General features: G+C 41.0%; 6 protein-coding genes and 2 long non-coding RNA genes across 16 annotated transcripts; 5 read left to right on the forward strand and 3 right to left on the reverse strand.

The window, feature by feature from the left end:
- Window positions 1-8,119: 8,119 nt before the first annotated feature.
- On the forward strand, window positions 8,120-64,712 carry itgb2 (integrin subunit beta 2). Its single transcript, XM_062961700.1, is given in 16 exon segments — window positions 8,120-8,308; window positions 28,016-28,076; window positions 30,562-30,650; window positions 35,072-35,252; window positions 38,617-38,787; window positions 38,957-39,207; window positions 41,577-41,729; window positions 44,608-44,703; window positions 44,904-44,993; window positions 45,180-45,320; window positions 46,185-46,378; window positions 49,752-49,996; window positions 52,917-53,139; window positions 56,749-56,954; window positions 58,964-59,130; window positions 62,065-64,712. Coding segments are annotated over 15 exon segments (2,331 nt in total). The 5' UTR covers window positions 8,120-8,308; window positions 28,016-28,018; the 3' UTR covers window positions 62,131-64,712.
- On the reverse strand, window positions 40,821-43,377 carry LOC134293609 (uncharacterized). The gene is made up of 2 exons (XR_010000548.1): window positions 43,227-43,377; window positions 40,821-41,394 (listed from the first exon to the last, which is right to left on the reverse strand). It is a non-coding gene; the product is annotated as an uncharacterized LOC134293609 (long non-coding RNA).
- Window positions 64,713-69,659: 4,947 nt separating the features above from the next.
- On the reverse strand, window positions 69,660-100,299 carry kmo (kynurenine 3-monooxygenase). Of its 5 annotated transcripts, XM_003228440.4 has the most exons (15): window positions 99,744-100,299; window positions 97,574-97,643; window positions 88,828-88,925; window positions 87,766-87,855; window positions 84,159-84,207; window positions 82,971-83,058; window positions 81,807-81,972; window positions 81,619-81,690; window positions 80,367-80,488; window positions 78,658-78,805; window positions 77,078-77,135; window positions 76,370-76,452; window positions 73,156-73,257; window positions 72,991-73,050; window positions 69,660-72,571 (listed from the first exon to the last, which is right to left on the reverse strand). In XM_003228440.4, exons 1-15 carry the CDS (start codon window positions 99,795-99,797, stop codon window positions 72,413-72,415), a joined length of 1,419 nt encoding a protein of 472 aa, XP_003228488.1. In that variant the 5' UTR covers window positions 99,798-100,299; the 3' UTR covers window positions 69,660-72,412. The 5 variants fall into 5 exon arrangements, with proteins under 5 accessions (XP_003228488.1, XP_008120310.1, XP_062817717.1 ...); XM_008122103.3 differs by lacking the exon at window positions 97,574-97,643 and having other exon boundaries at window positions 99,744-100,297; XM_062961647.1 differs by lacking the exons at window positions 97,574-97,643; window positions 99,744-100,299 and adding an exon at window positions 94,641-94,863.
- Window positions 92,677-116,527, forward strand: LOC134293607 (uncharacterized). Its single transcript, XR_010000545.1, has 2 exons — window positions 92,677-92,785; window positions 115,841-116,527. It is a non-coding gene; the product is annotated as an uncharacterized LOC134293607 (long non-coding RNA).
- Window positions 101,996-120,818, reverse strand: c1h21orf58 (chromosome 1 C21orf58 homolog). Its single transcript, XM_008122105.3, has 9 exons — window positions 120,099-120,818; window positions 116,829-116,886; window positions 115,700-115,773; window positions 113,258-113,434; window positions 109,580-109,694; window positions 107,206-107,345; window positions 104,294-104,502; window positions 103,828-103,896; window positions 101,996-102,939 (listed from the first exon to the last, which is right to left on the reverse strand). Exons 1-8 carry the CDS (start codon window positions 120,156-120,158, stop codon window positions 103,854-103,856), a joined length of 876 nt encoding a protein of 291 aa, XP_008120312.2. The 5' UTR covers window positions 120,159-120,818; the 3' UTR covers window positions 101,996-102,939; window positions 103,828-103,853.
- A 6,284-nt stretch (window positions 120,819-127,102) lies between these two features.
- On the forward strand, window positions 127,103-133,474 carry LOC134293583 (uncharacterized). 2 transcript variants are annotated; one of them, XM_062961598.1, is made up of 3 exons: window positions 127,103-128,110; window positions 128,441-128,564; window positions 128,722-133,474. In XM_062961598.1, the coding sequence occupies exon 3, from the start codon at window positions 128,738-128,740 to the stop codon at window positions 131,840-131,842; it is 3,105 nt and encodes a 1,034-aa protein (XP_062817668.1). In that variant the 5' UTR covers window positions 127,103-128,110; window positions 128,441-128,564; window positions 128,722-128,737; the 3' UTR covers window positions 131,843-133,474. The 2 variants fall into 2 exon arrangements, with proteins under 2 accessions (XP_062817668.1, XP_062817678.1); XM_062961608.1 differs by having other exon boundaries at window positions 128,441-133,474.
- LOC134293597 (uncharacterized) lies at window positions 132,748-133,474 on the forward strand. The gene has a single exon (XM_062961672.1). The coding sequence runs from the start codon at window positions 132,748-132,750 to the stop codon at window positions 133,429-133,431; it is 684 nt and encodes a 227-aa protein (XP_062817742.1). The 3' UTR covers window positions 133,432-133,474.
- A 7,236-nt stretch (window positions 133,475-140,710) lies between these two features.
- pcnt (pericentrin) lies at window positions 140,711-242,130 on the forward strand. Of its 4 annotated transcripts, none has more exons than XM_062961709.1 (45): window positions 140,711-140,852; window positions 152,189-154,399; window positions 155,735-155,827; window positions 157,803-157,967; window positions 158,348-158,603; window positions 159,142-159,200; window positions 160,873-161,047; window positions 168,142-168,266; window positions 170,360-170,450; window positions 170,601-170,859; window positions 172,903-172,990; window positions 176,803-177,019; window positions 177,535-177,773; window positions 179,709-180,172; window positions 183,409-183,985; window positions 185,333-185,554; window positions 186,714-186,865; window positions 190,999-191,231; window positions 192,514-192,722; window positions 194,709-194,871; window positions 196,248-196,460; window positions 197,341-197,570; window positions 197,680-197,793; window positions 198,293-198,520; window positions 205,250-205,417; window positions 205,737-205,889; window positions 206,427-206,591; window positions 207,950-209,002; window positions 210,872-211,381; window positions 212,702-212,804; window positions 215,751-215,911; window positions 218,068-218,262; window positions 219,812-219,985; window positions 220,495-220,690; window positions 221,493-221,715; window positions 224,524-224,674; window positions 225,340-226,017; window positions 229,408-229,667; window positions 230,303-230,399; window positions 232,629-232,793; window positions 235,285-235,523; window positions 235,685-235,773; window positions 236,824-236,962; window positions 238,132-238,235; window positions 241,255-242,130. In XM_062961709.1, the coding sequence occupies exons 1-45, from the start codon at window positions 140,787-140,789 to the stop codon at window positions 241,281-241,283; spliced, it is 11,901 nt and encodes a 3,966-aa protein (XP_062817779.1). In that variant the 5' UTR covers window positions 140,711-140,786; the 3' UTR covers window positions 241,284-242,130. The 4 variants fall into 4 exon arrangements, with proteins under 4 accessions (XP_062817779.1, XP_062817783.1, XP_062817790.1 ...); XM_062961713.1 differs by having other exon boundaries at window positions 152,189-152,431; XM_062961720.1 differs by having other exon boundaries at window positions 152,189-152,398.
- The last annotated feature ends 2,158 nt before the right edge of the window (window positions 242,131-244,288 follow it).

Consider the following 244,288-nt stretch of genomic DNA (forward strand, 5'->3'; position numbering starts at 1 on the left):
TTTGTGCCAAGAGGATGCAAGGAGAGGCTTCATGGCTGCCAGAGACCTTTTAAAGTAAGTTTTAGGAGGTAAATTGGGGGCCTCAGGGTGGCTTCATGCCGATTTGACTCACGATGGTGTTTAGCCAACCCCCCGGGGGAAAGCCAGGGTTTGGGTTGGGGAGTGGGGACTAGAACCCATGCCGAAGCGGGTTACTTTAACCCATTTCAGCACAGGTCTTCGTCATGTGTGGAATCACCCTTAGTGTTGATGGAGGAGACAGAGGGACAGAATTGGCAAAATGGATCTGCCGCAGCATCTTTGGCTGGATCTACACTGTCATATAACCCTGTTTGAGAATGCAGATTAACTGGACTATATGAATCAACACTGCTTTATAATCCAGTTTAATGCAGTTAATCTGCATTCTGAAACTGGATTACATGGCAGTTTTGTAGATCCAGCCTTTGTTTCTGTAATGGAGTCTCTTGTTGCAAGTGCATAACTTTTTAGGGCTACTTTATTTTATTTTCCAAAACTACCATTCTGATACTTGCACATCTCTAAGGGTGAGTAACAACATTTAAAATGACAATAAAATTCCAGAGCAGTGAAAATGTAACAAAGAAGAGCCAGATGCTGCATAGATAGATAGAGAGAGGACGCCACTGTATCTCATTCTGGCTTGTTGCTCTTGGAAAACTATAAATCCCTAACTATAAATCCTCTATTCTTGATATTACTTGAGGTAGGAGTAGTAGCTTCTTACAGTTTTACAAATTAATCATTGTAAAACTGTAAGGAGCCGCGGCAGCGAAACAGGTTAAACCCTTCTGCCAGCTGAACTGCTGAACTGAAGACCTGAAGGTCTGTTGTTCAAATCCGCAAGACAGGGGTGAGCTTCTATCTGTCAGCCCCAGCTTCCCATGGGAGGACATGAGAGAAGCCTCCCACATGATAGTAACACATTTGGGCGTCCCCTGAGCAACATTTCTGTAGACGGTTGATTCTCTCACACCAGAAGCGACTTCCAGTATATTCTGAATTCACTTCTGACACGACTAAACAACACTCTCTGTGAAGAAGTACATTCTGCTACCCAGGCCTGCAAATAATTTTCTTTACTGTAGATCCCCAGTAATAACTTTTAGTGATTTTTTGCTTGGAAAAATGGCAGTCTAGCTTTCTTTTCTAAGTCCTATAGTATATTACTAGTAAGTGCCAGTTTAGTAGTTTTGATCTGTTTACTTTTTGCTACATTATATGAATATAGTAATGCCTGATTTGTATTTTTTAGTAATATGGTAAATTTGAATGTATGTGGATGTATCAAAAAGGTTGCTGTAGGCCAGGGCTTCATAAACTTTTTCCAGCCGTGACCCCTTTATGCCCAATAAATTTTTACATGATCTCGGGTTTATAGGTATATAAAATAGATATACAAACCAATTATTTCCTGATAATAAATCAGCATTTACAAAGTTTGCTAAACAGGCTGATTTTCTTTTTTTATGAAGTATTGCTGAAACATTTTTTTCAGAGCTCACTATAAACATTGCATGATGTTGCTAACAGATTTGTGTAAATGGGTGGTGTTTAGAAACCTTTTACTGTTGTCAAATATTTTAGTGACCCCAGCATTGAGATAAAGGGAACCCATTTGAGGTCAGGACCTATAGTTAAGAAGCAGAGCTCTACAGAACATGGGAGATATTTTCACCATGTTTTGGAGCATCCTGGGCCATTTTCAGTCCACGATAACTCTTTTTTAGAAGCTACTTCGTGTTTCAATCCCCCCCCCCCCCGAAGGGCGAAGGACCCCCTGAAACATGACAGGGAAATCCCCCACGTCCTCTGGAGAGGAATATTTTGAAATAAAATTAATTACAAATGTTTTACACCTATAGGGTGCAGGGAGGCTTCAGATATGGCGGAAATGCCCCCCCCCCACACACACACACAGATACACCTCTGGTCATTTGGAGGGCATTTTAGAGCAAAATATTTTTCCTATACATACATGTACCTTGCTGTTCAACATGCATAGAAGAAAACAGGTATAGAAGAAAAGCTAACAAAATTCAGGGAAAACAACATGTTTCAAATTCATAGTTTCAGAGATTTGGGGTCAAAAAATCAGAATGCAAAATGAAGATCACATTTGCAAATGTGAATTATAAAAACAATCCTTTAAATTTACAATAAGGCAATTATTTATACAGTATAACTAGTCATAATATCATGCTATGTTATCCCCCATGCTATTTAACATCTACATGAAACCACTGGGGAAGGTCATCTGGAGTTTTGGAGTTCAGTGTAATCTGTACACAGATGACACAGAACTCTATTACTCATTTCCACCTAAAGCCAAGTAAGCTGCCCGGGTCTTGGACCAGTGCCTGGCAGCTGTGATGGGCTGAATGAGGGTTGAAAAACTGAAACTAAATCCAGACAAGACAGAGGTCCTCCTGGTCAGTTGGGAGGCTTATCGGGCTATAGGGTGGCAACCTGTGATGGATAGGGTAATACTCCCCCTAAGGACACAGGTCCGCAGTTTGGGGGTCCTCCTGGAATCAGCGCTGACCCTTGAAGCCTAGGTGTCAGCGATGACCAGGAGGGCCTTCGCACAATTAAAGCTTGTGTGATAGCTGCACGCGTACCTCGAAAAGCCAGTTCTGGCCATGGTGGTCCACACCTTGGTTACACCTAGGATGGATTACTGAAGATGGCTTGAAATCTTCAACTAGTGCAAAGAGCAGTGGCCAGGTTATTAACAGAAACTGATTACAGGGAGCAAACTACACCCCCTCCCCCCCGTTAAAACAGGTCCATTGGTTGCCTATATGTTTCCAGGCCCAATTCAAAGTGCATGTTATTACCTATAAAGTCCTACACGGTTCAGATCCAGTCTATTTGCTTAACCGCGTCTCCCCTTATGCACCTATTTGGGCCCTGAGGTCCACCAGGAAGGCCCTTCTCACAGTCACAAGCTCGGCTGGTGGGGACGAGGGAAAGGGCCTTCTCGGTAGTGGTGCCCCGGCTCTGGAACGCCCTTCCCAAGGATCTTATTGCTTTATCAACAAGAGTAGGTCTTGTGATGTTTTTAGTGTACTACATGTTTAATTATTATATGGTTTTAAATTTATGAGTGATTTTTTATGTTTCTTGAGTTATATTTAACACGTAGTTTTCTCTATGCATCATGATTTTTTCCTTTGATTTGTTGTTCTGCTTTAAATTCTCTGGATTTCTTTGTGTGATTACTACTATTTATATTGTTATTTCTTGTTGTACCCTACCTCGAATCCCCTCGGGGAGAGGGGGCGGGATATAAATAAAGCATTATCATCATCATCATCATCATCAACAACAACAATATCATCAGATTAATTGCTGCTGTTTTAAGAGGATTTCAGAAAGTAAGTACACATTTTCGAAACATATTTCACTAAACTGCTAGAAAGATTTCATCAGAAGCAGGATGTGACATGCCTTCACAGTGGGCTAGCAATGTTTCGCCATAGTTGGTAGCAATCTGCTTTTTTGTTCTGCAACTGCAGAAGTTGAAAATGTGACTCTGGCCCCATCTACACTTTCATATAATGCAGCTTCAGAATGCAGCTTAACTACATTGGACTGGATTATATGAGTCTACACATAGAACTGGATTATGTGGCAGTGTGAACTCAGGTAATCCATTTCAAAGCAGATATTGTGGATTACCTGCCTTGATATTCTGGGTTATATGACTGTGGAAGGACCCTCAGAAGGCAGATAAACTGCATTCTAAAACTGCATTATATGGCAGTGTAGATGTGGCCTCCAGTAAATACAATGCTTCAGTGACAGTTGTCATAGCCTGTCTCTTGTTCCATTTATGATTACCTTAGGAGCTTCTGTTTTTGGAAGGATTAAAAAAACAAATTTTGACTGAAATGATATCAGATATTAGTCATGTGGAAATGGGTAATTTCATTAAACCTTCCCTGTCTTCCTCTACATATTTCAAGCATCACTTACTCTGTTATAGTACAGAAAGCTTAAAAAGTGAAGGCAGGTCATTCTAATGTTTCTGAACTACCCGAGAAATGGAATTGTATTCTGTATAGTGAAAAAAACGAAAGGACAAAGGACAGTAGTGTCACCCTCAGAGGAGATGACACCAAAATGACTGACTATGCATATTTTTATTTCAGCAAAAACTTGTCTTTTGACTTATACTAATTCGTTTCATAGGGTTTTCTAAGGGCCATCCAGACAGGGCCCAAAATGTGTGAGGTTATGTGCTTTTACCGGAGGCTTCCAAACAATGCCTCAGGTAAAACTGAATTAATTTGAGACAAAGCATGTTAACCCTGCTTTGTTCTGAATTAATTTGATAACTGGTAAGACCCGGATCTTTTATAAGATCCGGGTTTTTCGAAGTGTGGGCCCAGTGTGGATTGGGCCCAGGGCCTGCATCACGCAATCTCTGCGCCCAAGCCACACAACCTTCTCGGATTTTTTGGGCTCTATGAGGCCAGAAAACCAAAAGGGCACCAACCCCCTCCCCCCCAAAAACAAAATAAGCCCATAAAAATCAAAACCAGGAGACCGGGGGGGGGGGAGGGTTGAGGAGGAAAATCACTCCTTCCCCCCCCCTTCCCCCCTCTCCTGGCGTGTCATTTCTACATGCCAGGAGGACTCCAGGAGTACTTTAATGGCAGCCGAATAAGTTGTTCAATTCTGGGAAAGTGCAGGATTTGGGGGGAGGTGTGGGGACTTAAACCCGCGCATAATCTGAGAAAATATGATTCCAAGCATTCTGGATAAGGGTTGCTCAACCTGTAATAAAGTTCCAGAAGTGAAAAGACGATCAGCTGGTGTGGATGGGACTCAGAATGGGAGACTTTTGGCATAGTATTAAGTTGTTCTGTAACTATATCTATTATAACACTGACTACACAATGCTAGTAATATGCACAGTTCGATTAATTAATTACTGTGCATATTACTAGCATTGTATAATCAGTGTTATAATAGATACAGTTACAGAGCAACTTATTTATACAGAGTTATATAGGTATCAGACTTTTGGCAAAGACAATGGGAGCAATTAATTAACATGATAAGCTGGAGACCCAGAGAAGAAAATGTTCGTGCATACCTCTCAGTCACTCCTGTTTGCATCAGAAGCAGCGAAACCATCAGTGGAATTTATTTATTATTTCTTTATTTTCTCTGAATGTGGACATTTTATTCATCATTTATTTCTCCCCCAACAAACCTGAGAAGAGAGGAATCCGGAGGGGAGGGGAGGGGAGGGGAGGTTTCTATAGTCCTGCAAAGCAATAAACAAACCACAGGGCAAAATTCTATACAGGTTGAGTATTCCTTGAGACAAGAAGTATTTTGGATGAAGGAGGTAGTTTTTGAAATGCCTGTATTTGCATATACATCATGTAATATCTTGGAGATGGGATCCAAGTCGAAAGATGAAGTTCGTTTATGTTTCATATGCACCTTTATACACATAGCCTGAATGTGATTTTACACACAATATTTTAAATACATTGTGTACAATGTGTACATTGAAACATCACAAAGATGATGCTATCTCAGCCACCCATCTGGACAATTTCAGATTTTGGAGTATTTTGGAATTCTGGAAAAAGGATGTTCAACTTGTAATTTATTTAGCAACTCTTGTACAAATGGGAGTGACCAACATGCTGCTCATCCATAGTAAGCCAGGATTCCCACAGTTATCTCAAACCATGTGATCTTAAGCTATGTTTGGACAGCCTCATTCAAAAGGCTTATACATGTCCTTCTGGAGAGTGCCCTGAGAAGTGGCCAAGTCGAACATCACTCAGGTTGGCTCTTCTAATGGACTGTAGTATTATGGATCCTTGATAACTGCTGGGGTTTGGCTCAATCCCATTATATACAATGATGTAGTGGAATTGTGTCCATCATGTAAAGTGGTAAATCAAGGTTTGCTTTCTAGATATGTTTAAAAACATTTTCAACCCATAGATGATTGAATCCATGGATACAGAACTCATACAGAAGTGGAAAAGGGGAGAAATCACCAAAGAAGAATTCAAACGTATAGCCAACACCTGTAGGGAAAAGGTTCGCAAGGCTAAAGCGCAAAATGAGCTCAGGCTTGCCAGGGACATAAAAAACAACAAAAAAGGCTTTTTTGCTTACGTTGGTAGAAAAAGGAAGAAAAAGGAGGCGATAGGGCCATTGCAAGGAGAAGATGGGGTGATGGCGACAGGGGACAGGGAAAAGGCAGAACTACTTAATGCCTTCTTTGCCTCGGTCTTCTCACAAAAAGAAAGCCATCTTCAACCTCAGCAACACGGAATGGACGAAGGATTGGGGGAAATCCAACCCCAAATAGGGAAACAAGTTGTCCAGGAACACCTGGCCACTCTAAACGAATTCAAGTCCCCAGGGCCAGATCAGCTACATCCAAGAGTACTGAAGGAACTAGCGGAAGTTATTTCAGAACCACTGGCAATTATCTTTGAGAGTTCTTGGAGAACGGGAGAAGTCCCAGCAGATTGGAGGAGGGCGAATGTGGTCCCTATCTTCAAGAAGGGAAAAAAGAACGACCCAAACAATTACCGTCCGGTCAGCCTCACATCAATACCAGGCAAAATTCTGGAAAAGATCATTAAGGAAGTGGTCTGCGAACACTTAGAAACAAATGCGGTCATTGCTAATAGTCAACACGGATTTACCAAAAACAAGTCATGCCAGACTAATCTGATCTCTTTTTTCGATAGAGTTACGAGTTGGGTCGATACAGGGAATGCTGTGGATGTAGCGTACCTGGATTTCAGTAAGGCCTTCGACAAAGTCCCCCACGACCTTCTGGCAAACAAACTAGTAAAATGTGGGCTAGACAAAACTACGGTTAGGTGGATCTGTAATTGGCTAAGCGAACGAACCCAAAGGGTGCTCACCAATGCGTCGTCTTCATCATGGAAAGAAGTGACAAGTGGAGTGCCGCAGGGCTCCGTCCTGGGCCCGGTTCTGTTCAACATCTTTATTAACGACTTAGACGAAGGGTTAGAAGGCACGATCATCAAGTTTGCAGACGACACCAAACTGGGAGGGATAGCTAACACTCCAGAAGACAGGAGCAGAATTCAAAACGATCTTGACAGACTAGAGAGATGGGCCAAAACTAACAAAATGAAGTTCAACAGGGACAAATGCAAGATACTTCACTTCGGCAGAAAAAATGGAAATCAAAGATACAGAATGGGGGACGCCTGGCTTGACAGCAGTGTGTGCGAAAAAGACCTTGGAGTCCTCGTGGACAACAAGTTAAACATGAGCCAACAATGTGATGCGGCTGCTAAAAAAGCCAATGGGATTCTGGCCTGCATCAATAGGGGAATAGCGTCTAGATCCAGGGAAGTTATGCTCCCCCTCTATTCTGCCTTGGTCAGACCACACCTGGAATACTGTGTCCAATTTTGGGCACCACAGTTGAAGGGAGATGTTGACAAGCTGGAAAGCGTCCAGAGGAGGGCGACTAAAATGATTAAGGGTCTGGAGAACAAGCCCTATGAGGAGCGGCTTAAAGAGCTGGGCATGTTTAGCCTGCAGAAGAGAAGGCTGAGAGGAGACATGATAGCCATGTACAAATACGTGAAGGGAAGTCATAGGGAAGAGGGAGCAAGCTTGTTTTCTGCTGCCCTGCAGACTAGGACACGGAACAATGGCTTCAAACTACAGGAAAGGAGATTCCACTTGAACATCAGGAAGAACTTCCTCACAGTGAGGGCTGTTCGACAGTGGAACTCTCTCCCCGGGGCCGTGGTGGACACTCCTTCCTTGGAGGCTTTTAAGCAGAGGCTGGATGGCCATCTGTCGGGGGTGCTTTGAATGCGATTTCCTGCTTCTTAGCAGGGGGTTGGACTAGATGGCCCATGTGGTCTCTTCCAACTCTACTATTCTATGATTCTATGATTCTATGGATAAGGAGAGTCAATTTTTAAGTAAAGGGGAAATCAGTATTCCAGGGATGTAACTGTGCCTTATGAATTTTATACATTTTGATCAACTGAACATACATTTGAATACAATACCAATTTTTCAAACCAACTTGCTACCTTCTTGGTTTTCATTTCTACACCCCCACAGTTACAAGAAATATAATTTCAGTAGAAAAAAGGAAGAGGCGTAGCCTTTAAGTCTGCTCTCAAGCATGAGTTAGTATTTCTCTCTCTTTTTTTTCAGAAGCAACTGCTCAGAAGAAGAAGAACTTTATTTATCACAACAGGAAAGGGTCGTTGAGAAGAAACCACAAGGATCACTTGATGTAGGTTTTTAAAATATCTTCCTTTGTTTTCTAGATAATTTTTCTATTTGGGTAATTTTATCCGTCTTGTTAAATTTGTAATATATTTGTTTTACTTTTTAAATAAGAAAAGGTCTCTATATTGCCATTTGTTTTTTCTGCATAGTATAATGTTAACAAAAATATTCAGAATGTCTGATCTGTACTGTCTTCTTATAGTACAGATGTGTGTTAAAGGTGCGTGTTATATGTGCAGTAAAGTTATTACTAAGACTTCAGTAATAGATGGACGCACTATACCAGGCACACAACAACAAGGATCCCAATTAACTTGGCTATCTCATCAGCCAAAACCAGGGCCATACTTCCATTGAAATACAAACATCTGACTTACAAATAATTTGATGTTGGACTGATCCATCTGCCCATTTTATAATAGCCCCCATTTTGAGATGTTGCCAATGCTATTTTGCACTTTATTGTCCATTTCTACCAGCACATCCTGTTCTGGATTTTATGAATTAGTCTCCTGTTTTAATATTGTATGTTTTTCGTATGCTTCTTGCCGATTTTAACGATTGTTTTATTGCTATTGATGTTTTACTGGTATAATTGTTTTATAGTCGTGTTACTGATATTGATTGTTTTATCAGGCTAGGCCCCATGTAAGCCGCCCCAAGTCCCTTCGGGGAGATGGGGCGGGGTATAAAAATAAAGTTATTATTATTATTATTATTATTATTATTATTATTATTATTATTATTATTATTATTACAAATACCTCACAATTAAGAACTGGTGTGTGTGTATGTGTGTGAACAAACCTACAGAACAATCCTACAGAACCTATCTTGTTCATAATTTGGAGACTGCCTATACTAGTACATTTATGTTGGTTAAAATTGTTCTTCCTTTTAAATATTGTATTGTTCTTTCATTTTTTGTACTACAAATAAGATATGTGCAATATGCATAGGAATTGGTTCATTTTTTTTTCAAACTGTAGTCCGCCCCCTCCCCCAACTGTCTGAGAGACCATGAACCAGCCCTCTGCTTTAAAAGTCTGAGGACCCCTGCTCTCAAGCATGTAGCCAGGGGAGGGGGGCTTGAGGGGCTTCAGCCCCCCCCCCAAATTCTCAGGGCGGTCAGCGAGAAGGGCTTACATTTATTATTTAAACTTATGTTTAATCAAATCATGATCTGATCACCATGCTCAGTATATCCCATATGCATGGGGGTATTGGGATAACTATACAAAAGGTTTGCTAGGGTAGATCCTCTCCCACCCAGACTCAGCCCCCCCTCCCAAAGCAAAATCCCAGCACCCCCCAAATCAAAATCCTGGCTACGGGCCTGCCTGCTCTATAATTTCCAGCAGGGCTGGCCCCACCATAAAGGCCATTGACGCCGCCACCTCGGGCGCAGGTCCCGGGGGGCGCCGTCAGGCTGGGAGGGAGGCGGGGCACCGCTCTGACGGTGCCCCGCCGCCCGACCAGTGCGCCCTGGCCTTGTGGCTCCCTCTTTCGCTGCCCGGGAAGAGGAGGAGAGATCCCCTCCTTCCCTCCCCGGGCGGCGAAGCCGGCTTCTTTCGCCGCCGGGGGAGGGGAGGAGGGATCGCCTCCTCCCCTCCCCGGGCGGCGAAGCCTGCTTCTTTCGCCGCCCGGGGAGGGGAGGAGGCGATCCCCCCTCCCCTCCCCGGGCGGCGAAGCCTGGTTCTTTCGCCGCCCGGGGAGGGGAGGAGGCGATCCCCCCTCCCCTCCCCGGGCGGCGAAGCCTGGTTCTTTCGCCGCCCGGGGAGGGGAGGAGGCGATCCCCCCTCCCCTCCCCGGGCGGCGAAGCCTGGTTCTTTCGCCGCTCGGGGAGGGGAGGAGGCGATCCCCCCTCCCCTCCCCGGGCGGCGAAGCCTGGTTCTTTCGCCGCCCGGGGAGGGGAGGAGGCGATCCCCCCTCCCCTCCCCGGGCGGCGAAGCCTGGTTCTTTCGCCGCCCGGGGAGGGGAGGAGGCGATCCCCCCTCCCCTCCCCGGGCGGCGAAGCCTGGTTCTTTCGCCGCCCGGGGAGGAGGCGATCCCCCCTCCCCTCCCCGGGCGGCGAAGCCTGGTTCTTTCGCCGCCCGGGGAGGGGAGGAGGCGATCCCCCCTCCCCTCCCCGGGCGGCGAAGCCTGGTTCTTTCGCCGCCCGGGGAGGGGAGGAGGCGATCCCCCCTCCCCTCCCCGGGCGGCGAAGCCTCCCTCTTTCCAACCCTGGCCGCGCCTCCCACGCTGCGTGGGAGGCGGGGCCAGGGCGAATAGCATGGGAGGCGGGGCCAACCCTGGCCCCGCCTTCCACCCAGCGTGCCCTGGCCCCGCCTCCCACGCAGCGCGGGAGGCGGGGCCAGGGCACGCTGGTTGGGAGGCGGGGCCAGGGTGCAGGAGGCGGGGCCGGCGGGGGGCGCTTTTCAGCGCCCCCGCTTAATATTTAAATTTATCTCCGACCGGCCCTGTTTCCAGCTAACTTGACCAGGAATGCTACTAGGCACATGCCCCCTCTTTTGTGAATTTGCCATTTGCCACAGTAGGTGGGAGATGCTACAAAAAAGCAACCTTTCCAAGCTTCAAATGCATATAACAGAAGCCTAATAATGCCATATGTCCCCAACAATTTTTTTGTTCTAACTCATGCAAGTCATCTGTCTTTTCCTCAAGTGGAATGCCAAATGTTTGTTTTACCATTATAAGTGAATTTCCTGCTGTAGTTTAAATAAGGTTTAATCATGATCTTTCAAACGATCCATTTCAGTTATATGAATGGATCTTATGGATATGTAGTTCTCTCTTTCTGAAGCTGGGAGAATACAACATGATGAAAAGTCAGCAAGCAAAATGTTTAAAATAGCTTTCAAGAAGTGAGGGAGTCATGTACAGATTACAACATCCTTTCTGCACAGTTTCTTGCTGTTGTAATGTGGGTATAAGGTGCCATTAGAAAGCAAAACTTAAAATTACTTATCGTCATCGTTTCAAGGTGTTATTTCTTCAGTAATTTGTTACCATTATGAACATAATTTGTGAAAATAACTATTTACTTTCTTGTTTCTTGGACATAAACGAAATTGTTACGTTACAATTGTTTGAAAAATGAGAATGCTCCAAAGTGCTGTCCACTTTGTTGTCACTTCAACACCCAAAGTAGAGCAAGAGGCAGCCACAAAGGGCCAGCATGCACCAATATTTGAGCCATGTAATATCCTTCCTCTACCATTTCATGAAGCCATGGCCCCATAAAGTGATGTAAAAGTTACAATTCCACCACAAATGGTTATCCCTGGTCAATTGTATTTACAGTCATAACATAATTAAACTAGGTAAAGGCAAAGGTTTTCCCCTGTCACGACCCAGGCTGCAGAGCACCAATAACCATACACAGAGGCCAGAATCTATCTAATATCTTTATTAAGGAAATATATAAAGTTAATAAAAACAAGTATAGGAAATAGTCCAGAAGTAGACCTTTCAGGAAAGGTCAAGATTAGTCCAAAGAAGCAATGTCCAATATGAAATATTAAGGTCCAAAGTTGTAATCCAATAACCGAAACACGGTCATCTCCCCTCACGCAAGTGAGGGGAGATGACAAGGTCCTTTAGTCCATGAACTTGAGCAAGGCTGGGAAATAACTTGATTCTTGGAACACAAAGCTTGATTCAAGGCAACAAGGAAACGAGGAGCAAGAACAAGATCCGTGGCAATTACTTGGCGAGGTCCGGGAAAACAAGGCAAGATCCGGGGAGAAAACAAGGCTGAGAACGAAGGCTTGGAACAGGAACAAAGGCTTGAGAGCAGGAGTAGCTGTCCACACACGCTGCTCCGGTAGCTGACGAATTGACTCCGCAAGATTCCTTCGGGAGCAAGGAACCTAAATAGGCCTCGTTTTCCCACCAGAGAACACTTCTCTGGGGAATCAGAAACGAAAGTCAATCTCTGTGTCCAGATGTATGACTCCCTAAAATTTCTCATGGGAGCAGGCTTAATCATCTGAATGCTTTGCTGCAATTCTCAAACTCCTGCGATTAGCCTGCTGCACTCCTTTTTGCTGGAGATAATAATTACGGCGCGAAAAAGGGGGAGAACTCGACTCAGGGCTTGTTTGGCAGATTTCTGGAAGACAAGCCTCCTGCAGGTGCAAAGGCTCAATTTCTGGCTGAAATGGTTCCTTTTCTGGCTGAAATGGTGGAAAACCCAAGTTTTCCTCTTCATCAGTCACAACAGCACTAGGAATGGGACTACATGGCCCATGAGTCATCACACTATCCCCCTCCTCAAGCCCCCTCTCAAACTGGGACTCTCTCCCCGAGGCGCGAGGCCGCGGCTTGGCGGGATAGGTCTGATGGAAGCGGCGGGTTAAATCGGGGGCATGGACTGTGGAAGCGTCCTCCCAAGAACGTTCCTCGGGGCCAAAACCCACCCAGTCAATGAGATATTGTAGGCGGCGGCGGTGAAAGCGAGAATCCAAAATGTCCTGAACCTCGAACTCCTCCTCTCCGTCCACCAAAACAGGGGCGGGGGCCGGCCGGTCTGCATCAGGGCGCACACCATCCGCCGGAAGGAGCAGGGAGCGATGGAACACTGGATGAATGCGCATAGAGCGCGGAAGTTGGAGTTTGAAAGTCACGGGGTTAAGTTGCGCCACCACTGGGTAGGGCCCAATGAAACGGGCATCTAATTTCCGGCAAGGGCGATGGGAGGGCAAAAAGCGAGTGGACAGAAGAACCCGATCTCCTACCTTGTTTTCGGGGCCTGGCTGGCGATGTTTGTCAGCGTGGCGTTTATAGTCCTCCTTGGCTTGGTCCAGTTGCTGGAGCAAAAGTTGTTGCACCGCTGTGAGTTCCTGCAGCCAGTCCTCTGCTGCGGGAACTTCTGAGGTTTCAATGACAGGAGGAAAGAAACGTGGATGGAAGCCGTAGTTTGCAAAGAACGGGGTTTCTTTAGTTGAAGCCTGGACCCCATTGTTGTAGGCACACTCCGACAGCGGTAACAGGGAAGCCCAATTGTCCTGTTGGTAGTTCACATAACAGCGAAGGTATTGTTCCAAAGTGGCATTGGTGCGCTCAGTTTGCCCATCCGTTTGGGGATGGTGAGCCGAAGATAAACGAGAGTCTATGCCCAATAGTTTTTGTAGTGCTTTCCAGAAACGAGAGGTGAATTGGGACCCACGGTCTGTGACCAAACTCTTGGGCAATCCATGCAATCTGAAAATATGTTGAAGGAATAGATCTGCAGTCTCTTTGGCCGTGGGAAGGCCATCACAGGGAATGAAATGGGCTAACTTGGTAAAAAGGTCCACCACCACTAGGATCGTGGTGAATCCACAGGAAGGTGGTAGATCAGTGATAAAATCCGCAGAGATTATTTCCCATGGGTGGGATGGGGTAGGGAGGGGATGCAGAAGCCCTGAGGGTCTTTCCCTTCTTGTCTTGGAGCGCTGGCATACTGGGCAGGTGTTGACATATTTTTCCACATCCTTGCGGATCTTGGGCCACCAGAAGTCTCTTAGGATCAAATGCATGGTTTTGAATAGTCCGAAATGCCCTGCTGGCTTGCAGTCATGACACAGACGAAGTGCTTTTTCCCTGCCCGGTCCTGGGGGGATGTAAACATGATTTCTATAGCAAAGTAGCCCATCCTTGAGCGAAAAGGGAAAACGTAGTCCTTGGCGAAGTTGGTTCTGTGCCCAAGCATCTGCTTGCTGACTAGCCCTGATTTCCTGAGCACAAAGGGGCCCTGGAGTAGAGGGAGTTGATTCAATGGGAGTGGATTTGGTGTTTCCCACTGTGAGCGTGGCGAAGTTCTCGGGTTGTAACAGCTGGGACTCAAAGGTCTCCTTGCGCCCTGCAGCGTATTCCGGTTTCCGTGACAGAGCATCTGCTTGCTTGGTCTGGGCTGGGGTTACATAATGAATTTGGAAGTTAAAACGTTCAAAGAATAAAGCCCAGCGTTGTTGCCTCTGATTTAGCTTGCGGGCAGTTCTTAGATGCTCTAGATTCCGATGATCAGTATGGACTTCAATGGGAAATTTGGCCCCTTCTAACCAGTGTCTCCAAGTTTCAAAGGCTGCCTTTATGGCCAAAAGTTCCTTTTCCCAAATAGTGTAATTTCTCTCTGGCGCGGTCAATTGACGGGAATAAAAGGCACAAGGATGGAGATGATCTCCCACTGGTTGTAGGAGTACAGCCCCAATCGCCACATCGGAGGCGTCCGCCTGCACGACAAAAGGGGTTTCAGGATCTGGGTGCTGAAGGATTGGCTGGGACGTGAATAATTTCTTTAATTGCTGGAACCCTTTCTCTGCTTGATCTGTCCAGCGGAAAGGCTGTTTCCCACGGATGCAGCTGGTGATTGGGTCAGACCAGCGGGCAAAGTCTGGAATGAACTTGCGGTAGTAGTTCGCGAACCCCAAGAATCGTTGCACCTCTTTCTTGTTGGTTGGCGCCCGCCATTCCAATACTGCTGCAACCTTTGCCGGGTCCATGGTGAGCCCTAGTGGCGAGACACGATATCCCAGGAAATCTACCTCTTGTAGATCAAAAGCGCATTTTTCCAACTTGGCATAAAGTCCGTGGTCCCGCAATCGTTGTAACACCATTCTGACGTGATTCTCATGTTCTGATTGTGATCTAGAAAACACCAAAAAATCGTCCAGGTAGATAATCAGGAACCGATCTAGATAATCCTGAAAGATATCGTTGACAAAATGCTGGAACGTTGCGGGAGCTCCACATAAACCGAAATTCATAACCAGGGTTTCGAATAAACCGAATTTTGTCTGGAAGGCAGTCTTCTTCTCGTCCCCTTCCCTGATGCGAACTAGATTATAAGCTCCTCGAAGATCCAGTTTGGTGTAAACTTTAGCCCCTCGAAGCCGGTCTAAGAGGTCTGAGATCAAAGGCAGGGGATACCGGTTTCGTTTAGTGATATTGTTCAATGCTCTATAGTCCACCACCAAGCGTAGGTCCCCTGACTTCTTCTTCACAAACATCACTGGGGAAGCGGCTGGGGATTGAGAGGGTCTGATAAACCCCTTGCGTAGGTTTGTCTCTAAGAACTCCCTGAGAGCTTCTTGCTCTGGTTCAGTCAGGGAGTAGAGGTGTCCTCGCGGAATCGGGGCCCCCTCCACCAAGTCAATGGCACAGTCATAAGGTCTATGTGGGGGTAGTCTCTCGGCTTCTTTTTCATTGAATACATCCCAATATTCTGAGTACTTCTTGGGCAAGGTGATGATGGGTTCAGCGTCTGTGGCATGGCAGACCTTGGCTACAAGGCAATGGTTTTGGCAATATTTTGAAGCAAACTGCAGTTCTCTGTTGGACCAGGAGATGCTTGGGTCGTGGAGTGTCAGCCATGGAATTCCCAAAATCACAGGGAAGTGGGGAACCTCGGTAACAAAGAAGGAAATCTCTTCCATGTGTTCCCTTATCCACATTCTGGTGGGTTCCGACCACTGGCTTACTGGACCTGTCTTGAGGGGGCGGCCATCGATGGCTTGCACCACACGGGCGTTCTTGAAGTCGTGATATTGTAATCCCAGAGAGTCGGCATACTCTCTATCAATGAAGTTGTTTGTGGCTCCTGAGTCTATCATGGCATGGACCATGACGGGTCCTTTTTTTGCTGACCACAAGGTGACCACTAGAAGAAATAGGACCCCGGTTGGCGGCTCTTGAGTGGGTTTTTTGACCGGGTTGGCGAGCCTCTCTACGCCCGGTCGCTGGCTTCCCCCGCCGGCTGCGCGCCAGCCGCCTCAGATGTCTTCGTCTCCGTGGAGGACGCCGCCGCCAGATGAGCGGCGGGCTTCCCTTTGGCTGGACACTCTCTGGCAAAGTGGCCCCCGTTTCCGCAGTACCAACAGAGATTTAGGCGTTGGCGGCGGGCCTTCTCGGCGGCATCTAATCTGGGACGCACATTGCCCAACTGCATCGGCACCTCCTCGCTTCCTCTGGGGTATGGGGCTGGTGGCGGGGGTCTCCACACTGGACGCGGCTGGACGCCGGTGGGAGCGGGAGGTCTCGCTCCGGTCCTACCGCTCTGGCCTCGGATCCATTGTCTTCTGTTGGCAATCATGACTTCAGCTCGTAAACATTGATCAATGAGTGCTTCAAGAGAGTGTGGAGGATCCACCTTGGAGATTTCCTCCAGCATCTCGATGTTGAGACCCTCCCGAAATTGTCCTCTGAGGGCTATATCGTTCCATCCGGTGTTATGGGCCAGCACTCGGAACTCGGCTATGTACTGGGACATGGGTCTGTCCCCTTGGGAGAGGCGCCGGAGTTTGTGGCCGGCTGCCTCCAAATTGTCCTCAATCCCCCAAGTCGCCTTAATGTGATCCAAGAATTGTTGCGCTGATCTTAGATGTGGGGAGTCTTGGTCGAACAGTGCCGTCGCCCAGTTGGCCGCTGGCCCGTCCAGGAGACTGTAGATCCACGCCACCTTGATGTCTTCTTGGGGAAACTCGGCATTACGGGCCTCTAGATAAGCCTGGCATTGGCGACGGAAAACATGAACCTTAGAAGCTTCTCCAGTAAACTTGGTTGGCAGCGCCAGGGCCAGGAGACGGATTCCGCGTTCCTTCAATCCCCTTATTTCTCCCTCCTGCGCATTGAGCTTATCACGGATGCGGTCCACTTCATCCTTGTTGATGGTGTAACTGAGCGGTTGGGCCCCTGGCCCGGCTCCGGTAGACATTCTGGCCTAGGTTAATTGGTGCTTAGGGTGGCGGAGTCAAACTGTCACGACCCAGGCTGCAGAGCACCAATAACCATACACAGAGGCCAGAATCTATCTAATATCTTTATTAAGGAAATATATAAAGTTAATAAAAACAAGTATAGGAAATAGTCCAGAAGTAGACCTTTCAGGAAAGGTCAAGATTAGTCCAAAGAAGCAATGTCCAATATGAAATATTAAGGTCCAAAGTTGTAATCCAATAACCGAAACACTCACTTGCCAAGCAAGTGAGGGGAGATGACAAGGTCCTTTAGTCCATGAACTTGAGCAAGGCTGGGAAATAACTTGATTCTTGGAACACAAAGCTTGATTCAAGGCAACAAGGAAACGAGGAGCAAGAACAAGATCCGTGGCAATTACTTGGCGAGGTCCGGGAAAACAAGGCAAGATCCGGGGAGAAAACAAGGCTGAGAACGAAGGCTTGGAACAGGAACAAAGGCTTGAGAGCAGGAGTAGCTGTCCACACACGCTGCTCCGGTAGCTGACGAATTGACTCCGCAAGATTCCTTCGGGAGCAAGGAACCTAAATAGGCCTCGTTTTCCCACCAGAGAACACTTCTCTGGGGAATCAGAAACGAAAGTCAATCTCTGTGTCCAGATGTATGACTCCCTAAAATTTCTCATGGGAGCAGGCTTAATCATCTGAATGCTTTGCTGCAATTCTCAAACTCCTGCGATTAGCCTGCTGCACTCCTTTTTGCTGGAGATAATAATTACGGCGCGAAAAAGGGGGAGAACTCGACTCAGGGCTTGTTTGGCAGATTTCTGGAAGACAAGCCTCCTGCAGGTGCAAAGGCTCAATTTCTGGCTGAAATGGTTCCTTTTCTGGCTGAAATGGTGGAAAACCCAAGTTTTCCTCTTCATCAGTCACAACAGCACTAGGAATGGGACTACATGGCCCATGAGTCATCACATCCCCTGACATGTAGTCTAGTTGTGTCCGATTCTGGGGGTTGGTGCCCATCTCCATTTCTAAGCTGAAGAGCCGGCATTGTCTGTAGACACCTCCAAGGTCATGTGGCCGGCATGACTGCATGGAGTGCTGTTACTTTCCTACCTATTGATGTACTCACATTCGCATGTTTTCGAACTGCTAGGTTGGCAGAAGCTGGTGCTAAGAGTGGGAGCTCACCCCACTCCCTGGATTCGAATCACCAACCTTTCAGTCAGCAAGTTCAGCAGCTCAGCGGTTTAACCCATTGCACCACTGGAAGCTATTAATATTTAACTATGCCTTAGTTATTGTTTACTTCCAAGTCCTGAAGTAAAGGCAGGCAATATGCCGAAGGACTGGGGAAAAGCAAGCATTGTCCTGCTCTTCAAAAAGGGCAAAAAAGAAGATCCAGGAAAATGCAGACAAATCATCCTGCCCTCAATACCAGGACAAATCATCCTGCCCTCAATACCGCCTGGGCCCAGGCTGTGGCGCAGGCAGGAGAGCAAGTCAGCTGCAATTAACTGCAATGAATCACTCTGACCAGGAGGTCATGAGTTTGAGGCCGCTCGGAGCCTATGTTTGTTTGTCTTTGTTCTATGTTGAAAGGCATTGAATGTTTGCCTATATGTGTAATGTGATCCGCCCTGAGTCCCCTTCGGGGTGAGAAGGGCGGAATATAAATGCTGTAAATAAATAAATAAAAAATAAAAGGATTAGAAGAAATGATACAGGAACCTGTCTGCAAATATCATGATGACAATGCTGTGATCAGTAGGAGCCAGCATGGGTTTATCAAGAAAACATCCTGCCAAATTAATCTTATACCTTTTCCCAATAAGGTCTCTAGTTTAGTAGATGATGGGAATACTATGGGTGTCCTTGATCTGGATTTCAGAAAACTTTAGATAATGATAATGATGATAATAATAATAATAATAATAATAATAATAATAATAATAATAATAATTTTATTTATACCCCGCCACCATCTCCCCAACGGGGACTCGGGGCGGCTTACATGGGGCCATGCCCAAAACAATACAATATAAACAGCATATAAAAGAACAACACATCACAACACAATAAGCAATACAATAAATAATAATATCCATTACAAAATAAATCAAGGAAACAATGAAAAACAAGGGCGGACCACATGAACATTAAGTTAAAACTCGGGGTGAGAGAGACATAAGAATAAAAAACCACAGCGAAACAGGGTCATAAGGAAGTGGGGTAGTCTGGAGGATAGATATTAGAGGGAGCAACGGAAAAGAAATATAAAATAGTTACTCTCCAAAAGCACAACGGAAGAGCCATGTTTTCAAGTCTTTCTTGAAGGCTGCTAATGTGGGGGCTTGCCTAATCTCAATGGGCAGTGAGTTCCACAATCGGGGGGCCACAGCAGAAAAGGCCCTCTCCCTTGTTCCCACAAGGCGGGTCTGGGATATCGGGAGTGGGGACAGGAGAGCTTCCCCTGATGAACAAAGGGATCGGGTAGGCTTATGATAGGAGATACGGTCACGATAAGGTCCCCTGTAAGTTGTAAGTCTACTATTAAACTGATGAAATGCAAAATAGATGGGAACACTGTCATATGGATCTATAACTGATTGGAAAACTGGGCTCAGAGAGTCATCATCAGTGGTGATGCTTCAATCTAGAAAGAGGTCTCAAGTGAAATGCCTGAGAGCGATTGCACTTCAACATTTTATCAATGACTTAAATGGTTGGGTTTTATTCATTGTGTCAGAAGCAGATTGAGAATACAGCTATAATGTATTAAAAAAAAACACAAAGTTAAAAACTTGGCATTACGCTAGATTTCCTTTTGACCAGAAGCTGGCCACTTCAAGTGCCTCTGGTGTTGCTGTAAGGTCCTCCACTGTGAATGTGGCAGGGCTCAGACTGCATTGTAGTACATGGTCTGTAGTTTGCTCTTCTCCAAACTTGCATGTCATGGACTCCACTTTATATCCCCATTTCTTAAGATTGGCTCTGCATCTCGGAGTACCAGAGCACAGTCTGTTCCCCAGAAGCAACTTGTAATGGTAGGGTGGTGGGTTAGGAACAGAATTAAAAAGAACTTAGGTAACTATACAACTGGGAAGAAATGCACATATTGAAATTCAATATAGTAAAATGCAGAATTCTACAGTTAGTCTACAAAGATCAAATGCACAGGGATACAATGGGAAACTACATGATTCAGAGGAACTACATGTTAAAATGCTTTGGGATTATTGCTGATCATCCATCAAACATGAACCAGTGTTGTGATGCTGCAGCATAGAAAGCAAATGCTATTTTATCCTGCATTAATAGAAGCATAGTTTCTGAGTTGTGAGAGGCAATAGTCCCGCTGTGTTGTGCACTAGTCCAACCTCATCTGGAATACTGCATTCAGTTCTGGGTGCCTCATTTTATAAATACAGTAGAGTCTCACTTATCCAACACTCGCTTATCCAACGTTCTGGATTATCCAACGCATTTTTGTAGTCAATGTTTTCAATATATTGTGATATTTTGGTGCTAAATTCGTAAATACAGTAATTACAACATAACATTACTGCGTATTGAACTACTTTTTTTGGTCAAATTTGTTGTCTAACATGATGTTTTGCTGCTTAATTTGTAAAATCATAACCTAATTTGATGTTTAATAGGCTTTTCCTTAATCCCTCCTTATTATCCAACATATTTGCTTATCCAACATTCTGGCGGCCCGTTTATGTTGGATAAGTGAGACTCTACTGTACGTTAGAGCAGTGGTTCTCAGCTTGTGGATCCCCAGGTGTTTTGGCCTACAACTCCCAGAAATCCCAGTCAGTTTACTAGCTGTTAAGATTTCTGGGAGTTGAAGGCAAAAATATCTAGGGACCCACAAGTTGAGAACCACTGCATTAGAGCATGTTCAGAAAAGAGCAATGATGAGAAGAGGTATGGGGAACAGAAATATGAGCAAAGGTTGAAGGAGCTAGGCATGTTCAGCCTAGGGGTGACTTAGGAGTGATATGATTGCTGCAAGGTCTGGCACGGAAAGGAGGAAGGAGGCCTGTTCTTGACTGCCTCAGAGGTTAGAACCAGGTCTTATGGTTTCAAGTTCTAGGATAATAGATTTCAATTAAATATTAGAAGGAACTTCTTGACAGTAAGGACCCTCTCAGATTCAGTCTTCTCTGCATCTTCTCCCAGTTTCTCCATGTTGCCAGAACGGAGTCCAATGAAGCCCATCAAATGATACAGGGCAATGTCTGGTGGAACTCTATGGGGCTCCGTTTTGGCAGCATGGTGAAACTGAGAAAAGACGCCCAGAACACACACCGTATTCCCCATTTTCAGTGTTTCTGCTTTTGCGTCATCAATTTCTTCAGACTTTTTCTGACTTTTAAAAACAAAATGCCTTTGGTTTCCATACAGTATATATATATTTCTGTGCACTAAACTTGTGGTATTGTTACATATCTTGATGATAGAAGCCTCCCTCCACAGTACATTGCCTTTTAAAGCACTGACCATTTCCCACACATTGATGTACATCACCAAAAATGTTATAAACTCAGGAGAATACTGCAAAGTATTTGCTAAAATGGGATAACTGAGGGCACTTCCAGACATAACCTAAACCCGGGCCTAAGCAGGTTTTAAAAACCCACTTCAATGTGGGTTTAAGTTCACAAACACACACTCAAAACCCAGGCTGGAGGTGTCATGGGACCTACAGGTTGAGAACTACTGATATATAGTGATTCATCTCATTTACATGCTGATGTGGTGTAGACTTCGTACAAATGTTAATTCATTATACTTTAGAGTAATAGTATTCACATGTGAGACCACAAGATCCATGCAAAGGCACACACAACAGATGTCTTCAGTAGAATCCTCTCACTGTACTAAATGGACTTTCCATCCATAGAATCATCTACACTGAAGAATTGATACAGTTTGACATCACTTTTACAGCCACGGCTCAATGCTGTGGAATCCCGGAAGTTGTAGTTGGTGAAGTACCACCACACTTTGGCAGAGAAGGATAAAAATTTTGAAAACATACAATTCCCATGATTCCATAGCATTAATCCATGGAGGTTAAAGCGGTGTCACGGTGTAGATGTGTGAATAATTTTAGCAGCCGTAAGAACCACAGATTCGGGGGCCAGTGTGTTAAGCTCCCAAATGACGGAATAAGACACAGATTGAATGAAGGCAAAGAACAGAGGTGTTTATTCACTTTGGCCAAAGCAGACAGATGTCAGCAGAATTTACAATTCAAAAGCTGGCATAAGTGCAATTGGAATATACAGATTTATTTACAGCACTTTGACGGCTATTCAAAACAAGGAAACTTTTTCCATGCCAGTTGTTGATTCGTCCAAATCTGTGCAGACTAGGATAGGTGCAGGTACATCATCCGTCATTGTCACTGATTGGCTTCAGACATGGCAGGAAATTTAATAGACTGTCATTTGTTAGATTTGAAGTCTAGTGGCTGTTCTTGATCCGCCCAGGAAAAAAGAGTACATGATGAAAGGAATGTGGCTGGGTTGGAGATAATGGGATTAAATGGCTCTGTTCTTGCCTGGCTGAAATGGGACAATAGATTTTAGCTGCCCATCAATGGATGCCAAGGGTGTTGGCATAGCATCAATGGAAACCCCAGGATGGGGGTCTGATTTGGCAATTGGGATGAGGAAACATTCCCAGGAATAAAGTGAACTTAAATCTGGGGGGAAACCCCGTGTGTCTTCCAGAGTATTGGGAGGGCATTAAGGTTTTTCCTGAAATAAATGTTGAGACATTCCCTGAGGTGTGGGGTGCGTATGTAGCGCTTGTGCAACTTTTGGCAAGTTTATTGGGAAGTGCTGGTGGCTGTGGATCCACGGCTTTTAAGTTCATTTAGGGCTTCTGGTTTTTGACAGCAGACGCACCCTTGTGTTTCTGGGAACAAGCCAGGTTCTCATAAGTTTCCCTTTCTTCCTTACTGAAAGTAGAAAAACCAAGACAGAATTTCTTTTTTTTCTCAGAAATATCTCAATAAAGCAAATGGAAGGAAATAGATTTAGCTTCACCAAAGAAAAAAAGCAGGCATCTGTCCACATTTACCTCTTCCATCTGGTACAACCTCAGAAAAGATGCTGGATTGATCTGCTTCCTGATCAAAAATTCTAATTGCAATTTGTCATTACATGCAAAGTGAATAAAACTTGGTAAAATATGGCTCACTGAAAGGAGTTGTTTCATTAAACTACTGTTTAATCAGACATTAGTGCCTGGTCTGAATAAAACAACCAATTGCTTTAGATTGAGAAATGGATACTTCTGTGCATCACTTCATGGTTGCACTGGAGGAGGAGGAATGTGGAAGCCCAGTGCTTGTTCAAGTCACTTACATAGTGAAGAATGTTTTAGCAACAGGCCACTGTCTCGATTTCCCTTTTTCCCCTGTGGAGCAAGTTACTATCAAGGGAGTGTTTACTAACAGTCACAGTGAGACAACATTTCCTGCATCTAAAAGGTGGCTATCTGCTGAGAACTCTGATTTTCTTGTAAAACTCTTATCTCTTTGGGTCTTAACACAATTTGGTCTGCAGAAATGTTCTCCAGCTTTTCCTCTCTCAAGGACTTGGCACACTCTCTACCACGAAGGCCACTTGTCCTATGTTTATACCAGTTTTCCCACTTACCGTGTTTCCCCGAAAATAAGACAGTGTCTTATATTAATTTTTGCTCCCAAAGATCCGCTAGGTCTTATTTTCAGGGGATGTCTTATTTTTCCATGAAGAAGAATTCACATTTATTGTTGAACAAAAAATGAACATTTATTATATACTGTACAGTAGTTGTCACAAACCAACATAACAAGACAAACTGAAACCTATCAAGAATTTCTTGTTACTACCAATATTTCCATGTATAACACTCTATGGTACCAATCCTGAATGCTCTGGTGTTCTGTTCGGCGGGCATGCTTCCAAACAAAAACTTTGCTAGGTCTTACTTTTGGGGGAGGCCTTATATTTAGCAATTCAGCAAAACCTCTACTAGGTCTTATTTTCTGTGGATGTCTTATTTTAGGGGAACCAGGGTATTAGCATTGTTCTTCTTCCACGCATAACCTCCATCATAATGAGCCATATAGCCCCGTTTATCCTTGTTGTAGCAACTTTAGTCTCACCCTGTCCTGGGCTCCTTGCAGCACTTTGTCATACTGTCACTTTAACTGCAGCCATAATTGGTATCCTCACGAAGACCACAGCGATTGATAAGGTGATGTGACCCACGACAATGTCAAAATATATCTGAAAGCAATAAACTCAGCTATGGCATGGCTTCTCATTCTAATCTAACCTATTGCTGATTTCAATAGTTTCCTCAAACCCACTATCCATTATTTCAACACCTGTTGCAATTTTTGTTGCTCATTGCTGTAGTTCACTTTTCAACTTTGTCCTTCCTGATAGCAGCCTCTTTCAGAATTTTGTTTCACAAACAGATCTGTGTCAAAAGGAATAGTTACTTCTGGCTGGAGCTGGTTACAGGGAACACATAACTCCACAGTTGAAACAGCTTCATTGGCTACTAAAATTGTGTTTTAGACACAATTCAACATGATGGTTGTGACTCATGAAGCCCTATATGACTTGGATCCAGCCTGTCTGAAAAGCTATATCTCCAAGTTTTAAGATGACGCTATAGGTTATTTGGCACTGCTCTGAGTTCAGATTGTTGTTTTATATACTAGTGGTTTTATTTTGTATTGTACTGTCTGTTTATTTTATGCGTTGTTTGAGGCACCTTCTACCATATGTAAGCTGCCCTGAATCCATGGATGAGGGGGTCATACTGTATAATCATATTTAAACTGCCGTTATATATTTATATTTATATATTTAATGTGGTTGCTTTTTAAATTACTTAATGTTTGTTTCTCAGTGGTTTTAATAGTATTTGGTTTTATCTCAAATTTGTGAGTTGACTTGGGAGCCATATTGAGAAAATATGAGATATAAATAAATTAAATTAACAAAACTGTGCATCCCTGTCACCCTCTAATTCCTCTGATCCTGGTTGTAATCTTATTACAGGAAATTAAAGATAAAAACAACCTTCCTAGTTGCTACTGTGGCTGCAGTTCCTCATTCCCCAAAGTATTAACTTTTTCGTATTGATAAGTTTTTAAAAATACTCATAACATTAGTAAAATAGTAAGAACAAAGTATATCTGGATTTGTATTTTAGCAATAGCATACTCACCCAAATAAATCTATCATTTCCCACCAAACTATAAGGTCAAAATAGTTTCTGTAACTTTGATAGATGTTCAACTAACACCATTCAAGCCTTGCCTTTTATGGTCATTTCCCCTCCTCTCTTTTAGTCACTTTCACAATCACATCACAGGGCTGGCATACTCTGTTGCTATATTTGGCTAGCGTCTGCCAAATTTACCACTGGAGAAGGGATACTTCTGCTCTTAATGTTTCCCAGATATCTATACAATCAAGGTCCTAAAAAAAAGTATGAACCACTGATCCTTTTTCCCTAGCTTAAAACAAGAAATGAGTTGTGATTCCAAAGCAATCATTACCCTTTCTTCTACTGCCTGCTTTCTTGCCTGTATTTCCCCTCAGTCAACTATATTGATGCCTGAAATGTCCAAAATGCTCACATCAATCATTATATTGATTATTTATTTCCACAGTCCTCAAAACAGCCAAAATTAAGACGAAATCCAGTAGTGTTTGCAACATACTATTGTGATGCATTCTATATGAGAAGTTAACTTTCTCAACACAAAGACCACATGTCTGGTTATGAGATCTTTATTAGTAGTAGACTGTGTCTGTCACCAACTCAAGTTCACCAGTTACCCTCATGACCTCCTACAAAGTAGTGGCTTTAGCTAGATTACAACCATAATTCTTCTCAAAGTATTGTCCTTTATCAAAAATAACTGAATTTCAGAAGGTAAATGTGAAAGCACTTATAAGAGCGAGTGCACACATGCATGAAAACCTGGATTCACATTAGTTGGGATTCTTGCTGTCTTCACAATGTTCCTCCACATCCAGTGGGGATTGAGAAATATCTTTGGTTAAATCAGCTTTGGTCCACTTTGGGCAATATCAGGGTGCGCTACAGAGTTTGCTTGAAATGCTGGACCATTTCACAGCTTCAGGGTAGTGCAGACAGCTGGATCAAGTCCAATTTGGACTAGTCCACTGCCCACGTGGGACACCTCCATCCTCACCATTTCCTTGCACTCATCATTGCTGGGAGAAGGCCTCTGATAAGTTCAAATACGGAGCCTGCAATGGACAGGAGCTCTCAAAGTGATGGTTCAGATGGGCCAATGCAGTCTTGCCCAGTTGGACAATGTGGACGTCAATCTGCCACCACAGCAGTTGTAGCAAAGGGTGTGTGGCAGACTTCAGTGCCAGTCCAAAGCTTTTCTGCTCTAGACTAGCAGCAGATTTACCACCTAGTATAGACTTTCCACATTAATTAGCAGGTTCACTCAACTCCAATGGTTCTCAACCTGTGGGTCCCCAGATGTTTTGGCCTTCAACTCCCAGAAATCCTAACAACTGGTAAACTGGCTGGGATTTCTGAGAGTTGTAGGCCAAAACACCTGGGACCCACAGGTTAAAACACCTGGGACCCACTGCTCTACTGGCAAGTAAACCTATATGAATCAGGTGGGGCTGCTTATACTAGATTCTAACCCACCCCATATGTCGTGCAGAAATCTTGTCTTACCATGAGAAAATGGCATGTAGGTGAACACTTCCCAATCACTTCTGCTTCCAGTTCAACTGCTAAACAAATGGTTGGTTTTTCATCTTAGACGTATTGTAATTTTGAAACCCTGCAAGGAAATCACTTTCTAGCCTTTTGTGGGTTGCTTATCCACTCCTTTGGATAGCGGGAACTGTCAGCCACTGTGCATCATCAGTTCTTTGGAATGCATGGTTTCTTGCGACATCTGCACATAGCTGTTCTCTGAGCACATTTAATATTTCCCCATCGTTCTTGGGGAAGAGAAGGTGATTTAAGCATTTGGAAATGGGCTTCACTCTGGAATAATGGAAGCCCAACAACATAGAATAAAACTTATATTATTATTATTATTATTATTATTATTATTATTATTATTATGAGATTTTTCACCAACAAGAACTCATAGAAGGACACTTGATGAGGTACAGAGGCTAGGAAAGCAAGTAACAGCAGTTTAATCAAATGGCTTTTACTTGGGGAGGGGCATTGGAAGATTTTTTCTTGCTCTGTGTAACAGTTCAAATACATTATGATTATCTGTCATGTGGACTGAGGATACTGGGAATTGAAACCCGACAGCACTTGTGGCGCTGAGATTCCTGGAAGGTTAAAGGATATATTCAAGGTAGATCTCATATCCACAAGCCTTGTATCTCAATTCAAACCCCACAATCCTGACTAATTAGAACAAACAGTAGTTTTCTAGATGCTACTATATCACACTTCCATCAGCTCTAGTCATGATGTCTAATGCTGAGGAATACGGGAGTTGTAGTGCAGCATCTGGAGAGCCACATAAAATGACATGGTGGGTCAGATTTGGCCCTAAAGCCTTGAGTTTTTTACACATTTGTCCTAAAGAAACCATTTCCCCCACGGTGCACATAACTTAAACTGTGGAGATGGGTTCAGTGATTACAGATGTCTTACGACCTCATCAAATGAGCTGATTTGCCCATCATACGCCACTTCCTTGCCCCTTTTGCCAAGGAGCCCATTACATGATGCACATATAATTCCGCCTGGGCTGCGTGATAAAGTGGCAATGAAGCAGTGTACACCCCCACCAAAACAACACAGGATGCTTCCTGTGTTGCCTTTGCTACAATGCGGGGAAGCTGGGTGCTGGGTGCCCCCCCTCCAGTGGGATGGCGCCAGCAATAAATCGGTTCTCCATGCCCCCCCACCAGGACCCCATGGATTCATCACAACTCCAGGTAGTCATTTCATTCTGTATTATTTACATTTCACAGGAGATGCATCCCAAATGCTTGCTTTTGCTATTTGGAGCTGAGCTGCTGTTCCTGGCAACAGGTGAGATGGTACTTGCTGCAATTATGCTGAAACAGTTCAGGTGGATTCTCTTGGTATTATGGAAGGAAGCAGGTTAATGATGACAATTTTGTAGGGGTTCTTTTGAAGCCCATTGAAATAAAATAATGTTAGAGCATTTTAACATTATGTCACATTGTGGTCACCCTGTAGTACTAATCAATGCTGCATCTAGTGATGGAAGAAAATTTGGATATCCCCTTTGGGGAGGATTAACATAGGCAAAGATTGTTGTTTAGTGCCTTCAGATTTATTGTAAGACTAAGGTGATTCCAACATAGGTTGTAGCACCTTAACTTCCTTCTTGTTTACAAGTTCCACTCAGTGCACTTTGCCCAGCTCATTTTATGTTTTTATTGCTGTGTTTTTCATGTGTTTTACAATGATTGTGATTTTTAATGCCTTTTAAATTTATTTGTGTGTTTTTGTATTTGATATTACTGTATGCTGGTTTTATATCTGTAAGCCGCCCCGAGTCCCTCTGGGGAGATGGTGGCGGGGTACAAAAATAAAATTATTATTATTATTATTATTATTATTATTATTATTATTATTATTATTATTATTGGTTCCCTTGGCATGTTTTGTCCCTAGGAAATTTGCCTTTGACTCCCTTCCACAGCTGAATAAAACCCTGCATTATCTGCCTTGAACTGGAATATATGGCAGTGTGGACTCAGATAACTCAGTTCAAAGCAGATATTGTGGGATTTTCTGCCTTCTGGGTTATATGGCTGTGTGGAAGGGCCCTGAGGCCTCTTCTACACTGCCATATAATCCAGATTATCAAATTAGATAATCTGGATTTTATATGACAATGTAGAAAGGCCCTGTAACTCATCCAAAGTAACCCAATTGGTTTGAGTCTTGGTTTGCAGACTTGTAATCCAATGCTCAAACTGCACTGGCCCCCAGGGCCTTTCTACACAGGCACAAAATGCATGAGAAACCAGCATTTTAAGCACCTATGAAAAAAGTTGAGTCAGTGTATTTCTTTCATTTTGATTCTTCCATTTTCATTCTTAGATATTTCTATCTACAAAATTCTAAAAAATATTTTAAGAATTCTTTTTCTTAGAATCAAAGCTTTTTTGTTGTTGGTACTGCAATTAGTGTGCAACTTCCAGTCGATGGCAATTTAAAATCATAGAAATACAATAATTGCAGTACTAAAACAATTCAAATTAGACTATAAGAATAAAATGCAAAAAGATAACAAAAACTCATTAAAATGGTTCAGTATAAACAGTACTGCTGGCCAATGAACCATACTGATCATTTATTCTGTGTTTTATTCTATCTCCATGGGATACTCTTAATAAATAAATAAATAGTATGTGAAATCTAGTCCATCAGGTGTATTTTGCTGAGTGTCTGAATCTGTATTTACTCTAAAATCAGAGTTCTACTTTATTAGTCACGACAGGTTTAGAACCTAGTTGTCACAAAAAATAGCCCTTTCACCATAACTCCACATCACAGCAGAGTATGAGAACTGTGATGCATTTTTCATCCAGTATATATGATCCATTTTAATAATCATGTTTCCCAACTTACAGCAACTCTAAGATGACTCTACAACAGTTTTTTGTGTGTGCAATATTTGTTCAGTTGAGGGGTAATTCTCCCTGCCTCTGGGATTAAAAGAATGGGACTTGCCCAAGGTTGCCCAGTGGGTTTCTATGGCTAATGGGGATTTGAATCCTGGTCTCAAGTTGTAGTCCAGTACTCACTACACCACACTGGCTCTCATATAGGTCAGAGTTAAAGGTTTTCCCTGACGTTAAGTCTAGTCGTGTCCGACTCTGGGGGTTGGCGCTCATCTCCATTTCTAAGCCGAAGAGCTGGCGTTGTTCGTAGACACCTCCAAGGTCATGTGGCCGGCATGACTGCATGGAGCGCCGTTACCTTCCCGACGGAGCGGTACCTATTGGATCTACTCACATTTGCATGTAGGTTGACAGAAGCTGGGGCTAATAGCGGGAATTCACCCCATTCCCTGGATTCGAACTGCTGACCTTTCAGTCAGCAGGATCAGCAGTTTAGCGGTTTAATCTGCTGTGCTGGGTCTTAAGAAAAATGCAGAATTGTGAATGTCCAATGAAAGCAGCCTTTATCTTCCTTCCTTTCCTTCCTACTGTTTCCTCTTACATTTTCACTCTTATGAAGGGCTCTGGAGACTTCAGAAGCTTGCCCACAATAAATGTAGAGTCTGATGTTGTGCTCTGGAATTTTTCTACTGACATAGGTCCCTTCCACATAGCCATATAACCCAGAATAGCAAGGCAGATAATCCATGATATCTGCTCTGAACTGGATTATCTGAGTCCACACTGCCATATAATCCAGTTCAATGTGGATTTTATACAACTGTGTGGAAGAGGCCATAGGAGGTGTTTCTGTAGCTCTACTTTGACACTGATTATTATTAGTCTTAACACTGTTTTTTCTTCTCCTCCTCCTCAAGCACTTTCTCTTGAATGCACCAAGTACAATGTAAAAACATGTCAAGAATGCATCAGATCTAGCCCTGGTTGTGCCTGGTGCAAAAAGCTGGTATGTTTTATTCAATATTGTATTTTACAGCATGATTTTGTGTTCCTTCTGATATTGTTCTTTGTGGATTAGAGCTTTGTGAATGAAGATGATAACTTTTCTTGCTTTCCAGAGAAACTACTGCCAGGGCTGTAGCCGGGGGGCGGGTGGTGGTGGTGGTGGAGTTCAACACCCCCCCCCCCCAAACGTGTCAGGTTAAAAAAAATGGGTTACTCATTAATTTTAATTATGATAGTTAACCAATTTTTAAGTAAACCAGGTTTTTTTTTTAACCTGACACATTTATGGGGCTTTTTAAACTTTTAACCCCACCCCCACCCTAGCTACAGCCCTGACTACTGCCTACTTTAAGTCCCTATTTCTGAAAGACATCTTGTTGTTACTGTTCCAATAATCTCTCTATATTAAAGTTAAAATATGTATGTATGTTTGTACCTGAAATATTCTTACATGGCTTGGTGGATCTAGGCCAAGCTTGGTATACATGCCTTTCATGATCCAAATTTAAATGCTGGCAAGCTTTGAAATAATCCCCACCTCCTTTGGGGGCTAGCCCTCCAAAAACAAAGGAATATGTACATCAGTCAGATGCAACCACCAGAGGGCAACATATAGACACAAAGGCTACCCCAGAAGGAGAGAATACAACTGGAAGAAAGCTAGGGGATCAACAGGGAGATACTGTTTAAATGTCTTTCAGAGAGCCAGAGGATTACCATGGCCGCTGTTGTGGCAGACAAAACACCATCCTCTAGACCAGTGGTTCTCAACCTTCCTAATGCCGTGATTCCTTAATACATTTCCTCATGTTGTGGTGACCCCCAACCATAAAATTATTTTCATTGCTACTTCATAACTGTAATTTTGCTACTGTTGTGAACTGTAATGTAAATATCTGATATGCAAGATTTATTTTTATTCACTGGACCAAATTTGGCACAAATAACCGATACACCCAAATTTGAATACTGGTGGGACTGGGGGGGGGGATTGATTTTGTCATTTGGGAGTTGTAGTTGCTGGGTTTTATAGTTCACCTACAATCAAAGGTGGAGAGCCCTGGTGGTGAAGTGCGTTAAAGTGCTGAGCTGCTGAACTTGCAGACCGAAAAGTCCCAGGTTCAAATCCCGAGAGCGGCTTGAGCGCCCGCTGTTAGCTCCAGCTCCTGCCAACCTAGCAGTTTGAAAACATGCAAATGTGAGTAGATTAATAGGTACCGCTCCGGCGGGAAGGTAACGGCGCTCCATGCAGTCATGCTAGCCACATGACCTTGGAGGTATCTACGGACAACGCTGGCTCTTCGGCTTAGAAATAGAGATGAGCACCAACCCCCAGAGTCAGACATGACTGGACTTAACATCTGGGGAAACCTTTACCTTTACCTTACAATCAAAGAGATTCTGAACTCCTCCAATGCTGGAATTGAACCAGCCTTGGCACACAAAACTCTCATGACCAACAGAAAATACTGGAAGGGTTTGGTGGACATTGACCTTGAGTTTTAGAGTTGTAGTTCACCTACATCCAGAGAGCACTATGGACTCAAACAATGATGGATCTGGTCCAAACCTGGCACAAATACTCAATATGCCAAAATGTGAACACTGATGAAGTTTGGGGGAAATAGACCTTGACATTTGGGAGTTGTAGTTGCTAGGATTTATAGTTTACCTACAATCAAAGAGCCCTTTGAACCCCACCAACAGTAGAATTAGGACAAGCTTCTCACTCAGAACCTCCATGACCAACAGAAAATACTGGGGGGATTTGGGTTCCTAAAACCATCAGAAATATGTGTTTTCTGATGGTCTTTGGCGACCCCTCTGAAACCCCCCTCGTGACCCCCCAGGGGTCCCGACCCCCAGGTTGAGAAATGCTGCTCTAGAAAAAGCTCAGCATGAGACCTATCACAAGGCAAAAAAAAAACACAGCCCTGAGAGACACAGTCAGGACATCCACCGCATAAGAAGGTAAGCAATTTAATTATGATGTATATTGTGAGAAGGTCATATGTTGAGTCTGAGGGCACGTCCAGACAGAGTTAAAATGCGGGACAAATAAGTGGGGCAAAAAATCACAGGACAGCAAGTCCAGACACAGACCTCTCCATCCCAGTAAATGGTCCACCACCGTCCTGACACTTTAGTTTGTAGCAGCCTCCAGTGGCCTAGGGGATAAAAGCCTCGTGATTTGAAGGTTGGGTTGCTGACCTGAAAGCTGCCAAGTTCGAATCCCACCCGGGGAGAGCACGGATGAGCTCCCTCTTTCAGCTCCAACTCCATGCGGGTACATGAGAGAATCCTCCCACAAGGATGGTAAAACATCAAAACATCCGGGCGTCCCCTGGGCAACGTCCTTGCAGACAGCCAATTCTCTCACTCCAGAAGCAACTCCGGTTGCTCCTGACACGAAAAAAAAAAGTTTGTAGCAGACTTACAAATCTGCAAGATGGATGGAGAACATCTGACAGAAGTTTATTTTTTTAAAAAAAATTGATGCTTTGAGATGCATTGGAACTCATATGTGCTCATGAGGATATCTGAATGTACACAGAAACAGATTTCTTATTTTCTCTCTTCATCCTACTATAAATTCAAGTTCTGTTTAAATTCATAAAGAACAGAACAAAGGAATGTTTGCAGAGAGTTCTTAGTTGTAATTGATTTTAATTTGTGCTTCTATTTAACTACCTGTGTGTCCATGGCTCCATTTATTTACAGCCTAGATCAGCTGTTTTGAGTTTTTAAAATGTGGGCATACACTGGAGCAATCCACACCAGGGTATACAAATGAAATCACATGTTTTCATTGACTACAAGAATATACAGTTGTGCAAATATGCACATTTTTCAGTTGAAATCGGGTTTTATGTTTACCTTTTTAACACCTTTTTTCAGTTGTTAATCTGAATCAGCATGCATTTCAATGAAGTATCATTTAGCCAACCCTCCCCTTTTAACCTGGTTTCATCCACGTCTTAGGGCATGTGTGGAAGAGCCCTGAGAGAGTGAGGCTTCCAAGAAAAGGTCAGATCTGGTGGTTTTTAAGTGGATAGACTAAAAAAGGGTATTTGTAATAAATAGCATTCAAAATGCATACATATGCAACACTTGGTACATAAGCTATTACTATATGTGATCTACTCCTTTCAAACTAGTGAAGAAGTAGAAGTAACTGACCTCCTCCTATCTTTGCATGGTTCTTGGCATGGCTTCCGTTCCTACTATTGTTGTGGGTTTGACCAAAACAGCAACTAAATGCCAATCATGACATGAGTAACAAAGTACAGAAGTTGGTTACTGGCTCCATTAAATGTGCAGAAGATGCTGTCAAAGTGCAAATCTGGCAAAGGTGTGACAGAGAGCATCAACCATCAGCTCATGAGATGGGCTGGAGTAGATTTCAAACAGAATAGCATGGCATAAAGAAGTAGTGTGCTAAGGCTCTAGCTTGCACAACAGCCCAGAAGAGGCAACAGGATCTACTACTTATATGGCCCTATTCCCCTTCCCATTGTTGAGACTGACTCAGATGACAAGTAAAAGTAGGAACGGTCATAATTTCCACTGAAAAGAAATGAGTTATGGGCAAAAAAAGTAACAGTTTCATTCTTACAAAAAGTAAATGGGAAAGTGGGGGGAAGACAGAGTTGGACACAAAAAAGACATGGAATAGCTGGCTATCCCACAAGATGGGGGAAAATGGGAGGTAACAGGATAACACGGTTCCCTACGGTTTTCCCTGATTTCCCCATCTAAATGTGATGAGGGGTCTGGGTTTTTGGACAACACAGATACTATAAATATGGCCATGGAGGCCTTATGTTGCCTATGTGCTGGACCTTCCCCATCTCTAATGTAAAGTGTCTGCTCTAAAATGCAACTCTCATTTTCTTGAAAAGTCTAAAAATATTATGCCTTGAATCTGAAAATCATTGGCCACCTGAAATTAGTCTCCAGCTTTTCTTATATTTCTACTGTTTCTCATAACTTTTCCTGTCTGCTGAGTATTCTGTGTCTTTTATCTAAGGATGGAGACAAATTTAAGTATTCTAATGGATTTGCTATTTCAAACTGTTGAAACTTGATGTGATGTGTTTGTCCCTTACAGTCCTAGATAGAACATGAAACCTTCATGACATCAAGTCAAGTCTAATCCTTTTTAAGACTGCAATTCTTTTTCCATCTTAAAACTGATCATTCTGCTCTTATGACTTTGACACCAGTGCAGTTGTTCTCTCTTTCCACTATTACCAACCTAGGATATATGGTACATGTAGGTGTGTGTAGACACTTAATGAGATTTTGCACAATTTAGTGGATTTTTGTTTGGCTCCCAATATTGTCTGACCATGAAAATTTGAAAATTATTCTCGTGGACCAGCGTGGCTTACTTTGTTTTTTGTTTTATATGAATTACAGAATTTCACAAAAGTAGGAGAACCAGATTCTATTCGCTGTGACACCAAGCAACAGCTTCAGCAGAAAGGATGTGAAGGGAACATTGTTTTTCCTGAAAGTGTTGCCAACCCTCAAAATTCTGGTGCATCAAGAGCGAATCGAAACCTTTCTCCTGAACTGGTAGACGCAAGACTGAGAAAAGGTATCCATTTATATTAATCCTTGTGAACACAAGCTGAAACTTGAAGAGGGGAATGCCATGACAGAGTGTGTGTGTGTATATATATATATATGTATGTATGTATGTATGTATGTGTGTGTGTATATATATATATATATATATATATATATATATATATATATATATGGCTTGTCCGATCGATGGAAAAAATGTTTCAATTCTCGTTTCTAAAGTAGGGGGTGCCGGCTCTTCAATATAGAAATTATTTCTTAATTTTTCACCTGAAAATTTCCGAAAATTCGTAATGTTTCTAAAATGTTTCTAAAATGGCGGACACGCATGCGCAATCGCCAAAAAAAAGGAAACTGGGGGGACTTTTCTGCGGGTCTCCCGCCCTCATTTCTTGAGCTATTCTCATCAAATTTGGTACAGTGGGAGAACACATTCCACACTCTTTGCTCAACAAATTGCAGAATGTTTCCTGTCTCCTATGATTTTTGGCGAATTTTCATAACTTTTTATAATACACTATTTTTCAATATTTGAAGAAACCTGTTCCTGGTTTGAAAGTCTTATTTCCTGTTCAATTGGGTTCTTATCACTGTAAAAGTCCCTTTTCTACTTGTGTAGACTTTGGATTAGAAATGCAGCACACGCCAAGCAATGCCTTGACAGGATTGGAACGTCCTTTGGAAACTATAAATTGCCTTTGAACCTTTTGATCAATGGTGCCACTGGCTGACCTTGTGATTGCAAAAATGAAACTCTGGCTGAGGACTTTGGATTAGAAATGCAGCACACGCCAAGCAATGCCTTGACAGGATTGGCAACGTCCTTTGGAAACTATAAATTGCTGTGGACCCTCTATTGAATCAAATCAATGTCTGACTATGTGATTGCAGAAATAAAACTCAGCCCAAGGCTTGGGAATAGAAATGGAGCGTGAGGGAAGCAATGCCTTGGCGGGTGCCCCACGTCCTTTGGAAACTATTTCTTCCAATGTACCCTTTAGGTTTGAAAATAATGTGTGTCTTTGTGATTGCTGCAATAACACTCAGCCCGGGGGCTTGGGATTACAAACGGAGCGGGAGGGAAGCAATGCACTTGCAGGAAACTATTATTTTCAAGTCCCCCCCCCCCTTTCAGGATTGCAAAGAAGGGCTGATGTGTTGATTGCTAAATTCCAAAAAAGAAAACAGAAAGGCAAAAGGTCTCCCTCAGGAGTAGATGGAAAGCACCCCAAGCTCAGCACTAACAGGGACGCAGACGTCCTTTGGAAAAAAAAGTTCCCTAAAGCCAGCCACAGCAAGGACTCTGCCCCAAGCCCCCAGCCAATTTCCCCCCCAAAAAACACAATATCAAACCAGCAACAACAGAAACACTCTGCCCCAGTCACTTAGCCCTCTCTCCCCCAAGCAAGCAAGCAGCTTCCCAGCGCGCGCGAAACACCCTCTCTCCTCAGTATCCCAACCCAGAATGGCTTGGCTCAGTTGGGGAGGGGATTTTTAGAGAGATCCTCCACGTGGACGTGGAGGACGCTAGCCCCCACCTTTTTCAGCCATCGTGGAAGTCTCTGATTGGCCAGGGAGCAGTAGCCATGTTAGGCTGCACTAGGCTCCCATTCATGTTAGGTTGCAGAAACAAAAAAAAATTTAAAAAAATTTTTAAAAAATATTTTTTAAAAATTTTGGAAGGAAAAAATTTAACGAAAATTTTAAGAAACAATTAGAGAATAGGCCAACGATGGTTCGAATTACATTGCCAGTTGCGCCCAGGGAAAATGTTTCAATACTCGTTTCAAAAAACGAGAACAATCCGAAATAATTACGAAACGAGAAACATAACAAATATTTGGACAACCCTAATATATATATATATATAATGAAGAAAGTAAGATTCCTACAGATATCTTTTGGACACATGGTTAATATCTGCTGATTTAAAAATGCTTTAAACATCCCAGTTTAAAAGAATCGGGGTCTGGATGGATGGGTGAACCTAGCAAAACTTTCCCATATTTAAGACTGCATTCTGAAGTTTTTTTAAAAAGTAAATAAAGTGTTTTAAAACATTTTAAAAACTCAGTTCTCTTTAGTATACCGCAATCTACCATACTATTAGTTGGCCCTGGTATTTTTGGCTCATAGTTTGCTTTCTTGTTCACTGTCACTTCTGCTGCTGTTCTTGTCCCTGCTGACCTCCCATGAAACTGAAAGGGAAACAATTTGGTGGAGCTTGAGTGATTCATTTTTACAGCAGGTTAGACAAAACAGCATAGGCAGCTTGAGAAAAGGCAAGTGAATCAAAGGCAATGAAGATGATTTACCCATTACTGTTACTTATAATGAAAGTAAGCTAGTATTTTCCTAAAAATAAGAAACTTCTTTCTTCAACTTCTTTGCTTATTTCTGTTCAGTCTAGCAGAATTTATTTATCGCAAGATTACAGACCCACGTACACAAAGCTAACAAAAAAACATAACATATGTTCTAAATTATGGTTTGATACAATAGATGAAAATATGGAATGAAATATATAATAATGATTTCTAGACTTTTAAGCTCACTGTTAACTGATTTGTATCTACTCAGTAATATTTCTGGTACCATTCCCATGCCTTTTCAAGGCATTTTCTCATAGTATGTGTGTGTGAGCCCATTGACTTATGGCATCCCTATCGATTTCTTAGGGTTTTCTTAAGAAATACTAAAAAAAATTGTGTGTGTGTGTGTGTAACATTTCACTAGACAGGATAGCTAAATACCCTGAAGGTACCAGATCTTCTTTGATCTCTGCTAAGCAGGGTTAGTACTGGTTAGTACTTGTAATAGAGACAATTGGAGAATACCTGGTACTGTAGACTACTCTCAAAGGAAAGTAATGACCCACTCATGTGAACCAATCTTGCCATAAGTCAGAATCTACTTGAAGACACATAACAACAACTTTGGGGGGAAATGGGTGTCCACCATATAAATATACAAATTCAAAAGGGCCCATTTCAGTTTTGTTAGGTCCAAGTTGCATCTCTCAATGCAACCCCATCTTTCATTCTGTGTTTCTCTGGACATTCTTTCCACTTCCTTTACTGTCAACATAATCCGTCTTCAACCAGGTCCTTGCCAGTTTACCATTCTCCTCTGCTGTTCTCCCCATCACCCTCTTTATCCCAGATTTCTTGATTAGTTTACTTCTTAATTCCCCTCACTCTCCTGGTTCCTTAGTCTTACTGAATGAGCATTCAGTCTCAGAAGTGGGAGGACCTTGAAGTTACCAAGCTGAAGAAGGCTGGTGTGTGCTATCTCTACTCTACAGGCGATTCTCAAGCCTTGTTTGATGGAGTAGCACCGGGACAAATGTTTGTTCTTTTCTTTTTTACTGACAGATTTTACCGCTTCTTTTAATGTGACATTCCGTCGTGGGGAGGATTATGAAATAGATCTTTACTACTTGATGGACCTCTCTTACTCGATGGATGATGATCTGACCTCTGTGAAGAAGCTAGGTGGGGAGCTGTTTGACGCTCTCAGACTCTTGACCAAAAATGCTCGTGTCGGTAGGTACATCTCTGATCAATCAACGTGACAGCTTTCTTTCAATACTTTTAACCACTTCATAAAAATCTTTGCAGTAGTTGTTTAAAAAGCTTATCTTTGCTTTTACTCAGAAGAATTAACTAGATTCTAGACAATGTTTCTGGTCTAACTTCCTCCTTGTTCTTTTAGGATTTGGTGCCTTTGTGGATAAGACGGTGCTGCCTTTTGTTAACACACACCCAGAGAAGCTGCAGAATCCCTGTCCAGTCAAAGGAGTCAAGTGCCAACCACCATTTGCTTTCAGACATGTTCTTAGCCTCACAGATGATGTGCAGCGGTTTCACAAAGAAGTAGGAAAACAGAGTATATCTGGGAACCTGGATGTACCAGAGGGAGGACTTGATGCCATGATGCAAGTTGCTGTCTGTGGGGTAAGATTTGTGACAACTGCTCTATGGTGATAGATGTCTTGGTGAAATAGAGATGATAGAAATTGAGTAAGTTAAACCATGTCCCTGCAAACTGTTTCAGTATAAGTTTCTGTGAATTAATACTGAATCAGTACATATTCTGTTCAATGCCTGGGCTATAGGCCAACAAAGATATTAGCCTAAACCATTTAGATATCATTGTATTACGTTTTTATTTATGTCTGTGCATGTGTCTTCAAGTCACCTGTCAATTTATGGCAGCCCCATGAATTTCATTGGATTTTCATAGGGTACATCTACACTGTACAATTAATCTAGTTTAATTGACATTGTTCAATGCAATGGAATTAAAGGAGTTGTAGTTTCACAAGGTCTTTTACCTTTTCTGTCAAATGGTGCTTACACTTCATCATACTACAGTTCCTAGAATTCAATAGCATTGAGCCATGTCAGTTAAAGTGGTGTCAAATTGCATTATTTCTACAGTGTGGATGCACCCTTAGCCAAGGAATGCTGTGGCCCCGTCTACACTGCTATAGAATGCAGTTTCAGAATGCAGATTAACTACATTGAATTGGATTATATGGCAGTGTATATAATCCAGTTCAGTGCAGTTAAATCTGCCTTATATGAGTCTACACTGACCAGATAATGCAGATCAAACTGCATTATATGGCAGCATAGATGGGGCCTAAGAGGTGATTTTGCCAGTTCCTTCTTGCAACACCTGGCCTTCCCTAGTGTTCTCCTTTCCAGATACAAACTAGGCCTAACTAGGCTTTAGCTTCCAAAATCTGATGGGATCTGGTGCCTTCGGAATTTTTAGGACTGTATATTTGTAGTGAAGGGAAATTTAATAAAACAGAACAAATAAGATAACCAAATAAAACATATAAAATACAGCCTACTTGCTTCAAGACAGTCAAAAGATAGCATCTACTCTGATAAGCCTCTGAAAGTAGGCATTCTCAAGAATATATTGCCAAATGCACATGACATCTGTAACAGAAAAGCTGTAAAAGGTCCTCTCCTACATATCTTAAAGTACAAGAGAAGGGGGTATGATGGTGACAGATACAGTATTTGGGGCCAAGATTGTGTGGAATTTGGATTAAAACTCACATGTTAAATTGTGTATGTAAACTTGCAGCTAGCAGGGCTTTTGACTGAGAACTGGAGTGTATTACCAGCCAGCAACACACTTTCTGTATTCTGAACTAAAGATAGGTTCCAGATACAACTCAAAAAATGAACCCACCTGATACAGCATCAAGACTTGTGGATCGAAATAGAGAGCTGAGATGCTGTATCTAGGACTGGAGTGGCGATTGTGTGGGCATCTTGATGTTCTTGGACTGCAACCCCCGACAGCTCTGGCTTCCATAGCCAATTGGAAGGAGTGGTTAACATTGCTGGAAGGGATGAATTTTTTAGTTTGTTACATTACAGCAGGGTTAGGCTTCCTCTCAAGCTACTGTCAGGAATGATTTCCAAAAAATGAGTTCTTTAGCTTGTGGCATTAAGCTTGGATGTGTTGGATGTTGTAGATGTAAATAAATAGAAGCTTTACCACAGTTTCTGAACCAAAGTTTAGCCTGCAGTGTAATAAAGTGCCACTCAGGTCTATGAAATAAGTAACAGTAACTTTACTTCAGTTCAATAGGTCGAACAGAGCAACAATATATACAATAGTCTTTCTGGCTTCTTATAGAGAACAGAAGTAATAAACAGTCATTTAAAAATAGTCTTTAAATATGCCCCATTGCCTTAATAAATGATCAGGCTTCAGGGAGTCGGCAGTCATTAATTCCTTAGCTGTTACCTCTTCACTCTCTGAGGTAAAATGCCTACTCAAACCGTTTCTCTCAGCAGCAAGCTAGAGGCAGCAGCTAATCAGAACGTTGGCTCCTGGCACGCTTAGCCAATCAGCTGCTGACACATGTCTTTCCAGTCAACCCATTACATCATGGTGCCTTTTACAAATCCCCACAGAATGGAAATCACAAGCCGTTATTCACTGGGGATCAAAATTGCGTCTCCACTGTCTTGGGTGAATGCAAAGAATAAGGACCTTGTGTTTCTTTCTGTCATATGTTTAGCACTGAAGCCATTTGGAGGAATTGGCAAAATATGAGTATAAATCACCTGGTTGTGTTATAATTGTTTCATTAGGAACTTCCTCATGGCAGGAACAACCTGGGAGAAAAAAAGACATTTAGAATCAAATCAGAATATTCTTCCTGAGATATTCCTTTCATAAATATGGCAACCTTTATGTTATCTGTCTTTTAGGACAAGATGTTTTATGTCCTTTCTTGCTTAGATTTTTGACTATTTTAAATAGTTATTCCCTTGTTTTTTTTATTTCAAATCCAGAGTAAATTGGTTGGAAGAACTACACTCGACTGTTAGTATATGCGACAGATGCTGGTTTCCATTTTGCCGGAGATGGTAAACTTGGAGCCATCTTAACACCTTATGATGGGAAATGCCATTTGGAAGAAAACATGTATAAAAAGAGCAATGAATATGTAAGTGTTGAAAACTTGTACTAGCATGTTTCCCCGAAAATAAGACACTGTCTTATATTTATTTTTCTTCAAGAAGACACACTATGCCTTATTTTCAGGGGATGTCTTATTTTTATTAAGTACTAGCTGTGCCCGGCCACACATTGCTGTGGCTTTTTGGAGTCAATTGTTGGAATAGCAGTGAATAGCCTTGCAGCCGCAAAGCCTGGTCATTTTCTTCCTAAGGGAATCCTAGTTTGGTGAGCTAGAATACATTGAATAGTCTCGGTGTGACAGGTATGCATGCTGTTATTAGTCACCTTGATTAGCATGTAATGACCTTGCAGCTTCCAAGCCTGGCTGCTTCCTCCCTAGAGGAAACCTTTATTTGGAGGTGTTAGCTGCCCTGATTGTTTTCTTTCTTGAATTCCCTAGTTTTTTTATGGTTCCCCTTTTATTTGTTTGTTTGTTTGTTTTTCCTGATTGTTTCCTGTGTGGAATTTCCTTGTGTTCATAGTGTTGTTGTTTATGTAATGTCCTGGTTTTATTGGTTTTTAATACTGGACCCTTGGTTTTGTTCATTTGCCATCGTTTGTTGGATGGTGTTACCTGGCCCTGTTTTACCTGTGTTCATAGTTTTGGTGTGTTTTCACTGTCTTGGTTGTAGATTGTTGCAATATTTGGAGCGTGTTGTTGTTTTTGTTTGGTTTTCCCTTGCTAGGAACCAGACATGCATGTTGCAATGTGTCACCTTGTTTATTATTTAATGGGCTTTTAGCGTGATAGGCAGGCTGCTTCCTGGGTGGTGGATGGAAGTTGTTAGCTGCCACTATACTGCAATACTCCTATACTATTAGAATTGCTATATTACATAATTATTATATATTATTATATTATATTATTAGTATTATACTGTATTACATTATAATTATTCTCAATATTATATGCATACAATATATTATATTATTAGCATAGCACAATATTGGTATTATATATTACTATATCGTACTATACCACTATACTGCAATATTGCTATACTATTACAATTACCTATATTACATTGTTATTGTACATTATTATATTATTAGTATTATATTATATTACATTCTAACTTTATTCTCAATATTATATGTATACAATATTATTAGCATAACACAATATTAGTATTATCTATGAGTATATATTGAACTACACCACTATACTGCAATATTGCTATATTTCTCGAATGGGGCACACACACTCCAGATTACTGTGACAACAACCCACCAATCTGGAACCATAATAGGGCTTAAAAAAGGAAGACATGATGCTTATAAGCAGAGACCTCACCTTTAAAAAGGGAGAGGTCCCTTTAAACCAGGAAAAGGTGAATGACAGCCCAGGCCGAGCTGCAGTGAGGAGAAAAGGGGGCAGCTGAGGGCAAAGAAGGGCAAGAAGGCAAGGGGTCCGCCGCTCTTTCTCCCTCCCTCTCCTGCCGCCTCAGCCTCTCCCTCAGGCCTCGGGCCCCTCCGGCCTCACCTGTCCTATCGCCGCCTTCCTTCTTTCCTCCTCCTTCCTAGAGGCAGCAACGGAGGTCGCCGGCTCATCCCGCAGGCCTTCTGGGCTGGAGAAGCCAAAGCAAAGAGTCCCGAGAGGCTCCTTCAGCCGGACACTGCCATTACCGGCCAAGAACTGACACACAGGCGCTGTTGATTTGGGGAGAGGGAGGGGGCAGGCACCACAGCACGCGGTTGGGCGGGAGCTGCTCTACAAATCTCGTGAGATCCCCTCAGGAAAGTCCCTGACCTTCATTGACGTTGGTTTTCCAAGGGTGGGAGTTTCTCTGCGTATGTGCATAGTGCAGTTTTCCGGTTTATTGGGGTTTTGAGTGACTTCCAGTTTGAATTTTATTTTTGTTTAGATGTCTAAACACAGCAGGGATGTCCATGTCTTTTGTGGCCAAGTTTTGAGGGTTTTGGGTGTTTAGTTTCGCTGTTTACTTTAAGGCAAAAATGGTCAGAACATTCTTATATATAGAGAAGAATGGTACAACTATCTACATTTATTCAAATATAGTTAAGTCTCCTTCTGGAACATCATCATAACTCTCCAAATCCGGAATTCCACCCTGAATTTCTTGCAACTCAATTTCCATTTGCCCCAATCTTTCATGTCAAAAAATAGAGCTCTCATTAAATGATCAGTTCTTATCCTTGTAACCTGCTCGGAGTGCATTGGCAACAACACTGTCAGTGATTTTATCCCTTGTTGATGGTGCTGCCCTCACCTCTTGGGTCACCTCCAAGATAGCAGCTGTCACAATGGGGCAGATGAGAAGGGCTGCCTGTCTTCTTTACCGCTCTGTGCTGGTACGCTGCAGAGCCACCCCTATCACTATGTCGTATTTTCGGGATATGGTTTATATTGCACAAATGCTTAGAAACTTGCTACAGTTTATTTTATGGGTATGTCTTATTTTCAGGGAAACAGGGTACTTACCATAATGTAGCCATTAGCTTGTAATATTGTGCCAGATAAGCTTTAACCAACGTTGGAGTATCCATGCAATTGATTTGGTGGAAAGAGTTGTAACATTTGCTGAGGAAATTTGAATAAACTTATTTTCCAAGTATGCTTTGTGCTTCTCATTCTAATAATAATTAAATTTTGGTTTCTTTGTATATCTTATACCATATTATGCATCTCATGTGTGCTTCCTTGGACAGAGGAAGCCTTTAGAATAAAAAAAAATCAAATATTGAAATGCTAAACTGTAGATATTTACATACTCTTGTTTATTGCATTGCATGTTTATAAGCAAAGAGGAATATGAGAAATGGTGGAGGCTATAATGTACTTGCTTTCAAATATCTTAGTTGTGCAATTGCTCCCCATCCTCACTGTTTTCTTCCTCCCACAGGACTATCCATCTGTTGGTCAGTTGGTACAGAAACTTAAAGAAAATAATATCCAGCCCATATTTGCTGTTACCAGTGATGTGGTTGAAACATACAAAGTAAGAAACATTCCCAGTGATATAGAAGGGTCACAGTACAAAATCTGCACTGAAAAGTATTACATTCATTAGGAATTGTTGGATTATATGAAGGAAAGAGATTACCATAACCAACATTTATTGCTTAACTTTTGCACTATAATCTTACCTATCCTACAAAGTGAGGCAATGCTTTCAATATATTTATTCTTCATTGGTAGAAACTCAGTGAGATGATCCCAAAGTCTGCTGTAGGAGAGCTGAGGGCCAATTCAGATAACATAATCCAGCTTATTCGGGATGCTTATAATGTAAGTATTATCAATAATGTTGCTTCCATCCTTTAAGAATTAGGTGGAGATTGCCTGGGTATCAGGATATATGCATTCATAAATACCCTCATACATACACCATTATTTAGTATTTGAAAGGTCTGCTGGGAGTTGTAGTCAAATATCCCTTTCGTGAATGCTACGGCCATCTTCTTTTTCTTACAGAATTTGTCTTCCAAAATTATTTTGGATCATAGTCCTTTGCCAAGTTCTGTGAAGGTCACATTTGATTCCTTCTGCACTAACAAAATAAATACCAAGGATCAGCCAAGAGGAGAATGTGACAACGTAATGAAAAATGATGAGGTAGGTGAAGCTGAACGAAATTGATATCCTCCTATTTGTCTCATTACTTGAAGGGAATGTATGGAACTCTGCTCTCTAATGCATCATCACAACAGTCTTTACAGCTGGGCCAAGCTGAGAGAGAGTGATTGGCCAAGGGTTTATCCAGTGAATTATATGGTTCAGTTCATTTTGGAACCTGGATTTCCCAAATCCCACACCAAAATCCTAACCACAACACCATATGTAGCAGTGGGGGTAGGTTAGGTTTAAAATTTAGCTAATCTGTATTAGGGGTGCACGGAATGGCAGAAGTTCGTTCTGTTTTTATTCTGTTTGTGTTTCGAGTTTTGAGTGCCCCCCCAAAACAGAAACAGAAATGAAACTCCAGATCCCGAATTATGAACCCTCCCGCCCCGTTAATCTCCCAGAATCTTCCTGAAAACAGACCCGGGGGGGGGGGGGGGGGGGGGACCAGACCCGAAAATAGAATGAAAACAGAACAGATTTCTACTGTTTTGCATACCTCTAATTTGTATTTGTCAGGTGCATCTTAGAGAACCCCTTAACTATTCTGCTATCCTATCTTTTCAAATGTTTTGAAATATGCAACTAGTTTAAGCATGTCACTCTCTGCTTCCAATGGAAAGTATGCTATGCTTTACTGAGAATCCCTTCACATTTCTATTGTGCAGTTTTGCCCATAGGACCAGAGGTTCATTGTGAAACACCCTCACTTGGGAAGTGTGGCTCCTGTCACTGGCTGATTTGAAATTAGATTTGAAGGTGTTTCATTTAAATGTGACTATCTCTAATATTTAGTGAAACTACTTTAAGCTTAAAATCAAGTATAAATTGATTGATATCATGGTTTTGTTTTTCCAGGTCATTTTTCAGGTGAAAATTACGGCAACAGAGTGCATTGATAACCTGAACTTTACTATCCAGGCTCTTGGTTTCTCAGACTCCTCCGCTGTCACTGTCCGTATACGCAGTCGGTGCAACTGTGAATGTGATGAAAAAATACCTGATGGGACTGAGTGTAGTGGACATGGAAAAATAGACTGTGGTATCTGCAGGTAAACAAATGGCTCCAATGCTGGCATTGGATAGGCCAACCCTGCTAATAAATGTTGAACATCATCACTGTTCAGACTTCTTAGTATATTTGCAGAAGATCAGGCGGGAGAGGTGAAGAAAAAAGGCTTTGAGGGCAAGGGAGGTGGAGGCGTAGGAAAGAGGAGGAATCGCTTGGAGTGGGAGGAGAAGGGAGGGAATCACGGAAGCCCCTCAGGATGCTTCATGAAGCCTCAAGGGCTCTGTGGAGTACACTTTGAGAACTGATGCTCTAGAACAGTGGTTCTCAATCTGTGGGTCCCCAGGTGCTTTGGCCTACAACTCCCAGAAATCCCAGCCAGTTTACTAGCAGTTAGGATTTCTGGGAGTTGAAAGCCAAACACATCTGGGGACCCACATGTTGAGAACCACTGCTCTAGAAGAAAGATGGAACCAGCCAAGGAGCTTTAGTCAGCGGCGGGGGGGGGGGGGGGTCTCAAATTTAGGGAGTGATGAGAAAAGACTGTCTGAACAGTCTTTTATTTTTATCAAAGAAAGGGAACGAGGCGAAAGTACTACAAAAATTAAGATTGCTCACTGTATATACACACATTAAAAATTGGGTGGCAATAGGAGTACTATTACAAAACCGTCATCTCCTGCTCTCTGCACATGTTCGTGAACCCTGAAGTGTTTTGTGTTGTTGGTTTATTTTTAATCACTGTCTTTTCAAAATTTTCAGCATACAGTGGTATTAAATGGCACTGCCCAGAGAGAAAGAACTCGCTCCATAGCCATGGTTAAAGAGATGAGAAGTACTTTGTGTGTGCTCAATGAAATTGGAAATATTAATTCATTTTAGTACCGTTCCATTATCCGGGCGGACTCCAAAAGGGGACCTAGAGTAAGAAGGACAGTCCATTTTATGGGGGAGGGGAGTTGAAGGAGGAAAAGAATTTTCCCATTTTTTGCTGTTTATTCCCCCTACCCCTTCCCATATCATAAATGAGGGTTATATCCACGACAGCGACATGGAAGGGGGGAATAACCGGAAAACAGGGGGAAATGGTTTTCCTCCTTTAAACCCTTCTCCCCTTGTAAAATGGACTATCCTTCTCTCTCTCTAGCATCACCTTGTGGCTTCCACCGGGATAATTGAACAGTACTTTAGTTTGATTTATTAAAGTGTGACCCTGTATCTTAGGGGTTTAAAAGATAAATATCTCTTTAATAAATGACCAGGTTTGAAGTTTGTACCTGGGTTCCTTGCCAGTTGACTCACAGCAAGAGAAATAAAGAATGACACAGTGGCTAGATGTTTGGACAATGTGTCTCCAAAAATCAATATTTGTGTAAGAATTGTGCAAGTCAGTGATGTGGTGTAGGAACACTTTCCTCATAGTATCCCAATCCTTTTTTAAGGGCACATGACATAGGGTAAAGAGAACCCTCTTTATTCTGAATTACATTTTATTGAGTCAGGTGAAAATAGTTGTTATTTCTGATTTGTGGAAACCCTAAACTGACCCTATAATGGGAAGATTTGTTCAGGCAGTGCCCTTGCTTTCTTCAGAGTACTGAGAGGGCATGGCTTGCTCAAGTTGGGCTTCCATAATCTCCAGAATCAGTGCTCAAACCTCTGGTCCATGCTGCCCCTCCCTCAAGTGGGAATTACTCCAAGTAAATGTATTTCTGAATCGCTATGTTAAAGGAGTCCAATGAGTTATTTTTCCTTTTGGCTGCCTAATTTTCTGATTGGAGGGGGGAAAGGCAGAATGTTGATGGTTGTAGGAATGCTCTTAAATCACATTTCAGATCATAGATCTTTGCAGGATATTGAATTAGACCAGACACCAGGATCTTTACGTTACAGGCTATTATTTGACAATACAGAGAATCTTGCAGCACCTAAAATACTATGAACATTCAATTTCTGTACTTCTTCAATGCTAAGACTTATTTTTTTCCTATATAAACATCTCTAAAAATGAGGTGTGTCTTGGAATCACAGATGAATGTATTTTTGTTAGTAGTGGTATTACTGAAATTAGGGTGCATCATCATCAATGGCGTCTTACAATTGAAGAAATGCAGGATATAATAATAATAATAATAATAATAATAATAATAATAATAATAATAATAATAATAATAATAATAGCAAGAACAACAACTATATTCTTCTATCCTGCCCCATCTCCCCAAGGGGACTCGGGGCAGTTTACATAGGGACCAAGCCCAGCAATATACAATAAAATGCAACAACATAAAATACATTCCAATTACAACAAATTAATACATCAAAACTATACAATCACAACATCACACAATAAAAGCCTAGCCAGTAGCCAAGAGTGACACAATGGCAATTCATAGAATCAGAGAATCATAGAATCGTAGAGTTGGAAGAGACCTCACGGGCCATCCAGTCCAACCCCCTGCAAGAAGCAGGAAAATCTCATTCAGTTTTGGGGCAGAGGAATAAAATTATAGTTGTGCAATATATTACTATTGCACTAATAACATGAGCCAGTGATGAAGTGTAGAGGCTAGGATATGGGTGGAGGTAGGGACTCAGTCAATTGTTCATTTAATTGAAGGTAGTTTGAAAAAAACAGGTTTTCAAATCTTAATAAGTTTACCTGTGTCATTTACAATAACATTTTTATGATATAAGCGTTTACTGAAGTGCACTGTAGATAAGGGCAGCTTAAGCCTTAATAGAGCCTGTGGTGGCGCATCGGGTTAAACCCCTGAGCTGCTGAAGTTGTTGACTGAAAGGTCGGTGGTTCGAATCTGGGGAGTGGGGTGAGCTCCCACTGTTAGCCCCAGTTCTGGCGGGAAGGTAATGGTGTTCCATGCAGTCATGCCGGCTACATGACCTTGGAGGTGTCTATAGACAATGCCAGCTCTTCGGCTTAGAAAAGGAGATAAGCACCAACCCCCAGAGTCGGACACAACTAGACTTAATGTCAGGGGAAAACCTTTACCTTTACCTTAAGCCTTAATAAATGTGTCAATTTTTAAACCTATCACAATAAGTCTTTTCACAATAAGTCCCGCAAACAGAACCATCTTAGCATATCTAGATCAAAAAGATTCTGACATTTCGCTGTGTCATGTTGTGGAGGAACCCAAAGAAAGCAGGCAGCAAACACGCTTTCAGCCACTACTGATTCATTTGTTAATCAAGCCCTTTGGGACTTTTTTTTGTTGCAAAGAAAAAGAAAAATATTCACTCAGTGAAGTAAAAGTGGGAGTGCTAAATTTTCTGAAAGGTTTATTATTGAATGAAAAAATACATTTTACACTTACTTTGGAACCATCTAAAATCTAGATTTTAGAAGCACTGTTTCTCAGTTATCCCAGTTCTGAATATATCTTCTGTCCTGCCAGGTGCGATTCCGGTTTTACTGGAAAGAATTGTGATTGTAAAACTGGAGGCAAATCCAGTAAGGAACTGGAAAAGAGCTGCCGAAAAGACAATGCCTCCGTCATCTGCTCTGGCCTAGGGGACTGTGTATGTGGACAGTGTGTTTGCCATACCAGTGATATCCCCAAAAAGGAGATTTATGGCCCCTTCTGTGAGTGTGACAACGTTAACTGTGAACTTCACAATGGCAAACTTTGTGGAGGAGAAGGTGAGTAACTGATGAAAGTAGGTTATGGGAAGGAACATCAGATTTACTTCTCTTTGTTTCTTGTTGCTGTTGTTTTACTATAGGCATGTAAACAGAGGCGGCCCAACCATAAGGCAAACTAGGCACTTGCCTGTGGTGCCAATGTCCTGGGGGCGCCATCATCCCTGTTTTCAGAGTGTTGTTCTTTATTTATTGTCCTGATTTTAGAGGGGTTTTTTTAAATACCGGGGGCTATCTGGGTTATCTCAGTCCACACTGCCCTATATCCCTGTTCAATGTTTGGTGCTAAATTCACAAATATAGTAATTCCTACATAACATTACCATGTATTGAACTGATTTTTCTGTTGATTCGTTGTAAAACATGATGTTTTGGTGCTTAATTTGTAAAATCGTAATGTAATTTGATGTTTAACAGGCTTTTCCTTAACCCCTCCTTATTATCCAACATTTTCGCTTATTCCAACGCTTTTATTTTTCAGTGATTGGTTTGGGGGGGGGGGGCAAAATTCTGTTTGCCTACACTTGAAAATTACCTAGGGCCGGCTCTGCATGTAAATAATGTATTGTCATGTCTACACTTTCATCAGTGTACCTTTCTGTATCAGTGTGTCTGCATCTTCCAGCTCACTGACCATTACATGGCACCAATCTTCCAGCTCACTGACCATTACATGGCACCAATCTTTTCATTGCCTAAGGCTCTGATTTACACTTTGATCACAGCCATGGAACTTAGAAGTAGGTCAATTTAGCTGATATTACTGTCAACTACTTTCATGGATGACTTACCATTGAGGGCAGGGGCCCTCAAATATTTAAAGCCAAGGGCCTGTTCACGGTTACCCTCAGACTGTTTCAGGGCAGACTATAGTTTGAAGGGAAAAAAAACTTGAACAAATTCCTTGGCACACTTCACATATCTTATTTGTGGTGCAAAAACCCCTCAAAACATAAAATAACGATACAGTGTGTAAAATGAAGAGCAATTTTACTCAACATAAACATATTTCAATGGGACATGTGGGCCTGCCTTTGGCTGATGAGATAGTCAAGTCAATTAGGATTATTGTTTTTGTGTGCCTTAAAGTCATTTCAGAATTAGGGTGACTCTAACTCTAAATTTTAGGGGAGAGGCTGGGTAAATGGCCTTGGAGGGCCGCATCTGGCCTGTGGACTCTAGTTTGGAGACCTTGATTTAGGGCCTGGTCCAGAGAGGACCCACCATGGCAATGCCTTTCTGTGGAAGTGGGATTCAGTGCTCCTGTGGGGCAAGAGGCCATGCTGAGGGAAGCAGTACTGCCTTGAGTCTCCCGCATTAGGTAGCCTTTTGCTAAGAACACAGACTAAATATGTCAAACAGCTACTGGGTGAAAGCAGTAGCACGAGACAATATAGGTGGAGTGACACCATAGCTAAAACACTTGTTAGTATGCACAGAAAGAGGCACAGGGAAACCAGTTTTGAATGTCTTTTCCTATCAAACCCCATATGGTGAGATAATACAATGTTAAATTAGAACTTGGCTGCATTTTTAGCACTAGGTAGATTGGATCTGGGTTTTAATGTGAAGGTGTGTATTTAATCTGTTGTCCGAGATATCGTAAATTCTTGTGTATACTAAGGGCCATTCCACAAAGAGGCATAAGTGCCATGATCACCTCAAGGGAGCTATTTATTTATTTACAGTATTTATATTTCACCTTTATCACCCCGAAGGGGACTCAGGGCGGATCACATTCAATGCCATCAGACATACGACACACACAAAGACACAGAGGCTATTTAACATTCCCAGATTCTGACTTCATGAGGGTATGCTCGATTCTGGCCACGGGAGGAGCTGCTGCTTCAGCTAGCTGCCCTGGGCATCATTGCCATCATTTTCTACCCTACTCAGAAAAGGGGGTGGTTCATTTTTAAATAAGAGACAGTAATGTACTCTGGGTTGTTGTGTGTTTTTCGGGCTATATGGCCATGTTCCAGAAGTATTCTCTCCTGACATTTCGCCCACACCTATGGCAGACATCCTCAGAGGTATTCTGCTTTTATCACCCGCTTCTCTGAGTAGAATAGTGAAAGGTGAGAGCTTTGTCTGTCCCAAGAGAACTAGAAAAAACATTGATTCCCTCTGCTATCTCTGCTTCCTGTCTTTTTGAGTGCCTGGGTGGGAATATAGCAGTGGCTCTTTGGAGCTTTCTCTCAAAGGAGTGCCAAGGCAGTCAAAGGGTTTCATGTTTCTTTTAAGCTCTCTTGGTAGGAACTACGCTCTTGCTTTCTTTGCCACTCTGCTCAAAGAAGGGGATAGTTCCTTTTCTGATGAGAATTATGGTACAGTATTTCATGTTGATCTGTGGAAATGTTGACCCAATCTTTTTGATTTGAAATTCTAGACATATATACATGTATATATGGGGCATCGTTATTTTTCAGTATCTTTCCAAAGTTCTTGCATCAGTGACAGCCTGTTCGTGTATCAAAAGATCACTGCAGCCATTTACAAGAAATGGCTTTTATTTTAGTTTGAGTAACTTAAGAGTATTGTCAATGCAGTGCAGCAGGTTAAACCGCTGGTTGGTGGTTCGAATCCGAGGAGTGAGGTGAGATCCTGCTGTCAGCCCCAGCTTCTGTCAACCTAGCAGTTCAAAAACATGCAAATGTGAATAGATCAATAGGTACAGGAAGGTAATGGCACTCCATGCAGTCATGCTGGCCACATGACCTTGGAGGTGTCTACAGAGAACTCTGGCTTTTCAGCTTAGAAATGGAGATGAGCACCAACCCTCAGTGTTGGACACGACTAGACTTAATATCAGAGGGAAACCTTTACCTTTACTTATTCAACCTATTTTCTGTTAAAATTGTTTCATGTTTGAGGTATGGACGTGAGCAATATTTTCAGCCATTACTTCTCTTTGCAGAACGAGGACGATGCGACTGTGGAAAATGCAAATGCTCCACTGGCTTCGATGGCAGCGCCTGCCAATGCATATCTTCAACTGAAGGTTGTTCCCTGAACCGGGATTCAAATGTATGCAGTCTCCGTGGGGAGTGTCAGTGCAATACCTGCAACTGTGACCCTGGCTACCAGCCCCCATTTTGCAAAGATTGTCCTGGCTGTCCATCACCCTGCCCCAAATATATGTAAGTGATACAAGGGAGCCTTGTCCTCCCATCTATATCTCCTTGTCGTCCCTTAAGTTCACATGACTGTGGACAGAGCTATATTTTGGATGTCAATATGAAAAAGTATCCCATTTATACAATACTAGCTGTGCCCGGCCACGCGTTGCTGTGGCGAAGTCTGGTGGTATGGAAAATAAAGTATTGAGGAACTGGTGGTAGTTAAGGTAAAGGTTTTCCCCTGACGTTAAGTCCAGTCGTGACCGGCTCTGGGGGTTGGGGCTCATCTCCATTTCTAAGCCGAAGAGCCGGCGTTGTCCGTAGACTCCTCCAAGGTCATGTGGGATGACTGCATGGAGCGGCGTTACCTTCCCACCGGAGCAGTACCTATTGATGCACTCACATTTGCATGTTTTTGAACTTCTGGTTTGGCAGAAGCTGGGGCTAACAGTGGGGGCTCTCTCCGCTCCCCCAATTCAAACTTGCGGCCTTTCGGTCCAGAAGTTCAGCAGCTCAGCACTTTAACATGCTGCGCCACCAGGGGATATTATTTCCTAAAGGTTGTGAATATACAATATTTCTGATTGGTTTTTTTTTGTCTGTTGGAAGCAAGTATGAATGCTGCAATTAGGAAAAATGCTTAGGATGTAATGGCCTTGCAGCTTTAAAGCCTGGCTGTTTCCTCCCTAAGTGAATTTTTTGTTGGGAGGTGTTAGCTGGCCCTGATTCTTTCCTGTTTGGAATTCCCTTGTTTTCAGAGCGGTGTTGTTTGCAATATTTTATGTGCTTCTACTGTCTGTGGCCCTGAGAAAACAGAGGAAAAGCCTATTAAACATCAAATTAGGTTATGATTTTACAAATGAAGCACCAAAACATCATGTTAGACAACAAATTTGGCAGAAAAAGTAGTTCAATACACAGTAATGCTATGTAGTAATTACTGTATTTATGAATTTAGCACCAAAATATCACGATATATTGAAAACATTGACTACAAAAATGCGTTGTATAATCCAGAACATTGGATAAGCGAGTGTTGGATAAGTGAGACTCTACTGTAATTACTACATAGCATTACTGCGCATGGAACTACTTTTTCTGTCAAATTTGTTGTATAATATGATGTTTTGGTGCTTAATTTGTAGAACGATTACCTAATTTGATGTTTAATAGGCTTTTCCTTAATCCCTTCTTATTATCCAACATATTCACTTACCCTGCCAGCCTGTTTATGTTGGATAAGTGAGAGTCTACTGTATCTTGATAATCTTATATTATCTGCTTAGAACTGGATTATATGAGGCCCCTTCTTCACAGCTGTATAAAATGCACACTGAAGTGGATTATATGGTAGTGTGGAGTCAAGATAATCCAGTGCTAAGCAGATAATATAAGATTATAAATGGGTTATATAGCTGTGTGGAAGGGCCTTGAGTCTACACTGCCATATAATCCAGTGCAAATTAGATAGCCTAAGTCTGCCTGTCCCCTAACTGAACCCTGGCTGTCCCTTGGCTTGCTAAGTGTTGGTTGCTAGGAGACAAAGTGGGCAGAGATTAGCCCTCTAAACTGGCAGCAATTGGATAAAAAAAATATTGCTCTCCCTCTAATTAGGACTTTGTTTTTCTTTTCTTTTTGTTGTATCAACCTGGAGGCATGGATGATGGGTTGTGTTGTCAAATTTCGAGGTTGCTGTACTTTTGTTGTTTTGTGAGTCGCCGTGATGCCATCACTCTTTTATATATATAGATTTTGTTAGGAATTTATTTTTCTTATTTCGTGTCAAGAGCCACTTGAGAAACTCAAAGTCACTTGTGGTGTTAGAGAATTAGCTGTCTGCAAGGATGTTGCCCAGGGGATGCCCGACTGTTTTGATGTTTTTACCATCCTTGTGGGAGGCTTCTCTCATGTCGCCGCATGGAGCTGGAGCTGACAGAGGGAGCTCATCCGTACTGTTCCCGGGTTGGATTCGAACCGGCAACCTTCAGGTCAGCAACCTAGCCTTCAAGTCATCAGTCCTGCCAGCACAAGGGTTTAATCCACTGTGCCACTGGGGACTCCTGTAGCAATTGATTGATCCTGCATGATGCCTTCTTGCCTTTCTGGCGTAGAAAGCCTCACTTAAGTGCTGGGATTTTGTAACAGAACAAATTCATCTCTCCTTCCATACCCCAAAGTTAAATACAGCAATGGCTCGACACAACAGATGAGGTATATTTATGAATAGATCTAGATTTAAATGTAAACTTCCATACCCCAAAGTTAAATACAGCAATGGCTTGACACAACAGATGAGGTATATTTAAGAATAGATCTAGATTTAAATGTAAACTTACCATAATGGCATTCAAAATGGCATTGTGTTTGTTTTTAAAAATAACATTCAAAGCCCCCTAGAATATAATGGGTGTTTTGAATGAAAGCAAAGACTTATCTAGTGCAACCTCCTTTTTTCTCACTATAGCCAACCAGATGTCTGTGAGAGTGCTTTGATTTTGTGTTTTTGCACGGGAGAATAGGTTTGGATTGGATGGTCCTTGTAGAGAACAAACTATATAGATTTGGAATCTTGCCTGAGCCTTTTTGACAGTTTATTTTCTAAACCACCCTCACAGTAAGGTAGCCGTGGACTCAAAATACACTGTCCTTTTCCTACTTGGTCCAGAGATTATTGAGATAAATATAAAGTAAGGACTTCATTAGATAATTTTCCTTCTTAGTTTCTACACTCCCATGGAGCCCATCAAATGACACAGCACTGCTTCCAGTGAGACTTTGTCTCTGCAGCATGTAGAAACAGGAGGATTTCAAAGCCTGACACAAAGCAACTCCATTGCATGAATGTAGAAATGCCTAAAAATGAGTATCTATCAGTTGAATGGGAAGTGGTGGAGTTCTCCATTTACACTCCATTTTATAATCCTTCTGTGCACTAGTGATTTAAAGACAATGTAGATTCCATTGAAAGAAGTGTTTTAAAATGTGCTGGTCTCCTCTAGAAGAGGAATTCAAAGAGAAGGAGGGAATATCCCATTGAAAGGAGTGTTTTAAAACTGACAATTACCAGCCTGTGTGATGGAAAATTAAGCAGATGGTTGAGCTAGAAAGAGGAAGAGGTGATCCTGTGTAATGGGAGTGAGTAAATTCTCACGTCTTCCTTAAAGACGGAACCCCGTGAAAAGCTACCTAGATATGATGATTCCCCCCATATGCTTCAAAGGTAAAGGTAAAGGCTTTCCCCTGACATTAAGTCTAGTTGTGTCTGGCTCTGGGGGTTGGTGCTCATCTCCATTTCTAAGCCGAAGAGCTGGCATTGTCCGTAGACACCTCCAAGGTCATGTGGCCAGCATGACTTTATGGAGCGCCATTACCTTCCTGCCGGAGCGGTACCTCACATTTGCATGTTTTCCGAACTGCTAGGTTGGCAGAAGCTGGGGATAACAGTGGAAACTCACCCCTCTCCCCGGATTCAAGCCACTGACCTTTTGGTCAGCAAATTCTGCAGCTCAGCAGTTTAATCTGATGCGCTGCTGAGGGTTCAAATGTACTGCATAGCATCTAGACCACTGCATCTCTGTTCTGGAAAATTCTTCTTTAAAACATGCTTGTTGTTTCTTGTTGATTTTTCAGTTCCTGTGTTGAGTGCAAGGCTTTTGGGGGCGGCCCATTTCAGAAGAATTGCACTCAGCAGTGTCAAAATATTATTGTGAAAGACGTAGTGGCACCCAAAAGTAAACAATGCAAGGAGAAGGATTCTCAAAATTGTTGGATCAGTTACACTATGTCTCAAATGGATGGAAGGGATCGGTATGCTGTTACAGTGGATCCTAAGAAAGGTATGTTAGGCACAGCTTTCCCTAATAATACTCATTCATATCAACAGAACAGATAGTTTGGCTATAACCACTCTCACCCCAAAACCACATTGTTACAATATAAAAGACTGCCCCAGCCAGAGTAGTGTTTTCTGACTCAGCAGATGGAGCAGGATGGAAAGGTGGGAAGTCAGAGGACTCCCACAGTTCTATTCAAACTATGCACATCCCAGTAGCAGAGGGAATTCTTTCGACTTGAGCACATGAAGCAGACAAACCACCATTGCAGCTGGATCATCACTTTTGGGGCCCTTCCAGACAAGCCCCAAAATGTGGGGCCTGTCTGGCTTTTACTGGAGGCATCCAAACAGCACCTCTGGTTAAAATGAAGTAATTCAGAATAACCACGGTTATTCCAAATTAATAAAATGAATGCCTCATTAGACCCAGGACTCCTAAAAGGCCAGAGTCTAATGGGATATTGGGCCTGTGGGGTATCCAGGGATCCTGGGGCTATCCAGGGATCAGTCCCCAGAGCTCTCTCATACTTTTGGGCTCCTTGAGCCCACTGGTTCAAGATTTTTTTTAAAGTCTTAATTGGTGCCTATCTTCTTAAGTTCCCATTACCTACCTTAGCAGGACGAGTCCCTTCTGTTTTTGTGCCAGCTTGCCAACAGTGACATGACTTCTTAAGAACCTTAAGATCATCTGGGGTAGCCCTGCTCTCGGTCCCACATGCCTCACAAGTGCGGCTAGTGGGGATGAGAGACAGGGCCTTCTCAGTGGTGGCTCCTCGGCTGTGGAATTCCCTCCCTAGTGATATCTGGCAGGCTCCATCCCTTTTGAGTTTTAGGAATAAAGTGAAGACCTGGCTTTGTGAGCAAGCATTTAATGAGTGAATTCTGTTGGCTTCGACTCGGTCTAGATTAAAGTTCACGTACAAGGTTTTGCGGATGAATGGTTCAAGTATTTTGTATTGTATTGCTTTAAATCTATTTATTGTATATTGTTAATTTGTTTAACTGTTTTAATTGCTTATGTTTTATTTTTTTGTATTGTGTATTGGCATCGAATTCTGCCAGTTTGTGAGCCACCCTGAGTCCCTTCGGGTGAGAAGGGCGCGATAGAAATGATGGAAATAAATAAATACATTCTGGGGATGAAATGCTCCTTTTCTCCCTGTCTTACTTCAAAGATGGTTGTTGTGCTTTTATTTTATATATATCTTTGCCAATTTCCAGTGCTAAAATTTCACAATCACTTAAAAAATAATTTGAAAAACACAAATTTCAAGTCATGTTGGGTAAGGAATTGTTCACGAAGATGGGTTTAGAAAGGATGTGTGAAAGAGACTGCAGAATAGTAACCCAGCACAGTTGCACAAATGAGAGAAGTGTGATGTCAAATGTGCCTGTCATACAGGGATGTCAACAGACCATGCACTCCTCCAGTGCCTGTTCTACAGGGACATTCAATCCAGACTCATCCTGCCTATGCTATATAATTATCCAGGCTGTTCAAGACAATTTTACACCAACCTGCTGCTCTCAGATACCAACCCAGTTATAACCTACAATGCTGCCAAGTTTTGTGTAGCAGCACTTAAAATCCACCAATTGAAGGCTGGATCCAACAGCTAACAATCCATCTATCAGCTAACTGAAATGTATCCAAGTCTCCTAGACTGAATGCTCTGAATGCTCCTGCCCTTCCATCAATCTTCCTCCTCTCCATCCCTTTTTAGTCCAATCCCTTCTCTAAAGAGTTGTGTGTTTTAGCCTTCAGCATACTTTTGGGTTTTTTTTAGCCTTTTAGATTTTATGTACATGTTTTTATGAGACTGTACACCACTTACACTGCTCTATGACCGAAATAAAGATTTTGATTTGATTTGATGTCAAAGATGATCAACTCAGTATGTATCGATTATCTACATTAACCCAGTTCTCGAGATACAGCAGTTTGGTGTGATGAAATCGTTTTTATTGTTCATTCAGATAATGCAAATTCTGTTTCCCTTTTGTTCTTAGAGTGTCCAGAGCCACCTAATGTTGCGGCCATTGTGGGAGGTACCATTGCTGGTGTAGCTCTCATTGGACTTCTCCTCCTCTTGCTTTGGCGGCTACTGACAGAACTGTTCGATCGCAGAGAATATCACAGATTTGAGAAAGAGAAATCCAAGGCAAAGTGGAATGATGTAAGGATGCTGTGTTTTATGGGTCATTTGGTGGTGGGGGAGAAGGCCAGCTTATTTTTTAAGGAGGGGAGGCCACCAAGGAATTCCAGGTATTGTACAATGTATTTCAGAGAAAGGAATTGGAGAAACCCTCTCTGAGTATTCCTTGCCTTTGGGCCTCATCATAAAGGCCAGGCAAAGTGGGAAGCTTTGTCTGGCAACCAGGAGGAAAAAGGGAGCAGCAGGGCAAATCTGTCACCCTGTGTGCAGCTCCCTCTCAGCGATACTTTCCCCATCACATGGGGAAAGCATCACCCTTGCGGAGAGGCCTCATGCTGGTGCCATTGCAGCCAGCACAACATGGGAAGCCTTTCCCTCCGGTTGGGGGCAGGGCCTCCACTGGAACTCACACAATGCATGGTGCTCTGTCCTCTAGACAGGGTGAAAGCATCCTAGGATGCTAAATTCACCCCACCTGATGAGGTCGTAAGAAAACCCTATGAAGTTAATGGAGCCACCTTAAGTCAATAGGTGACTTACAGGGACACATACACACATAAGTTACCAAAGCAAAATAATCAGTTTGGTATGGAGAACATTATCAGGAGCTGAAGCCAGTCTTTCAAATAGTGTAACACAGATTTGAGTTGTGTTATATAATGTCAGAGGCTGACAATTTAAAAAACATTCCAAAATACAAAACAGAAATAATGCTGAATAAGTGAGGAAACTGTATTGTATCTAAACAATAGGCATAAAGTAAGGAAATGTGCACAGGTTGGTGTTTACAAAGCGACATCACTTCTGTGAACAAATGAATGCATGACAAGTTTATATACAAAGTAGAACATAAAGATCTCCTACATTTTAAAGGGGTATACAAATGAACAAAGCTATATAGAAAAATTGTATATGTTTCTGAAAAATGCATGAAAACAATTTTGTTTTTAATGGGTTTAAAAAATCATGTCAGACAAATCATTTTATAAGGATTCTGCTTTAAATCGCACTTATGAAACCTGTCCCCACTGGGTTGCTTTTAATTACTCTGATTTTATCTGCTTGGATTTTAATGTATTTGTCCATTATTTTATTTTGTGTATTGTTGGAATGTTTTAAGTTTATGTTAAATATGTTGTTGTTGTTGTTTGGGCTTGTCCCTGTTGTGAGCCGCCCCGAGTCCCTTCGGGGAGATGGGGCGGGATATAAAAATAACGTTTATTATTATTTTAAATCGGCATGCAGATCATCCTCAAACTTTGACTTGATATCCCGAGTCCCATGGCATCCTTATGAGCAAAACACCTTGGTGATTGCTGAGTGTTGCTCTTACTGCTTCCACCTTTTCTGGTGTGCCAATGTTTCTAGGTCTACCAGGGATTTTCTTTTCAGTGTGGATCCAGTTACTCAAAGATTAGAAATCCATAGCAAATTTATTTTCTGATCTAGTACAGATACATTTCAACCAAACGCAAAGTGTGTATGGAATGCTTTCTACATAATTATCACAGAATGGCTGTTTTCATAATATACTTGAACAACAAAGCCCTGATCATCGTCAAGTACTGAAAATGGCACAGCCTAACCCACCTAATTAGACCCATGCCAACTCTCTACAGCCCACATAGTGCCCCCTTGAAATGTGGGAAATTTTTAATGCCCACCTTGTATTAACTGGGTGCACTACACAGCAAAACTATAGGACAGATGACCTAATCAGATGGACGCTTCACCGGCAGTCCAACGACAAAATGGCATGCTGCCCACGCCATGACATTGCTGGACTTCCAGCAGAAGCCCTGCTCACAAGTGGAGTAGAAGTGTTGTATGGCGCTTCCCTCCTCATATGGGAGCCTGCCTGTATTGTGCTGTCTCCAATGGAGCCAGAACAGATCCTTGGTGCTCGGACAATGCTCCTCACATGCAATGGGGGAAGTGTCGCTGAGAGGGAGCTGCGTGCAGGGCGACAGATTCACCCCATTGCCCCTCCTTTTTACGGCGAAGTGGGACACTGGTGGTTAGGTCAAGAGTCAACCATGCAAATTAAGTGAGATAGAGAAACTACCCTTGCAATCTCATTACATAGAAATATAGAAAAAAGTTTGCCCATGCCTGGGGTAGGGGGAGAAAAAGTATGGATAGGTTAGACCACATCCTCTTCCCCTGCTCCTTCTCACCACCAAGGTTTTGCCCTGTTTATCCACCCCTTCTCTTCTCCTGCCTTCCTTCTCTCCCTTGTGACTTCCTATCCTCAGAGCTCCCCCTTCTTCAGTAAAAGGCTGGATGGGACCCTTCAACCATGGATTGTCTGGTCTAAATTGAGCCCCATCTTCAAAGCTCCACCATCCTTCAAAGACAGAGCACTTTTTAAAGAAGCACCTCCCATAGCCTGTATACGCATACAGCACTTATTAATTCTTCTCAATGAGATCAAGGTCTGAGATTTTTCTGAAAACAACATTTGTCTCTCTAGGAAGATAATTTTTGGTCTCTGAAATTGTCCTTTTAAAAAGACCTATCCCAGATTCCTGAAAAGGCCAACTTCTTCCTTTGGTAACCTGTTTGAGAGGAGGGGGAAAGGCAGGTTATCAGAAACCTGCATTATCCTTAAATATGTTGATTTAGAGTAAAGGTAAAAGTGTTCCCCTGACATTAAGTCTAGTCATGTTCAACTCTGGGGGTTGGTGCTCATTTCAGTTTCTAAGCTGAAGAGCTGCCGTTGTCGAACTGCTAGGTTGGCAGAAGCTGGGGCTAACAGCAGGAGCTCACTCTGCTCTGCGGATTTGAACCGCCGACCTTTTGATCAGCAAATTCAGCAGCTCAGTGGGTTAACCAGCTGTGCCACATGTTGATTTATTTGAGTAACTAAATTGTTTATATCTTGACCTTTACCCTCTTGAAAATGCAGGCATCTATTTGTCTAAACTACAAATACTTGTGATGTTTTATTGGCAGGCTGATAATCCTCTATTCAAGAGTGCCACCACCACTGTTGTGAATCCCAGATTCAATGGCCAATAATGTGGAACTCCAGTGACAACACAAAGCACCAAGACGGGAGGAAGAACAGAGATGAAGACATGGGTTTTGTTCTCCATAGTAGCCTCTGTTGTCATTGGGTGTGCTTACACTGATGAATTAATGGTTTGACACCAATTTAACTGCTATGGCGCAATATTATGGAATCATAATAGCTGTAGTTTTACAAGGTCCTTAGCCTTCACTGCCCATAGGAGCTTAGTGCATCACCAAATGACAAATTCATTCTCAGTGGTTCTCAGCCTGGGGTCCCCAGATGTTTTGGGCTTCAACTCCCAGAAATCTTAACAGCTGGTAAACTGGCTGGGATTTCTTGGAGTTGTAGGCCAAAAACACCAGGTTAAGAACCACTAGTGCAGATGAACCCATTATCACACCATTGCAAAAGTTATAGCAAGTTAAACCTTGGTATAACTTTTGCAAATATACTATCACTTCACTGTTTATTAAAGTTTGTACAGATTGGAAACCTTTGCTGCAAAATGTAACAAAATAGTTATCGTAACTTACAATGAATACATATACAAGATTTATTCTAATTCGTAGTTTCACTTTCCAGAAACCCAACATTAAACTCTTTTGCATAGTGGGGGAAATGGTTTTTTCTGGTTTGCACTTCATTTTTTTCTTTTAAAAAAGTTTTTATTATTATTGTCTAGTATTACATCCTCACTCAGAACAGCCCTAAAACAACCTATCTATGCCTAAAATTCCCCCTAAATTAAAAAGGTTTTCCTGCCCACTCCCTCTATATAAAATAAAAAATATTAATAAAACACAATAAAAATTAAAGTTAAAAGTTGCCTTCGCACTTACCAATCTAACAGTATTTCTATAAAAATTGCAATCTATTCACTATGGGAAAATATTTAAAGTCTCAGTTTCTATCATATTGTGACAGAGTTTTGTACTTAATCATGAAATCTAACTAGCACTTTCGTATCTTCTTTCTTTTCCATAAAAGTCATAAATGATTCCCAATCTTTTGTCTAATTTTCTAAAGGCTTTCTATTATCATACTAAAGAATTTGCTCATTTCTGTCATTTCAACCATTTTACTATAAAGTCTCTCATGAGGATAAATCTGTGTTTTCTTCCATTTTGGATTATAAAATATTATTTCAGTTTAAAACCATATAAATGACTGATTTGAAATTCACATTTTTCATTGGCATATTTGGTAATCTATTTAAGAATAAAGACGAGTCTAACCCCATTAAAAAAATTCTTTAACAGACCTTCTAATATGTTTTTTCTTTTCCAGCTGTTCACAATTCCAACATACATTTTTAGTGTCTTTATACATCTTAAACAATTTATTAGGAGTTAGAAGCCATTTATACATCATTTTATAAAAATTTTCTTTCAAGTAAAAGCTTAAAATGTCTTTTAATCCTTTAAAGGTAAATGTTTTCCCCTGATGTTAAGTCTAGTTGTGTCCGACTCTGAGGATTAGTGCTCATCTCCATTTCTAAGCCGAAGAGCCAGTGTTGTCCGTAGACACCTCCAAGGTCATATGGCCAGCATGACTGCAAGAAGCACCGTTACATTCCTGCTAGAGCAGTACCTATTGATCTACTCACATTTGCATGTTTTCTAACTGCTAGGTTGGCAGAAGCTGGGACTAACAGCGGGAGCCCACCCTGCTGAATCATCAACCTTCCAGTCAGCAAGTTCAGCAGCTCAGCAGTTTAACCCACTGCGCCACCGGCGGTTAATCCTTTAGGCCACACTTTTTCCATTCTTCCAATTCATTATTTTAGTCAATGTTTGAGCCCAATTGATTATGCATTGCTCAACTTGTTCATCTACGTTTTCAATAAACGTTTATACATTTTCCCAATGTGGTATACATTGTCTCTGTATAAACTTAATTCCAGCTTTTTTTGTTTTATCTTTTTCAAATTCATTTCTTGTTTTCTTTCATTTTTATGTCATGTAATTTCCTTCTTCTGGTGGTTACTGTTGTGTTTTAAACCTATGTTATTCCTTTTTAAACAGAATCAAGCCTTTATATATAATCTACTGTAAGTTAGGGTCATTTATATGAATGTTTTAAAAAAATGTTTATTCAGTGGAAATCCAAAACAGATTTTTAGGACCTTATCTAACCATGTATTTATTCCAAATTCTTAAGATGTTCCTTATTAAAATCTGCATTTGCCTTGTCTTACTAGAGATTTTCAGATCACAGCCTTCCAACTGTAATAGCTAAATGATTATGGGGAGGTGGTGGGAATGGGGAAAAATACTTGTATTTTGATTGTGGAATGTCAAAGATTGTATGTTTTTCTGTGTGTGTGTGTGTGTGTGTGTATTCATTCCACAATAAAAGGAAAAAAATAGCCTATCATTATGTCATTGAGAACTCAGCAGACCCCTGCCTTCAAATTAATCTGACCTGCAGCAGGCGGTTCCACAGGTCCCAAGACCCACAATTGGATGGAATGGGGTGGGAACGTGATTCAGTCTGCAGCCACTCATCTCAAATGCTTCTGATCTCTTTCCTAACCCCAACCTTGTAACAAATCCCCTAATAAAATGTTTCCTAACTTGCAACTTTATTCCTGCCTTCTGATACACTGTGTCCTTTTCCTTCCAAAAACAACAATAAAACCTTCAAACCTACCTTCTGGGGCCGTGGGAAGCCACTGGCCAACCCAGGGGGCCTCCATAGGCAACCTGGGGGGATCAGAACCACGTTTCTCCAAACGGCGGATACGGAAACCTCAATAACCCCCGTAACCGCAGGTCCGCCAAAACGCTCCGTTTCGGTGGCATATTCTTCCTGACTAAATCCTAACACTAACTGCTATTTCACTTTTTGCGCCAAGGGCTCCTGTGCTCAGAAAATAACCTTTTTGTTTAAAGGGACAAACAGCTGATTATAGAAACTTGCTGCCTCCACTCTCCTCATCCACGCCTGGGGATTGCTGCTGGGGATTTCAGCAATGGTTCCCCGAAGCTGCGACCCTGGAAGGGCGTTTTAGTTCTCTAAGGACCAAGGGCCAGCGCCGGGGCCCCCACAGAACAGGACTTTGTCAGGGATTCACCCTCCTTCTAACCCCATGGAGACTGCCAGCCTGCTGCCAAGAGATCCGGATTTCCCACTATGTCTTAATGCTCTAATTTCTCTCATTTCCCCTTTATATGAACTGTATGTTTATATGTTTATGAAATATTGGAATCAATTCTTTATTAACTGTTTAGCCAAATGTAACTTGGTCTATGGGTTCCCTGGAAGACCCCCAAACCCATCGGTTTCCCCTTTACATATATTTTATTACAGAGAAACTCGGGTTTTCCCTTCCCTTTAAAACCGGAAGGAATCTGAAGACGAGCCGCGATACTGCCGAATTGTCTACCCCCTGCATACACTTTCATTCATAACTCACTCAATTTTACACCAAGAATACCCCTTTTCATATTTATGGCTAGAATCGCCTAATCTTTAAAATATAACCACCAGAGATCATTTTGGACCGTTTTTTTCTCTCCTCGTCAGCTGATTGTCAAACTGCGTTCTTTGCGTAAACAGCTTCCCCGCCTTGCGCTATTAGCGTAGGAATGGCAAATAAGCTATAAATGTTAATATTTAGTACTTTTTTCGGTAATTTTGGTGTGAAATGGCTAGAATATGATTCTCTATATTTCTAAATTCCATTATCTCTTTTCCTTGTGCCTGACCTCACCCTGACCTTTTTTTCTCTCTCCCTGGAAGGAAGCGCCCCGCCGATTGAAAGGGAGCAATGAGCTTATCATACAAAGTTAATCCCAAAGTACATTTGCATGGGACAGGACAAAGGATCTCGGAGCTGGTCCATCAGTGAGGATCTCCACATGGAAGACTTAGTCATTTTTCTTTGGGGATCCAAAAGAGGCTTAGGAAAGCTTTTTAATCCCCACAACAATAAAGTTTCTTTTCTATATTGCATGTCCACCCCAGTCTCACACTGTAGGTAATCTAGGAACCATTGAAGACAGGAAAGCCGGACATAATCCTATCAATGTCTCATCCAAAAAGACAATAACTCTAGACTCCCCTTGTAGGCAAACGCCTCGGGGGGTCGATTTGACAGCCCGATTACACATGAATCATTCATCAGTACATTGTCTCTCCTTGTCCCACCTCCCTGCCTCCTGATTTGCTGCCGGGGAGACGAAGAAAGCCCGTGATTGGTTCCTGGAGCGAGGCGGGAGACCAAGCCTCCTCCCAGCTGGGACGCGCCGGCCAATCAGCGGCCAGTGGGCGGGAGGAAGAGGGCGGGAAATTTGAAGAGGCTTCACTTTGAAAATTGTATTAAAATGGCATTTTTCTCTGTATCCACATGCTTTGCCTGACGAACTATCACAGCAATTGCATCCTTTTCAGCTGAATCGCAATAAAGATCACCTCGGTGGCATTTCCTTCAACTTTGGCTGAGTCTTTCATTTCGTCTCAGGAAAATTAATAGATCTATAGATTGGGCTTCCCCGGCTCGCCAAAGTAGTGATCCCTCCTTGTTGGGATCATATTGTCTCCCCTCACTGGGGCAGACTTCCCAAGTGTTCTCGGTTGATTTCAATTAGACAATAACCCATTAATTAATACAAGCTAATGGGCAGGCCAAAAGTGTAATTGTAAGTCTAGTAGTTCAAAGCCACCCTCTTTTCTTGTCATCTTTGTGTGTCATGGATTTTCGCCTTGCTTTTTTCCCCTTGCCAGGTAAATTTGACAAGTCTTTTTGCTAATTTTTAAATGGCACATTGTTTCTCAGAATTAATTTTATTTGGAAAGGAAATATCATTTTTGAAAGATGTTCATCTTTATTGCTAATGCCTTCAGGACAATTCGAATTTCAATACTGATTCATCTGATCCCTAATGGAAATAAGGGTTTTTGTCTTCTAAGTGCACTACAGCTAGATGGGGGTCTGGAAAAAAAATATTGGTCTATGCTCCATTTTAGATTTTTCTTGTGACCACTACATATCAACTCTAGACAGTGATTTGTATCTTTCTGAAAAGAAGATATATTCCACAATGTTTTCATATTTCATTCTCCAACCATCATATAATCCCATATTGTCTATCGCGTCCCCTTCAAAAAACTACAATTTGGGTAGTTTTATTGATCTTTTTAAATATCCTTATGTCATTTTCTATCCAAATAATATTAGATTTTCCAAAGATGCTTCTGAAACCATTTTATTTATTTTTTTCCAAAAAAGGACCAGTTTACTCAGTGGGAGTATAAACTCTCACAATTGGAAATTTTTAATCCTTGTAGCTCAGTTTTAATTCCTGCATTTCTATCCAGGGGATCAGCAAAACCTTTTTCAGATGGAATTGAATGTTTGATATATCTTTTCCATCCTTTTTTTTTTCTTATCCATCACTGTATCATATTCCTTTCCTAGTCTCTGATTTTGCAGGCATTTAACATCTGATTTATCATGTGTTTCTTGGAGGAAAATTACATCATAGTTATGCTTATTAATTATACATTTTCTTCTTTTTTGAAGTAAATTTAACCCTCAAACATTCCTAGAAATAGTTTTCAAATTCACAGCTATTTTAGAGAAATATCACAGTCCATAGCCAATGCACCTTTTTCAAAAACGGTATCTAGATCCATCATGTCTTTCCCCTTTCATGTCTTTTCTTGTTCAGCATACTTTTACATCAGTGGCTCCCAACCTTTTTTTTTTTTGGCCAGGGCCCACTTGAAGAGGGCCCCCTTTGATCAGGGACCACTTTCAACGGGGACCATTTAACCGGGGACCACTCTCCAACATTAGTAACAAAAGGGTTATGAATAAGTTTTTGGTCAACTTTAGATTTGGTTTGGTTATTTGGGGTGCTGATTCAGAAAATTGTATTGGATAGACCACATCAGCTCTAGTTTCTGATACAGAAAATATACCATCCAGTAGTCACCATCTGCTTGCCCACAGAAAACCATATATTATTTAATAATCTAGAGCTGATGTGGTCCATCCAATGCAATTTTCTGAATCAGCACCCCAAATAACCCCAGGAACAGGCCTAAAAACAAAGACACCAAGTCAGCTCAGAATTGACTAGAAAAACTAACAATAAAAGAAATACAATGAAATAAATAAATAAAGGAGGAGGAGGTTTGCAGACCAGATTTTCATTCTTGCAGCCCACTGCTGAGCCGCAGGCCACGGATTGGGAACCACTGGCTTTGACAGCATTCTGAAAACCAAAAATATAACAGGTAATGAATTGTCTACTACCACCATGACCCCCCCCCAAAAAAAAACCCCACCTTGCCATGCTGCATTTTGAGATGTCAATCTGCTCTTTAACTTGGAGAAACACCAATATGCTAAAAGGCAGCCTAGCAAGGGATAATGCATCTTTGAGAGCAGAAGAAAGCCACAGGGTATTCTGAAGAAAACCCTGTGGCTAGAATCCCTCCATGTTTGCACTGTTGGTAAAAGTGTTGTGAGGTAAATATTATGTAAAAAAACCAGCATGGACTTGAATTCAGAACTTCTTGGTACAAATCTAATATTAGATACCTCTACAATCCCTCATTAGTCACTTACAGTGGCATAGGTAAGTCTTCACTGAAAGACAGTGGGCTTTTGATAATGGCAAGCAGGTGATCTGAATCAATGGTTTAATTCTTCCTTTGTTTAATGAAGTGAAAAAGCTCTGAATCTGCCAGAAAAATGCCATAAGAAATTTTGCTTTTATAACTGATTTAACATAAATGTAAGTATGTAAATGTCTGCCCAGTGTATGTCTGCGATTTGTACATGTGATGGATTACCAGCAATAAATCTCTAACACAATTCCTGAAGTGGGTTAACAAATTTTGAGGTGTTATTGTGCTGAGTTCAGATAACTTTTCCTGCAATATTTTTTGACAATTTGAGAAGATTCCATGATTCCATTTCTGTTTTCCCTTGGTATTAAACTCATTAGAATTGCCTCCGTTTTCAGAACAATAGTTTAAAAATGAATTATTTCTTCAGCATATATGATTTCTTAATGGCATGGCTCAGTTGTAGTGCAAATGCCAGGGGCCCAGAATGGGGAAACTGATATAAAGTGAAGCGTGAGGTTAGATGTAATACTTACCAAAGTGGTCAGGTCTCCACAAAGATACACCAACTGTCCACGATTGTGCACTAGATTATTTCCCTCATTACAGCAGTGTGCTAGCTTCCTTCTTCCTGCCTGTTCTGTGTTGAGGACTCTGCATTGGAAGAACTTTACACTCTCCATAATCAAACACACCCTCGGCCATGGTAAGCCATAGCTGCTATAGTTTATTTTGTAGGCACTCACACATTATGGGGCATCCTTCCAGTTTATTACATATTAGTACCCAATTGAATATATCTTTATCAGTCATGGAAGTGTCCAACGTTTCACTCAAATTTAGTTTTAAACTGTTTAATTAATTCCTTTGAGAAAATTGTATCATTTAAAGAAATATGGCAAACCAATGGTGGGGTGAACCATGCCAACCATCGTGGGCTTCAACAAGACCATGCAGAACCAGATTATTTATTTATTGTGTCAGAAGCTAACGGAGGGTACAAGTTGTAATGTATTTCAGACACAAGCAAAGTTTTTAAAAATTTGGTATCATACTAAATGTCCTTTGACCAGTAGTTGGCCACTTGGAGTGCCTCTGGTGTTGCTATACGAAGGTTCTCCATTGTGCATGTGGCAGGGCTCAGGCTGCATTGTAATAGGTGGTCTGTGGTTTGCTCTTCTCCACACTTGCATATTGTGGACTCCACTTTGTGGCCCCATTTCTTAAGGTTGGCTCTGCATCTCGTGGTGCCAGAGTGCAGTCTGTTCAGCGCCTTCCAAGTCGCCCAATCTACTGTGTGCCCAGGAGGAAGTCTCTCATCTGATGTCAGCCACTGATTGATGTTCCAGGTTTTTAGCCTGACACTTTTGGACTCTCGCTGTTTGGTCCTACCACACAGCTGAATAAAATCCCACATTTTCTGCTTTGAACTGGAATATATGGCAGAGTGGAATCAGATAACTCAGGTCAAAGCAGATATTGTGAGATTTTCTGCCTTGATATTCTGGGTCATATGCCTGTGTGGAAGGGCCCTAAGTAAAAGCTACCCCATGTACTTATTCTGGAGAGTGCGGGTCTGTTAAACAAAGAATTGAAAAGGCAGCTTTCTCTAGCTAGTCCCTTTTGCTTAGTCTAAGTAACCTTATAGTGTTGTTCTGAGGTTTAAATACAGAATGTGCATCCGTCCTTCAAAGGAATTGATTAAAAGAAAAAGTAGGATATAAAGTAAATCCCTCTCAGAACTGAAACAAACAAGATCAATACATCAATCTGCCAGCCAGCAACCCAACCATTTACCCTCCATTTCAAAGCCCAGCAAGACTGATCTGTCCTCATGCAGAAAACTATCCGCATGTACAGTTGCAGAAGATAAACAAACATAGGAGGACCAGGTCTCAAATAGACATAAACCACAAAAGACCATCACAAAAAAACATAGGCATCAGGCAATGCATATCAAAAATATAGTAACAAAATAAATGAAGATAAAGTTTTGAGAATTCATTTAACAGAGTGGAAAGTTGGTTGCATGTAAACCCATTGCATGTTGATTGAAGCTCAAATATTTGCTCAAACCTTGAAGTGTATAGCATGTTGTGTCATTCAGTTGCATCATATGTGTCATTAGCACCTTCAAATCTGGTGAAAAGTTTAAACAATGCAGACTATCAAGTTTATATGGCACCTTAATCAATAACTTAGGAAGCTGGGAGATGGATCCATCATCACTGACTTCAATGACAAGTTATGATGGATCCCCTACCCAGGCTGGCCCCACAGTTGCAACCTATGCTGTACGTTGCCTTGCCCTGTTTCCCCTCAAGATCCACTTCTAGATTGGGTACTTGGGCTTCAAGGTGAGCCCCATGTGGACCATCTGCTGTGTTGTTTAGTGGGTTCACCATGGTAAGCATGACCAAAACTTAGCAGGAATAACCAGACATAGTTGTAAAAAAGAATTAACAAGTATTAAGACAAAACGGATCACAATTAGATACCTGTAAAGAAGTATGAATTTTAATTTACAGATGCCATGTTTAACTGTGTTTTAAAAAAGGTTAATATTTCAGTTACTCAGCCCTCAGAGTTGGTTGCCATGGAGAAGGGGGAGGAGCCAACTGGGTTAGCTGAAGAGAGAGTAGAATTTGGAGGGAAACTCAGTCAGTCAGTGTCTGTGGTCAGCGAACCACAGGGAAGTCTGATTCTCAGTTGGAGGATCAGGGTGGCTTAAATGTGGGTTTTGAGTCCATTCTAAAATAAGTTTGGTGACTTATTTTAGGTAGTCTGTGCCCTGATAAGGTACAGGGAAGTCTGATTCTCAGTTGAGGGAATCAGGGAGGCTCAAGAGTTTATTTGAGTCAGTTTAAAATAAGTTTGGTGGCTTATTTTAAGGTAACCTGTTTCCAGATAAGGAACAGATAGTCTGTGACTGAAATTCACAGGGCAACTGCAGGTTTAGGCAGTAGAGAAAGAAGTGACATTTTAGGAAGCTTGAATCACCTCATTCTGTTATTGCAATTGTTAAGGAAAGTGCCTCTAAGTGAGAATTGTATCCATTAAACTTGTGCCTGAATAAACTTGTTGTTGTTCTCTCAAACATCTCAGTCTCTGTCATACATACACACATCAAGAATAAACAAGAAGAAAGAAGAAAAATAAAAGTCTCCTCTCTAGATAGCTAGTGGCTACGTATTCCTATAGTGGTGGCAAGAGTTGATAATCCCCTTAACATCTGGTGGCCGCATCATAAACATTTTTACCTCAGGTGGCAGCGTTTAAATAAAAACATGTTTACTAACTGGTGGCAGCTGATATAAAATATATAATAATTAATTAATAGAACCATCATCTTTCTCCACAATTGGTGTCAGAGGTGGGATATTTAAAAAGATTCCCCCCTGCCTGAGTTCTTTACATTACCCTTGAACTATTTAATCATTCCCAGCTCCCCTAAACCCTATTCAGTTCTTCTCTTTAGCTGACTGTAATATCTTTATCTTTTTCTATGTTCCTTCTGTCACAAACAACTTCGGCTTTGTATCTGTCTCCCCAATAAATCCACCTCTGCATCATCAAAGATGGGATTGGCTGGAACAAACCAGGCTTGCCCAGTTCCTCCCTTCACACATGTGGACTTGGGGAAAAATGAATATTAAAAACAGGAGTTCATTTGAGACGTGAGGCTTCTCTTTCTCTGTTATGCTTTCAGTAGAATCGTGGAACATTCCCAAAGATTTTAAAGCTATCTCCTCTCCACATATTCTTGATAATGAAATCGGTTTGTTGCTTTATCACATTTCTTAGTAGATAGATGCCACTCAGTGCTGTCACTGCTCCAATGCAGAAAAGGCCTCTGTTTATTACCTAAAAGAAGAAACTCAGTTTGAGTTATAGATCACAATACTGCAATAGGAAAAAATTGCAATATTTACATCATCCTATATTCGGAAATTATGAATGAGCCCAATTGGACTCAATGGACTCACATCTTAGTAGGCATGCATTAAACTACAACCTAAAGATACCACTGTTCCTAAAAAGAATGTTAAAACTTTAAAAGAATATACAGTAATAATAGCTATTTATATGGACACCCGAATGTTTTAAATAATGACCAAATTCTGCATCTGGAAGAGTCGCTATGATAACAGTTTTGTTGTTGTAGGAATGTTTCTCACTGCCCCTTCCTTCCCCCCCCCCCAAAAAAAAACAAACAAACAACCTAATGTAGATGCAGAAAATGGCAAAAATTTTCCCAGCAAATGCTTTTGAATGCAACTGACCTTATCCTGCCACTTCCATCTTTGCACAGCTTCATGATACCGGATTCTGGAGAAGGTGACCTGAACCAGATTACAAAATCACAGAGTTAAGTTGCAGAAAGAGAAAGGAAGCCATTTGGAGTTGAACCACATCAGTGCTGCAATATTTAATGGTAGGAGTCTTACCATGGTATACAGAGGGATGACTGTGTAGGGGAAGAGGGCATGAAGTAAGTTGAATATTTTTTTCCGAAAGATGAACCACCTTGAATTAACAAGCTCACGCATCTGAAATCACCAAGAAAGGCATTCACATTCCACAACATGTTTTGGTACTCAATGGTCAACTAACTTATTTACAGGTTATGTTGTTCTATGCATTCACATTGACTATGTTTTATGGCAACCCTGTCAAAGGGTTTTTCATGGATCCCTATCACACCACAATGACAGCTGGTTGTTGATGCTCTATCATACCGTCACCACACTTACATTTTTTTTCATCTGCACTAATGTTACATCATAATTTGCACTGGGTTTTTTATCTGCATTAATGTTGGTTTTACCATTCTATTTGCCCCACTTTGTACTTTATAAGTTGAAACAAGGGTTAGCTTCTATACACCTCCTTCCATCCATACAAATGATATAAAAACAAAACCCCAATCACTGCTCAAATCTCTCATTACAAAGGTTGGCACAGGAAAAGAAAGCGTACACCAGTGGTTCTCAACCTTCCTAATGCCACGGCCCCTGAATACAGTTCCTCATGTTGTGGTGATCCCCAACCATAAAATTATTTTTGTTGCTAATTCGTAGCTGCAATTTTGCTACTGTTATGAATTGTAATGTAAATATCTGATCTGCAGGGTGTATTTTCATTCACTGGACCCGATATATACTCGATATGCCCAAATTTGAATACTTTTGTTGGGAAGATTCACTGTCTGTTTCTAAAAAGGAAGACAATGACAGGCAGAGAGATCTTCAACCTTCTCTGCCAAAGAATTTCCTAAGACCAACAGAAATATGTGTTTTCTGGTGGTCTTTGGCAACCCCTCGCGACCCCCCAGGTGTCTTGACTCCCAGATTGAGAAATGCTGGCCTACACTATCCCCTGCCATTTTGTGTCTTTCTCTTATGACAAATAAAATTGTTGCAGGTTGTTCTCTTCAAAACTGTGTAATTTCTACTTATTAAGCAGTGATAACACTATTACTGCATGGCATCATTACAGTTACCCTTATCACTGCCCAAGTCTAACACTGTGGGAGGTGAAACAGGAACAAGCTATACCAGTGGTTCCCAAACTTATTTGGCCTACCGCCCCCTTTCCAGAAAAAATATTACTCAGTGCCCCCTGGAAAGGGGGCGTGGCTTAGAGGGGTGGGCGTGGCTCCTGCTCAAGAGGGCGGGGCTGAGCCTCTCCCCTAGTCCAAGATGCAGGGCTGGGAGGGGGAGCTGGGCGGGGCCACAGACGGGTGGCCAGGGATGGGATGGGTGGAGTTACGAGCTCTGAGGCAGGGCTGAGCTTCTATCCCTGTCCTGCGGCGCCTGCCAGGACACAGGGGGCGGGGCTAGAAAAGGGAGCAGGGCCTCTTCCCAAGTGCCTGATGGAGCTGAACCTCTATACCCAACCCCCATGTTCTAACAAGCGCCTCAGGGGAGGTATACAGAGGCTCAGCCCTGTCTCGCACTCTTGGGAAGAGGTCCTGCCCCTGCCCCCTAACACTGCCCTCTGTGTCCCAACAAGCGCCTCAGGAGGGGTATAGATTCTCAGCCCTGTCTCGGGCTCTTGGGAAGAAGCCACACCCACTTCTCTAGCTCTGCCCCCATGTCCTAACAGGCACCTCAGGTGCTCAGCACTGTCTCCGGCACTTGGGAAGAGGCCCCGCCCCTCCCCTGGCCCCGCCCCCATGTCCTAATAGGTACCATCACCGCCCCCTGGATCGCTGCAGTGCCCACCAGGGGGCAGTAGCGCCCACTTTGGGAATCACTGGGCTATACATTCCCCAACCATTTTAGATATTTTAATCCTGTTAGCAACAAAACACTAATCATTTTTGAGGCTATCTTGTTCAAAAATTACTTCATTTGCATTTATTGAGCTATAATAATGTTAATATAGCATGATATTACACCATTATTGTGTTATTATTTTGACTTCAAAATGTTTAATAGATTATTATGATGTGTAGTATCACAGCAAAACAGTGGAAAAAGTCTCTATAGTAGTAAAGGTAAAGGTTTCCCCCTGACATCACATCTAGTTGTGTCCGACTCTGGGGGTTGGTGCTCATCTCCATTTCTAAGCCGAAGAGCCGAAGAACCTCCAAGGTCATGTGGCCGGCATGACTGCATGGAGCGCCGTTACCTTCCTGCCAGAGTGGTATCTATTGATCTACTCATATTTGCATGTTTTCGAACTGCTAGGTTGGCAGAAGCTGGGACTAACAGTGGGAGCTCACCCCGCTCCCTGGATTTATACCACTGACCTTTTGGTCAGCAAGTTCAGCAGCTCAGCAGTTTAACTGCTGTGCCACCAGGGGCTCCTGTCTTTAGGGTACCGTTTCATTATCCAGGCAGAGGCCACAGTTATTTTCTTGGGGTGTCTTGTTTTACCCACCCAAGCACTGGAAATATTCAGAGAGTTTCCTACTGAAGCAGTCTTTGACCTGAACCACACCTCCTCCTGGAGCCCCCAGTGGCGCAATGGATTAAACCCTCTTGCGGGTAGGATTGCTGACTTGAAGGTTGGGTTGCTGACCTGAAGGTTGCCAGTTTGAATCCAACCCGGGGAGAGCGTGGATGAGCTCTCTCTATCAGCTCCAGCTCAATGTGGGGACATGAGAGAAGCCTCCCACAAGAATGGTAAAAACATCAAAACATCCAGAGCGTCCCCTGGGCAATGTCCTTGCAGACAGCCAATTCTCTCACACCAGAAGTGACTTGTAGTTTCTCAAGTCGCTCCTGACATGAAAAAAAAAAAACACTACACCTCCTAATCAATTGGTCTTGCAATTAAGTGGAATGAGAGATCTGCACTGAAACTGCCTATTGAATCATAGTGGAGAAGGAAACAATTATTTTCAGGATGAAAAATACTACATTTACAATGACTGTACATTTCAACAGCACCAGGACAAACACAATGTCATGCAATAAGATTGAACAAAATCAGGCCTAAACCATTGCTATGATGGTGTAATGGTGTGGTGCAATAAGGACCGTGGTAAGAATTCTTCAGAAGTGTTTTGTCATTGCTTACGGCTAAGGCTAAACGAGTATGAACCTGCCCAGGAAGTTCCACAGCTGAGCAAGGATTTGCACCCTGATCTCACAGAGTCCGAGTCCAATGCTCAAACTACTACACCATGCTGGCTTTCCATTTTAAACTCACCTCTACATAATTGTACATGGATAAATCTGAGATTGCATGGTCATCAGGCACTCTCAGTCTTGAAAACTCTGGAAGGCAAGGACCTAGGGGAAAAGTAAGGTCATTGCACATAAGTTCACAGGTAACCTATAGCTTTCTCCAGAGTAGACACTTCGAAAAAAGCTGCAGCCAATCATGGCCATCTGGCAAATATAGCCTGTGTGGGGATTTTGTGTTAGCATCTTGCTGTTGTAGAAGTGTATTTAACACTTGTGTGTGTGGTTTAAGTATTCTTCTTTACATTGTAATTTCTACTAAATGTATTTCATTTTCTTTTACTCTCCCAGAAGTGAAATATATCAGGAGTTAATCACTGGATCTCTTTTAAACACATTTCTACTTTATTGATAAAACAGTACAGATATATAAACCCCACTTGCCTAGTTTCCTACAGACCTCACAGCCTCTGAGGATGCCTGCCATAGATGTGGACGAAACATCAGGAGAGAAGGCTTCTGGAACAGGGCCATACAGCCCGGAAAACTCACAGAAAACATGGAAGAGATTATAGCCTTAATGCAGAGAAAGCCAGGGGCAAGTGACCATATGCAGATGGACGGCCTGATCTCAACCACACCTCAAAGGCATTGCATGGGGTATTGTGCAAAGATAACAAGTTAATTCACATGAAATCGCAACAACCTTATATGTGCCTTGATGAATACTTACTGAAATCATTTTGGAACTTCTCCATTAATTCATCAAAAACCAGGCAATCTTCAAATCCCTGAAGAAACACAAGTGGAAGGTGGTCAGCTATTTACATTCTTTCGGCTCTGTTTATGACAGAACTTTTGAAAGGGTGGGAAATCTATCCACCACATTTCTCTTTCTCATCCTGAAACAGGACATAAAATCCAGAAGAGTATGGAAATGTATTCACCCTATATGAATTATATCTAATTTAAATATTATGTGACGTGACATTTATGCAGACTTCAGTTGCCCCCCTCTACATTTGTGAGTTGAACTTTTTATATATATTTGATTACTTGTGGATTTGATTAATGTTAGTCTCTCTAAGACTTTCAAGTCTTCTTGTGCCCAATCTCCGGAGGAATAACTGTAGTATTAGAGGACGTACATATTAATAGAGAGAACACCCCTCTAGTGGAGGTTGAACACAGAGTTGAACTTGGGGACTGAGAAATGTCTAAAGATGTTCTCTCAAGGAAAAAAATAATGCCCCTAACCATTGGAGCCCCCAGTGGCACTGTGGGTTAAACCACTGAGCTGCTGAACTTGCTGACTGAAAGGTCAGCAGTTCGAATCCAGAGAGCTCCTGCTGTTAGCTCCAGCTTCTTCAAATCTAGCAGTTCAAAAACATGCAAATGTGAGTAGATCAATAGGTGCCCCTCCAGCGGGAAGGTAACGGCACTCCATGCAATCATGCCAGCGACATGACCTTGGAGGTGTCTATGGACAATGCTGGCTCTTTGGCTTACAAATGGAGATGAGCACCAACCCCGAGTCAGACACAACTAGACTTAATGTCAGGGGAAAACCTTTGCCATATAATCCAACTCACATAACTCTATTGAACTTCAGTTGGCTTTTTAAATTACTGTGAATGTTTATTTAGATTTTATGTCACTATATCATTTTTGTCTGATTCTGTTTGATTATATTGGTTTAGGTTATTGATATTATACTCAATTCACTGATATTGGGTTTAATTTGATGTTAGGTTTTTTACACTGTATTCATATGTGGGGTCTTGTTGGGATTTTATGCCAATATTTATCTGTTTTTTGAAGGCATTGAATGTATGCCATTGTTTGTTGGAATTCGCCCTGAATCCCTTCGGAGGCGGAGAGGGCGGAATCGAAATAAAGTTAGTTATTATTATTATTATTATTATTATTATTATTATTATTATTATTAATTAACCTTTACCTAACCCTTGCAATGTGGAGGGCCTTCTTTATCTTGACAATTTACTGTGGGTAAGTGTTGTCACATCACTTTCGTCAAACCCTGCTGTTCCTTTCATGACACAAAGCCCCTTATTTAACTATTCTGCTTCAGTCGGTCATTGGATATCCTCTTAACCCAGTGGTTCTCCACCTGGGGTCCCCTGATGTGTTTGGCCTTCAACTCCCAGAAATCCTTACAGCTGGTAAACTGGCTGGGATTTCTAGGAGTTTTAGGCCAAAAACATCTGCGGACCCCAGGTTGAGAACTGCTATCTTTGCCTGTATATCTTTTCTTTTTAATATTTTCATTGCACGGTGAACCCTTGGACTTACGGAATTCATGCCTTGGCCATAGAAGGGGACAAGTGCGTGTGCTGCATCTCCCATCAGGACACAGCGAGAGGCAATATGATATGAGGAGCATTTCACAGAGATCATGGCCTGGGGTGGTAGCAAAAAGTATTCTTGTATCAATTCCTGCCTGAAATTTTAAAAATATATATTTGGTCATATTACATCATGATAGAGACTGAAAGAATTTGCAGTATTTACTAGTCTGATATCCTTTGGGACTGCAAGCAGATGGGACTGGAGATAACACTTTCATTGCCATGTCACTACACAGCCCAGCAACTATTTCTACATTTAGAGGTGTATACATCCTAACCTGAAAATGTTCATATCTTTCCTAACTTTATTTCACAAGCTACAACATTATCTGAAATCAGAGGTATATATTTATTCTACATTAGCAAGGTACAGTGGGAATCACTACATAATTAAAACATTTTGCTACCACTTTAACTTCTATGGCTCCATCCCTGGAATCCTGAGATTTGTACTTTCATGGGATATTTAGGATTCTCTGCTAGAATTCTCTGCCAGAGGATTCCACTGAGGATTCCACTGAGTTCAAAGTGCAAAAATATTTGTGCTCAGTTGATTCAAACGGATGGAAAGGAGCAGGGGGCTGAATCTTGCTTTTCCCAGTAGACTCAGGTAAAAACAAACCACTGCAGCATCTCCTAGCTTGAGTCTTGCTATCTTTAACCACACTCTGATGTTCATTGGTCATCTGTGTCCTGGGTTCATATGTGAAATTGTATGCAGCACAAGGCTAGAAATCCTGGGAATTTCTTCAAACAATGCACCATTTTAATTTTCTTCCGGTTTATTATGAGCAGTTTAAACCAGCAAAGAAAGTCATAAACCTGCTGCATTTTATAGTTCTAGGCATCGCAATTCAAGAAAGATCTTGACAAGCTAGAATGTGTCCAGAGAAAGGTGTCCAAAATGATCAAAAGTTTGGAAGCCAAACTCTAGGTGGAGTGGCTTTGGGAGCTGAGTATGTTTTCCTTGAAGAAAACATGGCTGAGAGGGAACATGATAGCCATGTTTAAATATTTAATGGATGTCAGATTGAGGAGGGGGCAACATTGTTTTATGCTGTTCTGGACACTAGGACATGGAGCAAAAGATTCCACCTACGTATTAGGAAAAACTTCCTCATAAGAGCTGCTGAACTTGCTGACCAAAAGGTTAGCGGTTCGAATCCATGGAGTGGGGTGGGCTCCCGTTGTTAGCCCCAGCTTCTGCCAACCTAGCAGTTCTAAAACATGCAAATGCAAGTAGATTGATAGATATCACTCTGGCGGGAAGGTAACGGCGGATCATGCAGTCATGCCGGCCACATGACCTAGGAGGTGTCTATGGACAACGCCGGCTCTTTGGCTTAAAAATGGAGATGAGCACCAACCCCTAGAGTTGGACACGACTAGACTTAATGTCAAGGGAAAACCTTTACCTTTAAGAGCTGTTTAGCAGTGGGATATTTTCCCTGGGAGTGTGGTAGAGGCTCTTTCTCTGGAGGTTTTTAAGTAAAGGCTAGATGGCCATCTGTTGGGAGTGCTTTGTGTGTTCCTCCATGGGGGAGAGTTGGACTTAATGGCCTCTTCCATCTCTTTGATCCTATGATAGCATTTAATTGGTCTCTTGACACTCTCCATTTGTTTAAAGGACATTAATTTCAGAATAAGGCTCACCTTCCCATTAGAGGGATTGCGTCTGGAAAATACATTTTGAAGAAATCCAACACTTGGTCTCCATTTGTGAGCTTCTCAAAATCATCAAAAGGCATGAAGAGAGTACATGTGAATGACTTGTCCTAAAAATGGGATTCAAGCATTATTATGATTTGCTGTCATGTTTTTTATATCTATAATGATAGGTTATCCCTTTTAAATCTTTATAGTATAATACTTTGAAACAGTGGTATGTATTACACATCTTCAGTTCCACTTCAGGTTTTTATATACCAGAACAGCAATATGGTGAAGGACAAATGCTGACCTTCCACAGCACAAGGCTATGCCTTTCAACTTACAGTATTGGATCTCCAGCAAAACCTCACTTTGAAGAGGACCAAAATATCCCCAGTCAGTGTTTACACTGAACGGAAGGATTAAATAGTTCTAAACTCAAGGTGAAGTAGTAAACAATTCTAGACTTCAATGGCCTGAGGGTTTATGCCAGACATGGGCAAACTTTTTTTCCTTGGGGCTGCCTTGTGGGACTGACTGAGACGGCTGGTCTGGGAGGGAGAGGGCCTGTGAGAGGGTAGGAGGCAGGAGGGGGCAGAACAGGACCCGGATCATCCTCAGGTTGTCCTCATGGCATAAGGATGGGGCTGTTTGCCCCATCCTTATGCTGGGAGGAAAACGAGACATTCGGCAACTGCCCCAATCCTCCTCCCCTGATCTAAGAGGACAGGAAAAATGAAGACGCCCTGAGGTAAGCGCCTAGAAATAGATCTAAACCTGGGCCACTCACAGTGGTGGTCCATGGACCAGTGATAGCACATGCGCTATTAGCTTGTGGTCCATAGAGCACCATTTTGCACCAGTACCTGACACGTTTCTAAAAATATGATTTCCTCCTTAGTTCATATGAGAAATACTGAGCTAAACCACTTGGGAAGTATCTCTGGGTCTTGTTACACGAAAGAAAAAAGGTGCAGCTACTACAGTCATGTGACTTAAAATATTTCAATTCAGACATGGGAAGAAATGCCCTTTTGTACCACTTTGAATTTGGGCAGCAGAGGGCATGTGTGGCTATCAATACAATTGGGAGTGTGGTTTATTTGGAATAGACATGGCACTAACAGAATTAATTTTGGGAAGAACACTCCAAATTGCACTTGAATTATTTTGCTGGCGTGAAGAAGAAGAAACAATTCTTAGGTTTCAAATTACACCATATTTCCAGAAAAAAAGCATGTCTTACTTCTCATACCATGTTTGGCAGCGCAATCATCATGAATGAGTTCCTTGGCCAAATGTGCAGAAAATTTGGCTCCATGGCAAACTGAAAAAAAGACCCCAAAAAGCATTATCAATCAATAATAGAAAGATTAGCCGTTGACTGGGAACAGGGCAAGTCTACTATAGGAGGCAAGTCTACTATGAGTTACCATTACTTACATCTCCATCCTTTGGGGGGATTTTCAGCTCCTTATATCCATGAGTAATATAGGTCTGGCTGTAATTGAAACGTGTTTGTCTCACAAACTGCTTCCTAACTGTAGAAAAAGCTCCATCACAACCCACAATAAGATCACAAGAGACCTCTCTTCTTGTCTGGTCTGATCTGCAGTAGTAACAACAACAAAGAGGAACTGTACTGATATTTAATCACCTTTTCAACCACACAAAATAAGTAATGAAACCTGTCTTAGGCATTCCTAATTAACATTACAGTGTTTTGACAAGTAAGTGATCCTGAGCCCTTGTTGTAAATACCATAAAGGCATCTCATTTTGGAACTAAGCAGGGTCAGCTCTAGTACTCTAGGAAATAGCAACCTTCCAAGTCTTCACTATTTGTTTGTTAATGTATATATTTGCTAACCTGCATTGTATGTGTATGTTGATTTGCCAGTTTTACTGTACCTCTTTGATGTGGAAGGGGCTTAACCTACTGTGCCACTGAGGGCTCCAATATAGTTTGTGGCACCCATAAAAATGAAGTTTCTGGCGCATAACAACTACTGTACTTTCAAAGTACGTACCACACAACAGGAAATAACACTTTCAAGCTAGGAATCCCCCCCCCTCAATTTGTTTCATAGTGTAATAGGGTGTCTTGGAGGTTTTTCGTTCATAGCTTTACCACAAGTCAAACTTGATTTGATAGCAATTAACAGTATCAGTGAGAAATAAAGAGCAATAACAAACAGGGCTTTCAAAAGCCTCACGTTGGCTGCATCTTCTCAATAGAAGAAATCATGTTATCAGCAAAATAAGAACTGCAACTGCCTTTGTAATGATTAAACTTTTGGATAAAGAAAATATAATTATCTGAGGCATAATAATTTCACATTGGTCCTATGTTCCATTATTGTCTGCGAGCATAAATATATTTAACAGAGAGCAAATGTCCAGAAAAACAGCTAGACACACCCCAAAGTATTTGAAACACTGTGCATTTGCAATCTCTTAACCTGCTCTCTTCTCCCAAAAAAGTAAAAGATGCCAGGAGGAACTGCAAAACACAGACACAGCAAGGTAATTGAGAAGAGATGATGGCCTATTATTTGTGTTCTGGTTAATTGTTACAGTATTCAGGAAGGCTTGTTTTATTGATTACCTTGAAAAGTCCAATAGCCCTGATTCTACATTGCAATGAAGCAGTTTGTGTCCAAAGTATAATGTAGTGTTGGGATATTTCTCAGCAGCTGTAAAGGGGGAAAGAAAAGAGCGGTACTGAAGAAAAATGATTATGCAAAACCAGGAGATATTCCAGCTAATTTTTTCCCCTAGGGATAGGAATTGGAAAAGCTACAGTATGTCTAAAGTAATTATTTTGCAATGCATACATTTCAAAATTACAATACATTCTGCATGTTTTAGAGGCTTATCACTATCCCATTCCGTTCCCGCAACGTGGGATGGTGGTGATAGGTGGCTCTGCACAGCTGCTGGCATTGATGATCGCTATTTCCCCTCCTTTGTTTGCTTATGTTCTTTTAATTTACAGGCACGTTGCAACTGGAAAATGCAGGGTGAACATTTAAAAAATGTATAACAAAGGGAACTTGACAGTTGCCATCATAGAGTCACATGAACTCGCCATACAAGGTAAGTCTTAGGATCTAACTCCTTCATGGTGGCAAGATGGCGGGCAGCAATAATATTCTGCTGCTGTGCCAATCCATCACCTCCATGTGATAAAGTCCTCTATCAACTGGGTAGATTTGTATTTTCTATATCAGCTACTATACCCCCTCCACCCCATTTTAAATGTAAATAATTCAATCCATTTTGTGTCCCATGAGACTTGCTGGCATATCTATGCCAGCATAAGCTTGTACTGTAGAGTCTGTGGATTAAATACAATTACCATATGTTATCATATGTGTATAAATGTGTCATTTCTTCTTTCTCAATAACTTTTCTGTATGTTACACTCAGAATTCAGATTCTAACTTGCACCCCAGTATCCCATTTGGTACATTATCTTTAACTTTCCATACCAAATATAGACTCTCCCTTTGGCATTTTATCCCACTAAGGGTGAAGGCACTGTTACTTTATTCAAATGCTTCAAGTGCATATGAGCTGTCCTATGGTTTTTGTTTTTAAGACCAGGAATATCAGTTTCAATCACATAACTACAATTAAAATATGGCATTTTCACTCTTCTAAGTATTAAAAAAGTAAACAAAACGGTTATAAAGGAGTTTTGTTTGATATATCATCTGGTAGTACTGTCACAAACATTCAATTATTTTGGATATATGATGGGATTTTGGAAGATTGAAAAGGGTAGACTTACCATTTAGAAGCTCTTTGTTTAAATTTGCTCTATCGACAGAGAGAATATACTGCATGAAAGAACACAGTGCAAAGAATACTTTGTGTATGTGTTTCACCAAATGTAAATGGTTAAGGTGCTGTTAGCCAACTTCTCCTCTAAACGTTCTAACATTTGAGCGCAGAGATGTCCCTTTCATAGCTATGAGGTTGAGACTTCCTCACTCAGTTGCTACAGGGCATATTTTATACTCTGTCTTCCTACCACCGAAAGTCAAATCCACATCACAACTTAGCCACACAAAAGATAAGAATGAATACATATCAGTGAAAAAGCATCAGTTATTATAGCTATGCCTATAATGGCTGCCAACATAAATCATTCAAAATAGTAGAGCAAGATGCTCACTGTCTACCATTTTTTCCTATCCTATCTTTCAAATCAGATTTTCATCCAGCAATCAGGGAGCTCCCCGCTCTCTCTCTCTCATTCCCTTCTGATGTTTCGTTCTACTTTCATTGTCATCTTGACTGCTGCAAGACTAACATCTGCTGCCAGATTGAGATTGATATTTCAAATGTAACTTCTGTAGTTTGCTGTATACATTGTAAGTACAAGGAGGGGAGGGTGGGAGTGGGATAAAAAGAGAAAACAATGATAAAAAGTGAACAAAAGGTGTGCTGAAACCCATTGAACTACTCTCCGTTTTTGTATTACAGGAATCAGTTGCAATTTCTTCCATGCCATTTCTGTCTCTGAATACACAAACTTTGTTAACCAAAAATGCCGTATGTTTTCTATAGAATAAAATGTTGCCCTTTAATTATGCCTGGTGCCTGTAGACAGACTTATATGTATTTGGAGAAAAGGAGCAGAAACTCTGCATCTTCGGTTTTTGTTTGTTTCGTTTCTTTAAATATACATGAAATGCAGCAGAGACACCATTTAGTTCAAGGAGGCTTACTTCCAGTTACTTTCACTCCAACATGTCAGATGATTGTTTGTTCACTAGAGGTACATCTAGATTTTATAATTAATGCAGTGTGAAACCACTTTTGTAGCTACGGAGCCTGGGATTTATAGTTTTACAAAGTCTTCAGCCTTCTCTGCCAAAAACTATTGATGCCTTACTGAACTACAATTCTCATGATTCCATAGTATTGAGCCATGACCATTAATGTGGTGTTGAACTGCAGGAATTCTACAGTGTAGAAGCACCCTAAGATATCACTTCCTTTGCAAAATTCAGCCCACTTTTTGGAGCCCCTGGTAGCGCAGTGGATTAAACCCTTGTGTCAGCAAGACTGCTGACTTGAAGGTTGGGTTACTGACTTGACAGTTGCCAGTTTGAATCCAACCCAGGGAGAGCACAGGTGAGCTCCCTCTATTAGCTCCAGCTCCATGGAGGACATAAGGAAAGCCTCATCTCCTGGGCAACATCCTTGCAGACAGCCAATTCTCTCATACCAAAAGCGACTTGCAGTTTCTCAGGTCATTCCTGACATGAAAAAGCCCACTTTTTAAAATTAGGAAAATTAAGGACTTCTAGGACCATTAACATAATGTCTACATTGTGCTTTGATTGTGCTTTTCCTGCATGGCAGGGAGTTGGACTAGATGGCCCATGTGGTCTCTTCCAACTCTATGATTCTAAATCAATAAATTAAAACTTCATTACTAGTATTAACAAAATGAATTAATTAGCCTCATTACAATTAATTTAAAGCTCATTAGCAATTCGTGTAATGAGTCCAACACATGGTTTAAATATTCTAAGCTCCATGGGAGGGAACATTTTGCCAGAATTATGCAGACATCTTTAGTTCATACACTGAAAGCTGCTTCCCAGAATTACATCTCTATTTCCTAAAATCCTATCACATTTAGGTTTCACCAAGAAACACACGTCCACATGGGTCCAAAGCAGGTTTGATTCCTGCTCTCTTTCAGCCCCAGTGGGAAAGAGGGTTGACTCTGTCCCTACAGAGTTCCTTTGCATTCTTTTACTCTCTACCATACAAAAGAGGTTTTTAAACCCCTTCTTTGGGGAAAATTAAAGTGGTGTCTTTGGGGGACATTTGCGCAAAATTTGCTGTCCATTTCAGACTTTGGGGCGGGGGGGTTGAAAGGGGGTTGTGTCAGAAGTGACTTGAGAAACTACAAGTCGCTTCTGGTGTGAGAGAACTGGCAGTCTGCAAGGATGTTGCCCAGGGGACACCTGATGTTTTTTTTAAAAAGAATATATGTTGACTGTGATGTTTGTGATTAACCACACGGAGTGGCTACACAAGAATCAACTGCAGTAAAGGAAGTATAAAGGAAAATTTCTAAACCTCGTTTGTACAGAAAAGATTATTTGAAACTATATATATTATTGTCATGCCACAAGGAGGCAAAACACTACCTGCTGCCCTGTCTCTTTAAGATTCTAAAGGGGCGGAGCTTAGCCTTGGCTCCTGCCAGCCTGAAATGGCAGTTATTTTTTGTCAGTTAGAATTTGTCAGTTGGTGAGGCACTGGAAGGAAGTGTAGGGAGTAAAAGGATCACAGAAATTCACGTCACGTCGGAGCTGTACCCAAATTAGATATAAAGCCATACACTACAGCAATAGAGAAAGTTATAACAACATTGTATTAATCACATCAAAGCTACAAAGAATCCAGTCATGACAAGACTTCATACTGTGTGGCAATATATATCCAGAACTGCATAGACTTAAAGATTTCTTTCCTCACAAGAGACTTCATAGTGGCAATAAGAGGAAAAGAGATCCATTTTGTCTACCAATAAAATATTTTGTTTTACATAACACAGTGTCCAATCTGTCCTTCGTGCTATGGTAACTCTTGGAAGGGCTTGGTTATACCTCTGGCTTCCTGGTAAAACTGAATTACTATGTCACAATAGGATGCATGTCTAAAAGGTGTGTCATCAACATGAAAAGTTTGGAAAGCTTTGCTTTAAAGTATGAGCTAAATTCCAGAGTAGATTCACAGTTCCATTGAAAAAGAAGCCACTTGATGCCCTTGCTCCTTATGACTCTAAGCAATCATAGAATCGTAGAATCCTAGAGTTGGAAGAGACCTCATGGGCCATCCAGTCCAACCCCATTCTGACAAGAAGCAGGAAAATGACATTCAAAGCACCCCCGACAGATGGCCATCCAGCCTCTGCTTAAAAGCCTCCAAGGAAGGAGCCTCAACCACACTCCGGGGCAGAGAGTACAATGCTGTACAAATTATGTTCACTGAATTGAACATTATGAGTGCTGATTTAGAATAATAATAAATCATAAGAATTTGATACTATTTATAAAACTTAGCTCAAAAATAAATTGTAAAAAGCATACTAGGGAATGCTTAAGGTGATGGAGCCTACATACCCCCAAAGCACACTACCGGTATCCCATCTGATCTTCGAAGCTAGGCAGTATCAGGCCCGATTAGTACTTAGACGACAGGCTGCCAATAAATGGTACGTGCTTTAGATTATATTCCAGAGGAAGGAACTGGCAAAGTCACCTCTGAAGATCCCATGTTTAAGAAAAACCCATTAAATTCATGGTGGTATCATAAATCAGCAGGCAGATTGAAGGCACACGCACACACAAACACATTTCAGATGATACCTGTTTTTTTGTTCCATAGGGAATCGCATATTGTTTGCCTGAGAGTGTGTGGATCCTTCTTGCCCTCATGGGGATGCCTTTAGACACAATCTGAAATCCAAAAAGACACAGTTGGGTTCTCTTAAGATGAATATCCTAAAGGATAGGACTTCTTTAAGAAAAGCAAGCAAGAAGGTAGAGTTGTAAAAACATCTAAAGCAGAGATGAGGAAAGTGTGGCCCCAGATAGTCCCAAAGTCTCCTAAGGATTTCCTCAGAATGCCCCCAACTTCCTCCTGTACAATGTAGGAGATAAGTTTAATCATCTGAACATAACAGAAGTATATTTCTGGGTCAATTTCTATTGAAACAAAGGCCATTCCTAAATCTCAGATAGCTGAAATATGGTCAAAAATGTGATGAAATTGTCCCTAACAAGGGTCACTTGGGTGTGATGGTATACGTGTGAGCCTCAAAATCTATTTCCATGCATTACCCTGAGTGGCGCAAAAAACTATGGTTTTGAAATGTGATGAATAAATACCATCCTAAATGCCCTTGCTTATATTAACGCTTTCTATATGGTTATGGAGAAAGGAGAACATGTTTGTGGTTGATGCCATATATTTCTATTCTGGTCTAAAGTTGTGAACCAGGCAGCCCATGGGCCTATTTAGTCCTGTATTTGTAACAATGGCCCAAGAGATAATTGCATCAGGAGTTCATCATGCAAGGTAGCCAAATCGTAATAACAGCAGGACAACAATTTCTTTGCATTGGATTTATTATGAGGTTGTTCCTTACCTGCCACTCTCCTGGTGGGAACCATTGGAAGGCGTTTCTTCTACAAAATAAGGTCATTAATGGATTGTTTATGTTTGTAACACAAGTACTTTCCAGGCTGTTTCCTACCAGGAGAGCATATGAGAAGTCCAGGGCAGACACAGTTGTCCTGATTATGGTAACTTGCCTGCCTTTTGTGATAAACTCCATGGAACATTTGGTGTCTTATAGCTATTGAGCAATCCAATTATATTACTGAACATGAGAAGCACATAATATTTTCCATTAAAGGCAAGGTCACCTGATCTTCCATCCCAACAGCCTTGAGAGCTTGCCTTCCCCGATGAGAAAGGGCCAAATTAATGCTTCTGCCACGAATAGCATTAGAAGTACGGATATCTGAAAGGAAATGAAGTAACACATTGTAATATAATTAATATCAATAATAAAAAACTTTATTTATACCCTGCTCCATCTCCCGAAGGACTCAGGGCGGCTTACACTGGGACAAGCCCAGAACAGTATTACATCAATAAAAACAGTAACACAATAAAAATTACAGTATACTAACACATCTCATAAAATTAAGATAACTTAAAACATAGACAGTAATCCAAATCAGTAGTCAAGCACCGATGGACATGGGCCATTTTAAGGGGAAAAGGAAACCTGAAAGTGCATATTCTTCGGTGACTAGGAATGGGAGTGACTAAAGTTAATAAAGTGCATGGAATGGCCAAGGTAAAGCCCATGGACAATTACTTATCAGTTAAGTAATTGACAAAAAATTGGAAAACAGCTGGGAGCAGGTCTGTTAAGTAAGCCCACCCTCTTACCTCTTTAAATCTTCCTTAAAAATCCCTGAAAGTCAGAACACAGCAAGTGTTTCCTTATTAAACAGCTGAGCAGCAAGGGGCATGGTCCTGGTTGGGAGGGAATTTAAATTTGGACACAGCATGAAGAGCTGTTTCAATGCCACAGTATAACTCCTAATTCCCTGACTGTCCACATTGTGTGTTTAGGGTGGGATTGCTACCTTTGTTTATAGGACATCTATGCAAAGTTATTGCATAAGTTATTGTATAATAAGGTGCCTTGACGAAAGGCACCTTATCAGTTACGAGAAGGCAATAAGCTGTTGTAATTGATTGCTACATTCCTTTGGTTTCAAGAGTCCCTAGTGTTCTCGGATCACAATATTGTTTTGAGTGGTGGTAGTATGACAGTGGCACAGTGAATGTCTATTACATCATGTACCTTTCATATAATCATAAAATCATAGAGTTGGAAGATACCTCATGGGCCATCCAATCCAACCCCTGCCAAGAAGCAGGAAAATTACATTTGAAGCACCCCCAACAAATGGCCACCCAGCCTCTGTTTAAAAGCCTCCAAAGAAGTAGCCTCCACCACACTCTGAGGCAGAGAGTTCCACTGCTGAACAGCTCTCACAGTGAGAAAGTTCTTCCTAATGTTCAGGTGGGATCTCCTTTCCTGTAGTTCCGTCCTAGTCTCCAGGGCAGCAGAAAACAAGCTTGCTCCCTCCTCCCTATGACTTCCCCTCACATGGCCCTCAACATGTCTCCTCTCAGCCTTCTCTTCTGCAGGCTAAACATGCCTAGCTCTTTATGCCGCTCCTCATAGAGCTTGTTCTCCAGACCCTTGATTATTTTAGTCATCCTCCTCTGGACACATTCCGGCTTGTCAACATCTCCCTTCAATTGCGGTGCCCAGAATTGGACACAGTGTGATTCCAGGTGTCAAAACAGACTGTATATAAAAACAAAACAGTGGTAATAAATGAAAGCCTAATATATGATAGGAGAGCGTATTGGGTTCTCCGAGGGAAGAACTGGCCTCCAACTGACAAAGAGTTCTTCTCTCACCCTGGACTTTCCACAGATAGATATTAACCTTCCTTGCTTAGTTCCCCGACAGACCTCACAACCTCTGAGGATGCCTGCCGTAGATGCGGGCGAAACGTCAGGAGAGAATACTTTTGGAACATGGCCAAAAGATAATACTTTTGGAACATGTGGGGAATCTCCACAGAGAGGAGGAAGCCAGGAAAAGGAGCCCAGGGCTGGCCCTAGGAAATTTTCACGTGTAAGCAAGTAGTATTTTTGGCGCCCCCCCCCCCCCCCCGACAAACCAATCACTGAAAAATAAAAGGTAGAAGGTAGAGGTGAATAGAACACACACACAGCACATATGGTCCCTGCATATGTGTTTGTATGTGTGTGTGTGTGCATCTTATATATACATACACATACACACAATGTGGAAAATATGTGGAAAGGTAAATAGATAGGTAGGTAGGGAGCCACGGCAGAAGAACCTTCCCTGGAGCAAGATCTAATAATAATAATAATAATAATAATAATAATAATAATAATAATAATAATAATAAATCATCCCAACAAAGGATTCCCCCAGGCAGGGAGCAGCCAAGCAATTGAAACATTTATACCTGCCTCCAACAGACAAGAGTTCTTTCTTTCTCCCACCCTGGACTTTCCGCAGATATATAAACCCCACTTGATTAGTTTCCAACCTCTAAGGATGCCTGCCATAGATGCAGGCAAAATGTCAGGAGAGAATGCTTCTGGAACATGGCCATACAGCCCAGAAAGCTCACAGCAACCCACTTGTCTTTACTGTATTACACAAATGTAATGTGCACCTCAATTTTGGAATAGTCATTTAGGCAAAAAAGGTGTGGCTGAGATTGATGTAAATATGGTAATTTTAGCCTTCTTACTCAGATAGAAGCTTCAATAGGGCTACAGTAACTAGGGTTTGGTATTTTAGATAATATACTCAGCATGATAACTATGGTACTTGTCCTCTGCTGAGCATGAGAATGATGAGCAGACCTTCTTTTCAATCTCTGACAACTCTGATGGCAAAGCTGGGGTGATTTACTTGAAGTGTGGGCGAAACGTCAGTATTTTAAAAACTCTAAAATCAGGACAGTAAATAAAGAACACCACTCAGAAAACAAAGGAATTCCAGACAGGAAACAATCAGGGCCAGCTAACACCTCCCAACAAAAGATTACTCCAGGCAGAAAGCAGCCAGGCTTTGAAGCTGCAAGACTATTTAATGCTAATCAAGGTACCTCAGACAAGAGTTCTTTTTCCAACCCTGAACATTCCACAGATATATAAACCCCATTTGCCTAGTTTCCAAGAGACCTCACAACAACTGAGAGAAAAAGGAGGGAGGGAGGGAGGGAGGGAGGGAGGGAGGGAGAAGAGGGGGATCCTCAATCAGGGCAAGCTAACACCTCCCAACAAAGGATTACCCCAGGCAAAAAGCAGCCAGGCTTTGAAGCTGCAAGGATATTTAATGCTAATAACGGTGGCCATTTGCAACATTCACACGTGCCTCAGACAAGAGTTCTTTTCCCCACCCTGAACATTCCACACATATATAAACCCCACTTGCTTTGTTTCCAACAGACCTCGCAACTACTGAGGGTGCCTGCCATAGATGCAGGCGAAACGTCAGAAGAGAATGCTTCTGGAATATAGCTATAAACTCAGCAGAGAGACTGGGAAAACATAGAAAGGAGATGAGGAAGAAAGGAGGGAGGAAGGGAGGGAGGGAAGAAAGAAGGAAGGAAGGAAGGAAGGAAGGAAGGAAGGAAGGAAGGAAGGAAGGAAGGAAGGAAGGAAGGAAGGAAGGAAGGAAGGGGAAAGAGGAAGAAAGAAGGCCAGAAAGGCAGAGGAGGGAGAAGAAGGAGAGAGAGAGGGAGGGAAGAAGAGGGAGGGCGCCAGGGGATCCTCAATCAGGGCAAGCTAACACCTACCAACAAAGGATTACCCCAGGCAAAAAGCAGCCAGGCTTTGAAGCTGCAAGGATATTTAATGCTAATAACGGTGGCCATTTGCAACATTCACACGTGCCTCAGACAAGAGTTCTTTTCCCCACCCTGAACATTCCACGATATATAAACCCCACTTGCTTTGTTTCCAACAGACCTTGCAACCACTGAGAGTGCCTGCCATAAATGCAGGCAAAACTTCAGGAGAGAATGCTTTTGGAACATGGCCAGACAGCCCATGGGAACCGCCATCTTGATCAGGCCACTCGCGGGCTGCGGAGGGGGCAGGGCCGAAGGGCACTTCCAAGGCACTCCTTCGGAAGCAGGGGGCGTGGTCTCCTGGGAGGTGCGTGCCCTCCGTGCCCTTAGGCCCCGGCCCCGCCCCCTCCGCAGCCTCAAAGCCTGGCTTCAAGGCAGAAAGGGAGACCAGGTAAAAGAGGAAGGAGGGAGGGAGAAGAGGGAGGGCGCTTTTGGGCGATGGTGCTGTGCGTGAATGTTGGTGTGGGGTTTCTGATTGAAACCCTGGCTGGAAGGAGGAGGCAGGGGTGCACGCGTGCGCATGCACACGCACAGGCGCCTCTGGCGCCCCTGGGACAACAGCGCCACCAGCGGCCGCGTAGTTGCATATAGCCTTGAACCGGCCCTGAAGGAGCCCCATCTGGCCAGCAGTAAGGGGAAAAAAAACCTCTAAAACCAGGAGATTGAATGGAGAGCAATACCCTGAAGAGAGAGAGGGAGGGAGGGAGGGAGGGAGGGGGGGAGCCGTGCAGGCACACTTACTCTTGGTCCGCCCCGGTGGGCGTGTTCCGCGGGGTGAGGGCCGGGCTGGGCACTCGTGAGGGCAGCGGCGGGAAGTAAAGATGGTCCTCATCCAGGGCGGGGCGCCAGGTGTTCCGGGCGGGCCGGCGCGGGGGAGTGCGCGGAGGGGGCGCAGGGTGGAAGAGAAGCACAGCGGGCAGCGCCCCCTCCGGCTCCCCCCCGGCCTCCCTGCGCCTCCCCAGCAGAGTCCGGGGCACGCCCTGTCGCCTCAGGGCCCTCTGCTGGGGGGCGGCGCGGGGGCCCGCCTTCGCCCCGGCGCTCCCGAGGCAGGGCAGCGGCCCCTCCGGCGATGGTCTGGCCAGGAGGGGCTGGAGGCGGCCCTGCCTCTGGGTCCACGCCGGGGGAGGCCTCTCCCTGCCCTGGCTGCACCCGCCGCTGCCCTCGCCCAGCCCCACGAAGAGCCGCGCCCGGAGGAGGCGCGGGGCGGGCCTGACCTCCCTGGCCTCCCTCCGGGCCCTCACCGTGCGCTTCGCCTCCGCTTCCGCCTCTTTCTTTGCGCTGAGGGCCCATAGGGGCCGCCTACCAATGTCCCGTCCGCTGTCTTCCATATCTGGATGCGAAATGGGGGTCCCGGGCAGGGAGGGGGGCTGGCCACGAGAGGGGATTGTGACGCGATGGGAGGGGGGCTTGTGACGGGAGGGGGTTGTGTGTAAGGCAGGCCTAAGGTCAATAAAGTTTTATTAGTATTAGTATTATTAAACATCAAATTAGGTTATGATTTTAGAAATGAAGCCCCTGGAAGAGCCGCGCCCGGAGGAGGCGCGGGGCGGGCCTGGCCTCCCCGGCCTCCTTCCGGGCCCTCACCACCGCGCGCTTGGCCTCCGCCGCCACCTCTGCCTTCGGGCTGAGGGCCCATAAAGGCCTCCTAGATAGGACACCGCTTTCATGCTCCATGTCTGGATGCGAAATGGGGGTCCCGGGCAGGGCAGTGGCCCCTCCGGTGATGGTCTGGCCAGGAGGGGCTGGAGGCGGCTCTGCCTCTGGGGCCGTGCCGTGGGAGGCCTCCTCCTGCCCTCGCTGCGCCCGCCACCGCCCTCGTCGTCGCCCAGCCCCGCAAACAGCCGGGCCCGGAGGAGGCGGGGGGCGGACTTGGCCTCCCCGGACTCCTTCCGGGCCTGCAGCGCCATTCATTTGGCCTCCGCGGCCTCCTTTTTCTCTGCGCTCAGTTCCCATAAGGGCCTCCTCAACATGACTCCGCTCTTTTCCATTTCTGGATGCGAAATGGGGGTCCCGGGCAGGGAGGGGGGGGCTGGCCGCGAGAGGGGATTGTGACGGAATGGGAGGGGGGCTTGTGACGGGAGGGGGTTGTGTGTAAGGCAGGCCTGAGGTCAATAAAGTTTTATTAGTATTAGTATTATTAAACATCAAATTAGGTTATGATTTTAGAAATGAAGCCCCTGGAAGAGCCGTGCCCGGAGGAGGCGCAGGGCGGGCCTGGCCTCCCCGGCCTCCTTCCTGGCCCTCACCACCGTGCGCTTGGCCTCCGCCGCCACCTCTGCCTTCGGGCTGAGGGCCCATAAAGGCCTCCTAGATAGGACACCGCTTTCATGCTCCATGTCTGGATGTGAAATGGGGGTCCTGGGCAGGGCAGCGGCCCCTCCGGCGATGGTCTGGCCAGGGGGGGCTGGAGGCGGCCCTGCCTCTGGGGCTGCGCTGGGGGAGGCCTCCTCCTGCCCTCACTGCGCCCACCGCCGCCCTCGTCGTCGCCCAGCCCCGCGAACAGCCGGGCCCGGAGGAGGCGGGGGGCGGACCTGGCCTCCCCGGACTCCTTCCAGGCCCGCAGCACCATTCGTTTGGCCTCCGCGGCCTCCTTTTTCTCTGCGCTCAGTTCCCATAAGGGCCTCCTCAACATGACTCCGCTCTTTTCCATTTCTGGATGCGAAATGGGGGTCCCGGGCAGGGAGGGGGGGCTGGCTGTGAGAGGGGATTGTGACGGGATGGGAGGGGGGCTTGTGACGGGAGGGGGTTGTGTGTAAGGCAGGCCTGAGGTCAATAAAGTTTTATTAGTATTATTATTGTTATTAAACATCAAATTAGGTTATGATTTTACAAATTAAGCACCAAGCCGCCTCTCTCTCCGGACTGAGGACCCATAGGGGCCGCCTACACAGGACAAGTCCTATATCGTCCATTTCTGGATGCGAAATGGGGGTCCCGGGCAGGGAGGGGGGGCTGGCCGCGAGAGGGGATTGTGACAGGAGGGGGTTGTGTGTAAGGCAGGCCTGAGGTCAATAAAGTTTTATTAGTATTATTATTGTTACTAAATATCAAATTAGGTTATGATTTTACAAATTAAGCACCAAAACATCATGTGACAGAAAAAGTAGTTCAATATGCAGGAATGCAGCATAGTAATGGCTGTATTTATGAATTTAGCACCAAAATATCACGATATATAGAAAACATTGACTACAAAATTGGCTTGGATAATCCTGAACCTTGGATAAATAAATATAGCTGTTTGGAAGGGCCTTGAGTCTACACTACCATATAATCCAGTTCAAATCTGATAATCTGTATTTTATAGGCAGTGTGGAAGAGGCCTAAGTGAAACCTAACTCTGCCTGTCCCCTGGGCTGAGTGGGTTGCTAGGAGACCAAGTGGGCAGAGCTTAGCCTTCTAACTGGTAGCAATTGGCTAAAGATAATTATTCCTCTCCCTCTAATTAGGACTTTATTTTTCTTTTCTTTTTGTTGTCGGAACCTAGGGGCAAGGATGGTGGATTGTGCTGCCAAATTTCTAGGTTCTGGGGCTTGTACTTTTGTTGTTTAGTGGGAGGGACGGACACCATTACTCATTTATATATATATAGATATGTTAGGGGTGTGCAATTTTTGTTAGTGATCGTAAATTTTATCCAAAAACTTAAGAATGAAAACTTGTCCAATACCTTTTCATTTGAATTTTGTAAATCTCAGAAGCCTCCCAAAGTCAGTTTCATTTTCAGTGCAAGGAAGTGAAGCAAAGCCAAAAAGGCTGCCTTTCCTGTTTAAATGAATGGCCTCATGCCATTAGAAGAAGGAAGCAGCAGGGAGAAAATGGAGTTTATTGGGGAAGAGACTGAGAAAGCACAGAATTCTGGGAAATGTAGTTTGGGAAGGCAAGGAGCCCTATGCCTGAGAATTAAAAAGGACCTGCCATAAACTACATTTCCCAGAATTCTGCTCAGCAACAGAAAGCCCCAATCAGGATAGGAGAGACATTTGTTCCTCCATAGCAGCAGTCAACCAGAGTTCCAATAATTAATTGAATCTGTAAAGAGGAGAACTGACTCATACTTCTAGTAAGTAAATCTCAGTGCTGGGCTGGGAAGAAACCCCTAAATGGAAGTTCTATTGGTTAATATGAGAGACATTCAGTAAGATAACTCTTGTGGGTTTTAAAAAAAGTTTTTGTCAAAACCTTAAAAACTCCCAAAAATCAGTAGGTGTATGAATATTTCTGAAAGTTGGGAGGAATTATCCAGTTTTCTTGTGTCATTGTATAGAAAATTCAAGGAGATTGCTATTGTGAGTTTTTTTAAATGTTGTTTATAAAAACCTTGAAAATTCTCCCAAAATCCATGGATACGTGAAATATTCTGAAACTTTATGTGCTAACAGTGCTGAATGTATTCTACCATTGTAGCAAGTTTCACCCTAATAGCTGTAAAAACGAGGGAGAAAGGAGCCCCGGAAATTTCCCCACCTGGCAATTACTATAACAAAAAAAATAACAAAATTGTGTTACTTTTGTTATAATAATGAAATTTTTGCTAATGATACTTTAGAAATGAAATGCCAGTGCCCCCTAATTTTGTAATGACTTTTGAAATTTTTTAATTGATTGCACAGACCTAATGTATATCCAGAGTCAACAGAAGGTAGCAGGATTTGCATGTATATGCTCGGAGCAGGATTTTAATGACAATAGGTTTTACAGTAGAGTCTCGCTCATCCAACATAAACGGGCCGGCAGAACTTTGGGTAAGCAGAAATGTTGGATAATAAGGAGGTATTAAGGAAAAGCCTATTAAATATCAAATTACGTTATGATTTTAAAAATTAAGCACCAAAACATCATGTTTTACAACAAATTGACAGAAAAAGCAGTTCAGTACACAGTAACATTATGTAGTAATTACTGTATGTACAAATTTAGCACCAAAACATTGTAATGTATTAAAAACATTGACTACAAAAACATTGACTACTAACAGATTAAGTACAAATAAAGATAAAATTGCATAAAATGAATTTACAGTTACCACACTGTCTGAAGTTAAATCCGTAAAAGGTTCAGTCCTTTCTGCCTAGAGAAAGAGCTGTGGATCTGGGCGGGAGGCAGACTGCATTGGATAAGCGAAGGTTGGATAAGCGAGACTCTACTGTACTTAAGAATATTATCAAAATAGGCATACCTGGTCTGCTTTCATACAGTTCCACTACAAAACCTCTTTTCGCAAAGAAGCAAGCATTTAAAGAACCTACCTGCAAACAAAAGAATTATACACAGTCTTAAAAATTATGGTTTGGGAGACGCCTCCTAATTTGGTAATGTACAATGTGTCTTAAAACCTTTTCAAGGAGGGGCAGTTCAAAAAATATCACCAGACAAAAAGACTTCCATGAGAATATTTATCTTCCCCTGAATGTAAACTTAACACCAGGGCATTGGACAAGAGACACCAAAGCAGTACAGTGTTCCCCCGCTATTTCGCGGTTCGCTTTTTGAGGACTCGCTGTTTTGCGGGTTTTCTCAGACGCGGGCGCTGGCTGAGGGGTGCAGCCTGTCCTGGCCTATTCTCCTCATTCTCCCACAGGCAGGGCCAGTAGGCCTGTCCTGCACCTCAAAAACCACCACAAAGGAGGGCCTGGCTTCGAGGGCCCTCACCAGTCAAGCGGCAGGCCTATTTCCTCCCCTGCCCCGACTGGATCCCTGAGGGCCACATTCTGGACGGCGTCACCTCACATGGTGCTGTCCCTGCCGCCGCCACCACCGCTCCGCCCACGCCCGCCACCCCGCCGCTGCTCTGTATGCATGTGCCCCAGAGCGTTAGTGGCGGCAGCAGGGTGTGCATGCATGGAGCAGTGGTGGTGGGGAATGCACGCGTGGGGTAGCAGCAGCGGTAGTGGGGTGAATGTGGAGCGTTGGCGGCGGCAGCACTCTGCTTCCAAGCCCATGCACAACGCCCTCCGCAGCTTGATGGCCATGGCTTAATACAGTACATACTCTACATTTTAAAAAGGAGAGAAGGAGGGGGGAGGCTATACAGTATTTATTAAAATAAATGAGTACCTACTTTGTGGATTTTCTCTTATCACGGGTGGTCCTAGAACAGAACACCCGCGCTAAGTGAGGGAATACTGTATTTCTATACTTTTAAGGGATGTAGACTTCTCAAAGTGTAATGCAGGAAAAGGCAGGCTTTGTGTCACTTTACCAAAAACCGTAGTATTATAAGGGTTGATGCCACCCAGTGTAGTAACTCATGGTCAGTCTCCTGTACCAGCCGAGACCACAATATCATAGCTAAATTTTGACAGAACCAACAATTATAAATTAACAGCAATAGAAACAACAGTGTGTACTTGCAGCACATGCAGATAAAACGATGTATTTCAAAACATTCTTATAATAATGGGTTCTAACTGGAGCACATAGAATCATAGAGTTTGAAGAGACCTCATGGGCCATCCAGTCCAACCCCCTGCAAAGAAGCAGGAAAATCGCATTCAAAGCACTCCCGACAGATGGCCATCCGGCCTCTGCTTAAAAGCCTCCAAAGAAGGAGCCTCCGCCACACTCTGGGGCAAAGAGTTCCACTGCTGAACAGCTCTCACAGTGAGGAAGTTCTTCCTAATATTAAGGTGGGATCTTCTTTCCTGTAGTTTGAAGCCGTTATTTTGCGTCCTAGTCTCCAAGGCAGCAGAAAACAAGCCTGCTACCTCCTCCCTATGACTTTCTCTCATTTATACATGGCTCTCGTCTCCTCTCAGGCTTCTCTTCTGCAGGGTAAACATGCCCAGCTCCTCATAGGGCTTGTTCTCCAGACCCTTGATCGTTTTAGTCACTCTCCTCTGGACACATTCCAGCTTGTCAAAATCTCCCTTCAACTGTGGTGCCCAGAATTGGACTCAGTGTGATTCCAGGTGTGGTCTAACCAAGGCAGAATAGATGGGGAGCATGACTTCCCTGGATCTAGACACTAGACTCCTATTTATGCCGGCCAAAATCCCATTGGCTTTTAAAGCTTTTTTAATGTACATGCTTTTTAGCATGTACATTAAAAGGTCCAAAAGTTAAATTAGCGTAGAGTTTTAGTCTTATAGGGATATTGATACAACACCTGCAAACTTAACATACAAAAAATCTGGTTGTATCTAACTACAGAGATAATTTAAATAAAAATCACAATACATTTCTGTTGAAACACTGCACAAAAATGTACATACAATCATTTTGATGTCACCCCTCTGATGACGTCATCCAGTGCAGATTGCACCCCACCCCGTCACCCCAGTGCTACACTGATTGAAAACCAGTAATCTGACCTTTTAGCTCCCAAATCCAGTTACAAAGTTTCTTACCAATCCTCCTCCGATAATAGCTACTTTTTTCCTCTGTGTATCAGATGGATTCATGACTGGGCTTCTGCTTACTCTTAAGGACAAAGAGTCTGTCTACAAGTTTCCAGTAGCAAGTACGTATCTGGACTCTCAGTTCATTATGCTCACCGCCCTCCCGCTCAGGTTATTCATTAACCGGAATAACTGGGACAGCTGGAACAACAATTTAATATGTAATCAACTAGGTATTTCTATAGGTGACACACAAAAGAATGGAAGCTATCCTGGAAAAGAAGAGCCAATGGGAGCCAGTTGAGATTCTTAATTTCTGCCCTTGCAACACATTAGATAAGAATACTCTGCCACCGCTTTCCCAATTCAAAATGTCAGCATCCTGGTAGGTCAGTCCATCCCATGGATTAGGAGGAAGAGGATCTTCAGTGTAAACATGCAGTGTGTTGCAAATGGGGATTCTCTGTATTCTTGTGTCAATGTTGGATGGAAATAACCGTCGTAGCACATGATGTTTCTGATTCTATGGTTGTGTTGCCTAATGGGAGATTTTGTCTGCAATTATCATGTTATGCATTAACTCCTCATTTGGTTAACTTTTTTGAGAACCTAAGAGTAAAACTACATATCGAATTACATTTTTAGCATGGAGGTGAATTCCCTTTCTTTTATAAGTTAGTATAAAATAGAATCACTGGATGCGACTTCTAATTTCCCTCTCCACCTAGCTGCCCTCCCTCAATTCACTTCCCTCTTGATACAAGAGCTAAAAAAAAAACCTCTATTACTGTAATTGGAGAGATATGTGTGTGTGTTTGTGTTGTTCATGTGGTACAGGGTGGAGATTGAGAAAAAAAGTGGCCAGAAGGTCTTCCTTACGCACAGGTAAAGGTTTTCCCTTGACATTAAGTCTAGTCGTGTCCGACTCTACGGGTTGATGCTCATCTCCATTTCTAAGCTGAAGAGCTGGTGTTGTCTGTAGACACCCCTTAGCTCATGTGGCCAGCATGACTGCATAGAGCACCGTTACCTTCCCATAGAAGTAGTACCTATTGATCTACTCACATTTTGAACTGCTAGGTTGGCAGAAACTGGGCCTAACAGCGGGTGCTCACTCTGCTTCCTGGATTTGAATCACCAACCTTTCGGTCAGCAAGTTCAGCAGCTCAGTGGTTTAACCCACTGCACCACTAGGGATCCTGCATGCTGTATTCCTAATGTAGACCAGCCCTTCCGTGCATACTTACCAGGAAATAACCAAACAGAGGCTCAACTGCACATGTCTTAACATGGTGTGTCATTTTTGAGAGCCTACATGGTGTTGTGGTTTCAGTGCTGACCTACGACTCTGGGGACCAGGGTTCAAATCCCTGTTCAGTCATGGAAACCCACTTGGTGACCTTGGGCAAGTCACACTCTCTTAGCCTTGGAGGAAAGCAATGGGAAATGTGTGCAGGGGGAGCTTTGTGACAGACAAAATTGTGAAGGTGAACCTAAAAAAAATGGTGTGACTAGCATTTTAACTTTGTGTATCTTCTTTTTTAATTGTGTTTATTGCTTTTCTTTAATGATTTTGTACCCTGCTTTGAGCCTCAAGAAGTGGGTAACAAATGTTTATTGTTATTACAACATTCATATCTCATCACCATCTCTACCTTGCCATATAATCCAGATTATCAAAGCAGATAATCCAGATTATTTGCTTTGAACTGGATTATCTGAGTCTGCACTGCCATATAACCCACTTCAAAGCAGATACCGTATATACTCGAGTATAAGCCGACCCAAATATAAGCCGAGGCACCTAATTTTACTACAAAAACTGGAAAAACTTATTGACTCAAGTATAAGACGAGGGTGGGAAATGCAGCAGCTATGGGTCAATTTCAAAAATAAAAATAGATATTAATAAAATTGCATTATTTGAGGCATCAGGAGGTAAAATGTTTTTGAATATTTATATAAAACTGTAATTTAAGATAATAATAAGACTTTAATAAGATAAGACTATCCAACTCTGAATACCTCTATACTCAAGTATAAGCCGACCTGAATAGAAGCCAGCCAGGACCCTCATTCAAGTATAAGCCAAGGGGAGCTTTTTCAGCCCTAAAAAAGGGCTGAAAAACTAGGCTTATACTCGAGTATATACAGTAATTGGATTTTATATGGCAATGTAGAAGGGGCCTCAGATGAGAATGAGGACCATTTTGCTTCAGTAGACGTGATTTGAAAACAGAACAAAGGCTCCGAGTGTGATGTTGCAACTTATAACTATAGGTTTATTCTATCTGCCAGCACCCTGCAGCATTCAGTACAGAAAGGAGTAAAAAGTTGCAGGTGCAAAAAGGTTTGTTTTTGTACCTGAACCCAGTCCACATTCTTTCCCAGTCTCCAGAGGGTGGACACAAATAGACAGCAGATAGCTTCAAATACATCCGGTAATAGTTTATTAAAATTCCCATCAGACTACTTGGCTAATCCACAGCTGAGATTCACAGGCCTTTAAATCTTTGGCCAATCAGTAGCCAGGGATGAACAAACCCCTTCACCCAATGATGCCGCGGATCCTAGAAGTTTAACAGTCACCTCTGTTTGTCATGTTACCCAATGTGTATGCTTTTCTATACAATGGCCATGCTTGTACCTTTAGAGCATGCAGGATTTGGGAACTGTTTGCCTCCAATGTCCATCTGAAAAGAGCTGAATAAATAGATTTCTGTTCCTGCCTTCAACTCCTGCTTATTTCATTGGATCAGATTGGGAGTTAAAGCACACTGGGCAACAGGAATTGGGTCCTATGAGCCCTGTGGCCCCCACAATCCATGAATGCTCAAATCCCTTTATACACAATTATTTGCTTTTCAAAAAAAATTTAAAAAATATTTTCAACCATAGATTGTTGAACCCGTGGATAAGAAAGACTGACTAATGTCTCTTCTCTGTATCTGTACAGGGAGTGCACATGAACACATACTGTGCTGGCATAACAGCAGTTTCATCCTTCGTTGTAACTAATGTCTAGACTGGCTGCAATCTTATGCAATTTATGTGTGATCTAAGTTCCATTGAATTAAGTAGGATTACATCCAAGTAAATATGTAAAGGATGAAACTATCGGTTATCACTGTTGTGAAATGAAATATCAGATGAGGACATTCCAGTCATAATTCAGCCATGTAATTGGTGTCCCTTTGTTGGCCACCTATAAGAGAAATCAGCATGAGTACTAGCATAGTTGAACAAAGTAATAACGAGTTCTGAAACATCAGACACAAGTAAAATAGCAAAGACAGTAGTGAGGTGTAGTGGTTTGAGTGTTGAACTATGACTCTGGAGATCAGGATTAAAATTTCTACTCAGCCATGAAACTCAACTCAATCATCTTGAACAAGTCACACTCTCTCAGCTTTAGCGGAAGGCACTGGCAAATCTTGCCAAGAAAACTCTGTGTGTTAGGAACCTATTCAGTACTACAACTAGAGCTTGCAGGCAAAGATTTTCACAGATAAATGCACTGCCCTTTCTTCCATAATTGTCTTCATTCCTGCAATCTAACTGAGAAGAAAAGGGGCCTTTTGTTGTCAAGATTCCTAAAACACTGGAAGTAAAAAACAACAACACCCCATTGCAATTACTTTTGAGAACTGACATGAAATCCTGAACCACTTTTCATTCATTCCTGCTCTCCTAGAGAAAGCTCAGTAGTTCAAGGGCATGGGCTGAATGATCTGATACCTTAGGTAAGGAAGAGATACCAGAAATGGCAGATGCTTCCTGTTCTTCCTCCCAAACAAGTATCTCAGGCCTGCATAGTTTTAGATCAAGGGGTTTTCCATCTTTTCATATTGGATCAAACTTGATATGTCTAGTATGTTTTTGGAAGAGGTGCTCCCTCAAGTGGTAAAAGATGTCACCTTGCTTAGTCATTAATCATAGAGTTGGAAGAGATCACATGGTCATCTTGTTCATTCCCCTGCCATGCAGGAGAAAGCACAATCAAAGCATCCGCAACACTTGGTCATCCAGCTTCTGTTGAAAAGTAGGAGTACAAGGGTCAGTTTGACACAGAGAAAGCTTATGCACTATGTACCTTTGCTTATCTGATGCTGTGGAAGTCTACAAACCTTGGGGTAATCCAAGCATTCCATGGGCTGGCATGCTTGAAAAAAAGAACATGTAAATTAGAAATGTGCATTTATAGTAAGGAATTCATTTTATCCCTGCAATGCATACATGTTTTTCCTTACACTAGGCACTTATATGCTCTGAAGATTGCAGTAACTGATATATAATTCTCAAAGTGATAACAGTGGCTTTCCAGAAAAGTTGAGATCTCAGCTGACACCTAGAATTTGTGTAGCCACTTGAACCAAACTGGCCAGAATGAAAGTTTCATTACTTCCTTAATATTAGAAATATGATTTCTGTCATTAATTTTATGTACTCTATTTTGGTTCTACTGTTGACAGCAATGTTCAACAAAAACTAAGTGGAAAAAAGTATCAAAAAGGCATGCAAATCAAAGCAATAACTTCAGTGTGGCATTATTGGCTTACCTTTGTATAGTATTAATTGGAATGGGAAAAGTATGGACATCAGATGAGAATCCTCCTAGTTGGGTACCAAAGCCAGGTTGCATGACCGGAGGCCACATGGAAAAGCCAGCCTGAGATGGAATAGCTGCTATCCCAGGAGTAGAGTAGTGATGATGATGTACAGTTGATGGCCGTGGCTTCTCTGCTCTTACCAAAACAGGGGCAGCAAGCTACGTATGGTTTGGAAAGAAGGGCATATGTATTGTTGAGCATTACTATCTTACAGGGCAGGAAAGGTGAGTTCTAGACAGGCATTAGGTTTACTGTGTAGTTGCTTAACTACCTTGCTATCTGTATTTCAGGGTTACAAACAATTTTACCTTAATTCCTAATGTTAAAAAACCCTCAAAAACATATTTCTTATTGCAAGATCTGAAGTATGTTTTTTTTTCTCTTATGTTTTATTCTTGAAAATCCTAGCAAATGTAGGCACTTTCTAAGCCCCCCTTCTACACTGCCATATAATCCATTTCAAAGGAGATAATCTGGATTTTATATGGCAGTGTAGAAAGGGCAATCACAGTGTTCACCTGGATAGGCAGGCTATTAATAACTCAAAATTTTCTCACTGGTACAGACTGTACAAACTTGACCATGAGAGGGCTATCTACCTGACTAGGCTCACATTTCCAAAACTTAGGCAAGCCTTCACAGCCCTTCGTTTCCAAAGTATGCCCACAGCTGTGATTGATGGTAGATATACAGGCATCCCTCTGGCTCTTCGTTTAAGTGTGTGTGGGGCCCCAGAAATTGAGGATTTGCTTCACTATTTGTTTTCCTGCCCTCTGTATTCTGAGCCAAGAACTAAAATTCTGGGACCTATTCTTTATTCCCTCCTAATGAATACGGTGTCAGAAATGATTTTCTACCTTCTGTCCGACATTAACCCTGCAGTTACTCATAAGGTGGCCCTTTTTGCCCTGGCAGCTCAGAAAATCCGGGCAAAACTGATCTCCGATGTCGCGGTCAACTGTGCTGGGGATGCTTTTAACTAATAGTGGTTTTTTATATCCAAGGTGTTCACTACTTGGGTTTTAATAATGCTGTACTTACTTGGTTTTATCTTGTTTTTAATTATGTTGGTGCTAATCCATGACATATGTAGTATTTGAAGGGCATATCCTGAGATTGATATTTGCAGCATTTTAATGTTTTAATGATTTATATAGGGTTTTAATGGCATGTTTTATATTGTATTTGATGATCTGGCTTTTGTGTATTTGTTTGTTTGTCTTGCATGCGAAAGACCTTTGGTCTAAGCATTAAATAAATTTGGCACTAGTTTGGCTTTGAACTTTCCAAGTATCAAAATCTATATACTGTATAGCACAGAAGCTACTTTGTTGTAGCTTGCATGGTTTCAATCTGTTAGCAGCAAGATGACTTTGCTTTATTGATACTGTCAAGCCAATTAATATAGGGCCATTGTTATAGTTGGCATACATGGATTAAGATGGGAATTAGATCTAGGATTTAAAATAGCAGAGAAACAATGGGACTTAATCTGAGAAACTAAGCTTTATAAATCAATTTCTGCACAACTGAGAGAAAAAACTTTGAAAATTATATATAGATTGTACTACTATCCACTCAACTACATAGAATTGATAGCAGAATTCCTAAACTATGATGGAAAAAGAATGGAGAAACAGAGGATTGGACCTACTTGTGGCTAATGTGCCACAGTACAGAGATTCTGGGATGAAGTTCTATCATGGATAAACAAATAGTGGGGGAAACAATACACTTCAGGGGAGCTCTATTACCTATCTCTGTATTCAAAAATGAGAATAAGGATTTGGTAAATAAAAGGGTTAGGGTTAGATATAAAATTTGTTATATCTTTATTCCAAGGTTTAAATATCTGCATATTCCTCAGTATTGGTATTGTTTGAAATAAGTATAACATCTTTGGGAAAACTTTAATTTTTATTGTGGCTATTTTCCCCATTAGTGAGAGGTTTAAATATTTCCAATTTTCTAAATCTTTTTTATCTCTTTCTGATTCATAATTGTTCTTTAAAAGTTGAGAGTTACTTGCTGTTATGTATATGCCTTTTTTGTCTTTTATGAGTCATGAAGTGTGCTACAAGACTCAAAATAGTCAGAACATGGAAAAAACAAGACAATTTATCAATAAATAATGGATTAAATAGTATATGGGCTATAACACTCTTGGAAATGTTAATCTATAAATTATGGTTAACAAAATGAGAAATAAAAGAATACCTATTTGAAAATACATGGAAGCCATTTATTAGGTACATGTACAGAAGTTACAGCTCATTTAAGCCATCAAACAACCAAAAAAATATTTATTTATTATTTATTTACTATATTTATATCCTGCCTTTCTCAACCCTGAATGGGACTCAAGGCGGCTTATGGGTGAACAATTAGAAAAACATACCAAAGGAACTATATGTAATGGAGAAAATTAGAATAACTGAAAGGCAAGAGAACTGACAGGGTTGTACTTGTATAAAGATATGTTAATGATGGGTGTGGGGAAGTATAGAGATGGGAGTAGTCAGTGTAACAATGCAATTGTATCATGTTAAACTTTTATAAATTAAAAAATAAAATTATTTTTAATATTTTAAAAATAAAAATAGTTGGCATATGAAACCTGATGAATCAAATTCTGCTGCCAAACATAGGTCTAGACCTGAATTTCCAACTTCTCTGTTACATCAGCTAACATCTGAAGTCCTATTAGACCAGTGGTTCTCAACCTGGAGTCCCCAGAAGTTTTTGATCTACAACTCCCAGAAATCCCAGCCAGTTTACCAGCTGTTAGGATTTCTGGGAGTTGAAGGCCAAAACATCTGGGAACCCCAGGTTGAGAACCACTGTATTAGAAACACATTTACCGGCTGCCCAGGTTGAAGTACAGGACCTCCATGCCCATTAGCTGGTGAATACACAGGTGGAGGTAGGGATTTCAGCATCATATTCTGCATAATGATCTGGTGCATCTGTGCATTTTGCATTAGCATCATCTCCACCATATCTGGAAAAGCATGAAAGACAATATCATGAGGCCATTTCTTATTGTCTGCTGTTGATATTACAGTGGAATGCAAGAGAAAACAGCAGCCTCTAAAGCACAGACATGCTAGCCTGGCACCTCTGACCATTCCCAGTTCTGCCCATGATGGTAGTGTACCATGCAGTGGTATCCCTAGGTGGTGCAGTTTAAGTATGTGGACACTATCAGGGAGGGACACTCAAATGACTGTCTCTCCCAGAGAGGGTGCTCTCACAGGCTCTCCACATGCTCCAAGTGGCAAAAGCAATGAATGAAACCGACTCCCTCTCCTCTCCTTTCCCCCTGCAATCCTTGCTCCTCTCAGCCACAGTCTTATTTCCTCCCATAGTCCATGGTGTTGAATCAGAAATTGGCCCAAAACCACAGCATTTTTCAAATCATAGCCTCTGTGGTGGGCTGCCTGCTGCTGGAACAATGGTTGGTGGACAAAGTGACATATGTCCAGGATAACCATTTTGTCTTTTCTTCTGCTTCCATGGTTACAAGCCAGTCTGTGGTGGAGCTGCTCTGGAAGAAAGAAGATAGTAGTCCACCATCTCAGTTTGGGGCAGTGTGGGCTTCCAGCTGCCACTGGCGCCCTGCCCTGCCCTGCATAACACCAACCAGATGGCACCACCAACTGGCATCATCAACAGTTTCCTGCTGCGTGTGAGCACTAGTCAAGATGGACAAACAGCAGTCTCACTGATGACCGCCATTTCTTGTCTCATCACTGGGAGATGACAAAAGCATTCCTCTCCACACCCACATGTCAATGCATATATCCCACATTGATAGAGCACAGGACCCACTTAGGGCTGAAGCAGGATCTACACTGCCATATAATATAGATTATCAGAGCAGATAATCCACATTATCTGCTTTGAACTGGATTATATGTGTCTACACTGCCATATAATCCAGTTCAAAGTAGATAATTTAGAATTTATATGGTGGTATGGATCCAGTCTGAGAGATTTATGTGTCCTCTATCCCAAAAGTTACTGGTTTTTAGCTCAATGTTGGAGTTAAAAAAAAATTAACAGTAAAAGGTTTCTGAACAATTGAACTCTGTTAGCAACAGCGTGCAGTGTTTACAGTGAACTGTGCAGAAGATGCTTCAGCTGCACTTCATAAAAAGGAAAATCATTCAGTTGAGCAACCCTTGCAAATGCTGGTTTATTATCTGCTTTTAATTGGATTATATGCGTCTACACTGCTATATAATCCAGTTCAAAGAAGATTATCTGGATTTTATATGGCAGTGTAGAAGGGGCTTTAAGCTGCCCTGAGTCCCCATGGGAAGATGGGGCGGGGAAGAAATAAGGTTTTGTTGTTGTTTTATACTAATTTTATAAACCTATATACCTGGAGTCTCATAAAGATTTATCTGGCAGAAAGGGGCCGTGAATGGGAAAAGTTTAAGAGCCCCGTTTTAGGCTATAAAAGATAGACAATATATACAATATAGTTTGGTAAATGTCTGATGGCACAGATGTGGTAAATGGAAATAAATTTATCAAAGTCCCTGTGCACTCTGGATTGATTTGCCATGATGTATTGTGGACAACAAGTCAATTTGAGGTGTGGACAATAGTATCTGATTATATATTTGCATGTGGCAAAATTAGCCATCTATTATATGGCAAAAACATTTGCAAAGAAGTTTAATTTTTCTCCATATTCTTACCAACAGCTAAACTAGATGTGATGGGGATACACCAAATGTCCTTTGACCCTTTCTCCTCCTCAAGGAACACAATCAGTCGAGTGTTTTCGGCTTTCTCTCCACTCCAAAATACTTTGAGATTTTCTTCTCACATAGCTAGGAAAGATGATGGTGGAAATAGTTTCTGATTATGCCTGATCAGATTCAGGCACAGAAACCCATAACTTTATTACCTTTTTTAAAACCTAAAAAAAGGTTCACACCTCTCCTATATTTAATCTAGTTTGACCATAAAATAGGTTGTTTAATTGGGACCTGAGGTGGTTAGCTGCCAAAGCCATTGTGTTCATCATATTCTGAAGTGACTGTCAGAACAGACCCTGGATTTCCTTGTCATGCCCCTTTTCACAGCAGCATATTGCAAATATGGCGGCAGGCCCATCTTGGGCTTTCTCTCAATTTCCCTGGAAACCAGTCCCATTATAGTCAACCAGGATGGCTCCTAAGTAAATATAGAGGACTGTAGTTTTAGCTTGGAAGTGCTCACCTTCTTTAATACTCCCGGAGCGAGGGGCTGGAAAAGGCTGTGGAGGCGGAATCTGAGTAATGAGTGGTGGTTGCTGAGGTATTTGTTGAATAATAGTCGCTGGTTGATGAGGCAACTTGGAAAAAAGGCAAACGGAATAGGCAGTTGTAGATAAAATGCTGTCTGTGGAGATGTTCAGTATATTAAACTAATATAAATTTGGACTAATCATACTACTAATTAATAATCTTTTAGAGTGTCATCCACACAGCTAGAAGTAGAAACTTTTATTACGGTCAATGACCAGCTTGTAACAGGGGTACCCAGTTCTGTACATCCATGTCAGACTTCATTAATAATAATAAAATTATAACAAAAAATTAAAAAACTATTATAAAATTGAATTATTTACCAATTTAAAATCTAGGCTAAAGACCACATACAAGTAACTATTGAAGCCCAACTAATCCCACAGGATCCTCTGGGGCAGTCTCAAGGGAGGGAGTGGGGATGACACCGGGGGGGGGGGGGGGGAGTAACCATAACTGTAAATAACAGTCTAGAACTATAATTATCAGTCTATTTCTGATTACCCATCTATACTCTGTAGGAGATGCTTAAGTCTTTTGGCTCTCAATCATCGTCTGCCGAATTTTAATTGCAGCTGTGCAGAACTTGGCAACGTTGTATGTCACAACACACAGCTGCATTTAAATCTGCAAAACCTTTTGAGAAAGTAGATCAGGGTCCTTTAAGATTCATTCAGGTCCATCTGAGTAGAAGTCCACCTCTAATCACAGTACAAATGCTATCCAGATTTCTCAGGGTCATTAATGCTTGTCATTGTTATTTGGTAAGCGAAGGCCCTTTCTACACTGCCATATAAAATCCAGAGTATGGATTCTATATGGCAGTGTAGATAGGGCCTAAGATTCCTAGAAAGCACATTTCTAATCAAATATGTGAATTATTAAATCTGCAAAAGTCAAAAGGAGATCAAGCCCTATGAGGAGCGACTTAAAAAGCTGGACATGTTTAACCTGCAGAGGAGAAGGCTGAAAGAAGACGTGATAGCCATGTATAAATATGTCAAGGGAAGTCATAGGGAGGAGGGAGCAAGCTTGTTTTCTGCTACCCTGGAGACTAGGACATGGAACAATGTAACAGAAAATGTTGACCATTTCCGCTACCTTGGCAGCCACCTCTCCACAAAAGTCAACATCGACACTGAAATACAACACCGCTTGAGCTCTGCGAGTACAGCATTTTTCCGAATGAAGCAGAGAGTGTTTGATGATCGGGACATCCGTAGAGATAACAAGGTGCTTGTTTATAAAGCCATTGTCCTCCCAACCCTGCTCTACGCCTGCGAAACGTGGATGGTCTACAGATGTCACGCTCAACTCCTGGAGCGTTTCCATCAGCGTTGCCTCAGAAAAATCCTGAAAATTTCTTGGGAAGACAGGCGGACAAATGTCGGCGTGCTGGAAGAAGCAAAGACCACCAGCACTGAAGCGATGCTCCTACACCATCAACATCGCTAGACAGGCCATGTTGTCTGAATGCCCGATCACCGTCTCCCAAAGCAGTTACTCTACTCTGAACTCAAGAACAGGAAATGTAATGTTGGTGGGCAGGAAAAGAGAATTAAAGAAGGACTTAAAGCCAACCTTAAAAACTGTGGCATAGACACTAAGAACTGGGAAGCCCTGGCCCTTGAGTGCTCTAATTGGAGGTCAGCTGTGAACAGCAGTGCTATGGAGCTAGAAGAGGCACGAATGGAGGGCTTAAGGGAGAAACGTGCCAAGAGGAAGGAGCATCAAGCCAACCCTGACCGGGACTGCCTTCCACCTGGAAACCGATGTCTTCATTGCGGGAGAACATGCGGATCAAGAACAGGTCTCTTCAGCCACTTACGGACACCCCCCCAAGACCCCACAACTGGAAGACCATCATCCTCGGCTTATGATTAATCGCCTAAGTAAGTAAATAAGTAAGTAAATAAATAAGTAACAATGTCTTCAAACTACAGGAAAGGAGATTCCACTTGAACATTAAGAAGAACTTCCTCACTGTGAGAGCTGTTCAGCAGTGGAACTCTCTGTTCCGGACTGTGGTGGAGCCTCCTTCTTTGGAGGCTTTTAAGCAGGGGCTGAATGGCCATCTGTCGGGGGTGCTTTGAATGTGATTTTCCTGCTTCTTGTCAGTGGGTTGGACTGGATGGCTCATGAGGTCTCTTCCAACTCGATGATTCTATAATGACTGTACTCCATTTGAACGTGTTAACATGTAAAGCTTTTTTAATTCATTCATATTTGCTATTGTTCATCCTTCATGCAGGAGCCACTGTCTTTTCAATTCTTCCTAGCTCTTCTTGAAGATCTAACATAGCCACAAAAGAACTAATCAGTGCCATCTTGATCTAGCCCAGGGTTCTCAACCTGTGGGCCGCAAGAACAAAAATCTGGTCCGTGAGCCTGCTTCTTTCTTTCTTTCTTTCTTTCTTTCTTTCTTTCTTTCTTTCTTTTATTTCCACTTCATTCTGCAGAGCTGACCATTGCATTGGATAGACCACATCATCTCTAGATTATTAAATATGGTTTTCTGTGGGCGAGCAGATGGCGACTACTGAGTGGTATATATTCTGTATCAGAAACTAGAGCTAATGTAGACTATTCAATGCAATTATCTAAATCAGCACCCCAAATAATCAAATAACCTAAAAACTGTTTCATAACCCTTTTGGTACTAATGTTGAAGAGTGGTCCCCGGTCAAAGTGGTCCCTGGTCAAAAAAGGAACCACTGATCTAGCCACATTTGTTTTAGCAGCTTCTGTATCTTTCCTCTTTTTCCTTTAGCCCAGGGGTCCTCAAATTTTTTAAACAGAGGGCCAGTCCACGGTCCCTCAGAGTGTTGGGGGAAATGGACTATAGTTTGAAAAAAATACAAACAAATTCCTATGCACATTGCACATGTCTTATTTGTAGTGCAAAAAAAAAAACCAACCCTCAAAAGAATATTTAAAAATAAGAACAATTTTAACAAACATAAACCTATCAGGATTTCAATGGGAAGTGTGGGCCTGCTTCTGGCCAATGAGACAGTCAAGTTAATTAGGATTGTTGTTGTTGTGTGCTTTCAAGTCATTTCAGACTTTAAGCAAGCTTAAGTCTAAAACTGAGCGCGGGGGGGGGGGGGGGCAGATAAATGACCTTGGAGGGCTGCACCCAGCCCACGGGCCTTAATTTGGGGACCCCTGCTTTAACTGTGTATCAAATTAGGCAAAGATTAGTTTTCCCTTGCAAGAAATTGCTTGAAAGATATTTCTCTTCCTTGATCTCTGAAAAGAGATCTGTTTCTACCATTATTTATTTATTTGTATCCCACTTTTATCTCTTTATTGGGACACAAAGCATCTCGCCGCATTAATAATAGGCTTCAGAACATGATGTACCCATGTTTGCAGACTGAATTGTTAAAAATACAAGATCTGAAACTAGCTTTCTTTAAAGAAAGAATTTTTAAAAAACCTCAAAGTCTAGCAATACCCTCAAAACACTACTGCTATTGGCTTGGTGTTAATAGACTCATTTATAATTTATCAGATGTACAATTTTCCCCTATAAATTATTTTCCTTGTTACAATTAATTAGCATGAATTTTCCTTTCAAGGAATGGTTATAACAGAAGGCACTTACTGTCTGCTGGATAATTCTTGGTTGTTCAGGTACAGCAGGAGGAAGAGGAGGTGGGGGAGGAAGAGGAAGGGGAAGGGGAGGAGGAGGGGTTTGGTAGATATGTTCTGGTCTGATCGGCATTCTTTGGACTCTTGGCAAACCGTGTGGGAGTGAAAATTCATCCAAAAGATTTTGCTCCTGCAAATTCACATACAGATAAGCCCAACTTTTTGTTTATTAGTTACTAATGTTTGTTATACAAAAGATGTATTATTTACCTGATAGCACCCATCTCTAAAAATGTCTTCCAGAACTACTCTATGGTCAATATCAGCTGGAAGCTGACCATAAAATTGCACTGGGGACTTCTCTCCATCTCTATACATGCATATTTCGCCTGTATTGAAAAATTCAATTCAGCGGAAATATAGGCTTCAAAAGACACTTTTACTCCTTGATTTAAAATCTGTATTTGACATTAAAACAAAGAAGGATTTTTTTTAAAAAATGCAATAACCAGAGAGCATATGTTAAAATATCCCAATATGGTATCTACTTCACAAAGCCAAAAAAAAGATGCATCTAAACTGGACATCTCTTTCAAGACATGATATTTCTAAACATTTTGTAAGTGTAACACGGACCCCAAAATGAGGGATAGAGAGGTTGAGCCCCCTTAAAACTAGACTGGGAGGGCAAGAAATAATTTGTCAAAACTGGACCATCAAGACTCTTGTGGACTTGAACTTGCTCCAGAACAACCAAGAAATAAACTAACAGATCAAGTGCTAAGAAATACTAAGAAAGCTATTGTTGAGTCCTCATACAGATAACAAAAGCTTTTTATGTAATTGATCCGTTGCACATTTTATGGGGAGTGAATACATAGAAGGGATATATCCACTGTGCTTGTAAAGGTCTTAACATTTGACAATAATAAATGAGAGCAGTATTTTGCTCTCCCCCTGCAGATACAGGCAGTCCCCAAGTTACAAACAAGATAGATTCTGTAGGTTTATTCTTAAGTTGAATTTGAATGTAAGTCGGAACAGGTATGTTATTCAAGTGTAACTCTAGCCAAAAAATGTAATTTTTGCCTTTTGATAGTATAGGGAAGGGCTAACATCCCTGTGGTGTTTGCTTTGCTGTCTGTGCCCTTGTTCAGAGGATTTCGTCACACTTTCTGTCCATGTGATAATTGGATTTTGAAAATTTTAATTTTTTGTGGAAACAAGGACTGGTGAGAAAGCTTCAATGGAGATACCTTTTCCCCATGATCACTCTTTCAGGAGTGGATTTTCCTTCCAAGGAGTAGATTCTTTTCACTTCATGTTGTCTCACCCCCGTTCTTAACTAGGAGTTGTTGGTAAGTCAGATGTTTGTAACTCGGGAACTGCCTATACAAGTCTGCCTGGTGTTGTTTATTGAGTATCTGCCAGGGAATTGTTAACACTAGCTTCACTTAGGCTGGATCTACATTGTCCTATATACCAGGATCTGATCCCAGATTATCTGCTTTGAACTGGATTATATGAGTCTACACTGCTATATAATCCAGTTCAAAGCAGATAATCTGGATTTTATATGGCAGTGTAGAAGGGGCCTTACCTTACCAAATAACAATGACAAACATTAATGACCCTGAGAAACCTGGATAGCATTTGTACTACCATTAGAGGTGAACATAGTTCTCTACACAGATGGACCTGGATGAGTCTTATATGACCCTGATTTGCTTTCCCAAAAACTCTTGCAGGTTTAAAAGCAGATAATCTGGGATCAGATCCTGAGATGTAGGACAGTGTAGATCCAGCCCTAGTGCTTATCTGAAGTGGAATTCCTATTTTGTTACAGGAATAAGTAGCAATTTGTTTTTACAAGACTTTTGCAGGAAGTTGAACAGATATAGCTGAGGCCCCTTCTATACAGCTGAATAATATCCCACATTTTCTGCTTTGAACTGGAATATATGGCAGTGTGGACTCGTATAACCCAGTTCAAAGCAGATACTGTGGGATTTTCTGCCTTGATGTTCTGGGTTATATGGCTGTGTGGAAGGGCCTTGAATTTTTTCACATTCCATTCCACTTGAAAAAGGTTAATCTGTGACATTGATTTAAGAATGACTATCCCATCTCCATCAAGCTTTCAGCACATATTTGGAAGTTCAGAAATGAGTTTCAAATCATGCTATATATTTAATGTAACATATAGTTTAATAAATTTTTTGAATGGCTTCATGCACAACTATTCTAGGGGACTATTGAGTACAGATATTCTCAAAAAATCTGAAATAAACATACTACTAAAACAATTGATAATACATTCCCACACATTTTTGCACAGGTGTAAATCCTTATTGCATATGTCACCCTGAGATAAGTACACAGTATATACAATACAGTCTGTGTGGTTTAATAAGATTTATTAATGAAAATATTGTATACATTGCCTGGATCATACCCTGAGTTTCTGCAGAAGATCTTTTCTTCGTTTCATTGCACTCTGTAAAGTATGACTATAGCCACCATTGTTCCCTGCAAACACATTGAAGAAACTTAATTCCTTTGATTTACTGGTAATTTTAACTGTTTCTTTTTATAGAAAACATAGAAGAGATGAATGAATGAAGAGTGAGAAAAGAAGATAACAAAGAAGGAAAGAGTAAAGCATGCTGAACGTTGAGTTAGGGAAAAAGAAGTTTTATGACAGAATCAACCAAGTCACTCTATAACCTTTCAATAACATCTGATATATGTCTACACTAGCACCTGCACTTTATTTCTGGTTTATTATGATCTGCACCATTTAAAACTTCTCTTCAAGCTTGTTCAGGATCAGGACTGCAATTTGTTGTTGCTTTCTGGGAAGATAAGTGCAAAAGACCAGTAACTTCAATCTACATGATTACCTCCTCCTTCACATAGCAATGTGAAGATGCCTCTGAAGCTGCCAGCCACAGATGCAGGCAAAACATAAGGAGAAAATGCTACTAGAATATGGCCATACAGCCCGGAAATCACGCAACACCCAAGCTCTCACCATTTGACAACCTACACAAAGAAGGAGATGGTTGATTTTTCTGCAAAGCATTAAGCTACAGCACTTACATTGATCCATGGATAAGTCGACCCAGGTTTTTGGATCAATTTTTTAATTAAGATTTCTAGATTTGTGCTGTATGTTTCATATATACCTTATACACATATCCTGAAGGTAATCTTATGCAAGATTTCTAATAATATTGAGCCTGAAACAAAGATTGTGCAAATTAAACTATTGGAAAGCAAAGGTGTTTTGATGTTATTTACCACCATTTTTATAGACAATTTTAGATATTTGCTTATTTTAGATTTTGGAATGCCAGATAAGGGCCACTCAACCTGTAGTAAACTGGAGGTCCATAACAAATTTAATCTTAAGACTGTGGAAAATATCCTATTATCTGATCCGCCTTGAGTCCCCTCCAAGGTGGAGAAAGGCGTGAGACAAATGTCATAAATAAATGAATAAAAATTAGCCACTACTGTATAGCGAACCAAATATTTCTTCACTACAATGAGATGTAATGGAGTATAATCTAGTTCCTTACGTGTTGCAGATAAAGGAGATTCAAACTCATCCAAGTTTTCAAATTCATTTTCTAGTTTCTGTGGATCAAAACAAAGTGAAGATTAACAGGAAGCCAGGGGGCCTAGTTGCTTTAAACAAGTGCTTTAAAATTATTGGATTCAAAAAAGAAATGTGAAAAGAAGTGGGGAAATACAAGGAATTATTATTATTATCATTATTATTATTATTATTATTATAATATTTATTTTATACCCTCCTTTATCTCCCCTGAAGGCGTCTCAAAGCAGCTTAACATAAAAGCATCAGCATAACAATTTAAAATATACAAATATGCAAACATTAAAATGATTAAATATAAACAGTATTTTAAAAATCCCAGTTAAAAACCATGAAAGCGTATTCAAAGTTAAAAATTACATCACCCCTGAATTGATTTTAAAAGCAAGACAAGGAGCCTCAAATATCTAAACATGGAGGCTGCTGGTGTTATTGCCCCTGGGACCTCATATACACTACCATATAATGCAGTTTTGACAGTATGCCTTCCTTTTTTCCTCCATCTATGGGTACACTAATTCTACACTATAGAAACAATGCAGTTTGACACCATTTTAATTGCCATGCTCAATGCTATAGAATCATGGATCATAGAATCATAGAATCATAGAATAGTAGAGTTGGAAGAGACCTCATGGGCCATCTAGTCCAACCCTCCGCTAAGAAGCAGGAAATCGCATTCAAAGCACCCCCGACAGATGGCCATCCAGCCTCTGCTTAAAAGCTTCCAAAGAAGGAGCCTCCACCACAGCCCGGGGGAGAGAGTTCCACTGTCGAACAGCTCTCACAGTGAGGAAGTTCTTCCTGATGTTCAGGCGGAATCTCCTTTCCTGTAGTTTGAAGCCATTGTTCCGTGTCCTAGTCTGCAGGGCAGCAGAAAACAAGCTTGCTCCCTCCTCCCTATGACTTCCCTTCACGTATTTGTACATGGCTAGCATGTCTCCTCTCAGCCTTCTCTTCTGCAGGCTAAACATGCCCAGCTCTTTAAGCCGCTCCTCATAGGGCTTGTTCTCCAGACCCTTGATCATTTTAGTTGCCCTCCTCTGGACGCATTCCAGCTTGTCAACATCTCCCTTCAACTGCGGTGCCCAAAATTGGACACAGTATTCCAGGTGTGGTCTGACCAAGGCAGAATAGAGGGGTAGCATGACTTCCCTGGATCTAGACACCATACCCCTATTTATGCAGGCCAGAATCCCATTGGCTTTTTTAGCTGCCGCATCACATTGTTGGCTCATTCACATTGTTGGCTCATAGGAATTGTAATTCTACAAAGTCTTGAATCTTTTCTGCCAAAGAATGCTAGTCCCTCACCAAACTACAGCTCCCAGGATCTCACAACTGATGGTTAAAATGGTGTCAATCTGCATTAATTGTACAATGTAGATGCTGCCTATGTCTCTTTATCTCTTTCTCTCTTCCTTGATCCACCTGAAAACTTTAAAACTATGACTGGGAATATTTTAGATTCTTAAGACATTAAAGTTGTAAGTCCAATTAAACTTAATAGGGATTTTTCACAATAGATATATTTAGATATGGGTGTCCTGTTGGATTATCATAATTGATGCTGACATCATCTCTTTCTAAATTATTTTTTTTTTAGTATCTTGGGCCCCTTCTACACTGCCATATAATCCAGAGTATCAAATCATTATCTGCTTTAAACTGGATTTGAGTCTACATTGCCATATAATCCAATTCAAAGTAGATAATCTGGATTTTATATGGCAGTTTAGAAGGGGCCTAGGTTTCTAAGTCTGTTTCTGGGCTTACTTGGGATGCTGATTCGGAAAGTTTCATTGAGCAAGTTTATTTTCTTCTGCCCTGGAGACTAAGACGCGTAACAATGGCTTCAAACTACATGAAAGGAGATTCCACCTGAACATTAGGAAGAACTTCCTAACTGTAAGAGCTGTTCAGCAGTGGAACTCTCTGCCCTGGAGTGTGGTGGAGGCTCCTTCTTTGGAGGCTTTTAGACAGAGGCTGTCGGGGGTGCTTTGAATACAATTTTCCTGCTTCTTGGCAGAAAGGTGTTGGACTGGATCAGCTCTAGTTCATTAGATATAGTGATCATGATTTCCTATGGGTAAGCAAATGAAGACAAATATGGCATATGTTTTGTATCTCAAAAACTAGAGCTGATGGGGGGAACTGGTGCCATTTTTGGAATCATCAGGTCAAATATACCCAGAAACAAGCCTAACGTTTGAGGCACCAAAATATGTATTGGCCAGTGTTATTAGTTGTATTAAGATCATGATTTTGAATGTGAAGAAGCATATCTAAACAGAATAAAGAAGGTTTAGTGTTTTCACTTTGTCATACACTCTCAAGTGAAAAAATATAAAATACAATGTACAGTATACTGATACAATGTGGATTTTGTGTGTATCAATTTGCATATAAACTTCTGGGAAATCAGCCTCTGAGGGCATAGTGTTGGAAATGTCAACCTTCATCAAGCCTTCTCTAGCAGTCGGTTTGTCTATGATCTTATTGCTTACTCTTTCCTGTATGTATATTCTGGTGTGCAGCTTCCTTTACTCTATGGTTTCTGAGAAGTTATAAAAGGGGTTGCAGACAACATGCTTTTTCTCTCTCTCCTTTTGACTATGTGACCTGTTGATAGCTGTTTTGTTATAAGAGAGATGCCCTGGCTGGCTGGCACAAGGAACCATCTCAAAGATATTTGAAACTGGACTAATAAGTTTTTTGTACCTGTGTATGCGGAACACATGAAAGTTGTGAATAAACTAAATATGTTATTTCCATAAAAGTCTACTTCATTTTTGTCTCTTGAGTGCATAATATGAAACAAGGTGTTTCATGGGTACTGAAAGAAATACTCTTCTAAAGCTCTGCTGTTTTTATGCACTGAGAAATCTCTGTTTTCCTGACAGATCGAAGATTTCTGATTGTTCAGTCTAACAACTGAAACCATTGCCTAGCATATTTGGTCATATACTGTACTACAAGAGGAGATCCTGCCTAAAGGGTTTTTGGCTCTTCTCTAAAAGGTTATGTTCTCTAATAAAATGTTGGTTGGCAATGGTGTCAACTGCCATTTTTATAGATAAAGCACATGCATGACTATATGGTAAAGAAATGTCTGTCCTACAAAACTTTCCTTTTCGTTTCTGCATACCAAAACTATGCATTTATTGCTACTGTGGAAAAACAGTAGCGTGGGAAGCTAATCTCTGGACAATACTGTAAAAATATAACTTACCTTTTTAAGAAGTTTGATTTTTAGCTGTGCCAAGTGATCAGCCACGTCAGAGTCCGTCATTGTCACAAACTCCCAAGGCAATAGACTGATCAAACAACAAATAAAATTACATGTGATATGTGCAGTCTCTTCTTTTCTGCAGCATTTTTATCAAAAATTTCCATTGAGTTTCTCTCCGTCAGACTATTATTGCAAGGAAAGGGGGAAACATCTCTTCCTCAGTCCCTCTCCTTCTCATGCTTGTTGGCTTGTACACTCAGTATGGTTACTAAGATGTTGCTTCAACAACACTGAGACTTTCCTAAGGGCTTTCTCATTGCAAAATCACTACGCCCAGCCCTGTGTGCTGCTCCCAGGCTCAATAACTGTAATAAGATCAGCTAGCATGGTTACTATGTTTGTACTTTCTACAGTCTAAACAAAACTCCAAGTAAAGACACAAACCTGAATCATATAATTTGCTAGGTGGAACTATTCCAGATTTTGTAAGATCTGGTGAAGTATTCCTTTAAAAGAATTTCCCAAACCATGCTTTAAATAACTTACTCCAGAAAATTCAAAGAGAAATAAGACAAAACAATTGAAATTATAAGAAGAGAGAAGTGTTGTAAGAGCTTGTGTTTTCAAGTACAGTAGAGTCTCACTTATCCAACGTTCTGGATTATCCAACACATTTTTGTAGTCAATGCTTTCAATGCATTGTGATATTTTGGTGCTAAATTCGTAAATACAGTAATTACTACATAGCATTAATGTGTCATGAACTACTTTTTCTGCCAAATTTGTTGTATAACATGATGTTTTGGTGCTTAATTTGTAAAATCATAACATATTTTGATGTTTATTAGGCTTTTCCTTAATCTCTCCTTAGTATCCAACATATTCGCTTATCCAACGTTCTGCCGGCCCATTTATGTTTGATAAGTGAGACTCTACTGTATGTCTTCCTGCACATGAAGTTCATTTACATTACAATTTCTGCATATATGTAGATTTAAAATATATTTTTATAAATTAAACACAGCAAATCAGTACACAAGTCTCCAGAAAATTGTCTAAAGGTATCTTCTTAGACCGGTAAAATATTTTGATTTTCTGACAATATAATAGGAAGATTTATAGAACTCCATACTGTTTAGAGTATAAACTTTACCTAGCATTGTCACATTTGGAGCTCAGATATGCCTTCAGGCTAAATAATATATACAGTAGAGTCTCGCTTATCCAACATAAATGGTCCAGCAGAATGTTGGATAAGTGAAAATGTTGGATAATAATGAGGGATTAAGGAAAAGCCTATTAAACATCAAATTACATTATGATTTTACAAATTAAGCACCAAAATATAATGATTTACAACAAATTGACAGAAAAAGCAGGTCAATATACAGTAACGTTATGTAATAATTACTGTATTTACGAAATTAGCACCAAAACATCGCAATGTATTGAAAACATTGACTACAAAAACATTGACTACTAAAAGGCAGACTGCGTTAGATAAAACAGAACGTTGGATAAGTGAAGGTTGGATAAGCGAGACTCTACATCATCATACATTGGATATAAAATGCAAATTTCACACTAGCATAGAATCTATATCTATATCTATATCTATCTATATCTACATCTCTATCTCTATCTCTATCTCTATCTCTATCTCTATCTATATCTATATCTATATCAATATATATAATAAAAGTCAGTGTTTGTATGTATCAGCGTTTTGATTGGCCTGGCGGAATATGGGTCAGCTTTCTGATTGGCCGGCCGGAATATGGCCCAGCTTTCTGATTGGCCTCCACTTTCACAGGCCACTGGGACCCCTGAGGCAAAAACTACTACCAACTGGCTTTGTTCAGCCTACTTCTCTCCTCAGAACGACGCTAGCTTTGGTACAGTTAACAGCCTTCGGCCTACACTTTTGTAATCAAAAAAACCACTGCCACCACCAGGAAGGCCGGACCTGGACCAAACTTGACACACATAATCCCTACGACCCATGAACCCACTGACAATGGATCTGGACCACATAGACCCAACATGCCCAACTGTGCATATTGATAATTAAAAACTTTGGGTGCTAGGAATTACAGTTCACTCACACATTCACAGCATTCTGAATCCAACTAACGATGGAAAATAATTATGTTTTAATGCTTCCTTTTAAACAATGGTTGCGGGTATGTTTATGAAAACTTCTACCCCCTCACCTCATCCCCCTTCAGTGCTTCTACTGACATGTCTGGGCCTTTGCAGGCTGCTAGGCCCTGCTAGGCCGCAAAGGAGGGGGCCATCTTGCCTCCTCACGATTGCTCCAAAGATGGCAGCTTCTGCCTGGGCCATTGCCAGAACTGTCCTTCTACAAGGTAAGACAGTACTTTCCACAACAGACTGAAGAGAAAATTCACTATCTTTTTAATCTTTGCTGTCATTATGAACACTTTTATCCCCCCCCCCCCACCTTACCCACCCACCACTGGGCGCTTTGGCCCCTCTGCTGACATGTTTAAGGCCTTCCAGGCTGGCCCCATGCTACTAGGCCCAAAAGGGGATGCCGTTTTGCCTCAGCTTTCAACTTCTTTGTAAGGCCCTACTTTCTTCAAAAGACAGCAGAGAACATCGTTATTATCTTTTTAATGATGCCTTTTCATGCTTATGAACACTTCTAGCCCCCAAAGCCCCAATCCAAGCCGCCTTGGATCATTTTGCTAACACGTTTCAGGCCTTGCAGGCTGGCTCCATTCTGCTAGGCCGCAAAAGAGGGGGCCATCTTCCCTGTTCCACATGGTTCCAAACAGAGCAGCTTTTGCCTGTGTCTTTTGGATACAGCACTCTCCTTCAACAAGGTAAGGCGGCAGTACGTAAATAGGTTGATCTTGGGCTGATGGGAGTAGCTCCACATCAAGTAGGAAATAAGGTACCACTTATAAAGTGGGGAGGCAAATTTAACTAATTTACAATGTTGGAATGAGGAAGTGCCGTCAGAGTGGATGATGAAGCAGCTGTTCTCCCCTGTGGCCAGAATCGAACATCCCCTCAGGAGAAGGTTAAATTGCCTCTGCGTCTATCTCTGTCTCGGTTCTGTGTGTATACGGGCATTGAATGTTTGCTCTATATGTGTATAATGTGATCTGTTTATATATATATAAATGGTTCTGTTTATATGGTTATGCATTTCCTAATAACTTTATTCTTAAATCCAAAATCCAACAATGGCTATTTCTAATATATATATATCCTTACCAAATGAACCCAGGCAACATCAGGTACTTAGGCAACATTATTTGTTTATTTACGGTATTTATATTCCGCCCTTTTCACCCCGAAGGGGATTCAGGGCGGATCACATTATATACATATAGGGCTAACATTCAATGCCCATATACACATAGAACCGAGAGATCATCCACTGTGATGGCACTTCCTCATTCCAACGTCATAAATTAGTTAAATTTGCCTCCCCACTTTATAAGTGGTACCTTATTTCCTACTTGATAGTGTTGTCGACCGCGTTTCGGGGGATCGGGCCCTTAAGGAGAGACCCGACCCGGTCCTGAGGGAACGGACCTTGGCGAAGCCAAAAGGAGAATATAAGCCGCAATACAACCTGAAGCCGAAATGAAGAAGGTCCGCCAAAGTTGAAGGAAAATTCCGCCAAGGAGTCTTTATTGAGCGATTCAGCTGAAAAGGACTCTAGTAGTGATCATTCAGTCTACTAGGGTACCATATAATCAAAATAAAGCCATATTTATACAAAGTTTCAGTCTGACAGCCCTTTGAATTTCCCGCCCCGCTCCCCCGCCCATCTGATCGCTGATAGGCTAGAAGGTTGAACGAGGCGGGCTTTCGTTTCCCGCCTTGCTCTGTTGGCCCAATAGGGAGCTGCTTTTTGTCCCCACTCGAGCAAATCAGGAAGGAGAAGGCGGGAGTTATTGAAACAATGAAGTGACAGGGCAGGAAAGATCGGATTAATTCCTGCCAGACCAATTTCTAAAGGAATTAATGGCAGCAATCAAAGAATGTCCGGGTTTCTGTCACGTATACAGATTTTAGATATGCCTTGGGGTGTCAGGGGTGGAAGTGGTGATGGGTGGTGATGAGCCATAATTGACAGGCTCCACAGGGCGCCTTCCTGAGGTGTCCTGGAATTTCCTTAGGATGAGATATGACAATGTTTGCCTTGGGGGCGAATCACCTTTAGGACAACACTCCGAATTCGGCGACTCAAGCCTTATATTGTCCATGCAATCTGAATTAGATTGGGTTAAGCGGTGGCAGATTATCCTTTTGTTTTTGGGAAGGGAAGCCTGGGTTATAGGAAATGAGATAAGTTCTGGGGTTCAGGTTGAGTTCAAAATATTCCCTATTTGATTTGATGACTTGACAATTATATGAAATAAAATGAAAAATAAAATAAAGTTGGAATATAAACCGTGCTGGGAAAAATACATATTTTCCGGGGATCCCAAAGAGTACAAATACATATAGGCAGATAGATAGGTTTCATGGAAATATGGGAGAATCTATAAAGGTGGGTTACATTGCATAAAGGGGAATCAGGAATGATATAAACAATTGAAAACATTTGATAAGAACGAGGTTCACAACATCTGGGGAACCCAATATGGAAGTTCATAAAAAGTGGAGTTTTAGGAGCATGATTTTACAATTCATGAAATTAGCCCAACAATTAGAAATTCATACAACAGTGATTCATGAGGGTGTCCAGGTACATAGAATATGAAAATTCACGGATACATTGGGAAAAGAGTTCATCTGTGGTGGAAGGAATTCATAGAAATAGCATGGGGGAGAGGTACATGTGGGTTGCAGTCTTTGGAAGTATAGGATTTCATAAGTTCAGGAGTAGGTCTGGGGAAGAGTGTTCTTCTCATTCATAAAATTATGAAGGTGTAAATGAAACGTGGAGGGCGCCCGACCAGGCACCCTCCTGGCAGCTGTAGAGAGGGTGAAGGTCCTTGGAGAACTATGTCTCCCCAGCGGGAGAGCGATCCCCCATCCACAGTTTACAGAAAGGGGCCAGTGATCTCTTAAAAAAAACCATCCCGCGGGTCGCGGGGAGAGGAAAGTCCGGGATAAGGCTGGAAGAGAGCAGTCTGGCTTGAAAAGAGCAATCGGTTCCGTTTGACAATCAGCTGATGAGGTGCCGAGAACTGGACCGATTTTGGTTCCGCTGGTGGTCCTTGAGTCAGGAGCCTTAGGAAGGGTTAGGACTAAAAGAGGAGTGTGCCAGGGGTAATTTTGATAAAGATATGAGCCAATTTGTATCGCCCGCCGTATTAATCTATGGCGGAGGAGCCTCAGCCAGAGTTAAAGGGACGGACGGGTTAGATAGAGAGAGAGAGATTACGTGCAAAAGAAGGAGTCAGGGAAAGACACAAAATAACCAGGTAGAGAGTGTTACTATTAAAAATGAATGCTACTTTTATTGGGGGATTTGTTACATAATTCAGGGAAAGGGAAAGTGAAGGAAAAAAAAAGATCTTTTAATAATAGTCTGCTGCGGTCCCGCTCCGTTCCTTTGGTGATGGATCTGCGGAACTCTCCGCTGCGGGTTCAAATCAATTTGAAAGCTGGCGCCTCGGTCATCAATAGATGCAACTATCTTTCGGGTTGCTAGGTCAGCAACGAGCAGGGGCTATTTTTTTTAATTGACAGTACTCACCCCGCCACGGGATGGCCTCCAACACATGACCTCATGGTCAGAGTGATTTATTGCAGCAGGCTGCTCACCAGCCTGCGCCACAGGATGTTATGGATGTTGTCCATCTACAACCTTATGCATTTTATTAATGGGATAATTCATTTTAAAAAAATTAAAATCCCCTTTCAAATAACCCGGGCGTCGCCAGGTACCCAACCAGGTATATAGTAATAAAAGTCAGTGTTTGTGGGTATGTATGTTTGTATGTAAGTATGTATGTATGTGGCGATGTATACTTCCGCCCTGGGCTCTGACTACCACAGACCACTGCAACCCCCCACAAAAGATGCATCTGGAGCTGTTTGGACAAGGATGGACCACGGACGAAGGAATTTGCAGTACCATCACCTGCTTTACAGACCACACAACCCCCACCAATGACAGACTAGGACCAAGCTTGAAACACAAACTCCCTATCACTTTCAACCCTGGAGAATTTGGTGAAGAATGGAACATGGATGATAGGATCTGAAGTATCTTCACCCACATCCAGAGACTATTCCTAACCCCCTCAGTCATGTATCTGTACCAAAGATGGCACAGACCCCCATGACTCTTCTTATATACTGCTGAGGTTTTTGGGAGGATTTCCAGTACCTTCAGTCCCATCCAGAAACTACTGCAAACCCCATCGGCCATAGATCTGCATCAATGGGCCCATTCATAATATCGAAAACAACTCAATGCCCGCTACTAATAACCCGGGCACCGCCGGGGCCCCAAGCTAATCTATATATATAATAAAAGTGAATTTTTGTATGTGTGTATGTATCAGCGTTTTGATTGGCCTGGCGGAATATGTGCTCGCGTTTTGATTGGCCTGGCGGAATATGGGCCAGCTTTCTGATTGGCCGGCCGGAATATGGGCCAGCTTTCTGATTGGCCTCCACTTTCACAGGCCACTGGGACCCCTGAGGCAAAAACTACTACCAAGCAGGCTTCGTTCGGCCTACTCTCTCTCCTCAGAACGATGCTAGTTTTGGTACAGTTAACATCCTTCGGCCTACACTTTTGTAATCAAAAACACCACTGGCACCACCAGGAAGGCTGAAACTGGACCAAACTTGACACACATCACCCCTAGGACCCAGGAACCAACTGACAACGGATCTGTACCAAATACACCCAACATGGCCAACTGTACATACTGATAATAAAACACTTTACATTTACATTACTATATCTACTTTCCACAACAGACTGAAGAGATAAAAAGACTATCTTTTTAATGATGCCTTTTCATGCTTATGAACATTTCTAGCCCACAGACCCCCCCCCCCCCCAATTACTGCCCTCTTCAACCTTTCTGCTGACATATTTTAGGCCTTGCAGGCTGGCTCCTCCCTCCTAGGCCCCAGAGGACGACGCCATCTTCCCTGTTATACATTCTTCCACAGAAGGCAGCTTCTGACAGGGTCATTGATACAGAACTGTCCTTCTACAAGGTAAGGACCTACTTTTTTCAAATGACAGCACACAACATTGTTATTATCTTTTTAATGATGCCTTTTCATGCTTATGAACACTTCTAGCCCCCAAAGCCCCCATCCTGGCCTCCTTTGATCCTTCTGCCACATACTTCCAGGCCATGCAGGCTGGCTTTCTCCTCCTAGGCCCCAAAGAGGAGGCCATCTTCCCTGTTCAACGTTGTTCTACAGAAGCCAGCTTTTGCCTGGGTCTTTTGGATGCAGCACTTTCCTTCTACAAGGTAAGACAGTACTTTTCACAACAGACCGAAGAGAACATTGTTATTATCTTTTTAATTATACCTTTTCATGCTTATGAACACTTCAGGTCTTACAAGCTATCCCAAGACTGTTAGGTGGCACACCAGCCCACCCTCTCCCCAGTTCAATGTTTTTTCAAATAAGGTGGCTTCTTCCAGGATAATTTGGACGTAGCACTGTACCTACACAAGGCAAGACCCTATTTTATTCAAGACAAAGGCTAACATCATTATTATCTTTTTAATGTTGCCTTCTTAACAACAAGATGGGGTTTGACAGAGTACTTCTCCCCATTTGACTTCTTCTCATTCCCCCCTCCATATTATGCAGTATATATATATGTGTGTATGTGTGTGTGTGTGTCTGTGTGTGTGTTTATGAAGAGTTCTAACCACCATCCACCTCCTTTTACCCTTCTGCTGAACAATTTCAGGTCTTGCAAGCTATCCCGAGACTGTTAGGCCACACAACAGCCCGCCGTCTTCCCAGTTCAACATTGTTCCAAATAAGACAACTTCTACCAGAATAATTTGAAAACAGCATTGTCCCTACACAAGGTAAGGTCCTATTTTATTCTAAAGATAAAAGGGAAAATAATTATTATCTTTTTAATGTTTCCTTTTAAACAATAAGATGGGGTTTGACAGACTATTCCTCCCACTTTGAATCCTTTCCTTTTCTTTTCAGTACAAATATCAAATGGAAGGTATGTCTGTGACAGAAAAGAAAAAGAAAGAATATGAATGAATATACACACAAATATGGAAATGTCAAAGATACGGTGTCTGTGTATGCGTGTGTGTGTGTGTATGCAAGGCACACTGTGTGTATTTATGAAAAGCTCTACCCCCCACGCCTCCATTGACCCTTCCGCTTAATCCTTTCAGACCTTGCAAGCTGTCTTGGGCCAGTTATGCTGCACAACTGTTCATCCTCCTCCTGATTCAACATAGTTCCAAAAAGGGCAATTTTATCCAGGATCATTTGGAAACAGCATTGTCCCTCACCAAGGTAAGGTACTGCTTTATTCAAAAGACAATAGAGACCATAATTATTAGGGATATTTTCAGTTGTGTGCATTGTTATAAGTTATTCCCTGAAGCCCAAATCCAAAAAATCTTACTCCTTTCTGTTTTACACTGCTAAATAATAGTGTTTCTTTTATCAGGAGTGGTACCTTCAAAATGTCTCAAAAAAGGAAATCTACCATAGGAAAAATCCCACCAAAAGCAAAAAAGGGAAAATTCCACCAAGCAAATGAGTCAACTGACTGTCGACTTGATAATAACCAGGAAACAGCTAATGCATCAAGGATTGCAGAGACTCCAGAACAGCGTCAGGCCAAGCTTCAACAAAAGAGAGAAAAGGCCAGAGCATCCAGAGCAGCACAGACTCCAGAACAGCGTCAGGCCAGACTTGCAGCAATGAAAGAAAGAGCCTCTATGTTAAGAGGAGCAGAGACTCCAGAACAGCGTCAGGCCAGGCTCCAACAAAAACGAGAGAAGGCCAGGGCATCCACAGCAGCAGAGACTCCAGAACAGTGTCAGGCCAGACTTGGGGTAATGAAAGAAAGAGCCTCTACATCAAGAGGAGCAGAGACTCCAGAACAGTGTCAGGCCAGGCTTGCAGTAATGAAAGAAAGACCCTCTACGTCAAGAGCAGCAGAGACTCCAGAACAGCGTCAGGCCAGACTTCGAGTAAAGCAAGAAAAAGCCTCTACGTCAAGAGCAGCAGAGACTCCAGAACAGCGTCAGGTCAGACTTGGAGCAATGCAAGAAAGAGCCTCTATATCAAGAGCAACAGAGACTCCAGAACAGCATAATGCCCGACTTCAAGAAATCAGGGATAAAGTCACTACAACAAGGAAAGGAAACCATTCAAATTTGTTGCTTGAAGGTTTTCACTATAATCCTCATAAGGACTATGATCAATATCCAAATGTTATTATTGGACAAATGAATCAAATATGTAGGTATTGTCATGCCAAGAAATTTAAAATGGAGCCACCGGGGTTGTGCTGTAAGAGTGGAAAAGTTGCACTGCCACCTTTAGAACAACCACCAGATGAACTTCTTTCTTATATGTCTGGAAGTACTTCAGAATCAAAACATTTCTTACAGAACATAAGAAGATACAATTCATGCTTTCAAATGACATCGTTTGGTACCACCTCTGTTGTTGAAGAAAGGAGCTTCCCAACAACTTTCAGAGTGCAAGGTCAAGTCTACCACACGGCAGGATCTATGATGCCTTTACCCGATCAAAGCCCCAAGTTTTTACAAATTTTCTTTATGGGGGATGACCAACTAGAAACAGATCAACGATGCCATTACATTCCTGATGTCAGACGTGATATTGTCTTGATCCTACAGCAGATGTTTCATCAACACAACCACATAATTAACACATTCAAAACAGCCCTAGAACGTATGCCAACAGATGAATACAGAGTAGTTATTAGAGCTGATAAAAAGCCAGTGGGAGAACATGAACGTCGCTTCAATGCTCCTCAAACAAACGAAGTTGCAATCGTCATATCAGGTGATGAATTTGATCAACGTGACATCATCATCCAAAGGCGCAGTAATTCACTACAGCGCATACCAGAAACACATCGATGGTATGATGCACTTCAATACCCACTGATATTTTGGCAGGGTGAAGATGGTTATCACTTCAACATTAAGCTAATCAACCCAACTTCAGGCATACCAACTAACAAAAAAGTCTCAGCAATGGACTACTATGCATACAGAATAATGATTAGAAGTCATGTTCCTAATCATATTTTAAATTGTCAGCAACTATTTCATCAATTTATTGTTGATATGTATGCAAAGATTGAAACTGAGCGTCTTCTCTTCATATGCCAAAATCAAAAGAAACTTCGAGTGGACAAATACATCCACTTAAGGGATACTGTCTCCAATGATAGAAGTGTTGATAACATTGGGCAAATGGTCATTCTACTTGCTACATTCACAGGAAGCCCAAGACACATGCACGAATATGCTCAAGATGGCATGACATATGTGAGATCTTATGAACGCCCTGACTTATTTATTACTTTCACGTGTAATCCCTCTTGGTCAGACATAAAAGAAGAACTTTTATTCAGACAGACACCCAGCGATTGTCATGATTTAATAGCAAGAGTGTTCAAACAAAAACAAATGAAGTTAATCAATGTAATAAATAAGAGCCATGTATTTGGAGAAACACGGTGCTGTCTGTACTCAATCGAATGGCAGAAACGAGGACTTCCACATCCCCATAATCTAATTTGTCTAAAAGAAAAAATTAATCCAACTGACATAGACAATGTTATATCTGCAGAATTCCCAAATCCATCTGAAGACCCTAGCCTCTATTCAGTGGTGACCAAAAATATGATTCATGGTCCATGTGGAAACCTTAATATGAATGCACCGTGTATGAAGGAAGGAAAGTGCAGCAAGAAGTATCCCAGACAATTGGTTACAGACACACAAACAGGACACGACGGTTATCTTCTCTATAGAAGACGAGCAACATCAGATGGTGGCTTCACGGCAAAACTCAAGATTAGAGGCAAGACAGAAGTAGAAGTGGACAACAGATGGGTTGTTCCATATTCTCCACTCCTTTCTAAAATGTTTCAAGCACATATTAATGTTGAATACTGCAACTCAATAAAGTCCATTAAGTACATCTGTAAATATGTGAACAAGGGAAGTGACATGGCTGTTTTTGGACTCACTAATGAAAACAGAAATGATGAAGTCCCTCAATACCAGCTGGGAAGATATATCAGCAGTAATGAAGCAGTTTGGCGGATTTTCAGCTTTCCGATCAATGAACGCCATCCAACCATTGTTCACCTTAGTGTGCATTTAGAGAATGGCCAAAGAGTCTACTTTACAAGAGATAATGCTGAGACAGTTGCTGCCGAACCACCAAATACCACCTTGACAGCATTCTTTCAGTTGTGTCAACAGGATTTGTTTGCAAGAACACTGCTATATCCTGAAGTTCCAAAATATTACACATGGAACGCATCCAGAAAGGTCTTCTCCAAAAGAAAACAAGGAATGTCAGTTTCAGGACATGATGCAGTTGCCAGCGAAGCCTTGGGTCGTGTGTACACCGTTCACCCTAACAATGCTGAATGCTTTTTTCTTAGGATATTACTTCACACTGTTCGAGGGCCAATGTCTTTCGCATTTCTAAAAACTGTCAATGGAGAGGTGTGTAATACTTTCAGAGAGGCATGCCAAAAGCTTGGTCTATTAGAGGATGATCAACACTAGAACTTTACTTTATCAGAAGCAGCATTACAATCTTCACCAGCTCAAATACGGAACCTTTTTGCCATCATCCTGACAACCTGCTATCCATCAAACCCTAATGGACTATGGGAGAAACACCGAGAAAGCATGGGTGAAGACATACTTGCAAAACTACAAAGAGACAATCCCACCATGCACTTAACATTTTCTCCAGACATTTTTAATGAAGCACTTATACTGTTAGAAAACAGATGTCTGGCCATCAGCAACAAAACATTATAACAGTTAGGTGTACAGCCTCCAGAACGAAATAACCATGATGTCTTCAACAACGAACTTCTGAGAGAAAAGAATTACAATACTGAAGAACTACTAATATTTGTACAATCAAGAAAGCCTCTATTAAATCATGATCAAAGAAAAGTATATGACACCATAATGGATCACATCAGGAATCAAAAAGGTGGCATACTTTTCCTCGACGCACCTGGAGGAACCGGAAAAACATTTTTAATTAATTTAGTACTTGCTGAAATTCGTGGAAGTAGGGATGTGGCACTCGCACTCGCTTCCTCTGGGATTGCATCAACACTGATGGATGGAGGACGAAGAGCACACGCAGCATTAAAATTGCCACTGAACAACGCCAATGAACAGCACCCAACCTGTAACATCAGCAAAACATCTGGGCAGGCACAAGTGCTAAAAATCTGCAAAGTCATAGTGTGGGATGAATGTACTATGGCACACAAGAAATCACTTGAAGCCCTTGACAGAACTCTACAAGATCTAAGAGGAAACAATGAACTGATGGGAGGAGCTCTGGTCCTTTTAGCTGGTGACTTCCCGTCATTCCAAAGTCGACGCCAGTAGATGAGCTTAATGCTTGCCTCAAGGCTTCCGCTCTTTGGAGACATGTGAAGAAAATGACATTGCAAACAAATCTGAGGGTCCAACTTCAAGGAGATGCAAATGCTCAACCTTTTGCAGAGAAGCTCCTTCAAATTGGTGAAGGTACTTTTCCCACTGATTTGACCTTAGGTGAAATCCACTTTCCAAATGACTTCTGTACGATTGTGACGTCAGTTGGAGAACTTATAGATAAGGTTTATCCAAACATTTCAGAAAATTTCAAACAACACTCCTGGTTGTGTGAAAGAGCCATCCTCGCGGCTAAGAACGATGTAGTGCATGAAATCAACAAGCACATTCAAGACATGATTCCAGGCTCCGTAACAGAATACAAATCCATCGATACAGTAGTGGATGCCGATGAAGCTGTGAATTTTCCAACCGAGTTCCTCAACTCCCTTAATCCACCTGGGATGCCATCTCACCGCCTGCCACCTAAAGTAGGATCGCCCATCATGCTGCTTCGAAACCTCGAACCACCAAGGTTATGCAATGGCACCCGGCTGTGCATCAAAACACTGCTGCCCAATGTCATAGAAGCCACAATACTGACTGGGAATGATGACCGAGGCGCCAGCTTTCAAATTGATTTGAACCCGCAGCGGAGAGTTCCGCAGATCCATCACCAAAGGAACGGAGCGGGACCGCAGCAGACTATTGTTAAAAGATCTTTTTTTCTTCACTTTCCCCTTCCCTGAACTATGTAACAAATCCCCCAATAAAAGTAGCATTCATTTTTAACAGTAACACTCTCTACCTGGTTATGTTGTGTCTTTCCCTGACTCCTTCTTTTGCACGCAATCTCTCTCTCTCTCTCTATCTAACACGTCCGTCCTTTTAACTCTGGCTGAGGCTCCTCCGCCATAGATTAATACGGCGGGCGATACAAATTGGCTCATATCTTTACCAAAATTACCCCTAGCACACTCCTCTTTTAGTCCTAACCCTTCCTAAGGCTCCTGACTCAAGGACCACCAGCGGAACCAAAATCGGTCCAGTTCTCGGCACCTCATCAGCTGACTGTCAAACGGAACCGACTGCTCTTTTCAAGCCGGACTGCTCTCTTCCAGCCTTATCCCGGACTTTCCTCTCCCCGCGACCCGCGGGATGGTTTTTCAGAGATCACTGGTCCCTTTCTGCGAACTGTGGATGGGGGATCGCTCTCCCGCTGGGGAGACATAGTTCTCCAAGGACCTTCACCCTCTCTACAGCTGCCAGGAGGGTGCCTGGACGGGCGCCCTCCACGTTTCATTCATACCTTCATAATTTTATGAATGAGAGGGACACTCTTCCCAGACCTACCCCATAACTTATGAAATCCTATATTTCCAAAGACTGCAACCCACATGTACCTCTTCCCCATGCTATTTCTATGAATTCCTTCCACCACAGATGAACTCTTTTCCCAATGTATCCGTGAATTTTCATATTCTATGTACCTGGACACCCTCATGAATCACTGTTGTATGAATTTCTAATCGTTGGGCTAACTTCATGAATTGTGAAATCATGCTGCTAAAACTCCACTTTTATGAATTTCCATATTGGGTTCCCCAGATGTTGTGAACCTCGTTCTTATCAAATGTTTTCAATTGTTTATATCATTCATGATTCCCCTTTATGCAATGTAACCCACCTTTATGGATTCTCCCTTATTTCCTTGAAATCTATCTATCTGCCTATATGTATTTGTACTCTTTGGGATCCCCGGAAAATATGTATTTTTCCCAGCACGGTTTATATTCCAACTTTATTTTATTTTTCATTTTATTTCATATAATTGTCAAATCATGAAATCAAATAGGAAATATTTTGGACTCAACCTGAACCCCAGATCCTATGACCCAGGCTTCCCTTCCCAAAAACAAAAGGATAATCCGCCACCGCTTAACCCAATCAAATTCAGATTGCATGGACAATACAGGGTTTGAGTCGCCGAATTCGGAGTATTGACCTAAAGGTGATTCGCCCCCAAGGCAAACATTGTCATATCTCCTCCAAAAGAAAATCCAGGACACCTCAGGAAGGCGCCCTGTAGAGCTTGTCAATTATGGCCCATCACCACCCCAAGGCATATCTGAAATCTGTATACGTGACAGGAACTCTTGATTGCTGTCATTAATCCCTTTAGAAATCGGCCGGGCAGGAATTAATCCGATCTTTCCTGCTCAGTCACTTCATTGTTTCAGTAACTCCCGCCTTCTCCTCCCTGATTGGCTCGAGTGGGGACAAAAAGCAGCTCCCTATTGGGCCAACAGAGCAAGGCGGGAAACGAAAGCCCGCCTCGTTCAACCTTCTAGCCTACCAGCGATCAGATGGGCGGGGGAGTGGGGCGGGAAATTCAAAGGGCTGTCAGACTGAAACTTTGTATAAATATGGCTTTATTTTGGTTATGTGGTACCCTAGTAGACTGAATGATCACTACTAGAGTCCTTTTCAGTTGAATCGCTCAATAAAGACTCCTTGGCGGATTTTCCTTCAACTTTGGCGGACCTTCTTCATTTCGGCTTCAGGTTGTATTGCGGCTCATATTTTCCTATTGGCTCCGCCAAGGTCCGTTCTCTCAGGACCGGGTCGGGTCTCTCCTTAAGGGCCCGATCCCCTAAAACGCGGTCGACAACAGGAAGGGGCAGGGTGAGGATGTGTTCATTCCTCGCATTCCCCTGATCCCATCAGATTTGCCCTTTCGTTTTAAGAGACTGCAGTTCCCCGTGAGGCTGGCATTCGGGATCACCATCAACAAGGCACAGGGCCAGTCAATCAAATACTGTGGGATTAACTTGCAGTCACCGTGTTTTTCCCATGGACAGTTATATGTGGCATGTTCTAGAGTAGGTTCCTCAAATAATTTGTTTGTTTATGCGCCGGGGGGGGGGGGGGGGAACCAAAAATGTTGTTTATAAACAGGTTTTACAATGAACTCACTGTTCTGCCATGTTGATGTGTTTAAAAGTTGTATTTTTTCATTCTTCCAGAGGTTCTCAATAACAACAGTGAATTTCCATATAAAAGGGAAGATTAAACAATAAAATGTTTTTTACTCCTCACTGATTGACTCATTCCTACAACTGTAAATTGGAAAAAATTCTACTACATAATATTAGAAAAGGCATTACCGGGTAAGTACATAGATAGGTTGATCTTGGGTTGATGGAAGTAACACCACATCAGCTATACAAATGTATAAATAGTTCTGTTTATATGGTTATGCATTTTCTAATATGTTTATTCTTAAAATCCAAAATCCAACAATGACTATTTCTAATATATATCCTTACCAAATGAACCCAGGCAATGTCAGGTACTTAGGCAACATGATGTTGTCCATCTACAACCTTATGCATTTTATTAATGGAATAATTCATTTAAAATAAATTAATTCATTTAAAATAAATTAAAATCCACATTTCAAATAACCCAGGTTCCAAGCAGGTATAGTAATAAAAGTCAGTGTTTGTGTATGTGTGTGTGTGTGTGTGTATGTATGTATGCGGCGGTGTATATTTCCACCCTGGGATCTGACTACCACAGACCACTGCAACCCCCCACAAAAGATGCATCTGGAGCAGTTTGGACAAGGATGGACCACGGATGAAGGAATTTGCAGTACCATCACCTGCTTTACAGACCACACAACCCCCACCAATGACAGACCAGGACCAAGCCTGGAACACAAACTCCCTATGACTTTCAACCCTGGAGTAGTTTAGTGAAGGATGGAACATGGATGATAGGATCTGAAGTACCTTCACCCACATCCAGAGACAATTCCTAACCCCCTCAGTCATGTATCTGTACCAAACATGGCACAGACCCCCATGACTCTTCTTATATACTGCTGAGGTTTTTGGGAGGATTGACCACAGACGATGGGATTTCCAGTACCTTCAGCCCCATCCAGAGATTACTGCAAACCCCATTGACCATAGATCTGCATCAATGGCCCCATTCATAATATCCAAAACAACTCAATGTCCGCTAACAATAACCCGGGCACCGCCGGGTCCCCAAGCTAGTATCAAATAAACGAAAGTAAATTTGAACATGACACCTTTCTGCAATTGGTGGTGTTGGAGTGAAATTGTGAATTAAAAATAGGTTTCAAATATGGGAAATCATTCAGTCATTAATTTTGGCATTCTTCATTATGGAGAAAAGAAAACCCTTGTAAAATGCTTCTTAAGGGGCAGTTGCTTTTTCTAAAGTGCAGTGATATGAACAGGAATTTATAACCTTGTGTACTGACATAAAAGCTCTTTTGACTGGCTATGGAAAACAGCACTTCATTTAGGACAACATTATGAATATTCATCAAGAATGATTTCCAAATAACAAAAAAATCAACATAAAATAAGTCATGATTTTTTTTGTTTTTTATTTTTTTCCCAACAGCATATACAATTAAACATTTTGAGAACCATAAAAAGAGGAAATGTTGATGTTGTAGTACAGTTTACACGTAAAATAATTAAGAATGTTGGCATGAATATTTCTAATGAAAACCTTTTACCCATATACGTATGTGTCCTTTCCTAATTAGCTTTGTATTAGGCAGAGAGCAAAATAAGGTATTATTAGAAATTATTTCGATCTCCTTTGCTCATAAATCTGTGCTTTTTCTAATTGCCTTGACAGATTGAAAAAACAGCTTTCTAATATCTGTGCTTTCAATTTAAAATGGGAACCCTATAGGTAATCTAGTCTCACCCTCTTTTTATCAAACAGAAATGTAAAATCACAGCCCTATCACTGGGATTGGGTGCTACTGCGAAGTATACCTTGTTATTTAGGCTATAAAGTCCTGGCTATTTTAAAAATGTGAACCCACTTTGTACTTTTACTATTTAAAGCTTTTCCTTAGCTTTGAACCAAAGCCCGTTACAGCCAACTATTAAATCATTCTAATTTTCTAGTTTTTGTTCAGAATCCTTGCAACTAGATATCTATAATTTGTATTATATAATTTAAAATAATGTTATAGATTTTTGTTCTACAATGTGACGTTCACATTTGTCTTCAATGACCAGTGATAGCCAAAGAGGAAAGTTGACATCTGAAATTTTACAGTGGTTGCTTCTGCAACCAAACCTCAATGGATACTAAGGGCCTGCTCTATCTCCAAATGTCAACTTTCATTTAATTCCACTTTTGTGGAGGAAAAACTGTCTTTTATCATTCCTTTTAGAAGAATGGACACAACACATGGAGGTGTGTTGTCTTTATATTTTGGAGGTAAAGTCGATTGCCAAAACTTTTCATTGCTGCTATGGTGAAAAGAGAGGCTGAATCAATTTTGTTTTATGTTCTTTTGCTACTAGAAACCTCTCATCAGCCTTTGATACCGTCAACCATCAAGGCAACAGACCCCCTCCTTGGCCCACACGTTTTAAAAATTACTGGATAAGTTGTGAATAAAGTATAGATTTGGGTGATTGTTCTGTTACAGTTCTGTTAGTTGTGGTCTACTTTTAGATAATATCAAGAAAAAAACAGGGTTGGGTTGCTGAGTTTTTCAGGCTATATGGCCATGTTCCAGAAGCATTTTCTCCTGATATTTCACCCACATCTATGGCAAGCATCCTCAGAGGTGTGAGGTCTGTTGGAAACTAGGCAAGTGGGATTTGTATGTTTGTGGAATGTTCAGGGTGGGAGAAAGAACTCTTGTCTGTTTGAGGCAAGTGTGAATAATGCAATTGGCCACCTTGATTAGCACTGGATACCCTTTCAGCTTCAAGATTTGGCTGCTTCCTGCCTGGGGGAATCCTTTGTTGGGAGGTGATCGCTGGCCCAGATTGTTTCCTGTCTGGAATTCCCGTTTTCAGAGTATTGTTCTTTATTTACTGTTCTGATTTTAGAGTTTTTTTTAATATTGGTAGCCAGATTTTGTTCATTTTAATGGTTTCCTCCTTTCTGTTGAAATTGTCCACATGCTTGTGGATTTCAATGACTTCTCTGTATAGTCTGACATGGTGGTTGTTAGAGTGGACCAGCATTTCTGTGTTCTCAAATAATACATTGTGCTCAGGTTGGTTCAAGTGCATTGCTATAGCTTACTTAGAATCATAGAGTTGGAAGAGACCTCATAAGCCATCCAGTCCAACCTCCTGCCAAGAAGCAGGAAAATCACATTCTAAGCACCCCTGACAGATGGCCATCCAGCCTCTGCTTATAAAAGCCTCCAAAAAGGAGCCTCCACCACAGTCCAGGGCAGAGAGTTCCACTGCTGAACAGCTCTCTCACACAGTGAGGAAGTTCTTCCTAATGTTCAGGTGGAATCTCCTTTCCTGTAGTTTGAAGCCGTTGTTCCATGTCCTAGTCTCCAGGGCAGCACAAAACAATCTTGCTCCCCCCCTCCCTATGACTTCCCCTCACATATTGATACATGACCCTCATTATGTCTCCTCTCAGCCTTCTCTCCTGCAGGCTAAACATGACCAGCTCCTTAAGCCGCTGATCATAGGGCTTGTTCTGCAGACCCTATGAGGAGCGGCTTAAGGAGCTGGGCATATTTAGCCTGCAGAAGAGAAGGCTGAGAGGAGACATGATAAACAAACTTCTCTGGTGGAGTTAGTCTGCAGTGCCTTTCATGTTCCTTGATTCGTGTTTGGGCAATACTGCTGCATTTGGTGGTCCCTATGTAGACTTGTCCACAATTGCACGGTATATGGTAGACTCTGCAGAGGTGAGAGAATCCATCGTCTTTTGCTGAATTGTAGCATTTGCTGGATTTTCTTAGTTGGCCTGTATATAGTTTGTAGGTTGCGTTTTTATGCGGGCATATTGTCTTTGCTTTCTCTCTTTTCCTCAGTATATGTGTGTTAGTTTTCTATTTCTGTACTTTTGACCACAAATTAACGTTTAAAAAGGAATAGACGTTAGCAATTATTGTAATGTGTGGAGCAATCGCCACAGGGCTGCCTGAAAAGGTTCACCCAATCCATCTCTCCTTTGAAAAGACCGCCTTCCCTTCCTCGCCCCGCCTCCTTCTTCACTTGGCGGGCAGAAGCGCGCGACTGCCAACCGTCACCATCCAGCCAGCATTAGGATCCGCCCCTGCCTCCCTGATTGGTCGAACCCTCTCAAAGGGGGCGGGGAAAAGCCGTTTGAAATTCAGCCTCCCGCAGCAGCTGTCGCCGAGGAACCCAATGGCAGTGCTGTGTACGGCGGGAAGGAAAAAGAATTGCGCATGCGCAAACCGACTCTTTCCTTTGTACTTGTTTATTTTCCATTCTCGGTCCCCAGCAGTTGTTTAGAAGCGTGACTGGGGTGTCAGAAGCGCCTCTTTCTCTTTTCATAGAAACCAGAGATTGCTAGAGCCAGGACCCAGCCATTCAGAGCAAATGCCATTTTTTCCCCAGTGGCAAAAAGTGAGAGGTGCCTCTAGAATGAAGTAGTGTCGAACTACATGACTTGTACACTGTAGACGCACCCACAGTCAATGCAGCAGACAGCTACTCAGGCCCCTTCCACACAGCTGAATAAAATCCCACATTCTCTTGCTTTGAACTGGGATACATGGCAGTTTGGACTGGGGTAACACAGCCCTGTAAACCAGAATATCAAAGCAGAGAATCACAATATTTGCTTTGAACTGGGTTATCTGAGTCCACACTGACATATATCCCAGTTCAAAGAAGATTATGTGGGAGTTTATTCAGCTGTGTGGAAGGAGCACCAGTTCAAAGCAGATATTGTGGGATTCTCTGCCTTGATATTCTGGGTTATAAGACAGTATGGAAGGGCCCTCCTTTTGTCCCATTCTGTCAAGTTGCAAGAAAGAGGGGAGATGTATACCTCCGCGGGTGAGGGGTGGGCCGTGCAGACCTGTGCCTGATCTTATTGGTCCGTCGAAATGCCAATTCGGTAACAGCTGGCGCAAAAGCGAGGGGGGGGGGGGAATGAGGAAAGCGTAGGTTTGGGCTCGCTTTCCGATTGGGCGGGAAGTTGAGACGGAGGCGGAGACTCGAGGAACGCCATTGGCTGAAAGTTTTGGCCTCAGGTGGCTGTGCAACGGTTGGGACCTGAGAGCCAGAGGCGGCTTCCGTCTCCCGGCATGGAGCAAGGAGGGAGGCCGAGCGAGGAAGAAGAGGAGGAAGGCGAAGGCAGCAGTCCTCCGGAGGTGCGCCCTTTCCTCCTGGGTCTGGTGGTGGTCGCGGGAGGGCTGCGGGGAAGGAAGCGGGGCCCCTCATACAGCACTATGCTCCCATTTGACTGACGAGTTGGCATTCTGTGGAGTCCTAAGAGCGATAAATGGGCCAGAGGCACCAGAGGAAAGTCTGAAACTGCAAACCCCAGGATTCCATTGGCTGTTGCCATGGTAGCTACAGTAGAACTATAGCAGTATAATGGCACAATGTGAAAGCACGCTGTCTCTTCCTCCAGTGAACTCAGGGCACCAGCGGATTAGATTAGATTAGAGTTCAAGTTGAAGAGATCCCCGAGGTCCATCTAGGGCCCTTCCACACAGCCCTATATCCCAGAATATCAAGGCAGAAAACGCCACATTATCAGCCTTGGACTGGAATATATGGCAGTGTGGACTCAGATAACCCAGTTCAAAGCAGATATTGTGGGATTTCTGCCTTGATATTCTGGGATATAGGGCTGTGGTGAAGGGCCCTTAGGCCAACCCTCTTCTACCAGGCACAAACACAATCAAAGGACCCCTGACAGATGGCCACCCAGGGCCCTTCCACACAGCCATATATCCCAGAATATCAATGCAGATAATCCACAAGGTCTGCTTTGAACAGGAATATTTGAATCCACACTGCCGTATAACCCAATTCAAAGCACATAATGTGAGATTTGATAAAGTTGTGTGGAAAGGTCCCCAGCCTCTGCTTCAAAACCTCCAGAGAAGGAGACTATCACATTCTGAGGCCCCTTCTACACAGCTGAATAAAATCTCACAATATTTGCTTTGAACTGGAATATAGGGCAGTGTGGACTCATAACCCAGTTCAAAGCAAGTATTGTGGGATTTCCTGCCTTGATATTCTGGGTTTTATGGCTGTGTGGAAGGGCCTCCAGAATATCAAGGATGATAATCCATAATACAGTAGAGTCTCGCTTATCCAACGTTCTGGATTATCCAACGCATTTTTGTAGTCAATGTTTTCAATACATCATGATATTTTGGTGCTAAATTCGTAAATACAGTAATTACTACATAGCATTACTGCTATTTTTTCTGTCAAATTCGTTGTATAACATGATGTTTGGGTGCTTAATTTGTAAAATCATAACCCAATTTGATGTTTAATTCGCTTTTCCTTAATCCCTCCTTATTATCCAACATATTCGCTTATCCAACATTCTGCCGGCCCGTTTATGTTGGATAAGTGAGACTCTATTGTATCTGTTTTGTACTGTACTGGAGTTTCTGAGTCCACACTGCCATATGACCCAGTCCAAAGCAGATAATGTGGGATTTTATACAGCTGTGTGGAAGGGGCCTGGATTATAGGACAGTATAGACTCAGATAATCCAGTTCAAAGATGATAATGTGGATTATCTTTGATAATCTGGATTATGTGGTTGTGTGGAAAGGCCCTTAGGCCCCTTCCACACTGCTGCTATATCACAGGATCTGATCCTAGGTTATCTGCTTTGAACCGGATTATATGAGGCTCCACTGCCAGATCATCTAGGATAAGCAAATAATCTGGGATCAAATCCTGGGATATAGGGGCGCAGCCATATAACCCAGAATAGCAAGGCAGATAATCCACGATATCTGCTTTGAACTTGATTATCTGAGTCCACACTGCCATTTAATCCAGTTCAATGTGGATTTTATACAGCTGTGTGGAAGGGGCCTTAGTTTCCTACTTATTCCATTCTCCTTATTTCCTGGCCTCTCCTCCCCCCCCCCCCCTCCTCTGGTAACATTTGTGATTCAATTTCAGCTTTTATTTACTTGTTGGATCATGAGTATGGTCTGATTTAGTTCCTTGTGTTTTCTTTTTCCCTTCACTTTGGCTATCAGTTCTTTCCAAATCGAGACCCAGTTCCCCATAGGATATCCGTTTGTTTATTTATTTATTTTCCTTTCAATGATATAATCCTAGAGCATATAGTCAGCTAAATATTTGAACTATTTTTTTATTTCCCATTTTTGTCATATTGCAGTGTTGGGCAGCCTGTACCATCAGGAAATTCTGTTCAATAGTGTTCAAGTGGAATCTGTCTCCTTGTAGTTCTTAGTTATTAAACATGCCAGTTCCAGTATCAGACTAGAGCTGAAAGAGTGGGCAAAGGGTCTGCATCCCATCTGAAATCCTGTTACTACGTCCTGAAGGATTCTGGGGCTTGTAGTTTAGGGGAGGAGCTCTTGAAATGGTCAGCCATAGAAGTCCTGAGTCTCACTAAACTACAAGTGCCAGAGTCCTGCAGGAGGCAGCCACAGGATTTCAGATGGGATAAATACACTTGACCTACTCCGTCAGCTCTAGTGTGTTAAGGCACCAGATGACTGTTAGCCAGCCCTCAATTACCCCTTCCAAGCTCTATCCACTTTGCCTGACTTTTCAGAGGATGTATCAAGGAGGAGAGCCATGTCTATTGCCATGGTATGGGAGTGCTTATAATAATGTTGCTCTAGCCAGGGGCCTCTTGGTATGTTCTGTGGTTTGGTTTTAGGGCTTCCCACAGATACCAAAAGATCTGAAACTGTTATACACATAAGTGTTCTTTATGTAAAATAGCAACATTAAGGATTGTCTTGGATTTCAGCCAGATTACTTTCAAAACTTCATTTCAAAACTATTGCTTGGTTGAGTCCATGGATATACAGGCTGTTATGGACCCAGTTTCAAAGCAGTATATTTAAAGATGGCTGTGTATTACAAGTACACAAAAATTACAAATGGTTTAATAAACTCTGTCAGGTTTTACTAACCATTTAGAGTCACAAATCTTCAAAAAAAACACACCCCTCCACAAATGGAGAATTTCTCTCTAGGCCTTACGTTCAAGGGTCTCTTCTTGTGAATGATTGAGGCTAAGGGCTATTTGTGTATTTGGAGAGGCATCTAATGGTAAATCTTCAAAACTCTATGCCTCATCTTTTCAAGGAGTAAAGGTTTCAATTGTGGGCTGTTAGTGGTTGCAGAGATATAGTGATTTCAAATCGGATCCATCTTTTAAAAAAAAATCCTGTAAAATCCATAGTTATGCAGGTCTGACAATACAGGGCTCTCTTGCTTATAGCTTTCATTTCTCAGCAACTTGTGATAGTTTACCTTTGATGTGTTTTAGCAAGATGTCCCAAACCCGTCATACTAACATGTGTACCAGACCCTCATAAGAAGCTGACTGCTCTGAGCAAGTACGTCTAGTGGTGCATCTTGTCCAATATTGTTGTGGCTTCAGAAGCTCTTCAGATAAATATTTCAATTGTGTACTACCACCAGGAATGATATATGTGGCTTCTTCTTTTCAATATCATTAGATGATGGTTATGGAGCTTCCGGTGGCTCAGTGTGTTAAAGCGCTGAGCTGCTGAACTTGCAGACCGAAAGATCCCAGGTTCAAATCCCGGGAGCGGAGTGAGCGCCCGCAGTTTCTCCAGCTTCTGCCAACCTAGCAGTTCGAAAACATGCCAATGTGAATAGATCAATAGGTACTGCTCCAGCGGGAAGGCAATGGCGCTCCATGCATGACCTTGGAGGTGTCTACGGACAACGCCGGCTCTTTGGCTTAGAAATGGAGATGAGCACCAACCCCCAGAGTCGGACATGACTGGACTTAACGTCAGGAGAAACCTTTACCTTTACTAGATGATGGTTCTTTACTATCTGCTGCATATTTATTTAGGACTCAGGATAGTGTCGTGGTTTAAGACAAGTGTTGGACTAGGGCCAGGATTCAGATATCCATTTGGTCATGAAAGACCACACAGCCTCTGGAGAAAGCAATGGTAAAACACTCCTAATAAATATTGCTGAGAAGAACTTGTGATAGTTTCACCTTAGAATTTCACTAAATCTTAAATGACTTGAAGACACATCACAACAATTAATTTAGTTTGCATTAGCTCACACATTACGTAAAAACAAAGAATTTTTTTGGGTTTTGTTTAAGGCTTTTTCTGTAAAGGATTACTACAGAGGATTGATATACTGTGTATTACTGGGTGAGTATCCTTTGTTCAAAATGCTTGGGATCAGAAGCGTGGATTTGGAAATAGCTTGCTTTGCATATCATAATTAGATATCTTGGAGATGAGACTCAAGTTTAAACATGAAATTTATTTATGCTTCATATACACTTTACACACATAGCTTAAAGCTAATTTTATCTATATATATAAAAGAGTGATGGCATCACGGCAATTCACAAAACAACAAAAGTACAGGCCCCCCAACCTCAAAATTTGACAACACAACCCATCATCCATGCCTCAAGGTTGATACAACAAAAAGAAAAGAAAAATAAAGTCCTAATTAGAGGGAGAGCAATAATTTTTTTTATCCAATTGCTGCCAGTTTAGAGGGCTAATCTCTGCCCACTTGGTTGCCTAGCAACCAAGGGACAGCCAGGTTTCAGTTAGGGGACAGGCAGAGTTAGGCCTCACTTAGACTTCTTCCACAGATTATCTAATTTGCACTGGATTATATGGCAGTGTAAACTCAAGGCCCTTCCACACAGCTATATAACCCATTTATAATCTTATATTATCTGCTTTGCACTGGATTATCTTGACTCCACACTGCCATATAATCCACTTCAGTGTGCATTTTATACAGCTGTGAAGAAGGGGCCTCATATAATCCAGTTCTAAGCAGATAATTTAAGATTATCAATATACAGTAGAGTCTCACTTATCCAACGTAAACAGGCCGGCAGGATAAGTGAATATGTTGGATAATAAGAAGGGATTCAGGAAAAGCCAATTAAACATCAAATTAGGTAATCGTTATACAAATTAAGCACCAAAACATCATGTTATACAACAAATTTGACAGAAAAAGTAGTTCCATGCGCAGTAATGCTATGTAGTATTTACAGTAGAGTCTCACTTATCCAACACTCGCTTATCCAACGTTCTGGATTATCCAACACATTTTTGTAGTCAATGCTTTCAATATATCGTGATATTTTGGTGCTAAATTCATAAATACAGTAATTACTATATAGCATTACTGTGTACTGAACTACTTTTTCTGACAAATTTGTTGTCTAACATGATGTTTTGGTGCTTAATTTGTAAAATCATAACTTAATTTGATGTTTAATAGGGTTATCCTTAATTCCTCATTATCCAACATATTCGCTTATCCAACGTTCTGCCGGCCCGTTTATGTTGGATAAGTGAGACTCTACTGTCCTGTATTTACAAATTTACCACTAAAATATCACAATGAATTTAAAACACTGACTACAAAAACATTGATTATGAAAAGGCAGACTGCGTTGGATAATCCAGAACATTGTATAAGCGAATGTTGGATAAGTGAGATTCTTCTTTAATATGAAATAATTACTGGGATAGAATAATGCAGAACAATATAATCTCTAAAACCAGGACAGTAAATAAACAGGGGAATTCCACACAGGAAACAATCGGGGCCAGCTAACACCTCCCAACAAAGTATTCCCATCATCAAAGTCTGGCAAATCCTGTTTTCTCAGGGCCACAGACAGTAGAAGCACATAAAATATCGCAAACAGCACCACTCTGAAAACAAGGTAATTCCAGTCAGGAAACAATCAGGGCCAGCTAACACCTCCCAACAAAAAATTCACTCAGGGAGGAAACAGCCAGGCTTTAAAGCTGCAAGGCCATTACATCCTAATCATTTTTCCTAATTGCAGCATTCATACTTGCCTCCAACAAACAAACAAAAACCAATCAGAAATATTGTATATTCACAACCTTTAGGAAATAATATCCCCTGATGACGCAGCGTGTTAAAGCGCTGAGCTGCTGAACTTCTGGACCGAAAGGCCACAGGTTTGAATTGGGGGAGCGGAGAGAGCCCCCACTGTTAGCCCCAGCTTCTGCCAACCCAGAAGTTCGAAAACATGCAAATGTGAGTGCAACAATAGGTACTGCTCCGGCGGGAAGGTAACACCGCTCCATGTAGTCATCCCACATGACCTTGGAGGAGTCTACGGACAACGCCGGCTCTTCGGCTTAAAAATGGAGATGAGCACCAACCTCCAGAGTCAGACACGACTGGACTTAATGTCTGGGGAAAACCTTTACCCTTGACCTTAACTACCACCAATTCCTCAATACTTTATTTCCCATACCACCATACTTCGCCACAGCAACGCGTGGCCGGGCACAGCTAGTATGCAATATTTAAATAATTTTGTGCATGAAATAAAACTTGTATACACCAGAAAGCAGAGGTGTTGCTATCTCATCCACATATGTGGACAGACTTTGGAATATTTTGGAATTCCGGATAGGAAATGGACAATCTGTATCAACAATTCAAAATAATACTGGCTGTAATGTTTGAAAATGCTGGCCATAGTGTAGCGCTTGGCTCTTGGGCTGCCAGTTTCCAGAATTCTTGACTATTGGTCATACTGGCTGAGTTTTCTTGGTGTTCAAAACAGTTGGAGGGCCAAAAGTTCACAACTACTGTATGTGTGTTTCTTTTATCCTGTGTAGCCTAGAAGCAAACTGCAGAAACTTTTACTCATTCAGATCTTTAACTTGTGGTGATCTAATTTTAATACTATAATTATATATATATATATATATATATATATATATATATATATATATATATATATACACACACACACACACACACACACACATACACACACACACACACACACACAGAAATTTGTGACTATTTGTTATTGTGGAGGCATGAATTCACTTGCTCTTTCATACAGTGACCAAGCCACACACCATTACACTTCCTCCCCTGCCCTTCCACAGCCATTAGTGACCAGTAGAGAGCAGAGGACATTGGAGAAGCATGTAGTTAATATTGTAGCCAGATGAAAAATGGCAAAGCCATTTACTGGGACCTCCTGGGCACCCCCTGGCAGCTAATAATGATGATTTCTCCCACAGCCTCTGCTTTCCCTGGGCCATAACTAGGGGGGCTTCTGCAGGAGGAAAATAAATCCTGTGGTAAGAAGACATTTTTTTATTTACTCGATTTCTACCCTGCTCTTTTGACACTGAAGGGGACTGGGAGTGGCTTACAAAAATGGCATGGTTCAATGCCACATTATTTATTTATTTATTTATTTAATTTATATACCGCTCTTTGTCCAGGGGGACCCTTACATTACAATATAAATAAACAAATAGACATAATAAAATAATAGCAGATAAAAGCATATACATATAATTAAAACAATTAAAAACAGATAAAAACATAGTGCCTAGACCCATAGTCGTCGTTAGTGCTGCATTCCATATAGCACTATTCCCCAAATGACTGATGGCATAGCCAGGTCTTCAGCTTTTTCCTGAACATGAGGAGATAGGGGGCCAGTTTAATGTCATTGGGAAGCGAAGTTCATAGAGGAGGGGCCACCACTGAGAAGGCCCTGTCTCTTGTCACCACCAATTGCGCCTGCTGGGGGGTGGGATCAAGAGCAGGACCACCCCAGCAGATCTTAATGCTCTGCCTGGTTCATAGACATGAACTTTTCCTGGAAGAAGTCTGTCCATTGATAGTGGGGCCTAATTCTAAGTCTATTAGAATTATTACTATTGATTATTATAATGTTATTATGCCACAATCTACAACAGCTTAATGTTTACTTCATCAGATTTGTGTGGTCTGACATGGCCCAAAGAGCTAACTTTAGAAGATGACTAAAATCTGTTTGTGCTTGTTGATGCAGCCTAATGGTATTCCTTTTCATAAAAATATGAATAGTTCTAGAGTATCATGTATCATATACACTTGTGTAAGTCAGTTAATTTTTGACAGAAAAATCGACTCCCTCAAAACCTGGGTCAGTTTTACACTATATAACGGGGCCCCAAACTACGGCCCATCGAAGCCATTAATCCAGCCCCCGTGGCAGCAGCTCCCTCCTCATCCGCCGAGGAAAGCACATGTGGCGCAAAGGAGAAGGAGGGAAAGACATGTGCCTTTCCCTCTTCCCTTGCTTGGATGCACCTTTCCCGCCACTGCCGGCTGTAGTGTCAAGGCTTTTGCGTTGCATAGCACCTGACTCCATTTTTTGATAACGACTGTATTTCTTCAGTTCTAAGACACACTTTTTCCTATATAAAAATCTTAAAAAACGGGGTATATCTTAGCATTTAAGGTATATCTTATGTACTGTATTTTTGTTGGATGTTGTAGTACTGAAATTAGGGTGCATTTTACAATCAATCAGTGGCATCTTACAATTGAAAAAATGTGGTACTGTATTATGAATCTGAAGAATAAGGAAATACTGATAGCAATAGCTCAAGAAAAGGGACTTCTTAGACAATTTTTGTAGCTAAATTAGTACTTAGTTAATTTCTCCCACCTTTTTTCTCATCTTTTATTTGAAAATGAGTGCTTTCTGTGTCTTTCTTGACATTACGGACAAAACAAAACTCAGAATGTAATGAAACAGGAATCTTCTGTTTTCAGTTTCTCATACTGATACAAATTAAGAGATGTCATGTTTAACAGTTCAGCAACGTGTAGCAATTAAAAATGAATTAAGTTAGTAAATTTGGTACTGTTCCATTATCTGGGAAGAGGCCACAAGAGGGCAATAGAGGATAGTCCATTTTATGGGGTGGGGGGTTGAAAGTGTTAAACTATTTCCCCCTGTTTTCCTGTTATTCCCCTCCACCCATGTCACTATTGTCAAAACAATTATATTTATTATATGAGAAGGGGGGGAATAACCAGTGAAAGTGGGGGAAATTGTTTTCCTCCTTTAACTCCCCCCTAAAATGAAACTATTCTCTCTCAAGCACTCCCTAGTGGCCTTCGCCTAGATAATGGAACAGTACCATACATTTATTACGTAAACGGACCTGCGGTGGCACACTGGGTCAAACCCTTGTGTCGGCTGAACTGTTGACCTGAAGGTTGCCATGTAACCTTCAGGTCAACAGTTCAACTTCGACATAGCAGCCCTTCAGGAGACCCGGAGAGCTGGAGAGGGGCAGCTGAAGGAAGAAAAAGGAGGCTACACCTTCTTCTGGAAGGGACACGGAGTTGGCTTTGCTATCAGAACCTGGTGAAGCACCTGACTGAAGCACCCATTGGCATCAATGAACGACTCTCAACCCTCTTAACCTTGCCAAAAACCAACAGGCAACCATCATATGTGCCTGTGCACCAACACTAGATGCTGACGAAGACATCAAGGAAAATTTTTACTGTCACTGCTCGACAGCTCCAAGAAAAATGCAGGGAACAAAACCAACCTCTGTACATGGCATTCATTGACCTTGCAAAGGCATTTGACACAGTGAATCGCAGCGCTCTCTGGACCATCCTCCAAAAAATCGGGTGCCCTGACAAATTTGTGAACATTCTGTGGCTCCTCCATGATGACATGATGGTCTTGGATAGCAACGGCTCCAAAAGTGACCATTTAAAGTGGAATCAGGAGTCGAGCAGGGATGTGTTATTGCCCCTACCTTATTTTCCATCTTCATCGCTATGATACTTCACCTTGTTGATGGGAAACTTCCCGCCGGTGTGGAAATCATCTATCGGACAGATGGCAAGCTATTTAACCTCAGCAGACTGAGAGCCAAAACGAAGGTCACAACATCTGTTATAGAACTCCAATATGCCGATGACAACGTAGTCCGTGCGCACTCAGAAGAAGACCTACAAGCCACTCTAAACACCTTCGCAGAAGCATACGAGAAGCTCGGCCTCTCACTGAACATCGAGAAAACCAAAGTGCTCTTCCAACAGGCACCAGCTAATCCCTCTGCAATGCCAGGAATACAGCTTAATGGTGTAACATTAGAAAACATTGACCATTTCCGTTACCTTGGCAGCCACCTTTCCACAAAAGTCAACATTAACACTGAAATACAACACTGCCTGAGCTTTGCGAGCGCAGCATTTTTCAGAATGAAGCAGAGAGTGTTTGACGATCGGGACATCCGTAGAGATACCAAGGTGCTTGTTTATAAAGCCATTGTCCTCCCAACCCTGCTCTACGCCTGCGAAACGTAAACGGTCTACAGACATCACACCAAACCCCTGGAGCGTTTCCATCAGCGTTGCATCAAAAAAATCCTGCAAATCTCTTGGGAAGACAGGTGGACAAATGTCAGTGTGCTGGAAGAAGCAAAGACCACCAGAATTGAAGCGATGCTCCTACACCATCAACTCCGCTGGACTGGCCACACTGTCCGAATGCCCGATCACAATCTCCCAAAGTAGTTGCTCTACTCCGAAGTCAAGAACGGGAAACGTAATGTTGGTGGGCAGGAAAAGAGATTTAAAGATGGGCTTAAAGCCAACCTTAAAAACTGTGGCATAGACACAGAACTGGGAAGCCCTGGCCCTTGAGCGCTCTAGCTGGAGGTCAGCTGTGACCAGCAGTGCTGTGGAGTTCGAAGAGGCACGAATGGAAGGCTTAAGGGAGAAACGTGCCAAGAGGAAGGCCCGTCAAGCCAACCCTGACTGAGACCGCCTTCCACCTGGAAACCGATGTCCTCACTGCAGGAGAACATGCAGATCAAGAATAGGTCTCTTCAACCATCTACGGACACACCCCCAAGACCCTATAACTGGAGGACCATCATCCTCGGCCTACGAGGGATCGCCTAAGTAAGTGACCTGAAGGTTGAAGGTTCGAATCCATGAGATGAGGCGAGCCCCCATTTGTCAGCTCTAGCTTCCCATGCAGGGATGTGAGAGAAGCTTCCCAGCAGGATGGTAACACATCCTGGTATCCTCTGGGCAATGTCTTTATAGATGGCCGATTCTCTTGCACCAGAAGCGATTTGTCTCAATTTGCTTCTGCCATGATAAAAAATTATATAAACAATAATTTTCAGCTTAATTTATATAAGCAATATAATTTTAAGAACAAAGTTTTATATATAATGTATTTTATGTTTTTAAAAGTAGTAACGTAACTTTAGGTCTATAAAGTAATACTATAATAGTACTGCATTTTTAAAAAAATCCTCAAATTATCAATACCCTTAAATAAAAAAAAATTGAAAAAGTCCTGTTTTTTCTCTCTTCTAGCCTTAACATTTTCAGAAATCGTATATCTTTAAATATGGATCATAAGGAATGAGACTAAGTTTAGCATTATTACATTAACAAAGGAAAGAATGGCAAGGACAAAACTGCAATCTATGTTGGCATTCAGATGGAAAGCAGTACTGCTATCTTTTCCTCCATATAACTCAGGGTTTTGTGGATGCTTTTTGAATGCTGAGCTATATGAAAATCTTCATCGTATATAGGTGAAATATATGTTCTGTAGTACTGGACTTAATTGTTTCTTTGCAAATAATTTTATTTCAGGAAGAAGAGACGGTGGAGCTTACAAAAATAAATCCTGTGCAAATTGAGAAGCAAGAATATCGAGAAGAACTGAAAAAGAGTGACAGAAATAATCATAGACTACAGCATTTGAAAGATGAACTGGAAGAGTGTCGTAGACAAGAGATTTTCAAACTGAAGGAGACTTATTTAAAAGAAGTGAATACAAAATATAAAAATGATCTTGAGCAGGTTAAAAAACATCTAACTACTACTGATTCTGAGGTAGATGTTGAGAATGTACATTCTGTAATTACTAATTTAAGTGATAAACTGCAGGTACCCTGGTGCAAGGAGCTTGAAAACTGCACAGAGGACTTCTTTAGGGAATCCTACAAAATTGAATTAAAGTATAGACCTCTGCTAGAAGAAATTATTCTGCAACTTACTAATGCTGAAGAGTATGATGGAAAGGCAAAAGAATCTAAAAATGAAAAAGAATGCTTACATGAAATTGAAAAACTTAACTCCTTTGTTCAGGAATTAAGTGAAAAATTGCTGCTTGAGGCTGAAAAAAACAAAGTTTCAAGTTGTCAATATGATAACGCAATATATGCCTATAACACAAAACTGAAGGATTTAGAAGAAGAAGAGGCATTGTTACAGCAAGTGTCAGAGAGACAGAAGATAAAACTTGAAGAGATGCTGAATGGGCTGTGCCAGTGTAAAGACGAATTAGTTGATCCGAATGTAGAGTTTTCACATACTTTCAGAGTGAGCACATTGGTAAATATGTCAGATGATGTCCAGAAAAATCTAAAGGAACTCATTGTGCAAAATGACTCTAAAAGCTTTAAAACTGATAATTACTTGAAAGATAATGTGGTACAATCAGAATTAAGGGCTGTTGAAGATACAAATAAGTTAGCCAGCAATTTTGCAAGGAAAGCACAAACAGCCATATTTAACAGTTCTGTACATTTGGACCGTAGAAATGCTTCATCGAATGTCTCTCACTTTAAGGACATTTTAGACACTGACAGTGATGAAATGTGCTTTGGTGAGCAAACATCTTTCAATGTGTTACTAGAGACTTTCAATGAAACAGACCTCAGTACAAAATCCAGAGCATTTTTGGCAGATCATTGTTTATCACAGAAAGAAAGGGAAGAATATAAAGATGCAGGCACTAGTCAGGTTTCCATCTTGAAGAGAGAAACTGATGTAGTGAATCAAATTAATGTACTTGATGAAGAATATCAAGGAATCCAAGAGAACATGACAGCTGAAATTGTTTGTGTAAATGATCAAGAAGCTTCTGTTATTTATGAAGAGTGTGTCAGCCAAAGAATGGAAGAGTTGGAACCTAAAAGTAAGCATGGAAAGAATAGTGATCCAGCAGCTTATGTTGAAGAATACAAGAATACAATGAATGATTCAATATCTCTTATCTGGGAAGGAATGATCAAGGACCTCCAGCAAGAAAAAGAAACTTTAATGATGCAGTTGAAAATGCAAGAGCAATTGGTAAAAGATGTTCAGGAGCAAAAAATGGCATCTGACTCTGTCACCAGTGAAGTTCAATCTCTGTTTGGACAGCAGCTGGCTATTTTGCAGAATCAAAGGGATCAAATGGAATCTCACATTAATAGCCAGGAGGCCAGGAACAAGATGCTTTCTGAACTACTTGGTAAAAAAGCTGTGTTGGAAGAATTATTACTAAAAGAACAGGAAGACTTCATAATAGAAATAAGTAACAAAGAACAATGCTTATCATATTTGTGTAAAGAAAAATCAGCATTAGAAGAAAAAGTGAGAACACTTGATCAGAGTTTAACATTATCGGAAAAAGCTTTGGAAGAAAATCATAACAAAATAATGATTCTTGAACAAACAGTTGATGAACTAAGTGTGAAAATTGAAATCATTCAAGAATCACACGAGTTGGAAAGATTGGAGTTTGAAGTGAAACTGCAAGATAATAATTCAGAAATAGAGAAGCTTACCACCGAATTAATCCTAAAAGAAAAGGAATATATTGTAAAGGAAAATGAGCTGAGGGAAGAAATGGTCCATTTAAACAATACACAATTGGAAGTTGAAACTTGCCTAAAGGAGACCCAGCAAAAATCAGTACAGAAAATAGAAGAAATACAGTCAGAGATGGGAAGACTTCACAAGGAAGAAATTAATAACATACATTCACAATATCAGTCTGAGCTTACAAATCTGAAATTGCAGCACCAGAAGACAGTAGGTATTTTTTCTGTCAAAACAGCCAATTCTGATTATGACAGCAGACTGAACATGAAAGCTGAACTTCCTCATTGGTTCATTTGATATACCGTAATGCATATTTTGTACTTGTATTACATAACTGAGCTAGGTACAGTAGAGTCTCACTTATCCGACATAAACGGGCCGGCAGAATGTTGGATAAGCGAATATGTTGGATAATAAAGAGGCATTAAGGAAAAGCCTATTAAACATCAAATTAGGTTATGATTTTACAAATGAAGCACCAAAACATCATGTTAGACAACAAATTTGGCAGAAAAAGTAGTTCTATACGCGATAATGCTATGTAGCAATTACTGTATTTATTAATTTAGCACCAAAATATCATGATATATTGAAAACATTGACTACAAAAATGCGTTGGATAATCCAGAATGTTGGATAAGCGAGTGTTGGATAAGTGAGACTCTACTGTACTTCTTATTTTCTAATAAACCTATAGCAGTTTTAGAGTTGAGCTTTGAAGATATGAATTTCTAAGAAAAATTCTTAAGAAATTATCATTTAGTGTTAAATTTATATGGCGGGCTATAAGTTATTCTGGACCGGGTTTTGAAAGTCTCCCTAACATACCATCATTTGTAATGGGAGAAGTACTTTGGCCTGCTGGCAGGTTTGATGTTCCCACCTTCAGAATTCTTGCTTTTACGAATATTTGTGTGGTACCTCCTAGACATGACACCCCCCCCCCCCCCCCCCCAGATTTCTCTGCAGAATATTATCTTTGTCCTTCAGATATCGTATGAACTCTCAACAATGCCTCTACCATAATAACCTTACTTGATTATGGGAAATCCAGGGAGGCTTCTCCATTATAATAGATGAGGTAACATATGCAGTCTTGATGTTCATTTCCTGAAAACATTCAGCTACCTTATGTTAAAAACGGAATGCTATTTATTTATCATGTCAGAAGTGAATTGAGAATACAGTTATAATGTATAGGAAAAACCACAAACAAAGTTAAAACTTGGAATTATATTAAATTTCCTTTGACCAGAAGCTGGCCAATTGGAGTGCCTCTGGTTTCGCTGTGAGAAGGTCCTCTATTGTGCATGTGGCAGGGCTCAAACTGCATTGTAGTAAGTGGTCTGTGGTGGAGTCCACAGCATGCAAGTGTGGAGAAGAGCAAACAGAATGCTGGAATGAAATCTATCTATAGTCTGATCCATTCTGAACTTTTAGTTTTGTTCAGGGACTTTATTGTTTGGTAAGATATGTAAAACATGTGATGAATATATATATACTTAAAAGTAGAATTTTCTCCTAAAACATTGCATCTCCTTTTAGATTGAAGAATTAAGCAGTCAAATTAAGGAGAGAACAGAACAACAGCAACAACTAGAAGCAGACAGAAAAGAACAGATCGGAATAATCAAAAAGGTGTTGTGTTATTTTACACCAGTTTTGTTAATGGCAGCTAGATCCATTGTGGAAAAGCAGTGTTTATTGATGTTTTCCTGTCCCTGCACAGAGAAGAAGAAATGGCAAAACTTTCTCTGTAGAAGGTTCTTGCTTCTTCCTTTTGTCCAGTGTTACGTGCTAATTAGAAGAAAAAGGATAAGCAGAAGTCTTAATAGTTTTTTTTCCTTGTCAGAAGCGACTTGAGAAACTGCAAATCGCTTTTTGTGTGAGAATGTTGACTAGGGGCATCCTGTGGGAGGCTTCTGTCGTAGTCTTAATAATAAATGCTTGTGAATGCTAATCTGTGTTATGCCCCATGATCTGTAAGTGTAAAGTGTAGACTGCTACATTTTCAGAGTGCTTTGAGTCCATAGCAGGATCTATGGAGGTCAGCAAGTGTCAGGATCATATTCTGCCATGTTCTTTGCCTGGCTGTGTTATGTATGACATATGGTTACTGTGCATGTCCACTTTGCTGTCTATATTATATTGTACTACAGTATGTATTTGTTATTCAGTTATATTTTATGTTATACTGTATGATGATAATATATTAGATGTTAAATGTTGTAATATTCATATACAGTAGAGTTCCAGTTAACCGAGACTCTGTATTATTCAAGGCGCCGCTGGGGGCGCCTCTCCCTGGGAGGAGTAAGCGCCCCACAATCCCAGCTGCCTAGCAACGCTCGCAGGGTGCTTCCCAAGGGGCGAGGGGCGCTTTTCTAAACCAGATTGCTGGGAGGGATAACATGGCTTCCCTATTTATCTGAGCAGTTTGGTTATCCAAGATTGGGCCTGCTCCTTTATCTCGGATAACTGGAACTCTACTGTACGTAATAGATATTATGGGCAATGTTTGAAGTTGCCTGAAAGAAAATCATTGCTTGGTAGAAGGCTGATACGGCCAAAATTTCATTAGTTAGAAATACTGGCCTATCTTGTTTAGGCTGAATTATAGGCCTCATTGTGAGAGCAGTGTAACTCAAGTTTCTTACCATGTGAACACCAGAGAGAGTGGAAATTGGAAGCTGTTTTGATTACCTAGCTAATGAAAGTAAAAAACTGCAAAAAGTACATATAGTGCATTTTAACTAATGGGGAATAGCATGTGAAATATTTGAATTGTGCTACCTGTAAATATATAATGCTTACGATGCTTGGCAGTTCTGATAATGATTGGGATATACTGTAGTGACTTGTTTTTGTTTTATTAAACCTTTACTGTCTCCCAAGTGAGCTCATCTGCTGAAACGGAGAGGGCCTGTATCTGACAAGACACAAAACTGTAGCCTTATACATATTCAACTGGTCACAAAAATTCTGTTACAGCTGTTTCTTTTCTTGTTTCAATAAATAGGATTTTCTTATAGAAACATAAAATATGTGTTTCCCTTTGGAGTTAGAACAACTTTTCTTTTTTTGTTCTTTATAGTAGGTTCTTTTGGGCAAATGGGTGCTTGCATGTATGGTGGTGGCCCCCAGGCTTTGGAACTCTCTCACCAGGGAGATTAGACAGGCCCCCACACTGTCCTCCTTTCATAGGGACTTGAAGACATGGCTCTTCAATCAAGCCTTTGATAATATTTAGCTTCTAGTTGTCCTACGTAGTTAACTGAACATCCTACACTTTATCCCATTACCTCTATGCATAACTTCAGCTGACACTTATTTTATTCCAATGTTTACAACCCGACCATGGTGCCAATAATTTTACTGCCATGGTTAGTGGATTACAGCTTGATTGAGTCTGAATTGATGTATTATATGTTGCATGTGTGTTTATTTCAATTGTATTTTATACTGTGTTCACTTTTATGATGTTTTTAGGCACCTTGTGCCATCTGTAAACTGCCCCGAGTCCCTTCGGGGAGATGGCGGCGGGATATAAGAATAAAGTTGTTGTTGTTGTTGTTGTTATTATTATTAAAGAGTTTTATTACTTTCTTGATAGGTTCATGAACGAGAACACGATCGTGAAATAGGTGAACTAATAGTTCAACATGAGGATGAAATGAAAGAGATGCAGACTGAATTAATGAAGGAGCAACAGCAAAAGTTAGATGAGTTACAACAACATATGGAAATTACACATCAAGAAGAAATGCAACAAACAGAGGCACAGTATTAACTGTAGTGATACCCTGGTTGCTGCAAGAACCTTGTACCCATGGGGCTGGTATCCCCAGGTTTTACCTATCCACATTCAACAAAATATGTCTTCTCTAGGAATTTTCTTGGCTCTCTAGGTGATTCTATGGTATGGTTCGGCTAGAAGATACCATAGAGTTGCCCTAAAAGACCTAGCAAATGCCTAGCTAGTCTTACAATATTTTCTGCCTGCAATGGCTTAGGTCCAGTATCAAGGGACTAGGCTGTTAATATTCTAAGCTGTCCCAGATGGTATAATATGACCACATGATTGCACGTTAAGAAATTGTTAGTAATTACATAAAAAGATAGGTGTTCGAAGTCTTATGCTGTTTTTCTTCACTGTAGATCCTACACAATCTTAAACTGGAATCTCTAAGACTAAGTGCAAATAATATACACACATCACAGCTGGAGCTGATGCAGAGTAATCTGAGAAAAGAGAAGGAAACTGCCCTAATGGAACTGCGCGAGATGCTCAAAGATAGGCATGCTCAAGAGCTAGCGGTTCTGCAAGGTCAATACCATTTTGAATTGGAGCGTATAAAGGAACAGAATTATAAGGAAAAAGAAGAGATGGCTTTAAAGCATCAACATGACTTGGGTAACAATTCTCTGCTAAATATTATAATTGGTATAACAGGTTAGACTACTTGATAGGTATGTTTCATTACCAGCCCAAGACAAAATGTCAATTCAGTCTTAGTCGACCACATATTGAACATTATTGTATAAGGATGCATTGTATAATATATGCGGATTATGTAATATTTTATTAAACAACAATCATTTAGATTATTTTATTATATGATTTACTTTTTTTCAGACCAGCTGAATAAAATATTGCCATGATATTCAAATATTTTGTTTTGTTAATAATAAATACCATAATTTAGAAATGTGTAATACTTCTGTACGAAATGTGAATAGATCATAGTCTAGTAGAAGTCCTTATTAAAATAACTTTACAAACAAGAAATACTTAACAAGCATACAGATCTTTGGAAAAATTAGAATATTTTGAAAAATATGAGTGTGGAATATATGAAAATTATGTTGTGCTTGAAAGTAGAAAAATTGCTTTCATGCATGTGAAACTGACATGCTAATTATTGTCTTATGTAATCTGTTTAACTTTCCAGATAATGAGAGGAAGGAAATAACTTTGAAAATGGAAGAAAAATATGTCCAAATGTTGGAGGTATTGTGTCACCTTTTTAAATTAGCAGACTCATAAAGAAAACTAATGAAAAATATATTAGATTGTCAGACTGTTGTGGCATTGACTTTACCTTACCCTTTCTCACAGTAGGGTAATAATATGTCAGCAAAAACATGGTGTATGAAAACATTCTGTGATTTCTGATAAGGCAATATGTGCACTTGTTCAAAGGCTACTCACCGCATGATTTAGAAGAAGAGCTAATCAGATAACTTTGTCTCCATTGTATTGGGAGGTTTCATGGGATCGCTGCATAATTTACTTGTTTGGGCCCATGATGGTGGGCTGTGACAGAAATATGAAGTATTTCATATAAACTCACTGCTTTATATGCTTGTTTGCATACTCCAGGTTCAAAGGTATTAATACAAATGCATTGCCAAATCCTTCTGCATATGCTTACCCAGCACTGGCTCTAGATTTCTCCCATGTCCAAAGGGACTGGGATTTGACAGGAATTTGCTAGGTCCTCCAATGCAACTCTGTTGTAATTTCTGGTGGAAGCATATCATTGAATCTTCTACAAAACCTAGAAAATTCTTGAAGATGACATACTATATCAGATCCTAGTAGGTGAATAGGTGAAACTTCTGGTAAGGGGACTGTATTGTAGTTATGTTTATGTTTGTTTATTTTTTGCCTTGGAGCTCCTTCATTTCTCGTTCCTGTGATACCTCACTATCTCTGAATTATTTCTTTTCTTTTTTTACTGATCAGAAGCCCCTCTCTTATCTGCAGACTGAAACTTTATCAACCTTATGTTGACTTCTTGGTTTCCCCTTTACCAAAGCAATAAAAGCATTTGGGTAAACTTTGAGCTCTGCTCACAACTTTCTCTTATTTCTTGCATCTATCCTGTGTCTCTTAACAGTGATCAACAAGAAAGTTTTTAACCTGCCAAAACAAGTATCAGACATGTTAGAACCTAACAAGGAAGATATTCTGAAAGCTGTACTCCCTCCTTGCTGGCTGCTGCCTCCACCTTGGTGCCTTGGGGCTATGCTCACCTTCCCTGCCTCTTTCCCCCTCCCTACCTTACCTGTCTTTAAAGGAATAAGGAAAACAGCAAAGTGTTTTCCTTTGCTTGTTCCAATGGCAAAAGTTAATGGCTAGTGGGGAAAGTTGTTTTTCCTTACTGGTTTCAAAAGACTACATCTGTCTTTCTCTCACCCACAGCCACTTCATTGCATGTCTCTGGTAGATTTGCCAGATCAGAAGCAGGGGAATAATTAATTTGCCAGTATCTAGTATTATTCAAAGTGCTGGAAAAGTGAGGAAGAAAATAAAGCATCAGCTCCCACTTCACCTACTCCAAGGTTCATCCCAGCTCTGAGATCTCTGGGTCATATTCAACCATGCTGTATGTTAATACTAAGCTTGATTTTACATTTTATTCAGTCATTCGATTTCTGAAAGGTTGCTCTAACTGTGTGTGTATTTATTCTATTGCTACCGCTTCCCCTGTTTCCCACCATTGGGAAAGATTCTGCAGTTGCCTAATAGATAAATGCATAAGTATACAGGTGTTAGTTTCTTGAAAAGCAAGTTTTTGTGGAAAGCAATCTGATTGGAAGAACCTACTGTCTTTAAAGAAAACGAATAGACATGAATTAAATTAAAATTACATCACACTATTTTGATTTCTTTTTAGGATCTTAAAAAAGAATGTGCGTTGAAGGCAGACATCACTTTAAAAGACATGTCTGAAGAGTTATTGGCCAAACATGCAATTGAATTATGTGAGATGAAAAGAACACTGGAAGTGGAAATGGAAAAACTAAGAGGAGACTTGGAGACACTTCATCTTCAAAAGGAACAGGGTGAAAGTAGGTATTTGGGAGGAGTTATCAGCGCACTACAACTTTTCCCCCTTGAGAGTGCAAATTAGGCAAAAGAAACAAGATTTTCTGTCATTTAAACGTACAAGTAGCTTGCTACTCTTGTCGATAAAATGAAGTCTCAATTCCTGAAAGATATTGGTCAAATGATATAGGCAATATGTACAATATGTTCAAATTACTTGATTGAAATTGCATTTATATTGGTCCTGCATTTTATGCCTGTGCAAATGTATGGTGTTTGTTTTCTGTTGTACTTTGTAAGTCACTTGTGCTTGGGTGAGCCCAGCGGATAAGAGGAGACTGGGAAGCCCCTTCTGATATGATGTTAGGCACCTCAATATTCAGGGTTAGGACCTGAAGCCAGATTAGAGCCACTAAACCAAATTAAAATCAAAAATACTGTAGTCCAGGATCAAATCTAACAGCTGTTATCGATGATTTGAATGCTGGCAAGGAGTTATAGGATGAGACTTTTCTTCTAAGAGTCTGGGATAAATGAAAACATCACCTTCTGGACACTTATAAGCTCTGAAGGATTTCTGAAGGGGACAAAGGTATTAGCTAAAGTGCTGATGATGCAACAACATCTTGTGATAAATTCGTTAGGCACTGTGAGAGAGTTGTTTCTACTTTGTCAGTTTTGAGGGAAGTGTTTGGAGTACAGCTGGTCTTCTGTATTTGCAGGTTTGACACCCATGGATTTGATTATTCATATGTGTGCTTAGGAAGTTTTTAGCACCAGTGATCACCATGACTGTCTCCGACCACCTTTGAAGCTGGCTTCCCTGCGGGTGTTGGGAGGTGCTTGGTGAATGAATTGCTGGTGCTTCCAAGCTTGACGCAGTTATATGAATGTGCAGACAGTCACATTGGGCTTGGGGCAGGCAGAGCATCATCCATCATCCTTGCCCATCATGTTCAAACTTGTCTGTTTTGGGGGCTTTGCGGGTGACTGGCCAGGATGATTGACAGAGAAAAGGGCAAGGAAGTAGTGTGAGTGAGCAGATGGAGAAAGAGGTAGCAAGGGTGAGCAATTGGGCAGGCAGGGAAGGAAGCAGGAGGCAAGCAGACTGGTGAGCAGACTAAGTGGCAGGAAGGGGCAGCAGAGGAGGGAGGGAAAGGGTTTTGTTTCCCTGCACCTTCATGGGCACTTTGCTGATTGCCTCATCTGCTCTTCTGGACTTCTTGCCTCTGTTGCATCTCCATGTGTGCCCCGGTTGCAGGAGAGGCCAGGAAGATGAGTGGGCAAATGAAGAAAGAGGCAGGTTGGACAAAGTAGGCTCCTGTGGAATGTAACGGTGGTGGTGTCCTGTTTCCGTTCCCTGGTCCTTGTTGCTCCCAAGGGGATACCAGAGATATTCTTGCATTCTTGGGGTGGCAAGGAGAAGCAATCCATTACGATTGGGTTTCACCTCTGCTTTCCAACTAGAATGGAAGTTTAGTTGGAATGTGGGGTTGAAACCCAATTGTATTGGATTGCTCCCCCTGCCATCCCAGAATGAACCTTCACAATAAGTACAATGTATCATTTTACACATATGCAAGGTCCTCCATTCCTAATCTCTGTGAATGTGGAAGGCCAACTGTATCAACTAGTCAGATTTTTGAAAGATCAATTGTAGTTGCTGCTGATAAAGTAGGCAAGGTACTTTAATCTTTCCACCTTAGTAGTTGGTGGGGTGCAATAGAACTAGATTGCCTGGGTAGGTCAGTATGATGATGAATCTATCACTGTATTTGGAAGTGGTGCTTACTGATTTGTAATAAATAGTTATTTGCCTTCTAAAGAAGTCTAGGGTTGCTTGCGCTCAAGCATGTGACAAATAACACTCAGGGCAACACACGGGTGAAACATGTGGGGAAAAAATAGCTCTTTTTTCCACATGTGTTTGAAATGTGGTGGCTGAGTGCCCTCAGATGTTTTTCAAAGAAATGGATAATTTAGACCTTTTTCACTGTGATCCCAGCTGGGCTTTTGGACATAGAAACTTGAGGAACTACAGAAGATGACCTTCTTAAGGAGAAAGACAAGAATATTTCCCCTTTGGATTCTTTAGGATTGCTCAGTGAAGTGGAAGCCTGAGGCATGGTGATATACTTGCTTCATTTCCAAGCTGTGGGGCCTATGATGAAGAGTGGTGTTGTAGAATGTGTGTTCCACTCTATGGAAGGTCTCCTTAGACAGTTATCTGGGTAGTGGGATATAACCAGGTGTTTCTCTGGTCCTATTTCCAGCCATTGAATGGCAATAGAGAGACCAAGAACAACTAAAAATTGGGTTAGGAAGGGGAAGTTTTGACCATCTCAGCAGGTAGAAGAGACTACCATCTTCAGCAATAGTGGGTGAGAAATCCATACATGCTAGGTAGTCTTATGCCTGCATGTGACAGGATACTAATAATTTTCTGCATTATAACGACAACTTTAGTTGAAGCAGATAGTTTATTTCTAAAGAGATATGATGGTGTCAATTATAGCCAAAGCATCCAGCTTTTTTCCTGAATTAAACAGTTTTAGGTCTAATGAAATTATAGGTGCTCAAACACTGATTTCTACAAGACAATCTAACACTTTATTCAATTCAATTCCAGCATCACCATCATCACATTTAGTAATAATAATAATAACTTTATTTTTATATCCCGCCCCATCTCCCCGAAGGGACTCGGGGCGGCTTACATGGGGCCAGGCCCGATAAAACAAACAAATAACAGTAACAAAGCAATAAAACAATTATCCCAGTAAAAAACATCAACATCAATAAAAACAATCATTAAAATCAACAAGCAGGATACAGTGTTAAAAACAGGAGACTAATTCGTAGATCCCAGGCGAAATGCAGAGTGTTACGAAATGAGAAAAGGAAATCTCAAGTTGAATGGACAATAAAGTGCGGTATAAAATGGCAAGACAACAACAATGGGACTATTATGGAATGGACAGATAGATCAATCCAGCAACAACTAAACATCGAAGGCCTTTTGGAAGAGCCAGGTTTTTAAGCTCTTCCGGAAGGAGAGGAGGATAGGGGCCTGCCTGATCTCTCTAGGTAGAGAGTTCCAAAGCCGGGGGGCCACGACGGAGAAGGCCCTCTCTCTCGTCCCCACCAACCGTGACTGTGAGGGTGGTGGGAGCGAGAGAAGGGCTTCCCCCGACGAGCGAAGAGAACGTGTGGGTTCATAGAGGGAGATGCGGTCTCTAAGGTAGGTGGGTCCCAAACCGTTTAGGGCTTTGTAGGTGATAACCTGCACCTTGAATTGGGCCCGGAAAGTAAATGGCAGCCAGTGAAGCTCCTTAAACAGAGGCGTTGAACGCGCCCTGTAATTCGCTCCGGTTAGAAGCCTGGCTGCCGAACGCTGTACTAGTTGTAATTTCCGGGCCGTCTTCAAAGGCAGCCCCACGTAGAGCGCATTGCAATAGTCCAGTCTAGAGGTAACTAAGGCATGGACCACCCTGGTCAGATCAGACTTCTCGAGGTATGGTCGCAGCTGGCGCACTAGTTGTGCAAAGGCCCTCCCGGCCACGGCCGACACCTGAGCCTCAAGTGTCAGCCCCGAATCCAGGAGGACCCCCAAGCTGCGGACCTGCGCCTTCAGGGGGAGTGCGACCCCGTCAAGCACAGGTTGCCACCCAATACCCCGATCAGACGTACGACTGACCTGGAGGACCTCTGTCTTGTCGGGATTAAGTCTCAGTTTGTTCACCCTCATCCAGGCCAACACAGCGGCCAGACACTGGTCCAGAATCCGAGGGGCTTCCTTGGATTTAGGTGGAAAAGAGTAGTAGAGTTGGGTGTCATCCGCGTAGAGATGGCACCGTACTCCAAAACTCCGGATGACCTCTCCCAGCGGTTTCATGTAGATGTTAAAAAGCATGGGGGACAAAATAGAACCTTGCGGGACCCCACAGGTCAATGGCCAGGGGTCCGAGCAGGTGTCCCCCAGCTTCACCAACTGGGAACGACCCTCCAGAAAGGACTGGAGCCACTGGAGTGCAGTACCCCCAAGGCCCATCCCAGAGAGCCGCCCCAGAAGGATACCATGGTCGATGGTATCGAAAGCCGCTGAGATGTCCAAGAGAACCAGCAGGGTCACACTCCCCCTGTCCAGCTCCCTGCGGAGGTCATCCACCAAGGCGACCAAAGCCGTCTCGGTACTGAAACCAGGCCTGAAGCCAGACTGTGATTGGTCCAGAAAATCCGTATCTTCCAAGAATCCCTGGAGCTGAGAGGCAACCACCCGCTCCAAGACCTTGCCCAAGAATGGTAGGTTAGAGATTGGCCTGTAGTTACAAGGATTGGTCGGATCTAATGAGGCCTTCTTCAAAATAGGCCTTACCACGGCTTGTTTTAGGCTGGATGGAAATTTGCCCTGCCCCAAAGAGGCATTAATTATTGCCACAAACCAATCAACTAACCCACCACTGGCCTGTTTTAAAAGCCAAGATGGGCAGGGATCTAGGGCACAGGTAGTCGCCCTCACCGCTCCAAGAATCTTGTCCACATCATCAGGTTGCACAAACTGAAACGAATCCCACAAGATCGAACAGACAGATGCCTCGGTTACCTCACCTGGCAATGCTTCAAGACTGGCGTCCAAGTCGGAACGAATCTGAGCGACTTTGTCTGCAAAATGGTGAGCGAACTCGCTACACCGAGTTGCCGAGGAGTCAGGTGCCCCCCCACCCTGAGAAGGGTGGAGGAGCTCCCCAACAACTCGGAACAACTCAGAAGATCTATTTGTTGCAGACGCGATGCGGGCAGTCGTGAAAACCTTCCTGGCTGCCCGCAACGCCGCGGAATAAGCCCTAATAGCGGCTTTAGACCGTGCTCGGTCAGAAACGTCGCGAGTTCTCCGCCAGCGCTACTCTAGTCTCCTTCTCTCACGTTTCATCTCCGCCAGCTCCCCGGTGAACCAGGGAGCCGGGGCAACTCCACGCAGCGAGAGGGGACGTTCGGGAGCGATCATATCAATAGCCCTGGACAACTCGGTATTGTAACGAGCGACCAAGGCATCGACAGGATCATCAGCCTCCATAGCAGACAGAACCCCAAGAGACGTCAGGAGTCCCTCAGGATCCATAAGTCTCCTGGGGCGGACCATCTTAATGGGCCCACCACCCCTGCGGAGGTTTGAGGACACGGTGAGTCTTAAACTGATCAGATAATGGTCAGACCATGACAATGGAAGAATAGTTTGCTCTTCCACTCTGACCAAACCGTCACCCACAACAAAGACCAGGTTGAGTGTATGACCAGCTTGATGGATGGGACCCGATATTACTTGGGACAGCCCCATGGTCATCATGGTGGCCATGAATTCCTGAGCCGCACCTGTCAAGGTGGCCTCAGCGTGGATATTGAAGTCACCCAATACCAAAAGGCGCTGGGAGCCCAACACCACGCTAGAGACCACCACAGCTAGCTCAGGTAGGGAGACTGCTGTGTCGCGGGGTGGACGGTACACCAGCAGAATCCCCAAACTGTCCCGGGTACCCACCTTCAAGTGGAGACACTCAAACCCAGCAGTTTGCAGAACGGCGCATCTGACCAGGGCGATGGACTGCCGAAAGACCACCGCAACCCCACCTCCCCGCCCTCCAGGCCTGGCCTGCTGATGCACCCCGAAACCCGGAGGACAAAGCTGGGTAAGGTTTATCCCACCCAGTTCATTCAACCAGGTCTCGGTGATGCAAGCCAGATCCGCCTGCTCATCCAGGATTAAGTCCTGGATAATTGCAGATTTCCCACTGACGGATCTGGCATTAAGCAGCAGTACCTTCAACCCGGAGGGGCTGCCATGGAGGCTACCACACCTAACCTTCTCCAGGGTCGCAAGACACCTGTTGCGCTTCTCCCTGGGAAACTGTTGACCGCACCCCCTCCTCCCCCACACGACCTCGATGGAACCCTCCCCCCCCCCGGACCCCACCCCCCAGAGATCCTGGCTCTACTGAAATGTTATTAAGAGGGCCTAGTCAGCTCCCTGAATTAAAAGGGCTGCAAGGATCTCCATCTTGTGTAGTGTATAGAAGAAGGGGACAGATAGAGCCTATCAAAGGGGGGAGACCTCTCGAAGCAGCTTGACAAGGTGTTAGAAAGCAGGGCTTGTGGGCAGGGTATGGAGAGGGGTTGAGCAGATTTAACTGAAAGCGAATTTACCGGGGAAGAGGACCTGCACAAAGGGTTAAACATCCTGTTTGACTTAGCTGGGGCTCGGGTATGTGAAGGCAGGTTGGGCATAAGAGGGCGAGTCGAGGGGTCTACAATTACCCTTCTGATGGTGATACCCCAAGAGTTCAGCTGGGACCTGAGAGCCCATAGTTCTTCTATTAACCGCTTGTCCTCAAAGGTGGTAATGAGGCGAGGCGAGTGATCATAGGATTGGAAGTCCTTGTAAAGCCAAGAGATGGTCTTAATCTTGATTTCTTTCAGGCTCCTAGAAAGAATTTGGGCCAAGGACCTCCGAATCCCTCTTTTTGAGGTCCATCTGCCTCTATTCAGTTGAAAGTCTTTGATATCAAATGCCAGTTGTTCCACTTGAAACGGATGGTCATAATGGCATCCTGCAGACCAGAGGGGAAAGTCCATCCCCAACGAAGTGTTCATTATCTGCTTTGGTGCTCCCGTTTCAAAATCCATACTCTCATCTTTTCCCTGTCCATGTTGTTCACCAGACAGATCTCCTCCTCCCTCAGCTTCCCCATTGTCTAGTATTTCATCCTTGCTACCCTTATGTTGTCCAATCTCTCCCTCTCCGATCATATCTGAGGGCCAACTGATCTCCGTTGAGTTATGTCCAATGATATTAATTTCCTCCCCAGGGGTATTATGCTGAGGAAAGTTATTTGCCATCAACGAGAATCCTTTAAGAAGAAGATCTACTTTCCAATACACATCTAACAGCTAAACCTTTCACAAAATTGGAATGTATTATTTTTCTTCTGTACCACTTCAGACATAATTCTGAATTGGAAACGGTTTTCTCACAGGAGGGACTGTATTTTGCAGCCAGCATGTTTTGTATGTATTTTGATGGTTTGTAAGAAAGTATTCTTCATAACAATCTACTTATTTTTAGTGGAGCATAAAAAGTTGGAAAACCAATACCACCTAGCCATGAAAAAACTACAGGTTGAACATGAGCAAGAGGTAAAAGAGATGACAGAGCAGAATAAGAAGCAAGAAAAAGAATTACAACAGGAGGTAAATATGAATTTGTTTATGTTGACAGATACTGAGCCTTTGACGTTTTTCAGACTTAAGGTATAATTTTTCACATTTGGATAAAACCTACTGCAAAATTGGCTGGAAACATGGTAGCATATAAGAAGTAATGATGTAGAAGAGACAAAGAGAAGGTTGAAAATAAATGTTTTTATTATTAAAAACAGCCCAGCATATTTTGGCCAGAAAATATTTTATGGCCTTTTAAATGAGGTTTTAAAAGAGAATGGATTAATGTATATGTTACAGTAATTATAACAAGAGACAAGTTATAATTTGCAGACTCAATTGTAGTTGGCCCTCCACAGTTGCAGATTTAGCTTTTGCAGGTTGGTTATTTGCATGTTGGATTACTATGGTCTCTGTAGGAAAGGCCTCGGTCTTCTAATGCAACTCTTTGTTCAACTTCCAACAGAAAATGACCATAGTGTAGCCCTAAAGGACAGAGATTCCTAGTGGGGTGTTCTCTCAGGATAAAGAAATTACCTGCAATGTTTCCATTTGTGGGGGGGAGAGATCCTGCATTCTGAACCCCAGCAAACATGGAAGGATGACTGTATCTGCATATGTGTCTAACATAAAATTGCAAATACATTGCCTTCAAGGAGGTCAAAGGGACCCTAGAAGTAGCAGTGGCCAGCCTTCCCAGTGATAAGAGCAGTGAGACCAGTTGGTAGACCAAGAGAAGTGAAGGCAGCTATAGACAAACACGGCAGAAATGCAGCTCGTGTCCCAGCCACTACGTTAAAGGATGAAATTCCCTTTAAATGGAGAAGGGGTTTGAAAAACGGAGCGAGGGAGGGAGAGTTGAAAAATGAATGGACACAGGGAAAGGGGAATTTTGAAGTAAAAAAAAAGGAGTAAAAGGGGAACCATTTGGGACATGGAGCTGGCTTGCAGTAGTCCTTAAAACGTCTCCCTGCCTGGTTGGGAGGGGGCAGCAATGATTTCCTGCTCGGTAGATGCATGCAAGAGTCATGGCTGCCCACTCTACAAACTGCAGGGAAGTTAAGTCTCCTTTTCTTGGATTGAATGACATCCTAATTTTGTTAGGAGTCTAGAGGCAGTCTAAAAGCTTTAATTTTTAGTGTGAAAATTGACAGGTATAGTACAGTTAACCCTTCCTATTTGCAGTTTTAACTGAAGGCCCAAGAGACACACACACACAAAAACGCATCCTAATGAAATTTGTAAACAATCGGCAAAGACCACCAGTATTGAAACAACGATTGTGCGTGGTGTCTGTGAAATCACACTATGCATTTTCTGTGCATGCGCAAAGCTGTTTGGAACTTTCTAGATCTCTGCAATGAAACATTTTGGCAGTAGCTCCACCCACTCTTCCCAGCGAGTATAAGTGGCAGTGGGCGGAGGCTGAACTTCTCGACCCAGACCACTACTGACAATTACATTGTATTACCGGATCAGGCTAGTTTCCCTGTACAGCCCAATCTAGGCCTAGTCATATTCAGTGGAGTGGCCAAGTTGTCCAAATGTCCAAACACCATCTCCCAAAGCAGTTACTTCATTCTCAACTCAAGAATAAATAACAAAAGAGATTTAAAGATAGTCTCAAAATTAAGCTTTAAAAGTGTGGTATAAACACAGAACTGGGAAACTGGCATTCGATATTGTATCTGGTGGTCAGCTGTTACCAACAGTGCTATGGATTTTGAAGAGGCACAAATAGAGGGAGAAACATGCCAAGAGGAAGGAAAACACATCAAGCAAACCCTTATTGGGATCGCCTTCCATCTGGAAATGTATGACCTCATTGCGAAAGACCATGTGGATCCAGAATAGGTCTTCCCAGTCACTTACGAATCCACCGCCAAGACAATTATGGAAGACCGTTATACTCGGACATGAGTGATTGTCCTTGATGATCCATAGCCAACTTCTGCCAGAAAGCCTTGAGAGAACAGCTTTCTAGGAATCTCTAAATCCTCCAATGTTATTTTTGAGGACTCAGATGTTTTCTGAGATTAAAAATATAACTGTTCTTACCTCAGTTTTTTCACTTACCCTTTTGATTGTGTAGGGTTTGCTGAAATTTACCATGTCTTCCATAGATACAGAAACTACAGGCAGAGTCAGAAGAGGAAATTAAACAACTTTGGTCTCAACTGGATAGTGCGCGGGCAAGTCGACAAGAATTAAGTGGTAAGTTTAGCCATCAGATACTTCTGCAGATTCTAATCTCCTTTGGTTTCCTTGATTCAGTCTAGGAAAAGTTATACGTTCAAATAACCTTATTTAAACTGCAGTAACATATGTAAACATAAGACTTATATTCACCCTCTCTCCTGTCAGAGTTGAAAGAACAACTGCTTGCTCGCACATCACAAATGGAAGAAATAGAGTGCCTGAAAAAGGATTTCCAGCTCAAATGGGATAAAAAAAGAAGTGAACATGAAATCGAACTTGAACAATTAAGAGTTTATTTTGAACAGAAGTTGAAGTCTGTAGAAGAAAATTACAGAGAAGAATTAACAATACTGCATCAGAGAATGGAGGAAGCTAAGGATTACTCCCTGTTGGAGATAGAAAACAGCCAAGAACCACATGTGGAGTATGGGTGGCGCTCTTCACTTAATATTAATCTATACCATTCTGTTTTCATTGTTGATCCCCATATTAAATAGCCAATGAAATCTGTCTGTATTTATAATAGTCTTTAGGCCTAGCGATCAGGAAAGGTAGCTGTGAATGGAGTACTCACCTCTAATTCTTCCCTTCTGATCTTGACTCTTGCAACTATTCAAGGCTTTGCCTTGTTTGTAACAAAATCTCTGTCAGTGAGATGAACTGGCTTCGTATTGACCATGATGACTAAGGTTTGGTTAATTTGAAGTCAGTTTGTAAAGTCCTGATACTATTTTGGAGAACCAAGAAAGCTAGTCTATTTTATAATAGTAGGTATTTTCTATAGCTTTCTTCTGGACTAGTTTTTTTCCAGGAAGCTTTTTTGTATTACTTACTATTGTGTCTTTTTCCTGGTAATACTAACTTTTTCATTAGTAGGCAGAAATGTATTGCTTTTGTCCAACTTAACCTTTATAGGTATGAGAAACAAAAAAATATTGTTAACAAATGCGTGAAGCAAATACAAGCTCCGCTTCTTGTAGTCTTTAAGAGATTTATAAAATAGTCTATAATATCTTGAGTGTAGCCATATTGGTTAATCTTGAAGAATTTTTAAGGTTCCAGGAGCCATCTTTTGCTTGCTTAACTGCTTGCATAGCTAATGATCCAAAGAGAAAGGAATTCTACCTTGGTAGAATAATTTAATAGAAAAAATGGACAAAGAAATGTAGAATAAAGAGATAAAATATGTAAAAAAAAACTACATTTGAATATATATATATATATATATATATATATATATATATATATATATACACACACACACACACACACACACACACACACACACACACACACACATACATACATACACACTAGCTGTGCCTGGCCACGCGTTGCTGTGGCAAAGTATGGTGGTATGGGAAATAAAGTATTGAGGAACTGGTGGTAGTTAAGGTAAAGGGTAAAGGTTTTACCTTGCATTGTCCATTATAAATGGGTTATATAGCTGTGTGGAAGGGCCTTGATTCTACACTGCCATATATTCCAGTTAAAATCAGATAATCTGTATTTTATAGGCAGTGTGGAAGAGGCCTAAGTGAGGCTTAACTCTGCCTGTCCCCTGGGCTGAGTGGGTTGCTAGGAGACCAAGTGGGCGGAGCTTAGCCTTTTAACTGGCAGCAATTGGATAAAAACAATTATTCCTCTCCCTCCAATTAGGACTTTATTTTAATTTTATTTTTGTTGTATGAACGTAGAGGCATGGATGAGGGGTTGTGCTGCCAAGTTTAGTGTTTCTGGGATGTGTAGTTTTGTTGTTTTGTCCTAGGCCGAAAATTCATTACCCTTTTATATATATATAGATATATATATATTACTATAATAAAAATATTACATATCAAGAAATTCCCAAATCCATGAAAATGTTTCTTTTTAAGTGCCTCAGATTTATTTGCAATCGATAAATTTATTTAGGATTAAAAGGAACTCATTCTAGAGAAATATATTCATAATAGAATGAATTAAAAATAAAATAAAATGTTTAATCAAGGAGAAAAACTGGTGAAATTTAAGTACATTCAATCAGTGTAATGGCTTCCTATTTCAATTTGAAGGTGAAAAGGACATAATAGTCAATGTCATTAATTAATTGCACTTAATTTGCATTTAGATTGGCGATTGACACGGCAATTGATAAGTTTGTCAGTTGCACTATTCTTGTGGACTGCTAAATGTTGGCATCAAAACATATTACATAGATTGTGAGTTCTGATAATTTATTTTTCCAAATTAGAGGCAAACCAAAAATATTGGTTTTCTCAGAGATCAGCTTCCTTTTTTGGTATGTAGATTATTACATCTCACATATGGTCTGGCTCTTAGCTTTGTTGAGTTTGGTGTTGTGACTTTAAATTTATCCCCATATTTAATGTTCATAACACTGTTAGTCATGATTTCTCCTTTGCATTTTTGTCCTTAAAAATACTAGTCAAATTTGTATTTTGAAACTTCCATCTTCCTCATGCAGCCCATCCACCACACTTTTAGAAGAAATGACTGAAAAAGAGAGACGGGATATATTTGATCAGCTAACACAGCAACTGGAACATCATAAGGTATTGAACTTTGAATTCTGTGGCTGTCATGGAGAAAATTAAAAATATACAATGGTAATTGAATAACAATGAATCGGCAGTACATAATTAAACCAGCAGAAAAATCAGAGCGCTAAACTCTAAAAGCACATTAGTGTACGGGAGAATGAAGGAGCCAAAGTAATGCCCCTTTAGTTGCAACTTGCACACACACACACACACACACACACACACACAGGTTCTTTGAGCTAATAATATGGTTTTCTTTCCCCATTAAACTATAATGTCAACTTCTAGCATTGATGGCCTTGGCCTATTTGATTCTGGAGCCAAAACAACAATGTTATTTTAGAGTAGTTGCCAGCAACTACTATGGATTTGAGGGCATCATTGGCGCCGCCCCCCCCCCATCCCCCCGTGAGATTCTGGAGGGCTTCAACCGCCACTGTCATCCCCATCATCTTGGAAGTGCCTTATTTTTTACTTGTTGCTTCTAAATAGCCAATTGTGCTACATGATTTTCAGACATTTCAGACACATTTTAAGCTGGTGGGTCTTTTTTTGCAAACCAGGAAATAATTGTACTTCCTTCTCTAGTCACTTCCTAATTTAAAAAGTCTGTTGGCTAAAATAATATCTCTACATCAGGGATTCTCAAGCTTTGTCAGCCACTGAGCCTTTTTTAAGGAAAAGTTTCTCATGGGGCCCCAAGAAATGTTTATATTACATGTTATATATATTATATAATTTGTGTGTGTGTGTGTGTGTATCTATATATATAAAATGTAATGTTCATTTTACTATGGAGTAAACAACAAAACCACTGAACCCAATCACACCAAATTTGGCCACAAAAGACACAGTCATCCAAAATATGTCTTTCAATCAAAAAATCCTAGAGAAGTAGTCCAAATTACAGAGGATGAGGAAGAGCTTTACACCCCTTAACTGCCAGTTAGAAAAGTAGGCTCTGCTACCTTTAGCACCCCCCCCCTGCTGCCTTTAGGCCCCGCCCCCTTTGTGTCCTATCAACTCCCTCAGCCAAGATGGCGCCCAGGGCACAGGCAGTTAGGCTGCTTCGACACAGCCTATAAAATTCAGATTATCTTATTTGAACTAGATTATATGGCAGTGTAGACTCAAGACCCTTCCACACAGCTGTATTACCCAGAATGCCAAGGCAGGATAATCCACAGTATCTCCTTTGAACTGGATTATCTAGAGTTCACACTGCCATATAATCCAGTTCTAAGCAGATAATATAAGATTATAAATATAATATGTAATAATTACTGTGGTATAATAATACAGAACAATATAATCTCTAAAACCAGGACAGTAAATAAAGAGCAACACTCTGAAAGCAGGGAAATTGGGAATTCCAGAAAGGAAACAATCAGGGCCAGCTAACATCTCCCAACAAAGGATCCCCTCAGGCAGTAAGCAGACAGGCTTTGAAGCTGCAAGGCCATTAAATGCTAATCAAGGTGGCTAATTGCAGCATTCATACCTGCCACACCAAGACTATTAATTGCTATTCAAACTGGCCAACCAAGGATTCCGCAAGGTAGAAAGCAGTCAGGCTTGCAACCAGCAAGGCTTTTCAGTGCTATTCAACCTGCCAACCAAGATTTCCCCTAGATAGAAAACCCTCAGGCTTTGAAGTCACGAGGCTTCTCCATCCCATTCAACCTGGCCTAACAAGGATGCCCTATGTAGAAAGCGGCCAGGCTTTTAAGCTGCAAGACTATTCAGTGCAATTTAAGCTGGCCAAAAAATGATTTCCCTACAAAGGAAGTAGCCAGGCTTCAAAGTGGCTCTTTGATTGAGGGTGCTACTCCAGCTCGCCAAACAGGGATTCCAATAGTTATAACACAGCCAGGCATTGAAGTTGCAAGGTTATACAGTGCAATTCGACCAGACCAACAAAGGATTAACCTTGGTAGAAGGCAGCCAGGCTTTGAAGCAGTGATACTACTCTGTACTATTGAAGCTCACCAACCAAAGATTCCCCTAGGTAGCAAGCAGCCAAGCTTTGAAGCAGTGAGGCTATTCATTGCAATTCTAGCAGCCCAAAAAACCATTCCCCTAGAGCACAAGTACCCAGCCTTCCTAGCAGCAAGCCTATTCCATTGCATTCCAGCTCACCAAACAAGGATTCCCATAAGAAGAAAACAGCCAGGCTTTGAGGCTGCAAGGCTATTCACTGCTATTCCACCTGGCCAACAAATAATTCCCATAAGCCACAGCAATGCGGGCCGGGCAAAGCGAGTGTGTCTGTATATGTGTGTGTGTGTGTGTATACACAGTAGAGTCACTTATCCAACATAAACGGGCTGGCAGAACTTTGGATAAGTGAATATGTTGAATAACAAGGAGGGATTAAGGAAGAGCCTATTAAACATCAAATTAGGTTATGATTTTACAAATTAAGCACCAAAACATGATGTTATACAACAAGTTTGACAGAAAAAGTAGTTCAATACATAGTAATGCTATGTAGCAATTACTGTATTTATGAATTTAGCACCAAAATATCACAATGTATTGAAAACATTGACTACAAAAATGCGTTGGATAATCCAGAATGTTGGATAAGTGAGACTACTGTGTGTGTGTGTGTGTGTGTGTGTGTGTGTGTGTGTGTGTATATATATATATATATATATATATATATATATATATATATATATATATATACACACACACATACACACACACACATACACATACATACATACATATACACACATATTTACCAGGCATAGGCAAACTTTTGGACACAAGGGCCGTATTACATTTTAAAATTTGACAAACGGTCTAGGCGAGTGGCAGATGTTTTGGAGAACGTTTGTGTGAACTAATTGAAAAAAATGAACAAATTCCTATGCACATTACACATATCTTGTTTACAGTGCAAAAAAGAAAGAATAATACAATATTTAAAATGAAGAACATTTTTAACCAACATATATTTAATAGTATTTAAGGGGAGGACCCCAGAGGCCATCCAGCCCAACCCCTTTTCAGCAGTGTGGGATCAACCAGCCAACCAGTGCCTCCTTTCCCGCCGCTGCACACTTGGAGGGGGGGAAGGGGGAGGGAAGTGCTGAGCCCCTGACTGCTTCATAGTTTCAGATCTTGGTGACATGACCTGTAGTTGCCTGTTCAGGCTTGTGGGTTATTATTGTTGATTTAGGTAGAAAAATACTTCTTTCTCATGGGAGAAGGAGCCATCTGGGAATGAGTTAGCTTCTTCTCCTGCATAGGGGATCTTGATACCTGCATTCAATCTTTTTCATCAGACTCTAGCTCCTTCATGCAGTTATTTGATCTTGTCTTTACCCAGAACAGGTCATATCAGAAAATTGTTTCTTGGCTCCTTCACGTATTCTCTTTCAGACCTTTCATCTTGTTTTCATCTCTACCTCCCTTTTAAAAATATTTTCCTTTTATTCCATTATTCCTTTCTTAAATAGTGTCTTTTCTATTTGTTTTTAATAATGGGATGTCATGGACTCATAGAGTTGGAAGAGACCACACAGGCCATCCAGTCCAACTCCTGGTCATGTAGGAAAAGCAGAATATGTTAGGTAATCCCAACATCCCCTCCCCTGGCTTCAAATCGGCTTAAGCACATGTGTTTCTAAGCATGTAGGAGCACTTTTATGTGTCTCTCCATGGAGCCATAAAGAGGTTAATGTCCATTAATTTTGCATTGCTAATTGCCAGGTGAGAGCTTTGCACAACTACATAAATATTTTAGTGTTACACCTGAGAATACTCAAATTTACTAAAGTCTAATGGTATATCTATTTTCATCTTCACTTTAGGAAGAACTCCATAGTTTACAGCTTCATTTGGATAAAAATCACAGAAAGGAGCTTGAGTTGTTAAGGTCTTCTCTCACACTTGAGCATCAAGAGAACTTGATGAAGGTGAAGATGGATCTGTCGGATAGATACATTTCTGAAATTGAGCAGTTGAAAAGAAAACACTGTTTAGGTCTCGAACAGCTCCGTGCCAAAATTTCAGAAGAACATCTTCGAGGTAAGGTGTTATGACTCATGAACTGCCAAAATTACATCTACATGAAAAAGCTTGACAATTGCTGTAAAGTGGTGGTTGAGTGGTTACTCTTCAGAAATCACATACGTTTTGATTTTTCCTTCCCTTTGAAATAGAGTGCAGAGAAATTGAATCAAGTAGGATTTCACATTTGAACATCAAAGAGCAATATTATATTTCAGTGGCATATTGCACTCCAAGAGGGTCGGTGAGCCTGATTTGCCATTTTATGGACATTGTTTTCTAGAAGGGTTTTTTCTTCAAAGTGGAATTGTGAAGGGTTTTAGGCCCAACACATTAAAGAGACAAGTGGCAGCTTAGGTTCATAAACAAACTCAGAAGGGAAATGTTGTCAAGCTATTCACATATTCAGAGATTTATTAAAGAGACATTAAGTTATTAGCATTCCATTGTCATGTCCTTTTTCACATAAGTTTAATTTTTTATTCTTGAGGAGATTGAAAGTAAAGTGTGACAAACCGTTTCATTGTTTTCAGAAATTGCTAAACTTCGCCTACAATGTGCTCAGGACGCTGCACGACAAGTTGAAGCAGAAGTAGCTGAACGCCTCTTACAGTTGGAAAATGAATATAATGCCAAACTTAGTGATCTTCAAACTCAGATGCTATCCGTTTCTACTCAGGAAGAGGAAATAGAGAAGCTGAAAAAAGAAAACACTGAATTAAAGGAAATGAATGTATTGCAGGAAATGAATTTGAAAGAAGAGTTTGAACAGGTAGTTTCATATTGATAAAATACCTATTTAATATTAGAATTGTATTTTCAGTAGAAATGATATTTACAGCCCTATATTTTGAAGTAAAGATACTTAGAAATCCAGATTAAACCTGTTTGCATTTTTACATGTATGATAAAAATGTAATGGGCCTTGTACTGTGAAGTGGCTTGTGTTATATACAGTGCTCATACCCTATGAGTTTGGCTTGTTTCTAGCCCTTCTCTCACGGCTGTAACATGACGGCAGGAGTTGCCATGTCCCAGTTCTTCAAATCAGAATGTCAATTTGCATATCATGATTCTAGTGGCATATTCTAATTTGAATTGTAACTATGCAAATTCAGTACATTGACTGTTGCTTTTTTTAGCTCCTGTGATCTAAAAAGAATAGTATAAAGCAGGCCTGCACAACATGGATGCAGCCCTCACAAGGCTTCAGTGCGACACACAGAGGCTCTGAGCCTAAGCATGACAGAGAGAGATCACATGCAACGCTACAGCAATAGGAATTAGAACCTGGGATTCCCTCTTTCACGTGTTTTACCTCTGTGCATTTCTTTTTTTGTATGCACCAAAGTAACCAAACTAAGCTGTGACAAGGGGGCGCCACCAATAGATCCAGTGCTGATCCTGTCCAGATCTTGCAGCCATATTGTCTCTGATTGAGTCTCTCAATCTGGAATGTGGTGTTCCTTTTTTCTACTTCATTCCCTTTACTAAACATCATTGTCTTTTCTAGCGTGTCCTCTTTTATGATATGGTCTCAGTTTAGTCATCTTAACTTCTATGAAGAGTTTGGGCCTTATTTGTGCTAGGATCCATTTATTTATCATTTGAGCAGTCCATGGTTTCTGCAGACTTCTTCTCCACACAGTTTTTTTTCACTGTAACAGGGAAAGGGAACCATGTCAAGTGTCCATATACATTTCTGATGCAGTAAAAAAAAGAAAATAACCACAATAATTGTTGGTTTTGTTATTTGTCATTCGCTGAGATTTACAATAGTGTTGTTATCAATAACAGTAGTTTTGTCCCATTGTTTTTTTTTACTGATGGCAAAAAAGTTATAGATTGCTGAAAATGTCAGAGGAAACACCCAAATGTGGCTGCCACCCCAGGGAAAAATGAAAAAGAAAGTAATAAACAGCAGTAATTGCAGGGAAGTTTGATTCCCCTTGGATAAGAATTAGATGTGTTAACTAGATAATAGTCTAGCTTTATTTACTTTTTTCTTTTTGATTTTTTCATCACAACATGTGTGCTAATCATCTCATTTATGTTAGGATATCTGTGCTGCCATTCATTGCTGGTTAATGGCAAGCTAATGTGATGATAAATGTTTGCACTTTTTAACACTTCCATTCTTCTTAACCCACTAATTGCATATTCATCCAAACCATGTGTGTAAAAATCTGCCAAGGCAACACACAATTCATATTCTACTGTAGGTGGTGATGTACAAAAGCTTATCATATATAAAACTTAGTAGTTTTCAAGGTGCTGCTAGGCACTATTGTTTTTTGAGCAACAGATTAATATAGCAACAAAACTTTGAATTTAAACCATTCAGACTTAGAATGTTGTTTCTTTATTTAAAAAAGCATGTACTTAAAAGCAAGCTAGATGGGCTTTAGAAATGCAAATGTGGAATTCAGACTTGTCAACCTTCCAAATAGGAGCCAGGTGGTACGAATAAAATAACCTGGCCAACCAGGCAATATAGCAATCCTACGTAACACACAGCAAAACTTTTGGGATTACTTCTGAGTAAATATTTACAGGATTGTGCATGTTAACATCTTTTGTCTAATATTAAAAATTATCAGTGTGGAATTAAGGAACTTCATATTTCATACTCTTAATTGAAACAATTGTATGCTTAGAGTTAAGGCTAATTGACATTTTAATTGGTGTATTTTGTTAATACTCATAGATCAAAATTAAACTCATTGGAGATCATACAGCTGCGCTAAGAAGAAATAAAGAAAAGATCCAGGAATTGGAGCTCTTGCATAAAGCAAAAGCTGAAGAATGGAAGCAGGAACAGGAGGATTTGAATATAAAAAATGAGATGCTATCATTATTGCATAAAGATCTTGAAAACAAGACACAATGTGAACAGCAAGCCTTGCAAAGGCAGCTTGAACTTGAGAAAGCTGAAATGACTTCACTTCAAGATAAGCAGGCTGCTAGAATTGTAGAATTGGAAAAGTCTCTAAAAGAGCAGCAGAACAATGTTCAGCAACTGACGGATAGTTTGACAAATGCACAGAAGACTTTGTCTCAATATGACAGTGAATTAGCATCTTCAAGGGCTCTCATGACTGAAGAGTTAGAAAAAGCCAAACAAGTTTTACAAGAAGAATACAATCTTAAACTTAAAAATGCAGAGAACAGGTTTGGAATTTATTGTACTAATTGTAATGTACTGTTTTTATCTTTTGCCTGCAATCTCATGTATGAAAAGCTACTAGGACCATTTAAAAAAATACTCTTGTTGACTGAGCTCCCTATTTGCAATAAGGCTTTGGGAAATCCTTCTTTTGCCAGTAGACTTTTCTCCACACTGATCATAGTATTTTCAGAACCCTGTGGAATTTTGGGATGGCGTTTAATGCAGTGAAGTTGCTTCATTATAACAAGAGGAATTTTAACAATCTGGCGAAAGGATACTGACAGTAGATGAAAGGCAAATGTGATTGCCATCACTACCATGGCAAAAGCTTTCCAATGGGCTCCGAGTCTTGTTCAATCAGACTTGCTCCAGGTTTTCTGGCATGACCACATTAGTTTGTCATCTCATTTATTTGCTGCCAGCTACCTACTAACTGGAATCTATCTTTGCTGCTCTCCATGGGAGGAGGCACTTGAGAACAATTGTGTCTGGCATCCTGGTCATTTCGCTGTTTCTGCGATGATGATAATAATAATAATAATTTTATTTCTTACCTGCATTTCCTCATGGCTCGAGGTGGGTTAACAAAACAATTAAAATACATAAGCACAGCAAAAACACTACAAATACACACAGTAAAACTTACCTCCATAAAAGTTACACACCAAAACTTATCTCTACAAAATAATAGTAAAACACACAAAAGGTCAAACAAGGGACAGTTAAAATTCATGTTTAAAGACTGTCTGGATAGGCCTGCTGAAAGAGATAGGTCTTTATAGGGTTTTTAAATTTCGACAGCTCATTTAGCTGTCGGAATTCTTCTGGCAGATCATTCCACAGTTGTGGGGCCACCAATGAAAAGGTGCTAGTTGCCAGTCAGGTTCTGGCTGGTTGGAGTAGAGATCCCGCGGAAGACTGAAGTGTGTGGGGTGGATTGTATAGGATAAGGGAAGCCTTTAGGTAACCTGGACCCAAACCTTGTAGGGCTTGGTCAAAACCAACACCCTGTACTTTGCCCAGAAACTAATTGGCAGCCCGTGGAGCAACTTTAGGAAAGTTGTGATATGCTCATCCCTAGATGTTCCTGTAACCAATCTGACTGCTGTATTTTGAACCAGCTGGAGCTTCTTAACTTGATACAAGGGTAGCCCAATGCAAAGTGCATTGCAGAAGTCCAACTTTGAGGTTACCAGTTCATGCACTGCCATTTTCAGGTCCTCCAAATCTAGGAAGGGGCACAGCTGGCCTATCAACCAAAGCTGATAGTAAGCACTCCTGACTGTCACATCTACCTGGGCTGACATTTGGAGAGACAGACTCAGGAGTACTCCCAAGCTGCGAGCACAATCTTTCAGGGGGAGTGTAACTTCATCCAGAACTTGTTGACACCTCCATCCCCAGATGAAGACTCTTAATGGCAAGCACCTTTGTTTTGTCTGGATTCAGTTTCAATTTGTTTTTCCTCATCCAGCCTATTACCTGCTCCAGGCATTCATTCAGAGGAGACACATTATCCTTAGCTGAAGCTGTTTTTGAAGGCATGGAAAAATATATTTGGGTGTCATCAGCATACTCATAATAATATACTTTATTTATATTCCGCTCTATTTCCCCAAGGGGACTGAGAGCAGATTACATGTACCTATATGGCAAACATTCAATTCCGCTATATAATTGGCAAAGACAGATAGTACATAAACAGAGGCAAGGCTTCCCTCTTTTTATCCCCAGCATCCAGCTGTGCTCGACTCGGCCATGGGGAGGTGCTGTTCTTTCATTTTTCCACTCCGGGGAACCATAGATGCCTTTCTTGGTCTTGCCGGCATGTTTTTCAGAGCGCCTTTTACCTCCACACCAAAGTAGTACCTATTTATCTATTTACATTGTTGTTTTCAAACTGTTAGGTGAGCAGAAGCTGGGCTAACTGTGGGAGCTCACCCTGACCCATACTTGAACTGCCGACCTTCCGGTCGGCAGGATCTTTAATAGTTAGCAGTTTAACCCGTTGTGCTAGCCCAGCCCTGCTCTATGCTTACAGATGATCTCTCCCAGTGGCTTAATGTAATTATTAAAGAGCATTGGGGATAGAATAACACCTTTTGGGACAGCTTTAGAGGAGCAGCTATCCCCAAGCACCACCATCTGGAACCTGCCTGAACCTGATCAGGCAGGGCTTCTCCTGCCAAGGCAACATCAAACTTTGCAGGCTTTACATTCCCATAATAAGCACATAACATGCAAGTAATATTTTCAGCAACATGTTGAAACTTTTTTATGAATGAACGCTATCACTCTCGTGAAACATGGCATTGATTGGTGGCACCTATTCTTTGAATTCTGATATTTTGATCATGTTTTCTTTTGGAAATCCTGCACAAGTTTATAGTCCTCATCAAGAAAATAGACTGGCAGGATTGAGGCTAATTGAAGGGTAGCCATTCCCCTATTGCCCTCTGTGTTTGCCTGTTGCGAATCTCTATTCTGTCCTATCTCATTATGATGTAGATTGATACTCTCAGGTTTCACCTACTAGTTTTAACAGTTTTCCTACCTCGTGATCAGTATGCTGTAGTTTGGGTCTTCCTTTTTGTTCCTTCTAGATGAAGAATGGAGATATCACGGCGATTATCCATTTATTTATTTATTTATTTATTTGCGACATTTATATACCGCCCTTCTCACCCCGAAGGGGACTCAGGGCGGTTTACAAGTATATACATACAATATATTATATTATACAACTATATCGCAATATTATTAGTAATATTGCATGTAATATAAATATACAATTATAATAGTGAATTATAATAATTATTACATTGTATTACATCATAATATTATTATTAATATTACATTTATATACAATGTATTATAGTATTAGTATAGTATAATATTATTATATATCATTATATCATTAAATTGATACATTTAGAATTATAGAATAATAAAAAATTGGAAAATACCACATGGGCCATCTATTCTAACCCCCTGCCATGCTAGAGATAGAGATATCCAGAGATAGTTATATTAGTTAAGCTTAACTTTCCTGTCTAGAAATGTACTTTTCAATAAACCTTTTTTGTATCTTTGAGGCTTGACTGCTCCCCTGATTGCCTAAGCTCGTTTTGCTCTTCTACTTATGCCTCCTGCTGTATGAGTAACATGCTATGCTTTATTTTTGAAATGGTTTTCCTTTTGGAAAATTTCCCCAACACTATATTTTTTCACTTTCTAGATCTATAGAAGAGAGTAAAGCTATGACTGAAAAAATCAAATCAGAACATGAAGTCCTTCTTCAGGAGCTGAGAGTCAAACATGTTGATGAACTTGAACTCCAGAGTAAGGAATTGTACCATAAGCATAAGGAAGAAATCCTGTCCCTCACCTTAAAGATACAGACAAAGCATCAAGCTGAAATTGAAGCTCTTAAATCTGCATTAGAAGCAAAACAACAGACTTGGGTAGAAACGTATGTAACTGGTTTACAGAATGATCACAAAGCACAGATTGCAGAGCTAGAGGCTAAGCATTTATCAGAATTGAATACCCTTGAATCGACATACCTGTCTGAAATTCAGCTTCTTCAGGATGAGCAGAAGCAGGCCCTTGAAGATTTACAGATGGATTTACAAAAACAGTTGATTCTGAAGGATAAGGCAAATCAAATACTTCTGGCTCAAGAATTAGATGGGATGAAACGTAAATATGCTGGAGACCTGAAGGTGTGCCAAGACAATCTGAAAATAGAGTTAGCTACTATTCACATTGAAAAATTGAGAACAATGGCTGAAGAATTGGAAGAAGCTCATAAAGTAAGTGGAGAGAGCTAATTATAGTAATTGAGTCTGGATTCTTACATCAGTGCCGTTCATACAGTGGAATATTGGTCTGGTTGTTTGAAAGAAATATAGACTAGTTCTTTTTGATTTGTGCATAGAAGGTTCATCTTCTATTTCGTAATTCACAATTAGCAGATTATGGCTATTATTCCCAGTTTGTCTCTGGGACAATAGAACAAAAACCTAGGTTGAAGTGAGATTCCTGTTTTAGTTTGGAATCGATTATAGTTAGCAATAATAATAGTTTAACCAGCTGAAACAGGAATGGTGTAATCATACACTTTGCTGTTTGTCAGCTAATTCTGAATGATTTCTGAGGTCACCTTTATCAATTTCTAGTTATCAGAATTTCCAAATCATGATATATGGCTAAATCAGACAGGCCAGATTAACAGCACCACTCCGCTTCAACATTCTTCAGTTTGGGGATTCCAGTACATTTCCATTCACGTGGAAAGGAGAGGCTCTTCTAGTACTCTTCTTAGGCTATTTTTTTTGTAAGAATTCATGTGTGTGTAAACACATTCCCCTTTTGGAGAGACACAAGCATAGTAATATCTCTGTGCTTTAGCTTGAGTCATTCCATGACATTACATGTTAAGTTATCAAGTATCAACATAAATCAGCATCATAGGGGAACATGTTTGAGCTATTGGGACAACATATCTGGAAAGTAATTGTATTGCCTTTTCTTCTGAAAAGTAACATAATTTGTTATTCTTTGGGTTTTTTTCTCCTCATGCCCACTTAGTGCATTCAAAAGCCCTAAATCTTTATTTTTCTATTCATTGCATTAGAGATCGTTATCTGGTGATCGCTGTGCCATTAAAAACTTCCCACTATCTGGCATCAGGTGTCATAGAATATACCAACTCATGGATTTATTTCCAGTCAACCTCTGTTACTTTGCTTACATTTCTCTTTGTTCAGAAATTGGGCTTTTTCTCTATTTTAGGTTTTTGGGGAATACTTGATCATTTCCAATACCATGTCTTGTTTGTTTTGAGCTTTCAGAGTGTTTATCACATAAAATAATGTTCCATGTCATTCAGGCAAGTTTGCCATGTTCCTGTGACACAAGACAAATGTTGTCTTATAGTCTGGATGATCCAAATACTATATCCTTTGGCTTTGCCTCTTAGGAAATGTGTAACCAGCTGGAGGATGTCTAACCGTAGCAAGTAGTAGGCCTGCTCAAAGGTGTGCAATCTAAGCAAAGCAACAAAAATGAGCTACTTTAATTTAATTCTACTTTTTAAGAATTGTTTTCCTGTGCTTTTATTTGGAAAGATGAACTGCCTAAAATTTTTGAATCTGTAGGAAGATTTGTCAATAGCACTAGAAAACCAGAGAAGATTGTTGGAAGATGACTACCATAAATCTATGGACATATTGCAAAAAGAAGTCCTCTGTATCAAGGAACAGCATAGAAATACAATAGAGGAACTTGACAGTCTCCATAAACTGGAAGTTAAGAAAGAGAAAGAAAAATGGCAGCAGCTCCAAAAAGATATGGAAGAATTAAACTCAGTCAGACAACAGGTGATAATTGCTATGGTTTCTATTTCTTTTTCCCCGTTACATTTGATTAAGCATTTTACTCACATTTGAAAACATCAGTTTGAGATAGGAAGTCACCTTTGTATGTATCTGATCTGTTGGGTTACTATAACATTTACTCCAGGCCACATTTTGATAATATTAAAAGTATTAATACATATAATCTATCTCTTCTGTTTTTGAAGTTGCAGGGTAGATGGGGTAGTGATGATCAGGATCAGCCTCTGCATATGGGAGGTGGAGGATAAGTTTCGTTCCACCCCAGAAGGAAAGTTGTCATTGGAGCCATGGGCAGTTCACATATTTAACGTATTGTGTATTTTGTCAATCACTAGGACAAAATAAGGTACACAGTAGCTTTCATAAAAAATTAGTACCCCATAACCATAAAATCATTCAGACTTTGTTATCAGTCACTACACCTAAATTTCAGATCCAGGAAAATCAACAAGTTAATACAGGCAGGCAAATCTATTTTAGTACTGTACCCTAGCCTGAAACTAGACTGAAATGGATCCAGAATATCTGTTTTCGTAAACCTTTTTCCCAGACTTTCCTGTTTGTTCCTTTTTTTCCTTCCTCTGATCTCCTACCCAAGAAAATAAAAAGAGAACATAGTTCATGGAATGGTTCTTGGCCCCCTGTATGGCACACTTTTAAGGATGCTAGCAATTTCTTCCTTTTGTGGACACTCCCAGGTTCTGTAATTCACTATCAAAGCCACCCTTTTCCTTGTTCTTCTTTGATTAGGAAAAGACAAGGCAAGGTTTAGGCAGGGGCTTATTGCTGATTGCGTTCTGTGGGATTTTTACATATAATGCTGTTTAATAATGGAAGGTTCTTTTGGTTCTAATTATATTTTATTTTTTAAAATTAGTATCACTGTGTGACTTTCTGGATGTCAGTTTTGGATAAAGGATGGGATATGAATGCAATTAAAAACAGAAAACAAAAGTTTCAGATACATTTCTGAGTATTTTTATAATTTCTGATCTTTATGTTTTGGTATTTAAGTCCTGAAATAAACATGAATTCATACTACAATTACAGTTTAACTGAGAGTTGTATGCAGTACATGGCTGTAGATATATATTTTTAAAAGATACATTTATATTTTTATTCAATGCTGAATTTTCCACAGCTGGAAGAAAAAAAACGATGCCTAAGCAAAGAGATTGAAGATGCCAGTACTGAATTGCAAAATCTTCGACGGCAACAGGACAGAGAGAACCAGGAAGGGGAGAATCTGATAGCTTTGTTGAAATCAGATATTGAACTGTACAAGAATGAAAGGTTAGTACAAACGAGAGCCAGTTTGGTGTAGTGCTTTGAATTAGTTGTTGGACTACTGCTCTAGAAGCCAAGAATCCCACTTTGGCCATAGAAACCCACTAGAAGGCCTTAGTACACAGCAACATTGCCACATAAAAACAAGACCAGATGAATGCATGGAACTGGTATAAGCCAATTGTGTGAGTGACAGGAGTAGGATCCAGTTAGCCAAGTAATATTTAAGGAAGTAGTGGGTTTACTGCTCCAGGATTGGGTTGTTTATGGGTAAACTTTATCACCAATTTTTGTTTCCACAACAACCTTTTTTTTAAAATCCAGTTGTCACAGGGACAGAAAGTGATGAAATCCCCTGAACAGGGGCACAGAGAGCAAAACAAATGTTACAATGATGTTAGCCTTTCCCTATCTATCTTCTATATATATAAAATGATAAAGTTGTTTGCGCAGTGACTATAACAACAAAACTAAACATCCCAGAAATACGAAATTTGGCAACACAATGCAAAAGGCTTGCCTCCAGGTTACAACAACACAACCACACCACAAAACCACAATCCAGACCCACAAAACTCACAACAACGCATCATGCGATAACAACACAACTAAACGCCCCAGAAATACAAAACTTGGCAGCACAATGCAAAAGCCTTGCCTCCCAGTTGTAACAATACAACCACACCACAAAACCACACAGGACCCACAAAACTCACAACAACGCATCGTGACTATAACAACACAACTAAACGCCCCAGAAATACGAAACTTGGCAACACAACGCAAAACCCTTCCCTCCAGGTTGTAACAACACAACCACACCATAAAACCACAATCCAGACCCATAAAACTCACAACAATGCATCGTGACTATAACAACACAACTAAACGCCCCAGAAATACGAAACTTGGCACACAACTAAATGCCCCAGAAATATAAAACTTGACAACACAACGCAAAAGCCTTGCCTTCCGGTTGTAACAACAAAACCACACCACAAAACCACAATCCGGACCCACAAAACTCACAACAACGCATTGTGACTATAACAACACAACTAAACACCCCAGAAATACAAAATTTGACAACACAATGCAACAGCCTTGCCTCCCAGTTGTAACAACACAACCACACCACAAAACCACACAGGACCCACAAAACTCACAACAACGCATTGTGACTATAACAAATACAAAATTTGACAACACAACTCATCCACCTCCCCAATCCCTACATTCATACTTGGCCTCCAAAAAAACAATTACAATAATAACAATGACAACAACAACAACAATAAGAATCAACACCATCACAGGCAAGAAACAGCCAGGCACTGAGGCTGAGAGGCCAGTCAGTGCTACACTGGGCCTCCAAAAAACAATACAGTAACATCTAACTTATCCAACCTTCATGACCACTACAACAACAACAATAATAAACACCTACACAGGCAAAACAAAAAAAGACTATTGTACCACAATAAAAATATAAACCGCACTCAGCAGAATCAGACATTACAACTAACAACAAACCAAAGACAACAGGGATCTCAAGCAATTATCAATCAACACAAAAATTGAAGAAGGTAACAGACTTCAAATACTGTACTACTACTAATGTGAATATAAAGAAGGTGGAGGTCACAGCATAAATACAACCTAATGTAGACTGACCAACACCACCAGACTAAGCCACAGCAACGCGTGGCTGGGCACAGCTAGTGCTATCTAAAACTAAAAACAAAGTTTTGGCTGGAGTTACGTTTAAAAATGAACCTGCTCCGACTTACAGACAAATTCACCTTAAGAACAAACCTTCCTAATGCCGTGACCCCTTAATACAGTTACTCATGTTGTGATGACCCCAACCATAAAATTATTTTTGTTGCTGCTTCATAACTGTAATTTTGCTACTGTTATGAATCGTAATGTAAAACATATGATATGCAGGATGTATTTTCATTCACTGGACCAAATTTGGCACAAATACCCAATACACCAAATTTGAATACTGGTGGGACTGGGGGGGGGGGGGGGGTTGATTTTGTCATTTGGGAGTTATAGTTGCTGGGATTTATAGTTAACCTACAATCAAAGGGTTTGACTTTGAATTTTGGAGTTGTAGTTCACCTACATCCAGAGAGCACTGCGTGGACTCACACAATGCCGGATCTGGACCAAACTTGGCACAAATACTCAATATGCCCGAGTTTGGGGGAAATAGACCTTGAAATTTGGGAGTTGAAGTTGCAGGGATTTATAGTTCACCTACAATAAAAGAGCCCCTTGAATCCTACCAATGATAGAATTAGGCCAGACCTTGCACACAGAACCCCCATTACCAACAGAAAATACTAGAGGGATTTGAGAGGAATTGACCATGATTTAGGGGAGAGCACTGTGAATTAATAAGTGTTTTCTGATGGTCTTTGGCAATCCGTTTGACCCCCAAATTGAGAAACGCTGCTATAGAACCTATCATGTTTGTAACTCAGGATTGCCTTTAATGTGAATTCCTGATCCATCTTCTTATGGCTTGTTTCTACAAGAATTAGGTGGTAAGAGTAAAAAGTGGAAAGCGGAAGAAGGTTCATTTTCTTCAACCAGCATGGATCAAAGTAGCTGCCGTAAGTTAGAGAAGAAGGCACTGTCTAATTAGGTGAACAGAACTAACTTTATGAAAATTTGATGCAATAAGAGCAGCTTCTTTAAATCCAATGTGTTACTTCCTAGATTTTTGTCATCCTAAAGGAGCCCCCCGTGGCGCAGCAGGTTAAACCGCTGAGCTGCTGAACTTGCTGACCGAAAGGTCACCGGTTCGAATCTGGATAGCGGGGTGAGCTCCCGCTGTTAACCCCAACTTCTGCCAACCTAGCAGTTTGAAAACATGCAAATGTGAGTAGATCGATAGGTAACGCTCTGACAGGAAGGAAACGATGCTACATGCAGTCATGTCGGCCACATGACCTTGGAGGTGTCTACAGACAATGCTGGCTCTTTGGCTTAAAAATGGAGATGAGCACCAACCCCCAGAGTCGGAAACGACTAGACTTAATGTCAGGGGAAAACCTTTACTAATGTGGTAGCAGCTATTAAACCCTCTTAGAAGGAGACTAGCTATGCCCGGCCACGCGTTGCTGTGGTGTTGTCTGGTGGTGTTGGTGAGAACTTGTTGAGGTAGTGGTGGTATTGAATGTCTGTTGTATGGTTGTCTTTATGTTTAGTATGCATTTGGTTGTTTGTGTACTGTGAAAGTGGTGAGGGTAGAGGGGGTCTATGTCCCTGTGTAGTATTGTATAGTATTTATACGTTGTCCATGTGTTGGGAATGCTTGGATTGTGTCCTGCTGCATAGTAGAAAGGGTTGGGCTCGATGGCCCTTAGGGGTCTCTCCAAACTCTTGTGCCTGTCCCCTGGGCTGAGTGCGTTGCTAGGAGACCAAGTGGGCAGAGCATAGCCCTCTAACTGGCAGCAATTGGATAAAAACAATTATTCCTCTCCCTCTAATTAGGACTTTATTTTTCTTTTCTTTTTGTTGTATCAACCTAGAGCCGAGGATGATGGGTTGTGTTGTCAAATTTCGAGGTTGGGAGGCCTGTCGTTTTGTTGTTTTGTCCGCTGCCCTGATGCCATCACTCTTTTATATATATAGATTAAATGTAGAAAGAAACTCCTGGGCCTCTTAAATAATGAAGTGCAGTTTTGTCAAGTGAGAGACAGATGAGAAGGAGAGAATGAATGTATATCAGCTCTTCCTTTCCCTCAGAAATGTCCAGTAGCATGAGAACAAAAAGGACCACAATAAACGTCTAAAGTGAGACCAAGATGAGTATGATAGGCGCAAATAGTTGTGAAAATGGGCCAGATATGTCAGTTGATAGTTGAAAGGGAGATGATTTGCATGAGTTAAGTGCAAAGTCTGTAGAACAGACAAGAATGAAGAAAGAGGAGCACATTTAGAAAGTTACTGGCTCCATGAGCTGAAGCTGGTAGGAGTGTAAAAAGGCAGATTGCAAAAAAACAAAACAAAAAAAAAACACTGAAATGAGTGCAGTGCTGGAAGTGATATCTGGGTCAATATGTGGGGGAATTCAGAGGAGTCAGAGACACAGTATCTCAATGTGTTACTGTTTATTTTAGGGAAAAGCTGCAAGAATCTTATCAGCAAGCTTTGAAATTGCTTCTGAAAATGATGAAATCTACAAAAGATGCAGAAGATCAGATCTGCAAGAAGATTGGTCTTTGTCTTGACTACAGCTTTGCATCAGGAGATTCAGAAGAGAATCAGAATATGAGGGAAGAAATAATTCTCACAAAAAAGATTAAACCTTTGGAGAAGTGGAATATAAAGAATAATGTTAGAAGTGGTCAAGGTACTTGTGTATAAATTAAAAAAGGAATATTTATGTTTTATTGTAGAACTCATTGTATTCTTATTCATGTGAAATGTTTTTCTGCAGTTCATGAAAAAGTTTGCCAGTATTCTAAGCAAATTCACAGAATGTAAATGCATTATTTAAGTTTGGATGAATCATACATAAAGTCCCTCCCATAATCTTTTTCTATAATTTATTGAAAAATTAGTGAACCCTGGGATTCATGTAGTCTATTTCTTCCTCATCTTTCATAAAACATCACTCATTTGAATATATTTTTATTGGGATGTAGATTGAATGATTGTAAGGCACTGTTTTTTGAGTGGCATTTGTATATAGTAATGGTGGGAAACTGCTGAGGAAGCAAGGGCTAATTTTCATCCCTTTGCCTACTAGCAGGCCTCAAAGGTCTGCCAGGCTCTCTAATTTCCCCCCCAAATATTTTTGATGATTTTTGTGTAACCTCCAAATACGGTATCTTTGTTCCCTTGCATATCTAAAAATACGTGGAAAAAATAGAAACAGTAAGTGAGTGACATCACTTCGGTTTTTGCATTTGACCAGGTTTTATTTGGGGCAAGGGGTGATCTTTTGCCTATACTTTGGCTACATTTGAGAAGCCCAATCTTGAATATTGAAAGTTAGACTACAACTATTTTCAAGGTGTTCTTGCTGTTACAAGAAAATTGGATAGCTGTACTTGCATACTACATAAAATCAAAGCAATATAACAGAATCCCTGAATACAAAATGTCCGATCTCCTTTTAGGAAGAAATGCAAAAGGATAGAAGAAAGTAAGAAAGCCAGCTCTGTAGCAGTTCTAGACTATCTTTTTAGAATTTCCACTATGTGATGTCACAGTCTAAAACAATTTCACAAGAAAATTGAAAACTCTGAACTCACATGGGAATGATGAAATAACTACATATGATAATATTTTCATGTATTATTAACAATGAATAACTTTCAAACTGCAGTGATATAGCTCCATGATTTTATTTGTCATCTGAACTCCCCATACAGTATATGTTTTTAAGTCAGTCTCCCACATCAGCTTGCATACATCAGAAATCAAGCAATTTCACCTCAAAGCTTTACAAGCAAAAGGGAAAAGGAATAGGGGCACAAAAAGAAAAGGGTTTGGAAGGAAGGAAGCAAATATTAAGAACTGTCTTTAGCATATAAATATATTGCTAGTCATGCAGTTGTTTGAATACTATAGCAAATTGTTTTGTTTCTGTGTTCTAAAACCCATAAAATGATTATTTTCTTGACTAGGGGAAGGTCCTGCTCTAACCCTTCTAGAAGATAGCCATGATTCCTTGAAGCCTGATGAACTGTCTGAACTCAGTGAGCATCTATGTGAAAGCATTTTCGAAAATCCAGATTTGGTGTTTGCAAATGAAGAGAGAGTACATCAGATATGTCATTGTTTGCACCTTGCTGTGGAAAAGTTACTAGACCTTGTTGCTGAGTCAACCAAACAAGTAATTTTAAATTTATATATAACACATACTTAAAATTGTATGTAATGTATTTGGATAGCAGTGTAATGTTGGGCACTGTTAAGGATTAATAATATCTCAGGTATATTTTAGCTGACATAGCCTTTGACAGTAGAGGTCCCGTTTTCTCTCCAGTTGGATTATGTTTAGCAGTATTGCTGTTGGGAAATTGGCAAAGGAAGACTGAAAAAGCTTAGACTTTCAGTGTCAAGTTGCAGCAATGTGTCTGCAGTGAATAATGCAGTCAGTCTTGAGCTAGTATTCAATTGGAACTTAGCCTACTGTGTGCCTGCCTACATCAAGCTGGGTAAGCAGCAGCTACCTCTAGAATCCTTTATGAACTCTTCTTGAACATAAACCTACCACACCAATTTCCCCAAGCATGTTAAAAGAGCTATAAGTTTGGCCACCGAAATGGGAATCATAAAATTGGAGGCTGATGAAAGACAAAGTCATCACTGAATGCATTTTGGAAGAACCTTTCAGATGGTCTCTATAGAGTTCAGATGTTTTTGTTACTTATTCAAGATAGAGCCAGTTTGTCATAGTGGTTTGAGTTTTGGACTACAATTCTGAAGAATTGGGCAAATTATACTGTCAGCTTCAGAGGAAGGCAAAGGAAAACCCTCTCAATTAAATATTGCAAACAAACCCCATTATAGACTCGCTTGCCTTAAGGCAGAGTGTCAAACTCATTTTCATTGACGGCTACATCAGCCTTATGATTGCCTTTTAAGAGCCATTGAATCCATGGATGGAAAATCCATGAATATAGACAGCCAATGATATTTATTTTTGGTTTGGTTTTTGAACAAAAACAAAAACTCCCATCATTTTTATTATCCGCAATGCAGACCGGGAATAATGGGAGTTGCAACCCAATAGCCTTGTGACTGAGGTTGACGAAAGTTCAAAGGACATTTTAAAGACAGACAACTGATCCACAAACCTTGGATCTAAATCCAAAGCCTACTCTCCTGACTAAAAAGAACCAGTTGCAGCCTTCCAGATGTTACTATATCACACCTCCATCAGCTTTAGTCATTATGTCTAATGATGAGGAATACAGGATTGTAGTCTAGCATCTAGGGGGCCGCATAAGATGACATGGTGGGGTGGATTCGTCATGTGGTCCTGGTGTATCATACATGTGCCTTCAAGTCTTTGCAAGTCAGAAACGAGTTCAAGACACAACAAATCTATGCAAAGCTTTCTTTACTTAGTTTTTTCAATTCACATGTGCATATTGTCTCTTTTTAGGAAAAGAGTAATGACCAACCTCGATAAAATAGTAAAGAGTAGAGACATTACACTGGCAATGTAGGTCTACATAGTTAAAGCAATGGTATTCCCCTTAGTAACCTATGGATGTGAGAGCTGGACCATAAGGAAGGCTGAACGAAGGAAGATAGACGCTTTTGAACTGTGGTGTTGGAGAAAAATTCAGAAGGTCCAACTGCCAGAAGATCCAACCAATCCATACTCCAGGAAATAATGCCTGGCTGCTCACTGGAGGGAAGGATATTAGAGGCTTTGGCCACATAATGAGAAGACAGGAAAGCTTGAAGAAGATAATGATGCTGGGGAAAATGGAAGGAAAAAGGAAGAGGGGCTGACCAAGGGCAAGATAGATAGATGGTATCCTTGAAGGGGCTGGGGGTGGCCACGGCCAACAGGAAGCTCTGGCGTGGGCTGGTCCATGAGGTCACAAAGAATCTGAAGTGACTGAACAAATAAACAACAACAACAATATTGTTGGTGTTGAAAAAGAAATTTGCTTAAATATGTAGAGCTAATCTGCTTTGAAATAATATTTCAGTCATCGCTATATTAACTAGCTGCTTAACAGTCAGAAGATTGGATTAGCAAAGCCTGTGATAAAACATAAAGCAGGATACAATGTCTAAAAACATTGCAGATACAATGCTGCTTTTTATTTAGAGTCTTACATCCTTTAATGTTTTGAAGCTGGAAGAAATGTATAACGTCCATCTTCATGTGGAAGAGGAATTCATGCGCAAGAACTTGGAAGCTTGTCAGGTCGCTAATGAACACCAGGAGCTAGTGGGCTGCCTCAATGAAGAGAGTAATGTGAAAAATCAGCTCATGCTGGAACTTCATAAAACAAAAGGTAGGAAAATTAAATTGAAAGATCTAGATGGCATGTGTCTAAAGTAGGCATGTACCATGCAGGCTCAAGGGGGATTTTTATCTTGGTAGAATTTGAAAGCAATACTGAGGGCCATACACATTCCTCTGGCTTTCTTCCAGGCTTTTCTTTTTAAAAACTGACTTTTAAACATTCTAATTGACTATGGGTGGGAAATCCTATCCTAATCAATTTACCTCTAGCAAGCCTTATAGAAAACCCCAACTGTTAAAAGCCTTTGTACTACATGTGTTCTACTGTGAGCTATGTTGGGATGTTTCTCCTGTATTTGATCCTCTTCTGGCATTTGAGAGAACTGCAAAACAGACGTATATATGAAACTGTCCTGTGTTTTGCTTAGTATAATAAAATTGCAGGTGAAAAATACAGATTATTTTAATTCTGTGCATGGCAAGTTTTCATCTAAGTGTGTGTGTAACTAAATATACATAGTGTCCCATAAGTACAGCATCATAGAGGAGAATTTTTTTTAAAAAAACTTAACAATTTTTTTTTTTTACAAAACTTGCTCAAGCTAAACAGGCATGGTGTTAGAAGCAGTGATGTTATATGACTCAATAATATGATGATACAAAGTCATGGTCTGTAAAAATATGAAGATACAGGCAGTCCCCAAGTTACAAACAAGATAAGTTCTGTAGGTTTGTTCTTAAGTCGATTTTGTATGTACAATGGAACCTCAATTTACGATTTTGCATTCTGTCATTAGTTTCTATACATTATTTGTTATTTATAAAAAGTACATTTTCTTATTTAAAAATATGTAACAAAAATTGGTGTGGTTTTTGGTGGGCTGGAACAGATTAATAGAAAAGGTTGCTTTGAGATCAGAGTGATTTGAGTTAAGAGCTCAGTCTCAGAACTAATTAAACTCAAGTCAAGATACCACTGTAAGTTGGAACAGGTACATTTTTAAGTGTAACTCCAGCCATTAGCTTTTAGCATAAGGAAAGGTTAACGCCCCTGTGACGTTTGTTTTGCTGTCTGTGTCCCTGTTCAGAAGATTGCCCCTCACTTTTTGTCCCTGTGATCATTAGATTTTGTGGAAACAAGGATAGGTGATAAAGCTTCAGTGGAGACCCCTTTTCTCCATGATAACTCCTTCAGGGGTGAATTTCCCTTTCTAGGGGTAGATTTCTCTCATTTCCTGTTGTCTCACCCATGTTCTTAATTATGACTAATTTGCGAGTTGAATGTTTGTAACTTGGGGACTGCCTGTATTAAATGTATGAGGCTAATGTAGGGATACCTTATATTTATGTTCTTTAAAGTTTTGTCTATTACTATTGTACATGATATTTCAACATTGTGCTTTCATACACCAATTTGGTTTGTAGGCCTTATGGATGGTTATTTAGCAGAGACACATGCCTTGCAAGAAGCCCTGAAACTGAAAGAGGAATCTGAATGTCGTCTAGTGCTCGAATTGGAAACATTGAAATCGCAGATCCAAGAATTAAAACAGAAAGTTGGAAGATCTACAGAGGATCGGAAGTTCCCAATAAGTGAAAACAAAGTTTTGACTGATAGTGTAGGGGAGCGAGAAGTTGGTAAGGAACCTAACACCAAATTACTTATTGTATGAAATGCATATCAACCATAGCTTGCTAATTGGTTTGAGAAGTAACACATCGTTTTAGATATTTTTAATGTGCTGCATATTTTAAAGAGTTTCAAACAAGAAAGGTAATATACTTGTGTTGGTTGAAACAGGTTGGAAGTATTTGAATCCAAACTTGATATTTCAGGGGCTCACTAGCATGACACAATTAATTCTCAGCAAGCTCCCCTATGCTTTGCCAGGTGACAAATTGCAGAATTTTGCAGGATGGGACCATGTCAGTTAAAGTAGAATAGATAATGCTCTAATTCTGCAGTATGGTCATGCCCCAGGAATACAATATTGAGTAAACCTTTTAATGGCTATTGAAGCAGAGCTGTTCTGGAAGTTATCTAAATAGTATCCCTGCATAGTGATTCTCATAGCAAAGAGATGACAGTGGAAATTTTTGTAACTTTTTGTATGCCTTGCGCAAAGTACTCTCTAGTGACCCTCTCCTCTGTTGTATCCTGCAGACTGTGATAAGGGGCAGCAGACATGGCTCTGAAGCAGGAGCAATATTGGGGGCAAGGGGGAGGTTGTCATTTTATTTTCCCACAGTATCCCAAAGTGATACTATTTTGAGATATGGTGGGACGTTACAATTAATGCAGAAAGAGGGGTAGAGTTGATGCTGAGTCCTGACCAATCATAGGCATTTCAGCAACTTCCCAGGGATCATCATTCATGCCTTATTTTTCTGGTTCATAGTGATGGGGGGGGGGTGATAATCAGCATATGCTTATTTGGGATATGCTAGAATGTGAATTTTCACTCTAAATGCACAACGTTCATATTTCTGGTAGTACTGTTTTCTCTTTATTTTTTAGATTTAATACAGGAAATTGAACACCTGGCAAAAGCAAAATTAGAAGTGCAGTGTCAAGCAGAAAAGGACTGTTCCACTTTGAATGCTCAGATAAAAATGTTGGAAATTGAACTTGAAGAACAAATAAGCAAAAATCAGAATCTAACTGTGATGTCATTGGAGGTTACGGATCTGAGGCAACAAATGCAATCTCTTGAAAGACAACTTAAAAATCAGCGTGATTTTATGGATGTAAGGAAAAATATTTTGGCTGTTGAACTGGGGATTGCTAGTTCTTGTCAATTAAAATTCTTAGGGATCTTAAACACTTCTTGTAAATACATTTGACTTTTTTTGGCAGAAACAAGCTGTTGAACGGGAGCATGAACGTGATGAATTTCAGGAAGAAATTCAGAAACTAGAAATGGAGTTAAAACTAACAGCAAAATTCCAGGCTTCTGGACAGTCTAATCTGGTAAGCAGAATGATTCCTTGGGGTATGCAATGGGTAATCACTGGAATTTGGGGTACTCTGACAAAAGTTACTTCATTATTCCGCATTATATTCCTCAGGACAATTTTATGAACTCGACAAGTTGACAGTTTATACTGGCATAAAATCAGTGGAAAATTATCTAGACCATTCAACTATTATCCTTAGTAGACTATTTCTTTCCCTTGTTTTATTGAATGTATTTACTTGATTAGAAAAATTTCTTGACACTTTAAATACCATGTCAGTCATCTTTTCACATATGAGCATTGTTGAGAAGTAGTGCTTTGTTTGGGCTGCTTCTTGGGTTTGGTAGTGTACTGAAGAGTTTTTGGTTGTACATTTTCACCAAATCCCATGTTTTTAAAAATATTATTTAGAATATCTTTGCATTTGAATTGTATTTCAGACAATTTAGATAAATATATGTTAGTGGCATGTCACCTATTAATTGATCCTTTCTGTTTTTCCACCTTCATAGGTAGATTCTCTCTACAGTGAAATAAAAGAGAAAACAGAAGATTTCAATACACTCTTTTTAGAGAAAGAGCAGATACAGAAAGATCTTGATGCTCAAAAGGATCAAATAAAAAAGCTAGAAGCACAGATCAGGGAACTAGAACTCAAAAATAAGGAAGAGACAAATCATGCCAACCAACTCACACAAGAACTGCAAAAAATGAAAAAAATGGAAGCAGAATTGGAACAAGTAACTTATTTAATGATTTTATATTTTAATGGAAATTGAGATTGGAATATGATGTATTGCTAGCTTCTGACATCTCTGCAGGGGGTTTTCTAATGGCTCAGGATTCATTCTAGGCGCCATCCAGGGGTCTGGATGCTAGGGTATTCTCTTTGTCTACTAGGTATAGGTTTATTTGGAAAGAATATTTTTGATGGACTGTGAACTAGATGGCACCTTTTATTCCCTCTTCATGGTCAAGGCAGTAGTTTTTTGGTGTCAGCGTGTAAAGTTGTGGGAGTTTGATTTTGTGTGCTCTGGATTGCTTGAACAGTTTAATCCTGGTGAGATTTTCTCCTTGAATGGAGGAAAACAGCTATCTGAGGAAAGAACTGCCTTGAAAATACTGTATTTTGTGAGAGAGACAGCCCATTATTCCATCTGATTCCCAACTGACTTTCTGTCACAGGAGAAAATACTATCCCACATGCTTTGCAGGTTAAATACCTGCCATCTATAATTAAGATACAATTACATTAAAATTGCTTTAAAATGGCTAACACCAGTGTTAATTTAAGATGTATCATAGCAACCATAAAATACAAGTGGGTTAGCCAGCATTCCATTGGGTTAAAGTGTCCTAGTCCTTCTCTCCATATGCTAAAGTGCATATGTGCATTTTCAGAAGTTTCTAAAAGGGGAGAAGGGTGGGGGCCATTTTTTATTTTTTTAGGGAGAAAGTTCCAGAGACGGGGAGCAATCACGGAGAAGACCCCCTCTCTCGTTTCCACCAATCGAGCTTGTGACGGGGGTGGGACCGAGAGGAGGGCCTCCTCTGCTGACCACAGTGTACAGGATGGTCTGTATAGGGAGATATGATTAGACAAATTGCCTGTGGGCAGCTGGCACACAAGTTTTAACTGTGCGAAGGCACTCCTGGCCATTGACGACACCTGGGGTTCCAAGGTCAGCGATGAGTCCAGAATAACCCCCAGACTGCGAACCTGTGTCTTCAAGGGGAGTGTGACCCCATCCAGCACAGATTGAAATCCCACACCCTGATCTGTCTTGCGACTGACCAGGAGTATCTCTGTCTTGTCTGGATTTAGCTTCAGTGTGTTGGCTCTCATCCATTCCATTACTGATGACAGGCATCGGTTCAGGACCAGAACAGCATCTTGGCATTTGGTGGAAAGGGGTAATAGAGTTGGGTATCGTCTGCATAAATTTGACCCTGAACTCCAAAACTCCGGATGATCTCTCCCAGCAGTTTCATGTAAATATTAAACAGCATGAGGGACAGAATTGAACCCTGAGGGACCTCACAGGCCAATGGCCAGAGAGTCGAACATGAAGTCCCCCAGCTCGACCATCTGGGTCCGCTCCTCCAAGAAGGACTGGAGCCACTGCAAAATAGTGCCCCCAAGCCCTGTCCTGGAGAGGTGGCCCAGAAGGATACCATGGTTGATAGTATCGAAAGCTGATGAGAGGTCCAGGAGAACCAGCAGGAACAACTCCCTCTGTCTAGCTCTCTTTGTAGATCATCCACCAAGGCGACCAATGCCATTTCAGTTCTGTAGCAAGGCCTGAAACCAGATTGAAATAGATCCAGAAAATCAGTGTAATCCAAAAAACTCTGGAGTTGTAAGGCCACTACCTTTTCTAGAACCTTGCCCAGAAAGGAGAGATTTGATACTAGCCTGTAGTTGTTCAGTTGAGTGGGATCCAGTGCTGGTTTCTTTAACAGAGGTCTTACTACTGCCTCCTTGAATCTAATTGGCATTATGCCATGGGTCAAGGTGACATTCACCAGCACTTTCACCAACTCCACCAATCCCCCCCCCCCAGCTGATTTTATAAGCCAAGACGGGCAAGGGTCCAGAGAACAAGTGGTTGGCCTCATTTCTCCTAAGATCTTGTCCACATCCCTGAGCTGAACAAACTGAAAAGAATCCATTAAACAAGGACAGGCCGATGCCTCATTCACATTCACAGAGATTGCATTAACACTGGCATCTAAATCAGAGCAGATTCGTGCAACTTTATCCACAAAGAACCTAGCAGACTTCACAACAAATGGCTGATTGGTCAGCCCCCCCCCCCCCCAGTGGAACAGGATTTAAAAATCCCCTGACCACTTGAAACAGTTTTCTAGGGGTGGATCTTTGCAGATGCAATGTTGGCGGCAGTAAATGATTTTTCTGCCGCTTTCATTGCCACTGAATAGGCTTTTAAATGAGCTCTAGACCATTCTCAGTCGAACTTGCTGTGACTTTTATGCCAACACTGCTCTAGTTTCCATTTCACTTGCTTCATCGCTGCTAGCTCCTTGTACCATAGAGCTGATTTGACTCTTCTTTGTGGAAGGAAACATTTGGAAGCGATTGTGTCAACTGCTCTGGCCACCTTTGTGTTATAAAGGTTTTCCAGAGCTTTGACAGAATCACCTAACGAAGTGGCAGGAAAATCCCCAAGAGCAGTCAAGATCCATAAGACTCCTGGGGTGGACCTTCCTATTCAGTCCTCCACCCCTGCAGAGGTTTAGAGCCCCAAATGAGTCTAAACTTGACCAGGTAGTAATTGGTCCATGACAAAGGAACAATGGACCGTTCCTCCACAATACCATCACCATCATCCCACCCCGAACTGAAGATCAGGTCTAATATGTGTCCAGCACTATAGATGGGACCAGATGCCATTTGGGACAGACCTATGGTTGCCATGGCGGCCATGAAGACCTGAACCGTTCCCAACAGAGTGGTCTCAGCATGAATGTTGAAGCCCCCCAGCACTATTAACTTTTGGGACTCCAACACCAGGCCTAAGACCAACCCAGCTAGCTCAGGCAGGGAGGCTGTTGAGCAGCGGTGTGGAAGGTACACCAACAGAATACATTTTCTGTCCTTGCCACTCACTCTTAGATAGACACATTCAAATGTGGTCGACTGTGGGACGGGACACCTGGTCAGATGGATGGAATTTTGATAGACTACTGCGACTACTTCTCCCTGCCCCTCCGGGTCTTGCCTGCTGTTGCACACTGAAAACCTGGTAGACAAATCTGGGTGAGATTCATCCCACCCCCTTCATCCAACCAAGTCTCAGTAATACAAGCCAGGTCAGCGTGCTCATCAAAGATTAGATCTTGGGTGGCCAAGATCTAATCTTGTGTGGGGGAGGAGGAGGAGTGGTTACTGTCATCCCAGGGAGAAGCGCAACAGAGTTCTTGCGACCCTGGAAAAGGTTAAGTGTGGTAGCACCCATGACGGTCCCCTTGGATTGAGGATCCTGCTGTTCAATGCCAGGTCCGTCAATGGTAAATCAGCTATCATCCTGGATCTTATCTTGGATGAAGCGGCGGACCTGGCTTGCATCACTGAGACCTGGTTGGATGAGCTGGGTGGGGTAAATCTCACCCAGCTCTGTCCTCCGGGTTTTGGGTGCAACAGCAGGCCAGATCTGGGGGGCGGGAAGGCGGGGTCGCGGTGGTCTTTCGGCAGTCCATCTCCCTGGTCAGGTGTGCCGTCCCGCAATCTACAGGTTTTGAGAGTGTACATCTTAGGGTGGGTGCCCGGGACAGTCTGGGGATTCTGCTAGTGTACCGTCCACCCTGCGACACTGTAGTTTCCCTGCCTGAGCTAGCAGAGGTGATCTCTGGTGTGGCATTGGTCTCCCAGCGACTGGTAGTGCTGGGGGACTTTAACATCCATGCCGAGTCCACCTTGACAGGTGCAGCTCAAGATTTCATGGTTGCCATGACGACCATGGGGCTGTCCCAAGTGATATCTGGTCCCACCCATCAAGCTGGTCACACGCTTGACCTGTTTTTTGTTGCGATGGATGGTGAGGTTGGAGTGGAAGAGAAAAACATTCTTCCGTTGTCATGGTCCGACCATCACCTGATCAGTCTAAGACTTACCGTGTCCCCAAAAAACCTCCGCAGGGGTGGGGGACCCATTAAGATGGTCCGCCCCAGGAGACTGATGGATCCTGATGGATTCCTGAGATCTCTTGGGGATTCTCTGTCTTGGGTGCTGACAATCCTGTCGATGCCCTGGTAGATCACTATAATAGCGAGATGTCTAGGGCAATTGACACGATTGCCCCCGAACGTCCCCTCTCTTTGCGCAGAGTCACGTCGACTCCCTGGTTCTCAGAGGAGTTGGCTATGATGAAGCGCAAGAGAAGAGGACAAGAGCGCCGCTGGCGGAAGACTCAGGACGCCTCTGACCAAGCACGGGCTAGTGCTGCGATTAGGGCTTTGCGGGCAGCCAGGAAGACCTTCACAACTGCCTGCATAGCGTCTGCAACTAATAGACCATCTGAGTTGTTCCGTGTCGTCGGGGAGCTCCTCCACCCTCCTGAGGGTGGGGAGGCACCCGAGGACGCGGCAACTCAGTGCAGCGAGTTTGCGCACCATTTTGCAGACAAAGTCGCTCAGATCCGTCATGACTTGGACGCTAGCTTGGATGCAATGCCATGTGAGTTAACCGAGGCACCTGTCTGTTCTATCTTGTGGGATTCGTTTCAGCTTGTTTACCTGGATGACATGAACAAGATCCTTGGAGCTGTGAGGGCGACCACTTGTGCTAAGGATCCTTGCCCTTCTTGGCTTGTAAAATCGGCCAGAGGAGGATTGGGAGATTGGTTTGTGAGTATAATTAATGCCTCTCTGGTTCAAGGCAAATTTCCATCTCCCCTAAAACAGGCCATAGTGAGGCCAATTTTGAAGAAAGCCTCCCTTGATTTGACCATCCTAAATAACTACAGACCAATCTCGAATCTTCCTTTTTTGGGCAAGGTCCTGGAGTGGGTGGTTGCTTCTCAGCTCCAGGGGTTCTTGGATGACACTGATTTTCTGGATCCATCACAGTCCGGCTTTAGACCTGGGCACAGTACCGAGACGGCTTTGATCGCCTTGGTGGATGACCTCCACAGGGAGCTGGACAGGGGGAGTGTGACCCTGCTGGTTCTCTTGGACATCTCAGCGGCTTTCGATACCATCGACCATGGTATCCTTCTGGGACGGCACTCCGGGATAGGCCTTGGGGGTTCTGATCAGCAGTGGCTCCAGTCCTTCCTGGAGGGCTGATCCCAGTTGGTGAAGCTGGGGGACACCTGCTCGGACCCCTGGCCTTTGACCTGTAGGGTCCTGCAAGGTTCCATTCTGTCCCCCATGCTTTTTAACATCTACATGAAACAGTTGGGAGAGGTCATCCGGAGTTTTGGAGTGCGGTGCCATCTCTACGCAGATGACACCCAACTCTACTACTCCTTTCCACCAAACTCCAAGGAAGCCCCTTGGATACTGGACCAGTGCTTGGCGGCTGTGATGGGCTGGATGAGGGCGAACAAGCTGAAGCTTAATCATGACAAGACAGAGGTCCTCCAGGTCAGTCGCATGTCTGATCGGGGTATTGGGTGGCAACCTGTGCTTGACGGGGTCCCACTCCCCCTGAAGGCGCAGGTCCTCAGCTTGGGGGTCCTCCTGGACTCATCACTGACACTTGAGGCTCAGGTGTCGGTGGTGGCCGGGAGGGCCTTTGCACAACTAAAACTTGTGCGCCAGCTGCGACCATACCTTGTGAAGTCTGATCTGGCTACGGTGGTCCATGCCTTAGTTACCTCTAGATTGGATTATTGCAACGCACTCTACATGGGGCTGCCTTTGAAGACGGCCTGGAAACTCCAACTAGTTCAGCGGGCAGCAGCCAGGTTCCTAACAGGAGCGAATTACAGGGAGCAGTCTACTCCCCTGTTTAAGGAGCTCCACTGGCTGCCGTTTATTTTCCGGACCCAATTCAAGGTGCAGGTGTTGACCTACAAAGCCCTGGTTTGGGACCCACTTAACTTTCTGACCGCATCTCCCCCTATGAACCCACATGATCTCTTCGTTCGTCGGGGGAGGCCCTCCTCTCACTTCCGCCTCCGTCACAAGTGCGGTTGTTGGGGACGAGGGAGAGGGCCTTCTCCGTGGCGGCCCCCCGGCTCTGGAACGCGCTCCCCAGGGAAATTAGGCAAGCTGCCACCTTGGAAGTGTTCAGGAAGAGCCTGAAATCCTGGCTCTTCAAACAGGCCTTTGAAGAAGTACCACCCACTGTTTGCTAAACCCTGGTACTAGCGGGTTCTTCTGACCAGTTGTACCTGTTGGTTAACTCCTTGACATAGCCTCAGAGTTCACCCCAGTTTAAGACTCTTCCCATGACCTTGTAGCACCTTAATCTTCCTTCTTGTTTACAAGTTCTACTTAGTGCACTTTGCCCAGCTCATTTTATGTTTTTATTGCTGTGTTTTTCATGTGTTTTATAATGATTGTGATTTTTAATGCCTTTTAAATTTATTTGTGTGTTTTTGTATTTGATATTACTGTATGCTGTATCCTGTATCCTGGTTTTATATCTGTAAGCCGCCCCGAGTCCCTCTGGGGAGATGGTGGCGGGGTACAAAAATAAAATAATAATAATAATAATAATAATAATTATTATTATTATTATTATTATTATTATTATTATGTCCATTAACAAGTTGTTTGAGCCATTTTTAAATATCTGGGCTGAATGTAATCATAGAAGCATGGAATTGTAAAAGCTATTTCAGCGTATTGGAGTAAACAGAAATAGCAAGAAGGCAAGGGCAGACTATGTGATAGAGGAGAACTCAGCATTCTTCATTCTTGGTAGGTTTAGATGTTTCTAATTAATAAACATTCTGCATATTTGGTGTGCATATATGATTTTTATTAATGTTCTGCAGGATAAGGAAGCCTTACAGCAGCAAAATCACAATAATTTGATTCAGATTTCTGCTCTGCATTCCAAACTAGATGAAGTAAAACACAAATTGTTTACAGAATGGAACACAGATGATATACTAAATGAGCAATTAAAAGTACAAGAAGAACTTATATTAAGAAAAAGAGAAGTAAGTGTTAAATTGTGAAAGGGTTGATGGAGGGAAAGAAACTTTCTTGGTTGAGGGTATTATTACTCATATACTACTTAAAAGATACTGCTTACAAATGTCTACTGTGAAACCGTGATGTTTTTCTTGTAAAATCTTCACAGGTTATGATATCAAAGGAGATTTGTTTTATAACATGTTTGAGTGAAATCTACAAGACATATGTTGCTGACTCTTGCTTGTACAATGTTTTCTTACTGCATTGATAGAAATATTTAACTTCTTGAAAGATCAGATTATACAATAAAAGTATTTCCTTTTGCTTTTTTGTTTGTTTCAGATTGCAAGCTTGTTAGAACAACTTGAACAATATAAAATGAATTTATTGAATAAAAACGAAGAAGTCTTACAGCTGAGTTCAAAGTTGGAAATGGAAAAGAATGTTAATTGCACTCAAATAATCCAGTTCAAAGAAGAAAATGCACACCTGAAAGTAAATTTAAAATTAATTTTAAGGAAAAATAATTTGTTGAGAGATTCTGCATCCAGTGATCTAGGGGATGGCCTCTAGCATTACCTATGAAATATTATGCAGCTATTCTAGTTTATATTTCTGAATGTGTGAGGTTTCGCTAGCTAAAATAGGTTTAAGGAAGTCACTGCATATGGAGAAGCGGGAGGAGGAATTAATCAATCTCTTTAAACATGAAAAAACGAATGACACTGTAATAGACTTAGTTGAAAAAGAGTGCTTTGGTGAAATATCAGGGCAGTCACAGGAGTGTTGATTTCAGAAATAATCTTTCTTTTAATCTAGTCCAGATCAAATATATGGAACATTACTTTAGACATGGTATGTCACTATGCTTATAAATAAAACACTTTTTTCAGTAGAATATAAAATACTGTGCTCCGCAAAATTTGAAACGTTTGTGATCTACTGTTACATGTTTTTCTTACTCTAAGCCAATTTAGAAAAGGAATAGCAGTTGTAGATTTCTCTGTCTAATAATCCAACCTTTTCCATTAGGAAAACATTGCAAAACTTACAAAAAGTCAAAATCCAGTTGGCAGTGAATTTGTTGCCCTGCAGTTCTTGAAGTCTCTACTCGAAGAAAAGAATCAAGAAACTGATCATTTGAATGAACAAATTATGAGGCTGCAATGTAAAATAGAAAAGAGCAAGGAGAATGCGGTAACAACAATGGCGTTACATTTGTCATTTGATAATGCTATTTTTAAAAATAGATAATCTAGAGATTCTATTCAAGCTTAACAAACCATAGCATGTTATGCAGCCACTGTTTCTTTTCTTCCCACTTTCTTTGCATATAAAGGAAATAATGTATAAGCTTCTGCTTCTATTAGTTGTATTGAAAGCTGCCGTGTAGTTTTCTAAATACCAGTAATGAATCAATCATGAAGTTTTCTCAACTGAGAAGGATGACTGGCCCAAAGTAACCCCATGAGTTTCCATATTCAAGTATGGATTAGAACCCTCACTGAAATTACAACTGTTTCAATTTTTGAAGGGTTTTGCCAGTTGATGGAAGGGCAATGAGGGGGCCTTTGTGTCCTTTCTGGGGAGGGAGTTCCAGAGCCCAGGGGTAGCCACCCAAGAGGCCCTATCTTACCTCCCCGTGAACTGTGTTTGTGAAGGTAAAGGAACTAAGAGAATGCCTCTCCAAGCAAGCTCATACAGGAAGATACAATCTGCCAAATAGTCTGGACCTGAGCCATATTTGCCCTTTGGTACAGAAGAGCAATCCTCCTCCACAAGTACCCTATATACTTATGTATAAGTCTAGAGATTTTAGACAAAAAATGAACTGAAAAAACTGATTCAGCTTATCCATAGGTCAATTGTGAGTACTTACCTTACCCCTTATCAAAAAGGAAACATTCTCTTTTCTAAGGCCCCTTCTACACTGCCATGTAAAATCCAGATTATGTGCTCTGAACTGGCAGTGTATATGGTAGTGTAGACTCATATAATCCAGTTCTAAGCAAATAATGTGGATTATCTGATTTGATAATCTGGATTATATGGCAGTGTAGAAGTTGCCTACATAGACTGGTGAAAGGTGATAACTTAGTGCCCTTCTAGACAGGCCCTATATCCCAGGATCTGACCCCAGGTTTTCTGTTTATCCCAGATTAACTGGCAGTGGGGACTCATATAATCCAGTTTAAAGCAGAAAACCTGGAATCGGATCCTGGGATATAGGACCTTTCTGGAAGGGTCCTAAATCTATCCCAGGAGATGGATTTAGTCTCCTATACTCTACTGCAGTATAACTTCTGGCCTTTTTGAATCCTGGTTGAGGAAAGGGTGGCAGCGACTCCACGGAATGACTGTCAGCTTGCTTGTGGATTATATAAAAAAACCATAGTTTTACCCCCGAAACCTGCTTTTGATGAATACATAAGGACGACTTGGACATGAGTATATATGGAAGTCATAAAATATAAATATAGTTTTAATACATTAACGCCCAAAATAGAAAATATATTCTGTATCAGAACTCAATCTTATATATATTGGTTTTTTAGATCCTGGAAAGCCAAGCACTTGAAATTCAGAATTTGAAGTCAGTTGTAGAATGTCTTCACAGTGACAAGGAACAAATGCTAAAGGATAAAACAGAAGAAACAGAACAGCTTCGGGGAATAATTGAAAAACTACAAAAAGAGTTAGAACTTCTTACACCCACATGTCAAGAGGCTAATAATAGCCAAAACAATATTAATAACTTTGCAGTAGTGGAGCAAAACGATATTAATGAAATGAAAGAAGGCTCACTAAGTCATCAAGTGAACAGAGCCAAAGATGTCCACTGCACATCACTCAGTTATAACCAAAACCAGCTGCAGGGTCAGTTAGAAGCAGTTTTAGCTGACAGAGAAGCTTTACAGCAGTTGCTTGAAGAAAAGGAATCTCAGTTTAAAGCAGAAACTAAAATCTTCAAACAAAATCTTCAAGATGTTCTGGAGTCTTCTAGACAACACTTTTCCAAGCTAACAGCTTTGCAGCTACAACATGAAGAATTAGAGGAAGAGCACAAGCTCCTACAGATGTCGTTAGCACAAAAAGACATGGAAATGACTAAGGTTAACATTTGTATTCAGGAACTTGAAGATAAGCTGAGAGCGAAAGAGACAGACCTTTTACAGAAAGGACTACAACTTCAAAGTATGTTAGAACAGAATTCAGAGCAGGCAGTTGAAGCACAGCAGATAAAAGGAAAAGTTGTACAACTTGAAAATGAACAGCATACCTTGCTCCAAGCCCTGCATGACAAAGAGGACGCTTACCAAAGAGAGGTAGGAAAACTTCAAGCTGCTCTTGCAGATCTCAAGCCTTCAATTGACAAAAAGAGGGAAGAACTGGAAATACAGAGGACTGAAAGAGATCATTTTAACTCACAGTTGAAATCCAATATGGAGAAGGATCAAGATAATGATAAGATTAGAATTCATCTTAATGAGCTGGTTCCAGACTTTGGCAATTTTGTCTCTCACAGAGAAGAAAGAAAAGAGGGAGACGAGAGGGAATCAAATAAAAAGCTGTCAGCATCACCTAAATTCTCTTGTAGAGACAAACTGGTATGTATTTTTAATGCTCAAAATTTGGTTAAAATTATCAGGATGTGCAGTGAATAATTTTCAATAGATATTTCCCATTAGCTATACACTGATGCCATTTAAAGCTGCCTAGCACTCTGTTTTTCTGCGGGGACAGGATTGACAGGTTTAACCCAATAGTACTCCCAATCTTTCAGCTGGCCTCAGAATTCAAGGTAAACTTGAGTTCATACTACAGGCCGTCCTCAGGATTGTAAGAGTAATTTCGACCAAAGCTTCCATGCCCCAGGTATCTTTCAAAAACCCAGCTAGTACTTAGTAATGCCAAATATGCATTAAGGCAGTAGTTCTCAATCTGTGGGTCCCCAGGTGTTTTGGCCTACAACTCCCAGAAATCCCAGCCAGTTTACCAGCTGTTAGGATTTCTGGGAGTTTAAGACCAAAACATCTGGGGACCCACAGGTTGAGAACCACTGCATTAAGGAATGCTACTTATACAACAACAACAATTTATTGATTAGCCAGTTGGCCTTATCAAGAACAGACAGGACAAACACAACATACATCTAGTTCACTTAAAATAAAATACAGATATACAGGAGTCCCAAAGTCCCAGTCAGGCTTTTACCGAAGGGAGGAAACTCTTCCCTTCGGTAAAGGCCTGGGACTTTGGGCAAACGCAGAGCATGTTGCTAAACAGCAACGTGCTCCGTGTCTCCCCAAAGTCAAGCTTCCTCTTACCTTACCTTCCATGGCTGCCTCTGCCGCTGCATCTGCCTCCCTTCCTCCACTGTCTCCTCCCTTCGTATCCTCCTGGGGCAGCCTGAGCAAGAGGGAGATAAAAGTCCTCTCTCTCGAGCTCCCTCTGGATCAGCAGTGCTCCCTTCCTTGGGCTGCCCCAGGAGGGGGCAAAGGAGGGTGCACGGAGGAGGGGGAGGCAGACGCAACGGCAGCCATGAGCGATGCGGCAGTGGGGGGAATACGATGCGCCCCCAAGGCCCTGGCAGCGCCTCGGATAATACGGAGTGTTGGATAAGCGGAAGACAGATAAGCGGAACTCTACTGTATTAGCATCTGTCATCAGAAACATCTTTGAAGATACCACTCAGACCCTTCAACATTTCAAAGTAAGAGAAGATACCAGATTCCCTCTTATGATTTTTCTTTTAGAAATAATGTCAATCTATAGGTTGACAAGGGCACAGTGATTCTTATAAAAAAAACAACTTTACCATAAGAGCAAAAATAAAGCATGATATGTTGTATCATAGTAGAATTTATTAAATTTTATAAATTGAAACAACTCCATATTTGCTTTACAAACATCTCTGGCTTCACATAGGGAGTGGGAGGTCCTTGTCTCGCGGTCTAATTTGGGAAGGCAGGGATCCTTAGTTTTCTTCCCTTTGAATGAGTGATGGCAGAAATATCCTTTCACTAGGAAAAGTAAGGCATAGAGGATATCCAGTTTCCTGTCCTTAGCACAAGGAGAAAGAGATGATAACCCTGGTGAAGGAAACCATTTTGTGTTTATAAAAGTGCAGTTTTAGCTTAAGTCATATTTCAGATTAATTAGAAAAAGCAATGTGTATACTACTTGAATAGTAGAGTCACATACTTTCTCTAGGTTTGATAGTCTGGAACTTTGAAAAACTACTTTTTATAGTCTACAGTTCCTCAAATCACCAAGCCAATCTTTTAAAAATAGATAGCTTCCTAGATTTTCTCTCTGTTTTCCCTGCATTTAAATGCCTCCTCCCAAATACCTGAAAAAGAATGGCTTTTACTGGGAGACAGTGTTGGCCCAAAGCATCCTCTCCCCATTTTGTCTCACCAGAATATTCAAAATTGTCATGACAAGTGAACAAATGTTTTCTCTACTTTTTTCAGGAGAAAGAGATTGCTACAAGCAATTTGAATGCCTTCAGTCAATATCTTAACCAACAAGATAAACATCTACAGAGCGTGTTTTGTGTTGAGGAAGGCAAACTAATAAACGATGATGAAAAGGAGCAAGATCCACAACCAACTTTTCAACAGAGGTCTCAACTTAGTGATCTTTCCAGAAATACACAACTCATGCAGAAGATACCAACTAACTTCCAAAGTATGGTCATGGATGAAACTTCATGGGACTCACCTGAGATTTTGAGAAAGGAAAATAGCTTGGAGCTCCATCCAGGTCCCTTTTCAGATGTTGGCAGTAGCTTCCTAGGCTCTGAGGGCCTCTGCTCAGAGAATTCAGTCATCCAGGGAGTTACCCAGGGAGAGCTGGAATGGCCTGTTTCCTATTCTAATGGCAATGAAGAAATAGGAAACAATCTCTTACTCCGAACTATAACATTTCCAGAATCTACTTTCTCTTTTACCGAATATGATGATATTCAAGAACATATTTCCGTGAGTGATTATTTTATTAATGCATATTGTGTTATTGCTGAGTCATGTGTCCTCCATTGTTTCCACGGAGACGAAATGAGTGAAGAATAATAGCTTCTGTGTCATAGTAGCTTATTGCTTCATCATGAACTTCAGTCAGTAAAGTAAAAGTAAATTCTAAGATGCATTGTGATGTTCTTTTAACAACCAGTTGCATGTAAGTGATTAGATTTCTTAAAAGTAAACAGGTTGCTTTAAGATAAACATGAGATTGGATGGAATGTCCCTTGGCAAGATCTATTATATTTATTACATTTATCGGCTTCTTATTTGTTCGTATTTTTCCTTGATTGTCATTTGAACAGGGACTTAAAATGACTAAGCTGAAATGTTCAGGTTTTGATTTTTTTTTTTAAAAAATTATTTTTTGTTTGAAGTCCAAGCCTTTGCCCTCCTATATCATATATACAGTTTGAGTCTAGGCTGTTTGAAGGACCATGTTTCTCTTTAATCCATTTGAGCTTTAAGATCTAGATGTTTTTCTCTGTCCCACCACATCTTCTGTTCTTTTGATGGAAATGATTGAGAGAGCCTTCTCAGTGGCTGCTCCTAGGTTTTGGAACTATCACCTCAGGGAAGCCGGGGTGGTTTTGTCCTTGTTTTTCTTTCTCTGGAAGGTTAGAACATTCTTATAAACTGATTGGGATGGGCTTTTTAAGATGTGCTCTGTTGTTTTATGGTGTTCATATAGTCTTTTAATTGAGATTTCATGTTTGGACTTCATAAATTATTCAATTGTCTTTATATTTATACTTTTATTGATATTTTTGTATAGCTTTTAATTTATGTGTCAAAATATGTTGTAAGCCACTTATTATAGGAGAAAGATCGGACACATGTGCAAGAATAAAATCAAATAAATTGGTGCGTTTCTATTAGTTGATTTCTGATGGGGTCCAGTTTGCTTGTGCACCATTGTTGCATGTGCATTCCTACTCCCTTATCATGCTGTTAGAATTTTCTCCTTTGGTGGTATGCTTGAGTACAGTATTTGAAAGTGTGTGTAAATAAGAGAAGTTTCTTTAGAAATAATTGGTATTAGGGCATGGTGTCCTTGATTGTCATTTGAATGCTTTTGACACGAAATAAAAAAATAAAATTTGAATTTTGAGAGTTGCAATACTCATAACTGATACGAGAAGTGAAAATGTATTGCAAGTCTCAATGGCTTATATTTACCTCTGTGAAAAAGGTAAAGTGTCAGTTTGCTCAGAACCTTATTACCTTGAAACATTTGTAATAAAACTGCTCATCTATTTTCATATGTTCATTTCTGAATAGGTAAGCAATGCTGAAGGTTTCAATCTGATGCCACCTAACTTGCAAGATGATTTAAGAATTACCATGTCCAGACTTGAGGATGCAAGCACTGAATATCTCAACAGTGAGTAATGGGCCTATGCTTCCCATATTTCAATGGGCATTCCTGTATGTGCTTTTTTCCTGGCAATTCATTTAGAGCATATTTTGGGGTTGCACTAAGAAATTTAGATATCTTGTATTTATTTCAACATTTCTTCATGATCTTGTGGTCTAAGGAAGATACTAATGGAATAGTAATCTACACCAGTAGATTTTATGATGTGTCTTAGCAGTCTTCGCAATCTGATTGTGAGAAAACAGCATCCATTATGTAAAAAAAAAGTATCTTCTTAGAAATCCTTCATAATAGACTGGGCATATGTTTTTTGTACCAGTATGATAAATATCGGGCTGCTGCCATCTCTAGCATGTTGGCTTGTGAGAAAGATGTCTGCCATTCTGTCTACAAGTGGGGAGCAATGTTCCTGAATCTGCCTATTATCATACACAAATGTCATACTTGAAATCTGATGTGGTAATCAGCACAAAGTCCATTTCAATCACCTTCCCCTTTAAGGAATTATAACCATTAAAACTCAGAGCAACATCAAAATCCTGTTCTGTTTTATCCTGCTTGCATCCTACTTTTAAGTGTTGGATTTTACAGTGTTTTGTATAGATGTTTGTTTGATGTTGTCTCTGTGAATGCATATGACCATTGGTCAGAGCATTAATAAATTGATTGATTGATTGAATTAAAACTCACTTTTGGAGATAATAGAGCTTTGTGTGTTCTCCATCATCAAAGATTATGCGTCAAGATAGCCGTTTTGTAGTGCGATCTTTTGTTTATGTTAAAGACAACAATTCCTTACTATACAAGTCTAAGGAAGAAAATGGCATGATTGAGGTGTTGGGAAGCCTCCAGTGTTGAGTCATGATGTAACAGTTCGAGAAACTTGTGTCTCTAAATGTACTTTTGATAATCTTTTTGGTGATCAAGGTTTCTTCTTTTACGATAGTAAAGTGGATTAAGGTCTATATCTCTTGGGTGTTATCAGGCTTTGGAGAAAATTCCATATTGATTCCCCCAATAAATAAGCAGCCTCAGCAACACGTAGAACAGGCATGGGAAAACTTAGGCCCTCCAGGTGTTTTGGACTTTAGCTCCCACAATTCCTAACAGCCAAGACTGTTAGAAATTGTGGGAGTTGAAGTCCAAAACACCTGGACTTCAGGCATGGGTAAACTTCAGCTGATAGGCTGTTAGAAATTGTGGGGGTTGAAGTCCAAAACACCTGGAGGGCTGAAGTTTGCCCATGTCTGGCTTAGAATAATCGAATTATAGAGTTGAAAGAGACATTGTGGACCATCCAGACCAACCCCCTGCCAAGAAACAGGAAAATTGCAGGAACTTAACTTGTTCCAGTCTTGAATCAGTAATATTACATCTTGGAAGTTGTTTTAGCAAATTATTTCTGCTACCACATGGATGCATTTGCTTCTCAGATATTCCTTTTGATGGGCTTGCAGAAAGTTGTGTCTAAGAGTGTTATAAGTATTTGAGCAGTGGTATCCATATAAGCAATGAAAGAAACACATTTCTGCTCACAGCCTTTTATAAGCCATGTGTGGGCAAGGGCTGTGCTCCTGTTGATCTTGTCAGTTTCTGCTTGTCTGTCCCAAGTCAAGTAGCTTGGAATAATGGAGGCTGGAGACAAGCATATCCCAACCTTAGCAGAGCACCTTTGTTGGGTGGGGACTACAGTATCACTTTTTTCTCATGCCATCTTTCTCATCAGAAAGTATGTGTTGAACCAAAACCTATGGTGAGAAAAGTGTTTCACACAAATAGTTGTTGCAACATGTCTACCTTACCTGAACCAACACATTTATCTCAGGCATGGGCAAACTTCAGCCCTCCAGGTGTTTTGAACTTCAACTCCTACAATTCATAACAGCCTGTAAGGGAGTCAGAGGTAGGTATGCCTAGGACCTATCAAGAACAGCAGTTGTTTGAAAAAAAATGCATTTTAAACAAGGATAGATATCATGCAATATTCAGCTACAACTCTCAACATTCTTCACCTCTGTCTATTCTGGCTAGGCCTAATGGAAGTTACAATCTAAGGAGCATCATGATTCCAGTCATGAACTAAAACGAACACTTGACTCTCTTGAGAAAACAAAAAGGGTGTTTAAGCATTCCTTGTTATATCTGTCTAAGCTAATACGGAATTTGGTTAAAATGTTTCTCACTGTCTTGATTCCTTTTGATATCCCATCGAGTCCTGAAAACTCAGAATGAGTTATCATAGAAGATCAAAAGTCATGTAACTATGCTTCAGTCTTAGAGACCAAATTAGTACCAATATTGGTCTTATTCAGAGGCCAAAAGAAAATTCTTGGAATATAATGATTTCATCCAGTTCTCATACATACATGGTTTTATATTGACACAGAAGCCTTTAAACTGTGGCTTTTCCTAATTAGTTTTTACAACATTTATTTAATTTTTATTGTTTTAGATTTTATAGTTGTGTTTTTCAAATTGTTCTAGTGATTTTGTAAGCTACCCAGAGATGATTATTATCATTTATTTATATAGCTCCATCATTGTATATAGCACTTTGCAAGTAAAAAACCAATTAAATGGTTTCCTTCCCTTAGGCTGACAGTCTAGCACAATGAGCGGGAGAGAAATTGTATAAATAACATAATAAATGAATAAAATGAATACAGACAGCTAACTAAGGAAATATGAGGCAGTAGTTCTCATATTTTCTTACATACCTCAAATTCTAAGTGTCTTAACTCTTTCAAAGAAGGGAGTGTTTGCTTTCTTAGATTATGGAAAGTAATCTTCACATAGTATAGTGAACCCCTAATCAGAGAGCCCATGTTTCACCCTTGTTCTTTCAAACAGTTATAATCTATACTTATATTAATAACACTTTATATGAAAGTATTGGCTTGAGATACTTCTTATTCCCTGTTTGTGTAACATGCTTACTGTTTGATCTTTTAGATACTTGTTCAGATTTAGTACTTCAGCTTAATCAGGAAGAAAGCAAAGCTAGAGTCCAGCAAGATAGCAGTGTCATGACCTATCTGCAATGTTTTGGAATGGTTCCAGACATCACTGAGCCAACTATGAAAGAAAAAGACATTTTTTCGCAACAGTTGAAGGTAAGATGTGATGGAATAATTGCTGAACATTATACCATATGTGTCCTGTTCTTTCAGAACGAGGTGACAGTGTCCTTATCACTTTTCTCTGTTTATCACTTTTGCAATACCTTGGGGGGAAATACATCAACCCAGCCTTCAGCATGTAAAACTGTCAATATAGTTCAGATTCTTAAGTTCAAGTTCAAATATATCAGTCTGGTCCTTTACCCTATTTCTCCCTTGTTGAGATTATTTTAAAATTATTATTTTTTTTACAAATTTGTCTGTAAGTTTCTGAACTATAGGAACCTCTTTGGTTTTGTCCATTTTTGAGGAGTAAGTAAAAAACAAAACACAGAAGAAGCCATCCTCTTTACCTGAACAAATAAAATATTTATTTTCTAGTCTTCCACAATGGCCAGCTAACATGAAGCATTCATTCCCATAAAAGCATTTCAGAAAAGGTAACCAAGACTAGGGATTGCCATGATCTGTCTCTGTACTTAGAAAATATTTTGGGAGAGTACATATATAAGCACTATGTCTTAAACTTTTAATGTATCAATTTAAAAGAAACGACAGTTGACCTTTTGTATCCATAGACTCTGCACCCATGGATTCCACCAACTATAGCTCATCAATATGCCAACAAACAAAAAAATCCTAAAAGCAAATTTTCAGTTTGCCGTTTTACTGTACCAATGTATATAATGGAACTTGAACATCCACAGAATTTAGTATCCATGGGGGGCATCCTGGACCCTCAGCTGATACTAAGGATCAGATGTATCTGGGGAGGGCTGTGGTGAAGGTGAACAGCAGAATGGCCAGGCAAGGGGAAGCCATGCATTACATTCAACAACAAATCTCTGTTTTTGCAATACACCTTCAAAATTCAGTTACGCATTGGAATCGACAGTGCATTATATTTTAGTAAATATAATAGTTTCCATATAGTCTGTGTCCTTTATGCAAATTTCATAAATTTCAAAGATACAATCAGCCCTCCAAATTTGCTAGGGTTAAACTGGAAATACAAAGACTATTTTTATTGTGTTTCTTGTCTATTAAAATTATACAAATCTCAATAAATACAATTCTTAAAAAAAACAGGGTTTTTTTTAACCTAAGAGAATATCTTTGGATGAATGTCTAGATCTCCCAGCACGACATTATGGCCAGCTTCCACTGGAAGCTGAGAATAGAATCACACTGGAGGGTGTAGAGATTCTTAGAGAAAACATTTAAATCAAATCTGTGAATAATTAAACTAGCATATGTCATAACTTCATATGTGAAGGGATAACTGTAGTATACATAGAAGAGGCAGCATTTATTTTTTGCTTTCAAATTTTTGTTTTGACCCTGCAGGAGAGTACAAAGAGATGGTAGAAGTGTTCTCCACTTCCCCTAAAGGGCATTTTGTCTCCACTCCCACATTTTCCTATGTGTGAAGGGTAATTAAGATTCCCTGTTTTGGGTTTAAACTCTCCCAAACTGCTCCAAAGCAGAGCTTTTTGTTGAATGTCAGTCATTATTTCCACTCTAAGTGGGAAACCCACACTCTATTTCTGGGTCCATCCTACCTTGGCTTTGACAATACAGGACTTTCAGCACTCTGGCTGTTTGCTTTTGGAATCATCCATCTGTAAAGGTTTTTTGACCTAAAGTTTTTCACCCTATTGAGGATGGTGTCATGGCCAGCAGTTTGTCTGGTCTGGCTTGGCTGCTACTGGGGGCAGGTCTCCAGCAGAGAAGGGCTCTTCTCAGTGTTGCAGCAAGCTTGAAAAGGATTAATATAACCTTTCCCTTAAAGAAAACATCATATACTTCTGGGATTATCTGTGAAGGCTTGCTGAAATGAGCCGAAGCTGTCTCTTAATAAAAAGGGGTCTAGAAAATAATAGCTCTTTGGTAGCAGATAACCTCTGTGCTAATATTTTTGGAGTAGGTGTTTGAACTTGCACAGGGCAATGGGGAACCAGGGAATACTGTTTCTCCTCCCTCCAACAGCAGAAATGTCATGTGAGCAGAACTTTGCTGTAGGGTGTGTTTTGTTATAAAACAGTAGCAAAGATCCGAGCCTCTACAGGACAGTAGAACAGATGGCACATTTCTTGCTGAAATCTGGGATTACTTTTGTCATTTGCTACCATGGTGTTGTTCTTTTTCAGAATGTGCTCAAAATGGTGTATGAAGAGAGTTACAAAATACTGGTTCTGTCAGAAAAATCTAGACCTAGTTATGACAAAGAACATATTCAAAAGTCTCCATCAGTGGAAAGATGGCAGAGAGAGAGACTAGGTTTGTTTGATACCATAGAGTCATTGAAGGATTATTTGAGCAAAGTACCAGATAAAGAAATCAAGGTAAGCAGAGCATAATTTTCCTTTATATAAAGCTTATTTACACTTCCTCTTGTAGTCATCTTCATCATAGTTTTACATAGATTCAGTGTTTGTCTATGAGGCAGTGGAAAAAGTAATTGTTCAATTAAAATGATGATAGGCAGATAGGAATTAACTGGTTGTCCTGTAGTATCCCACCAGTTAGTGAAGGTGAAGAGCAACAGAAAAAAATTGTGGAAGTCAGAAAGACAGTAAAAAAAGAAATGGCGGTACCAAAAATGAACCCATGGAGACCTCTAAATCAGAGAAAATCCTTGCAGGAGCAATGAAAACACAACCAGGTCAGAATACCATTTTTAGAAATGCAATTCTAAGGTGATGGGAGAGGCTGCTTTGTAGTCTGAACATGCTCAGTGAGGAGAAACAATGTTTCAAGCACCAACAAGTGAAACAAATGTTTTAAAGTAGTCAGAATTGAGCTCCGTTGCAAGTAACAGTACATTAGAAGAACAGATTAGCACAATGAAATTAAGGTATACAGTAGAGTCTCACTTATCCAAGCCTCGCTTATCCAAGCCTCTGGATAATCCAAGCCATTTTTGTAGTAAATGTTTTCAATATATTGTGATATTTTGGTGCTAAATTCGTAAATACAGTAATTACAACATAACATTACTGCGTATTGAACAACTTTTTATGTCTAATTTGTTGTATAACATGAAGTTTTGGTGCTTAGTTTGTAAAATCATAACCTAATTTGATGTTTAATAGGCTTTTCCTGAATCCCTCATTATCTGAGTTATTCACTTATCCAAGCTTCTGCCAGCCCGTTTAGCTTGGATAAGTGAGACTCTACTGTATTTTGTTACTTATAAAATAAATGGGAGACCAAGGAATGAACCAGGCAATTTTCAAAATGTTATTAGGGAAGCTGTATCAAATGAAATAAAATCTCAAATACTTTCTAACAATTGGGAAATTGGATTCTATGAATTGTAACTCAGTGGAAAGTAAATTAAAATATAATGCAGTGAATTCTGAGGATATCAATTAGAAATAGGTGGTGCATTTGAAGGAAAAACAGCAGAAGACAATATAACTAAGAAGAGAAGATGACCTGATATAGTTAGTAATGAATAACAAGAAAATCAATCATGTAGGAAAAGGAAAACTAATATCAAGGTGGATTTTAGGGAAACAAGGAAAGGAAATGCATTAGGAAAGTGGATATGAATTGAAATCGAATAGATCCTTTCAATGTGAACCATAATACATTAGATCATAAAATGAAATTAATATTGTTTGGGAAATGTGCCTTTGTTAAGTGATAAATCCTTTTAGGATTTTCGCCCTCGATCCTATTGCAAGTAGAGGTATTCTTACTTGTTTATATGTTTTATATCTCCCTTCCATGTTGGTTATAGGGGTAAAATATACTTGCTTTGGATGGAGCAAGTATGTATGAATGACACACAGCATGATGTAGTTGAAGTTCCTCATTTCTTAGATAGGAAGCAGCAGCGGTCACACCTTTATAGACTTGAGGGAATATCTTTGTTTGCTTTTGTAGGAAAATGCATCATCTTTTTTTGATTGGAGGGGAGAATTACTTCAAGCAATCCAGTGTGTTTTGGAAAAGGAGCGACTCATGTTTCAGAACTATTTGCAATTACATTTCCACAATCCTGGTTCTGGAAATGAAGGAACATTAGTATTAAAACTGGAACATATAATGGACCAACAAGTATGAAAATTTTCAAATGTTTGCAACAAAATATCTAGCATGTCTAAAAAAGCTCTCTGAATTCCTCCTTATTTTCAGATTTTTTTAAAAAAAAAGTAGCTTGATCTAGATTTCAGAACAAAGATAACAAATTTAGATGAAAAGTTTCCCATTATCTTTGGCTCTGGCTACCTTTATTCTTACTTATATGACTTTCAATGACCACTGTATGATTAGCTACATAGATTCCGGACCTGAAATCCAAAATGTGTAATAAGAAAACCAGATTCTTAATTTTGAATATCCCTTAGTCAAATTTCTTACTTTAGATTAAATTAAAAGCTTTGTCATGTGGATCTATAGTAACTATTTTCCCCAATGAGGGAGGCAGAATCATGCTATTCTCTCCCTATGCTAGAGATTCTCTCCCTTTCAAAATGTTGCAAGTAATTAATAGCTGTGAATATACATTATTTAAAAGTTTACACTATGCTTTTGTACAATGTGAAAAGATTTTGATTTCATTTTAGGAACAGCAGCAGAAGGCAGTGCTGGAGCATCTTCTGTCTTCAGACAGGAACAGCTTGCTTACTGAAATACAGGACCTTGAGGCTCAGTTGCGACTTATGCATCTTCAAAGTCAAGAGAAGCTGCAGCAACTCCAAGAAATGCTTATTAATACAGAGAACCATGGGAGTAACCAAGAACATCAGCTTCGAAGACAAGGTAATGTTTTGTAGTATTTATTATCTGATTGATTAGTCAAATTACCTCCTTTAAGTCCCATTAAACAATCCTAACAGTGGAAATGTAGATAAAATGAGAGGATCTTGTTTAGCTTAGATTAGAGAAAGAGTAATGCTAAAAGTTTGCTAATAAAGATTATACACATGTGTATATATTCAATTGACATTCTGAATGGTGTGTGTATATGTGTGTGTGAATTTTGGATTTTATTAATAAAGGTACTTTAGAGAAAAGAGGATGATGCTTTAATATATGAGAAAAGTGTTGAAACTTCTTATAGATTAATGTAGCTTGATCACTGCTGAAGAAAAGATTGGAAGTCACGTTGATCTGTGTTGTTTTCTCTTTTTCTTCTTTTGTATCTAGCTTTTTTCTTTCCTTTTCATTTTCCTCTGATTTTTCTTGTTTTATATATTATTATTTTGCCTTATATATTTGAAAGTCTTTAATAAAATAATCTTTTTTTGAAGTGTCATACTAAGGTACAAAGAAACTGGTACCTGAGACACCTTGTTGGATAATGCATTAAAGAAAACACTTAATCTGATTTAAAATGTAATTTTGCTGTTGCAACATCAATTGCAATAGCAGTTTCACATTTTTAATTTAGTTTGATTCTGTGCTGTTTTTATTTATTATGCCATCATTTATGTTACTATAAATCATGCCACTTAGCACACTCTGGTCTTTGAAAGGTCTAAAGGTGCACTAAATAAATAAACAATGACAAATATGTTTCTAGATTTAGTATGCATTTTTATCATTATTTACTCATTCTCAGTTGAATTACTAGAATATAAACTTCAGCAGGAGAAATCCATTGCAAGTGACTTACAAGCTTCTCTAAAAAGTGAGCAAGAGAAGGCTTCTGAGATACATAAACTACTGAAACAGCAGCACACAGCAATTTTTGACTTGAAGTCAGATCTCTGCGAAAGCAAACAAGTAAATGAGAAACTACAAAAATCATTGCAAGAACTCCAAAAGGAAGTGGTTAAATACAGGTAAGGATATTAAAGTGAAGAATGCCCAAATTACTATTATCTCACTTGAACTATCTACTACATTGGCAAAGAAATCCCTCAGTTTGCATAACAGCCTTGTACTATAATAAACATTTATAAAGGTAGATTAAACATTTATAAACCTCCGCAGGGCTGGTGGGCCCATTAAGATGGTCCGCCCCAGGAGACTTATGGATCCTGAGGGACTCCTGTCGTCTCTTGGGGTTCTGTCTGCTATGGAGGCTGACGATCCTGTCGGTGCCTTGGTCGCTCGTTATAATACCGAGTTGTCCAGGGCTATTGACATGATCGCTCCCGAACGTCCCCTCTCGCTGCGTGGAGTTGCCCTGGCTCCCTGGTTCACCGGGGAGCTGGCGGAGATGAAACGTGAGAGAAGGAGACTAGAGTAGCGCTGGCGGAGAACTCGCGACGTTTCTGACCGAGCACGGTCTAAAGCCGCTATTAGGGCTTATTCCGCGGCGTTGCGGGCAGCCAGGAAGGTTTTCACGACTGCCCGCATCGCGGCTGCAACAAATAGATCTTCTGAGTTGTTCCGAGTTGTTGGGGAGCTCCTCCACCCTTCTCAGGATGGGGGGGGCACCTGACTCCTCGGCAACTCGGTGTAGCAAGTTCGCTCACCATTTTGCAGACAAAGTCGCTCAGATTCGTTCCGACTTGGACGCCAGTCTTGAAGCATTGCCAGGTGAGGTAACCGAGGCATCTGTCTGTTCGATCTTGTGGGATTCGTTTCAGTTTGTGCAACCTGATGATGTGGACAAGATTCTTGGAGCGGTGAGGGCGACTACCTGTGCCCTAGATCCCTGCCCATCTTGGCTTTTAAAACAGGCCAGTGGTGGGTTAGTTGATTGGTTTGTGGCAATAATTAATGCCTCTTTGGGGCAGGGCAAATTTCCATCCAGCCTAAAACAAGCCGTGGTAAGGCCTATTTTGAAGAAGGCCTCATTAGATCTGACCAATCCTTGTAACTACAGGCCAATCTCTAACCTATCATTCTTGGGCAAGGTCTTGGAGCGGGTGGTTGCCTCTCAGCTCCAGGGATTCTTGGAAGATACGGATTTTCTGGACCAATCACAGTCTGGCTTCAGGCCTGGGTTCAGTACAGAGACGGCTTTTGTCGCCTTGGTGGATGACCTCCGCAGGGAGCTGGACAGGGGGAGTGTGACCCTGCTGGTTCTCTTGGACATCGCAGCGGCTTTCGATACCATCAACCATGGTATCCTTCTGGGGCGGCTCTCTGGGATGGGCCTTGGGGGTACTGCACTCCAGTGGCTCCAGTCCTTTCTGGAGGGTCGTTCCCAGTTGGTGAAGCTGGGGGACACCTGCTCAGACCCCTGGCCATTGACCTTTGGGGTCCCGCAAGGTTCTATTTTGTCCCCCATGCTTTTTAACATCTACATGAAACCGCTGGGAGAGCCCCTCGGATTCTGGACCAGTGTCTGGCCGCTGTGTTGGCCTGGATGAGGGTGAACAAACTGAGACTTAATCCCGACAAGACAGAGGTCCTCCAGGTCAGTCGTACGTCTGATCGGGGTATTGGGTGGCAACCTGTGCTTGACGGGGTCGCACTCCCCCTGAAGGCGCAGGTCCGCAGCTTGGGGGTCCTCCTGGATTCGGGGCTGACACTTGAGGCTCAGGTGTCGGCCGTGGCCGGGAGGGCCTTTGCACAACTAAAACTTGTGCGCCAGCTGCGACCATACCTCGAGAAGTCTGATCTGACCATGGTGGTCCATGCCTTAGTTACCTCTAGACTGGACTATTGCAATGCGCTCTACGTGGAGCTGCCTTTGAAGACGGCCCGGAAATTACAACTAGTACAGCGTTCGGCAGCCAGGCTTCTAACCGGAGCGAATTACAGGGCGCGTTCAACGCCTCTGTTTAAGGAGCTTCACTGGCTGCCATTTACTTTCCGGGCCCAATTCAAGGTGCAGGTTATCACCTACAAAGCCCTAAACGGTTTGGGACCCACCTACCTTAGAGACCGCATCTCCCTCTATGAACCCACACGTTCTCTTCGCTCGTCGGGGGAGGCCCTTCTCTCGCTCCCACCACCCTCACAGTCACGGTTGGTGGGGACAAGAGAGAGGGCCTTCTCTGTCGTGGCCCCCCGGCTTTGGAACTCTCTCCCTAGAGAGATCAGGCAGGCCCCTACCCTCCTCTCCTTCCGGAAGAGCTTAAAAACCTGGCTGTTTCAAAAGGCCTTCGATGTTTAGTTGTTGCTGGATTAATCTATCTGTCCATTCCATAATAGTCCCATTGTTGTTGTCTTGCCATTTTATACCGCACTTTATTGTCCAACTGTGAAATTTCCTTTTCCCATTTCGTATCACTCTGCATTTCGCCTGGGATCTACGAATTAGTCTCCTGTTTTTAACACTGTATCCTGCTTGTTGATTTTAATTATTGTTTTTATTGATGTTGATGTTTTTTACTGGGATAATTGTTTTATTGCTTTGTTACTGTTTTGTTTGTTTTATCGGGCCTGGCCCCATGTAAGCCGCCCCGAGTCCCTTCGGGGAGATGGGGCTGGGTATAAAAATAAAGTTATTATTATTATTATTAGATCTCTTTGGGGCCAAATGTAGCTGTTTTAATTAGAAGTTCACATAAATATCCTTTAACTTTCAAATATTTGCCTAATGATGACTTAAATCTAAAATTAATGTTAAAAAAGCACTAATGAAGTAACACTTTGTTTCATCTGGTTCTGCCTGCTGAAAAAGCAGAATGATGTAGGGCAGCACATGATTTTTTAAAAAGATAACACGTAAAACATTTGCATTTTTGTAGTTCTGATCTTGAAAGTAAGGAGAACGCCATAACAGCTATACTTCAAGACTTGCAGAATGAAAAACTTAAAGAAAAAGAACTGCAGAATATGTTGGATGACCAGCAGCAGCAAAATACGTTAAGAGAAGATGAGAAGTCAAAAGCAATAGAGGTAAAACACTCCATAAAATCATGGATATTTATGGGCATGCAAGTTTATGTATTCTGTTCTAGTGTGCCTCCAAATCCTGCTTCATTGGTTATGCTTAGTAAATTATTACAATAAGTGACCACGAACAACAGTGGTTAAGCATATTTAAATGAAAAATAGAGGTTTTCATAAAAAGAATGAGATTTTCATTTTGTATCTTGTGGAGGATATGCTAATACTTTGAATTCTTCCTGTCTTGCAAATGACAGACAAGGTTCAGAGTGAACCCTTCTTGAGAAGAAGAACCATACAATCCTCGCAGAACAGCCCTGCCTATACCAGGGGATCTTGCTATGTTCTTGTGGTTTCAGTAATTTTTATTGTTTTTAGATTTACATCCTCCAATTTTACATTTTTACTTTTTGTCTGGCTTGCTGAACCTCTTCATCCACCCACTGTTCCAGGCAGTGATCCCTACTATCTAATAAATGTAAGAAGCTGAAGTGTTAAGAAGGCAGAGAGAGTCATACTACAGATAAGTCACAGTTGGTCTGATTTTTGTTAACCTGGTTAGAATTTGTGAAAGGCTGGAAATCTGATCCTTAAATGTTATATATGCAGTTTTCTTAATATACTCATAGTTATTAAAACTCCGTTTATCTGTACATTTTCCTTCTCTTGTACAGGAGCTGCAAGCTGCCTTGGAACTACAGTGCATTCAGAACAACCAGTTATCTGTGGCCTTAGAGCATGAACAGTCTGCAAATAGTAATCTCCGCAAAGAACTTCAAATTGAGCATTCTCGCTGTGAAGCTTTACTGTCCCAAGAGCAGAATAAACTGTTAGAATTGCAGAAGAATATAGAGGTGGAGAAGAACCGCAACTTAGAACTTTTAGGCGCTTTGAACCATGAACGTCTTTTGACCGAACAGCTGAGCATGAAAATAAATGAATGTGGATCTTGCAAGCATAAAGGTTCATTGCAGGAATTGCAAGCCCAGCTGTATATAGAAAGGTCCCATGCTAGGGAACTTTTAAGTGTAATTGAGAAGACACGACAGCATCTTGATTCTAAAAAAGAATTGGATAATATGCAAATGTACCATGAAGAACCTGAAAAAGAACAAGACCTCCAGATCGGCTTACATGAGCTGCAAAATAAGAAACCGGACATTGTCTACACGTTAGTGGCACAGAGGGAGAAAGAGGCTGAAATGAAAAGGGAATGGGAACAATTGCAGTTAGATCTTCGATCACTGAGAAGTCAAGAGAACAGGACAGAACAAGCAGTAAGAAGTCGAAGCCAAGAAATACGAACAGAATGTTACAAATTAAAAGAACTGCCAAAAGCTCAAGAAAACCAGGTAAGGACAGATATTTGAATTATCTTTCTGTGGCGTGAGCTGTGGAATAATACATTTTATAGGACTTTTAAAAAAATTTATACATCAAAATTTTGTTTACCTGAAACTCTGTCCTAAGAATCAATACAAAAAACTTGTTGTGGTTATTACATTACATTATATTATATTCCCCCAAAATTGGGACTTCAAGAGACTCACTATTAAAAAGAACAATACATTTCAAAACATACAAAATGTAAATATTAAAATAGAATTAAAGTATTAAAACTGTGTTTGCAGTTTGGGACTGCTCCTGGACCTGTCACTCCAAATGTCAGCCCAGGTAGATTTGGCCATCTGGAGTGCTTACTACCAGTTTTGGCTGATCATCAGCTGTGCCCCTCCCTAGATTTGGAGGACATGAAGATGGTAATGCATGCACTACTAACCTCAAGGTTGGACTTCTGCAATGTACTTACATTGGGCTACCTTTGTACCAAGTTTGGAAACTACAGCTGATTCAAAATATATCAGCCAGGTTGGTTACGGGAATATCTAGGTGTGAGCATATTACACCTATCCTAAAATCACTCCACTGGCTGCCAATTAGTTTCTGGGCAACGCACAAGGTGTTGGTTTTGACTTTTAAAGCCCTACATGGTTTAGGTCAATATTTCTTAAAGGATCACCTGCTTCCGTACAATCCGCCCACACACTTAGGTCCTCTGGTGGGGCGGTTATTTCAATCAGCCATAACCTGACTGTTGACTGTCACTCAGAAGACCTTTTCATCAGCTGCCCCAAGACTGTGGAAGAGCTCCGACAGCTAAATCAGCTGTTGGAATTTAAAAACCACCTAAAGACCTATGTCTTCCAGGAGGGTTACCCTGCCAGTTTTAAGCATGAATTTTAAACTCGTGTCTTGTGTTTAATCTCTGTTCTGTGTACTTTAATATGTATTTTATAACAATACATTTCAATATGTATCTTTTATAGAAATACATTTTAATATATATTTATAGAATTTTTACGATGTTTATGTGTTTTACTTATGCTGTGGTCTCGAGCCACAAGGAGAGGCGGGTAAGAAATAATAATAATAATTATTATTATTATTATTATTATTATTATTATTATTATTATTATTGACACAAAGAGTATGACACATCAAACACATTATGTGTGACAAATTATTATTAGTGTGACATATTATTATTATTATTATTATTATTAAGACAATTCACACCTGGGTAAAAGAACAACATGCAATTTAAAAAGATAAAAGCTCTTTAAAATTGTTAAGTTACAACAAAAACACACCCCCTAGTCCAGGCTTGTACAATTAGGCCCTTGTAAAGGCCAAGATTTCTCCTCAAATCCTTCAATAGGCCAAACCTCTTCCTCCCCTCACTTCCTGTGCCTTCCCTGCGCCATGGAAATGGTGTGAAACTAAGGAGGGGCCTGGACACGACCTTTGCATGACTTCCTGACCTGGGAATGGCATGAAACCTCCAAGGGAGAAGCACCACCCCTTTGCAGCCTCATGCGATTCCCAGGGAAACAGTGTGAGGCTGGGGAGGGGCTTGAGTTCATGCATGATCCATAGGGAAGGCCTTTGCGGGTCATATCCAGCCCATGGTCTAGTTATTGTACAGGCCTGCCCTAGCCCGTTCTTAGAAAACCTTCCGTATGAAAATGTTTAGCCTGCTGACAGAAAGACAACAAGAGAACCATTCTGTTCTCCCTTGGAAGAGAGTTCCAGAGTCCAGGGACAGTCGCTCAGAAGGCCCTCTCTTAAGCCCCAAACCAGGTGTGCTTGCAATGGTGGTGGGACTGTGAAAAGGGCCTTTCCTAATGACTTCAGAGTTCAGGCCAACTTATACAAGGAGATGCATTCTGCCTGGACTTGAACCATATAGTACTCTTTAGGTCATAGCCAGCACTTTGAATTGTGCCCGGGAACAAACTCGCATCCAGTAGAGCTGTTTCAACTGAGGTGTAGGATGGTCTTTGTAACCAGCACTTAACATTCTGGCTGCTGCTCTTTGGACCAGCTGAAGTTTCCAAACACTTTTCAGTCGCAGCTCCAAGTAGAGCGTGTTAGAGTACGAGTACTCCAAATGGACGCAACTAAAGCATGTACAGTAGAGTCTCACTTATCCAACATAAACGGGCCGGCAGAACGTTGGATAAGCGAATATGTTGGATAACAAGGAGAGATTAAGAAGAAGCCTATTAAACATCAAATTAGGTTATGATTTTACAAATTAAGCACCAAAACATCATGTTATATAACAAATTTGGCAAAAAAAAGTAGTTCAGTATACAGTAACGCTACGTAGTAATTACTGTATTTACGAATTTAGCACCAAAATATCACAATGTATTGAAAACATTGACTACAGAAATGTGTTGGATAATCCAGAACGTTGGATAAGCGAATGTTGGATAAGTGAGACTCTACATGGCCAGATATGGCACCTCAAAGAACAGGTGGGGTTGATACACAAGTTTTAAATATACAAAGGAACTCCTGGCCACTGCAAAAACCTAGGCTTTCATTTTCAGAACTGAGTCTAAGAGTACCCCCAAAATGCAGACCTGTGTCTTCAGGGGAGTGGAACCTCATCTAACACAGGCTGACACCCTATTCCCTCATCTGTCTTCCACCTGATGAGGAGTACCTCTGTCTTGTCTGGATTAAATTTTAGTTTGCTTGCCCTCTTCCAGTCCATTTCTGGTTTAGGACCAAGACAACTTCCTTGGATTTGGTGTCATCCACATATTGGTGGCACTGCACCATGAAACTCTACATTGCATCTCCCAGCAGTTTTATGTATATGTTAAACAGCGTGGGGGGACAAAACAGCCTTGAGGGATCCCACAGGGCAATACCCAGATACTCAAACAGGACTCGCAACACCGCCACCACCACCCCAGCATCACCTTCTTGGTTCTCCTCAAAAGGCAGCCTAGAAAGATACTGTGGTTGATGGTATCGAAAGCAGTTGTGAAGTCTAGCAGGACCAACAAGGACATGCTCCCCCTGTCCAGCTCTCTATCTAGGGCATCTACCAAAGGGGCCCAAGCTGTCTTTGTCCTATAGCCAGTCCTGATGCCACATTGAAATTGACTCACAATTTGATTCACTAACCTGGCTTTTTCATTTTATTGTAGACTTTTTTTATAGAGTGAATATGTAAATGTAGTAGAGGCTGAACTGAGTTAAGGAATTGACTCAGAATAGTTTTATCAGCAAAAAAACACATGAGTAGTTTATTTTAGATAATTTTGCTACATCTTGAAGCAAATGATTTGCAGTGTTTGGAGAGAAGAAATATAAACTTACTTAGAATTTGTGTTTATTATCATATTGGATATGTTGTAAATTGCTATCTTTTTTCCCATTAGCATGATTTTGATGTGCACCAATGCCAGAATGTTGGAAGAATCAAAGAATTGCAACAGATGCTCAAAGACTTGAAAAAACAGGGACAGTACTTTAATTGTCACAAAAATCAACATAAACCCGCTGCTTCTCCTTTAGACAATAATTACACAGCTGATTCCATAATGCTGTATGTGGAACAACAGAAATTAGAGAACATCAGAGAGCAGTTACTCTGTGCTGCTACTTATCTTTCTGAGTTCATATCTAAAACTATAGATAAGTGAGTATCTTACAACAGCTTTCTTAATGGAAACCATTTCTTTGTATTCCTTATTTGGAATTGACATCTAGAAATGAGGGAACATATTTTATTATAACTCTCTAACTCGTTCGTTAGAACTTTTGGATTAATTAGGAACGTGAACTAGATCTGTGTGGAATTTGTTAAGTGTAATTAGACAGTAAGACCTGTATAGCTGCAATGTTAACCATGATCATGTAGAAAGTTGTCTTGCATCAAGCTTTCCATTAATTGTCTCCATTAACTGACATCTACTTCAAAGTTTTTGGAGGATTCTTTGTGGAAAAGGAGACATCCAGGATGGGTTAGCCTCACCATTGCTGGAGGTACAAGGGTTGGGTTCCTTTCAAAAGTCCTTTAGCACTAGATTTTTTCCAGAAATATATAAGTGAGTTCACAGCTAACCTATTGGAAAAAATACATTTGTAGCCATACAACATCTCTCTTTCATGGACATACAACATCTCCCTTTCATGGACACTTGTTACATACAAATAGAGAGATTGCATGCCTGTAAATCCCTCACAAAATTTTTCATTGGTGTTTTGATTCCAGACGGCTCAAAGTTCAAATGTAAAACCAAGGTTATTTTTTTCTGTCCCTGTATTTGATAGAACTGTTAACTGGCCTGCCTCAAACAATGAAGCGGTTGCTGCATTGTTGCATATCCTTGAACTGAAAGCAGAATTATTGGCTTCTTCAAAACCTATGGTAAGAATGTGCATTTGTTTTTCATAAACTATTGCTCATACTTCAGTTCATACTTAGAAACAATTACATGGTGTAATTTTAAAAGAGAAAAGGCATTTAATCAATTCAGCTTTAAGAGGAAACAAAAAAAAGTTTTCTCAAATATCTGTTTATGCTAAATAACATCTTCAAGCCCCCAAATCTACTTAGAACAACTGCTGTGATTTTCTTTACCTGAATATTACACATCTTGGAAATACAATTCAGAAAAATTTGCAGACAGTTATTACGCAAACAGGTGTCATATCCAAAAGATGTTTTGTGTAGTTAATCCTCTAAATCTCCAAACATTTAGAAAAATAACGTTCAGTAGTCTTTTGTGGGAACTTCAAAATGCTTCCCCTACAAGTACAGGAAGAAGGCTCTCTGTGATGCCTCCTTCTATTTTTTTTCTGATGGAAGCACATTGTTGGCACTGATGCATTGACATTCTCCTGTATGTACTTACATACATACCACAAGGCTGACTTATTTATCAATATATTAGCAGGATAGAAAATCTGTGCTACCTGCTGATAATGTGTGCTATTTTGTTGTAGGCTCACATTTGCACTTCTGGAGCTTGTATTTGATTCAGTGAGAGGAAATTATCTGGATGACTTGAGCAATCCGTGACATATAGGTTTATCACTATATGTGTCAGCAGCTTAAGGCAGGAGCCTAAAATTATTTACAGTTAGGAAATTTGACCCTCCTCTCCTCCAGTGGTTTCCCGCGCCATCAAGTTTTTCACTTTCTGACTTCCCTTTCTCTTTTTTCCTATGGTATCAATATTTATAAAAATTACAAATACATTTTTGAAGAAAAAGAGGGAAAAAACTGATTGTGAGATTGTAAATGATCTGGAAATAGCATCTGACAAAAAAAAAAGAGCCAAGAAGAGAACAATTTAAATAAACCACCAGCTTCTGGGCCACATCTTTATTCAACAGAGAGATGCTGCTGAAAGCAGAGGTGGAAATGGGGATTTAGTTAGCTTTCAGAACATGTAGGCACAAACATGACTTGGTTGATAATGCTAGGGGGAGGAACGGACAATTGCAGCTTGCAATGGGAAATTGATAGAGAGACTTTGCTATCTATAGAGCTGTGATACAAGAAGGATTTATACAAGATTTTAAAATATTTACCAATGTAAATTATACTGCTTCTCAGTTAAACTTTGTTTCCTGGTTCTGGCTGGAAAATGCAGATATTTGAATCTCTGTATGTCCCAACACTCGGAAAATACTGGAGTTTTTATGTTAGTTTGTTCCTGGGTTATACATGTCGGTTCCTGATTGGTTGTATCCTAAAAAATGGCAACAGTTGACTAGAGGGTGAAAACCATTATCCTGGCAAGAGAAACTTGGTCCTCCACATGTCTCTGACACACAAACAAAGCTGTGGCGCAGGCTGATAAGCAGTCAGCTGCAGCCAGCTGCAACAAATCACTCTGACCAAGAGGTCATGAGTTCGAGGCCAGCTCGGAGCTGCGTTTGTCTCTGTCTTTGTTCTATGTTAAGGCATTGAATGTTTGCCTTATATGTGTAATGTGATCCGCTCTGAGTCCCCTTCGGGATGAGAAGGGTGGAATATAAATACTGTAAGTAAATAAATAAATAATCAACTTTCCCCATAATTTTATGATAAAAGCAATGAGGAACAGACATGTATAACCCAGGAACATCACCCTGTTGTTCCCAGGCACAAGTACACAATCAAACCTGTCTGGACAGGTGACCATGTAGCTTCTGTATGATAATAATAATAATGAAGTTCTGTTCCTGGCTTGAAAGTGTCAGTTCCTATTTAATAGTGTAGTCCTGACTTTGAAAGTAGTTTCTCCACACACTTTGTTTGTGTCCCAAATGTCATTAAACATGTGGAGGACGAAGTTTCTCTTGCCAGGACAAAGTTTTTGCCCTCTAGTCAACTTTTATGATATTTTCAGAATAAAAGCAATGAGGAACAGATATGTATGACCCAGGAACAAAACTCTTACAAACAATGCACATATTCGTACCTGCGCATTTTTTAAAAAAATGTGCCGAAATTTCTGTCAATTGTTCTGCAGCAGCCATCTTGTGGGTTTTGAAATCTCGTAACAAAGCAGCATATTTTTTTAATATAAACATTGAATGTTGAATAAAAAATGAAATGTCAAATTGTGAAGATCTTAACCATCAATTCTTTAAATGTCTTGTTTAGGTCATCTCCACATGTGTTACAGACTTGATAAAAGAATCAGAAAGGCTAGCTTGTCAGGAGGATAAACATGTTTTCCAGAAGGTTTTCAAACCAATGGATTATGAAGCAAAAACTCCAGATTTTGTGATGGAAACCAAGTCAACCATAGTATCATCCAATCTAAAGGTAAAATGTTTTAGCTGTTTCTGTCCATATCAGTAGTAGCATGTGAAGTATAATTTGGCTGAAAATAGAAAGGAGTTCTGAGGAAGAGTGAATCTGAAGCCACAGAAATACTCTCCCCTCCATAACCTATTAGGTACTTAACAGCCAGGAAGCAAAATACATACAAAAATACAAAACCAGTCTGTCTCATTCACTGGAAAAAAATGACTAATCCAGAACGCCATAAACTCTTTAGCTTTTCATACAAATCAAGTTTCCTTATCAAATTCCATGTTTTTGAACAATACTTGTCTTTTTTCAGTTTTTTATAATTTTTATTTATAGATTTATCAATCAAAATATATAAGTATACATTCTTTCCTCTTTTTACAATATCTTAGACAAAGGGATATGCTATATTGTATACAATCCAACAGTAAAAGAAAAAAAAATCAAACACATCTTAAAGCATATTTCTTTATCAGTTTTTAACTTTTCAGTTACAACTTGTACTACATATTTCTCTACAACACACCTTTTATCTACGTATATGTGTTTTATTTCGTTGTTGTTGTTGTTGTTGTTGTTGTTGTTGTTTGTTAGTATTATTTCACCTCTTCCCCTTAACCTTATTTTGTGCCCCTTCACAAGGAACAATACTTTTCTATTTTTTTCTAATAAAAGTGGGGCCTCCCTTATCCAGAAATCTCAAACCCTTCAAAATCTGAAACCTTTTGCTTTTAGTTGCCCACTTCTGTGTTAAGGGTGGCAGCTGCAGTGCTCCCATTTGTTCATTAGCAAGGCAGAAGCGAGTAGCTGATGGGCTCCTTAAGGTCTTCTCTTCAGTACAGTTACTGTACATTATTTTCAGTCTCTTGGTTCCTCAGTCTCTCTCCAACTGAGCATCTCAAACCCAGCAGAAGTAGCAAATGAACAAGATGGGAGGCTGCAGAGACACACAGGGATCTATGAAATGATGGGAGGTGTGAATTTGCACCAAGAGCTATACTTGGATTCCACCATTTCAGTCTCTAGCCTTACATGTTACTCATTCGCTGCTTGTGTTGTGTATGAGACTAATGTGACTGAAGGCCTGTGTGTAATGGGAGTCCATACCTCCCTACCCTCTCCCTCTCTTCAACCTTCAAAAGCAGCATGTACAATTTTACATTTATTAAGGTAAAGGTAAAGGTTTCCCCTGACGTTAAGTCCAGTCATGTCTGATTCTGGGGGTTGGTGCTCATCACCATTTCTAAGCCGAAGAGCCGGCGTTGTCCATAGACACCTCCAAGGTCATGTGGCCGGCATGACTGCATGGAGCACCATTACCTTCCCGCCGGAGCGGTACCTATTGATCTACTCACATTGGCATGTTTTTGAACTGCTAGGTTGGCAGGAGCTGGAGCTAACAGCGGCCGCTCCCGCCGCTCCCGGGGTTTGAACCTGGGACCTTTCAGTCTCCAGCCCAGTGCTTTAACGCACTTCGCCACCACGGCTCCTTCATTTATTACAGAATCTGAAATGCTCCCAAGCGTTTGGATAAGGAATTTTTCAATTAATAATGCTTTTGCATTACATGAAGTTATATTGTTATATGAAATTATATTCCAGCACTTATTTATTTATTTATTTCCAACATTTATATCCCACCCTTCTCACCCGAAGGGACTCAGGGCAGCTTACACAACTGGCAACAATTCGATGCCGACACATAGTTAAAAACAAACAATATATAAATATATAATATACAGTCTTCTCCCACTTATTTGATGGCGTAGGGACCAGAGCACTGTCAAAAAGCAGAAATCGTTGAAATGGTCTCTGGTCCCTAACTTGTAAAATACATAACATGTTTTATTCAACCATACCAAAAAATGTGCAGAATGTTTAGATACAGCTTTAAAGAAACAAATGGAAAGTTTGGATGCTGCTGAGGAGTGCATGAAACAGGAGAAAAAAGAAGAACAGCAGAGCAAGGAGAAAGAGTGGTTCTGAAAGGTGGGAGATGATTGAGGTGAAAGAAAAGGATTCACTACAGAATGATCATCTGCTCAATTCTATCTAGTGAGATTGCTGCCACTCTCTGTATCTCCTACTTGAATTTACCATGCAAGATGACCAGCTGAGCTTTCCTCCTGCATTCCAGGCACTTCTTGCTCAAAATTGTGTTTGAAAAGGAATGTGTTGTCAGCTTTTTATGCTTTTCATCTCAAGGATGGGAAGCAGCAAGGAGGAGGCAAAAGCCCTAGAGAATTTTGCACAAAAAGCACCCCGCTCTCCACCTCTGTATGGTGGAGAAGTCAAGAATTCTTCTTGGCAACTAGGCAAAAGCTCCTTTCTAAGGGTGGAGAACAAGATTGGAGAGGCAAATATTTCTGTGATTGCTAAATCACAGAGGAACTGCAAAACATATGTTTGAAATTGGGAATTTTTTTGTAATTGATTTCTTAATGCCTTCCTTTTAAGCAAAATGCTCCATCCTTTATTATTTTTTATTTTTTAAAAAATTCAGATGCAGAAGTTATATAAGAAGTATCTGAGAGCTGAGAGTTTTCGGAAAGCTCTGGTTTATCAAAAAAAGTATCTTCTGCTGCTCTTGGGTGGATTCCAAGAATGTGAGCAAGCAACACTGTCCTTGATTGCTCGCATGGGCATTTATCCTTCCCTTCCTGATATAAATGCTTCACAATCACGGAGCCACTTATTCATCAAGTTCAGATCTGCAGTCAGAGTGTCCATTGCAATATCAAGGTAAGAATCTTGTAGTGCTTAATATCTGAGGGATAAATCCCTTTTCCCCCTATTCACAATAAAGTTTAGATTTTTTTAAAACTTGGGGATATAAAAATAAATAGTTAAAACCATTAAATCCTATATTTTTGCATAATATAGTGTATTTTTCCCTCTCTCAGATTAAAGTTTCTCGTGAAAAAATGGCATAAAGTAAACAGGAAAAACCAGCAACCAACAACCATTTCTCCTAGTACTGGATACAACTCATGTAAGTTGTTCTGAAAAATCCTGTGTCTCCTTTATAATTTGTTAATAGTTTTTCTTTATGCATAAGCAAATAAACTGAAGTAATAAAGTAACGAGATAAATTGTTGTCCTGTTGCTGCTGTTCCTTCCAAGTCACCGTATCATCAATAGCCTTGCTCAGGTCTTGCAGACTCGGGGACATGGGTTTTTTTTATTGAGTTTATACGTATATATATAATGTATCTTTTTTCCTAAGGCCTACCTTTAGGGTATTTTCTAGAGAGTCATGTCTTTTCATAATATGGCTAAAGTACAACAATCTCAGTTTAGTCATCCTGGCTTTTAGGAAGGATTCAGCCTTGTTTACTTCTGTTTACAGCCTTTTGTATTCTGTATTTTGTTAAGTAGACACAAATGTTTATTAAAATCTTTACACATTATGCTATTTATTTTCCCAATTTAAAATGTGCTTATATTGGCATAATGTGGGTGTTGGAAGACAGCCCTCTAACGTCCCATGAGAAGCCAGTGTGACCTTCAAGTAATTCCCTATTCATGTTGTAAATATTTAACAATTTTTTAATGTGTGGGTTGAAAAAAACCCACATTTTCCTTCCATTCTGTTGTTAAGAAAATCTATACATATAAAAAGGTAATGTGCATTTTCCCCATGGAGTAAACAACATAACCACTGAACCAAACCACACCAAATTTGGTCACAAAAGACATAGTCATCCGATCTATGTCTTTCAATTAAAAAAACCTAGAAAAATAGTCCAAATTACAGAGGATGAGGAAGAGCCGTTTTCCCCCTGGCTGCCAGTCAGTAGGGTAGGCCCTGCTGCCTTTAGGATCGCCCCCTTTGTGTCCTAGCAACCCCTTCAGCCACAGTGGCGCCCAGGGGACAGGCAGAGTTCACTTAGGCCTCATCCGCACTGCCTATAAAATACAGATTATCTTATTTGAACTGGATTATATGGCAGTGTAGACTTAAGGCCCTTCCACACAGCTATATAACCCAGCATGTCAAGGCACATAATCCACAGTATCTGCTTTGAACTGTCTAATTCAGATCTTGAAGCGAGACCAGAGGCAATAAAGCCACAACAGTCTTTCTCAGGTGATGCAACTCAGGAAGCTGGATATGGCAGCAGAAAGGACCTTGTGAGACTTACGAACTCTTCACCTAAATCACAACACTTACATGACAGGTTAGTATAGAACTTGCTTTAATGTCCTTGTTTTTCGCACATGTTCTTTTCCTAACAATTCTCTGGATCTGTGGAGGAACAATCTTGAAGTTATTTCTTTTGCATGCCAGTTTCAGAGGGAGGATTTGATGGGTTTCTCTCAGTTGTATCCACTGATTCTCCCCCTCAATTTTCATTCTTTTTTGCCTTCCTAGCTTGCAGAATTTAGCCCTTCTTACTTTTTCCTGTTCCTGTCAATTTGATGTATATTTCTTTGTCCTCCTTTTCTGTCTACTGCACTTATATATCACGCACACTCTTTCTGACTGTTTATATTTTCCCGTTTTCTAATAACTCCATTCATTCTAGAGCAATCTATAAATCAATTTTACAATTTTATAGCTCACTCTGTAAGGAGACATACATTTCTACATTATTCAAATACTTTGTGTTTGTCTACACCATCCATTTTCATGTAATATCTATAAATGTGTGCTGCAGAGAACTTATAAAATCTGTACTTGTTTTTTAATTGTTGTTGAACTTCTTTTTAGATTAGTCAACTAAAATATGTTTTGTATGAAAGTTTCTTATTAACAATGAACTTAGAGTCATATTATTCAGATATTGGGGGGGGGGTGTCTTATGAGTTTTCTTCTGAGAAGGAGGGCTCTTCTGTTGAAGCCCTATTTTAATAAAAAGAGGATCCGTGCAGCTTACTCACTGAAGAGCAGGTTAGAATAGATTTGCAGTCACTATAGCAGTTACGGTTCTTAAAACAGCCACTAGTGGGCATTAGGAAAGCTTTTCCTGTTGCCAAATTCTTTGTGACCCCAATATTGCACTAAGGCAGGAATGGGCAAACTTTGGCCCTCCAGGTGTTTTAGACTTCAACTCCCACAATTCCTAACAGCCAGTAGGTTGTTAGCATTGCTGGGAGTTAAAGTCCAGAACACCTGGAGGGCCAAAGTTTGCCTAAGCCTGAGCTAAGGGGACACCATTTCAGGTTAGAGTCCACAGTTTAAGAAGCTATGGTTTAAGACACATTTTCCTTCATGCTTATATCAATACACTTGGCTAACTCATGGTTTTAAGTATTAACTAGGAAGATTTTAATATTTTAAATTAAAAATATTCAGTTGCTCTGCTCAAGCTTCATCTGATGATTTTAATTTTTCTATGTCAAAAAGGTTCAGTACTTCTCAAGCTTCATCTAAAGATCCTGAGAAGTCATTGACTGAATACATTGCTCACCTGGAGGTCATTCAGCAGAGGCTAGGATTTCTTATGCCAGGTAAGAGATGCTGAATTTGTAGGCAGGCATTTTGTTCTCTTTCTTAAATTGTACCTTTTTACATGGAAACAAGTATGTGGTTTATCAAAGAAATATTTTCAAAAGAAATAAGAAACTGATCACTTTTGAGATAATTCTTTTACAACTAAAATTGATTCTTTGTAGAATTGTCTTCCAGGACCAGGGGTGGTGGCATTTAAAATAATTGAAGTTAAAGGGTGTTTATTTCAGTGTGTGTGTATGTGTGTGTGTGTGTGTACACACACACACACCCATACATATACAATGGGTTCTTAATTCTTACTGGGTTTTGATTCCAGTACTCCTTTTCCCTGTGGATACCAAAATCCATGGACGCACACGTCCCCACAGCTGATTTGTAAGCCACCAGCCACTACCTTAAGAGGCACCTTGTTCTCCCTCGGTCTTCATTTCTTCCAAAGCAGGAGGAGGAGGTGATGATGCCTTCCCTTGGACAAGGCAAAGCTTTTCCCATCCTACCCTTTCTCAGCCTGGTCTTCAGTTCCTGAAAGAACCACAGAGTAATGACTCCGCTCTGGTGGGAAAGCCCTTAATGAGCTATTGCCGCAGCTACTTTGCCAACCCGGCATTCAGACGGCTGCCAGAGAAAGTAGGGAGAGTTGGTGCTTTTGAAATGCTTAGGCTGAAAAATGGTGGCAGACTGGCAGTGGTGGTGGTAGCTCTTTGTGGTGCCATAATGAACTGAGTTGAGTGGATTGGTATTTCCTTTGGTTTCTTCTAAAAAGAAGAGCTCTTTATTCTCTGGCAACATTTTGGAATGGCCAGATATGAAGAGGGCAGAGGCAGCCAGGAGCTGATGGCTTCCTGAGACAGTGCTGGCACTTTTGCCTCCCTGTGGAATGGATCCAAGTACCCTTATACAGAGCCTCAAAAATTTGTCCTCATCCTAGACACAGGTCATATCAAAACCCATAATTTTGACCCTCAAACGTGTCTTTAACTTATGCATGAGGTTGGCTTATGCATAACTATATACAATAAACACCACATTCATTCCCAGTCTTCTGAAGTATGGTTTGGTATCTAAATGACTCCGTTTAGAGTATCAATTTTCTTTTTTGGACTATATAACGTCAATAGTTCATCACAGTAATAAGCTGCATGACCTGCTGCATCATCTATATATATAAAAGGATAAAGTTGCGGGCGCAGTGACTATAACAACAAAACTAAACATCCCAGAAATACGAAACTTGGCAACACAATGCAAAAGGCTTGCCTCCAGGTTACAACAACACAACCACACCACAAAACCACAATCCAGACCCACAAAACTCACAACAACGCATCATGCGATAACAACACAACTAAACGCCCCAGAAATACAAAATTTGGCAACACAATGCAAAAGCCTTGCCTCCCAGTTATAACAACACAACCATACCACAAAACCACACAGGACCCACAAAACTCACAACAGCGCATCGTGACTATAACAACACAACTAAACGCCCCAGAAATACAAAACTTCGCTACACAATGCAAAAGCCTTCCCTCCAGGTTGTAACAACACAACCACACCACAAAACCACAATCCAGATCCATAAAACTCACAACAATGCATCGTGACTATAACAACACAACTAAACGCCCCAGAAATACGAAACTTGGCACACAACTAAACGCCCCAGAAATATAAAACTTGACAACACAACGCAAAAGCCTTGCCTCCCGGTTGTAACAACACAACCACACCACAAAACCACAATCCAGACCCACAAAACTCACAACAATGCATCGTGACTATAACAACACAACTAAACGCCCCAGAAATACGAAACTTGGCACACAGCTAAATGCCCCAGAAATACAAAACTTGACTACACAACACAAAAGCCTTTTCTCCTGGTTGTAACAACACAACTACACCACAAAACCACAATCCGGACCCACAAAACTCACAACAACACATCGTGACTATAACACAACTAAACGCCCCAGAAATACAAAATTTGACAACGCAAAAGCCTTGCCTCCCAGTTGTAAGAACACAACCACAACACAAAACCACAATCCGGACCCACAAAACTCACAACAGTGCATCGTGACTATAACAACACAACTAAACGCCCCAGAAATACAAAACTTGGCACACAACTAAACGCCCCAGAAATACAAAACTTGGCAACACAACACAAAAGCCTTGCCTCTCAGTTGTAACAACACAACCACACCACAAAACCACAATCCGGACCCACAAAACTCACAACAACGCATTGTGACTATAACAAATACAAAATTTGACAACACAACTCATCCACCTCCCCAATCCCTACATTCACACTTGGCCTCCAAAAAAACAATTACAATAATAACAATGACAACAACAACAACAATAAGAATCAACACCATCACAGGCAAGAAACAGCCAGGCACTGAGGCTGAGAGGCCAGTCAGTGCTACACTGGGCCTCCAAAAAACAATACAGTAGCATCTAACTTATCCAACCTTCATGACCACAACAACAACAACAACAATAAACACCTACACAGGCAAAACAAAAAAAGACTATTGTACCACAATAAAAATATAAACCGCACTCAGCAGAATCAGACATTACAACTAACAACAAACCAAAGACAACAGGGATCTCAATCAATTATCAATCAACACAAAAATTGAAGAAGGTAACAGACTTCAAATACTACTACTAATGTGAGTATAAAGAAGGGTGGAGGTCACAGCATAAATACAACCTAATGTAGACTGAACAACACCACCAGACTAAGCCACAGCAACGCGTGGCCGGGCACAGCTAGTATTATTTAAATTTGATGTCTTGCACAGAAAAATAGCACCATGTATTCAGTTTAGCATGTGTAATGAAGTCATTTTAAATGATACTATTTTAAAACCAAAGACGGCATAACTGATTTTTAAAACAGTATCCACTTTTTATCTTGCCTGCACTCCATGTAACCTGTGTCATTAATAAAATTAAATCTTAGCTTCTTAACTTCTCTTTCTATGTATTTAGGACAGTCTCCACAAAAAGAAGCCCTTTAAATGGACTGAAAGCAACTTCCACCCTTGCTTTATTCTCCAATGAACGCCTTCAAGAGATCACATGCCTGCGTGGACAACATCACTAGACAGCAATGTTCAGTTAAATAAAAGAGTCTGTGTACATGTTAGTTTGAGAATCAGATATTTATGTAAAATGGTTTGCATATCTTAGTATGCTTGCAGTTTTAACTTTTCCATGTGAAAATAATTGGTCAGAGTTTATATTTGAATTGCCAGGAAGCATACAGTTTGACAGGTCTGCATAAATATATTATTCATGTTAAGTGCCAGCATGCCTCTGTCAGTGCTTCTTCTTGGATTTCAAAATTAATTATTAAATGCATATGACATTTTAATTTGTATTTAAAGCTGCTGTAATTATATTTGTAATAACTGGAATTTTATCTATCTTTCAAAGGGGGACATTAGTTTTAGGACATTTTCTGCCTTGTTATATTTATGTCAGGAACATGTATTTCAGTGAATTTGGAAATAACGTAGCTCCCTCAGCTCCTGTCTTGTATTGGTCCACTCAGTGGCTGAACTCTGACACCTTGCTGAATTCTGATTTAACAAGACATGAGAATGAACTTAGGCTCTCCATGGGTTTGGATGCTTCTCTGCTCTCTATCCTTCAGCCCTTGTGATTAATCACAATTTGATGTTCCAGGTGGTTGCTCTTTTAAAAAAAAAAACCAGTTGCAGCCTCTGGCTACTGAAACTAGCTTGTTTAAACTTAACTATGAATATTGTATTGAAGGATCTGCTTTCATTCACATGAAAATGCTCAGAATTTACAATTGTAAATCTAACGTTAATATAAAAGAGATGGAACCCTTTCCTCCCAGAGGATATTTGGTGATATGTGCTTTTTCTACATGGCATGGGGTTGGACTAGATGGCCTATGTGGTCTCTTCCAACTCTATTATTCTATATGGTACTGCTTTGAAATCCTACTAAAGTTGTTAGATTTTGATCTAGAATAAAAGCTAGGCAGAAGCATGTTTGATCTAAACCTATAACTATTAAACCAACAAGATAATTCACAAGTGACATTTGAAAGCTGATTTGCAACTGTACAAATACAGTTTCTTGCTTTGCATGAAGAACACCGAACAATTAAAAAGACACAATACCAAAGGAAAATGTGGATAGAGGAAACAAAATGGGGAAGCTGTCTCTTCACGTCTGGTGGAATGGCCACATTTCCTATCTCAGCTCCCTTCACTGCAGCTTGCTAAAAGGCCTAGTGATGGTTAATATTTAATACAAAGACATTATCCATTTTGATGGAAACCTTTAAACACTGCTGGGGGACACTAGATTGTCGTTTAATCCCCACACAGTAGATTTTGATTTAATCTGCATTTTAGATTCAAGCTTTGGGAATTACAGCCTGTTTATTTAAGGGGGATCAGATTTCGTAGCTCAGTGGAATACCTGATGAAGATGCATATGCATTATTCATGGAAAAATAAGTTAACTTTTTTGTACCCACAATTTTGCTAAAATATTACGTTTTAATTATTACATGGTGATTAGATAGGTGTTATTAGACACTATGACTAGCATCTTACTCCCATTCTCTGTGCACACACATTTCTGTTTCTGAGGTTAGATTAGTTTGAAAAGCTGAAGATCAGTTGATTAACTGGAAACTCCTTTGGGATTTACAGCACCCAGAAATAGAAACGTTGGTCAATAATTCCTTTAAAAATGTTTTTCTTATGATACTAGCTTCAAGAAATTTTGGAATGTAAATTAATTCATATCTGGATTTCTTTAAAATAGAACAGTGATTCTTAACCTATGGTCTGTAGTCCCCTGTAGTGGGGTTGCAATATTCTCACAATGGGGACGTGAAGAGAAGAAAGAAAGTCCCTTCAGTTTGAGGAACTACATATTAAACAGATATCAAGTGTCGAAGTGTGCTCTTGGCTCTGCTATGTGACATAGTGGCCCTTGCTTCCATCACTTCGGAGCAAATCAATTCATGATGACAACAAGAGCCCACCATCCAGTGACTTCATAACTTTTTTTGTTGTTCCTACCCCCAGTCTAAGGGATGGCAAGACAGGGAGGGAGATAGCACCTTCTCCATGGCCCTCTGATATCACAGACCTGTCCTCCTGTGGTGCTTGGCAAGAAGCGGCTAGAGAAGCAGTGAAGCCCATTTTTGTTGCTCTTCTTTCTTAGCCACAGTTGTGGGTGCACAGCAGTCAGTCTTCCTTTCAGCCTTCTCCTTGTTTCTCACTTCCTGGGCAACACAGGAGTGAGAGCCAACTTCAACATCCAATGACTGCAAACAAATTTACATCTAATCCAGATAAGAAAGAGGAACACTTCATCATTAAAAAAGCTGGGCAAAGAATAGAGATTCCATCTGCATTGAATAGGAAATTTCAGCAGTGGCCAGGAGTGCATTTGTGCCATTAAAATTAGTGTGTCAGCTGCACCTTTTCCTCAAACAGTATATTGTTCAGAAACATGAATTGCCAGAATGCTGACGGACCCGTTATTGAGAGCATTTCAAAGTTCTCATAGTAGACGTTCCCATTGCTAGTCTTCCTTGAGTCCTGACTCCTTGTAAAGGTGAGAATCTCCACTAAAATATGGAAGAAAAAAACTGATTTAATTTTTAAGAAAACACATGGACTTGAGTATAATAGTATCTTCTGCAGTCTCTGCATTTTGATATGGATAGAAAATCTGTTTACAACTCTATCTTGCATAGATGCATCCAGGGAAGAGATTATTTTTTCTGAAGATCTAACCTAACAGGATTATACTAAGGATGAAATGGAGAAGAGAGTCATACATGCCACTGAGTTTATTGAAAGGAAGGGTGGAACAAAACTAGCAACAGTTGTTGTAATAATAGTAGTAGAGAACACATGCATTGCATGCAAAAAGTCCTAGGTTTAATCCTTTCATATTGAGATAGTGCTGTGAAAGACATTACTACCAGTTGGGTTAAACAGTCCTTAGGCTGGACCAACAGTTT

Source organism: Anolis carolinensis, chromosome 1 (genome assembly GCF_035594765.1).
Source record: "Anolis carolinensis isolate JA03-04 chromosome 1, rAnoCar3.1.pri, whole genome shotgun sequence".
NCBI lineage: Eukaryota > Metazoa > Chordata > Lepidosauria > Squamata > Dactyloidae > Anolis > Anolis carolinensis.

What these genes read in the sequence shown, in the direction of transcription:
- kmo (XM_003228440.4), bottom strand. Translation starts at nt 99,797, where the DNA reads ATGAATCCATCTGATACACAGAGGAAAAAAGTAGCTATTATCGGAGGA. An exon ending in CTATTATCGGAGGAGGATTG is followed by an intron (nt 97,644 to 99,743) that starts GTAAGAAACTTT and finishes TTTTGTTTGCAG; the next exon opens with GTAGGTTCTTTAAATGCTTG. An exon ending in TGATTGCGCTGCCAAACATG is followed by an intron (nt 80,489 to 81,618) that starts GTATGAGAAGTA and finishes TCCCATTTTTAG; the next exon opens with GACAAGTCATTCACATGTAC.
- c1h21orf58 (XM_008122105.3), bottom strand. Translation starts at nt 120,158, where the DNA reads ATGACGGACTCTGACGTGGCTGATCACTTGGCACAGCTAAAAATCAAA. An exon ending in ATCTTCTGCAGAAACTCAGG is followed by an intron (nt 113,435 to 115,699) that starts GTATGATCCAGG and finishes GTGAATTTGCAG; the next exon opens with GAGCAAAATCTTTTGGATGA. An exon ending in TACTTCAACCTGGGCAGCCG is followed by an intron (nt 104,503 to 107,205) that starts GTAAATGTGTTT and finishes AACCATACGTAG; the next exon opens with CTTGCTGCCCCTGTTTTGGT.
- LOC134293583 (XM_062961608.1), top strand. Translation starts at nt 128,738, where the DNA reads ATGTCTCAAAAAAGGAAATCTACCATAGGAAAAATCCCACCAAAAGCA.
- LOC134293597 (XM_062961672.1), top strand. Translation starts at nt 132,748, where the DNA reads ATGACATTGCAAACAAATCTGAGGGTCCAACTTCAAGGAGATGCAAAT.
- pcnt (XM_062961709.1), top strand. Translation starts at nt 140,787, where the DNA reads ATGGAGCAAGGAGGGAGGCCGAGCGAGGAAGAAGAGGAGGAAGGCGAA. An exon ending in TTCAGAAGAACATCTTCGAG is followed by an intron (nt 177,020 to 177,534) that starts GTAAGGTGTTAT and finishes CATTGTTTTCAG; the next exon opens with AAATTGCTAAACTTCGCCTA. An exon ending in AGAAGTCAAAAGCAATAGAG is followed by an intron (nt 224,675 to 225,339) that starts GTAAAACACTCC and finishes TCTCTTGTACAG; the next exon opens with GAGCTGCAAGCTGCCTTGGA.